Source organism: Cibotium barometz, chromosome 29 (assembly GCF_041138505.1).
Source record: "Cibotium barometz isolate CiBa-2024 chromosome 29, ASM4113850v1, whole genome shotgun sequence".
Classification (NCBI taxonomy): Eukaryota; Viridiplantae; Streptophyta; class Polypodiopsida; order Cyatheales; family Cibotiaceae; genus Cibotium; species Cibotium barometz.
Genome location: NC_141074.1, coordinates 6,866,237 through 7,154,594, shown reverse-complemented (window position 1 = coordinate 7,154,594; position 288,358 = coordinate 6,866,237). Strand labels below are relative to the sequence as shown.

Sequence of the window (288,358 nt, the reverse complement as noted above, 5' to 3'; positions counted from 1 at the left end):
GTACTTTGCTTTGACATGAATAGGGGTCTAGAAGAGCGACAAATTTTATATTACCATTGTCTCTTAGGTGCTTATGCTAGGGTATATGTACATGTTTGAGGATATGATTGATACCTCATTCTTGATGCTCTATCCATATTTTAGATGAACATATTACACAAGCTACATTCATGCAAGAATCACTATAGATTTAATCTAATGAGACAATATATTTAAGCTATTATAAACAGATTCTTGCATAATAAGTGTTATGTAACTACAAAACATTAAACCAAAAATAGATTTCTTGCTATCATAATCTCTTGCCCAATTTGAGTCACAAAATCTAGTCAAGGAATAGCCCGATTTGTAAGTGATGCCATACCCAATGGTACCTTTTATGTATTTCAACACCCGCATCCGTGCCTTCTAATGGTTCTTTTGGGGGTAATTTGGGAATCTCCTAAGGACATCAACTATAAAGCTAATATCAGGCCATGTATTGCATATAAAGATCAAATTCCCTACCAACTTCTTGCATTGCTTCATATCCACAAGCGGAGATGCATCTTGCACAGACAACTAAATGTGGGTTGCACAAAATACAGGTCAGCAAATCATAGTCATTAAGTGGACTGAGAGAGTCCTCTAGCAGTGGATCTATTGATAGAGGCCTGTGGCTTAGGGCATTCATATGTTGATGTAGAGGCTTGTAGCTCAGGGCAGAGCCTTGATGAAGAGTTTGGGATTCTTACTATCAGGACGTCTAGGGTAAGGAAGGCTAAGGTAGCCATAAGGACACCAAGGAAGGCTAAGGTAGCCATAAGGACACCAAGGACAGATCTAGGACCAATTAGGTCAACAAATCATAGTCATTAAGTGGACTGAGAGAGTCCTCTAGCAGTGGATCTATTGATAGAGGCCTGTGGCTTAGGGCATTCATATGTTGATGTAGAGGCTTGTAGCTCAGGGCAGAGCCTTGATGAAGAGTTTGGGATTCTTACTATCATGACGTCTAGGGTAAGGAAGGCTAAGGTAGCCATAAGGACACCAAGGACAGATCTAGGACCAATTAGGTCAGCAAATCATAGTCATTAAGTGGACTGAGAGAGTCCTCTAGCAGTGGATCTATTGATAGAGGCCTGTGGCTTAGGGCATTCATATGTTGATGTAGAGGCTTGTAGCTCAAGGCAAAGCCTTGATGAAGAGTTTGGGATTCTTACTATCAGGACGTCTAGGGTAAGGAAGGCTAAGGTAGCCATAAGGACACCAAGGAAGGCTAAGGTAGCCATAAGGACACCAAGGACAGATCTAGGACCAATTAGGTCAGGTAGGGTTAAAAATCTTATTCATGGTTATTTAGATCACCATTATGTGTACATGGCAAAGGTTGTGTTGGAGATTACACCCACATGTTTTAAGGATGCTATTGGGTATGTACATTTGCAGGAAGCCATGGATAATAAAATGGATACATTGGATATAAATAAGACATGAGAGTTAATGCCTTTGCTTAAGGGTAAAAATGCTATTGGATGTAAGTGTGTCTATAAAGTGAAGCATAACTTAGATGGAAGCATTAGTATAGTTACAATGTGAGATTAATGGCCAAAGGTTATGCTCAAACCTACGACATTAATTATGAGGAGACATTCAACCTTGTTACAAGATGGCAAATCCATGAGAGCTATTATTGTGCTACGACATTAATTATGAGGAGACATTCAACCTTGTTACAAGATGGCAAATCCATGAGAGCTATTATTGTGCTACGTCAAAAGGTTGGATTTTGCATCAGATAGATGTAAAGAATATGTTCTTGCATGGTGAGTTGCAAGAAGAAGTATATTTAGACCAGCCACCTAGATATGAGGATGTGAGTTTCCTAGATTATGTGTGCAGGCTATATAAAGCCTTGTATGGATTGAAGTAGGCATCGAGAGAATGGCATGATAAGATTGCATAGCATCTTATCACCATGGTAGACGTTGATTATTCACTCTATGTAAAAGACTGATAAGGGGATTGTGGTCATCACCATATATGTGGATGACTTGATTGTTGGGTTTGCCTTTCATATGGCAGATTCTCATTATCACTCTATGTGTAAAAGAATGATAAAGGATTATGGTCATTACCATCTATGTGGATGACTTAGTCATCGCCATCTATGTGGATGACTTGATTGTTGGGAGTGACAATGAAGAGGAAGTTAAGAATGAAAAGGTCTCCTTAAGAAGAAGTTTGACATGAAGTATTTAGGTGAGCTGAGATACATTCTTAGCATTAAGGTCGTCAGAACACCTGAGGGCATACGGCTATCAAGAGACAATATGCATTGGACATGCTATCCAAATATGGTATGGCTGGTTGTAATTCCATTTCTGTACGGTTGGATTAAAATGGCAAGCTGAGAGTGAAAATACATGTAAGATTTTGGAGAATGCCACTATGTACATAAAGATATGGGATAGTGGGCATCTTGATCTACTTGAAGATCATTAGGCCAGATATAAATTTTCGTTGAATTTATGCAGGTCCCTTGAAAGCCGTATTTGTATACTATGAGGTACACACTATGCTATGTGAGGTCCACAATGGATTATGGCCTCTTCTGTGATTTGATGAGGCTGGTATACAGTTGCAGAGCAGGTGTATGGATACATTGAAGTAGATTGGGCTAGCCTCTTCTATGAGGCTAGTATACAATTAGAGTAGGTGTATGGATACATAAATGTGACAAGAGATGCTGATCTCATGTACATCAGCACACAAAGGAGCAATTAGCTGGCATTTTCACCAAGGCCTTGGGAGGAGAGAAGCTTTGCATATTCCACACTATCTTAGAGTGTTGGAGATGGAGTTGAGCTTGAGGGGGAGTGTTGTTGAGATGTCAACCTCAACATGATCTGACACTCATGACATGCCTGGGTGGTGACTGTTTTAGTTTTACATCACTGGTGTGTTTGGGTAGCCAACATGATGGATCTTTGCCCGAGTGATTCTACAATTGGACTACACCTACCTAGTCCAACTGAGTTAAGCCATACTTATCTTGCCAGCTCACCTACTTAGAATGTTCACATTACATGGACTGCTTGTATATATAGTACTTTAGTACTATATATTATTTTTCACTTATCTTTTGTAGACCTCTTTTGAGAGCAAAAAGTAGAAGAAGATTTAAATCTTCCATGTCTATGTGTGTCTTCTCCATTGTTGTGAGAGTGTGTGTGTTATTGCAAGAGATCAAGTTCTGTCTCCTCTCCTAATCTTTTTAAAGGATAGATACAAGGAATATAGATGCATCATCTCATGATCAGGTAGGTTGAGGATATATGCAAGGAATGTAAATGTATGATCTTGTAGTACTACAGGTGCTGGTACACATGTATCACATAAAGGGAAGGAAAAGGTACAGAACCTTGAGATGAGGAGCTTGGAACTCCATTAGTAGTGGGTTTACTCTTAGTGCATGAGAACCAGGGCTATTTTGAGGACACCTGGTAGTGATGCATGTTATGTAGGTCTACTCAAGTTATATACCCCATTGATAGGTTAAGATATGATGGATATATATCCCATCTCTATGCTTATAAGGTTAAAGCAATACATGAGAGAGATCCCATTTGTTTTGAGTAGACACTCAGAAATTAGAATTGGAAAGATGCCATGTTGGATGAGGAGATAGCACTATTTGTGATACAAATGGGGCATGGGAATTAGTGCCTTTGCTTAAGTATAAGAAGGAAATTAGATGTAGTGGGTATACAAAGTCAAACATAACTGAGATGGATCCTATGAGAATAGGCATAAGACAAGACTGATTGTTACCAAGGGTTATGTGTAGACATATATCATTGACCTATGAGGAGATATTTAGCTCGTTGTGAGAATGGCAACCATGAGAGCTGTCATTGCTATAACTGAGTAGCAAAGGTTCCATCTTTACATCAGATGGATGTAATGAATATATTCTTGCATAGTAATTTGTAAGAAGAAGTTAACATGATGCATTCCACCAGGCTATGTGAGAGTGATGCACATCTAGAATTTTTGTGCAGGTTATGCAAAGCCTTGTATGGCTTAAAGTAAGAACCTAGAGCATGATCAAACAAGATCGAGGAGTATCTTGTTACCATTGGATTTCAGATATCCAATGCATATTTTTCACTTTATGTGATATATAGAGAGATTATGCTATTAGTCATATGCCTTGATTATTGCTATTGTTAGTGATAGTGATGTAGACATACATGATCTCAGGATTCTTTTGAAGTTGAAACTTGAGATGAAAGATTTAGGTAAGATGCGATATTTTTTGGGTATAGAGGTGGTACGATCACCTGATGGTATTTTACTAATATAGAGGCAGTATGGCTTGGACATGTTGTCCAAGTATGGTTATGACACAAGTTATAAGCCTTCTTCACTACCATTAGAGCATAACACTAAGCTTTTCATAGATACATGTGAGCTTTTGGAGGACTCCACTATGTACAAGCACATTGTAGGTGGCTTAATCTACTTGACCATTACTAGGTCAGATTTGAGCTATATCTTGTTGGACTTGTAAGTTATTTTTTATAATGTAAGCCTCTAGAAAGCCACACTTAGATGTGGCGAGATGGATTCTTAGGTACATAAAGTTCACTATTGATTATGGACTTTAGGCTATTTATGCTAATAAGGTAGCTTTGAGTGCTAGTTACTACTGATTATATTGCTTCTATTAGACCTTTATATAATAGGGTAGCTGTAAATGCAAGATAACTTTTATTGGCCCACTGTTCTACTTCAAGACTTTATGCTTTCCCTCTCTCTATCTGGTTTCACGTACATAAGTCTGCATAAATGAATTAACTCCTATTGATAGAGAGAAAGAGAAATAAAAAGAGATGGAGGGAGTATGTAGTTAGGTTTCACTCAAATCTTGTTAAGGCTATTTATGCTAATAAGGCAGCTTTGAATGGTAGTTAGCGTACATTATATAGATTTTGTCAAATATTTGTATGCTAATCTATAAATACAAGAGAGATTTGGTTGTGTCTATTCTTCATTTTGGTGTAACATTTTAATGCTCTGTTTTTTATTTATGTATAGGGGGCATTGGGTAGTGCCAAATATTAATTACCTAACTCAAAACAAGTTCTACATGTGCTGGGAAGAAGAATTTGATACGAAGTATGGACTAAGCTTAAAGGGTTTTGATCCAAGAACCCTCAAGGACTCAAAATGGGTTTTACATGTGGCGGGAAGAGGAATTCAATAAGGAGTACAAGAAGCTGACAATAGAGGGTTGTGATCCAAGAACCCCCAAGGACTCAAATTTGATAGAGCATGAGTGGCTGAGCATATTCAAGCATCCCATGGAGGATGGTGAATATCGCATCAAGTGCAGTGCTATTTTTGATGGGAAGAGGAATTCAATAAGGAGTACGAGAGCTGATCTTAGAGGGTTTTGATCCAGGAACCCTCAAGGACTCAGATTTGACAAAGCATGAGTGGCTGAGCATATTCAAGAATCCCATGGAGGATGGTGAGTATCGCCATCAAGTGCAGTGCTATTTTTGATGGGAAGAGGAATTCAATAAGGAGTACGAGAGCTGAGCTTAGAGGGTTTTGATCCAGGAACCCTCAAGGACTCAGATTTGACAAAGCATGAGTGGCTGAGCATATTCAAGAATCCCATGGAGGATGGTGAGTATCGCTATCAAGTGCAGTGCTATTTGCAAGATAACGTGTACGAAGACTTGATGTAGTTTCATTATAAAGTGTACTAGAGGGAGGCTACCAACAAAAGTATTTTAATTAGTTTTTCTTGGGGTTATGTAAAGGAGTTTGATGCAATTCCTTAAAAGTATAGGAAGAAAATGACTTTCAATTGGGCATACTTTGCAAAACAAGTTAATGTCAAGCTAAAGAAGAAAGGCTACTTTGAGAACCACTTTTTGAAATGGGATAAGAAGTATAGGAAGAAAATGACTTTCAATTGGGTATACTTTGCAAAACAAGTTAATGTCAAGCTAAAGAAGAAAGGCTACTTTGAGAACCACTTTTTGAAATGGCAAATAAGAAATCGGATGAAGGTCCCTCTATAAGGGTCAGGCATTAAGCCATTTAGAAACATGAGAGATGATGTGGGGTATGATTGCTATGCAACTACAACTTCCTTCTTAGAGAATGAGAAGGCTCCCACATTTAGGCACTCTAAACCTCACAAAAGGAGACATTTCATAATTTTTAGTAGCACACTTGAAGTAGAAAACCTTATGGAGCATGTAGAGAAGAATTTTCACAAAGCTAGAGCTAAGCTTGATGATGTCACAAAAGCTTTGGAAAAAGCAAAGATAGAGGAGTGGAGCAATGAGAGAAAATGAGTGAAGCCGCTAAAGTTTTGAGAGGATAGTTATCTTCAAGCAAGCATTGCAAACGCAAAAACAACATTGTTGCTGCTAGGCTCTGATCCCAATCCATTGAAGGGACAGAAAGATAGAGAAAGTTATGTTGCTAGTTTTCAAGTGGGTGGTTTCTTGACTCTTGGTGTGTTGTTAACAAAAATGTAGCATACCCAATATTGAAATGGCATTCTATATTTCTATTTTGCAGGTTCAAGTTGTGGTGCAATCCAACCATATGTAGGCGCTTCAAGGCCATTATGAGATTTTGTTGGATATGCTTCATGGAGTGAAGAGCGGAGAATAAGCTTTTGTTTTGCCTACACCTCCAAAGGCAGCAACATCTACATTGGCCAAGTCTCAGTCGACGTCATTTGCAGTGGATGTGGCTTCCCTCTTTACAACAAAGAAGCACTGATGCCGGGCAGATATAGCTACCACGCGATGTGCTTTGCATGTGTATGCTCGTTGGGGAACAAATGCAAGGCTCTTAGCTGTAAGAAAAAGATTCATGCAAGTGTTAAGTCCATGTTGAGGCAGTTAAAAAGCCAAGCGAGGCCAAAAAAGCAAGTAAAGAAAATCGAGTGAACATAAATATATAACACACACGTATGTAGGTTTGAATGCACACACACACACATAGATACTTCATTTGTGCTCATATGACACATGTAATGGCACAAATGGAATGATAGCCTACTTTTCTAGGGTTCTTTACTTCTGCAAACTCTTTCACAGTGGACCTATTGGATGTTGAGACTATGCCACGTCTCTGCGTTATCATAACGTTACAAGGGGGGAGGGTGGGCAGTTACATTTTTGTGGCACCAGTTGCATACAGGTTGCTGCAACTCTGCTACACCTCTGTACACGATTGTTTATCATGATCTCACAAAGGATGCTGGTGGCGGTAACGTTCTTATGGAACTTCTACTATAATGGAGATTACTCTACTCTACCTCAGTAGTGACCCATTTATTAGATTGGTGGTGGGTTCTTTTACTCACTTACCCTATTTGATTTCTTATTGAACATTGCGCAATGTCTCTCACCCTTGCCTTTGCAGGGAGTCCTTCTGGCCTAGGTACACAAGTGCTTAAGAACAACACTATTTTTTTCATACTTGAATAAGCTTAGTTTTTGCAAGAAATTAAACTAATCTATGGAACTGTAATCATGGGCATCATTATGTGTTTTAGCTCTGAGTATTGCTAGATCAATTCCTTGTTTTAACTATTCTGCATAGTAAAAATGAAAGAGTGTTATGCTTAGAACTATGAATACATGTGATATGAACATGGGTTCATTCTGGCCTTGATCATCACTCTGTTTAGGCTGCATTTGCTACTACAAATGGGTATGAATTGCCTAGCTAAGGGCACACAATAGATTTACAACTATCCTATGAATCTTTGCATATAGTCCGACACCTTACCCTCTTCAACTTGAGTCAGCTAGTCCTCTGAAATGTCTTCTTAGGTCAGATTTGACTCTAAGCAAACAAGATCTTCAACCCTATCTCCTTAGCTGGCCTTCTCTGATAACTTGTTGGCTTAAACTGACCCTAGATGACTCTTATCTGACCACTACCTGACTAAAATTTGATTCAGCTAACTACTGTTGACCTGTGTTATACTCTTGTCCTCCAAACCCTCAGATTTTCCTTGAGAAAACCAGTAATCTTCAATCCCTGAATCTCTAGCTCTAGAACCCTACTGAATATGTTAATTGTTCTCTACTAACTCTTATTTGACTCAAGTCTGAATAAACTAATTCAGCTAATTCATAACTCCTCACTTTTGTGTCCTTTGACACTTCACAGACCTTCAAACACCCTCACCTTTGTGTCCTTTAACACTCTCACAGACCTTCAAACACTTCAGATTCTCTAAAGATTGAACACTGCAGTCTCTTACCTCCCTTTAGCTGACCTTTAGATATCCTCTGAATATTTACTGATACAGTCCGACACCTTACCCTCCTCAACTTAAATCAGCTGATCCTCTAAAATGGCTTCTCAGGTCAGATATGACTCTGAATAACCCTGATCTTCAACCCTATCTCCTTAGATGACCTTCTCTGATAACATGCTAACCTAAATTGACCCCAAATGACTCTCAACTGTTCACTACCTAACTGAAATCTGATCCAGCTAATTGCTACTGACCTCTGTCAGTTTCCTATCCTTCCTCCACACCTTCAAATTTTCCTCTAGAATCAACAATCTTCAATCCCTAGATATCTAGCTCTAAAACCCTACTGAATATATCAGTTGTCCTATACTAACTCTTTATTTGACTCTAGTCTCAATAAACTGATTCAATTGATTCAAATCTCACCTCTGTGTCCCCTTGACACTCACATAACTTCAAACACTTTAGATCCTACAAAGATTGAACACTACAGTCTCTTACCTCACTTTAGTTGACCTTCAGATATCCTCTCAATCTCTCTGGATATACAGTCTGACACCTTACCCTCCTCAAATTAAATCAGTTGATCCTCTAAAATGGCTTCTCAGGTCGTCAGACATGACTCTGAACAACCCTAATCTTCAACCCTATCTCCTTAGATGACCTTCTCTGAGGTAACATGCTAACCTAAACTGTGACTCTCAGTTGACCACCACCTGGTGACTGAAATCTGATTGAGCTATGCTGAGACTGAAACCCTACTGAATATATCAGTTGTCCTATACTGACTCTTATTTGACTCTAGTCTCAATAAACTAATTCAGTTGATTCAAATCTCACCTCTGTGTCCCCTTGACACTCACATAACTTCAAACACTTCAGATCCTACAAAGATTGAACACTACAGTCTCTTACCTCACTTTAGTTGACCTTTAGATATCCTCTCAATCTTTGTTGATATACAGTCTGACACCTTACCCTCCTCAAATTAAATCAGTTTGTCCTCTAAAATGGCTTCTCAGGTCAGAACAACCATGATCTTCAACCCTATCTCCTTAGATGACCTTCTCTGATAACATGCTAACCTAAACTGTGACTCTCAGCTAACCACCACCTCTGCTGACTGAAATCTAATTGAGCTATGCTGAGACTGAAATCTGATTCAGCTAATTGCTACTGACCTCTTTCAATTTCCTATCTTTCAGACCCTCAGCTTTTCCTCCAAAACCAGTAATAATCTTCAATCCCCAAATTTCTAGATCTAGAACCCTACTGAAAGTGTTAGTTTCCTCTACTGACTATTATTTGACTCTAGTCTAATAAACAATTCAGCTTATTCAGATCTCCTCACCTCCATGTCCTTTGACACTCACAAACCTTCAAATACGTCGGATCCTACAAAGATTGAATACTACAGTCTCTTACCTCACTTTAGTTGACCTTCATCTATCCCCTGAATCTCTGTTTTGATACAGTCTGACACCTTACCCTCCTCAAATTGAATTGCTCGGCTGCTCCTCTAAAATGTCTTCTCAGGTCAGACATGACTGTGAATAACTTACCCTCCTCAAATTGAATCATGGCTTATACTCTAAAATATCTTCTTAGGTTAGAAATGACTTTGAACAACTCTAATCTTCAACCCTATCTCCTCAACTAACCTTCTCTGATAACCTTTTGACTAAACTAACCCTAGCTGACTCTCAACTAACCACCACGACCCCCCTACTTGACTGTAATCTGATTTAGCCAACTATTAACTGACCTCTATCAGATTCTTGTTCTCTAGACTCTCATATTTTCCTTCAAAAACAAACAATCTTAAATCCTTAAATCTATAACTCTAGGACCCTACTAAACCAACAATCTTAAATGCTCAAATCTCTAGCTCTAGGACCCTACTGAATATGTCAGTCATCCTCTACTTACTCTTATTTTACTCAATTATGACTAAACTGCTCCAGCTGGTTCAAATCTCCTTACCTCTGTGTCCTTTGACACTCACAAGCCTTCAAACACTTCAGATCCTACAAAGATTGAACACTACAGTCTCTTACCTCACTTTAGCTGCCCTTCAGCTTTGATGACTGTATGAGTCATATCTTGTTCAATTGATTGATCTGACTCACATATTTCCACTTATAATATAAGTTCTGTACACAGTAATTAAACATGGTGATTAGTTGTAGGATCTTGGTCTGATGATTAGTTGTAGGATCTTGGTCTGATGCTCCTTTGGGCTATTGGTTGAAGTATTGGTTATGCTATTGATTACTTGGGATACTGGGTGAAATACTGAATATGCTGCTAGATGTTGATTATATAATTTTTTAACAAAACTACAATACTATAGAGAAGATGGGGCTAATGGCCTTGGCTTAAAATTTGATAACAGGTCAAATAATATCTCTATGGACTTGCTTTTAGCTTTGTATACTGCTCTTAAAAAATTATGGTGACTGCTGGACTGAATGAGCAGTGTTTCTATATGATGGTTAGTCTTAAAATAACTAATGTTGAAAACATTCTGATGTTGCTCTATACCATGAACATAACCTCTCTGAAGTAATTCAGACTGGGCTATTTTGGCTTCTAATCTATAGCTAAACACTGAATAATTAATGTATAAGGCTGCACATTGGAAGGTTTTTCCTCTACATAAATACCACAAGATATGTGTGCATGGCACTATAATGAGGGGATTTGGCTTGTTGATTGGTGTAAAAGAGGAAAAGATTAGTGAAAGGATTAATCTTAGATTAATCCTTAATCACTTTTTTACATAACTCATTAAGGCTAATGAGCATTCAATGAGAAGATGCTCATGAGTTGTCAATTTGTCCATTTTAGGGGTCATTTATGAAGGGTGTAAGGTGTGCCATGAAAAGGTTGACTTTTTTTATTCCACTTACCTTTTTTGGGAAAATGCCCATATCCCTTTCATTCTAAATTCAAAAAATATTCCCTCCAAAAGGGAAATTCATATTTCCCACTAGACTCCCCCAAAAAAAATCGACGTCTGACAATTCACGTCTTAGACTTTCACCTCTTAAACTCTTACATCTGCTAATTCACGTCTTAGACTTTCACTTCTTAGACTCTCACGTCTGCTAATTCACGTCTTAGGCCTTCACGTCTTAGACTCTCACGTCTGCTAATTCACGTCTTAGACTCTCACGTCTGCTAATTCACGTCTTAGACTTTCATGTCTTAGACTCTCATGTCTGCTAATTCACGTCTTAAACTCTCATGTCTGCTAATTCACATCTTAGACTCTCACGTCTTAGACTTTCATGTCCTGGACTTTCACATCATTTTCACGCCTACTAACATACTATACACTCACAGATTAACATAGTAACACTAAATTACTAACAAAAAATAAAAATAAAAATTGTAATTCCTCATTTAGGAGCATTTACGCACTATGCCATGGCCACAATGGAGGGATGGCCAGGTCACACAAGGACTCATTTAGGAGCATTTAGGCACTATGACATGGCCAAAATGGTGGAGGGATGGCCAGGGGTCACACAAGGACTCAACCCAATGGCTGACATCTTCAAGCCATTGAGACCCATGCCACAAATTCACCTCCTAATGCCATTGGCCATGCCTATAACAAGCGTGTTATTGGGTTTTACACCCCCTATGACTTCGATCCCACCAGCCTTTGGCCCCTTTCCTAACATTCTCGCAAGTCCTATAAGTACCAACCCTTTCCTGGATGCCCACACCTTGGACATACTGACTAGTCTAGGAAGGGGGGTGACCCAAGGACTCAGTGAGTCTCTTCCAACAAGAGCACTTACATACGGTCTCAATGATTCATACAGAAATACGGCAATATAAATTTCTAAGATTTTGGGCAAATAACAGAACAACAGATCATGTTCAATTCATTCAAATGTTTGAATAGAGATGTAAAGCCTTTGGAAATCCCAACTACCCCACTAAGGTACATGCATTGAACTTATGCTTAGAGGGAAAAGCTAGTCAATGGATCGTCGCCATTAATGCCGACGATCAAGACTAACTTCAAAACCTTGAAATTAGCCTTTATACGCGGCTTTTCGAGACAAGGTGATCGTGGTGGAGTGAAACAATAGGACTCTATTCAATTAAGCGTCAACCAAATGAATCCATTAGAGATTTTATCTTTCAGATAAAACTCTTGGACTCACGTTGTGAGTCATGGGAAAAATTAAACGATGTTCAATTGAGGAGATGTTTCATGATGGGCTTGAAGAATAACAGCTTACACAACTTGATCATTGTAACCAATCCGGAAACATTCGATCAATGTTGTATAGAAGCAATACGTTTAGATGACAACATGCTAGAAGATGATCATGCTACGAGGTGTTCCTCATCTAAACCAAGTGAATCAATGGCAAAAGAAAGATTGATCTCGGAATTGACATTCCCAGAATTTTATGTAGCCTTGTTTAAAACCTTACGGCCACTATCTGTAAGAGAGGACGAAAACCTTTAAAACCAAACATCCTAATCCTATAAAAGTGAGGAGCGAGATGCCTTTAAGGCAGCTGTTTTTCTATATTGCATATATTCTAAAACCTTTGACCATGATTCTAAAAAGTGTCCAGCTTCATCCACAATGGACTCAAGACCTCCCGTGCACCAAATAGAAACAGTCCAAAGGGTAGACACTACTCAGGAAGCAGTTAATCGAACACTTTAGTGTTTCTATTGTCGTGGACCTTACAAGGTGGCAGACTACACAGTTTGGAATACTTCCATGCCCATAGTCACTGACACCTTGCGACCAATGTGTGAACGATGTGGCATTGATCACATGTTCCAAGATTGTCCAAGACGAGTTGCTTCAATGCAACTTGTCTCACAAAATACAACTCTTAACATCTTAAGTGTACAAAATGGGCAATTGTCCATGGTGCCATTAAATGTGCTTACACGCTTACAAGCTAAGGCTTGACAAACAATAAAAAAGAATGTAAAAGATAACACCTCAACATGGGTAGAAGAACATGCTTTAAAACAGAACCCAAAAGAAGGAGCAACAGCTTCTAAAACTAAGAAAAACAAAGGACAAAAAACTATCAAAACCAAGGTCGAGTCAAAAGAGAGGGAAAAGGAGTCTTTGCGGACATAAACCCAAATAGAGTCATAAACACAAAAGAGCCAAAAGCTATATGTGATACAGAAGCATCCACATCAGAAGACATAACACGAACCACAACACCCATATGTGCGACACATGACACAAAAACCCAAAAGAAAATTCGATCTCGTCGCATGGGTAAACATAATGAAAAACTGACAAACCAAAGAAAGTTAGAGAATAAGAAAGTTCTAGTACATCACTAAGTGAGGATGAAACAAGTTCTTCCTCTTCGCTCAGTGCACTACATAGACCAATCAAGAAACTAGAACCCACCCAACCACCCCAAATGGATAATAATGATCACATGACATATGTAGAACGCAAAAAATGAGCTCAAGAGTGCATTCTTAGCATGGTTGAATGTCTTACAAGGTCACCGGTTGTGATTGAGTCTCATAATGCCAAACCTACACCAGCAACCAAGATATAAAGCCTAGAGGAGTACCGCTTTCCCTTTCAAGAGGAAGACATACTCTCTACAGAAGAGTCATTTGAGATAGATTGTACGAACTATAGGCTTGAGAAAGCACGTAAGGAATTCGATAATTCCCTTACAAGATTAAAACAGTCTCTCAAAACCTCATTCGGAGAAATGCTCTTCTCTCATATAAAGCCAGCATCATATCAACACTTGCACCTCAACTTGAGTTACACAAGGCCATAACGAACTACATAAACTAGGAAGGTCAAGATTCGCAAGTTTCCAAACAGTCCTCATCATTAAGAATTGTTAGAGGGCCAAGTGTGCCATTGTACGTATTGGGTACTCTTGAAAAAGCTGAGACCCAAACAGAGGATGAAAATGAATGGGAATATGAAACAGACATAGGATCTGAAGCTGAAACAATAACCGAAACACCCATGGTTCCTTTGGAAGATTCTATCATGGTATGGTTGGATTTTCCTACGCTCAATGTAAACGCGGATTGATTAGCCCTCGAGCAAGTCATAGCATCATGACAATAGACACTTGGGTGTCATTGGGACAACCTAAACTCACCCTGACAAGCAATAGTATTGCAAAAGGAACCAATGAACAAAGCATTGTTCAGTTCCAGACTACTTTACATACACTACTCGAACAATTGATGGTGATATGGAATTTACATTTCATGTCACCCTAGATTCCCTTGAGTATGATGTCATCCTTGGCACACCTTGGAAGACCTTGGATAAGTGAATCATTGTATTTACTAGATGAATCCATGCAAACAATTACCTTGAACACTCCTGCATGCAATGTACAATTGCTATTACGGAAGGAAGAAGCCTTGCCCACCAACCACAGGAGTTGGAACTTCCAACATATCTTACTAAAAAGACCCCTAGGATTTTGGTTGGATTGGAAATTGCAAATAAAATCACCACAGCTCAAACGCAGCTTTATCCAACATAAGAACACAATCTCATGACTCTCGAGCTATGGGATTTGTTAGGTCAACCAACACTCACACACGGCACATCCTAAAAGGATTACCTTTACACAAGACTTGAACATGCCATGTTTGGGGTACTTTGAACATACAATGTATATTGAAACTAACCCCCCTCACACACGGCACATCCTAAAAGGATTACCTTTACACAAGACTTGAACATGCCATGTTTGGGGTACTTTGAACATACAATGTATATTGAAACTAACCCCCTCACTTGCAAGTTTTTTGTGGTTGAAAGCAGATTTGATCTTGGGGAATAAATGGACTGTTGCTGCACCACTATGCTAGCGATAGAGTCATCATGATGGGTCAACGAGACAAAAAGTTGACAATACCATACTGCGAGGAAGAGGATCCAACTTTAATGGATATCTAAGATGCTAAACTTAAAAGGATACAAGCCTCTTCCACAAAGGCCCTCTACACAAGGACCTACCATCTGCGTCAACAACCAATTTTGATAAAGCCTCTACTCCTTCAACCCTATCCTCACATACGAAGTTCGATGCCAAAGCCTTTCAATTAGCACCTATTCTTGAAAATTTTCCCAAAGCCCAACCATCTATCTCTAATAGGGAACTCAAAGGAAAGACCTCGGAACCTATGCATCTTCATCACCAAACTTCACCAAAGGAGACAACCACATGCTCAAAGGCCTCGTCATCGACAACCACTCCACGAAAGACTATAACCTTATAAGATTCCTCCCTCCAACTTTTGAGGTGTGTAGGTATAAGAACCTCCCCTTCTTATCTTATAATTATTCCCCTCTGAAATAAAAGAAAGATCTTGTTTTACCTTGTTTTGGCCTGGAGAGAGAAAATGTCTAGAGGGAGGTAATTCAAAATTGAGATATTTTTGGATATAAAAATCATCCTAGTGTCTAAAATGGTTTCCCTTGAAACAGAAATTCAATAAGAACTTTCCAATGTGCAATTGGAATTAATTGAAAATAGGTAAAAAGGACCTTGGCCTAAGAGTCCAGATTTTTAGAAATTTTTGGATTATGGTTCAATTAAGGTTCCTAAAAGGAGAGCTTACAAGCTCTATGTAAGTTATTTTTCTTACTTGTTTAATTTTAAATCTATGGTTTTCTTGATTTTTATGTTTTGCAGTAAATTGAATTAAATTCAAATGCTATGCCTTGATGAAAAGGCCACCCCCTTCTCTTCTTTACATTCCAGCCTTTCTTAGTCCTAGAAAGATTAACTAAAATATTAATTAAACTCTTCTTATTGTTTACTCTCTTGAATCTAATTTGGGTTAATTTAAGTCAATTAAAGAATAATAAAAATGAGAAATGGTCAACCATACAAAGGAGGTTATGGCAAAATTTTCAAGAATTTTGTGGAAAAGAAAGTTTGTTTTTATGTTATTTCAAAAGAGTAATTCCCACCATTTTTGCATCTAAAAGAAATATTCTAATTACCCCATGTACATATTCACCTATGAATATGCATGGATATCATGGATTTTTATGCATAGAAAGATGCATAAAGGAATTATTTTTATTTCAAAAGTGTTATTCTCATTAAATTTGATTTTTATGCATAGAAAGATGCATAAAGGAATTATTTTTATTTCAAAAGTGTTATTCCCATTAATATTGATTTTTATGCATAGAAAGATGCATAAAGGAATTATTTTTATTTCAAAAGTGTTATTCGCATTAGAATTGATTTTTATGCATAAATAGATGCATAAAGAATTTTTATATCAAAATTAGAATTCTCTTAAATTCTATGAATATATGTGATGAGATATGTGAATCAGATAGATGTGAATGAATGGATGGATGGATATGATGTGAATAGAGGTGATGAGATGTGAGGTGAATAGATGTGATGAGATGTGATGTGAATCAGATAGATGTGAATGAATGGATGGATGGATGTGATGTGAATAGAGGTGATGAGATGTGATGTGAATCAAATAGATGTGAATGAATGGATGGATGGATGGATGTGATGTGAATAGAGGTGATGAGATGTGATGTGAATAGAGGTGATGAGATATCAATAGAGGTGATGAGATGTGAGGTGAATAGATGTGATGAGATGTGATGTGAATCAGATATATGTGAATGAATGGATGGATGGATGTGATGTGAATAGAGGTGATGAGATGTGATGTGAATAGATGTGATGAGATGTGATGTGAATCAGATGGATGTGAATGAATGGATGGATGGATGTGATGTGATGTGAATAGAGGTTATGAGATGTGAGGTGAATAGATGTGATGAGATGTGATGTGAATCAGATAGATGTGAATGAATGGATGAGATGTGATGTCATGTGAATCAAGATGTAAATAAATGATATGGGATGTGAGTGGATGTATGTGAAAGAATGGATGTGAATGTGTATGTGAAGAATGGATGTAAATGAGTATGTGAAAGAATGGATGTGAATGTATGTAATGAAAATGGATGTGAATGTGTATGTGAAGAATGGATGCGAATGAGTATGTGAAAGAATGGATGTGGATGTATGTGAAAGAATGGATATAGATGTGTATGTGAAAGAATGTGATGTGATGTAAAGAGATGTGATGTGACATGAATATATGTGGATGTGAAGTGATAGATATGAATGTATGGATATATATGAATGTATGGATAGATGTGAGAAGTCGTACATGTAAACGATTGGATGGATGTGGATGAATAAGATGAGATGTGTATGAATGAGATATGATGTGGATAGAAGTGAAGTGATATAATGTGGATAGAATGTATGTGATGGGATGGTTATGAGAATGTATGTGGTAGATATGAACGAATGAATGTGATGGATATGAACGAATGAATGTGATGGATATGAATGAAGATGTGAATGAATATGATGTGATGAGATGTGGATATGGGTAGATGCGAGTGGATGAGATCTGATTCGGATAAATGAGAAAAGATGTGATAAGATGGAAAATGATGTGATGAGAATGGGAATACATATGAAATAAATGAGAATTGATGTGGAACAATATGGAAAGATGAGAGTTCATTATAGAAATTGTATTTATAGCATGTTTTTAAATGATTGTTTTATGTCAAGAATGCTGGGGAAGCATTTTGACCATCTTGTGAATGAGGTCGTTGGAGACCTAATCAGATAAAGTTGCAATAGCTGACGGAGAGTCAATGGAGGACGTCTCGCGTAGCAAGGTCGACCGAGATCTTGACCAGCCTCGGTTCGATTTAAATGGTGAGCTTCTGGTACGGTGGATGAGGGACCAAGGAAGAGGCCTATGAGTGAAGCGCTAGTAGGTGACTTGCGAAGGATCCTAAAGGGTGCTGAGACCATATGGTGCTCGGGCTCTGGGTCGCCGAAGATACCCACATGTGCATCGGGGAAGATATTGGAACAAGGAGTAAGAGTTGTTTTTTGAATTCGGGCATGGATCTGGTTGATTGACCTTGCTGGTCCTTAACGGATGAGTCTATGGCTCTTTTATATGGATCTGTTGGTTGATCTTGCTGATCTTCAACGGAGATTCCATTTTTATTTTTATAAGTAAAAATATTATGGTTACTATGAGCTAGGAACTATCAAAAAGTAAAAATATTATCAGTTACTATGAGCTAGGAACTATCAAAAAGGCCCCTGAGTGGACAGGTGGTGAGCGTTGCGGTTGCCAATGATGCCATAGGTACACCGATGAAGGAAAAATTAGAAATTAGGATTCAACCGGATATTTTGGAGGATTATGATCAGTGACACTATGGTTTCATTAAATGATTGTTTTAAAGATAGCTGATTCTATGAAAAAGGCAATTTCATATTGGGTGTAAGTGGTGTGACTAGTTTTAAGTTTGCATGAATATCCGGCTAGGGGGCTTGGGAACTCTTTTCCCCTGGTACCTAGGACAAAACCTAACCAAATTCTTAAATGGATCCCATCACTACAGTGGTTGGGCGGTTGGCTAACCCACAGGACTGGATGGCTGGACTGATGGATCTCTAAAATGAGACTCAATTCTGTTATGGTACGATAGATGAAGTAAATCCCGGATAAAAATTATTCTATGGAAAAGAATCAACGGCTGTGCCTCTCAATGAGGAAAAAAGTGTTGGTCTCTATGATCCAAGTGCAATCTTTTCCTTGATCTGACTATGAGACTTACGGGTTCGGTCAGATTAGTTTAGTTAGTTAAGGCTTTTGACTACATTAGAGTTGGAAGAACCGAGGGATTAGTCTCTTATCTAAATATACGTGGGTGAGGCCCCCGGCCCCGCGCAAGAAGTGCTACTTCCGCTGCTAGCACCCCAGAATTCGTTGCGCGGTGGGGATAGGGATCTTTCAAACCTCATCATCAACAATGCCAATGAGTCTCAGACCTGCAGCCTCAGCACCAACCAAAGTCAAGGAGGGCCCCAAACCTTCCACATCAACCCTAAAGAAAACTCCACCAAGACTATCACAATCACGATATATCAAAATGTGGGTGTGGAGAAGCAGCTACTTGTAGCTCAAGGCTACTATGAAGGTGCCAATCAAATTTGGGTGCCTCGACAGTCAAAACCTATTCCTCAATGAAGCACTCTAAAGCCAAGAAAGAAGAATACTCCACAACACCGTCCACAAAAGCCTATGCGAGTTCCTCAAAGAACTCCACCGATGCAACAAGTGTGGGTACCAAAAACACTCCAACAAGCACAAGGGTACTACCAAAGAAATACCAAAGCTTGGGTTCCCAAGCGCATCACAAAGTCCCCTAAGCTTGCACAAAAAAGAAAGCCTTAGCACCAAGCACATCGGCCACCACTTTACAATGTTCATCAAAGATGGGTACCTGTGCCTGTGCTTCAACAAGGATACTATGATGGTAATTCCATCATATGGTCTCCAAAATCGAACAATGTGAAGAAAACCTCACCACCGACTTCAACCCCAACAACTTCACCTAAAGTTTGATAAGAATGGAGGCCTAAGCGACAAACAAAACCACTCTCGTGCATTCAGCATACCAACACAAGAGCTTGTCTGTTCCAGCAAACAATCAGTAGTCTTCCCTACTGCCTCGACATCATTTCAGCAACAAAATCAAGATCAAATATGGGGACTTAAGAGCACATCAAGAACAAAATAACAATGCTCTTGTCACCCCTCTGGAAATGATAAATGATCCATCCTAAGCATGTGAAAACACAGTTGGTCAGTCTCTACAGATTCACGTCATGACTTTCACGTCTTGGATCTTCACATCATGACTTTCACGTCTGCAGATTCACGTCATGACTTTCACGTCTTGGATCTTCTCACGTCATGACTTTCACGTTTGCTCATTCACGTCATGATGGCTCACGTCCTGACCTTCAAGTCTGCTCTTTCACGCCTCAGTGTTTCACGTCTTAGCAGTTCACGTGGAGAAAAAATAAAAATAAATAAAAATCGAGGTCAAAATTTTATAAATTGAAGGAGTTCCATCTCAAGGCTTAAGAACCTGCACTTTCACGATTTAAGTCTCATCATGGATTAAGCCATATCACACGATAGCCACTATATATTTGTTAAGCTTATTGCTTACTATTCTTTTGGCTAAATTGATGTAGCAGCTGCTCCATGAGTACATATCCATACTCATGCACTGGAGAACATTTGCACCAAAGCCTCACCATCGACAACTTCCAGGTACATCTCTGGATGGGAGGCCATGGTGGGTGAAAGCCTGGTTAATGGTACAACCCATCGCCTGGAATTTTCATTCAAATTACAAACCTCTCCAAACGACGCCACAATCTTCACAAATCAATGATCTTCAATCCTTAGTAAAGATATCGATATTAGCGTCGCAAGTCGATGTAATTCTTTCAATCCTCACCAACAAGTGGCTACTTCAACATAGAGCAGTTCAATAAGAGTCTATATGACTCAAATTCTTGTACTTCATGAAAATCTACTTCTAAGAGCACTTAATTATGTATAAAAACATAAAAAGCACATGGGCAGAAGAAGACAGGATCATGTCTGACATCGTCACAAGCCAATTACTTCAAATGATGAATGTCACTTCAATGAATCAAATGAGGAATTGAGAATCGCCATCTCGTTCTGATGATTAAGTCTACGTTCCTCCGGATCCTTCTCTCCCATTATTAACATCTCTTAGTGTCCCCACTAACAAAAATCACATGTAACTTTGCCGATGATTGCCAAAAACAAAGTGAGCCAAAAAAAGGGGCTCACATAAATATAAAAATGCAATCATTCACAACAACAAAAGCCCCACCACTAACCTCTTCATTCATTAACTAGCTTTTCTTATTTCCTTCGGAGAAACAAAGACCATTAAACGTCATTCAACATCAAAGCCATCGACAAAGCTTGTTCATTCTCCCCGCCGCCACACAAAGGTCTTCAACGCGATCATGCGAACGCGATCATTCATCAGGAAGGGGGGAATGTTAATCCAATTCTAGGATTAACAAGAGCTACTGCCATTATCTTATATCAAGGAGTCATGGTAAATACACCAAAGGTTCATACATTCAAGATATAAAGCAATAGTGTCCAAAGCTACAACTTGGACGGGTGACCGTAATGGTGTGATGGAGTTTATAGCGATTCCCACTCTTCAAGAGCGTGTGGTAGCAAGTTAGGATGAAGTCCTAAGTGATGTACTTCATGGATATATTATGAGAGTAGTCATTGTAATAGCATTAGGCCTCTTATGAGCCTAAAGTGCTCAGCCGGCCATAGTTTAAGTGAATATAAGTGAATTGCTCTCATAATACAATATACTCTCCCATTATGCAATTGAGTCTTGCTCTTTCTAATCTCCTTGCTAATCCCTCTCCCTAATGCATGCTAGTGAGTGTGTGTGAGTGAGGTAAGGTGAGAGGAGGGAGGAGGACCCGTAGTGCAACGTGGTGGTGTGACAATGCTCGCGGGAGACGCGGTGGAATTACTTCTCAAGGAGTTGTAGAGCTTGGAGACCTCAAGGGTTACGAGCTCGGCCATTGAAAAGATCCTCACGAAAGTTGCAGTTCACCAGGTAATCTCTTTTTGGATGTGTTTCAAGGAGGGTTAGGGTGAGCCTTAACACCTCAACTAGATCAGACTTCCTTAGCTCTGAGTCCTCTAACACCTCTAGATCCTCTGAACACTCAAACCACACAAGAATTCAGACCTAAAGACATTCAGCTGATAACAATCAACTCGCAACAACTGATTCTGAATGATCAATTAGCCTACAAACTCGACCTTCTAAGAATGCTGACTTCTGTCAAATCTTCTGACTGTCAGACTTAACTCAAAACTACTTCCCTTGAATCCAAAAGGATTATAACCACCCTTCTACCTCACCAAATGATCCCCTAAATGTACAACTGACAGTAGATGACGCCCTTCTGACTCTATCTATACCCTTGTGACTTCTGTAAGTCTTCTGATTGTCAAACTTAACTCAAAACTACTTCTCTTGAATCTTAAAGGATTATAACCACCCTTCTACCTCACCAGTTGATCTCCTAGATGCACAACTGATAGTAGCTGACACCCTTTTGACTCTATGTGTCTTTGAATCCTCTCAACAAAAGATGACTGTTTCACCTATGAGTCAGCTCTGATCCCCAAAACATCAAACATACATTCATAGCTGTTTTATCTTAACAAAGTCAATCAAAATAACCCAAACCAAGCTCTATATCACAAATTCTCATCAATCACAACATAAATTCAAGCTTTGAACTCTCAACTCTGTTCACAAAACAAAGACAGACTTTGTTTCAACACCCCTGAGACATGGGTTCAAACATGACATAAGAAAACACACTAAAAAACTTGAGGATCCTTCACAGTTAGACCTTAGAAACTACTCTACCAAAGCATCAACTTCACCCACGAATTCACACTACAATGAATTAAGAGCCACAAACTATAGTTCTTCCTCCCAAACAGATGCAAATCATACAATTGAACAAAATTGGACTAACACCAACTACAATTGAACAAAATTGGACTAATAGCACTCAATTGACTAACATCAGCTACAATTGAACAAAATTGGACTAAGTCATGTCTCGAACCGAGTCGCCACATAGAAAACGTAGGGAAACCACCTCCTATTTGATTCTCTGGTCCACGTCGCATCCTCTACTCTGGCTTAACCAATTTCACCTTTGTTGCACTGAATTTCACTTTTGCAACCTTTGAAAATTGTCAGACCTTCTGTTTGCAGGTAGTCTCTTCATTGTAGTCCCTTCACACACTCTCTTCACTTTCTTGCTTCTCTCTTCTATGCTCTTTTCATTGTCCCCTGAAAATCTTCACAATTCCTCTTTCTTAGGCCCGTTTGCCGCCTCGCCACCTCCTAGAATGTTGTGTTGCATGGTTCTCTTGTTCTCCCATACACCTTCTATTTTCGTTTTTTGCGCCTTCGCTTATCCACTTTGGTTGCCACGCTGTCTTTGTTGCCACGTTGGATTCACTATGCACCTTCATCTATACATTGTATATTCCCATACATCATGTTTGATTTCAGTTCTAGACTCCTCTCACAACGTTGACGTGAAAACTAGGAATAGATTGTGAACTAGCTAATGCAATGGAACCAAAAATACATTTTCTCCTTGGTTTACTATACACAATGATTTTTAGTGTAAGAACACTAGGTGTTAATCTACATAGCTTGAAGTAGAACTTCCATAAGTTAGCAACATACTAACAAACACCACAAGGTATCAGGTGGTGCCCTAGTCAAGATGATAAGTATCCACATTGCTCACATGTGGTTGCTCGTGCTAGAGGTCAATTGAAGGCAAACTAAATGATTTTTCTAGTTTTCCATGTTTTGTTTTGTTTTTTTACCCTTTTTTTTTGGCTAAAGCACTAGCGCTTAAAAAATTTAAAGTCAATTGTAGTTTAGGTGGTCTTACATACATGGGTTAATTAGATCTTGGGCATATCAATGGTTTTTTTATAACAATTATACATTTTTAAGAGCTATTGAAACATGTGAATACAAAGTGAATTTGAAGAGATAATTTATTTCATATGAGGTGACACAAAGGTTATTATTATGGTGAATAACACTTTATATTGTGTGGGGAAAAGAAGTTATTTTTAGAATGGAATTGTTATTATGATGGACTATACTTTAGAGTTGTTGAATTCAACTCGAATTTGAAACAAAAGGAACTTTGTAGCAACTTAAAGCTTATGCATTTCATTCACAAGGTTGATGTGATGACCATCTTAGAAAAGATTTATGGTCTAAAGATATGATGTAAAAGGGAGCATTTGTTGTTAAGCATATATAAGGTCACTGTTTTTCTTGTGAGTGTTGGTGGTGGTTGATAAAGTTGATAAACGCATGACGGATAACACATTGGAAGTGAAGGTTCGTGGGCTTTTTAGGAAAGTTGTTGTGCCTTTTAACAATAGCATGCATGCAAATTGTGTTGCAATAACTAACAATCTCTATGCTTGTGCTCGGAGAAAGCTACAAGTAAAGAGAGGTAGTTGAAGGTTATCTTTTATCTTTGATCTTTCAATTTTGAGGTGATGTGTAAAGATGAGGTCCTTTTAGGGTGATGTGTAAAGATGAGGTCCTTTTTGGGTGCGTTGTTTTCCATTTGTTCAAAATTAATTAAGGTATAGAAGGGGTTACTAGGTAGGGTTCCAATAAACAAAGATTCGGCACAAGCTATGTGTTGTTTCCTATTTGATAGAATAGTTCTAGAGGGGCTACTAGTACGGTTCTGAGAAACAAAGTTTTGACTAACTCATTTGGCCTAAAACCATGCTCACCTCAGCACGGGATTTGTGGGAGATTATTATAGCAAAACGTAAAAGAATTTTCTCATTTCTTGTATTCTTTGATCATTATTTTGGGAGGTAAGCTTGCTTACACACACGAGCACAAAATGCAGGTGGACGAGGAGTTGGACATGCTAGGGCTTGATTGTGTGGACGTGCGATAAAGATAGGGTGATCACAAGGGTGCGCATGTGGGGACGTATGTGTCCTTAAGGCCCTCTGTTCGTAACACAATGTAAAAATCCTTGCTGAGTTGTTGTATTATTTGTTCATTATTTTGGGAGGTGGGGGCATGACACATACAATCCCAAGATGTAGATGGGTGAGGAGGTGGACATGCTCAACTGGAGAGAGTTGTGATTAAGATAGGTAGATAGCATTGGGCATGTGGTGTAAAGGATAAGGGTGTTCTTTTCTCTTCCTTTTTGAGAAGGAATGGACGTAGGACAAGTTTATGGGTGGTGTAAAGGTTTGCACACCTAGCATTTCTCATTCGCGGTGTAAAAGTGGAAGCAAATCAACCGTTGAAGCAAAGAGAGGTTGCCTTTGGCAGTTTTAGCTAGTATCACTCGCCACCACCAGACGACTCCACCTCTAAATCTAGCGGCGCCGCTAACTCGGAGGTCTTGTCGGCCCAGCGGTAGAGCCGTTAACTTTGGCGGCGCTGCCTCCCCGAGTCCCCGCCCCCCCTCCTCCTTCCTGTTGCTGTGGTCTTTGCGCAGAGATGGCTTTCTGCTCTTTGCCTGTCATGACAGTGTGAGCATATGTATCCATCGAGAGACAGGCTTACGCCCTTGCTTTCTTGACAGTCTAGGGCAAGAATTGATGCTTGATCGTATGAACGTTTTGCCTGTTGGAAGGGGCCGATCCTCGCTACAGTAATTGTCAGAACCTCACAAAGGAGAGCATTTCTGCACATCATGATGCCGGACAGCAAGTCGGAAGGAGAAGGTTCGGCGATGGACGAGCCCCCCGATCACACAGATGACCTCGAGTTTGTTGAAATCGACCAAACAGGTCGGTATGGCCGGGTAAGTTACCTGCCTCCATAGCTGGAAAAATTCATGTCTCCATTGTTTGTTGAAGATTCGATCGAAACTGGCTTCTTGACTTAGAAAAGCGCTGGCGCATGCTCAAACCAATAGCGCGCTCCTTTGCAGCAGTTTAGGTTTTCCGTTAAGTATGATTTATGTTGGTTTAGTGCGGTTATTGTATTAGGGTTTCCCTGCCGTTGTCTTAGGTTTTCCCTGGTTCAGTGCGTGTAAGGTTTAGTTCGGTCAGGGTTGCCCTGCCAATGATTACGGTGTGCTTAGGGTTTTCTTTACTGTCCGTTTAGTGTGGTTAGGGTAGGGTGATTCCTGGCGTTGTTTAGTATAATGTAATCTCTTTGGTGAGATAAGGGTCTTTTCGTCATTGATATTCACTGTTCATTTGGTGCATCCGTTTTAATATTAGGAGTTTGATATGCGTTCATCTTCGGACATGCCTTGTCGATAGTTTCTTTTTTTACAAATTCAGCTTTAATTTTATGAAATGCCAGTTTTTAAGTGAAGATTTAGAACGTTTAATGGGCAAGATGCACCCCTGTTTGCTTGTCTTTGCTACACTTTTCTCTCAAGCGGTGTGCTGATAATTCACCCAAGTTTTCAGCTTTTTAAACCTCGTTGATTATTTGTGTGGCTTACGTTACAGTACAGCGAGGTGCTGGGTAAGGGGGCCTCCAAGACAGTGTATCCACATTACCCGTTTTTCTGTGGCTAAAAACTGAGGTCTTCTTGTCTTTCAAATAGCTTTGTCCTCCTTAACTCACATGGCAGTTACAGGGCGTTTGATGAGGTAGAAGGAATTGAGGTGGCTTGGAATCAATTGAAAATTCAGGACCTTTTACAGAGTCCTGAGGAATTGGAGCGTTTGTATTGTGAGGTGCATCTTCTCAAGTCACTCAAGCATAAGAACATCATCAAACTCTACCATTCTTGGGTAGATACGAAGAACAAGAATGTCAACTTCATAACTGAGATTTTCACCTCTGGCACTTTACGACAGTAAGTATATTTTTTGACCTTAAACGTGGTTCATTTGACATTGAAAGCTGCATGTGCATGTGGGTGCACGTTATGTTCAGGATTCACCTTTCGATTTTAAATAAAACGATGGAACCTGTCAATTTCGGTTTCATGAATTCTCATTCTCTTTCCTTTTAGGTACAGAAAGAAGCACAAGCATGTAGATATTAAGGCTGTAAAGAACTGGGCAAGACAAATATTGAGAGGGTTGCTCTATCTTCACAGTCATGATCCCCCCATCATCCATCGTGACCTAAAGTGTGATAACATTTTTGTCAATGGGAACAATGGTGAGGTGAAAATTGGGGACCTTGGTTTAGCAACCATTCTGCGCCAGGCACATGCTGCCCATAGTGTGATTGGTAACTTTACCTGAACTCGGCTCACATTTCTGGTTAGAATCTTGCATCTTCTGGCCTGCTGCTCCTTTACTCCACTTGTTTATGCAGGGACACCTGAGTTTATGGCCCCTGAGTTGTATGAAGAGGAGTATAATGAGCTTGTGGATATTTACTCTTTTGGAATGTGCTTGTTAGAGATGGTAACCTTTGAGTATCCCTACAGTGAATGTGAAAATGCAGCTCAGATCTACAAAAAAGTATCTTCTGTAAGAATCTCTCTCTCTCTCTCTCTCTCTCTCAAAACATGATCTTCCTCTGCCCCTAGCATGAACGACAGTTGTTATCTTTACAATCTCATGTTATGTATTTAAAGCAGGGGAAAAAGCCTGCTGCATTGGAGAGGGTCAAGCATCCTGATGTACGGGAGTTCATCGAGAAATGCCTGGCAACTGCATCCAAAAGAATGCCAGCAAGAGAGCTTTTGACAGATCCTTTCTTGCAAAGTGATGGTGCTAGGGACCATTTGGAGCCTTTGCTTTTGATCCCGCAAACAAAGCTGGTGGGATATGACATGGATGAACTCATGGTCAAAGAAAGTGGATCAGGATCCTGTAACAGACCTTCCAAAACTAGGTTAACGTCCTTGTCTTTAAATAACGTAAATGTCAAATATGGGTATGAATCAGGACAAGCTAAGGGCTCAACTTCCTTTTTTGCCAATAGTGGTGACAAAGACATTGACATGGCCAATGCTCATAGCCACTCTGCTCCATATTCAAGGGATGATCAACCAAGGATAAGCAGAGATTTTAGAGTGAAGGGGAAGAAGAGGGATGAAAGCACCATATTTTTGAGACTGCGCATTGCAGATGCTCAAGGTAACCTTATTCTGACATACATTTTTGTGTTCCAAGTATTATTCCCTGTTCCAAGCACACACCATATGAATCAAAAGCATCTTGGGTGGCAAAATGCAATGTGAACATGGTTGTTTTAGATTGACTTATAGAGTGAATTTGCTGTGCAGGTCAAATTCGCAACATACATTTTTTGTTTGACATTGAAGGTGACACAGCTATGAGTGTGGCCAGCGAAATGGTGGCAGAGCTTGATCTCTCTGACCAGGACGTGACCAACATTGCTGAGATGATCGATGCAGAGATTCTGGCTCTAGTTCCAGGATGGAAGCCCGGAGTTTCCTTTGATGACGCTATTCCTGATACAGAGGATTGTGAGGATAAACTGGAGTCGACTCCAGATACAAGCCATGAAAAAGCCAAGGGTCAAGCTGATTGTGATGATGCAACTGGTGTGGATGGACCTTGTTCGGAGGAGTTGCAGGAGAATCATAGTTCAAGTGTGCAGCTTGCCACACACGGCTGTATTGAAGAAGTTACCTGTAACCATGGAGGTTCAGATTATTCTCCATCTAGTTCAGGTGCTCTGCCTCTGTCCAGTATTCCATCTGAACACCACAATGGTGAAGGGGATCACATGTATCGTGCTGGAGACCCTAGTTCTCCAGCTTCAGATTACATTGAGAGAGGTACTTGGTCGTCTGTTCTTGAGAGCATGGGCAGCCCATGTTTAGATTCATCAAAAAATGTTGCTAACAGTGCGCTAGGCGATTCAGTGAATGCAGCATTCAATGACCTTGTGGAGTCTCAAAGAAATGCTGGCTGCAGTAGGTACACACATCAGACATGGGAAGGCATAATGAACATGTCTGCAGGCTCTGAAGGTCTCGTTGGATTTGCACAAGGTGAAAGGGATGCATTACCAGAGGATTGCTATTTGCAACCATCTTGGTCAGAATGTGAACCAGCACTGGGCACACCCCCTGAGTGTGTTGCTGGAGCCGAGATACTGGATAGAGAGTTAAAGCTCCTGACACTAAGACAGGAACAGGAATTATTGGAGCTTCAGAAAAAGCACCAGCAAGCGGTTTTGGAAGTGAAAAGTCGATGGGAAAGGAGTGGCTCTACACCATCTACTCATTTGGCATCTCCTGATATACTGCACATCGATCCTGCTTTGGATTCAGTGAGGATCAAGCAGGTAGCTGATTGCTTTAATATTCAGGCTCCCTCACAGTCCTCAGCATCTTCTCTGGAGCTAGAAGCTAGTTTTCCCAATGCATTCAGACCGGGGTTTAGTAATCAAAAAACAGCAGAGTTGGCAATGAAAGAACCTGCAGCTGTGGTTGCAAAAATAGCAGGTGGAGAGTCCATTGAATGCTCTTGTTCAGGTGCTTCAGAGGTTCAAGACATGATGGCTTGTGACTCGGGGACTTTTGAGTTTCCACCTGCAAGTGATTTGAATCAGTTACAAGATGCCATGTTTGGGGTTGCAGTTGGAGATGTGGCAACCTGTGGTGAATGCCCCCACGGGTCAGACGAAATGAGTTTGACTCGTTTGGGCAGTGCATCTGCTGTGGAAGGCTCAGCTTCTACTGATAGTTTCACAACAGACGGGCAGCAGAAGATGGTCAACTCTGCAAGGTTTGAAAATGCAAGAGGGGACGCACCAAACACACACAAGCTAGAGAAAAATGAACAGATGAATAAAGGAAGACGGGAGTCATACATTGAGCTTTACAAGAGTTCAGGCTTTGAAAGGGAGAAATTTGGCTCATCCAGAAATGAAAGGCAGGGAAGTGAAGCAACTGCTCAAGAGTCTTTGAGAAAGGTACCTACCTTCAAAAGTGATGATCGGGCTCTAGATCTAAAGAAGGAACAACTTCAGAAGTCAATAGCTGAGTTGGAGGCAAAGACCTTGGAAGGCCTGGACTGTTCAAAAAATGGACTTTTGTCCAGTCATGCCCTAAAGAAACATTTGGGTAGTTCTTCTGTGCAATATTCATCTACTGCTTCTCAAACACGACCAAATGAATCAAACAAAGCTTGACTGATATTGTACATACTACATTGTGCACAGACATCTGCTGTCAAGAGAGTTCTTTCGTATGCATGAGACTGCAACTGCAGGTTGCTCATTTAGTCACAGAATCTGGACTCTTGCAGTTTTGCTGGTAAGTCTAATGGGTGACCTAAAACCCAAAGCAGCTTTGCATAGGATTTGACCAGATGTAGTGACACTTGATGGGGCTACGGACGAGTATGTCACACCAGCAAGTAATGCTGGCAGCATTCTGTATTGTTTTATGTTCTGTGGGTAGCAGTTCGTGTGAAATGTCAGCCACCACTTGTTTAGGCTCACTGGAAGCACCTGAAGGACTCCTTTTAAACTAATCTTTGAATACATTTTAAGTAATTTTTTAAATGCTAAGTGGCTCTAGCCGTGGACAATATAAAGATTAGAGCCACGTGGGTAGTTTTTCTGTTTGTTCAAATGTAAGTTTAGAGTTAAGAGGACAGCGTTTCTTCATGTTTAAGATTAAAGCGCTTTTCTATGTTGAGTTTTTTTGCATGAAATTTAGCGAGATAAGCATAAATGTCGGACAAAGTTGGCTCAGCAGTTTCGAGTGTGGCTTGATTGAAAGGGAAGAGACTAACAGGGGACTAACAGTTTCTTTGATTGAAAGGGAGGAGACTAACAGGGGACTAACAGTTTCTTTGATAAGCATAGATGTTGGACAAAGTTGGCTCAGCAGTTTCGAGTGTGGCTTGATTGAAAGGGAAGAGACTAACAGGGGACTAACAGTTTCTTTGATTGAAAGGGAGGAGACTAACAGTTTCTTTGGTGTTGTGACAGGTATAATTCTACTGCACAGTGGGCATTGTTGCTTGGAGGTGTGTGAATATGTTGGTGGTGCGGACTTGGTGAAGCAAGGTCATTGGCAAAAACTCAATTCAAGGCTACTTTTTGAAGACGAAGTGGTGTGGACTCAATCTTGTGTAGGCTAGTGTGCTTAGATTGTTAGTTTCATGTTCTTTAAGTTGGCTCCTATTGGCAGTTGATATCATCCTCAATCTCTGTTTTAGGGCCAAGAGGATGTGGCCTTGGTTTTTACCCTCTTTAAAGGCATTGGAGTTTTCTTTAATTTTTTTTCCCTCAAAAGTTATACAAGAATATGACGGTTCATCTTGTGAATCAAAGTTTAATAGAGTCTGGATCAGAAACCATTGGTTTTAGAGAGTGTATTTTGACACAAAATTCTGAAGCATTGCTATCTCTTGATCTTTTGTCAGAAGTAAATTTTTTCTTTTTGGCCTTTCATGATGTATCCTCTCACAAGGTCCTCATAACGTGAAATTCCCAGTCCTGCTGCCTCCCCAACTCCTCCTCCGCTTGCTACGACAATTACAGAGAGGAGTCATCCTCTCTAAAACGAGCTTTGCTCTACAACACCTTTCTCCCTCTACGCCTATGTCTGGAGGCAATAAATAACACATGCACACATGCGAAGAGAGAGGTTTTATTGCTCTGAGGGTTGGACAGAGAGAGATTTTGCTGCTCTGCTGGCTATATATATATATATATATATATATATATATATATATATATAGAGAGAGAGAGAGAGAGAGAGAGAGAGAGAGAGAGAGAGAGAGAGAGGTATTAATGTCGGTAGAATGCAACACGAGGGCATATACGACCAACGGTGGGACTTGAACTCGGGTGGACTTGAACGAGAAAGAAAGAAAGAAAAAGATATATTAACGTCTCCTAAAGGCCGAAATGGCCCATGAGACCAAAACAAGGTACAACTGATGATGATGTCTCATCATAACAAATCTGAAAGAAAGAATGAAAATAGTAACATCCTAAGAGAGCTAAGAGCTGAAAGCTGAACTGCTGAATCGTCGCAGGTAAACTCCTCTGGTGGCGGGCAATGATGGTTTGAATCTGCCGATGAGTCATGGACGCGATCCTCGTGGTCGTGGGCGTCTCGCTCTTCAGATGGCAATGGCTCTGTCCAGGGTGACTCCTCTGGAGGGTGGTCTACCAGGTAGGCCTGTAGATGGGGGAGTAGAGGCTCGTGGGGTTACAGTGCTGGCTCTAAAAAAATCTGTGAGGGCTCTCTGTCTAGGCGGCTCTGGTCCCACTCCCCTCCTGTCCCTCAATAGGCTCTCTCTGTGGCGTCTAAGCTCAAGTATGAAGAGCCCTAAGCACCTTTGGTCCTCAAAGTCCATGATCCGACGCAAAGGTCCAAAGCCTTCACGGAACAAGCAGTGGTACCTCCCTCGGATCTCATAGTAGACAATACAACGACATATATAGTGTTCCTCCGACTCCACCTCTTGGCATATGCGGTCCTCTAGTGGTATATCCTCATATCGACCTATCTCTATCCTCAGCCGGTGTGAAGAGGTGCGAATCTGTCCAAGAGCACTCCGAATACCATGTGAGAGGTGTGTGTCCATGTAAGCATGGCGTATAATAAATCCGTCCGAAGAGAGGTGTAGAAAATGACTATGGTAGTGTGCCATTTTCGTGCCCAACGGCTGCGGGGGCCTGACCCATGTCGTCTCTGTATCTGGTCTCACAATGTCCATCGTGATCACCCGATTCTGCTCTGAACGGCTGAGATCTAAGAACCGGCAGTCCAGGCTGTAAGCAAAAGGCGGGAGTGCATCAATACTCATGCCATGCAAGGCCAGCCATGTGCGCATCTGGGCATACCAACACTGGGTGTCTCCCTCATCTGCAAGCTGTTTGGAGGAAGTGAGTGCTAGGCGAGGGTATTTTTGCTGAGGGAGCTCCCATATTCTATGGAGAAAAGTAACTGCACGGAACAAAGCCTCAATAACCACTGGGGCAGCCCCCATCTCTGCCCTGATGATCTCATGTGGTACAAATGACTTGCTCCGAATCATGCGTGCAATCATCATCACTAATGGCCTCTCCATATGCTGCCATCCATCGTAATACTCTCTCTCTGGTCCATCCTGTCCTGCCAATGGCTCCCTCCTCTTATGAAAAAGACTAGGCCCCCATATCTCCGCTCCATAGAGAAGTGTCGATGTAACCAGAGTGTCAAATAGCCATAGTTTCGTGCGTGGCTCCTGAAACTGTATGTCTGCGCACTGTCTCTCAAGCGCCCCCAAAGCTACAAATCCTCGTGCTAGTCACTGCCTCCCTCATAGAAAACCGCGGCCCTCTGAAGGTCACCCCCAGGTACACACAGGATCTGACATACTCAACTGGCTCTCCTCTAAACGTAAACTGCGTTTGTGTTCTAGTCACCCATGCTTGTGTGGTATTAAATGTCATAACCTTGGTTTTACCAAGGTTTAGTGTGAGATCTTGTACTGTTCACTACATCCGACAAGCCCCCTGGGGCACGTACTCTGCCTATCACTGACTCATACAAAGTGTATACTCCCCACTGCATCTCCTCAGGGACACCAACATCCTGTAGTCTTCTCATAAGCTTGGCACGTGGTACCGTATCAAATGCTTTGCGGAAGTCCACAAAACAACAATATATCCTCCGTCCTCGTGCTCGTCCCTCCTCAATAAGAGCTCTGAGGGTGAGTATATGATCCAGTGTGGTGTATCCCCTCCTAAAACCAGCCTGTCCAGTTGCTCTCTGTCCCTACCTCTCTGCCCACCGGTTCATCTCATGCTCCAAGATGGATCCGTATATCTTACCAGATAATGGCCAATCATGATCGTATGATAGTTATGTTAGAAGTCATCTCCTGTCTATACATATACACCAGGGCCTCTGTTGTGGGTGTGCTCGCCCTTATTAGGTGTTTTCTCATTTTTCCCCTCTCTGTATTTTTCCCCATACTTTTTCCATTTTTTCCATGGCTTTGGGAGGCAGTCACGGGCTGGCAGGTGCATCTCCTCTGATCGATTGTACACGTCCTCATTTCTGACTTGGCCGACTCAAGGTTGTTGGCCGACTGGTCTATGAGGGCTGGTCGTCGAGATCTGTCCATTGTCGGCTGCCTCTAGAGTAGGTCGACTGCTGCCTGGGGTCCATATAAAATGGACTCCCACAGCCCATGCCATTGTAACTCTCATTCGGGATTCCTGTGTATATACAGAGTACATACTCAGCCACACTCTTGTCTGCGTTTTTCTCCTTCTGCTCCTAGTTCAGTGTGTTGCAGGCTGGCGCTTGTCTTCTACGTGGGCCCTTGTTCAACGTGGAGTCCTGCACGCGTTTGCCCTCAGTTTTGTGTCTCATATTCCACTGCGCATTCCGACATGGTATCAGAGCACAAGGCTGCTTGAAGATCCCGGAGACGTGGAGAGCTTGCGGGACTGTTGAAGCCCTTGAAGATCCGAGAGACTTGGAGATTCAGGATTGATACAGGATTGTTCGTGATTGGTGCTGATCGAAGACATCGGTGGACCCTACGGGACGTGGAGAAGTGAGGAGTAAGCAGTTCAAACCTCATCTTCATTGTGTTTCCCACCGACCCTCCCTTCAGAAGACCAAGTTCACCCCTCCCCCGGAGGAGCGGGTTTGTTCGTGTTTTTTAGTGTTGTTTGGGAACCCTTGTGGGCCGTTCGGGATGTGGCGAAGCAGGGAGCAGCAAGTGCAGCTTCATCTTCAGGTTTTGTTCCCACCCACCCTCCCCATTCACACGACTAAAGTTCACTCCCTGAAATGGCAGATCTGTTAGAGATGGCCGAGAGGCATGTGAAGATCCCGACACTCCCCACGTTCCCGGTGAACCGTCAGTTGGATGGGAACAACTACGGCATATGGAAGGTTATGATGGAATCTGTTCTAGAGTCTTACGACCTCGCTGATTTCATCGTTGTTGGGGTTCCACGACCGGAAGTAGAGGAAGGGGAGTTATGTCGATCCGAAAGGACCGGGAGACACAGACACAGATGTGGGATCGTGTCAATGCCAGGGTCCATTCGTTTATCTTCCTCAACTGCACACCGCAGGTAATCAATCATGTAAAGCATATGACGCTGGCCAGAGATATATGGCAGCATTTGGCTTCTCTTTACAACAGGGTATCGCCCATGAAGAGGATTTCCTTGGAAGTACAGATGCGGGTTATGAGCCCTACAAAGTCATTGACGACGCGGGAGCATATTAACAAGCTGCAGGCTCTTCAGCAAGAAGTTCTTCAGGCTGGGAAGGAGATATCGTCAAAGGACATGGCCATAATGTTGCTGTCGCATTTGCCCTCTCAGTACTCAGCATTTTACTCGTCTTAGATCACAAGTGGCAGGCTCAGCACCATCACGTGGGAGGAGCTTGTGCCTGTGGTCTTGGACCAGGAGGAACGATTCACGAACCCTCCTCAGGGTGGAGGTTAGGAGGCCTTAACTGGCCAACGGTCGAAAGGCTGTAACACAAGCAAAGGGAAGGCTTCATCAGAGAAGTCGTTTGAGAAGAAGTCCGTCGCTGACCACGAGAAACTAAAGGCAGAGAGGACCTGTAATGATTGTGGCGAGAAAGGCCACTATTGGAGGCAATGTCCCAAGTGGAAGACCGAGAAGGGTGAAGATTCCTCAGCAGCAATCATGAAGACTCCGGCTTTTGTGCACTTGGAGGTAATGAACACCGATGTTTCATTTTCTTCAGGCAGGGAGGAGGTTGGAGGATTATCCGCAACGGATACTCGGGAGTGGATTCTAGACAGTGGTGCTTCCAGGCACATGACTCCTTCCTGTTCAGATTTATAGGATCTTTGCAGGTATTCTGGTCACATTCTTACTGGGGATACATCCACTATCCTAGTTCACAGTGAGGGCAGGATCGAGATAGTTCCCGATGGCAGACGGGGGAAGCATTCCTCCCAGGTGTTGTATGTTTCGTCACTTGGTTTTCATCTGTTGTCAGTGCATTAGGTTTGCAAGATTGGCATACGGGTGGAGTTTGATGAGCGTTTTGTTGCTCTCCGGGACAAAGCAACAGGTCAGGTGGTTTGGGAAGGCGGAGTGGAGAATGGAGTTTACAAGCTTTCAGCACTCTCTCTCCCTGGTCCTTAGGTTTGTGATTAGTGGCAGTCTGGTAATGGCCACTTAAGTGTGGATACGTTGCAGATGCAGGCTTTCCAGGACCAGATGGTGGATAGCTTGCTAGTTGATGGCAGCAGTTGGCAGGAACTTTCCAGTACTGATGTTGGTAGTTCTTGTATTCGTCAGTCAGAGGAAATTGAATAGGTAACTTATGCTCTGATGTCTCGTAGTATTCGGGACAAAGAAACTCCTGTAGATGAGGATGTTCTTTCCACGGGGACTTCTCGGAAAGCCAGGCAGATGGCAGTTGATTACTTGCAGAAGGAGGTGCATGCTCCAGGCTTTGTGGTTCCGGATTCAAAGGGGGTGGTTGACAGGTTTCAGAAGGCCTTGCGAGGTCTTCAGCAGGTTTCCAAGACTTGGCTTTGCACCGTATCAGGTGTTGATCCTTGTGAGCAGTGTGATGCCTCTTTGACTTGGAAGCAGAATGGTTCATTAATTTGGTTGATGGACACCAGATTGGACGTGAGCTTCCTGATGAGGCAGTTGAGCTCATGGTTGTAGATGACTCTTTGGGAGGCAGGATTGCGTATCCTGTGGTTTTTGCGGCATGCGAAGGATCGTGGACTCTTTTACACAGGAGGGGGGTTGATGGATGGAGTCCGACTCCATGGTTGGAGTGACTCAGATTGGGGAGGAGATCCGGACATGAGGAGATCTACTTCAGGCCCAGGAGCAGTTTTTTTGGAGCAGTAAGAGGCAGTCATCTTTTGCCTTGTCATTGACAGAGGCAGAGTACCGGGCTGCTTGTGATGCTGCTTGTGAGGTGGTGCGGATGCAGAGGTTGCATTGCAGGATTGGGCTTCCACTGGAGGAACCCATGGTCATCCAGAGGCACTTTGTTCGTGAACAGATCGTTGTTGATGACATCTTGCTAGAGTTCTGTTCGACGGAGGACAGTATGGTAGACCTCTTCACGAAGTCACTATCTCAAGATTTGCTCAGGTGGCATTCCAGCTCCCTGTGGTTGGTTTCACAGCCAGGAGCTGAGAGGGGGTGTTAGAAGTCATCTCTTGTCTATACATATACACCAGGGCCTCTGTTGTGGGTGTGCCCGCCCTTATTAGGTGTTTTCTCATTTTTCCCCACTCTCCGTATTTTCCCCCATACTTTTCCCATTTTTTCCATGGCTTTGGGAGGCAGTCACGGCCTGGCAGGCGCATCTCCTCTGACCGACTGTACACGTCCTCATTTCTAACCTGGCCGACTCAAGGTTGCTGGCCGACTGGTCTATGAGGGCTGGTCTTTGTCCACTGTCGGCTGCCTCTGGAGTAGGCCAACTGCTGCCTGGGGTCCATATAAAATGGACCCCCACAGCCCATGCCATTGTATCACTCATTCGGGATTCCTGTGTATATACAGAGTACATACTCAGCCACACTCTTGTCTGCATTTTTCTCCTTCTGCCCCCAGTTCAGTGTGTTGCAGGCTGGCGCTTGTCTTCTACGTGGGCCCTTGTTCAACGTGGAGTCCTGCACGTGTTTGCTCTCAGTTGTGTGTCTCATATTCCGCTGCGCATTCCGACAAGTTACTGGGCATCATGGGATCCCTGCTCTTAAGCAACGGCACAATAGTGTTATCTGTCCAACTAGTTGGGAAACCTTCACACGTAGCTCTATTAAACATGTGTACAAGGATCGGTGCCAAAGTATCCCGTGCATAGAGAAAATTCAGCTGCTAGACCTTCATGATCATGCGCCCTCCCTATGTGTAGTCTATCAATCGCATCTAGCACCATCCGCAAAGTGAAGAAAACACAATGATCCGGTCGAGGTGATGGTGGGCGCGGAATGGGAGGCTGTCCAGGTACATCATATAGGGACATCGCATACTCGCGCCAAGTCTCAGGTGCCGTGATCGGGGTAGGTGGCTGCCTCTCCTGGGACATTTTCCAAGCCCTCGTACTGTCCTGACTCAAGAATAATTGGTACAACTTTGCGTCGAGCTTTGCCAGGAAATCCCGCTTCTTCTTTCGCGCACAGCATTGGAAGAGCGTCTTGGCCTGTCTGTGTGTACGTGCCCCAGGGCGACATCTCTCTGTAGCTGAGCTTGGGTCTCTCGGCATTTGTCATCGTACCAGCTATTCTGCAGAATAGTACTGCTCAAGGGCTCAGTGGCAGCTATGGTATATGGGAAAGCATATGCTGCCGAGGTATGTAGTACCTCTGTAAAGCCTAGATCCTCTGAAGGGCTATCTGGGTCAAGAGTGAAAAGGCCATCGTAGACTGCACTGCAATAAACTCCAGCAGTCTCTCGTGTAAAATGGTATCTAGGGTGGCGAGAGAGAGGTAATGGCGATAACTGTCTGTGGTTCCTGAATACCACTGTGAAGCATAAGTATGCATGATCTGCCGCCATCCCAATCGGCTTGTCAGAAATATAGGAACTCTGGATATCTGGCATCAAAGTAGGGGATCCCATCAAGTAGTCCACTGTACTAGCGCCCTTCTTGTTATTCCAGCATGTAAAAGCACCCAAACCGGGCCATCGTGACAAACCATTATAAATAAGCAACCCATGAGCACTCCCCAAAGCCAAGAGATGTGTCCCATACTCTATGATCTCACCCATATCCTGTGATGTCCTCTCGTATCGCTGGTGTTTCGCCTATCTATCTGGGATCCTCACTTTGACCTAAACCATATCATGTTGGCTGATACGGTGTGTGCTCTCTCTCTCTCTCTCTCTCTCTCTCTCTCTCTCTCTCTCTCGCGTGCGTGTTAAATTTCTATCTTCATATAATGAAAGAAATCTTGAATAATATTTTACCCTTCAAATAAAAAAACAGGGTCACCCTTCAAATTTGAAGCGTGGGTCACGGAGGAAGGTGTTGTAAAGCGAAGCTCGTTTTAGGGAGGTGAGAGAGAATGGCCTCCTGATAGTTATGGCAAGTAGAGGAGGTTGTGTGAGGCATTTTGATGACTGTTGGGTGTCGAAAGAGTTGTGTCCTCCAGAAGGGGCCAGATGTATGTAGAAAATGGGAAATCATTTGATTAGTGGTGGATTTTGGGTAAACTTTAATTTGGGTGAACATTGCAAAGTCTATCTCTTTCTTTCTAGTATACCCTTCTCTCTCTGCGTACGTGTGAAAAATAAAAAATGATTAAGTAGTTTTGATGGTTTGTTGAGTAACCTTTGATATTAAAGTACGTGTGAAACTAACCGCAAGAAACGAACCCCAATGAGCAGACGCTATGTAAGACCACCTTGTCACTGTAGAAGAAGGGCCCATCTCTCTTCTGATGCAGTAGTACGTGATGGAGTGATGCGGTTAGTTTCTTTCTCAATGATTGCAATGCTTGCGTTCGTGTGTGTGTGTGTGGGGGGGTGTAATTTACATTGATATAATTTTTTGCAGGGATGTTCCCATGCTTCTCTGTGTGGTAGGCGTGAATCCATTTGAATTGTTTCCTTCGTTCTTATATATATATATTTTGCAAGAGAAAATGAGTTCATATTAATAAGATTTAGTTACAAAAGTGGAAATATTGCCTGTAGTAATACAGGAAGAAGTCATAATAACTGAATCTTGGCACTATCCAGAAGCTCTGAGGTGTACAGACCTGTTAGAACCCGTAGTTATGTTAAAAAAAGAGTCAATTTTCCACTCTGGACGTTGCATGTGCGGGCATCGATGGAATACAATTTGATTTCTAGATGTCCGGAGTTGATAGAGAACCATATAGCGAATCCAAGGCTAGATACTCACTACGGCCGAATTGAGGAGCTTAGAGTTGCCTAGCAACACATGCTTCCATATAAATTGGTGTTGGGTACCTAGACTTTCCAGCCACCTTCTAGTGTCTCTCCATAGCATCTGGGCAGGCCCAAAAAACATGGAGTGTAGTTTCCTTATGTGTGTTGAAGAAGGGCCAGAGTGGTGATACTGGGGCCGAGTTGGCAAGCCTATCCCGTGTGGGGAGTTTCAAGTGCAGCAGATGCTAGAGAAAAATGTTGATCGGAAAGATGGGTTGGCTGCCCACATTGCAGCAGTGCGCCAAGCCCATGGTTTGGCAGTGCTGGGGATGTTCCACTTGTGGCCTAGCCGGTCATACCAATTAGCTTGATAGTTGTTGATGTCAGCCCCTTTCATTTTCGAGAGGGGTTTCCCTAGCTGAGGCCCAGTTGACAAGCCAATTCTCAAGCTTCAGACTTATAGCAGTTGGCCATTGTGGGGGGAGCGCTTCAGCAGCAGCGTGGAGTATCGAAAGGGATGACTTGGATAGACCAAACTGTCGGGCAATGACTTTACAATCAAGCCACTCGGCCAATCTGCTGTCCCATAAATCTTTCCATATTTGCAGACCCTTCTTGTGCAGTTTACGTGCTGGTTAACGTGTAGTACGGCTTACCACCCTCCATGTTGCATAATGACCAGCAGATACTTTTGCCCAAGGCTCCATCTCCAGTGAGGGGTCGTTGACCAGTCCACCTTAGGAATGATAATATTTCTTGCCACCCCGCCACTAGCCCATGCACTAACATGGAGTGTGTTTGACTGTGCATTAACTCGTGGTAGTGAGCCTGTGCCGCCACAACAAGCTTGGCCATTGCAGGTAGTCACGTGGCATGCTGAATGAAGTATCTGGTAATCAACCCCCAAGGTCGGGAAGTTTTGGTTCTCCATTTGAGAGTGAGGGCCTTGGCTCTCGTAGTTATTTGGTGATGTCCAATCCACCTTTCTGCTTAGGTGAACATACGTGCTCCCAACATGCCATCCCTTGCCCTTGGATTTGCTCCACAGAAAATCACTGAATAGTTTGTCCACCTTGGCCCAGTCTGATTTATTAAGGGCGTAGTATGAGGCAAGATAGATCACATACAACAGCAGGACATGTTTGAGTATGACCAGTCTTCCAGGGAAAGATAGTTGTGCCTTCTCCAGTGGCTCATCTTTCCTTGCAGTTGAGGGAAGAACCAATCAAATCTTTGTTTTTTACTGATGTCCATTCCAATGGGGTAGCCCAGTAGCCTAGGGGTGTTTCATGTGGGATCCAGTTAAATCCAAACTTGAGGTTCCAAGGTTGCTGCTCACCTTTGCCGAGCAGCAAGGCCTCAGCTTTAGAGGTGCTGTTAACCGAGCCGAAGAGCTGGTAGAACTCGTCCACTACCTATAAGAATGTATCAATGTTAGTCTCTTCATAAGCTAGGATTGAGTTGTTATCATCAGCGAAGAACTGGGTGGTCATCTCCTGATCTTCCTTTGGAAAGGGGAGTCCTTTAATAAGGCCTCTCTCTTGGAAGTATCAGACATCAGCCAACAACGGTTCAGTAACAGCAGCAAACAGGAGGGGAGCAAGCGGGCACCCTTGCCTACAATAGAGCATGGACCATCCCCACCAGGATTCGCCCAAAGCCCATTTGTCTAAGACGACAAGCATAAAATCCCATCGGACTCTGTCATATGCCTTTTCCAAGATGAGGTTAAGCAGCATATATTGTTGATTGAGAGCTAGCGCATAGTATATTCCACATTGAATGTTGAGTACTACTTTATGAATCTGTCGGCCATGTACAAACCCAAACTGATTTGGATCCACAACTCTGACCAAAATGAACTTGATTTGGAGTGCAAGGGCCTTAGAAAATATCTTGTAAGAAGTGTTGAGCACAGTGAGAGGGTGCCAGTCTCCGACCACCAACCTGTGGGGTCTTTTTGGGATAAGCTTGATATGCCCTCGTGTTAAAACCCTAAGATCTCTCTAGATAATTGTAATGCATAAACCAGGCATAAACTCATCCACCCAACCATCCCCGAGCCCAAGGGATGCACACATGAATTACAATGAAGTACCTCATACCTTAACCTTGATGTCCCATACCATCAAGAGATATGACATCATTCCAACAGCATATAGCTCTAGTGTGAAATGATAGGTGAGTAGATACAATCCCCTACAGAAGAGAACATCCCTTGAGTGTGCCCCATGCCCCTATTATATAGGAGGGCCCTCAAATGACTCTTGAATCTCTATTTTCCATGTGTGACTCTTGAATGCCTGACCCTAACCTCAACCCTTAAGGTTAGCCCTAACCCATGCTCCACTAGAGCTTGTTCCCATGCTCACAAGCCTAATGTGGGTTAGTCTCCTGGTATATGCACATAACATACTTCCCCTCTCTCATAACATTGTACTCTTGCAATGAAAAGAAAGAAATCTGCGTATTTTTAGTTCACACGCAACCGTGGCAATCCGACGTATAACTCAAAATGGACCACAATATCTAGGAGATGATTTCGGGCATTTTCTTGTTGAAGAAGTTTGAGAATCTTTTAGGAACTTTTAAATAAAACAATGCTCCTGGTTCAAAAGACCGAGGTGAACGTCCTCTATCAGCATAAAACCGTGCCCTATCTTGAGCACTCCTGATAGAATCCCGAGCTTCGGTCAATATTTCTTGCATATCATGCAAGAAATCTCTCGATGCATCAAGCTCAATGTCCTTAAGACCGACATCAATAGGTGCCGTGGGTTGATATCCATACATAAGCATGAACAGACTAAAACCAGTAGTCGTATGTTTAGAACTTTATAGGTAAATTTCATCATTGGAAGAAACTTTTCCTAATTTGATGATTTTCTAGAGACATGCACGAAGCATATCCTCTACAATCTGATTCACAAGCTCTGTTTGCCCATCAGACTGCGGGTGATCAAAGAAACTCATACTCAAAGTAGTTTCCTTGTTGTAAACCATTCGAAATAAAGTAGGAAGACATGGCATTATAACGGCAAGAAACTAGGGATTTATCGGCGGCCCGAGTACCCACATCTGCAGAGGGATTTATCGGCGTCCCGAGTTATCTATATCAACATAGGGAGTCATCAACGTCTCGATGAGTCACATATGTACATCCGTAAACCATTAGGTGGATTGTATAAATTACCTAAAGAAAAGAACTAGAGAAAGAAATGCCAACAAAGGAAGAATCCAAAATTCCTTAATCCGAACACAACAAGATAAACTCGTTGAAAGAGATTTCAACAAGTGAAAACGCCGACGAGATTACACTCATCAAAACATGTAGGCTATAGATAAAAGAAGTGTATCTAGAGAACGCCTACACTACAACTTCAAGTGAATTCAAAAAATGAGATTGTCTTTAAATGTTGGGTCAACATGCCAAGTGATGTAAGCAAGACAACAATCTCGAGCCCAAATTATTTGATAAAATAATATGTGCGAGGAATCGCTAGTGTCCCATACCACCATGATACCACCCATACATTCCTTACTAATTTGGAACTCCCTAGTATGCTGTCTAGGAAAATATGAATAAAATCCTGTATAAAAGGAATGAGATCGTCTTATCCTAGACTTTCACATACTAAAACATGTCTCTATATACCTGAGACCACATCAAGGAATAACTCTTTCCGAGTACATAGAAAATAATTTGAATTATTGACGTCTTTCTAATGATAACTACCCAATAAACACAATAAAACTGAGGTAGAAAAATAACTCACCTAGATACATAAGCAACTAGGTATCCAAGTTGGAATATGTACAAGAGTGCAAGGAACATATTTCAAAATTACGTGCAAAAACGAAGGCAAATGCTACCTTCAAAGCACATGGTATTATCCAAAAGATCAAAAGATTCTCATAAAACCATGGATAGAAGCATAGAAGCACCTTGAATCCATGAAAATCATAGTTGATCATAAAAATCAATGCATGCCAACTAATGGTCATTAATCATACCAAAAGAAGCATTAAAATTAGTGACCAACTCATGAATCCGGAGCATATGAACGTGGTGTTGTTTAAACAAAACTCCAACGTAAGAAAGTGAAACACATGTGTGAAGCACTCGTTAAAAACTGATAGACACAAGTGATCTAGGCAGAACGTGATGAGTCCATATAAAACTTGGAAACCATCCAATAAAATCAACCAAAACAATTAGATCAACTAATCCATGAACTCCAAATAATCCTCGAAAATAAGAATTCTCGAGAAAAAAAATTACCATGAATTTTTCTTAATTTTATAAGGTCTCAAAATATGCTAATTTTGAATTTCAACAAACCTATCTTATGGCATTCCAACCTATATTTTTCCAGAAAATGTTTAACAATTAGATTTGTCAAAATACCATTAATATTTTATAAATATTATTTTTTAAGATTTTTAAAAAATAATTTTCAGAATATTCCTAAAATCTCTTGAGAATCTCACAAAATTTTCAATTTCGTTTGATAATTCTCAAATCCAATGAAAATTTATAATTTAAATAATCTTTATCTAATTTTTTAATTAAATTTTAAGAATTTTTAAGAATTTTTAATTTATCCCAAATGCATTAGAATACGAACGGTCTAAAAATTTCAGAATCCCAATGGTCTTTTCGGAATATGAAAAACTAAGAGTTTCGCGAAAATGAAAAGATAAAAAAATCGAAATGTAAAAGGTCAAAAGTTTTTGAAATGTGAAAGGTCAAAAGATCCCTGGAATTTGGAAAGTTAATAGGTTTCTCGGGAAAGCGGAAAGCCAAAAGGTTCCAAGAGAAAAAAAATTTAAAAAATTCAGAGAAGATTTTTTAAAATCTCTTATTTTTTCTTTTTTTTCAAGCTTTTTTAAAAATCTTTTTTTAAAATAAAAAACTCTTAAAAAAATTTCAAAAGTTTTAATAAAAGCTTTTTTAAGCTTTAAAGCTTATAAATTTTTTTTAATGGGGGTGTCGCGTTTCTCTGCCCGATGCCCTACAGCAAACCCCCCTCCTCCTTGCGCGTTGCAATTCATGTGAGAGAGGGAGGAGGAGGGCTCCTCTCTCCTCTCTCCTCTCTTCTTTCTCCAATCTTCTCCTTCTTCATTCTTCTCCACCCTCTCCTTCTCTGTTAATAGAGAGGAGATTAAATAAAATTTTTGATTAATTGTTAATTATAATTACATAATTATGATTAAATACTAATCAAACTGTCCCTCATAAGAGGTGTTCAGGAGAAGAAAATTTTATTTTTGAGAGGAGAAAAGAATCCCACGCATACGGGAGAGAACTCAATGCATCAATTGGCTACCCCATACTACATTTTAGAAGAAATTTGGTAGAAAATTTATAGCATCTCCGTAGAAAACTTGTCAAAATGCATAAAAAAATATATTTTTAAATCATAAAAATGCTCTAAAATTTTTTAAATAATTAAGAAAAACTCTCGAAAAGTGTAAAAATTCAAGAAATTCATTCTACCCAAAATATCCACAATAAAATGTGCGGTATTTTGGTAAAAATTCTATAAATGTTTATTTTAAACCAAAAAAATAAAAAAAAGTATAGAACTCACAGAATTCCTCCGTAACGTTGATTCATCTATTGAAATAGAAAAAACACGTGTTTCAACCGCCATATCGATGATACATGTGCGTAATCACCAAAACGAATCAACAAAATAATATTTTTATTTAGTAAATATTAAAATTTACTTTAAAAAATACTAAAAATTAGAATAAGAAAGAAAAACCAACAACAATTAACTAGAGATTGCTGTGATACCACTGTTAAAATCCTAAGATCTCTCTAGATAATTGTAATGCATAAACCAGGCATAAACTCATCTACCCAACCATCCCTGAGCCCAAGGGATGCACACATGAATTACAATGAAGTATCTCATACCTTAACCTTGATGTCCCATACCATCAAGAGAGATGACATCATTTCAGCAGCATATAGCTGTAGTGTGAAATGGTAGGTGAGTGATACAATCCTCTACACAAGAGAACATCCCTTGAGTGTGTCCCATGCTTCTATCATATAGGAGGGTCTTTAAGTGACTCTTGACTCTCCATTTCCCTTGTATGATTCTTGGATGCCTGACCCTAACCTCAACCCTTAAGGTTAGCCCTAACTCATGCTCCACTAGAGCTTCTTCCCATGCTACCATGCTCACAAGCCTAATGTGGGTTAGCCTCCTAGTATATGCACATAACACCTAGGTTCACCTCGTGAGAGAGTTCTCCATGCCTGCATGCATCATTAATCATGGAACATAGATCTGAGTTGAGAAGAGGCTAGAAATGCTAGTAAAACTCTATGGGTAGGCCATCCGGACCTGGGGTCTTCTCTTTGCCCATCTTGCCCAGTAGCAAATCTGAGTTCTTCCTTCGTGAACGCCCTACTCAAGATTGAGAGCGAGGAGCATTCAACTGTTGTGGTCAACCTTGAAAGAGAAATTTCCAGTCTTTTCGGGTATCCAACCTCTATTGAGGGGGCCGATTCACTGATGGCGGACACGTGTGCAGTGAAGCTATCTCCCCCTCATACTTAGTTATTGAGCCATCGGCCATCATCAGTCTTCTAATCCTTTCTTGGTGGTGCTTTTCCCTGACTTATCGAAAAAAGAAGCTAGCAGGTGCATCTCCCTTGGCTAGCCACCGACGAGTGCGAGAACGGATCCTTATTGCTTCTTCTCCAGCAATCGATTGTGTCTGAAGGTAAGAGTCTAGGCTACTGATCAACATGGTATTGACCAGATCAAGGCCCTCTTCTTGCACTACTTGGATGAGGTTCTCTTGCAGCTTTTTAGTTATGGTGAGCCGGGCCCTTCCCAGTCTGACATTAAGTCTCCCATACTTCTTGCAGAAGTTCATTGCATATCTGATGCATCTCCATCTTTCCAGCGAGGCCCACCTTGGACTCTTGCTGCCTCCCATGCTGCTAGAATCCCTGCATCAAAATCTATCTTCCCCAAGAGGGAGATATTAAGTTTGTAGGGTAGTGGAGGACCTGACCTGCCTAGGGGCAGAGACCGGTAAGGTAAAGGAGACCAGCAGGGGGGAATGATCTGAGCAGCCATGATCTGGAAGGATAAACAGAGCACAGGATAAACTGAGCAGTGAGATTTTTTTACCTTCAGTACTAGTGCGTGGCCGTTCTCCTCTCGAAAATGCTCCGTGCATGTCTAGCCAGGCTTGGATGTTCTTCCTGCCTGACGGGGCATATTAGTGTAAGAAATTCCACCCCTCTTTGAGATTGAGGGAATGGTCGCCTCCAGTTTTCAAAGTCCCTGCATACACAGAAAATCAGCTTGCCATTTATCAAAGAGATCCAAAACTTCTCTTTTCTTCCTAGTCTCCAAAACTTCTCTTTTCTTCCTAGTCGAGCACATCCCCCCGGATGTTCCAAGTGATGATTTTCACCTTTGTGTGCATTGACATATTAAACATTTTGAGACATGTCCAGCTCAATGGGCTCAAAGGCATCCAGTGCATCATATTTGTTGCCCAAAATAAGGATTTTCCCCTTGGCACGGTCTTCCTTCTTGAGAGACCCTTTGCCTTGCCCCGTGCAAGGGGACAATAGTGTCTTTAGGATGCAATGGAGGGCGTATTGGGTTGCTCTTACCAGCCACCTCAAATCCCGGATCTTTGGATGGTTCTTTGTCTCTTTTTTGTGATGACTCTTCTCCTGACGTTTGAACCACAAGAGTGGGAGTAGCTTCAGAAGGGGTCGGGGATATATATGCACTCTTCTTGGAGTCCTCACTTGTAGTGGAGTTAGTTCCTCAAATTGGTTGGGGAAAATCTTTCGCAAAATGGCTACTTTGCTTGCATTTATAGTAGGAGTCTAGGAAGGTTCCAAAGCAGACAAAGACATTGAACTCAATCCCTTCCGGGGTTGATAGCGAGAGGAGGTCTGGGATGTCGTTCCTTCTGTCCCATAGGATACAATAGCGCCTTGGGCCCCGCCCTTCATTGTGTTCCAAAGGGGATGTATAGAGCACTTTGCCAAGCACACCGGCCACTGTGGGGACATCAAACCACAGGTAGTATGGCAGGTCCAAGACGTTGATCCACACTGGGCACTCGTTCTGGAGCACATGTTCTAGATTGAATGCTGGATACCATGGGATGATGTGCACTAGACTGCCATTGTAGAGTAGGGGACCACCAAACAAATAGTGTCTCTTTGTGACATTGACTCAACCAGTACTTGGAAGAAACCTTTACTAGCAACTATTATTTCAACTATTTCTTTTGTAAATTTCGATCATCAACTTTGTTCTCATTTCTTTTCCACATATTGATAAACCAATCAGAAATTGGATGTGAATCATAAATTTTTTGATCCATAGATATCTTCCATTGTGGATGGATACACTATTAAGATATAGGCCTTGGAGCCTTAGTGAACAAGGGTGTAGACGCTGTGTGGGTGTGAATGGTCCTAAGGGAGCCACCTAACCCTAGGCCACTAGGAAGCCTATTTAAAGGCACATGCCAAAGGCATTTGTAGGGAAGCATGAAGCTTAGTTGTATTGTAAGCAACTTAATAAACAAGATTTTTTCTTGTATACGTGTGAGCTTCTCTCCTTGTGTTTTGTGTGGTTGTGAGCTTTCATCTCCTTATCTTCTTCTCCTCCACTCGACCTTGTGCAAGCTCTCAACACCAATGTAAATCTTCTAACATGGTATCACAGCCTGGTGAGGGTCTCTTGGTCGCTATCTTTTGCTATTCTTCTCAACGTTAAGTGCGTAGCTACTGCTGTCACCTTAGCTGGAGAGGTTCGTAAATGAGTAGGTCTGAGCATGAGCATGGGCGCAGTCGCAACCCCAGAACTAGCCACATTAGCCACTAAGCTTAGGCATTAATGAAGCCATTAGGTGAGCCAGCTACCTGTTCTGAGAAAATCGGATCTGAGCACCGAACTGAAGCTTCTGCGCAACTGGCAGTGGCATGTTTTCTCGCTTGCATCTTCTGATCCTTTATTTGGGGACGGGTGAAGCTGAGCGGTGGTGAAGAGCCTTGGCCAAGGTGGTAGATGTGGATGTCATGCTGGTCAAACGTAAGTGTGTCCTTCGACACTGAGGAGGAGTTCTACTTCAGCATTGGTGGCCGGTCATATGAGCCGTCTATAAGCTGTCATTGGCTCTTGATCCTCAGCCACCCACCGTGGATATGGTGTTCACTGGTTTTTAATCATTATCTTAGTGCGAGTTGAGAAATTGAGGAAGGGGACATGCACTAAGTCTTCGTTTTGAACCTTTGGTTGATCTTATTCCTTATGGCTATCTTGTGTAAGAGGCATTGGCAATCTATAAGCCATATACAGTCCTTGCTTAAGCCAAGGGAATGTTATTCCGCTGCAAACTCATTGTTTTCATCTTCTAAGATGAGTCTTAAGGTTGGGCATAGCATCTCTAAGTGCTCTACCTTGTTGATTGTCATGTTTTTGATAAACATTTGTTAGCATTGTCTTTGTAAGAGACATAGGCAACATTATGAGCCATATCCTCACCTTCTTGAGCCAAGAATAATGTACCTTGTTGGTTTGAGCATTTACCTTAGCCACTTACTCACTTTCATTAAGCTTGTACTTTCAAACCCTAATGGGTATCATGTAACCAACATACACAAAAGCTCTTGTTGTAGTAGACACTGTCCTTGACCAATCTATAAGGCAAGTGGTAAGACCCTCCCTTTCCCTTTCCCATATAAATCTACCTCATAACCATTACTCTAAGGAAGGCCCTCATTGCCCATGGAGGAAGTATGGTATGCAGAGAAGCATCAAGCATGTTGAAGGAACATCTATGTGCAAACCACTTAAGCAAGGGTGGCAGCCTTGTTTTGATCATTGTGTGAGAATGGTCAAGGTGGAAAGCATGTGGAAGCAATGGCATGTATGTCCAAAGCATGTCAACTACAAGAGGTCAAGCAAGCACAAAGAGTGGGATGCACCATCATTAAGGTGTACATCTTCATCAACATCAAATAAAGACTTAGATGGCATCATTGTATTAGCCTCTAAGGCTCTAGGAACATAGTTGTAAGGCCTAGATAACCACACCACCATAAACATTCTTGTAAGCCTAATGTTATAAAGGCACATTTTTTTTCCATATGTCCAGTACCACCCATTCCAAGCACATTTTTTCATGACTGGTATTGAGGGGGGGTATTAAGATACAGGCCTTGGAGCCTTAGTGAACAAGGGTGTAGAAGGTGTGTGGGTGTGAATGATCCTAAGGGAGCCACCTAACCCTAGGCCACTAGCAAGCCTATTTAAAGGCACATGCCAAAGGCATTTGTAGGGAAGCATGAAGCTTAGTTGTATTGTAAGCAACTTAATAAACAAGATTTTTTCTTCTATACGTGTGAGCTTCTCTCCTTGTGTTTTGTGTGGTTGTGAGCTTTCATCTCCTTATCTCCTTCTCCTCCACTCGACCTTGTGCAAGCTCTCAACACCAATGTAAATCTTCTAACATACACCATTGCCCTCCATAAAGCATCAATTTTCGTTAGCTTCATTCCTCTTAACTTGGTATGGTGTTAGATCCAAATCCAATTAGAAGATGGATAATATTTTCCTGACTTGAAAAGGGATGATTTGAGTTGAACTTCCAAAACATCAATGCCTTGTCAAAAATATTTATAGTAATAAGGCACACTTTGTTCTTCAACTCATCTTGTTCACCATACTACATTAAAATTTCTATTCCTAAAGCAATATCTTGTGCACTAATATTATGTGAAATATTCTTGTAATGAGGCTTATCCAAATCTTTCATGCAATAACCAATCATCGCATGAAATGTGTGCATGTTTAAGCTCTACACATTACGATTCCACCAATAGGACCCTTCTTATCCCATTCAAGATACTTTATGATCAATTTATTAATTGCAATTGACTTTGCATGAATTATAATAACCATATGATAGTGTAGGTGAAAAAGCGTACCTCCTCTTTTCAATGAGAAATACTAGCAAGGCATTCTTTTGTGAGAAATTCATTGAGATTAATTGTTAATGCTTCATTCCCACCTACTGGTATTGTCACACTCAAATCAAGAACTTTGAAGTTGACATTTGATTGTTTTGTAATATCACCAACATTTGATTGTTCTGTAATATCACCAACATTTGATAACTTCTTAGGCCTACCCTAACTCTGCTTTGGTTCATTACTTTGAACATCAACATTAGGCTCTTTGGAATCAGAAATCTTCTTGTCTCCATTTCTATTACTCTCTTCTTTATTTTTGACATCCTGTAACATAATTAATAAGTAAGACCAATGTTTTAAAAAATAGCATAATAATATGTCCCCTATTCCTTGGTTTAACATAATACTAAAGAATAATAATGTATAATTCCAAATGCTTTTTAAGGCATTAGAAAAATGGATGGTCATCATGCAGACGATCTAATTCGGCTTGGGTCCCTTGCATGCAATAGTGATTCTACAAAAGCGCTTATCCCAATGACCGCTCTTTTTGACCAAGGAGTACATAACCCCTTGTCTCATCCCCTCTCGTGCTGACACCTTGTCCTTTGGCACAGTGGATGCCACTATCATCATGTGGAGCTTACAAGATGCAATCGCTCTGGCAGACCTTCGAACTACCAAATTTAACCCTTCTGATGACCCCTAGCCCTCAACCCAAAGAAAGTCTTCTCTTGTCGAGTCGCCCTCCCCATGGACCACGTGTGCCTTGAGTTCAAGCGCACAATGGACTGATGGGTGTATCTTTACTTCACGGTAATAACTCTGCTAAATGACCAAAACTCACCCCAAGCCCGCAAGAAAGAAGCTATAGACTGGGATCAACAAGAAAGGGTGAGAATGCAAACTACTAAGGAAATAGAAAAAAGACAAGGTAAGCAAAAAGAGGATGTCTCACGAGAAATCAGCGTGGAATTACTGGAAACAAGCATTTACAGCACCTCTATAGGGAATACCTGGAAGAAAACTAGAGGGAATACCTGAAGAAAACTAGAGGGAATGCCCGAAAGATAACCAAAAGGATGCTGACTGGTTACAAACTAATATAACGTCAATGCTGCTAGATAGACAAGTTTTGCTAAGATAAGTGCTAGACTTATGTCCAAGGTTCAAGGCCAAAATCTTGAGGGTAGGCATTGAAGGATTGAGCAAGGAATTGAAGAACTCAATAGAAGAAGAAACCCTGGAATGCAGTGATATGCAAGCAGCAAAAGAACCCCCAGAATCTAGAGATGATGAAGTGGCCAAATCACAATTCAGCTGAGCAATGTACTCATCAATGATGCAATGCTAGATGGAGGATCCGGTGTGAATATCATCATCATGGAAACTGCATTGGGATTGGGTCTCAAGTGGGAGCCCATTCCGTTCAACATAAGAATGGCAGACAATAGGGTAGTGGTACCTAAAGGAATAATAAAAAATATTCCAATGAAAATCAAACAAGTTGACTTCAAGGTAAACTTAGTTGTGATTACCACAGAAAATCACACTGGGTCTTGCTAAGGTGTTATTGGGAAGGCCCTGGCTAAGGCACGACATGGTAAAGCAGGATTGGGGCAAGAACAGAATCACCATTAGAAAAGGAAAACGGAAAGTGCATGTTGATCTCTCTCATGCAAGGGGAACAGTGAAGCCCGATTAGAGACCAATCCATGCTGAAACATTTAACATGTTAGAAGGCTTGGATGACAACATAGAAGGAGAGAGTGAAAAGAAGGAGGCACGAGATAGGCAAATGAAAAAACAAGAAGATCCTGAAAAGACAGAGGGCTCAAAATTAAGCAAAACCATGCAAGAAAAAGCCTCAGAATAAATCAAGTGGGCCCAAAATTTGGAGCAAGCAACAGAGGCATAGTATAGGGGTGGTGCAATGGCAGCATGTGAGGTAGATTGGTTACACAAGCTACTTGGTGATTTGGGGCTGCAAGTTAATAGACATGTTGTTATATATTATGACAACCTTAGCAATATACAGTTGGCGAGAAACCTGATTTTTCATGCGTGGAACAAAGACATAGAGGTCCACTATCATTTCATCAGAGAGAGGGTCTTAGTAGGAGACATTGATCTCATGCATGTTAGCACATAGGATCAGGTAGCTGACATTTTCATGAAAGCCCTAGGAGCAGAGAAGCTTCACAGATTCCGCACTATGCTTGGAGTCCTAGAGATGGAGTTGAGCTTGAGGGGGAGTGTTGAGATGTTAAGTAGAATCTCTATCATATTTTTATTTTACAAGCTTTTATTCTTTTAGAAAAAATTGAGAATTATCAGCAATAGCAGTAGCAGCGAAGCTATGGCAAAGTTTTCAGAAAATAATATATATCTTATTTTTATGCATAATGCTAAAAGAGGACTTCCTACCATATTCTAAGATTAGACATCCTATGTAAAAAGAATGATTTTCATCATATTCATGGAAAATATTTTTTTTAGTATTTATGCACAAATATATAATTAAGAGAAAAGAGGAATTTTTGGTAAACTTATTTTTATGCAAAAAGAGGAATTCCCATGATATTCGAGATCCAAACAATTAAATGTTAAAAGAAGTATTTTTGGCATAATTCAAATTATGAGTATTTATCAAAAGTGAAATTTTGAGTATTAAGCTATCAGTTAATTGCTCACTAATCTCATCTTAATCATCATCTAATCACTTGCTAACGATGTTGATTCTTGCATCTGATCCACCATAGAGCTCATCACTTTTCTTGCATTTTAACTTGGTATCAGAGCCTAGCTTAGGATCCATCCAATTTAAGAGCTTATTTATCTTGCTAATCACCTTATTAATTAAGATTAAGAGATAATCACTTTTTTAAAAGTCTTTTTCAATAAGCTTTCTGCACCCCCAGCTGGTGGAGGGGCTTGATCTCCCTCTAGCCTCAACCTTAGCTAAAAGCCTCTTAGCCCCACCTAGCCATGCTGTCCACGCACTGGCTCATCCGAAGACTAATCGTTCGCGAAACCGCCAAAACGGGAGCTGCCGATTTTTGCGAATTCACCGGTGCTTCATTTTTGGAGGAAAACTGAGATCTACACTCACACAGAAGGAATTGGTCTAATTCCTCTTAGCCCTAGGGGTTTTCAAGGGTGCTCTACATGCTGGTGATCTTAGATTTGTGAAATTCCTCAAGGAGAAGTGGCATCAAGCTCTGCATCAAATCTGAAGTGACTTTGGTAAAACATAGATTAAGCATTCAATGTTTGGTCAAATATTTTGTTTCTTGGCTTGATCCTTTACTAGACTAACTCCTATTGATGCATTTGAAAGGATTTGAGCTCATTTGATCTCTAAGGCACCACATTTGGCCTCCTCGCACACTATGTTTTTGCACATAAAACAGGAGATTATTTCACTAATTAGTGATTAATCAATATTAATCACTATATTTTGGTGAAATTGAGGGTTCAAATTTACCGTTGGGTATTTGATATAGATCCCTATCACTTCATATTGCAATTCGGAGATGGTTTGGTACTCCAACCATTCAGTACAGATCACCTACACACTTGGCTTTATGTATTTTTTGGTAAATTTATGCTGATAAATCTATTGTAATCATCATTTAACACCAGATTTGAGCTGTAAAAGGGTAGACACTGCCCTTGAATCTTGAATTGGATCAAGAGGTAAGATCCCCTTCACATTATCTCATGAGCACAGCACAAGAAATAGCTAAATTTAATGGGGAGCAGTATACATGGCAAACATAGACCATGTATTTGCTCATGAGGAAAAATCTGTGGGGGCTAGTTGAGGGAAGAGATGAATGCCCATAAGTGATTCGGGAGAATGAGTGGAAGAGCAGGAATGAGAAAGCATTAGGACTCACTGCACTGAGTTTAAATGATGAAATCATTCACCACATCATAGGGATACAACGGGCTAAAGATGCATGGGATGAAAATAAATTATTTGGCACTCAAGCAAAAAATTCAAATATAAATTTGCTAATGCAATTCTACAAACTTGACATGAAGGAAAGTGAACCTCTAACAACACACTTAAACAAATATAAAAGCATTAAGCAACAACTGGCAGAGCCATTGGTAAGGATGATGAGGCACTAGCAGTGCTTCTGAAGAGTGTGGACAAAGGAGAATATGAAAACATTGTGGCAACCTTAAAGAATGTACTAGAATTGAAGCTACATGAGATAGAAGGAGATCTACTAGAGCAAGAGACCAAGGTCAAAGAGAAGAAAGGGGTGGACCCAACAACTGGAGAGGAAAAACATTCTACACCCGAGGAGGATTCTCACGAGGACAAAGATGAGGAAGAGGCAGGGGAGGAGGAAGGACCTTCACTTGCCACAACTGTGGGAAGCCAGGACACATGGCAAGAGACTGCTAACAGTAAACCTAGTGAAGAAGGATCAACATCGGCAAAATTCATGGAAACTTCTAAGGAAGTGGAGTCAGATAATCTTTTCTGAGAGAGAAAGAGAGAGAAACCCCACAACCCAATGTAGCCTGCCCCACACATTAGGACCTCAATGGAAGGCTTCTTGGGCCCTTTTATTTGGCAGTTTAAGAGAGTCAAACCTTTTCTCTTAAGAAGAAACGTTTTCTAATTAGAAGCTTCAAAACGGCTACTTTATTCGAATTTGAATTTTGGGGGGAAAATGGAATTTAAAATCTAGCAGATAAAACCATATCATGTAACATATCTATGGAAAGCTCTTTGATGCGTAGATCACGGATCTGTAATCTCCGCTCAAATCGGAGCTTGTATGTAGAAGTTATGGAGGTCCGAAAATTGTAAAATTGCCCCCCCCCCTTTTTTGGGAAAAAAGTGCACCCTTTGACCACTCTTACACCTCTCTTAAAAACCCAACATTTCAGTCCACATGGCAACCCCCCATTTGGCTATTCCTTAATTACCTTGATTAGGATTGGGCAAATTAAAGGGCCCAAGAAGACCCCATTCACTTCCTAATGTTAGGAAAATTCTGGACTCAAAAGAGGGCTGTTTCAATAATAATATAATAATAGACACATAGATTGAGTGACATGAAATCTACTAACGATATTCACCGGTGGTGGGACCTCTATACAAACCCACCTAAAATGTGGAGAAACTCTTATCTTCATGAAATATTAAAAAAACCATCACCTTGTCTTGAAATGTTTTAAACCGTTTTTTTGTCAGCACCTAACACAATAAAAGAATGTTTTCCACATTCCTGTGTTAGACGTGGAGGAGCACTAAAAAATTCTTTCCACCACCCCTAGAACTAATGAAGCTTGAATGCTTGGAATAGATAGATACACATTCTCCTGGTTATTCCCTTAACTTGGTTCCACTTTTGAATCTCGAAACATCTTTGGCACCCAAAAGAACACACCGTCCCTCATTTCTTCTTCCCTCCTTGATCCACAAAAGTGGTTAGCTCAGTCATCCACTTTCTGCTACTTCTTCTTTCTCATACGTCTGGTACTCTCTCATGGCACCCGAAAGTGGACTGAAATGAGCAAGGAGCAGTATCTCATCTGTTGTGTTGTATAACATAAAAGACGAGAACGAAGAATGGATTCCCCAAGTATACAGGAAGTACTCTTGGGTCACTATGCAGCCAGGAAAACGTGGCCACTACCGAGTGAAGGGAAAGGCATCTGAAGACTTGGCCAAACATTGGAAAGGAAGGATCCTTGACTTTAAGATGGCACTAGGAGGGAAAATTGTCAAAGAAGTGTTGATCCAGCATGTATTCATGCAAAAAGAGATCAACGTGGGACCATTGGAAGGACTTCCAAGACACAGACCACATTGGAAGGACTTCCAAGACACAGACCACATTGTAAGTGCTTGTGTTTTGTATTTCAATGTTGCAAATAAGGTGATATACATTTTTTTGCCTTGCACAGATTTGTACCCATCCAATCTTCAGGAGTGGGAGCCTGCACAATGCTTGACGAGATTCTTGAATGTCGTACATGGTGAGGTGGGGGAACTTCTCAATATGAAGGTCGTACATGGTGAGGTGGGGGAACTTCTCAATATGAAGGTCGTGCACCAAGTGATCTCGCAAGAAGTAAAACATATTTCTATGACTCATTTTATACCTTGCCCACTCAATCGAGTCGACATGGAAAGTTGGAACGTATTCCTTTGCCTGCACTTGATAGTCCTGAGTAGCCATTGCTTGATACAGAAGTGATAGAGTCATACAGGACCAAAATGTTTAATGATATTAAATGTGCTATGAAGCCTAGCATTGGTGCAAGAAATTTCCACTTAAGTTTGTTTGTTCCAGTTGCATGCTTTGTTGATTTATTTTCTGATTGTAAACAATTGAGAAAAACTAGAACAACTTCTGTGTGCAAAGATATAGATGAAGCCTGGCTTGATCATTTGTTTGACAAAGGTTGGAGAGTGAAATCATCAAAGGGAGATGATTTGATCGAATGTCAATTGAACACCTCCGACATTGCATTTCGGTGAGTGGTATAACATTCAAATGTATTTTTGTGAAACAGTTACAAAGCTTATTTGATTATACTCGTCGGGAAATTATCCTAATGATATTTTGGAATCAGATACTATATTGCCATCTGTGCATGTCATTTACTTATAGAAGGTGGCGATGGATCAACACAACTGGGAAAGCATGGACCAAGATACAAGAGATGGCAGCCACTCTTGCTTGATAGATATAGTTATGATTCGACAAGGTCACCCATCATTGACATTGGGAAAGAGAATTGGACTCTTGAATATGTTAGGAAGGAATTAGAAGTAGCTATTCAGAATCCTCCAGATCAATTTTGCTTCAAGCTCGATGGTCGGAAGGTAAGTAGAAGAAGAGAGCATCAGATTATTTGTAAAGATGTTGCAGTCCCACATGAATTGGAGGCACTAGAAGATATATGATGTTGCAGCCCCACATGAATTGGAGGCACTAGAAGATATATGATGTGACCATGTATATGTATACGGTGACAATGTTTTTTCCATATGCAATAAACTTATCTATTCAGAACATTGCTGGACCTCTCGAAACCAGTTCAGCACATTGAGGTACGAAACTGACTCTACTAGAAATAGTGTTGACACCAACGAATCAATCTGGAACACCCGATGTACATCCTCGGGAAATTGCGAAATAACAAAACTTCACAAGGAAACATATCAAGAGTTAGGCATAAACTTTAAGAGCCAAGAATGAAAAATTGTGGGAGGACAGAGAAAAGAGTATACCTTAAAACACATATGAGCACTTTGTCGTTGACTTCAGTTCTAGGATCAAACAAAATGTTTATCTCCTCAACATGAATCGGGAAATAACATCTTTGCCCTCTAATATTATAGGGTACATAGAACTCGCAACAAAAATTGAAGCGCCTCCTGATTCATAGCGTGGAGAGCGCGAACATTTTCTCTTTTTGTTTGCAATGCAAGCATTGCCACATGATGTTCCCTTTGAGCGCTTGTCCCGAAAATTTGCCCGAGTCTGATGTTCATGTTCTGGAACTCCCTCTGTCACCTCTTCAATTCTCACTTTTTGAACAGGACGGACATCCAAAATTTGCACCATTCATGCATCAGTAAATGTAACTGGCCTAGTAACTTATCATATCTAAAACGAAGGGCTACTAGGCTGAAAAAATCTTTGTTTATCACTGTGACCCTATGTGCATGGGCAGCAAGAACGTAACTATCCAAAAAAAATTCAATCATCCAATCCTCTAAGGTCTCCTGCAAGCAAAACAGGGTTGATGCCTTCCACCTAAACAAAATTCCATTTTGCTCACAAATTCTCCTAGCAAGCCTCTGGAAAGGTAATCTTGGAATAGCACCAGTCGGGTGCTTCAGAAATCGTGTGATTTCTCACAGCGCTGACGAATGCTCTGCAAAACACCTTTGTCTAGGCTGCATTTTGGATAATCGGGAAGGACTGCTTGATTTCCTTAATCTTGAGGCATTCAGAGTGCCCATCTTCTTCCCACTAGATGAGGGACCTGCATTGTCCTTGGGTCTAACTGTATGCCTTACACGAGCCATCTGAAAACGCAAGCAAGTGCAGAAAACTTAGCTATTCAGTAGTACACGATTAACAATAAAGCGAGCGAGGGTGGCCAAGAAAGCAATATGCACTTCCTCGCGTTATGGTGAATCCATTCACCATAACGCGAGATGAAGGCCCACTGAAGCACAATAATCCTCCTCGCATTATGGTGAATTAATTGACACCAATAAGAGGTGGATTATCGTGAATCCTTTGACCTTTGATCTTGCGTTATAGTGAATTGATTCACCATAATGCGAGACTAAGGTCCAATCAAAGCAAAACAATCCTCCTCGCGTTATAGTGAATCGATTTACTACAATGGGAGGAGGATTATCGCGAATCTCTTACCATTCCATCTTGCATTTTGGTGATTTGATTCACCATAACACATGGAGCCGTATTGAGATTCTAATGGCCCGTCGTCAGCTTTAAGGTGAATCAAATCACCATGGTAGAGGACAAACAGTCGAAGAAAAAACAATGGCAGAGGGTAAACAATCAAAGAAAAAACAAAACAATCAAGGAATATACAAGAAACTCACAAAACAATCAAGTAATATACAAAAACTCACATTTCGTGCAAGGGAATGGATGGAGACTATCGTGTAGGAGGTGAATTAATTGACACCAATAAGAGGTGGATTATCGTGAATCCTTTGCCCTTTGATCTTGTGTTATAGTGATTTGATTCACCATAACGCGAGACTAAGGGCCAGTCAAAGCAAAACAATCCTCCTCGCGTTATAGTGAATCGATTTACTACAACGGGAGGAGGATTATCGCGAATCTCTTACCATTCCATCTTGCATTTTGGTGATTTGATTCACCATAACACATGGAGCCGTATTGAGATTCTAATGGCCCGTCGTCTGCTTTAAGGTGAATCAAATCACCATGGCAGAGGACAAACAGTCAAAGAAAAAACAATGGCAGAGGGCAAACAGTCGAAGAAAAAACAAAACAATCAAGGAATATACAAGAAACTCACAAAACAATCAAGTAATATACAAAAACTCACATTTCATGCATGGGAATGGATGGAGACTGTCGTGTAGGAGGTGGAATATTGGTTCAGTACTGTGGGGGTAGTTGCGGAAGTTGGAAGGAGGCAAACAGGAGGACAGACAAGGCGAAATCGATAAGAGGACAAAAAGGTGGCGTGATTAAACGAACGGCTTTGATTAGTCTTTAGAGCGAACACACACGTGGTATTCTTGGAATGGCGGGCGACTAGGCGGCGCTGACGTGTCGCATAGCATTAAAAACGGTTTTTAATTGCCTCTCTTGCTTTGATTAGTCTTTATAGCATGTACACGTGTTAGGTACATGGCGGGTTGCCACGTGGCATTCATGGAATGGCAGGTGAAAACGCGGTGCTGACGTGTCGCATAGCATTAAAAACGGTTTTTAATTGCCTCTCTAGGATACCCATCTCATTTATTGCCTCTCTTGGAGGTCGTATTCTCATTTATCTCCCCACCAACGGCCTTCATCTCTTGGAGGTCGTATTCTCATTTATCTCCCCACCAACGGCCTTCATCTCTTGGAGGTCGTATTTTTAATTGCCTCTCTTGGAGGTCGTATTCTCATTTATCTCCCCACCAATCTCCATCAACGACTATCTCCTCCATCAACGACTATCTCCTCCAACCCTCCTTCATCAATCATCCTCCTTCATCGTCCTGTATCAAACGACAAAGACAATCCTCCAACCTCCTTCATCTCCATCAAAGATAACGACAACCTTCTTCATCTCCATCTCCTGCAACGTTTGTATACAATTCGTTTTCCTGGTATTTTTATCTCTTTTGTGCTTCCTTCTTCTTTTGTTATTTCGTTCTTTTGGTTTCATTCTTGCAGAACTCCTTGCTTTGTCTTTTGATCGCGTTAAGGTGAATTGAAAACCTATGACTCCTCGCATTATGGTGAATTAACTGCGAGGAAGACTATTTTAATTCATTTGGCACCTCCTCTCTCAGTATGGGTACTTGAGAAGTATCTTTATTTGTAATTCACCATAACGTGAGAGGCGGCGTCAAAGGATGAAAAAGTCCTCATGTTGCAGTGAATTAATTCACCATAATGCGAGCGAAGGTTTTCACAAAAGAAAATGCCGCTTGATGGAATACTCTTATGCCTTCTTATGCTTCTTGCACACACATGAACGTGCAATTAACAGATGAAGAATGTACAGAGCCACATGCGACAAATGAAAGTGAAGACACGGTTTCTCGTCAGGCTAGTCCCACCGTTGAGAATGTTGCTGAAGAGGAGGACACTCCTCATGTGATTGAGGAGTTCAATGTTGAAGAAGAGAGAAAGCTCAGTTCGGCGGTTGATATTGAGTCAGTGAGAGAACAAAACACTGACGTAGGCCAGCTTGTGATTGAATCAGATGACTTCTCCCCCATTCCAATGCAATTACTCCCCTCCTACCAAGTAGGAGATTCAGAGTATATATTGCTGACAGACATACAACATGTATTTAACTTAAGGGAGGACCATTGCATAGCTTTCATAGCCCAAAATCTGGAGGTTGATGACAATTTTGTAGATGATGATGGGATAGATAAGTACTTACTAGTGGATAGCCATGTGAAAGACACCGAGTTCCTATCTGCTACAGCAACACTAAAGATGATCTATGCTGATGCCCTTAAATATGAAGGAAAAGATGCCAAAGAGGAAGAGCTACAAGAAGCAAGGGAAAGACTGAATATTACCAACATGGGAGAGTTTAGGGATGTGCCAAGTAAGACAGCGAAAACCGTTCCTAGTTCGAGCACTAATTTATGGCAAGACGCCTTGCTTGAAGCAGATGAGAACCAAGAGGTTATTTTCTTTTGTTGTGTTTTCGTACTTTTGTTGCGGATTTGGCTTTATCAACTTTGTCCTGAATTGTTTGGTGATGTTGTTTCTGGGCTAATGCTCCTTTATTTTTTTAGTTGGAAATATATGAAGACACATTCCTCAAACGTGCTTCAGGCAAGCGTATGGCGGGATTGGGCCACGATTCGACACTAGGAACATATATACATCGCTTAAAATTTCCTCAAATTGTGATATTTCACACTAGCTTCTCCAAGGACAATGCAAGTTTTCATCTGATGGTGATAAAGACTCTATCCAGGTATTTAGGTGGCTATCACTTAAGGCTGAATGCAAACAAGGCAATACTTCTGGAGCGGCAAGCAGCTGTTCGAATTTTTGGAGAGGGACCAGGAGTATATTCATTGAGATGTAAATATTATTTAACATATGCTGCTTATGGCTTGGCATGTGGAATCACAGATCCTAATCTGTTGAGTGATTGCAGGAAGAAGCATCTTCTTAGAACAGCAAGGCCAATGGTCCATGTTGTGCCATTGATAGAGGATGAAGAAGATGTTGTAGAAACTTCATAAAAAAGGGCTCGGCTCGGGGAAGTCTCTGCTCCAAGACAATAGATTTAGATTGTTCCAGTTGTTAAGAAGTTTCTTCATATTTCTCAATACTCTTCTTGCTTACCATTAAAAACTATGAAATATATATATATTGAAAACATTTATATGGGACATAGATGAAAGCTCTTATTCTTTTAAAATCTTTGAAAGTTACATCATTGTTTTATAATATGTATTTCAATGATCAATTTTCTTCCACACTCTGCCCTGTCTTTGTCGTTGTCTTAGCCATTCAGCATGATTCTGCCTTCCCTGTGAGAGGAGACATATATTGATCGTCTCCGTTCAGCCTGCATCTCTCTTATTGCACATGACACAGCTGATTTAGATTGTTTGATCTTCACATGAGCCCTCACCTGAATCCGCTTATACCACCACTGACATAGTTGCTTCATGGGATTACTTTTCTTCACTCCTCCTCCATGTTGAGTGGCCCTTTGTTGATAGGCACAACGTGCTTGCCAATGAGATCTTTCCATGCCTTGGGTAGACCAAATCCCAAGGCTTCCAAACTCTTCCGCAAAAAAGGGTCCATGTGCATGCAAAATGTGCTACAAATGCTCAACAGCAACAAGACATTTAGTATCGTACAATATATTTTGAACAACAATAAAAACTCAAAGCTGTAGGTATTCAAGTAATAACCATGTATTGTTTCAGGTTTGTCGCACCCCATGCCTTTTCATAGCTAGTGTAGAACTTTGTCACAACTGCCTCAAATTTCTCAACATCCCCATCTTCAAACCTTGCTTTTTGTAACAAAAGGTGCTAGGCGATCAAGTGCCCCATGCTTTGGCCTTTGCCACCCTTGCTTGTCCTGAAGAGCCTCGATCAGGTACAGCTACATGAAGCTTCCTCCACACCTCAAAATCTGTACAGCTGCATGAAGCTTCATCCACACCTCAAAATCTATACCCAGATGACCTCTCTAGGTATGATTAGATAAGAACTTTCTGGCTTTTGCACCTCCAAAACATGGTTTGCTAGGAACATTTCCTGTCTTCCCTGATCTTCTCAAGTCCTTCTCAATCTTCACTTGACCACAATGTAAACCTGCATCTGAAAGCACTTGCTCAGGCCAGTTAAATTGTCTACATCTAATGGATAGCAACATAATATACTTTTTTTTAAAATGGATAGCACGTCACCTCAAATGCAGCCAGCCACCAAATCTCATTTTCGGATTGTACACTAGAGTGCCTCTCATCAGCATTACTGATACTTGCATCCAAAGCTCTATTCATTAAAGTCAAGCTAACTCTTTCCAGCTTCTGTCCTTTGATCACCTCACTCTCATCAAGTTTTAAAACAAATTTCAGCCTTCCATTGCACTCATGTACACTGATGTCATAAAATTTCACCATAGCCATTTGTAATTTTTGAACATCCATAATGAAATTGTTGAACTCTGTAAGCTCTATGATTTTTTGTCCCCCGCTCTTTTTAGTCACTGTCAATGTACTAGACATGTGACAAGGCTCTCCAACAAGTTTGACCATTCCCAAGTTGAGAATATTTCAAGCTTTGTTCACGTGAAATGGTTTTGGAATGGAAATTACTGTTTTTTTTCCAAGATTAGAATTGAAACCTTCTTTAACTTTATTATTAAACAACATCTTGTAAGACTTTGTGCTTATGCCAGCCATGTCACATATACCTTGTGCATCTGCAGGAGTGAATGCTTCACTCACCTTCTGCAAGGATTGCTTTGCTATGCCTGATCAAAGTCTTGCAAACTTAGGATGATGTATTGCTGACTCCACGATGTCTTTTGTCAAAACTTTACCAAATATATCAGAACCTTGCTCTTTTGGACCCACAACATCTGTGACCATCCTGAAGAAACAACGATAGCTATTTCAGTAACTATACCACCCCCACACCCAATCCCCCATCTCCAAAAAAGGAACTAAAGATGAAAATGAAAAGTGAGTGCTCAAATAAATTATAGATCCCAATACCTCTACAAGCTTTTACACGACGCTTCCATTGGCCACCTCCAACATTGAGTTCTTCCAATGGTTTGAACTGTCTCTTGTGTAATCGAGCACCCAATGGCGTGTCTTTCAAATATTGTAATTTTTTGTTGAACTTTTCAAGTTGTTTTCTAAGGTGTGCATTCTCACTCTTCAAAGTGAAATTATTGATTTCTCGAACTGCCAAAATTTCATTCTTCTCTTTAATAGTGTCCTGCATCTTACGAATAGTCTGCTGCAAATGATTAATCTCTTTTTGTGACCCAGAACAAACTTTTGCTTTGTCCTCATATGAAGCTTGCAAAGCTGTTGTGATTGATGCCAAGTAAAAATTCACACCTTCAAGCATTTTTATTCTGGCATCTCTATCACTCAAATGTCTTTCAAAGATACTTTGACATTGGCCAAACAATCTTTTACAATATCCAAGCAATCCATTTTCACCCTCACACAAAAACTTGAAGAAACTTGTCAACCCAAAGAATGATGGAGATTGAGAGGAGGTTGGATCTGGTGGGTAAATACTACCATCCAACCATAGGTCCATATTTTTCTTTCCTTCATTTCAAAGCTTAGTAATGTGGGCTTCGCATGCTGGCCTAGACCAATTTCTCTTACAGCAGAGGGAGCATAATCGGCTTCTACTTGGAAGTGGATGTCCACCTTTTTCTTCTTTTGTTTCACAGGTTCCATTGCATTGTTCTGTGCTTTAACAACACCAAAAAGCATCATGAACTCGCACTTTAACCAAAAGAAACCAAAGATATTACACTTATCTCCCGTGAAGAAGATTGCTTCATTAAAACCAAAAGACAACATCACTAAATAATACCTCCTTATCCATCAAACAAACTTGTTGGTATCCTGGATGCACCAAAATGTACACAATACTTATAAGCACAACCCTCACTTGAAAAAGGTAAGAAATGGGATTGTTATTCATGCACAAGCAGGTATGGTGCATGAAGAACAAATTCTTTTCCATCCTTTTTCAAAACTTGCCGCCTTGAGAAGAAGAGAAAATCAAAAACTTCCCGCTCAAAACAATTCGGATTTGGAGTGGTTGTGGTTATCGACATTACCTCTTGGCCAACAAATTTGTATTTTTTATGGACCATCAAGCCTTACTGCACCACGGGGAGAATCACATGATGGTTACCATTGTTGTTGGAATTTGACTTTACAGCCTCACGGTAAGGAAGGGAACACAACATGTGCCACTGGTCAAGAATTCCAAATGGGGAACCATCAATTGGTGTTGATGATGATCTCCTTGATGCTTGTTTATTCAAGTTGGACATGGTACCCAAATGGAGTGAAGAAATTATGGTTTTTTTGCCAAGAAAGCCTTTGAACAAAGATAAAATGCGGTGGCTTATCTAGCTAGCTGTAGCACCTTATCAATTGATTGCGAGAGAACTATATAAGCTAGGAAAAGATAATGTGCTCAAAAGATGCGTTAGAGAGGATGAGTTCGTCACCATATTGGAAGAATCTCATTCAAGAATAGCAGGCGGACATTTTGCTAGAGAAATCAAAAAGTGCTTCAAAGTAGGGACTATGGTGGCCTACGTTATTCGAAGAAGTCATAGAATTTGTCAAAAGATGCGAAGAATGTCAACGTTTTGCTATTCCTCCACAGCAAAAGGACAAGATGTCGCTCACCCCTATTATTGTAAGACAATCGTTTGAGAAATGGGGGATAGATTTTGTGGGATGATTAGTGCAACGGCACATCCATCCTAAGCCCGATACGTGATCGTGGCCCCACGGACTATTTCACAAAATGGGCAGAAGTCAGAGCCTTAAGGAGAGCTGATGCACAAACAACTGTTAAATTTTTATATAAGCAAATCTTCTCGAGGTTTGACTGCCCGTTAGAATTGGTTAGTGATCATGGCTTACATTTTATCAATGAGGTGATTGATCATTTACTTTGCGGGATTCTTAGTGATCCATCGAAAATCATCACCTTATTATCTATAGGCCAATGGTCAAGCAAAGAGTACAAAGAAGATTTTGTGTACTATCTGGACAAAAACCTTGGAAGCAAGTCAAACAGACTGGAAACATAAGCTGACAGTAGCCCTATGGGCCTATCGAACATCATATAAGGTAGCGATAGGTTACACTCCCTTCCGTCTAACTTATGCTGTGGAAGTAGTTATGCCTATGGAATACCTAGTCCCAAGCTTAAGGATTGTCATACAAGAGAGTCTAATGGAGAATGCATTAGCTGAAAGGCTAATTGACTTAGAGAAGCTTGATGAGACCAGACTGATAGCATCACATGGACTCATGGTTGAAAAATTACGCAGGAAACATTGGTTCGACAAAAACCTTAAGCAAAAAGAACTTGAAACGGGAGACCCAGTCCTCATGTATGGTGTCAGAAGTGCTAGGAAAAAGAAACTTAAATACCAAGGCTTGGGACCATTCCGAGTATCGAAAATCACACCTTAGAGGTTTGTTTGAATTGAGACAATTGATGGCATCCAAATGGAGGGTTATGTCAATGGAAGTAAATTAAAAAAATACTTTGGACCACTGACCCAAGAGATGCTCTTGCCAAGAACACCTCTTGAAAATAACAGAAACAGCTTTCAAAAGAAAAGATACAAGCACAAGAAGAGGCTAAGACTAGAGAGGCCAAAGAAAAACAATTACTGTACAAAAGAGTGATACATGTCAACATGGCTTTTGTGACCCTTTTGGGACAAAGGGGAACTAAACATTGAGCCAGCACGACTCAAGGTGGGACTTACTATAGCTAAAGGCCATGTAGCAACAAGCATTACATTAATAGAAAGGGGGTCAAGTCATAACTTGATCTCATATGAAACCTGGGTAGCATTAGATTAACCATACCTTGAACCCAACTGATGCATAAGTTTTTAGCATTCACTTGATAACCACAAAAGACGAGGGATTTTTAAATGTTAACATTTCCATCAAAAATAATTCCTTGGTCACGCGAGAAGGCATTTGTCATGCCTGCAGGTTCCATGGAAGAAGAGATGATTCTAGGACGATCCTAGATCTGCCAAGTAAATGCAATATCCAATGGGAAGAATGAACAACATTGCTAAGCACAGGCAAGAAGGTCATGTCCATACCCTTATGGAACTACCACATCATATCTCATTCATCCACATCCATCCAATCATTCACATGTACGACGACTCACATCTATCCATACACTCATATCTATCACTTCACATCCACATATATTCATGTCACATCACATCTCTTTACATCACATCACATTCTTTCACATACACATCCACATCTATTCTTTACATGTACATTCACATCCATTCTTCACATACACATCCATATCCATTCTTCACATACGCATTCACATCCATTCTTCACACATCCATATACATCCCTTAGTTAATCTTTCTAGGATTAAGAAAGGCTGGAATGTAAAGAAGAGAAGGGGGTGGCCTTGTCCTCAAAGGCATAGCATTTGAATTTAATTCAATCAACTGTAAAACATAAAAATCAAGAAAACCATAGATTTAAAATTTGTAAATAAGTAAGAAAATTAGCTTACATGAAGCTTGTAAGCTCTCCTTTGGCTTGAGGGATTGAGGGTTCTACTCTTGTTTGAAGCAAGAGTGGCCACCAATTCACTTTGGAGAGAATTAAGCCAAAAACAATTGAATTATTAAGAAATTCAATGTACATGGCTTAGGACAGGAGTAGAGTAACAATGCATAAATACCATTAAGCTTTTACAAAGGGGGAGGCTTCTATTTATAGGAAAAAGTGAGCCTCTAACCAAGCAAACCAATTCTAGAATTTTCCAAATCAGTTTGGTCAATTTTTGACCATTTTTGGGTCAGTTTAGCTTACTTTTTGGATCTAGTTTTGAACAGAAGAGAGGAGAGATGAAAATATCTCATTTTATTGATTAAAAATTGGGGGTAATGATGAGAAAAAAGGTGCCTAGTTCATGAGGGGAGATCCCCACTCTCTCTCTCTGAGGTGTCAAAATTTAGGTTTTTTACTCTTTTCTTTAGTCCTTAGTCCACTCTTCATCTTATGTGAGCATTTACTCATTTTTGGGGGGTTTTTCTTTTATTCTTCAATTTATCTCCTCCCTACATTTGCATTAATCTTATTGGTCCATAAGAACCTTAATCCAAAATTTTCAGAAAATTCGAACCCTTAGGCTAAGATCTTTGTGCGGATTATAATTTATTTCTAATGCACCTTAGGAATTTCTTTTTAAACTTCTGTTTCGGGGGAATTTATTTTAATAAAAGGGATATTTTTTCATCCAAAGATATCTAAAAATTGAATTACCTCTCTCTAGAACATTTTCTCTCTCTAGGTCAAAATAGGTAGAAACAAGATCTTTTATTATTCTGAAAAGGGGATTGATTACAGGAGAAGAAACTGGACATCTTGAGGGGCTGGGGAGGAATCTTACAGGTTAGCCACCCATTCTGTGGTCCACATGCACCGCTACGTGGACACCCATGCTGCCTCTAACTAAATAGGGTACATGCATACCACTCCTTTTGCTGTTCACTGCTACCATCGTACCTTTCCCTAGGCCCATGCAGACCACTGATCCGCATCCTTTGATGGTACACCTTTCTTTCGACCGTACTTTGCCCAAAGGAACGGTGGCCAGGTTAGCTTGGTTTTTTTTTAAAAGAGTTTTTCTTTAATATTAATGTCAATAAATGAAAAAAGAAGATGTGTATCTTTTCCTTTGAAAAAAAATGTATGAAGCTACTATTTGAAGTGATGCTATATTCAATGATTGAAATTGTTATCTTTATAAGAGAAAGAGTACAAGTTTTTCCTAGTTTTAACGCTAACTCCGTTCCATGCTTGTGTAGCCGAGAGCGGCGTCGTTTAGCAAAGCCCGAGATTGGCCCAAGGTATCCCTCATACCATTGAAAAAATAAGGTTCGCCGATTGAGGCGAGAGATTGTGATGCTGTCTAGTTCTGAGGGCCTAGTTCTGAGGGCCTAGGCTAGTGCGGTGAATTAGCCCACCCTAGTGTGTAGACATTCCTCTGAGGGGTGGGAAGATCGAGCGACGGAGCCTGAGAGGGCGACAGGCCGATGCTTGAGTCCTCGCCCCAATGTCTGACGACGAGGTGTATGGTCCCGTAGGGTTTTGCCCAGCATGTAGAGGCTGGAAGGCTGAATTCTAGATCATCGGCAGTATAAAGGAAAATAATAAGAGAGCTGGTTTGGCTTGATGGAATTGATTCATGTATAAACTTTTTTTATAAATCTTGTCTTTGGTATTATTGTACTGTGGAAAAAGGCCGTTTTTAACAAACCTTGTGAAAAGGGCCTTAATTAAGGAACATGTTAATTTATGTCAAACAATGTGGTAGGATTAATTAGAAAACAAGTTGATGCATGAGTAGGGTGGAAAGTGGGAGGATGGAATGCCTTGATGGCACCATCCTACGGACGGGTGGGCCCGATTAGTCGAGTAGCTTTCCAATAGATTAAGTCAAAGCCCTATGCTAGATAAATAGGTTCTCGGGCAATTCTATTCTAGAAGACTAGGCCAGCGGCTGTGCCTTGCATGGATGAGGAAAAAAGCATTGTCTCTAGGAATCAAGACTAGCAGTTTCCCAAATTATGATCAATTACCCTATGGGTGATTCAATTTTAGAAGACCATGCTCCCCCTGCAGGATAGGACTAGGTCTTACCTATGAATCCTATCCTTGAATCTCTACATGGTCAAGGTGTCGATGAGTAGGAAATTTTCTCCAAGTTAAGACTTAGTGGACTATCTTAAGTGTTTCCCCTATTTTGGAAGGGGGGAACCTTACAATCCATTGGTAACTATGTGCTACTACTTCATAGTTGGCGGGCATCTCTAGAATGTCATCTGGGACAAACAGGTCTAATTTTTTGACACTACTGTCCAGAATATCTGAGTTTTGGAGAACGTGACACCAACTATAAAGGTTTAGCACGATAGGATGTAGAGGATAGAAAAAGATATCCTGGGGATTAGTCAATAATACTAAGTCACCCCTCAAAATTCCCATGATTACGGTAGGATCAACGTCTCTTTTTGTATTTTGTTTGATTAATGTTAGTTCTCCTAGGCCTATATCTTCAGATAGATTTATATCATATTGAAGTAGAGAGAGGGTTAGTGTAGAAAAAATCAAAGAAAGAGTTTGAGGAGAGGCCCGAGGAGTTACTGGCGACTGCCCCAACTCGGAGGTGTGCTCAAGGAGGAGATGAAGATCATCACTGGGTTCCAAACAGCTGACTTCTTTCTTGGATTGTGAGGAGCTGACGCTCTAATTCTTATATGTGGGAATCTATGTTGCTAAGGAGGTTTGAAATAGACATTTCTCTGACCATCCTTGCAGCATCCAATTCTTCAAATCTTTGTGTTGCATCTTCTTGGGCTCGCCGGGTGGTTGCTTCCCTTGCTTGAGCTTTGGTAATCTGTTGGAGTCATTGGGCTACTAACCTCTGAGTGTCTTGAAGTTGTTTTGTAAGCTGTGTCATTGTCTCTTAGTGTGCCAACTCATTTCTGTGTGCTTCTACCTACCTGGCTTGCACTTATTGTTTCATTAAGAGCTCTAATCTTCTCTGCATGAGCCTTGTTGGTCTATTCCCTTTCATGTTGTACATGGTTTGCCCTCTCCTCCTTTGCTTTGAGCTCTGCTATTAACTATGTGATTTGGTGTTGTAATGCTTCTTCCTTGGCCCTGGCATTGGCTTGGAAGTCCTGTACTTATTGTGCATGGAGTGTCATGAGTTCCTTTGTGTGGGTGACTTCTTTTTGGAGTTGTTCCTTTGCTTGTTTCGATTTGGCATTGAGATTAGCATTCTCCTTGATCCTTTGTACTATTGTTTGGCTTAATACCATGTTATTCTCCAATCATTATACCTTTTCTCTTGCTCCTCTGTAGCTTTCAAACTCTTCATAATGACCTCTTTGTGGGTTGTCTCAGCTGCTTCCAAGTTTGCCTTTAACCTTTGTACTTGTGCGGATGTATCTTTTACTTGCTTCCAGAGGGTAGTGTTATGGTCATGGAGCATATGCATTGTCAGGAGGTGGCATCGCCAAAAATTTTGTCCTGCTCCTCCCACATTGCATTGGTGCTTGATTCTATCTCTAGCCTAGTCTGTGGTTGGTTGAGCAGCTCGTCAAGGCCTTCCATAGTCTCCTGCAATAATTGTTGATAGTCGATGTTAGGGAGGCCAGCTGGGGTAGTTTTTCTTCATCTTCCAATCTTCTCCTCTTGCTTGGACTTGATGGCTCTAGATTTCTTTGTCTTTTACTTGCTTCCATGGGGGCCGTTGGTTCCTATACCGGGGCTATGGCTGCTTCCACATCTTGTCTTTCCTCAGCTTGTATTAATGTTGCTGGTTCTGGAGAGCTATCTCTGTTGGCGTGTCTGCCAGACTTGAGTCTTTGAGAGGAGATAAGTCTGTAAATATGAGTTGGGATGGGCTTGTTGGAGGAGTGATTTGTTGCTGGAGTTCCTGTGTGGTATGGCTGAGAATATTCTCTTTCAATGCCTCTTGGTAAGTGCGGATTTTTGTGGCCACTTCCTCCTCGAGTCTTTGTGACTCAGCAGCAACATCTGTAATAAGCACTCCTCTCATCTTCTTATCTGTTCTCTTCTTGGCAATATTTCTTCATCTGCTTTAATATATCCTTGGTCTCCATCAAGATGGCTTGCCCTTTGTGTACATCTTCAGCAGCTGTTAACGTGGGTTGGTCTGGTAGCAGTGCCAACTGCATATGTTTGTCAAGTTCCAGAAGGGTATAGACATGAACTTCTCGCCTGTGCTGCTTAGCAATGCTGTTCGTTCTTCCCATTGGATATTCCATTTACTGGCATAGATCCAAGATCATCCTAGAATCATCTCTTCTTCCATGGAACCTGCAAACATGACAAACACCTTCCCGACCAAGGAATTATTTTTAATGGAAATGTAACATTTAAAAATCCCTCGTCTTTTGTGGTTATCAAGTGAATGCTACGAACTTGTGCATCAGTGGGTTCAAGGTGTGGTTTATTTAATGCTACCCAAGTTTCATATGGGATCAAGTTATGACTTGAACCATATCTATTAATGCAATGCTTGTTGCATGGACTTTAGTTGTAGTAAGTCCCACCTTGAGTCGTACTGGCTCAATGTTTAGTTCCCCTTTGTCCAAAAGGGTCACAGAAGCCATGTTGACATGTATCAGTCTTTTATGTAGTAATTGTTTGGCTTTGGCCTCTCTAGCCTTAGCCTCTTCTTGTGCTTGCTATATCTTTTCTTTTGAAAGGTGAGTTCTCCCACAAAAACAATCAATTGATAAGGTGCAGCTAGCTTGATAAGCCGTCGTATTTTATCTTTGTTCAAAGGTATTTCTTGTGCAAAAAACTATAAGCTAGATACTTTGATATTTCTTCACTCCATTCGGGTACCATATCTAACTTGAATAAATAAGCATCAAGGAGATCATGATCAACACCAATTGCTGGTTCCCCATTTGTAATTCTTGACATGTGGTCGGCCAACACATGCTGTGTTCCCTTCCGTACCATGGACTGTAAAGTCAAATTCCAACAAAAATAGTAACCACCGTGTGATTCTCCTCGTGGTGCAAGGTTTATTTACTAGGTATAGTAAGGCTTGATGGTCCACAAAAAATACGAATTTGGTAATGTCTAAACCATGGCCTATCCTTCTCTCTCTGTGGTGGTGTAATTCACCTCTGCATTATTCAGCTGACGACTAGCGAAGCAGACTGGATAGTCCAATTTAAACTCACCACGCTGGGCTAGTACGCAACCAATAGCAAAATTTGATGCATCAATATGCACGTGAAATATGAGATCCCAATTTTAGGGTAGTAGAACTGGCGCACTTGCCAATGCTTGCTTCAGTCGATCATATGCTTCGTGACACTCCTCGGTCCACTGAAAGATAATGAGGAGCTTGTACAAGGGTCTGGCTATTTCTACATAAAAATTTATGAAGCGACGATACTACCCCATATGGCCCATAAATTTTTGCACACCCTTGTAGTTGGTAGGCAGTGGCAGCTCCAATATCAGCTTGACCTTGCTATCATTCGTGGATATATCATTCTTTGAGACAATGTGTTCCAATATCACACCATGCTTGACCCAAAACTGACACTTCAAGGGGTTCAGGGATATATGATATAATCGACATCACTTGAACACTTTCCTCAAGCAGGCCAGATGGTCTACCCATCGAGAGTGTGCACAATGATCGTCAATGAATACCTCCAACCACTTTTGTAGTAGTCCTTGAAGGCTGTGCACATCAACCGTTGTTGAAAGGGAGGAAGAACTCAAGGTTATGACCACACACTTATTGTATCTAGTAGGCTAATTCAACTGGGTATACAATGTCATAAATTATGTAGAATACAAGGTCTACCCTCTAAATGTTGGTCGAGTCCATTTGGGTCTTTATCTCTGTAGGGTCCAGGATTCCCTAGATTAGCTAGGGCCGTGTAGTCCTATATTGCTTGTAAGGGAGCTTCTCAAGAACCACATGCCATTGAGTATCTTGCACACACAGGCAGTGCCAGATATACCGTGACAAAATCGAGAGCAAGGTGTCCGGAACACGCCGGGCGAACGGCATCATCTTCACCGATGAGAGAGGGTGAAGCAGAAACCCAATTTCTCGGCTATTTACTCAATTTTTTTGACCGACAAGGCGCTCTCCCTTCCCAGCTACAAACAAGATACCCGTAACACTGCCACTGGTTCGGGGACGGACCTTTTCTGGGGCTGATCATCTCACTGTACCTCCTCACATCACATAAGTAGCCCCATCACCTTGCATTTATGTCTCTCTACAAAGAGTTATCACTTGAAATTATATCATTTCCACATTTTGGTAAAACATATCTATTGTTTTGTTTGTGCAATTCAAGATAGATGAGTCCCAAAGCAAGGAGGAATGCCTAGAAGTCTACTCCTCTAAAGAGGGTGGAGACCCTGAGTGTGACCCCATAGAGACAAAGAAGGAGATCTCTTCTTTGATCACTAGAGGATATTGTAGAGGGTGAGACTTTGTAGAATGAGGATGTGGGTCTCCAAGGTGATTTTACAGGTGGGGAGATACATCCAGGCCTACTGATGTAGAAATAAATGTGGATCATAAGGTGCCCTCCTCTACCACTTTGAAGGGTGGTCAGCTTGAGGTGTCCTCCTCTTCCACTTTGAAAAGGGTGGCTAGCTTGAAGATGAAGATAGTGACATAGAAATGGTTGGATGCGATGATGTGATTGGTCAATGTTGGCTTTTGTCACATGAGGTTTGCCCTAGAATCCCGGTATGTCGCATGATACCCCATGCTATTGTGAGAGGTTTGCCCTAGGATCCCATTATGTCATATGACACCCCATGCTATTGTAAGAGGTCTCTAGAGTGACTTATCTTCATTGAAAAGTACATTCCAGTATTGTTGAGAATGAAAGCTCATCGAGAACTAGTGGATAGTGATAGATTGTGGACACCAGTCTAGCAGTATATGTGTGGATAATAATGGCTGTGCCCAACTAGCCAAGTGTGTGGACATTAGCATTAGGTTTATTTCAATGTGAACTTATCATTAGGAAATGTTCTTGTGTTTTGTGGATTGCAATGAAGAAAAGTTATGGATATTCTCTACTTGGTGTGTGTTGATGAAATGAAAGAAACTATGGTTTAGGTGTGTCTTCTATGTTCTGAGCTTGGGTAGCCCTCATTAAGGTTTCTTAAGTGAGTAAGAAAGAGGAAAAATTCTGGTTTTTGAAGCTTTCCATTACAGCTATGGAGCACACTCAAATAAAGCAAATATGAAGCTTGGCTTAACCGGTGAGTAACCTAGACACTCTACTATGTATTGCAGGTATTTTCAAAGAGATTGAAGCCAAGTGCCTGTCCCAAGCAACAATTTTTTTTGGGGTTTTCAAGCTCTCCTCCATGGAATCTATGTGAAGGCTTGTGTGAATGTATGGCATTGTGGAGCCTTGTGGGGTTGATGTAATTGATGTATGTTCAATTAGACAAGAGAAGTATTGCATTGGCAAGCTATTGAGACAGTTTTAAACAAGTGAGATAGATTTGAAACATGCAACTTATACATTGCATTGAAGCTATGGAAGCTCATATGTATGGAACATGCATTTGTTGACTCTTTGCACCATTGAGGTGTATGGTGTGTAGCCAAGGCACTTACATACACTTTAATCAATTACCTATCTCAACCCAAGCTCCATGAAGGTATTGCAATAGGAGGCGGCAGATTGAATTTAGCACTAACTTTGTGATGAGGAGCTCCATTCTGAGAACAATACTTGCTAAGTGTAAGCTAGTGTTAATCATTATCAAAGGATAGTATTAAGCTTGTGTATGAGGTTGAACAAGAGCAGTGAGATGGGTATTCTTAGCAACAATGAAAAACAAACTAGCCAATTGATTATTGTAAGTTATCTCGCAAATAAGAGTTGAAGTCAATGATGTAGCATCTAAACCAACCTGAGTTATCTACACCACATCAATAGCTTAAACATAAGTTTAATATCATGCCTAAGCAAGCTAATGATTTGCTATGAACCTGAGATCAGTGGAATAAAGCAAAACAACCAGTAAGTTAGTACTCTATAGGTCAAGCAGAGTGCAAACCAATGAACTGTGTGAGTAACTTGAAGTTCTATTGAGTTAAAGCACTGGGTCACACATCAATATAGTGAAGTCTACACATTAGGTTGAAGCCTCATTGAGCTAGAGGTGACTACAAGGAACAAAGAGTGACCTATAGACCTACAAACTCATCAAAGGGAGGAGTTTTTTGGACTGATTATCTAGTACTACATGTAATGGTGATGTTGTACATGTGCATGTGGTATACAAGAATGTGCTATGTAGAATGTGTGGAGCTCATATTCTCATGATTGGAAGCTAGAGGGTGTTGTAAATCAGAAGACAACAAAAACAAAGAATGTTATTTGTGGATAGGTTTGAAACCAAGATGTATGTGATGCAAGCATATGGTATGCTTATGTGGTGTATGCATGTATCGTATGCGGCTAAGCTTATTCTAGAAAGTGGAGGATTGTTTTGAGTGTATTTCTACAAATTTGTGTGAGCGGTGCCAAGTGTTTTTCAGCTTATGCAAGCAATGGTTTGGAGTCTTGGATTCAGTCGCCATAAAAGTTATGCCATAAAAATTGTGGAATGTGTGGACAACATTGGTGATCAAGCACATGTATGTATGAGTGAGTTGATTGGTTGCTATACTCAGTGTACATTGTGCATAGCAAGATGAGTGATGATCCAAAAAAGATTGTTGGAAAAAAGCTTGATAAAAATAGCTGCCAGATTTGGAAGTATTGCATGATGAAATTTTTGAAAGGTAAAGGACTTTGAAATTTGATGGGGTAGGTGAGGAGACGGAGCCAAGGGTTCCACCAGTTAATGCAACACCTTCTCAACTTATAGCACATAGGAACTAGATAGAGAGGGAATTCAAAGTGTTGCATCATTTCTTGATTTGTGTGATAGATGGGATATTATGCCATATTCAGGATATATATAATCCCAAGGTTGCATGGGATACATTGGTGAAGTTGTATGATACAACTGCTCAACTAAAGAAGATGCAGTTAAAGAAAAAGATACATAGTGTGACTCAAAACAACATGAACATTAATGACTGTGTGTATGAGGTTAAAGGATGTGCAGATGCACTTGCATCTATTGGTTCCCCTATGGAAGATGATGATTTGGTTGCCATTACATTGAATGGTTTGGGCAAACACTACAAGGTATTTGAAACCTCTATTAGGGTTAAAGGTGGAGATCTCCCAAATTTTGATGAGTTGTTCTCTTTGCTTATTATAGAGGAGATAAAAGTTGGTTTAGGTACTTCATCTAGTTCTATTAGGCACCAAGCATTCTACACTCATAGAGGTGCTAGAGGCAGGGGAGATCTAGTTCGAGAGGACATGATTTGGTGCACATGGCATTAGAGGTTTTCACCCTCATGCCTCATGATAGAGGTCATTGGCAACCATAACAATAGAATGTGCATGGCATTGAGTGTCATGGTAAACTTGGACATATGACTAGAGATTACTATAAAAAGCAAAATGATATTCGTGGGTGGTAGAGTGCAACATGGTAACTATGCATCATTTAGTAATGAAGGAAATACATATCATTTTTTTGTTATGAAGCATGTGATGGGTACTATGATGTCATGTAAAGAGAATGATGAAACATGGTATATGGATTCAGGTGCATCAAACCACGACATGCCATGGAGAGTGGTTTAATAACATCATGCCCACATAAACTTAGGGTTATGTTGCTATAGGAGATGATACTCGACATCTTATTACACATTTTGGTAGTGTACCATTGAGGGTGCATATGATGGCAGAGTGAGAACTATGTCTGAAGTGTTGTATGTGCCATCTATTTTTACAAAGAGTTTGGCATCTATTGAACAAATACTGGAAAAAGAATTATAGGTGAGATTCAACGAGCATGGATGCTTTTTTGAGGACTTTGAGCATGGCTACAAATTGGCTACCAAAGGTTAAAAAAAGGGAGATTGTTCAAGCTAGATGTAAGCATACCAAAATTGAAGTAAGCCATGTTTTCTCATAGTCATGGGATAGTCCCAGACATTGATATTTGGCACAAAAGGATTGGTCTACCAAGATTCAAATATGATGGGAGTACACATGTTTGTGATGCATGTCAATTTCGAAAACAAGCAAGGTTGCCATTTCCCAGGGATGGTCAAATAAGTAGAAGACCACTTGAGGTTGTAAATAGTGACATGTGGGTTTCCACTCAAACCCAATCAATAAATGGGAGCAAGTATAACATTACATTTATTGATGATTTGAGTAGGATGAAGGGGTCTAAAAAGGGTGAAGGGATTGGTCAAAGAAATAAGAATGAGTTGGCTTTGGTTGCTTGCCATGTGGTTTATAGGTTTGTGTTGAATTCAATCTTTGGCAAGATTTAATGTAGCTGTCTATTGTATTGTGTTAAAATTATGCCTCTTTCTTGCTAGGTATCTCTCCCATTTAGTGTGGGGGAAGGTGTAGCAAGGCTACCTGATCATTGCAATTGATGGTTGGATCTTTGGTAATTTTGGATCTTGGTAATGAGGACTCATGCATGCATGCACTATTGCAATGGGAGCTCTCGCATTGCCTTAAAAAGATGCAGGGGGGAGAAGAGAGCTTGAGCTCTTGCAAGCACACACACACTCACACAAACCCTAGAAGAGAACACACAAGGCGAGAGGTTAAAAATTCTTCTTCTTCTTCACACAACAAAAGAGGTCTACAAAGAAGATAAAGTGACTAACACACATAATAGAGTATATACAAGTGGTCCATAATGTGAACACACTAAGAGGAGTGGGTAGATGTGGACTAGTCGGTGTAGTCCCTCTGTAGAATCTCTGGCAAAGATATGTAGGTGCGAGCTACCAAACCCGCCAATGATATAAATGTCGAACGGTCATGCAGGCACCTCGTGTGTGTCAGATCATGTTGAGCTTGACATCTCAACACTCCCCCTCAAGCTCAACTCCACTTCATGAACTCCGAGCATATCTCAAAATCTGTGGCGCTTCTTAACTGTAAGATTCCTCCCTTCGGCTTTTGAGGTGTGTAGGTGTAAGAACCTCCCCTTCTGATCTTATAATTATTCCCCTCTCTGAAATAAAAGAAAGATCCTATTTTACCCTGTTTTGGTCTAGAGAGAGAAAATATCTAGAGGGAGGTAATTTAAAATTGAGATATTTTTGGATATAAAAATCCTCCTAGTGTCTAAAATGGTTTCCCCTTAAATAGATATTCAAAAAAATTTTCAATGTGCAATTGGAATAAATTGAAATCGGGTAAAAAGGACCTTAGCCTAAGGGTCCAGATTTTCTGAAATTTTCGGGTAAAAAGGACCTTAGCCTAAGGGTCCAGATTTTCTGAAATTTTTTATTTAAGGTTCCTATGGACCAATTAGATTAATCCAAATGTAAGGAGGAGATAAATGGAAGAATAAAAGAAAATCCCCAAAAAAATGAGTAAATGGTCACATAAGATAAAGAGTTGACTAAGGACAAGGTTATTAGTTAAAAAAGAAGAGATATTTAGAAGAATGATGCATTTTTGACACCTCAGTGTGGGGAATTTCCCTCATGAAGGAGGCGCCTATTTCACATGTGTGGTTGAGTTTTAAACTCACAAATAATGAGATATTTTCATCTCTCCTCTCTCCTTCTTCAACTAGATCCAAAAAGTAAGCTAAACTGAACTAAAAATGGTCAAAAATTGACCAAACTGATCTGGAAAATTCTAGAATCAATTTACTTGGTTAGAGGCTCACTTTTTTCTATAAATGAAGCCTCCCCCTTTGTAAATGGTTGATAATGTTTTATGCACTAATACTGTACTCCTCCCCAGAGCCAAAAACAGTGAATTCATTGATAATTCATTGTTTTTGACCATTTCCTCTTCAAAAGAATTGGTGGCCACTCTTGTTGCAAACAAGAGTAGATCCCTCAAACCATCAAGACAAAGGAAAGCTCACAAAATTCCTTGTAAGTTAGAAATTCTACTTTTTCTTATTCTATTTTATGGTTTTTTGATTTTTGCTTTCTTTAAAATGAAAATGGATGTTATGTCTTGCTGGAAAGGCTTTCCCCCTTCTCTTCATTATTGAATTAAGCCTTTCTTTATCCTAGATGTGTAATCAAATTGATGGAATTAAACTTTTCATATTGTTTACTCTTAATAAAGTGGAAATTGATTAGAGTAGAATGATTTAAATCATCTTGTTCTAGTAAATTTTAGAGTGAAAAAATTGTAAAATAATCAGCCCATAAAAAGGATGTTATGGCAAAAAAAATTTCAATTTGGTGAAGTAAGTTTTATCTTTTTATTATTCAAAAAGAGTAATCCCCACCGCTTGTGTATTCTAAAAGTGTTATTTTTATTCTATGCATAGAAAAATGCATATTAGAAATATTTTTATTATAAAAGTGTTATTTTCATTAGAATTAATTTCTATGCATAGAAAGATGCATATTGGGAATATTTTGATTATAAAAGTGTTACTTTCGTCAAAATTGATTTTTATGCATAAATAGATGCATAAAAGATTTTTTTTATTATAAAAGTGTTACTTTCATTAAAATTAAATTTATGCATAAAAGAATTTTTTTAATCATAAAAGCGTTACTTTCATCAAATTCTGATTTTATGCAAGCAGGACATCCAGGTTTCATTAAAACCTACATGTCTGTAAAAAAAAGCTTCTTTTGGCCTGGTCTGAAAAAAGATGTGCTGAATCATGTATGTCAATGTCTGACGACATGCCAAAAAGTCAAAGCTGAAAGAGTAAAAATGCATGGGAAGTTACATCCATTGGACATCCCCCAGATGAAGTGGGAATGTATCAGTATGGACTTTATTACTGGATTACCTTCAGTGCAATCAGGTTACAACTCCATTTTCGTGTTAGTTGACAGACTAACCAAAGTTGCCCATCTGATTGCAGTAAAAGAAACCTACACTGCAGTGGATGTGGCCAGAGTGTTCCTCAATGAAATCTTCAGATTGCATGGCCTACCCAGGAGAATAGTAAGTGATCGAGATCCCAAGTTTACTTCAAGGTTCTGGACTGCATTTTTCGAAGCAACGAAAACTTTCTTGGATCTCAGCACAGCTTATCACCCTGAGACCGATGGTCAAACTAAAAGGGTAAACCAAGTAATCGAAGATATACTTCGGTCATGCTGTGGCAGGGAACCCAAGAAGTGGCTAAGCTATCTGCACCTAGTCGAGTTCGCCTACAATGCTTCTTATCACCGAAGTATCGGGATGAGCCCTTATAAAGCTCTGTATAGACAAGATTGCTTAACTCCATTAACTTGGTCCGACCCATTGAATAGGGTCGAGATATCTAGACAGATGCTTGATGACATGGAGCAGCAGATGCAGTCAATTCGTAAAGATATTAAAGCTGCCCAGGATCGTCAGAAGCAGTATGCAAATAAAAAGAGGACAGATAGAAAGTTTGAAGAAGCAGATATGGTCTTCATTAGAGTACGGCCCAAAAGAAGTTCTCTATCTCTTGGAAAGTACAAGAAGTTATCCCCCAGATATTGTGGGCCATATCTGATTACAAAGAAAGTAGTTAACTTAGCCTACGAGCTTCTTTTGCCTCCTCATCTCAAAGTTCATAATGTATTTCATGTAAGCCTTCTAAAGAAATATGTGCCAAGCCCAAATCATGTGCTTGATGATGAAATCCTAACCTCTTCAACCCAAGGGCAGATGGAACTCCCACCTAAAGAAATTCTTGATGTTCAAGAGAAGATTCTCAGGAGGAACAAAATTCTCAGAGAATTATTGGTAAAATGGAAGTTCTATTCTTTTGAAGATGCCACCTGGGAGAATGAAGCCGATCTGTTGCGAGATTACTCCCAATTTTTACGAGATGAGGGTATCTCGTGTTTTTCAAGTGGGAGAGAATGTAAGATTCCTCCCTAGCCTCTCAACATGTCCAGCATCTTCCCCTGTAATCAAATCCCTCTTCAGAAATATAAAAGATCTTGTTTCTACCAGTTTTGGCCTAGAGAGAGAAAATCTTCTAGAGAGTGGTAATTCAATTTTTAAAAAATTTTAGATGAAAAAATATCTCTTCTTATTAAAATAAGTTTCCCCGAAATAGAAGTTCAAAAAGATTTTCAAAAGGTGCATTAGAAATTAAGTATAATCTGTTCAAGAGGCATTATCCTAGGGGTCAAGATTTTTTTGAAATTTTAAATTAAGGTTCCTATGGACCAATAAGATTCACCCAAATGTAGGGAGGAGATAAATAGAAGAATAAAAGGAAAATCTCCCAAAAATGAGTAAATACTCACATAAGATGAAGAGTTGACTAAGGACAAGGTTAATAGTTAAAAAAGAGAGATATTTAGATGAAATGATGCATTTTTGACACCTCAATATGGGGGGATCACCCTTATGAAAGAGGCGCCTATTTCACATGTGTGGGAGAGTTTTAAACTCTCAAATAATGAGATATTTTTATCTCTCCTCTCTCCTGTTTCAACTAAATCCAAAAAGTGGACTAAACTGACCCAAAAATGGTCAAAAATAGACCAAACTGATCTGGAAAATTCTAGAATCAGTTGGCTTGGTTAGAAGCTCACTTTTTCCTATAAATAAAAGCCTTCCCCTTTTGTTGAAGCTTAATAGTATTTTTGCACTGTTACCCTACTTCTCCCAAGAGCCAAAAACTGTGAATTTACTCATAATTCATTATTTTTTGACCTTCCCGCTTCTAAAGATTGGTGGCCACTCTTGTTTCAAACAAGAGTAGAACCCTCAAACCATCAAGCCAAAGGAAAGCTCTCAAATTCCTTTGTAAGTTGGAAATTCTCTCTTTTTTTAATTCATTTTATAGTTTTTTATGATTTTTATCTTCTCTAAATTGAATATGATGTTATGCCTCATTGAAAAAAAGGCATTCCCCTCTCTTATTTAGTAAATCCAACCATTCTTTATCCTAGATGAATGATTAATGGATAAAATCAAGTTTTTCATAATGTTTCTCTTTGATAAGTAGAAAATGTTTACATTAAAATGATTTAAATACTCTTAGTGAACTTCTAATTAATTTTAGAGAGTTAAAATTTGAAAAATGGTAAGCCATACAAAGGAGGTTATGGCAAATTTTTTCTAAAATTGTGAAAAATAAGTTTTACTTTTTTTATTCAAAAAGAGTAATTCCCATCGTATATGTATTCTTAAAGTGTTATTTTTCATCCTAGGTATAGAAAAATGCATACTATAAATATTTTATTAAAAAAATATTACTTTCTTTAGAATTAAATTCTATGTATAGAAGGAAGCATATTGAAATTTTTATTTTGATTATAAAAGTGTTATTTTCATCATAAATGGACTTCTATGCATAAAAGATTTTTTATATATTAAAAGAGTGATTTTTATCATAAATGATTTGTATGCATAAAAGATATTTTTTTAATATTAAAAGTGTGATTTTCATCATAAATGATTTTTATGCATAAAAGATATTTTTTTAATATTAAAAGTGTGATTTTCATCATAAATGATTTTTATGCATAAATGGATGCATAAAAGAAATTCTTTTATATTAAGAAGAGTGATTTTCATCATAAATGATTTGTATGCATAAACATATGCATAAAAGATATTTTTTTATATTAAAAGTGTGATTTTCATCATAAATGATTTTTATGCATAAAAGAAATTCTTTCATATTAAAAGAGTGATTTTCATCATAAATGATCTTTATGATGATAAAAGTGTGACTTTCATCAGAATTAGATTTTATGCATAAATAGATGCATATAGAATTTTTATGTTTCAATAAGGGTTCTCTTAATCCTCTATTTAATTTTCATAAAAATTAGAAAAATGAATAAGTAGATAATCTGTGAGAAGAAATGCTACAGTTTCATATTCATTAAGATGGTAATGAGAAAATTCAATTAAACTATCGAAGTCAGAGATCGAGATAAATGATTATTTTATTCCTCATAGGAAATTCATGTTTTAGAAATCTAAATATTCGACGAACGAAATTTAGAAAAAGAGAAATTGAAATATTACCTTTCGAGAAAGATAGTTTAGGAAGAACCTTTCCAGTTCCAAACTCTGATTCAGACTATTGACCAAGACCTGATTCCTTTGTCAGTTTCAATCAATGACGATGTGCTAAGTTTAGGAAAAATGCACTCAAATCCCCCACCAAATCTGAAACTAAGTTAAGACTTTTGATTTTGATCTGAGGATCAAGTTAACAAAATTTGAGGAATTTTCTTGGAATTCAAACCTGGATCTAGAAGTATTGGGATACGGATTTAAGATTTATTCATGGTATTCAAACAAAATCAAAACTGTAAACTTGCATAGAGACCCTGTTTTCTTAAAGGACTGTCTTATGCCACAATGCTGGAGGGAGCATTTGGCATATATGTTTATCTAAGGGAAGTTTGGTTGCAACAGGTGGCGAGGAGTGTTCAAGGGACAGCTCACGCGGCAAAAACGTGGTCTTGACCAGCCTGGGTATGGTGAAAAATGGTGTGCTTCCGATACGATTGGCGAGGGCCGACGAAGCGGTCCTGAGTGAAGTACCAGGACACCTAAGGAGGATCCTGAAGGGTTTTGACCAGGCGATGCACGGGCTCGCAGTGCTTAGGACACCCATACGTATGTTGAGGAAGATATATATATGTATGTTGATGAAATGATTATTGTAATCTGTTACTGGATCTCGTTTTTGCTGACCAGCTGGCTCCAACGGAGAGTCCAGAGTGGTACTATTTTTGTGAAACAAGGGATTGAATGGAAATTTTTAATTATGAAATCTGTGATCATATCTGTTTTGTCAATGGATTATTTTTATATTAAAGTTTTAAAGAGGAGTGTGTGCATATCTGTTTTCTAAAGCTAAAGTTAAGAAAGGCATTTCAATTATGGGTGGGTGAGTACTTGTTTGGTTCTACCGATTCCAGTGGGGCAGGGTGGTGGCTAACCCATGGGGCCAGATAGGCTGGAATCAGTAGAGTTTTAATAATCAAATTGAAAAATTTTAGGATTACGCTAGGATTCGAGTAGCTAGTCCCTGATAAATTTCTCAATTGAGTAGATCAACGGCTGTGCGTGCCTGATCTTGATTAGGAAAAAAACGTTAAAATTGCTCAGATGATCAAATTATATCAGTGTGATAGATTCCTTCTATCTAGTTTATTCAGGTGAAGGATAGCTTAGATTTGATCTCGTTAGAAAAATTCGTTAAGAAAATTCAAAAAGGTGGAATCGTCCCCGCTTTTCGAGCATGGGAGATTTTCCCGATTTTGGTTTTCGGAGTGACCACCAGCCTAGTCTTGTGCCCAGACATTCATGGGCAAGGCCCCGAGTGAGAAACCCTACCCCACGCATGAGGGTACTACTTCCGCTGGTCAGCTACTCCGGAGTCCGCCGGTGCGCGGAGGGTGCAGAGGGATCTCACAAAAAATATGCATTGGATATCTGAAATCCAATGGTAACAAGATACTCCTCAATCTTGTTTGATCATGCTCTAGGTTCTTACTTTAAGCCATACAAGGCTTTGCATAACCTGCACAAAAATTCTAGATGTGCATCACTCTCATATAGGCTGGTGGAATGCATCATGTTAACTTCTTCTTACAAATTACTATGCAAGAATATATTCATTACATCCATCTGATGTAAAGATGGACCCTTTGCTGCTCAGTTATAGCAATGACAGCTCTCATGGTTGCCATTCTCACAACCGAGCTAAATATCTCCTCATAGGTCAATGCTATATGTCTACACATAACCCTTGGTAACAACCAGTCTTGTTTTATGCCTATTCTCATAGGATCCATCTGAGTTATGTTTGACTTTGTATACCCACTACATCTAATTTCCTTCTTATCCTTAGGCAAAGGCACTAATTCCCATGCCCCATTTGTATCACAAACAATGCTATTTCCTCATCCACCATTGCATCTTTCCAATTCTAATGGGATATATTTCTTGTATTGCTTTAACCATGTAAGCATAGTGATGGGATATATATCCATCATATCTTAGCCTATCAATAGGGTATATAACTTGAGTAGACCTACATAACATGCATCACTACCAGGTGTCCTCAAAATAGCTCTGGTTCTCATATGCACAAAGAGTAAACCCACCACTAATGGAATGCCAAGCTCCTCATTAAGGCTCTATACCTTTTCCTTCCCTTTCTGTTATACATGTGTACCAGCACACCTGTAGTACTACAAGATCATGCATTTACATTCCTTTCATCTATCCTCAACCTACCTGACCATGAGATGATGCATCTATATTCCTTATATCTATCCTTTTAAAAAGATTAGGGGAGGAGAGAGAGCTTGATCTCTTGCAAGAACACACACACTCTCTCACAACAATGGAGAAGACACACATAGAGATGATGCATCTATATTCCTTATATCTATCCTTTTAAAAAGATTAGGGGAGGAGAGAGAGCTTGATCTCTTGCAAGAACACACACACTCTCTCACAACAATGGAGAAGACACACATAGAGATGGAAGATTGAAATCTTCTTCTACTTTTTGCTCTCAAAAGAGGTCTACAAAAGATAAGAGAAAAACAATATAAGTACTAAATTACTATATGTACAAGCAATCCATAGAATGTGAACATGCTAAGTAGGTGAGCTGGCAAGATAAGTATGGCTTAATTTAGTTGAATTAGGTAGGTAGGTGTAGTCTAATTGTAGAATCACTTGGGCAAAGATCCATCATGTTAGCTACCTAATTCAGTTGAATTAGGTAGGTGTAGTCTAATTGTAGAATCACTTGGGCAAAGATCCATCATGTTAGCTACCCAAACGCACCAGTGATGTAAAACTGGAATAGTCACCACCCAGGCATGTCATGAGTGTTAGATCATGTTGAGCTTGACATCTCAACAACACTCCCCCTCAAGCTCAATTCCATCTCCAAGACTCTAAGATAGTCACAACAATTTTTACATATTGAATCAACATCATCAATTATGTTCACAACCACCAGTGCAAGCAGGGTGAGCAATTATGAATCTAACAATCGTCACCACCATGAGTTCTTCAAGCTTATTATACTTCATGGATATATAAGATGATTATGTGCACAGTTATAGCCGTGAGGGCATACGCTTTGACATAAATATAGGGCCTTCCAACAATGGCAACATGTACTATTACCACAGCCTCAGGTGTCTTCCATCCTACATGCATACTACTTTTGAGCACATGATAGATATACCAACTTCTAGAGGTCACTCTACTTTTGAGCACATGATAGATATACCAACTTCTAGAGGTCACTCTACTTTCTCCAAAGAACTCTTTATGTCCTCCACCATAAGAATATCTATGGTAGCATGCCCTAGGAGCAATAGATTTTGAGGATGGAATCTACATCAGGTAGGGAGAATGTTAACCCTATTTTGAGGTGTTATCAGCTACCACACCTCCAAGAGGTAACTCTACACATTCACCTAAAGGATGAGCAATAGATTAAAACTGTCGTAGGGCACTTACCAATGCTTTGAACTTGAGTCCCTTGAGGCCTCCAAGGTCGCTTATTAAGCTCCAACCTCCAAGCTCCACCTCCACGATGTCACCGTAGAGTCGCTCGCACCATAGCATAAGGCAATCACACTCTCTCTCACTCTCTCACACAAGCATGAATCACACAAGCCTAAAAGAGGCACAATGCTAGAAATGCTCTCTCTCCTTCTATCTCCCTCAAGACACAAGGGAAAGCTCTCTACAGCACAAAGGGGATTGTGTCTTTTCATTAATGAAAATGAGAAAATGCCTTATATACATTTGGCCCTTATTCACACTTGGGTGCCCAAAACTTACTTACTAGGCCTTGGGTGGCCAATATCTCATAATGTACAACTTTTATAGTGCCATTTTTTATGACACTTATTAATGTCCTCAATTGAGGATCATGTTTGTTAATCTAAAATGGGATTAACATTCCCCCCTTCCTGATGTAGGTTCTGTCCGCACAGAACCTGTTATCGAGGTCTTAAGACCTGGTCACCGAACTCATGTCGATAGAAGCTCCTCTTGGATTGGAGTTTCTTGAGTGTATATCAAAATGTTGATGTGATCTCCAGAATCTTGTATCCACCATGTCTTCAAAAGTGGTATGCATGTATCCTGGAAGACATCGAAGTCGATGGTAATAAAGCATGATTCCCCTATCTAATGCCTCTTGGATTGGAGTTTCTTGAGTGTATATTGAAATGTTGATGTGATCTCCAGAATCTTGTATCCACCATGTCTTCAAAAGTGGTATGCATGTATCCTGGAAGACATCGAAGCCGGTGGTAATAAAGCAGGATTCCCCTATCTGATGGCCCTTGTTTGGTTCATGTCCAGCTACAATAGCGGGGTCTAGAATTCTATGCTATGCCCTGATCCATGTAAGTATCTACTGTCTTTGTTCCTGAATGTGTGCAAATGTTGTTGGTATAAAGATGGGGAAGTTGTAGCACACATGCAAGTCACGCCTTTTGGCTTCCTGAAATTCTAGTGGTGTCCATCTTCTTTTAACTGGCATGTATAATGGATCGACCCACAATGTTGGTGGCACTCTCATATACACTTGGCTGTATTCTAGAATTTCCAGGTATATTCCTTTCTCTAGTCGGCCTGAATTATAAAATATTCCATGTGGGGGTGCTCTTTAGTGGTGACTATAGTGGCGTAGCCACCTCTTGTGTGCACAGGGTTTGCTTTCCTCCACCTGTGGAAATAGTAGCTGGTCATAAATGTAACTATCCTTATCTCGAGCAAATCAGCTAACTGAAGATTGGCCAACTTTGTGTGCTTTGCCACATTTGCCCATAATGTGCCCTATGTAGCCAATGGAAGTAGTTCTTCTAAGTCAGGTCATGGGGTGCAGAGAGGGTATGGTACATTATGCTATTTTGTTGGAGTGACTTATGAATATGCTTCTAGCATGATCCGGCCTCTAGGCTCAAATGGAATAATCTACATGAGTACCTTGAACATTAACTTTGGCTTCAAAAGAGGATTGCCTGCACGTATGAGCCCCTCGTACTCTACAGTTGTTGACAAAGAATCCAAGATGGTATCATCAGTAAATGGTTCAAGATTATCAGTAAATGGTTCAAGATTATCTTGCGGGATGGTGTGTCTTACCTCTTGTTGAGAGTGCCTTGTTGGAGATGGGTGAGGTGCCAGTACCTCCTTGGGGGGCGAGAGTGTTAGTGGGAAAATCTATCTCGAGAGGAGAAAAAGATGAGAAAATGCAATCAGCCTGAGAGGTGTTAGTAGGTTGCATGTTAGGAAATGGGTTAAGTAGCTTACTAGTGACATTAGAATAGACAAGGTAAGTTGCTTTTGAAAATGAAGAAGAAGATTCTTCTTGACCCTGACCTGTGCTAGGGAGTGGGTGGCTAGGCTTATGAGACTTAATAAACTCCCGTAAGTCTAGAATTTCATCTTCATTTATAGTGGGATACTATTTGGGTAGCATCAAAATTGTATTATACATTTGTTGGCATGGCTTCTAAATGTTTGTAGATATTAGTGTAGAGTTTTAGAATGCCAAAAGGATGATAGAGAGTGGACTCACATAGGTTTAGATGTTGGTGAGTGTTATATACCTCTAGCCAGTTGTGACTTATGACCCATTGGTAACTATGTGTTGCTACTTCGTAGTTGGCGGGCATCTCTGGAATGTCATCTGGGATAAATAGGTCTAATTTTTCGACACCGTTGTCCAAAATTTCTGAGCTTTGGAGAACACGACACCAACTCTACGAAGGTTTAGCATGATAGGATGTAGAGGATAGAAAAAGATGTCCTAGGGATTAGTCAATACTAAGTCACCCCTCAAAATTCCCATGATTACGATAGGATCAGCGTCTCTTTTCGTATTTTGTTTGATTAATGTTAGTTCTCCTAGGCCTATATCTTTAGATAGATTTATATCATATTGAAGTAGAGAGAGGGTTAGTGTAGACAAAAACAAAGAAATAGTTTGAGGAGGGGCCCGAGGAGTTACTGGCAGCTGCCCCAACTCGGAGGCGCGCTCAAGGAGAAGACGAAGATCATCATTGGGTTCCGACAGTTGACTTCTTTCTTGGATTGCAATCTGATGCTCTAATTCTTATATGCGAGAATCTGTGTTGCTAATAAGGAGGTTTGAAATAGACATTTCTCTGACCATCCTTGCAACATCCAATTCTTCAAATCTTTGTGTTGCATCTTCTTGGGCTCGCCAGGCATTTGCTTCCCTTGCCTGAGCTTTGGTAATCTGTTGGAGTCGTTGGGCCGCCAACCTCTGAGTGTCTTGAAGTTGTTTTATAAGCTGTGTCACTGTCTCTTGGTGTGCCAACTCATTTCTGTGGGTGTGTGCTTCTGCTTGGCTTACACTTATTGTTTCATTAAGAGCTCTGATCTTCTCTGCATGTGCGTTGTTGGTATGTTCCCTTTCATGTTATAGAAGGTTTGCCCTCTCCTCCTCTACTTTGAGCTATGCTGTTAGCTGCATGATTTGGTGTTGCAATGCTTCTTCTTTGGCCCTGGCATTGGCTTGGAAGCCCTGTACTTGTTGTGCATGGAGTGTCATGAGTTCTTTTGTGTGGGTGACTTCTTTTTGGAGTTGTTCCTTCGCTTGTTCCAATTTGGCATTGAGATCAGAATTCTCCTTGATCCTTTGTACTATTGTTTGGCTTAATACCATGTTATTATTCTCCAGTGCATTGTACCTTTTCTCCTGCTCCTCTGTAGCTTCCAAACTCTTCATAATAATGACCTCTTTGTGGGTTGTCTCAGCTGCTTCCAAGTTTGCCTTTAACCTTTGTACTTGTGCGGATGTATCTTTTACTTGCTTCTAGAGGGCAGTGTTATGGTCGTGGAGCATATGCGTTGTCAGGAGGTGGCATCGCCAAAATTTTTATTCCTACTCCCACATTGCATTGGTGCTTGATTCTATCTCTAGCCTAGTCTGTGGTTGGCTGAGAAGCTCGTGAAGGCCTTCCACGGTCTCCTGCAAGAATCGTTGATAGTAGTCGATGTTCTGTAGGCCAGCTGGGGTAGACTTTCTTCATCTTCCAATCTTCTCTTGCTTGGACTTGATGGCTTTGGAGTTCTTTGTCTTTTACTTGCTTCCATGGGGGCCTCTGGTTCCTATACTGGGGCTATGGCTGCTTCCACATCTTGTCTTTCCTCAACTTGTATTAACGTTGCTGGTTCTGGAGCTGTCTCTATTGGCGTGTTTGCCAGACTTGAGTCTTTGAGAGGAGATAAGTCTGTAAATATGAGTTGGGCACTGGGCTCGTTAGAGGAGTGATTTGTTGCCGGGGTTCCTGTGTGGTACGGTTGAGAATATTCTCTTTCAGTGCCTCTTGGTAAGTGCGAATTTCTGTGGGCCACTTCCTCCTCGAGTCTTTGTGACTCAGCAGCAACATCTGTAAAGCACTCCTCTCATCTTCTTATTTGTTCTCTTCTTGCGATATTTATTCATCTTCTTTATTATATCCTTGGTCTCCATCAAGATGGCTTGCCCTTTTTGTACATCTTCAGCTATTAACGTGGGCTGGTCTGATAGAAGTGCCAATTGCATATGTTCCTCTGATTCAGGCTCCTTGAGAGGTCTTTTTGCTACAAGAACCTCTGCGAGAAGGTATGGGTTAGATATTTTAGATTGGTGGGCCTTCAAGCAGTTCTCCATTTGCTTGTGTAGATAGTATGCCCAATCTTCTTCTTTCTCTTCATGTACTTTTGCAATTCTGTTGAGACCAACTCTGTTGTATCCATGATGCAAATAAAGCCGTGAATTGTTTGTAGGTTCTTCTTGGGTCCTTTATATCATTCATGGTGTCCATCTTGTTCGGTTGATCTGTTAGTTGATTCTTGGGCACCCACCTCTTAGAAGTAGGGTATTGCGGAGGTAAGCTTCACGAAACAATTACTGGTTCTGTCCTCTAAGGTGTTGCCATTGCACTTGTTGTTTATTCATAAATTATGATGTGCTTCCCTCTAATGTGGATAGAATGTATGTGGTAAATTTGAGTTTTATGCATAGAAAGATGCATAATGGAAATTTTTTTATTATAAAAGTGGTATGCTCACTAAATTTAATTTTTATGCATAGAAAGATGCATAATGAATTTTTTTATTATAAAAGTGTTATTCTCATTAAATTTGATTTTTATGCATAGAAAGATGCATAATGGAAATTTTTTAATTATAAAAGTGTTATTCTCATTAAATTTTATTTTTATGTATAGAAAGATGCATAAAAGAATTTTTTTATTACAAAAGTGTTATTCTTATTAAGATTGATTTTTATGCATAGAAAGATGCATAAAGGATATTTTTTAATTATAAAAGTGTTATTCTTATTAAAATTAAATTTTTATGCATAGAAAGATGCATAAAGGAATTTTTTTATTTATAAAAGCATTATTCTTATAAAAATGGTTTTTTTTGCATAAATAGATGCATAAAGAAATTCTTTTTATTTTAAAAGTGTTATTCTTATTAAATTTGATTTTATACATAAATAGATGCATAAAAGGATTTTCTTTTTATAAAAGTGTTATTCCCATTGAAGTTGATTTTTATGCATAAATAGATGCATAAAGAATTTTTTTTATCAAAATTAGAATTCTCTTAAATTCTATGTTTAAATCCTATGAGTATTTGATAAATGAATAAATAAATACTCTAAGAGAGAAATTTCTATCGTTTTATATTCACACGGATTGTAAAAAGAAAATTCAAGAAATCTATCGAGATCAAAATATTCAGATAAATGATTATTTTATTCCTCATTGGAATTTGTAACTAATTTAGAAATCAGTTAAGTGAATATTCAAAGAAAGAAATTCAGTAAAATAGTAACTGAATTATCAAACCTTTTCGAGAAAGATGGTTTAGGGAAAATCTTATCAAACTCGAACCTTGAATCAAACTATGACCAAGACCAAACTCTTTCGTCAGTTTCGAGGAAAGAAGGTGTGACCAATTAAAGAAAAATACTCTCAAAACTCTCGCCAAATCTGAAACTAAGTTTGAGACCCTTCGAATTGATATGTGGATCAAGGTTATAGAATTCGAGGAATTCTGGTAAGAAATTCGGAATGCCGATCAAGAAGTTTTAGGGATACTAATTCAAAAATACTCCTTGTATTCAAAAGAAAATCAAAGAGAAAACTTACATAGAAACCCTATTTTCTCAAAGGACTGTCTTACGCCAGAATGCTAGAGGGAGCATTTGGTATATGTTTTTCTAAGGGAAGTTTCGGTTGCAATAGCTGATGGCAGGGAGTGTTCAAAGGACGGCTCATGTGGCAAAGCCTGCCCAGGTCTTGATCAGCCTTGGTATGGTTGAAAAATGGTGTGCTTCCAGCACGATGGGCGAGGGCCAACGAAGTGGTCCTTGAGTGAAGTGCCATGACACCTAAGGAGGATCTTGGAGGGTTCTGACCAGGCGATGCATAGGCTCGCGGTGCCTAGGACACCCATGCGTATGTCGTGGAAGACATGTATGATGGACGAAATGATTATTGTAATCTGTTACTGGATCTCGTTGTTGCTGACCAGCTGGTCTCAACGGAGAGTCCAGAGTGACTGTTTTTTTTAGAAACAAGGGATTGGATGGAAATTTTGAGCTATGATATCTGTAACCAATAATTGTTTATCAATGGATTATTTTATATGTTAAAGTTTTAAAGAGGAATGTGTGCGTATCTGTATTCGAAAGCAAAAGTTAAGAAAGGCATTCAATTATGGGTGGGTGAGTAATTGTCTGGTTCTATTGATTCCAGTGGTTGGGTGGTGGCTATAACCCATGGGCCGAGGCTAGAATGAGTGGAGCTTTAATAATTAAATTGAAATAATAGGAATACGCTTAGAATTCGAGTAGTTAAATAAAACCCTGAAGAATTTCTCAAATGAGTAGATCAACGGGCGGCTATGCCTGATTTCGGTTAGGAAAAAAGCGTTGATTTCCTCAAATGATTAGATCAACGGCTGTGCCTAATTTTGGTTAGGAAAAAGCGTTAATTTCTTCAAATTAAGTTAGTGATAGTTTTCCTTCTAGTTGGTTTAATTAATAATCAGGTGAAGGATAGTTTAATCTCTTGAACCCGTTAGAAAATTCGTTAAGAAAATCAAAAAGGTGGAATCGTCCCCGTTTTCCGAGCAAGGGAAATCTTCCCGGTTTTGGTTTCAGAATGACCACCAGATTAGTCTCGTGTCTGGACATTCGAGGGCGAGACCCCGAGTGGGAAACCCTACCCCACGCAAGAGGAAGCTAGTCGCTCTACTATAACAACCGGAAATCTGGTGCGCGGAGGGGGAAAAGGGGTCTTACATGACCTTTGGTCCTTGTGCGGCCATTGTACGGGCACCCTGATGAGTGTGTACGATCTTTTTTGGGGCAAGGTCCCCAAATTTGGGACGCTGGGCTCGATTTGAGTGCCAGACCGCCCCGGGGGGTGAAAAAAAATTGGTGAAAACGTCCTCGATGTTCCCCTGGTTGTTGGGGTGCAGAACCGTTCATCGGATGCCCAATCGTGCATTTATTAAGGTTTAAAGGTCGTCATTTTTAACTAAAAAATAACCAAAATTTGCGTATAAGCTTGATCCAGTGTCTGTTTTTTGGATACTGTAAAATCTTATATTAGGGTAAAATCGCTCGCAGATTCCAAATTTGGGCTCGAAATTTGAAGATTCTAAGTAGAAATGGTTCATTTAATAAAATCATTGATTTTTATACCATAAAAACTCATAAATTTATCTATTACATGGATATTTTTTTTATTAATGAAGATGGGCATGTTTGTAAGGTTCCCCTCTTCCGAGAAACACTTAAGATAGTCTACTAAGTCTTAGCTTGGAGAAAATTTTCTACTCGTCGACACCTTGACCACGTAAAGATTCAAGGATACAATTTGTATAAGACCTAGTCCTATCTCGTAGGGGGAGCGTGGTCTTCTAAAAGTCAAATTACCCATAGGGTTGACTTTTCTCTCTTTCGAAGTTCTATGGCAAAGTAGCCTTCTCTTGTTTTGCAGGGCTACGGCATACTATTCTTTCTTTAAAAGAAAAGCTATGGAGTAGTAGTATCTCTTCCTCATAAAGGTCATAGAAATCTAGCTTTCTTTTTCAAGAGATAAGATAAGAATGAAGGGATATATGCATCTGAAGGTCTAGAATCACCTTGTGGCTACTACTAGCTGCATTCTTACAGTTTCTCTGTGGTTAGAGACCTTGATAGAACCAACGAATTGTTTTAGCCATAACTCTCTGATAAAAACTCAGAATATGGTCAGATAACTAGTCAAAATAACCTAAAGGTATCTGGTCTACAAGCCAGCGTGCGAGTAGAATAGGCAAAAACATCTGTATTAATATAGCCACAAACGCGCCATCTTTAGAAACGCATTGCTTTTCCACATTTTTAGTATGCATGGACTCTAAATATATAAAAGTACTCTAAATGCGACCTCCTATCACCTAAATTTGAATTTATATTTTTGGAGATACTTATCTCTTAATAGAACTATTCTTATCTTCTTATTTCTTTTAGGATTTTTGAAACTAAAATTTTTATTCTAACATTTTGCTAATGTTTCTAGCCTTATTGTCTCACTCTTCTCTAAGTGCACTCTCTTTTCTTCTAGAAATCTATATTAAAAGAGACACATACATGGCTTGGGAGGGACCTTACAATCTCCCCCATAAGCATTCTTGCCCATAGAGTTCTTTGAATGGTGACATTCCTGATGATAAGTTGTATTATAGGCAAATTCTACTAGAGGAAGTTATTGAATCCATCTTCTTGGTTCCCGTTCACAATATGCTCTGAGAATGTCTTCAATTACCTAATTGACTCTCTCAGTTTGGCCATCAGTCTCTAGATGATAAGGTGTGCTAAAGCAAATTGAGTGCCCAAGACTTGAAATAAGGATTGCCAAAACTTTGAAGTGAAGTCGGAATCCAAGTACTTACTATCCTCTTTGGGAGACCATGAAGTTTGAAGTCCTTGATGAATATTTGAGCAACATCAGAAGCTTTGAAGGTCTTATTTGCTAGTATAAGGTAAGCTACTTTGGTAAGTAAGTCCACTACTACCAGAATGGAGTCATATCCTCCTTGTATAGTGGAGAGACTCGTGACAAAATCCATACTAATGCACTCCCACTTCACTTGGGGAATATCCAAGGGTTGAAGTTTCACAGGCATCTTGACCCTTTCCGCTTTGATCCTTTGGCATAAGAGACATTGCTTCAAGTACCAAAGGACATCATTTTTCAAGCCTGCCCAATGAAAGCTCCTTCTTATGGCATTTCATGTTTTTTCATAGCTTGGGTGTCCTGCAAAGCGAGACTATCATGAGCTTCATGGAGGATTAGTTTCTTTAAAACAGGATCCTTAGGGACACATAGCATGTGATTGAAGTAGAGGCTTCCTTCATGACTAGAGTATCCCTTGATTAGATTCTTCTCTTTCTCCGAATTTCTCCCTTCTTCTACTAACTTCACCATCCTTTGATAATCTGGATCATGAGATGAGACTTCTTTCACCTTGACCAGTATGGTGTCATTTGGCATTGAAATTACACTTAAGAAAGATTTGCCGGCTAAGTGCATCTGCTACCACATTATCTTTCCGAGGGCAGAATTTGATGTCGAAGTCATATTCTTATAGAATTTCAATTCATCTCCTTTGTCGCGCATGTTGAGAGGTTAGGCTGGGTGAAGATCCACTTCAGACTTTTGTGGTCAGTTACAAGCTGGAATTTTTTCCCCAAGAGATAATGTCTCCATAATTTGAGGCAATGAACAACTGCTAAGAGATCCAAATCATGGATGGCATAATTTGCTTCATATTGCTTTAGCTTGCGGGAAGTATAAGCGACCGGTCTTCCTTCTTGGCCTAAGACACCACCAAGTGCTAGACTACTGGCATCAGTAACCACTTCGAATTCCTTGGTGAAATTAGGAAGTTTTAGGACTGGGACAGAAGTAATAATGGCCTTGAGCTGATCAAAACTGTTTTGATGGATTGGCAGCCACACTATTTTGCAATCCTTCTTAAGAAGATCTGTCAAGGGTGCAGCTACCAAGGCATAATCTTTGATAAAAATCCTATACCATCTTGTGATCCCAAAAAAACCCACAAACTTCACGAACTTATTTAGGGGGTGGCCACTCCATTATATCTTTGACCTTGGCGGGGTCTATTGAGATGCCATCTTTGGAGACGATGAACCCAAGATACCCAATTTGATGAGTAAAGAAAGTACATTTTCTCTTCTTGGCATAGAGTTTATGTCTGCACAGTAATTGTAGAACCCTACGCACATGCTCCTCATGCTTCCATTGATTTGGAGTAGATTAAGATGTCATCAAAAAAATCAAGCATAAATTCATCTAAGTAAGGACAGAATATATCTTGCATTAGGCGGTTGAAGGTTGCAGGAGCATTGGTTAACCCGAATGACATTACAGTAAACTCATAGTGGCCATAACGGGCATTGAAGGTTGTCTTGGGTATATCTGCTTCCTTGACTCTGATTTGATAGTAACCAGACCTCAAATCTATCTTTGAGAAAACTTTGGCCCCATGAAGCCTGTCAAGAATCTTGTCAATGCGAGGGATAGGATACTTATTCTTGACAGTGACTTGATTTAGCCCTTGATAATCTATGCACACGCGGAGAGTTCCGTCCTTCTTCTTTTGAAAAAGAACAGGTGCCCCCCAAGGAGAGCTACTGGGGTATACAAATCCTTGCTCAATGAGTTGGGAAAGTTGCTCTTTAAGTTCAATGGCTTCAGGGAGGGACATTTTATAGGGCATTTTTGAGACGAGTTGAGCTCCAAGGATCACCTCAATTTCATGATTGACTTCTCGAGGAGGCGGTAACCCTGTAAGCTTGTCAGGGAAGAATTCCTGGAGCTAAGAGGGTTCTGTCTCCTTACTAGGTTCAATGGCTTTATTGAGCTTGACTAAGAAAACTTGCTGAGCCTTAAGTGCTCCCTTGAGAAGATGTTTTGCCTTGAATACCCTAGTTTTAGGTTTACCTGTTTTCCCCTGAACGGATCCTACTTGGCCATGCTCATTTCCAAAAGTGATACTCCCCTGGTAGTGAATGCTAGCTTTGTTTGCAATTAACCAGTCCATCCCAAGGATTTCATCATAAACCTAATGGCAAGAGTCTAAAGTGGCCATGAGTTTGCTCATTACCAAGCTCAAAATCAAGGTTTCCTACAGAGTGGCAAGATACTACTTCTTTCCCATTGGCTAACTCTACAATCATTTTTCTAGCTGTTTTTTGACCCAAGTTTAATTTTTGCAAATACCTAGGAGAAAGAAATGAATGGGTACTACTACAATCAATCAAAAGCTGGAATGGCTTACCGTGATTGTAAGATTCCTCCCTCCGGCTTTTGAGGTGTGCAGGTGTAAGAACCTCCCCTTCTGATCTTATAATTATTCCCCTCTCTGAAATAAAAGAAAGATCCTGTTTTACCCTGTTTTAGCATAGAGAGAGAAAATGTATGGAGGGAGGTAATCCAAAATTGAGATATTTTTGGATATAAAAATCCTCCTAGTGTCTAAAATGGTTTCCCCTAAAACAAAAATTCAAAAAGAACTTTCCAATGTGCAATTAGAATTAATTAAAAATAGGTATAAAGGACCTTAGCCTAAAGGTCCAGATTTTCAAAAAATTTTGAATTATGCTCCAATATTTAAGGTTCCTATGGACCAATAAGATTAATCCAAATGTAGGGAGGAGATAAATTGAAGAATAAAAGAAAATCCTCCAAAAATGAGTAAATACTCACATAAGATGAAGAGTTGACTAAGGACAAGGTTTATTAGTTAAAAAAGAAGAGATATTTAGAGGAAATGATGCATTTTTGACACCTCAAGTGTGGGGATTTTCCCTCATGAAGGAGGTGCCTATTTCACATGTGTGGAGGAGTTCTAAAATCATAAATAATGAGATATTTTCATCTCTCCTCTCTCCTGTTTCAACTAGATCCAAAAAGTAAGCTAAACTGACCTAGGAAATGATGCATTTTTGACACCTCAGTGTGGGGATTTTTCCTCATGAAGGAGGTGACTATTTCACATGTGTGGAGGAGTTTTAAACTCATAAATAATGAGATATTTTCATCTCTCCTCCAAAAAGTAAGCTAAACTGACCTAAAAATGGTCAAAAATGACCAAATTGATCAAGAAAATTCTAAAATCAGTTTGCTTGGTTAGAGGCTCACTTTTTCCTATAAATAGAAGCCTCCCCCTTTGTAAAAGGTTAATAGTGTTTATGCATTGTTACTCTACTCCTTCCCAGAGGAGCCAATTACATTGATTTCATTTGATAATTCAATTATTTTTGACTAAATCCTCTCCAAAAGAATTGGTGGCCACTCTTGATCCAAACAAGAGCAGAACCCTCAATCCCTCAAGCCAAAGGAAAGCTCACAAAACTCCATGTAAGCTAAAAATTTTACTTTTTAATTTCTAAATTATGGTTTTCTGAATTCTTTGTTTGTTTTGTTGATTAGAGTGAATCTTGATGATTATGCCTTGATGAAAAGGCTTCCCCCTTCTCTTCCTTAAGAATTCAGCCTTTCTTTATCCTAAAATGAGGAACAAATAAATTGATTTAAACTTTTCTTATTATTTACTCACTTGAAAGTGAAAATTAAGAAGGTTAAAATGAGTAACAAATAAATTGATTTAAACTTTTCTTATTGTTTACTCACTTGAAAGTGAAAATTAAGTAGATTAAAGTGCTTTACTTCAACTTGGGATTAATTTTAAAGTGATATTAGAATGTAAAAATTGAGAAATGGTTAGCTGCCATACAAAGGAGGCTATGGCAAAATTTTCTTAAATTTAGCCATAATAAAGTTTATCTTTAGGTTATTCTAAAAGAGTAATCCCCACCATTTATGCATTCTAAAAGAAATTTATTTTATTATAAAAGTGTTATTTTCATTAAAATTGATTTTATGCATCGAAAGATGCATAAAGGATTTATTTTTATTTCAAAAGTGTTATTTTCATTAAAATCGATTTTATGCATAGAAAGATGCATAAAGGATTTATTGTTATTTCAAAAGTGTTATTTTCATTAAAATCGATTTTATGCATAGAAAGATGCATAAAGGATTTATTTTCATTTCAAAAGTGTTATTTTCATTAAAATCGATTTTATGCATAGAAAGATGCATAAAGGATTTATTTTCATTTCAAAAGTGTTATTTTCATTAAAATCGATTTTATGCATAGAAAGATGCATAAAGGATTTATTTTCATTTCAAAATTGTTATTTTCCTTAAAATTGAATTTATGCATACATAGATGCATAAAATGATTTTTATAAAAGTGTTATTCCCACTGAAGTTGATTTTTATGCATAAATAGATGCGTAAAGAATGTTTATATCAAAATTAGAATCCTCTTAAAATCTATGTTTAAATTCTATGAATGGATGTGATGTGAATAGAGGTGATGAGATGTGAGGTGAATAGATGTGATGTGAATCAGATAAATGGGAATGAATGGATGGATGGATGTGATGTGAATAGAGGTGAATAGATGTGATGAGATGTGATGTGAATCAAATAGATGGGAATAAATGGATGGATGGATGTGATGTGAATAGAGGTGATGAGATGTGAGGTGAATAGATGTGATGAGATGTGATGTGAATCAGATAGATGGGAATGAATGGATGGATGGATGTGATGTGAATAGAGGTGATGAGATGTGAGGTGAATAGATGTGATGTGAATCAGATAGATGGGAATGAATGGATGGATGGATGTGATATGAATAGAGGTGATGCGATATGAGGTGAATAGATGTGATGTTAATCAGATAGATGGGAATGAATGGATGGATGGATGTGATGTGAATAAAGGTGATGAGATGTGAATAAAGGTGATGAGATGTGAGGTGAAAAGATGTGATGAGATGTGATGTGAATCAGATAGATGTGAATGGATGGATGGATGTAATGTGATGTGAATAGAGGTGATGAGATGTGAGGAGAATAGATGTGATGAGATGTGATGTGAATCAGATAGATGGGAATAAATGGATGGATGGGTGGATGTGATGTGAATAGAGGTGATGAGATGTGAGGTGAATAGATGTGATGTGAATCAGATAAATGGGAATGAATGGATGAGATGTGATGTCATGTGAATCAGAATGTAAATGAATGATATGGGATGTGAGTGAATGTATGTGATGATAATGGATGTGAATGTGTATGTGAAGAATGGATGTGAATGCGTATGTGAAAGAATGGAAAAGGATATGTATGTGAAGAATGGATGTGAATGTGTATGTGAAGAATCGATGTGAATGAGTATGTGAAAGAATGGATGTGGATGTATGTGAAAGAATGGATAAGGATGTGTATGTGAAGAATGGATGTGAATCTGTATGTGAAAGAATGGATGTGAATGAGTATGTGAAAGAATGGATGTGGATGTATGTGAAAGAATGGATAAGGATGTGTATGTGAAGAATGGATGTGAATGTATATGTGAAGAATGGATGTGTATGTGAAGAATGGATGTGAATGAGTATGTGAAAGAATGGATGTGGATGTATGTGAAAGAATGGATATAGATGTGTATGTGAAGGAATGTAATGTGATATAAAGACATGAGATGTGACATGAATATATGTGGATGTGAAGTGATAGATGTGAATGTATGGATAGATGCGAGTAGTCGTACATGTGAGCGATTGGAAGGATGTGGATGAATGAGATGTGATGTGTATGAATGAGATATGATGTGGATAGAAGCGATGTGATATAATGGTGATGAGAATGAATGTGATGGATATGGTACGGTGGATGAGGGACCAAGGAAGCTGCCTATGAGTGAAGCGCTAGGTCACCTACGAAGGATCCTAGAGGGTGCTGACCATACGGTGCTCGGGCTCTGGGTCGCCGAGACGATACCCACGCGTGCGTTGGGGAAGCTATTGGAACAAGGAGTAAGAGTTGTTTTCTGAATTCGGGCATGGATCTGGTTGATTGACCTTGCTGGTCCTCAACGGATGAGTCCATGGCTCTTTTATATGGATCTGTTGGTTGATCTTGCTGATCTTCAACAATGGAGATTCCATTTTTATATGTGAGTATATTGCATGAATATCCGACTAGGGGGCCTAGGAACTCTTTTCCTTGGTACTACCCGAGACAAAACCTAACCAAATTCTTAATTGGATCCCATCACTACAGTGGTTGGGCGGTTGGCTAGCCCACGGGACTAGATGGGGTTAGGCTGGATTGATGGATCGCTAAAATGAGACTCAATTCTGTTAGGTACGATATATGAAGTAAATCACGGATAAAAATTATTCTATGGAAAAGAATCAACGGCTCTGTGCTTCTCAATGAGGAAAAAAGCATTGGTCTCTATGATCCAAGTGCAATCCTTTCCTTGATCTGACTATGGGACTTACGGGTTCGGTCAGATCGGTTTAGTTAGTTAAGGCTTTTGACTACGTTAGAGTAAATTTTATCCTAGAGAATGCTTTCCGAGCGAGGGAAGTTTATTCGGGTTTGGTTTTGGAAAAATCGAGGGATTAGTCTCTTGTCCGGATATCCGTGGGCGAGGGCCCGAGGAGTGAGGGACCTTGCCCCGCACAAGAAGTGCTACTTCCGCTGCTAGCACCCCTTAATTTGTTCAGGGATCTCACAGTGATGAGTGGCTAGGGTTTGGATTACACCAATTGTTTATTCGAACCTTGGTGTTCTACCACCGCATGGACGGTGGCGTACTCTTCTTTAGCCATTTCCAAGGTCAGTTCTTCACTTATAGGACAGGCAATTCTAACAACTGCTCCTCTGCAGCCTCTGCCACGTCCCCCACCGCCTCCTCTTGCACCTTGGTGAATAGTGTAAGATTCCTCCTTAGCGCCTGAATAATGAATAAGCCTTTACTTCAATCCCTTGTAATCATTCCATGTTTTTGAATACAAGAAAATATTATTTTTTCTTGTTTTTGCCTAGTGAGATAAAAATTTCTAGAGAGTGGTAATTCAATATTGAGATATTTTTGGATATATAAATTCTACAAGTATCAAAAATATGTTTTCTTGAAACAAAAAATCAAAATAATTTTTCCAAGGTGCAATTGGAATTAATTAAAAATGATTTAGAAGACCTTAGCCTAAAGGTCAAGATTTTCTAAAAATTTTGGATTATGGTCCAATTAAGGTTCCTATGGACCAATAAGATTAATCCAAGTGTTGGGATGAGATAAATCCAATGAATAAAAAAAATACCCAAAAAATGAGTAAATGCCCACATAAGATGAAGAGTTGATTGAGTACAAGATTTATTAGTTAAAAGTTAGAAAATATTACTAAAAAAATAAGATATTTTGGAGTAATCATTCATTTTTGACACCTTGGTAAGGAAAAGGGGAGCCTTCAAGGAGGTGCCTATTTCACATGTGTGGAGGAGTTTTAAACTAAAAAATAATAAGATATTTTTATCTCTCCTCTCTCCTCTCTCCTGGATCAAACCAAATAAAAAAGGGAGCCAAATTGGTCCAAATCTTGTCCAAATTCAACCAAACTGAAGCTGAAAAATTCTAGAACTTAGTTGGACTCAGTTAGTGGCCTCCCTCACCTATAAACAGACCCTCATTCCTTTGTATTCTCATATGTGAACTAAACTATGTCGGTATTACTCTAAAATAAGTATATTTTCTATTATCCTCTAATAATCCTCTACAAATTGAAGAGATTGGAGCTTCTCTCTCTCTTCAACCTTCCTTGGAGTCTTCATCAACATACTAAACCAATTGATTGGTTGGGGGCCTCTCCCCATAGACTAAAGAATCAAGCAAATTAAGAGGTAAAGTGTGGTTTATGGTCTTTTTTCTTAATCTCAAAATATTTCACACTTCTCAACCCCTCTCAAGCTTGAGAAGAATTCAATTGAATGGCTCTTTAATGCAATTGGAACTCTCTCTAATGAATTTTAGTGATAAATCTTATAAAGTTTCCATTTATGCTTAAATTAAAATGTTTTTTAAGCATATCTCTCTCTCCTCCAAAGAATGTTCATTCCTATGACCTATTCTATATTCAAATGATGCATCTCATGAAGCAGTTCTCAAATCGAAAAGTAATTTCTATGCTTGTCAAATTAGAGGCCAAAGAAGTGGCTTTTTAATGCTTTTATGCTATTAAATTATGGATACCCATTGAGATTTTGTATGTCAAGATGGGTCTTTTGGCTCAAAATATTTACAATATTTGTGATTCTAGGATTAATCATCCTAGATTAATTGAATAATTCTCATCATAACCATGAAAATTTTGATTTTTATGTTTATGCATAATTAGTTAATTAAAAAAGAGAAATTTTTAGTAATTTATTTTTATGATAGAAGAGAAATTCCCATGACAATAGAATTCCATGTATTCCAATGAGGAAAGAGAAAAATTTGGAATACTAAAATAATGGATATTTTATTTAAAAATTAAAGAAGAATTTTAGTTAAAAAAAATTTATGCATAGATAAATTTAAATAATGAAAGAGGAATTCCCACCATAATTAGAATTCAACCATTTAAATGAGAAAAATGGAATTTCTAGAGTAAAGAAATTAATGGAGATTTTTATTTAATTTTTAAGAGAAAATTTAGTTAAATTTATCTTTTTGCATAGATAAATTTAAATGATGAAAGAGGAATTCCAACCATAATTGGAATTCAACCATTTAAATGAGAAAAGTGGCATTTCTAGTGTAAAGAAATTAATGGAGATTTTTATTTAATATTTAAGAGAATATTTAGTTAAATTTATCTTTTTGCATAGATAAATTTAAATGATGAAATAGGAATTCCCACCATATTTGGAATTCAATCATTTGAATGAGAAAAGTGGAATTTCTAGCTTAATGGAATTAATGGATATTTTCATGTAATTTTTTAGAAGAATTTTAGATAGATTTAATTTATGGTAAAACAGGAATTCCTATGATAATTGGATTGCACTCTTTAAATGAGAAAAAGAGGGATTTTAAGTTTATTCAAAAAATAGATATTGGTATTTAGTTAAAAGAATATTTTTTATGATATTTAAGAAAAGATGGATTTGAAGTAAATCTTAGTGTCAAAAGATGAATTTCCACCATAATTCTACCTAATGAATTAAGGTCAAGAAATTATGTGGCATAAAGAATATCTTTGGATATTTTAATTAGAAAAATCACTAAATTTATATTTATTCAAAATTAGATGTTTATCTGAAGGGAATCCCTGTTAAACTAAACCGAATGAATTTGGTTAGACTACAAGAGGGACGGACAGTAACCCTACTTGTCCATCTCTCGATCTGAAATTTAGTGACCAATTCCAGTTTCTAAATACAAAGAATAGACTACCGGAACTAAAGTAGTTTTTCCTTTGACCGAACTCACCAAGAATTTAGTTGGACACTCAGTTAGACGATGGGTAGATTACCCTAATGAGAGATCAAGGATCCTCAAAAAATATCTTTTATGCATATGTTTATGCATACAAATCATTTATGATGAAAATCACTCTTTTAATATAAAAGAATTTCTTTTATGCATCCATTTATGCATAAAAATCATTTATGATAAAAATCACACTTTTAATATAAAAACGATATCTTTTATGCATATGTTTATGCATACAAATCATTTATGATGAAAATCATTCTTTTAATATAAAAGAATTTCTTTTATGCATCCATTTATGCATAAAAATCATTTATGATGAAAATCACACTTTTAATATAAAAAATATATCTTTTATGCATATGTTTATGCATACAAATCATTTATGATGAAAATCACACTTTTAATATAAAAAATATCTTTTATGCATATGTTTATGCATACAAATCATTTATGATAAAAATCACTCTTTTAATATAAAAGAATTTCTTTTATGCATCCATTTATGCATAAAAATCATTTATGATGAAAATCACACTTTTAATATTAAAAAATATCTTTTATTCATACAAATCATTTATGATGAAAACCACTTTTTTAATATAAAAGAATTTCTTTTATGCATCCATTTATGCAGAAAAATCATTTATGATAAAAATCACACTTTTAAATAAAAAAATATCTTTTATGCATATGTTTATGCATACAAATCATTTATGATGAAAATCACTCTTTTAATAAAAAAATATCGTTTATGCATATATTTAGGCATAAAAATCATTTATGAAAAAAATAACACTTTTATAATCAAAATAAAAATTTCAATATGCTTCCTTCTATACATAGAATTTAATTCTAAAGAAAATAATATTTTTTTAATAAAATATTTTTAGTATGCATTTTTCTATACCTAGGATGAAAAATAACACTTTAAGAATACATATAAGATGGGAATTACTCTTTTTGAATAAAAAAGTAAAACCTATTTCTCACAATTTTAGAAAAATTTTGCCATAACCTTTTTTGTATGGCTGACCATTTTTTAATTTTTAACCCTCTAAAATTAATTAGAAGTTCACCAAGAGTATTTAAATCATTCTAATGTAAACATTTTCTACTTTATCAAAGAGAAACATTATGAAAAACTTGATTTTATCCATTAATCAATCATCTAGGATAAAGAATGGTTGGATTTACTAAAGAAGAGAGGGGAATGCCTTTTTTCAATGAGGCATAACATCATATTCAATTTAGAGAAGACAAAAATCATAAAAATCATAAAATGAATAGAAAAAAGAGAGAATTTCCAACTTAGGAAAGAATTTGAGAGCTTTTCTTTGGCTTGATGGTTTGAGGGTTCTACTCTTGTTCGAAACAAGAGTGGCCACCAATCTTTAGAAGAGGGAAGGTCAAAAACTAATGAATTATGAGTAAATTCACAGTTTTTGGCTCTTGGGAGAAGTAGGGTAACAGTGCAAAAACACTATTAAGCTTCAACAAAGGGGAAGGCTTCTATTTATAGAAAAAAGTGAGCTTCTAACCAAGCCAACTGATTCTAGAATTTTTCAGATCAGTTTGGTCAATTTTTGACCATTTTTTGGTCAGTTTAGTCCACTTTTTGGATTTAGTTGAAACAGGAGAGAGGAGAGATAAAAATATCTCATTATTTGGGAGTTGAAAACTCTCCCACACATGTGAAATAGGTGCCTCCTTCATGAGGGGAATTCCCCCATACTGAGGTGTCAAAAATGCATCATTTCATCTAAATATCTCTTTTTTTTAAAACTATTAACCTTGTCCTTAGTCAACTCTTCATCTTATGTGAGTATTTACTCATTTTTGGGAGATTTTCATTTTATTCTTCTATTTATCTCCTCTTTACATTTGGATGAATCTTATTGGTCCATAGGAACCTTAATTTAAAATTTCAAAAAAATCTTGACCCCTAAGATAATGCCTCTTGAACAGATTATTCTTAATTTCTAATGCACCTTCTGAAAATCTTTTTGAACTTCTGTTTCGGGGGAACTTATTTTAATAAGAAGAGATATTTTTCCATCCAAAAATATTTAAAAATTGAATTACCACTCTCTAGAAGATTTTCTCTCTCTAGGCCAAAACTGGTAGAAACAAGATCTTTTATATTTCTGAAGAGGGATTTTATTACAGGGGAAGATGATTGACATCTTGAGAGGCTAGGGAGGAATCTTACATTCTCTCCCACTTGAAAAACGCGAGATGCCCTCATCTTGCAAACTGGGGGTAATCTCGCAAACAACAGATTGGCTTCATTCTCCTAGGTGGCATCTTCAAAAGGATAGAATTTCCATTTTACCAATAATTCTCTGAGAATTCTATTCCTGAGAATCTTTTCTCTAACATCAAGAATTTCTTCAGGTTGGAGTTCCATCTGTCCTTGGGTTGAAGAGGTTAGGATTTCATCATATCAAGTACATGATTTGGGCTTGGCACATATTTCTTTAGAAGGCTTACATGAAATACATTATGAACTTTGAGATGAGGAGGTAGAAGAAGCTCGTAGGCTAAGTCACCTACTTTCTTTGTAATCAGATATGGCCCACAATATCTGGGGGATAACTTCTTGTACTTCCCAAGAGATAGAGAACTTCTTTTGGGCCGTACTCTAACGAATACCATATCTGCTTCTTCAAACTTTCTATATGTCCTCTTCTTATTTGCATACTGCTTCTGTGGATCCTGGGGAGCTTTAATATCTTTACGAATTGACTGCATCTGCTGCTCCATGTCGTCAAGCACCTATCTGGACATCTCGACTCTAATCAATGGGTCGGACCAAGTTAATGGAGTTAAGCAATCTTGTCCATACAAAGCTTTAAAAGGGCTCATCCCGATACTTCGGTAATAAGAAGCATTGTAGGTGAACTCGACTAGGTGCAGATAGCTTAGCCACTTCTTGGGTTCCCTGCCAACCATAGCATGACCAAAGTATATCTTCAATTACTTGGTTTACCCTTTCAGTTTGACCATCGGTCTCAGGGTGATAAGCTGTGTTGAGATCCAAGAAAGTTCCCACTGCTTCGAAAAATGCAGTCCAGAACCTTAAAGTAAAATTGGGATCTCGATCACTTACTATTCTCCTGGGTAGGCCATGCAATCTGAAGATTTCTTTGAGGAACACTCTGGCCACATCCATTGTAGAGTAGGTTTCTTTTACTGGAATCAGATGGGCAATTTTGGTTAGTCTGCCAACTACCACGAAAAGGGAGTTGTAACCTGATTGCACTGAAGGTAATCTAGTAATAAAATCCATACTAATACATTCCCACTTCATATGGGGGATGTCCAATGGATGTAACTTCCCAAGCATTTTTACTCTTTCAGCTTTGACTTTCTGGCATGTCAGACATTGACGTACATGATTCAGTACATCCTTTTTCAGACCAGGCCAAAAGAAGCTTTTCTTTACAGACATGTAGGTTTTGATGAAACGTGGATGTCCTGCTATAAGGCTGTCATGGGCTTCATTCAGAATTTGATCCTTGGTTCCCTCATCATTGGGAATGCATAGCCTGCAATTATAATACATAATGCCATCATCCAAGCTATACCCTTGAACTCTGTTCAACTCCTGTGGAGTTTTGCTTTCCTGCATAAGTAGGGTAGCAATAGGGCCAAAGAATCTATCCTGCATGATTTTCTCTCTTTCTTCAATAATCAAAGGATTTGATACTACAGTAATTGCAAGCAAGGAGGCTTTTCTGCTAAGGGCATCTGCTACCACATTTTCTTTGCCTGGGCGGTACTTGATTTCAAAATCAAATTCCTGCAGGGTCTGCATCCACCTTCTTTGGCTCATGTTGAGATCCTTCTGAGTGAAGATCCACTTTAAGCTCTGATGATCTGTCATCAAAGTGAATCTTTGTCCCAGTAGGTAATGTCTCCACAACTTCAGGGCATATACTACTAAAAGTAGTTCCAGGTTGTGGACAGCATAATTCCTCTCATGTGTTATGAGTTTTCGGGATTCATAGGCCACTGCATGACCTTCTTGCATGAGTGCACCTCCCAGGGAAAAACCACTTGCATCAGTTACTACCTCAAAGGAGGGTAGAGAGAAATCTGGTAGCTTCAAAATGGGATTGGTTACCAAGGCGGTCTTCAGCTTATCAAAAGCACTCTGGCACCTGGCAGACCATTAAAACGAAATATTCTTCTTGAGAAGATTAGTCAAGGGGGAGGCTATGAGAGCATACTTTGGTATAAAAATTCTATACCAACCAGTTAATCCCAAGAATCCTCTGACTTCTTTCACTGTCTTTGGTTCAGGCCAATCTATGTCTGCTTGGACTTTTGCAGAATCTGGAGAAATTCCATCTTTGGATACCAGAAAGCCCAAGTATTAAACATGGTCGGCAGAGAAAGTGCATTTGCTCTTTTTTGCAAAGAGTTGGTGCTTCCTTAGAATCTCAAGAACGTTTCTGACATGCGCTTCATGGTCAGCTGCATTCTTTGAGTAAATCAGAATATCATCGAAGAAAACAAGAACAAAATCATCCAAGTATTCTCTGAGAATGTCTTACATTAAGCGATTGAATGTAGCTGGGGCATTTGTCAATCCAGAGAGCATGACAGTGAATTCATAATGCCCATACCGAGTATTAATGGCTGTCTTCGGGATATCTTGCTCATTAATCCTGATCTGGTAATACCCTAATTTGAGATCTATCTTTATGAAGATATGGGCTCCACTTAGCCTGTCCAGAAGCTCATCAATTATGGGAATAGGATACTTATTCTTAACTGTCAGCTAATTTAGACCTCTGTAGTCCACACAGAGCCTAAGCGTTCCATCTTTCTTTTTCTGAAAGAGAACTGGCACACCCCAAGGTGAAACACTGGGTTTTACAAACCCTTGTTCTAACAGTTGTCTAAGCTGTTCCTTGAGTTTGATGGCTTCAAGAACTGGCATTTTGTACGTGCATAGCTCCTGGGGTCAATTCTATCACATGATCTACTTCTCGAATTGGAGGCATCTCTGTTAATTCTACTGGGAATAAATCATCATAATCACTTAACCATTCAGGTTCTTTAGCTTTTAACTTTGAGTCTATCGGATTCATTTTGACAAGATAAATGCGCTGCTTCTTTCTAAGTCCTTTTAGTAACTTAGAAGCCTTTACTTAGAAGCCTTTACTAACTGCTGCAGACTTGGGGATCCTGAAATTCCGACCTTGAACCTTGTTTTCGTGAAGGTCATGGAAGGAAATGGTTCCATTATGACACTGAATGTCAGCTTGATTTTTGTGGAGCCAATCCATTCCAAGGATCTCGTCAAAAACTCCCAGAGGTAAGACTTTGAACTGACAGTAGGTTACATTACCATCTAGATTGAACTGGATAAGATCTATCTCATGGTGAGTGAAAAGAGTCCTCCCACTGGCCAATTCAACTTGCATAGGTTTCCCTGATTTCTGTTCTAAGACTAGCTTATGCAAGCATCCAGGGGAAATGAATGAATGAGAACTGCCTGAATCAATCAAAAGCTTAAAAGGCTTACCTTGATATTCTGCTGGAGTATGGATGACTGAGAACTGAGGTTAGGTCCTTGGTTTTCAATTGCAGCATAGATCTGCCCTCTTTCCTCTTGTACTACATCTGAAATTGTGACTACTATGGCTGCTCTGTAGTCTGAGGTGGAACTCTTTCTCTTTGGTTGCCCCAGTTCTGGGAAGGAGTTCTGAGGTTACTCCAGCTGGAGTTCTTCTGGGGTTTCCCTGGCTTGGGCGAGATGGAGACTGGTATGAAGGGGTTGGTCTCTAAATTCGGGGTCCTTGACTTCCCTGTCCCCTTGACATGGTAGGAGTCGGGCAATCTTTCAGTTGGGTGACCAAAACCTTGGCATCCAAAACATCGGTTTTCACTTCTGAGTTCATCCCTCTGATTTCTTGAAAGAGGTGGGACTCCTGAGAAAGTGTTCTGGGGGAAGGGTCTTCCTTCACTTTGAAATCTTCCTGCATCCTGATTCTGATTCGGGCCTTGCTGCCTCTTCGGGGGTGGAAAGTTTGAAGTACTTCCCTGGGCTTGGAATCTTTTAAAGTTAGAGGGTGTAGGCTTTGGCGGGACCTTTACTACAAAGGCTTTGGCAAAATCCTTTGCCATTCTTACTGCTTCAGCCATGGACACTGGCTTGGCATTTTTGACCAGTGTGTCCAAGGGTTCGTTCATTCCTGGAATGAACCTGGCCATGAGTTGTTCTTCATCTAGAGGTGGTGAATATTTGAGTAGAAGAGCAAGGGCCTGGTGATATTCCTCGATGGTTTTGCTCCCGTGCTTTAGCTCTAAGACTTCATTCATTTTGATTTCCAAAAATCTAGAGGGACAAAATCTCTTTCTTAAATAGGTTTTTAGGTCGTTCCAGGACTGAGTATTTCTATCCAAACGGTTGGTGTCACAGTGGTTCCTCCATGCTACCCTGGCTGTTTCCAATATTTTTCGCCGGGTGTCAGACGTTTTTCTGAGAGATGTTTTGGGCTTGTGTACATACGGAATGCGTGGCGTGTGAAGAGTTTTGCTTTGGAATGCCTTGCCAGGTGTACAGGGTGAATGGTTTAGTTTTGGGCTTGTGCAGGCCTGTCCGGAGTAAGGTCAGCTGTTCGGTAGCTCGTATGTGTACGCGTCCCAAGTACAGTGGGCATTGGAAGGCTGTATTTGAAGGTGTGTGGAGGAATGGGCAATTAAAGATAAAGGGGCCAGTGTTGCCTTGGACATGGTGTGGAAAGGAAAGGTGGCCATCATTGAAGCTCTAAGAAATAAAGGTGGCCATCATTGAAGCTCTAAGAAATAAAAATAATATAATAACAACGTGGCCACAAAAAAGCATGACCACGTGGAGGCTAGAGCTGCTGCAAGCGCAACGGTCAGCACGTGAAAGGAAGACGTGAGAAGCGTGGAGAGTGCGGGTGATGCGCAGCTGCAGAGAAAAAAGTGGTGGCTGCCTTGTTTGTTTTGGTTCTCGGGCACAGCCGCAAGCATATGCAGAGGAGGGCGACTGGTGAACGCGGCGTGGAGGCGCAAGGGGCCCACCAGAGTGGCTGACAGCGCAAGGAGAGAAGGCGTGGCTGCTGCTGGTGTAGTGACGGGCAGCTCTCTAGTGGTTCGACTGACAGGCGGAAAGAGAGACGGGCTGGCGATGGTTTGAGGTCACAGGTTGAAGCCGCCTCGTGGAAGAGAAGCCGCTCTGGGGTGATCCAGCATAGAGTGAGAGAGCCAACGCAGAGAGAAGTGGTCGGGTTCTTTCTGGTGTGGTTGGCACAGCAGACAGGCGAGAGGTTCACAGTGATTGAGGATGTGGTGTATCCTCGGCAGTGACAGGTCAGAGTGTTGATGTTTGTGGTGGAAAGGGCTTGGTCGTCAGACGCAAGGTTAAATTCCCTCGGTAGTAAATCCTGGCCAGAGTCCTAGTTTTTGGTCTAATTGCTGAGTTGTTGAAATGTGGATGGTGCTGTGTGTTTTGCTGGAATGATCAATTGTCTATCGTGGTTTTGAGCTATCTTTATGGTGTGGGTGGGTGGTGAATAGTTGTGGTTGGCACAGCATGCAAGCGAGAGGTTTGCGGTGATTGAGGATGTGGTGTATCCTCGGCAGTGGATTGTGTGTGTTTGTGGGAGGCTTGGTCGTCAGATGCAAGGTTGTAGTTCCTGAGGTGGTGTGGTCATGGTGGAATTCCCTTGGCAGTAAATCCAGGCCTGAGTGTTTGTAAGTTGTGTGAGTAAGGCTTCTATGTCGGGAAGCTTGTATGATGTGTTGATTGGGAATATATTGCTGGGTGTTTGCTTTGTCTATGGTGCCCCTGTTTTGTGCTGTCTTTCTGGTGTGGGTGGTGTGGTGAACTGAGAGAAGTGTTTCAGCCGGTGGTGGCTGGTGGTGCCCCCGTTCGTGTTGTTATTCAAAGTTTGGGAGGTGAAGGGCTATAGAGGCGTGGTTCTTTTTTCTTTTTTTCACTTCACATTCTTTCCAGTGCCTCCACAGAGGAGAGCTCTGGTGTTGTTCTTTGCCTAGAAGGGCGTATGTCTCACTGAGGAGAGCTCAGGGATTTTTACAGGTTTCATGATGTGGTCTTATCCTGAATTTCATGGCAGGAAGGGTGAGGATGTGTGTGATGTTTTGGAGCAGATGGAGTTGGCATGCATTAGCAAAATCATGTGACAAATGAAGAGCAGGTTTTGAGGTTAGTAAAGATTTTCTTGAAGGGAGATGCCCGAAGCTGGCTCAAGGATTTTGAAGTACAGGATGCTGGTGTTTTGACCTTAGACAGGTTGAAAGAAGGCCTTTTGGAGCGTTTTCAGCAAGCGAAGGATTCTAGTGTGCTTTGGCAGGAGTTGAGTATCTTGAAGCAGGTCCATGGGCAATCACTGGATGACTTTGTGAAGGTATTTACATGTTTGTGGAGTAAGTGGTGTATGACATTGAAGCAGGAAGTTCCTCCTATGTTTCTGAAGAAGAGCTTGTTTATTGATGGTCCATTTGAAGGTCAGGGTTGAGTTGAAGAATCCGAAGTCATTTGATGATGTAGTTAGGGTTGCTAGGGAAAAGGAAGGCAAGATTTTGAAGCAGATGGAGATGGGTATTTATCCGTATGAAGGTGTTGTGTCTGCAAGGAATATGCAGGTAAATTTGGTTGAGGTGGATAAGAGTTCTATGCAAAGTTTGATTAAACAAGAACCTCAAAGGCCTATACAGGTGCAAAGGGGGATGTTTTATGTGCCTTCTGATTTTTTTCCAAAGTCTTTAAAGCAGGTGAAGGTGGATGAGAAGATTGATGATGCGATTGAAGCTAAGGTGATGGAAGAAAAGCACGATGAGGAATCTAGGTCAAGGTTTGAGACTTTTGCAGATGAGGAGTTGCCAGTGGATTCTTCTTTGGATTTGGACGTCGTGGCTGTTCATGACAGTGATTTGGAAGGCTTTATTGAAGATCATTTGCATTTGTGATCTGGATGACATGCATGCACATGGAAGCAGAGAGGATGATGCCTTGGGATTGGCTGATGATAAGAAGGAAGAGGAGTTGGATACAGAATGCTTTGAGGATGATTCTTTGCCAGATTCTACAAGGGAGGAGGATGGGGTAGAGACTTGTGATGAAGTGAAGATGGCTTGCAATGCGGATGTGGAGAGCATGGAGGAAGACCCTATTATTATGGATTTTCTTGGACAGCTTTATGGTGGTCTGGTACCTGCAATGAATGATGTTTTTCCATTTGATGCATTACGTGCTGGGGAGTCTTTGGACAATGATACCAGGGGGGTTGGCAACACTCAAGAAGGTATGCATGTAGATTTGGCTGATGAAGAGCATTGTGATGTGAGTATTGTGCTTGAGGATGATATATGGGAAGTTGCTAGCCTTGATGAACAGGAGGAGCCAGAGATGGACATGGATGTAGATATGGTCGAGAGTGTAACTAAGGCTTCTTTGCGTGTTGCTAAAATGCTAAAGGCAAAGTCTATGGATGACAAGGATTCTGAACCAGTTGAGTTGTATGGTTGTGAAGAGATGCCTATTTTACAAGAGCTGGAAGTGCTTGTGGACACTGCTGATGGAAAGGACGTGGATTTTTGTGTGCATAAAGGTCAAAATGCTGGAACCTGGCCTTCACTGGTAATGATGAATGGGATGCTAGATGCTGCAATGCCACAGGTTTTGAAGACGAGGAGGTTTGTTGTGGGTGAAGTGGACATAAATGGTTTTTCATGGATATTGGGGAATGGGATGGTGAGTTGCAGATGTTTCCTTTTGATCCTGGTGGATAGCTATTGGACTTTATCTTTTGCTGCTGAGCATGAATGCTCTAGCAGATGGGGGGTTGGCAAAGTACGCGGTGATTGAGGATGTGGTGTATCCTCGGCAGCAGTGGATCATGTGTGTTTGTGGTTGAAGAGGCTTGGTCGTCAGACACAAGGTTGTAGTTCCTGAGGTGGTGTGGCCGTGGTGGAATTCCCTTGGCAGTAAATCCAGGCCTGAGTGTTTGTAAGTTGTGTGAGTAAGGCTTCTGTGTCGGGAGAAGCTTGTATGATGTGTTGATTGGGAATATATTGCTGGGTGTTTGCTTTGTCTATGGTGCCCTTGTTTTGTGCTGTCTTTCTGGTGTGGGTGGTGTGGTGAACTGAGAGAAGTGTTCCAGTTGGTGGGCTAGTGGTGCCCCCGTTCGTGTTGTTATTCAAAGTTTGGGAGGTGAAGGGCTATAGAGGCGTGGTTCTTTTTTCTTTTTTTCACTTCACACCGGGCAAGAACCATTTTGTTCTGCTCACTGTAGCCTGTGACGTCAAAATATTCTTCCATGGCTTCCACCCATTTCTCCACAGCCTCGCCCAGGTTCTCCCCTTCTCCTTTGATGAAGGGTCCTGGCTGAGTCCTATGAAGAGCCTTGCAAACATCAGAGTCAAGCTCGTCATCTTCAGAGAGAGGGTCTGGCGGCTGACAGCCACGGTTTTCTCGTCTCATAATTTTGCCAAAAATTTATATATTATTAAATTTTTATTTTGATACCATCCACGAGATCCTAAGACTTAAGAGGTTTGGAAAACAATTTATTAAACAAGACAATGATCTTACTGGAGATCTATGACATATATCCGATAACAGATTTTTCTTTATCAGATCGTCCGCCCGTAAACAATCACTTATACAACAGGTAATTTTTCTCCAAAAAATATTTCTATATTTATATAAAAGTTGCAATATGTACATAGAGTAGCTCGGCTCCAGAATCACTGCCTCAGTCGTAATCGTATAAAGAAGCGAAACTGTGAAGAAGACATACCATGGTACACACGATTCATTACACAAAGAGGTGCTAAAATTCTATTTCTCGAGATAAAGCGGCTAAGAAGTCTAAACAATCGGCATGAAGTTCTGAAGTTTGTGGGTGAATGATCAAAGAGTTGAACATGCTGAACAAGCCCTAGTCTTATCAGAATCATGGCCAAGGAAGTATTTTGCCTGAGCCTTTGACGCTGATTGGTACTGATATTAATACACCATCCTCCATTGAACCACATATACCGACGTCGCTCAAGAGGATCAGGAAAGTAAAGACTCTCAAAATGGTGAGCGAGTCTCACTCTGCTCATTCGGGTCGTAGCAGAGTTGATGAGGTGATCAAATGCAAAAGCTATCATATCCTGACTCTGAGAGTCCATGAATTCCAGATAGGTTCGGGGTGTCCATCTATAAATTTTCAATTCAATTTATAAGTTTTCAATTTTTGAAGTTCATTCACATAGTATTAACAAGTGAAAAACATTTCTTTCCCAGATTTCTATTAAAAATTTAGGCAATTTCTGCTGATGTTACTTAAATTTACAACAGCGCTCTGATACCAACTGTGAGATCCCTCTGCCCCCTCCGTGCACCGAACTCTCAGTAGTATAGCGGAAGCAGCTCCCTCATGCGTGAGGCAGGGTTTCTCACTCGAGGCCTCGCCCTCGAATGTCCGGGCACGAGACTAAGCTGGTGGTCATTCCGAAAACCGAAACTGGGAAAATTTTCCATGCCCGGAAAGCGGGGACGATTTCATCTTTTTGAATTTTCTTAACGAGTTTTTCTAACGAGATCAAATCTAAACTATCCTTCACCTGAATAAACCAGATAGAAGGAAACTATCACTGATATAATTTGATCATCTAAGTAATTTCAATGCTTTTTTCCTAATCAAGATCAGGCACAGCCGTTGATCCACTCAATTGAGAAATTTATCAGGGAATTAACTAGCTACTCGAATCCTAGCGTAATCCTAAGATTTTTCAGTTTGATTATTAAGACTCCACTGATTCTAGCCTAACCCCATCTGGCCCATGGGTTAGCCACCACCCTGCCACCACTAGAAAGAATTAGGTCTTGGTCAATAGTCTGAATGAGAGTTTGGGTCTAAACTATCTTTCTCGAAAGGTAATATTTTAATTTCTCTTTTTCTAAATTTCGTTCGTCGAATATTTGCTTTCAGATTTCTAAAACATGAATTTCCTATGAGGAATAAAATAATCATTTATCTCGATCTCCGACTTCGATAGTTTAATTGAATTTTCTCATTACCATCTTAGTGAATATGAAACGGTAGCATTTCTTCTCACAGATTATCTACTTATTCATTTTTCCAATTTTTACGAAAATTAAACAGAGGATTAAGAGAACCCTTCTTTAAATATAAAAATTCTATATGCATCTATTTATGCATAAAATCTAATTTTGATGAAAGTCACACTTTTATCATCATAAAAATCATTTATGATGAAAATCACTCTTTTAATATGAAAGAATTTCTTTTATGCATCCATTTATGCATAAAAATCATTCATGATGAAAACCACACTTTTAATATAAAAAAATATCTTTTATGCATACAAATTATTTATGATAAAAATAACACTTTTAATATTAAAAAATATCTTTTATACATATGTTTATGCATACAAATCATTTATGATGAAAAACACTCTTTTAATATAAAAGATTTTCTTTTATGCATAAAAATCATTTATGATGAAAATCATAAATGAAAATCATTTATGATTTTTATTTATGATGAAAATCACTTTTTTAATATTAAAAAAATATCTTTTATGCATATGTTTATGCATACAAATCATTTATGATGAAAATCACTCTTTTAATATAAAAGAATTTCTTTTATGCATCTATTTATGCATAAAAATTATTTATGATGAAAATCACACTTTTAATACAAAAAAATATCTTTTATGCATACAAATCATTTATGATGAAAATCACACTTTTAATATAAAAAAATATCTTTTATGCATATGTTTATGCATACAAATCATTTATGATGAAAACCACTCTTTTAATATAAAATAATTTCTTTCATGCATCCATTTATGCATAAAAATCATTATGATGAAAATCACACTTTTAATATTAAAAAAATCTTTTATGCATATGTTTATGCATACAAATCATTTATGATGAAAATCACTCTTTTAATATAAAAGAATTTCTTTTATGCATCCATTTATGCATAAAAATCATTTATGATGAAAATCACACTTTTAATATAAAAAATATCTTTTATGCATATGTTTATGCATACAAATCATTTATGATGAAAATCACTCTTTTACTATAAAAGAGTTTCTTTTATGCATCTATTTATGCACAAAAATCATTTATGATAAAAATCACACTTTTAATATTAAAAAAATATCTTTTATGCATATGTTTATGCATACAAATCATTTATGATGAAAATCACTCTTTTACTATAAAAGAATTTCTTTTATGCATCTATTTATGCATAAAAATCATTTATGATGAAAATCACACTTTTAATATAAAAATATATCTTTTATGCATATGTTTATGCATGCAAATCATTTATGATGAAAATTCCTCTTTTAATATAAAAGAATTTCTTTCATGCATCCATTTGGATGTTCGTAAAACTCTTCATAGTTCGCAGCCTAGACCCTTCAAGGGTGAAGGGAAAAACTTGGGCGAGGCTGTGGAGAAGTGGATCAAATCAATGGAATAATACTTCTATGTCACCGGTTACAATGAGAAGAGCAAAATGGCTCTTGCAAGGCTAAAGATAGTGGAGTCAGCTAGAGTGGCATGGAGAAACCACTGCAAGACAAACCGTCTCGATCAAAATACCCAAACCTGGACTGATCTCAAAATTTACCTAAGGACGAGAATCTGTCCTCTCGACTTTTTAGAAACAAAGATGAACGAATTCTTAGAGTTAACCCAGGGGAGTAGAACTATTGAAGCATATCACCAAGCATTCGCCCTCCTCCTCAAATACTCGCCTCCGCTGGATGAAGAACAACTGATGGCCAGGTTCATTCGGGGGACTGAACGAACCTTTGAATATCCTGGTGAAGAATGCCAAGCCAGTTTCCATGGCCGAAGCAGTTCGGATGGCGAAGGATTTCGCCAAGGCCTTTGATGTCAAAGTCCCGCCAAAGCCAGCACCATCACCTTTCAAAAGGTTTTTATTTCCAGAAGATGATTCCAACCTTCCTCCGCCTAAGAGACATTAGGGTCAAACCCAGGATATGGGAAGTTCCAGAATGGAAGAAATATCCTTTTGTCGAAACTCAATCCCCCTGGATTTCAACTTCAGTAGTTCCACCACCATTGAACAAGAGAGTGAAATGCTATAACTGTCAAGGGTTTGAACATCGTAGCATGGATTGCCCAACTCCTTTTGGATCAAGGTTTTCAGGGTAGGAAAATCAGGGATGAAGATTTCAGACTCCAGCCCCTTGCGTTCAGAGTAATCAGGGTTCTATCTGCCAAAATGAGAGAAATCCCAGAGGTAGACCCTCTATCCAACCTACAGTTTCAATCCAAAGTAATACAAGACCTCCACCTCAGAATAGGAGAAGTCAAAGAGAGTTGTTCCCAAATCAGCCGTCCACTTCCAAGGCAGTAACGCTGGAAGTGATTGAAGAAGAAGAAGAAGATGAAAGAGATTATACTCCACCTGCGAGATGAGAACATCTCTCGTTTTTTAAGTGGGGTAGAATGTAAGATTCCTCCCCAGCCTATCAGGATGTCCAGTATCTTCCCCTGTAGTCAAATCCCTCTTCAGAAATATAAAAGATCTTGTGTTCTACCTGTTTTGGCGTGGAGAGAGAAAATATTCTAGAGAGAGGTTATTCAGATTTTGAATATTTTTGGATGAAAAAATATCTCTTTGTATTTAAATAAGTTTCCTTGAAACAGAAGTTCAAAAAGATTTTCAGAAGGTGCATTAGAAATCAAGTATAATCTGTTCAAGAGGTCTTATCCTATGGGTCAAGATTTTTTTAAAATTTTAAATTAAGGTTCCTACAAACCAATAAGATTCATCCAAATGTAGGGAGGAGATAAATGGAAGAATAAAAGGAAAATCCCCCAAAAATGAGTAAATACTCACATAAGATGAAGAGTTGACTAAGGACAAGGCTAATAGTTAAAAAAGAGAGATATTTAGAAGCAATGATGCATTTTTGATACCTCAGTATGGGGGAATTCCCCTCATGAAGGAGGTGTGGGAGAGTTTTAAACTCCCAAATAATGAGATATTTTTATCTCTCCTCTCTCCTGTTTCAACTAGATCCAAAAAGTGGACTAAATCGACCCAAAAATGGTCAAAAATTGACCAAACTGATCTGGAAAATTCTTTGCACTGTTACCTTGTTTCTCCCAAGAGCCAAAAACTGTGAATTTACTCATAATTCAATAGTTTTTGACCTTTCCTCTTCTAAAGATTGGTGGCCACTCTTGTTTCAAACAAGAGTAGATCCCTCAAACCATCAAGCCAAAGGAAAGCTCTCAAATTCCTTTGTAAGTTGAAGATTCTTCTCTTTTCTATTTCATTTTATGGTTTTTATGATTTTTGTCTTCTCTTAAATAAATATTAAGATCCATAAACTGTAACACTATGAGGTGCTATGTAAAATTCATTATAAAAGAAAACTCCTCTCTCTGCCAAAGACCTACTGGATGTTTCTTTGTATAGCTGCTCCACCAATAGATGCATGAAAAACATGGAAGATTCCCACAATACTATCTATAGGCTACTAGTCAACCAAGTTTGAAGGATATATATCTATACATACGAATACAAGAGAAGCATAAGTATAGAAATGAAACACATTACATAAACATAATGTAAAAACATTTACTTATAGTTTTGTCTATGGAGTGGGATTCCATTAGGCAAACGTTGCAGATGCAGTTCTAAGTGCATGTAGGCATATTGTATAAGGACTTCCTTAATGCTCTTATGTGTGTCAAAAAGAGTTGTGGGGGGGTGATTACATAATTGATGAAAGGTGAGGCTAGTGTAGGATTGATGGGGTTTTGTAATTCTCAAATCATGTCCTATGAACCTTGCCAATTTCTTGACATTCTTAGGTTGTACAGCTTCTTGGATTGCAGAGACTTTCTTGCTATCAATATGCATTCCCTCTTCAGAAAGAACATATCCAAGTAGAATGCCTCTATTTACAAGTGTCGACGAACTCATTCTTTGTTTTTTCGCTTCCTAGTCTGCAACATAATCTAGTACCAATAGAGATTGTGGTAGGAATCCACCTTTGATTATCCATATCAAAACTGTTGTATACTATAATAACTCTAGTAGAGGACCAGGGATGCCTAGGACGTCTGGTTTCCATGGAAGCAAATAGAAAATAAAAGCAGATGTAAGAAGATGGAAGAAGATGAGATGGCAGAAGAGATAACCTCCAAAACATGTAAAAGTTTTAGAGGGAAATCCATTCATTAAATGACGTAGGAGCTTCAAAGAGAACATTTCAAATTTTTAGAGGAAAAATCACTTTTATTAAATGAGCTGAACGAGGAAAATTTTTAGATTGAAAACCATTCATTAAATGAGATGAGATTTATTAAACGAGCTGACAACACTCTAATTTTCATATATATTAAAGAAATGACATTTGACAAAATATGAGAAAAAATGCAATAAAGGAGCCTCATTGGAATAGGATGCACTCCCACTATAGGCTAACACTAGTTCAAGACCCTAAAGACTAAAATAATCCATCAAAACTTAAATAAAGAGAATAAACATGTACATCAAGAGAATAGAGATATCACCACAAAACTTAAATAGATTCATCAAGAGAATAAACATGTATATCATTGTGAATATTTTTAAACTTCCAAGTTCTATCTTGATTTAAAGTTCTTGATGATTAGAATATCCTTTAGCTCATCTCCCATGATGTGAGACGAGCTACCACTAAGGCTTTACATGCTTCTTGCACCAATCAATTCTCCTTTATCATTTCTCTTTCCACCTGTGTCCTTCACCTTAGAAGAGTTCTCTAATTGACTTGCAAGAGGAAGTTTACCAGTGTTGAACCTTGTTTGTGATGACCAAATCACATTATACTCTTGCCATTTGTCAATAACATCACCAACAAGGTTATATAAATCATGGCCATTCGATACTGGGAACTGACCATCAATTATTTTCAGTGACAATACGTATATCTTCTACATCATCAAGAAGCATTAAGTATGGTAGTAGCTCTCTCCCACCATGAGAACATTGTCATCTTTCTTATCTAAATCAAACTTGTTTGGAAAGATGGAGTCATTAGAGGGAGCAACACAAGCTTTATATGGAGAGTCATCAATAAGAATTGTCTTCCCTGGATCACATTGAAAGGCTTTTAACATTCTTGCAAGTGGTTTAAACATTGCCTCAACACCTGGTTACTATAGCATGCATTATGACTCTAAATAGCAAAGAAAGGAAGTATTCTCCCAGCTTTCTCTTGCAAAGCTCTCACCATCTGGAGAACATTTTCCTGTGTTGCAACATTGAATTTTTCTAAAATACACCCTGGATGAAGTATAAGGTATTTATTTAGAGCATACATAATGGATTGATGTAGAGAACATGGCTGGAAGCAATGCTTCAAGAGTAATCCATTTAAATCCAATACTATAGTCAGCATTGCTCTCTTAGATGTGTTTTGTATTGAACAAATCTCCTTCTCAAGTGGAATTGACTCCTCCACAACTTCAATGGCAATTTCATTCGTGCTAGTATCGGCGATGCTTGATGTTATAGTTATTTCATATGGATCATAAGAGGCTCCTGCGTAAAATAACTCTAATGATAGCATTTTCAAGCATGATATGGCCTAGACAATGGTGTACCCATTCGTATTTCTTTAATAACAATATATTCATATAAAGAATATATGAAAAACGTCTAATCATCAAAAGTTTCGTTACAGTGGCTCTCTTCCTATTGGTCGAAAGCCTTTCTCCAGAGGAAAAAGGCCCAAAGTTGAGTCCAAAATTTGCCTAATGGAAACTCGAAGCAAACAAGTCGGAAACATGACGGTGGATGAGCTCAGTAATGCCATATTAGAGAAATTGAAAGTCAAAGAGGGAAGAGAAACATCTGGGCATGGGCATAATCACCTTTACCCCCACAAGGAATTGGTGTGGTGCTCTATGTGTAGATTAAATCACACTTCCACTGAGTTTCCACAGTTAAGAGCAAGGCCATTACTCTATTGTTCTCACTGTATAAAATTAGGAAATCATGACACTTCAATGTCTAGATATCCAAGATTTCAAAATGTTTCACAACTACCAGCACTTAGAGCTACCAGCACTTAGAGCCCCATTGGCTTTACCGGTGCCACCTGTATAGATCACCGCTACTGTTGGATAACCCAACTCTTCCTACGTACCTAGGGGGATGTTCTGGGTACAAGACACTTCACCTTTGTCGCCACCAGTTCTACCACCACAACCACCATAGGCTAAGATCAACCAAGTATTGATCAAAGAGCCGTTTGAAGATGTTTATATGGTGCGGGAAGTAGAACTTAGCGGGGAGTACTACGAGAAAATGGTTGAGGTTACGCCGGAATATTACGTCCTACAGAATAACACGTCAATACCTTTGTTTCAAACCACGGTACAATGGAAGGGCAAGGACATGAACTCGAATTTGAGAAGAGGACCTCTATAATGCTTTGGCCTCGGAGGGCTACATCGAGTCGCCGAGTGCCCAAACAAGAATATGGTCCATACACATCAACCATAACAAGTGGCGGCTTCACCCAATGACATGCCAGTACTCACCTGTACTAAATGTGGAATTGATCATTTGATCAAGGATTGTCCTTACCGCGCGCACATGGCTCAACTTCTACTACCAAAATCAGGCCACCATCCGGACCATTAGTGTACAGCCTCAGAATATCACACCGCTCAATGTCCTAACAAGAGCTCAAGCTCAATTAGGAGACAAGGGAAGAAGTCAAGCAGATGTGACTATTTCCAGAACTGGATGTAGGAGAAGAGTGAAAAAGTGGGTAAGGGTGACACAAGGGTCGAGCTCTTCTTCATCGAGTTGGGGGTTAACATTTCTACCACGATGACCTCGATCCATGTTCCTATCAATAGGAAAATTCTTGTTAAATCTCTTTATTTATGATTCAATCCGATTTTTGATTCAACTGATTCTGGGGTTCTCTAAATAGGTCGGCTCCCCACAGAATCAAGGGATAAAGATACTCATATAGAATGCACTATCAGTTAACAATTCATTCAGAATATCTCATTCATATCTTTAACACAATAATGGTCCATCAGACTAATTTTTTCCATCTGAATAGTCCTCCATGGGGATTTCAATTTTTCAGATTTTTAATTTATTATCCCTTAACTTGATCCACTGGACAAAAGTTAACAGTAGCAATCTGCCAGCACAATCTACTAATCTCATAGTGATTGGCTGAAGTCATTAACGTCATTCTAGTTAAGAGCATCATCACAAGGACTCGTCCCATTCATCCTCATTGCGGTTTTGCTCAGCTTTTACATTTCAGCCAAATTTCAGGGATCATCATTTTTCAATCAAAATCCAAATCAACTCATCAGTTCTTAACCAGAATTTAAAAATCATATCAACCACATTCGAATTCATCATCTGGATAGCATTAATGCTTATATTTTCAAGTCTTAGATTTACTCGTATATACTGCCAGTAAAAAGAGTTGCAGTTATACCCTCGGTATATACGGATAGTCATGGTTCTTCGAACTATAAGGTAAATACCATCATGTCTAGGCCTCAAGTAAGTCAGGGGTTCCATACAATTGCGGTAATTCCATCTGAAGACCCAATTACTAATTTACGAATTTCAGTTTGAATATCAATTTGTATGAATTTTATCACACAATTACAAGCTTTTACTGCTTCTTCATAAATTTTTGACATTCTTGGCTTCTCGGTTGATCCTCATTAGCCAATTTGCTCTGATACTAACTGTAAGATCCCTGTCCCCACCGCGCAAAAAATTCAGGGGTGCTAGCAGCGAAAGTAGCACTTCTTGCGCAGGGCAGGGTCCCACACTCGGGGTCTCGCCCACGGATATCCGAACAAGAGACTAATCCATCGGTTTTTCCAAAACTGAACCCGAAAAAACTTCCTTTGCCTGGAGAGCACGGGCGAGTCCACCAGGATAACTTTTTCCTAACGTAGTCAAAAGCCTTAACTAACTGAGCTCATCTGACCAAACCCTTAAGTCCCATAGTTAGATCAGGGAAAAAGACTGTACTTGGATTATAGAGACCAACGCTTTTTTCCTCATTGAGAGGCATAGCCGTTGATTCTTTTCCATAGAACAATTTTTGTCTGGGATTTACTTCATCTATCGAACTAAATAGGAATTGAGTCTCGATTTACGGATCCATCAGTCCAACCTAACCCCATCCAGTCCCATGGGTTAGCCAACCGCGCGCCCAACCACTGTAGTGATGGGATCCAATTTAGAATTTGGTTAGGTTTTGTCCCAGGTACCAGGGAAAAGAGTTCCCAAGTCCCCTAGCCGGATATTCATGCAAATTTAACACCAGTCATGCCACTTACACACCCACTATGAAATTGCCTTTTTCTCAGATTCAACCATCATTAAAACAATCATTTAATGAAACCATAGTATCACTGATCACAATCCTCCAAAATATTTGGTTGTCTTAATTTGTCGACCATGCTACGCGAGACGTCCTCCATTGACTCTTCGTCAGCTGTTGCAACTTTATCAGTTAGGTCTCCACGACCTTAATCACAAGACGGTCAAAATGCTTCCTTAACATTCTTGACATAAAACAGTCATTTACAAACAGGTCATAAATATAGTTTCTATAATGAACTCTCGTCTTTCCACATTATCCCTTATCAGTCCACATTACTTATTCCACATTCCATTCATATGTGTACTCATTCTCATCCAATCACATCATTTTTCATCTCATCACATCAGATTCATTCACATCACATATCATTTATTCACATCCCAATTCACATGTCATCAAATCTCATCATTTCACATACACATTTGCATTCATTATTCCACATACACATCCACATTCGTACATCCACATCCATATATCCACTTCCACATCCGCATTCATACATACATATTCATATCCACATCCATACATCCACATCCACATTCATACATCCACATTCACATCCACATCCACATCCATTCATCCATTTTCACATCCACATCCACATCCACATCCATACATCCACATCCACATCCACATCCATACATCCATTTCCACATCCACATCCGCATCCATACATCCATTTTCACATCCACATTCATACATCCACATCCACATCATCCGTTCATCCATCTACATCAACTCACATCATTTACACATCAAACCACATCATCCATATATCTATCCACATTAATCTACATCATTCACACATCAAACCACATCATCCATTCATTCATCTACATCTATGCACATCATTCACACATCAAACCACATCATCCATATATCTATCCACATTAATCTACATCATTCACACATGAGACCACATCATCCATTCACATCCGATTCACATGCCGTCATTTATTCACATCCCTTATCATTCATTCATATCACGATTCACATGCCATCACATTCCTTCACATCCTATACCATTCATTCACATCCTAATTCATTCACATCCTAATTCACAAGACATCACATCCATTCATCCATTTTCATTTATCTGATTCATATCACTTCCATCCATCCATTTACATCTATCTGATTCCTATCACATCTCATCACATCTATTTATAGAATGTAAGAGAATTCTAATTTTTTTATATAAAGATTCTTTACGCATCTAATTAGGCATAAAGACAACTTTAGTAGGAATAACACTTTTATAAAAATCCTTTTATGCATCTATTTAGGCATAAATTCAATTTTAAGAAAAATAACACTTTCGAATTAAAAATAAACCTTTTATGCATTTTACTATGCATAAATTCCATTTTAATGAGAATAACACTTTCAAAATAAAAATAAATCTTTTATGCATCTTCCTATATATAAATTCAATTTAAATGAGAATGACACTTTTGAATTAAAAATCAATCTTTTATGCATCTTCCTATGCATAAAATCAAAATTGATGAAAATAACTCTTTTGAACTAAAAATAGATTTCTTTATGCATCATTCTATGTAAAAAACCAAAATTGATGAAAATAACTCTTTTGAAATAAAAAGAGATTTCTTTATGCATCTTTATATGCATAAAATCAAAATTGATGAAAATAACTCTTTTGAAATAAAAATAGATTTCTATATGCATCTTTCTATGCATAAAATTAAAATTTATGAAAATAAATCTTTTGATATAAAAAAAGATTTCTTTATGCATAAAATCAAAATTGATGAGAATAACACTTTTGGATTAAATTAAATTCTTTATACATCTTTCCATGCATAAATCCAATTAGTAAGAACTACACTTTTAGAATAAAAGAATTTCTCTTATGCATCTAATTTATGCATACAATTCATTTATGATGAAAATCACACTTTTAGTTAAAAAAATCTTTTATGCATATGTTTATGCATACAAATCATTTATGATGAAAATCACTCTTTTAATATAAAGGAATTTCTTTTATGCATCCATTTATGCATAAAAATCATTTATGATAAAAATCACACTTTTAATATAAGAAAAATATTTTATGCATATGTTTATGCATACAAATCATTTATGATGAAAATCACTCTTTTAATATAAAAGAATTTCTTTTATGCATCCATTTATGCATAAAAATCATTTATGATGAAAATCACACTTTCAATATAAAAAAATCTTTTATGCATATGTTTATGCATACAAATCATTTATGATGAAAATCACTCAAGATTTTAATATAAAAGAATTTCTTTTATGCATCCATTTATGCATAAAAATCATTTATGATAAAAATCATACTTTTAATATAAAAAAATCTTTTATGCATATGTTTATGCATACAAATCATTTATGATGAAAATCACTCTTTTAATATAAAAGAATTTCTTTTATGCATCCATTTATGCATAAAAATCATTTATGATAAAAATCACACTTTTAATATTAAAAAAAATCTTTTATGCATATGTTTATGCATACAAATTATTTATGATGAAAATCACACTTTTATAATCAAAGTAACAATTTCAATATGCTTCCTTCTATGCATAGAATTTAATTCTAAAGAAAGTAACACCTTTTTAATAAAATATTTTTAGTATGCATTTTTCTATACCTAGGATGAAACATAACACTTAAAGAATACATATATGATGGAAATTACTCTTTTTGAATAAAAAAACGTAAAACGTATTTTACACAATTTTAGAAAATTTTGCCATAACCTCCTTTGTATGGCTGACCATTTTTTAATTTTTAACTCTCTAAAATTAATTAGAATTTCACCAAGAGTATTTAAATCATTCTAATGTAAACATTTTCTACTTATTTAAGAGAAAATTTATGAAAAACTTGATTTTATCCATTAATCATTCATCTAGGATAAAGAATGGTTGGATTTACTAAAAAAGAAGAGAGGGGAATGTCTTTTTTCAATGAGGCATAACATCATATTCATTTAAGAGAAGACAAAAATCATAAAAACCATAAAATGAAATAGAAAAGAGAAGAATCTCTAACTTACAAAGGAATTTGAGAGCTTTCCTTTGGCTTGATGGTTTGAGGGATCTACTCTTGTTTGAAACAAGAGTGGCCACCAATCTTTAGAAGAGGGAAGGTCAAAAACTAATGAATTATGAGTAAATTCACAGTTTTTGGCTCTTGGGGGAAACAGGGTAACAATGCAAAAAACAATATTAAGCTTCAACAAAGGGGGAGGCTTCTATTTATAGAAAAAAGTGAGCCTCTAACCAAGCAAACTGATTCTAGAATTTTCCAGATCAGTTTGGTCAATTTTTCACCATTTTTTGGTCAGTTTAGTCCACTTTTTGGATCTAGTTGAAACAGGAGACAAGAGAGATAAAAATATCTCATTATTTGGGAGTTTAAAACTCTTCCACACATGTGAAATAGGTGCCTCCTTCATGAGGAAAATTTTCCCATACTGAGGTGTCAAAAATGCATCATTTCTTCTAAATCTCTCTTTTTTAACTATTAACCTTGTCCTTAGTCAACTCTTCATCTTATGTGAGTATTTACTCATTTTTGGGAGATTTTTCTTTTATTCTTCCATTTATCTCCTCCCTACATTTGGATGAATCTTATTGGTCCGTAGGAACCTTAATTTAAAATTTTAAAAAAATCTTGACCCCTAGGATAAGGCCTCTTGAACAGATTATACTTGATTTCTAATGCACCTTCTGAAAATCTTGACCCCTAGGATAAGGCCTCTTGAACAGATTATACTTGATTTCTAATGCACCTTCTGAAAATCTTTTTGAACTTCTATTTTAAGGAAACTTATTTAAATACAAAGAGATATTTTTTCATCCAAAATCTGAATAACCTCTCTCTAGAATATTCTCTCTCTAGGCCAAAATAGGTAGAAACAAGATCTTTTATATTTCTGAAGAGGGATTTGACTACAGGGGAAGATATTCGACATCCTGATAGGCTAGGAAGGAATCTTACACTTGGAGCTCCTGCATCCTGGCTTGGTCACAAATCCTTTGTGCATTGAGCCTTGTGTCACGTGAATGACTAGCCTCTGTCACTTCTGTGATCTTAACTTTCTTCGTATCAAAGGTGGGATTTCACTAAGTAGGACGCGCTCCAGCGTACAGTCATATATCTGAACCTGAGCAAACGAAGCAAGTTCATGTCTTTTGGCATCACAATAATTCTGTGTGTATGCGCGGCAAGGACATAGCTATTCTGAAAAAACTCGACAAGCCAGTCTTCCGTAGCCTCTTGCAAACATCCTAGGGAGCAGAGGCCTGCCAATGCATATTAATGCCAAAATTCTCGCATGTGGACCAGACTACACACTGGAATGGCAACTTCGGAACCACGCAATGCAAATGTTTCTCCACCTTCCTCCTCAGTTCAAGAAGGACGGATCTATGTTGGTAGTATCTGCATCTCCTCATTGAGCGCAGTGTAGACATTTTCTTTCCCACACTAGCTTCTCTACCTAATTGAGGATCGTCTGTAGATGAGAGCCTTGCCGTCTTCTTCGTATGCACCATTTGAAAATAGTCATAATGTTACATGATAAGTTTCTCGATAAATACATAGGACAATAATACAAAAACTACTAAAAAAGTTAACTTGTATAATGAATTAGCTTCAAATCACTACAACGTGATATGGGTACTTCAGACAAAATCTACATCAACTCCTCGCGTTGTATTGATTTCTCAAAGACACCCTTTCATTTGACAAAATATCACAAGAACAATAAACCTAACAACACCTATGACGATAAAATAGGTCCAAATCACTACAACGCAATAGAGGCACATCAGACCTAATCATCATACCCTCCTCACACTGTGGTGATTTCTTGCACAGAGCATTTCATTTCACAAAGTAGGTCATGGAAATAAGTAATAGATAACATACACGACACAAAACAATGTATAGGACAAGAAAATATGTCCAAAACACTATAACGCAATATGGCTACATAAAAAAAAATCATAATTCATTCTTCGTGTCGTGGTGACTTGTCACACATTGCCTTTCGTTTGACCCAATATCTAATGAATGTAGGTAAAACATGATATATATGATTGAATATAACAATTAAGACCAGGAGTGATTGCTTGATAACTCACCAAAAGAATTACGCACGAAAAATATTGAAGTGATGGACGCTTGGTTGATAAGTCACAGAGATGGCGTAGATGAGGCACGGCGGAGGAATACACGTAGCTGAAGGAGGAAGAATGAAACGGGGGTGAAAGACAAGAAAACTTGACATTTATCGAGGATGAGTACCACATTTACCGAGGACAAGTACGACACACGTGCGAAAGAGCATGTCCACACATGCGAAGGAGGACATGGGACTGTACTCATGATGATTTACGATCAATCAATTTTTTACACGTGTCATCATACGTGCACAGAGTACGTGGTGTGCCATCATGCATGTCTGCCATGTGTATAGACCGTTAGTTTCCGTTGGATAAAGGTGACCAACATTCATTATTCGTTGCTTCTTGCTCTCGGGCGTGCAATCAGTCATCTCGTGCAATTTTTCTCGCATTCATCACCTTCACCTTGCTTCTTGCTCTCCTACACAGTCAACTTCATTGGTTGCTTCTTACTCTCTCAGTGAATTTCGCGGTATGTTTTCAAATATTTTCGTGTTTCAATTTTGTCGAAGTTGTATAATTGTTTTATAAATATTCCATCAAAGATTGCTACTTTTATATTTTTAAGAATTTTTTTTTCTCCCCAATATTTCATCAAATCACTACAACACGAAGAGGGATCTCGGTGAGAACTAACGCACCCATATTGCATTGTAGTTATTTTTCCACAATGGTAATTTGCTTGCATAAATTTCTTGAAAAAGCACTACAACGCAAGAAGAGGTCTTGGTGTAAACTCTCTCAAGCATATCGCGTTATAGTGATTTGTCCTACTATCGTTCTTTTTCTGCTTTTTCAAAGATTTCATCGTTTAGATTTTAAAGAAATTGATTTCTTATAAATAATTGATCAAGTTACTACAATGCAAAGAGGGGAGTTGATGAGAACTCTCCCACCCATATCACGTTATAGTGATTTGTCCTACTGTGACACGAAGTTGGGATTTGGACTTCGGTCACTTCTTAGAATCAAAACACACTTATATGAAACCTCACAGCCTCCTCACCTCCCTTTCTCTCCCTAAGTTAAGATAAAGATATACACATCAAAGGTGAGATCATAATTCATGGAAGGAAAGATGAAAGGCTTCAGAGAAGTAAGAATTTCTGCCAGTCTTGCAGCTCCAAACAAGAGGGCGATTCTTTGTTGGAAGAAAATCTTCCGACTCAGGATTATGTGAACGAAAACATACGGGGAATATTGGTAAGGTTCATCCGTTCGAATTGGGCGATTTGGACGGAACATATTAAAGAAAATAAATATAGCAATCACTTACAAGAGGATAAGACACATGGGGTTTGCCTTTTGATAAGAGATTAGGAGGAATAAATCATGATTAAGAAGAAAGAATGACCAAAAAGCTATAAAAACAGAGATACACAGAGAATTGCAGTTTTAAATCCATATAGGCTGTGTAAGAGAGGATTAAATAGATGCGTAGAGCTTGAAGAGAGCTTCGCGTCTGTATAAAAACTTTCAAAAACGGACAACCGAGCGAAAAGTTATAAGCATTTTACTGCAAGACTATAAAACTGTCAAAATTCTATAAAAACAGAGATACACAAAGAATTGCAGTTTAAAATCCATATAGACTGTGCAAAAAAGGATTACATAGGTGCGTAGAGCTTGAAGAGAGCTTCGCGCCCATATAAAAACTTTCAAAAACGGACAACCGAGCGAAAAGTTATAAGCATTTTACTACAAGACTATAAAACTGCCAAAATTCGCCTAAAAGTTAGCAACTTTGGGAGAGAAATTCTGATCATCAATGAAGTAAGGGATTAAGAAATTAGTTACATGAGTGGAAAGAGCATATAAAGAGCTTCCTATCCATATGATCAATTTAAGAAATCAACACCCGAGTGATGAGTAATTACCGATTGAAATTTGGGTATTGGACCACAAAAACTGCACTTCCCTCTCTTTGCATGAAACCTCAATTTTCACATAGCCTCTTGCTTCTCATCTCCTTCATGATTCAAGCTAGAAGGTAAGGGTTAACATTGCTCACGTAAAGATTTACCTATGGTTCCCAAAGTCTTTCCACATGCTCATTACCGCTAAAACCATTGGTACCTCCAAAGGAGGGCGGCAATAAGGCAAGGGCTACCTTGAGAAGTCACAGGCCCGCCAAGATAATAACTCCTTATCCCACTTATCATGAATCATCAAAGAGGTCCAAAATTGGGTTAAGCATGAGGAGCTAATGCTAAATGAGACATTCACATGTAAAGAGAGTGTTTGAATAAGGCTTTGAAGATAAGAGAATGGCAATGACACAAAATGCTCAATTGAGGAGGCTCATTCCTTGATTTGAAAGGGAGAGGAGGGCTCCTTTTATAGGTGGAGAATCACCCTCTCTTCCATTGTTACAAATTACAACATAAAAAACTTCAACCCTTCAGTGACATAAGGGTAGATGTCACCATCAATTGTCCTCTTAGGCTAAGTCTTCAATTGATTATTAAATTGAAGCCTTTTTGACTTTGAGAGTGTGATGAGATAATAGCCAAGCCTAAGTGGCATGTAGGTGGAGATCCCACTTACACATGGCGGAATTCTTCTCTTCCATGTAGGCATTCTAGAAGAATCTTTTCCAATTATGCATCTACACACACTCCTCCACATGCCTTCCACACTCCCTAACTTGTAGCCTTATGGTGAATACCATATTAATAATACAATTAAAATCCATGTGAGCATGAAGGCCCACTTTTATTTTCCACATCACTAGCCTATCTACCATACCAAAGTATTTATCAAGCATACTTGTAGCATTTACAATGTGTGCACCCTAAATCAAATAAAACCATTATATTTGAAGATAGAATGTTGTTATCGGGGTAGCCGCCAAGCCACGCCGTTATTCCATTGTGGGCGCCGCAATCTTCTTGGACAAGCTTCCACCTTATTACCATTGCGAAACCATCAAAATATGCACAAAATTGACAAAGAAAGATATCAATTTTTTCACGTCACACTACTACTATCATTCTTGCAGTGATTTTTCTTACAATCGTCGTTGCCTTTGAAATATTACATCAAATCACTATAACGTGAAGAGAGGGCTCCTTAGGAATTCTCCCACACGTATCGTGTTGCAGTGATTTTGGTACATTTTTCCTTGCAATTTCATTTTCTCACTAATATTTCATCAAATTACTACAACGCGTCTAGAGATGTCGGTGAGATTTCTCCAACGCTTATCGCGTTATACTAATCTTGGCTAATCCTTTATTATCTTACACAGAACTTTTGTTATCTTACACAGATTAGTATAACGCTTATCGCGTTATACTAATCTTGGCTAATCCTTTATTATCTTACACAGAACTTTCATCGTCTATATTTCCTGGCTTGTAGATGGAACCTTTTGGGATTCAGGTTGAGTCCGATGCTGGCCTTCAAGAAACCCCAGATGAAAAGTTATTCGACTTCCTTTAAAAAGTTTGACAGCATCATCGCCATCCTGAAATCTCACGCATGTTTAATTTCAATTTCTCCATCGAAGACATGATCGTTTCCACTCGTTCATATCTTGAGGAGAAAGGGCAGCAATTTCAGCATAGCACTTTGAGTGGTACAGTCATGTTTGACGATGTCCAATACGTGCACATGAATGATATTGTGCCTTCAACAACCCTGAGACAAAAGTTAAACAGGAATGTTTTAAAGGTGCCAGGAGCAGATGATAAGAAGAAGACACACAGTAAGTGCCCCATTCACAATCACAAAGTATCATCTCGTTGCTTACCACTATGGATTTATCTACCTGCATGTGCTGCATGAGGATGAAGAAGTTGCAAATGAAAAAATTGAGGAGAAGCCAGAGGAACCTCTAAGAGCAGAAGATGAAGTTCAAGAGATTGTGGAGGAGATAAACTTGACTGCGGAGAGGGATTTAAGTGAGCAGTTGGATATTGATGCGCTCAGAAGAGAAGACACCTTAGTGGTTACAGGTGACGAGCAGCCCTCTATGATAGAGGAAGCAGGAGACATTCCAACCCCACTACTCCCCACATTTCCTATTGGTGATAAAGAATATTTGTTAATTCAGATATTCAAGCTGTCTTTGACATAAGGGAAGACTACTGTCTGGCTCATATAAAGTACATTGTCAACATTTTGGAAAAACCTAAGCAACATTTTGTATAAATGATAAAAGCTCAATAAGGGCACATCAACAAATGGTCTAAAGAGGTGCAAACTTTACAATACCTGAAAGTCAACAATTGCAAAATCCATATTGAACCAGCTATGCCCAATATCAAGGAGCCAAATTAGAGAACATGGACCAATTAGTTTGTTTATTGTAATTATTAGATTAGGAATAGAATAAGCCCAATTACAGACACTATCCAAAACCAGAAGATACCTTTGTTTAGCCGTTCAAACCTTTTTTTTAAACAGTACACCAACAATGTAAGTATCACCTAGCCATTTGTTGTAGTATGGTTGCATCATGTACCAACCATTGCTATACCTTGGACTTATCCTTATCAATTGCTAAATAATGTATCACTTCTCCCACCATTTTCTGGACTAGGGTTTCATGTACTTACCTTGGAATACCTACCATCCAACAGGACTAATGCCATCCAGAGCAAGGCAATGTCTTATGTTTTATAAAATTTGACAAATCGTACTTAGCTAAACCACATTCTATAGAAACAGAAGAATATACCAAGTAAATCCCAAAAAGCTACAGTTACCCTTAGGAAGGCATCATCTCTCAGGCACATTTCCTTCAATCAACAACGTTATTTGTAATGTACGTTCTCATTTTCAACTAGAACAGTTTAAGATGATGATGACAGATAAAAATGGTACGGGCATTCCTAGAGCACATTCTGCAGTACGCCAACAAGCAGAAAATAAACATCATTAGAGATGCAGACTACCTGTGAACTTAGGACAACATGTCTCCTAGACACATTTTCTTCAATCCTTATCGGTTCTCAACACATCAATCATGCTCATACAACATGTTCTAGGTGGTTCTACTGGAAAGAAAACGAATCATTCATTGGCTAATTAGCCTTGCTTTACAGCCATTAAACCTGCTAACCATGCCATGGTGCCCAAAGTAGAAATGGTTAAGTTGGCCCAAGTGATTTCTTATCAGAGCAATTGAGCTCTATTTGTGCAGTAGATGCTCAATAAATTGATGCCAAAGATCCTAAAACATTGTGCATGTATGAAAAAGGTGATCATCCTGCTGATGATTTTATTAATCATAGACATACATACATCAATAAATTGTCACGAGTGTGCTGATACAGGGCTTTGTAAAAATACATTAAGGATTCCCCTCAATTGAAAAGGTCAATATACCAATCAACTTAGAAAGAGAGGTGTTGAGACTACTCATCCTCTTAGATACAACAAGAAGGTAAAGAATTGACCAACTAAAATGATTTGATGTGAGAGACTATACTTATCTCCTGCACATAATAATTCACTCATAAAGCTTTTCAGCCTTGAACCCTTGTATTGAATCAATACTGTACAACAGAACCTTGTTACATCTAAGTAATGGTTTTCAAACCTGACAGTTTTCCCCAGTTAGCACCTCACTTTCTGTCATATATGGGACAAACTACAAAGATTATGATTGTGTACAAGTACTGTGACACAACTATTACTACCTTAAGGAGGCAACACATTTTCCAAAAAGCCAACCTCCGAGCCTAGAAGTCGTAACAAAACAAGAAGCAACTCGCGAATTCTGGTCTCTCTGCATAGAAAAACAAGCCATTTAATGAGAGATACAGGCATGACAATAAAAATACTACAGTTTAGTTAACATTAAGAATGTACACAAACACATGCAGCCTACCACCCTCACTAATGTTAAGGTGTTTGCATGCACATGCTTTTAATGCTTGCGGGTGCGTGGTTTTATTGTATGTATGTGTCCCAGGGTCGGGGACGCCCATGAAAGCCCAAGGACGGGAGTGTTGCATTAATCTAACGTTTTAACAAGCAACTTTTGTGAGTTTTGCAGGCTTGTTCACATGGTTTAATATCATGCATGTTCACATGTATTTATAAGTGGGACTAGAAAAAAAGGGGAGACAAACGGGGGCAACCTTTGTAAAAGGGCGGGCATTACTACAGCATGCGGAGGAAAGCAAGATATAAAAACATATAGGCTGTTGCTATAAAAAAAAACAAATTCAAGAAAAGCAACCTAACCCATATAAATATGTGGCTTGGATTATTTTGGAATCATCAAGAGCAAGGAGCTCTCCACATCATCACTGTATGGACTGCTTCATCCCCTTACGTCATCATCTGGACGACCATCTACACCAATGTAAGATACTGGCCGCATGCCGTCATTGATAGATTGAAAAGCCGCATGTGCCATCACCACAGCGTACGGCCACAAGACTTCTATATTGTATTAAAGCTATCACCTTACGGCCACAAATCTGCTTAAAGCTCCCCAAACTTCCCAGACGAGTATTGTGGCCACTCCCACCCTTACTTAATCGTGCAAGGATGTTCCCTTCGCCGCCTGCTTGAACACACGAGTGTTGATTCGGTGGTTTGCTTTTGCTGGAAGGTTCTCATGGAAATTTTGTTGCTGAGAAGTTCTCTAAAGATACAGAGTAGCTGGCGAGCGGCTGACTTGATGGGGTCCCTGACAACATGCATTTGGGTGAGTCAGAGGAAGCAAGCGACCCTTGTGTTGAGTCAGGGCTTTTGGATCCTACGGGCTACGAGACCGTCGGCATCGACGAACTTTGGAAAGCTCTGGGGGAAAATCTTGTACTCAGAAGGAATCACTCATCCTAGACTGTATTTGGTATTAATAAATCCTTGAAGGTATTTGTTTGTTAATGCCTATGTTATCAAGTGAATTCTGTGCTATGCATGCCTCCCTCTGTCCCTTCTCTCCTCCCCTTTGAGGATCAAGTAAACAAGAACCTTCAAGATGCACTCGCGTGCTGCTCGGGCCATGATCTCGTCAAAGGCCATTCTTTAATAGGAACCCGATGAATCTGGGAGGAGGATGGAAACCCATCCTTGCCCAGGCACTTTTTTCAGGGGTAGAGAGCCTATAGAGCTTTGGTGAGCTCTTCATCCGTGGGACTCCAGGACAGTACTGAGAGCTGAGAATATCATTACCCTAGTATACTGCCGCCCTTGTTGGTTCGATCCTTCATCATGGGGTGATTCAGGGTCAGCTGAGATCAAGGCTTGGTACAAGTCACTGGCAATGATAGAGGCACAGGCGCACATGCAGGAGACATGCCCGACTCAATCGTCCAATACAGACCCCATTGCACATCTGATGAGGTCCTGACCAGCCAGTCGGTCCCCTGCCAGAAGGATGCTCTCATGTGGTAGGAGAACATCCTCCTATTAGTCCCTATTGCCTCTAGCAAAATGCAGGAAGCCTCCATTTGACTGTACCCCTGAAGGCGGACACTGAAGGGAGGCCTGGCTACTTGAACGCAGGACTCCCTGTTCTCTAGACGACTGGAACCAGTCCTGGGCTGCCGCCTGAAGGAAGGTACTGATCTTGGTGAGTGCTCCATCAAGGTTCAAGGCTGCCAATCGGGAACAGAAGCAATAAGCCTGCTGGATCTCCACAACTCTCAGAATCGTGTTGCAGACTTGCAGTATTGTAGAAGGCTACCTGAAAGCCCAACCATCTGTTGGAGGTCTTACTGCCATGGATCCTCCATGAGAAGCACCACCCCTGTCGTCCCATACCACCAAGACCTTGATAGGTCTCAAGCATAGAATGTGTTGGATAAAATTGATGAGTACACGAGGATAAGGGATAATATATGAAGCATAACCTTAGAGCAAATATGTGCAACGGTCAAAGGTGTAACCACTAAGCAGTAAAGTATCAAAAGAATTCATCCAAGTAGGTTGAAGCCATTCGTGGAGAATTTGGTAGGTGAGAGATCATGGAGGAGAAAGAAAGAAAGATTTTATTAACATCTTCTAAAGGCCAAAAAAGGCCTATGAGACAAAACCTGTGTACATCATCATCATGTCTCAATAGTCATCAAATGGATACAAAAGAAAAAAAAAAGTACAAAGTACTCTATAATGTGGAGATAAATCACATACAGGGCTCTGGTTAACTACTGTGCGGTGGGTGGGAGGGAGGGGGGGTAAATACATCCAATAAAGCATCTAGCTCTAACCGGTGCTAATGACTGGGTGTAGATGTCATACATCGGGTTAGGGGCAAGATATCTCCCTCGCTCGGGCTGATGTCACTCCTCTACTAGTAGATGTAGAGATAGCGCATCTCCGAGTGACCTTGGTTTGGACCAAAGGAGCTGTGGAGGATGTCCCACCACTGAGTGGCTAGAAGGTAGTGATCCGTGTCTGAGATGTACTATCCCTCTGCTGTGGGAGCTGCTCTAATAACCGCTCTCTATGACGTCGTAACTCCACCAAGAATCTCCCCAAGCATTTCTGATCATGAAACTGCATAACTCTGCTGAGTGGACCAAATCCCTCCTTGAAGAGAGAGCGGTATATCCCCCGAATCTCATAGTATACTGGGCAATGGCAAACATAATGCTCCTTTGTCTCCACCTCTATGTGGCACGCCACACAATCTGCAGATACGTGTCTCCCTCGGGGCTCCTGTAGCTCTCCCTGCCTCTATCTCTAGAGTGTGTGAAGATACCCGAAGCTGCCCAATAGTAGTGCGCATGGCATGAGACATATATACATCCATGTACCCCGGTCTCTGCACAAACCCATCCTCTGTGAGCTGTAAGAAATGATCGTGGTAGTGCTGCCTCTTCACAAGAAGAGGCTATGGAGAATCAATCCATGTATAACGTGTGTATAGCTGTATCAAATCCTGACGTATCAATCGGTTCCTCTCCACACGGGAGAGTCTCATGGTCGGATGGTCCTCATCATATTGAAACGGAGAGAGCATGTCCATACTCATCCCATGTAGTGAAAACCACTGTAAAACCTTTGCATACCATGATTGTCGCCCTAGTGCTGCTACTCGCTCTGATGACTCTAGGGCCTGTCTCGGTAATCTATCTGGGGGCATGTGCCTAACCCGCTGAATAAATGTCATTGTCTGAAAGAGTGCCTCCACTAGCATGGGCGAAGACGCAAACTCTGCCAAAACTGTCTCATGTGGCGTCGAGGCTTTACTATGAATCATCCGTGAGAACATAAGTATCTGTGGGCGCTCTAAACCTCGCCATCCGCTCGCTGATAGTCCTGGAGCCCAGATGGGGGATGCATACATCAAGGCTGGTGTCACCATGGTATCAAAAGGCCATCCCTTTGTGCGGGGTTCCTGAAAATGTGCCTAGTGACATAAAGTTTGGCCAATGTGTGGCTTACCATCACAGTCCTGTAGTTACCCGGATCCATAGGTTCGCCAGCCTTATGGATGGGGGCAATAGTGTGTAAAGTCCATGCGGGTGGGAACCCCTCTACGATAGCCCTGTTAAAGAGATGTGCTATAAATGGTGCCACCGTGTCGACTGCATACGAAAAATGCTCACCTCTAAGGCCTGTGTGGTCCTCCACGCGTCTATGCTGGAGTCGGCGTATAGCACTCTCCACCATATCTGCTATAAAGAAAGTAGAGTGAGTGGGCCAAGGCTCTGAAGGATAGGGTACAGGTGGCTGATCCAGCACATCATATAGTGATTGAGCATACGTATGCCAGATCTCGGGGTCAGAGATAGGGGTGTGTGAACGGTGTTCCCATAGCCTCCACCAAGCCTCAGCTGAGTCGTTGCTCAAAAATAAGTGGTACATGTCCTAGTGTTTGGTTTCCTCGAACATGCGTTTCTTATGGCAAGTTAAAGATTTGTTAAGTCTCTGTGCCTTGCGGCCCGAGATTTCACCTCTCTACCTCCCGTTTGAGACGTGAACGAGTAGCCTGACACTCATCATCGTACCAACTATTTTGGGGCATCTTTCCAGTGTTACTCTTGGCAATACTCCTATAGGAATGTGGGAAGCTCAATAGGGCGGATGTATGTAATGATTCTGTAAGCTGTGTAGTAAGAGTGTCAAGAGGTAAGTGTGGGTCTAGATGAAGAAGGCCTCAGTAGATATAAGTACCATATAGATGATCACAATCATGTGTGAAATATATAGTAGGGCGGAGTGATGTACTAGTAGCAGGTAAAGTGGTAGAACTAGAAGGATGTGCTCATAAAGATAGTATCAGGTATGTATGGTCCACCCCAATAGGACAAGTAGGGATGGAAAAAGAGTTCACAAGACTCATGGTCTCTATGGGACCAAGAATGTAGTCAACAGTACTCCTCCCTCCTCCATATGGAAAGCAAGTGTAGGCTCCTGAGCCTGGCCACCTCTTGAGCCCGTTATAAATAATGAGCTGACGATGCGCACCAAACACCAATAGCTGTCTCCCAAGTTTTTTGATCTCCCCTCGATCCTCCAAAGATCTCTGTATCCCAAGGTCCTCATCCAGCCCCCTCAAATGTGGATCCTCCATGTCATACACCTCTACTCTGAGTCCTAGTATTAAAGTCTCCCACTAGCAAAATATCCCCACCCCCCCCTCCTATACTCCGTTATCCCCTCCGACAATGATGTGAATATCTCCCCCTCCTCTGCTATAGCATCCTCATGCTCCTCTGCATCCTCCATCTAATCTCTATGATGCTTCCCCTGAGCAAAAAGTGAGCCATCTAGTGAGCAATAGCATACAGCAATATATACCGCCCTCGTATCTGTGAGCTGCCCTCTGACCCACATGAACCTAGCCTCCTCATTTCGGCTCATCACTGTAACACGTGGCCAGAGCTCCTCCCTAGAAAGTACAGCCACTCCCCCCGATCCTTGAACACCTCCTGCCCATCTAGTCTGTCCTCTAAATGCAGACTCCCATGTATAGCCTGTCACCCTTGGCAAACTGTGTCTCTGTGAGAAAAATAATGTCCCGATCTCCCAGCACCTCCTCAAAACGCCCTGGATCTAACCACAATGACCCATTGCAGTTCCACATTGCCATCTGTACCTTTGTCTCATAGGCCGCGAGTCCCTATTCGATGATCTTGCCATCAATGATAACATGACCGTCGCAATAGAAGGCTTTTTTCCCCGCCATTCGTGCCGCCTTCACTTTGGGCATCTCTTGTTTGCAATGTGCCACTTGTGCCTTGGTAAGGTCATCATCCAAGTAAATTCTGTCCCCAGGTAAACCTCTAGCTACTACCCTTTTTTTCAAGAATGTAAGCCTGCCTGTGTCATCCTCAAGGTGTAATATGAGAGGACGTGGACTAGAAGTGTCTCTGCCTGCTCTCCAAGCTTTCTTGAAGGGTGTCTCACCTTCGTCGTATCCCAATTTCTTGCATAGCATTTTCCCATCCTCTTCCAGAGTAGAGCCTTCCCCTACGGGCATGCCTGTCACCCATACGTTCAATTGGCGTAACTCATGCATTCTCTCCTCCTCAAGGGTGGCATTCATCAAAGCCATTCGCCCTTTCGTTTGGACCACCACCCAATCCTTTTCAGCCTCTTGCTGAATTTCCTGTTTCACCTTAGCTGTCTCCACCTTCACCTCCTCCTTCACCACCTCAGCAAACCGCTTCTTGAGCTCGGCCTTGATTTCTTCGATGTCAAGGCTGATCTCTCCATCTTCTTGTTCTTTAATCCCTTGCACCTTCTCCTTAAGCTGAGAGATGTCCGTTTGCATGGTTGACCGTTGCTCTCCTAATGCTTTGATTTCACCTAAATACGTGTTTTCTTGCCATACTAGTATGTCCTTGATCACTTTCAACCCGTCCTTTGATAAATCCCCTAGCACACTCTTCTCCTTGTGTCCTGAAATGTGTTTGTCCATCTTGTCTATGATGTCGGTCAGCTTGCCATACACGCCCTACCATTTGGATGATCGGGTAGGTGTAGGTGACATTGTACTCCAAAAGAGGAGGCGGATGATGGCGCTGAAGCTCAGAGTGGTAGCTCTTTTGCATAGAGCGCAAAAGAGAGAAAGAAAGAAAGAAAGAAAGCGGTATTAACGTCTACTAGAGGCCGAACTCGACCTATGAGACAAAACAATGTACAACTGTCAATGTCTTTTGGATGTCCAGAAAAAAAAGGACAAAATGAACATGCAATAAAGTATGAAAGTACTGAGCTAGTGGGGGAGGGGGGGGGTGATGGATGGAGCACTACTGCTATAGGCTCAGTATGCAACCTATATGCGTAGGGTATACAAGAATGCAATGTAGATCTGTCTAGCTCCAACCAATACCATAATAGGGTTCTAAGATGTGATACATAGGCGATGCCGAGGCAAAAATACCTCAAAGCATGATCTCCGGGTGTGAGTGTAAGTAAGCTAGCCGCTCCTAGATATGGTGTTGATGTCGAGCCCGTATCCCTGTGATCTCCCTCTGATGTAGTCTGGGAGTCTGCTAGCCTAGTGCTCTCGATCTCCGTTTGGCTCGGAGGTCCGTAGCGTGCTCAAGTCTGACCCCCTCCTCTGTTAGGGTAGGCACTGGGATAGATCTCTGGAAGAAATCCGTGAGGTGGAGCTGTCACCCCCCTCTCCCTGTGGTATGAGTCCGTATCAGTGTCTCTCGGTGGCGCTGTCTCTAACAACAACTGGCCAAATCTGCACTGGTCTGCAAACTCCATGACCTAGCGGAGTGAGGGATGTCCACTGAAGATGGTGGTGTATCTCTCTCTAATGACACTATATGCTCTGCATCTGCATAAATAATGTTCCTCACACTCAACATCCTCCTGGCATAGTCTACATATCTTCTCTGCTCTTTGGGGATCCGTGCTGCCCTACCTGCCTCAATCTCAAGCTGGTGTGATGACACTCTGAGCTGGCCAATCGCCACTCGGGCACTATGAGGCATGTACACATCCATGTATCCAGGTCTCTGTATGAATCCATCCGCTGAGATACGCATAAACTGATCTTTGTAGTATAGCATCTTCGGCGGTAGAGGCTGACTGGGTGTAATCCAAGTCTCTTGAGTGTATCGCTGCCATAAATCCTGCCGAAGGACTCTGTTCCTCTCACTATGAGAGAGCTGGATGTGTGGTGCATGTATATCATACTGGAAAGGTGGCAGGTGATCTATGTCGAGACCATGCTGAGTGAGCAACTGTATCATCTCTGAATACCATGATCTCCTATCTCCACTCTCTGCGAGCTGCTTGGATGCCTCAAAAGCTCTATGTGAGAGTCGATCTGATGGCATATCTCTAATCCTCTGTATCAAGCAGATCGTCTGGAAGAGGGCCTCTACTAGCATAGGAGGTGCAGCAAACACCGTCCGGACAATGTCATGTGGGACGGAGGGTTTGCTGCGGATCATCCGTGAGAGCATGAGAATCTGAGGCCTCTCTATCTGAGACCATGTGGAGGTGGCGAGCCCAAGTGTAGCATACATCAAAGCAGGGGTGACTAGTGTGTCAAACAACCACCCCTTCGTGCTGGGCTCCTGCAAGTTGCTTGGTGACACTCTCGCTCTAGCATGGCCAGAGCTGCATATCCTCGTGTGAGTATCCCTGGCTGCCTGTGCCATAGCAAATCTTCCTGTCCTCTTGCTAGTGTGAAGATGGCATGTCGTCAAACCGGCCTTGAGGTGTGGAAAATCATGGCCTTGGTTTTCCCAAGGTTCACTGTAAGCCCCCTCTGTGTGCAGAAGTCATGGAGTGCATGGAGATGGTGCTGTAGTCCAATCCGCGACTCAGAGACCAGAATAATATCATCTGCATATAGGATAATGTGGACTGTGGTACCTGAGATGTCTACCCCGTCCCCACCACCGTGACCGATGAAGTCAGCCACCTCATCGATGTATAGCCCAAATAGTGTAGGAGAGAGTGGGCATCCTTGCTTCACACCTATGGTGCTAGCAATAACATCAGATAGCCCCCCGGGGCATCGTATGCGCCCGAGGACCTGCTTATATAAAGCATAGATGCCCCAAACCATCTCTGATGGGATCCCCAATGACTGTAGGCGCTGGAAGAGTCTCTCTCGTGGCACCATGTGAAATGCTTTGCGGAAATCCACAAAGCAGCAATATAATCTCCTCCCGCGCCCTAGCCTGGTCAATCAAACATCTCAAAGTGAATATATGGTCAATAGTGGAGAAAGCTCGTCGGAATCCAGCCGCCCTGGTGCTCGCAATCCCTCCTTCTTTGCATATGAGCTCAACTTTGCCTCGAGCACTGCGCCATAAAGTTTGGCCAATGTATGACCAATCACGATAGTCCTGTAGTTGCTGGGGTCTAGCATGTCTCCTGCTTTGTGGAGAGGCACGATGGTGTGCATAGTCCACTCAGCTGGTAGGCCCTCCACTAGTGCCCTATTAAAGCGGTGAGCAACAAGATCTATCAGTGTGTGCAATGTGCGTATGATGGGGGAAGCTGCAGGTGGCGGCCGTATGTAGTAGAGATGACAGCTGGGTGGTGAGTGTATCTAGAGGTGACAGGGGATCCATCTGGAATAGCCCGTCATATACATGATGCTCATATATGTCTGCCAAGTCATGGGTCAAGTAGAAAAATATATGCGATGCCTGTGTGGGTGCTGGTACGGAGCTCGTCAGTGACAGTAAGAGGTACGTGTGATCCACACCAATAGGACAGGGGGGGATGTAGTCCACTCTGCCCCCCCCCCCCCCCCCCCTCATCGTGGAAAGCATGTCAATGCTCCTGAATCCTACCACTGTCTCATCCCGTTATAAATAACGAGATGGTGTCGTGCTCCCAGCTCAAGTAAGTGATGACCATATCTGGTGTTATCCAGCCCCATGTCCTCTGACACCCTGCAAGCTCCTGTGTCCTCCACCTCTAGTGTGTGCATCACCTCGAGGTGCTCGAAATCATAAATGTCGCACTGTCGGCTCTGTGTCCGTGCATTGAAGTCCCCCATAAGGAGGCCTTCCCCCAGGTTGGAGTAGTGTATGATCTCATCTGTAAAGGCTGCATATGGTGACTCTCCCAAAATGGCCCTGTGTCCTCCTCCTCCCCTCTACTCTCCTCCTCTGCTGTCATGGCATATCTCGACCCTCCAGGAGAGAAGTAGCATAGAGCAATGTATAACACCCTGTCAGCTGAGAGCTGCAGTCTAATCCACCTGTATCTAGCCTCCTCGTCACGTGCTACCACCTGTAGGCGCTCCTATAGCTCTCGCTTGAAGAGTACCGCTATACCTCCAGATCCTCTCGATGTGCTCTGTCGTGTGGTCCCCCTATATGTAAACTCCCACTGATAGCCCTCTACTTTGGGTAGCCCCCTCTCTGGGCTCTGGTGCGTCTCTGTAAGTAGTATGATGTCCCGTCCCTCCATGACCTCCTCCATCCTCCCAGGATGTGTCCAAAGTGCTCCATTGCAGTTCCAAACTGCTATGTGTATCTGTGAATCTGGATCCTCCATAGCCGATGTCCCATAGGCCACCTGGCGCTAATCGGTTATGCTGCTGCCTCCTTGGGGGCCTAAGAGAAAATTATGTTGCTGCCTTGGGGGCATGAGGAAGGGAGAATGTAGCCTGGTTGAGAAGGTAGAATCAAGGAGAGAATTATGGAGAGGTAGCGGTAATCTTTGAGGTGGATTCCCGACCTCATTACTGATGTAATCAAACTATGTATCTACACCTATTTAAGAGGCAACATCTAATGGAAGAAATAGCTCGAGTTTTATATCATTATGCTGGTCTTCTGTTAATTACTTACTACTAATCATTCAATGTGGTGCATGGTTATGTTTAATCCACTATGCTGATCCTAATCTATGATCCGCCATGAACTTCAACATAGTATTAGAGCCTTGTTATTCATTTTGTCTTCAGCCTGCTGTCGACTACACTTGTGCATCACTACTGTAGTCTCCTTCCCCTTGCTGCAGTCTCCTGTGATCTGCTGCAGTAACCACCTACTGATGACTACATCGAGTCCTTCTACCTGCTACCGACCACAATCGCTACCGCTCTTTCCCGACGATCTCCTGCAACACACTCTATCCGCACTTGCTACTGCGCAACACGTCACGAAGCACACCGGCTTCCTCATCGGCTACATCAGCACTGTACTGCAACCACACAAAGGCCACGTGCCCCGTTCATCTCAACTAGAGCGCCCACAATTGTTGCTAACTGTCTTTGCATCCTGCAACAGACTCCATGCGCCACCTTGTCATGTCAACTCCATACGCTACTTTGTCTTCCGATTGGTGCTCTACTTCAGTCAGCATCTGAGATCAAGCATATCAGCGTTAGCATCAAGGGACAATACGAACGCGGAATCGGTCAAATAACCTGTTGCTGATGATCGACGACCTGCTTGCTAACAATTAGACAACCTGCTGGCTGCCGACGGTCGACAACCTCTTGCTGACAATCCAACGACCTACTGCTGACATCAGACGACTTGCGCTGACAACTGCCAACAACCTTCTATGAACACTGGCTTTCTTGGCTAGGTTTACTTTTTGGCTGAGTTTATTTTCTCTGCATCAGCTCTCAGCTACGTTTACTTTTTGGCGGGGTTTACTTTCTCTGCATCAGCTCTTGGAGCCAGCTATCTGCATCAACTGGCTGAATCAACTGTCAGAGTCAGACTCTCATACTCAACTCTCCGAGTTAGCTACCTAAAACAACTGACTGAGTCAGATTTCGGAGTCATTTGTCAGAGTCAGCTGACTGAGTCAAATTTTGGAGTCAGCTATCTAAGTCACAGCTGACTAAGACAGTTGTCAGAATCAGCTATCGGATTCAAATTTTGTTCCACATTTATCCTCATGCATATCTAATTCTGGGAGGGCTCATTACTTAAAATATTTGGGATTAATCTTTACATTAATCATTTATTTCTTATAAAGAGACTAGACACTATTTCTCTGAGGTAAGACCTTCCCTAATGGCCACCAAGATAGATCAATTTGAAGGAACAAGCTTTCACACATGGCAAACTAAGATCAAATTTATATTAATGAGAAAGGCGTCGTGGAGCATTGCCAATGGGAAGGAGAAAAAAGCCAACATTCACAGACAAAGGAGAGAGTAAGTGCCACTTCTATGATAAGCCTAGACACTTTGAAAAAGATTGCTACACCAAGAAAAGGATGTCTGTAAACCTGGTGGAGGATGAAAATGAAGAAGAACCTGCTGATGCTGTGGTCTCTTTTGAGACCACTTTTGTTGACATTGATTGGGCCCTCTTAAGTGCTCATATGGATCCTAACTCATAATATGTAAATTATATATGCCAATTGAATCCTCTCATTTTGTAAACCAATAGACCAAATTTGGAGTGAGATCGTGTTGGGGCTAGGGTGCCCAAATGAGCCTACTGCCACTACAACTCCGGTGAGTACAAGCTTGGGGGCATAGGAGTTGGTACAGGTGTGATCAAGCTATGTAGCTTCCCATGGTATTACTGCTAGCATTGAGAGTCATCAATTTGAGGGACAGATTGTTGGATAAAATTGATGAGTACATGAGGATAAGAGATAATATATGAAGCATAACCTTAGGGCAAATATATGCAAAGATCAAGGGTGTAGTCACCAAGCAGTAAAGTATCAGAAGAATTCATCCAAGTAGGTAGAAGCCATTTGGGGAGAATCTGGTAGGTGAGAGATCATGGAGGAGAGAATGTAGCCTGGTTGTCGAGCTAGAATCAAGGAAAGAACTATAGAAAGGTGGCCGTGATCGTTGAGGTGGATTTTCAACCTCATTACTGATGTAATCAAACTATGTATCTGCGCCTATTTAAGAGGCAACATCTAATGGAAGAAATAGCTCGAGTTTTATATCAGTCTGTTGGTCTTCTATTAATTACTTACTGCTAATCATTCAATGTTGTGCATGCTTATGTTTAATCCACTATGCTGATCCTAATCTACGATCCGCCATGAACTTCAACAGAATGGAATGGCCGATAACTGAAAGGCATAATATTTAGGAAACCTCCCCTCCAACAACAATATCCAACCCCTAGGTTAGCCAAGCCCTAGCCTAATTCCTCCTAACTCATACCGTAACTAGGAATGACAAATACCATATGCTCAAAACCTCAGCTTGCTGAGACTAGGATGTCAATGCAGCCACCCTCTAGTTGTCTAGGTTTTCCATGGCCTCAGCTTTCTCGGGCTAGGCCTTCTAGCTAACCCCCGATGAGTTATCTAGGTCATACATACAATGAGCACAAACATGTGCATCTTCTCTCCACCCCTTCAAAAGTTTTGATTTCGTAAATGTTCCTAGTCGTATTCCCTTTTTGTTAAACAAGTATCACCCCTCTAGGTGTGAGCCAAAACATATGAGCCAATAACAGTAGTTTGATGTCCTTGTATGCTGTGAACGTTCGATTCACAGCATACAAGGCATAAAGCATGTTTAACAGGGCCTTATGTGAAGGTTTCCCCACCAATTGGTCTTCTAATACCATTGTACCCATTCTGAAGGCGGGTGATTACATGGACCCCACTAATTGTAGGACTACTATGAATGGTCACACGTTGGCCAAGATTTATGGATCAATCTTGGAGCATAAGCTCAGCAGATGGGCCGAGGAGCAGAGACTCAGAGCACCAGGGCAGGCAGGTTTCTGGAGGGGACACTGCACATTGGATCACAACTTCACAATATGGGGGATCATTGAGGAGAAGAGAGTACATGATGCTTTGATCCTCACACTTTACGAGTCTGTCACTGGCCGAGTACGGGACCTAGGGGGTGACTCGGAGGTCATACACAGCACTGAAGGGGTGGCTATACATTGATGAGATATCTGACTACATAGACAGACAGGGAGGACCAAGAGCACAAATGGCAGGAGTTCTGATACATATCCTATGCAAACGACATTGTCCTTATCTTTGACTCACCAAAGGGGCTACAAAGGAATTTGGATGCATTGCAGGCCTTTTGCGAAGACCAAGGTTATGATCTTTAATACCTCCCCGTAGTGGATAGGTAGATCCACACCACAGTTTACATATAGTGCAGAGCCCATGGAGCATGTGACCTCTTATGTATATCTTGGGATCACTTTTGGTGGACCGCAGTTCTTTATGCAAAAGGCAGCCGAAACCAAATTGATGCGTGGCTATGAAACCAGGGGCTCAATCGAGAGGCAGTGCTCACAGATACAGTTTCATGAGCCGAGCACAAAGCTCTGGCTATTCACCTTCACTATTGTATGGAGCTCCCATCCAGGGTCCTAGTTTGCACCATAGGAGGAGACGGAGGGGGGAGCTAGCTGAGACAGATGCGGAAGAGGTATATGATGGGTGGAAGCCGATGGAGAGGCCCCTAGTGATGATGATCTCACACATGATTAGGAGTAAGCCTTCAGTGCCACATGAGATTGTGCAAGCGGAAAGATCATCTTCTTCGCTTGACAGAGAACGGTTTCATCATACTTTGTACTACATGGACACACATCTATCATTTGGGGTGCGATGTGCAATTGGACAGATCCGCACCTCATCCCATTAGTTGAGAGTGGAGACAGCCAGATATGGGCCGGGGGCAGCTGCACCATAGGACAGGATATGCCAACTTTATCATACAGAGGCTGAGACAGAGGCCACCATATATGCCGATGCCCGGTATACTATGAGATCAGGGAAAGGTTCCACTGCCTCTTCCCAAACGGATTTGGACCACTTTCTAGGATCATGGATTTCCCAAACCAGAGATGCTTGGGGCTCATCCTACTGGAGCTCCGCAGACTTCTTCCAGACTAGAGCTCCCACTACACTCGACCTCCAAGTTGATGCAGGAGCACGGCTGAGAGGAGTGACACTAGACAGAGCCATCCAGCTATACAGAGCCCGATGTCCCCGACCCCATGGCCCCCGCCCATGCTCGCATCACCACAGGAGGATCAGGCCCATCATTTCCTACCACCACAAGACTTTCTCCCGCCGGCTCAGCTTTACTACATTGGGTACCATGATGTAGAGCCCTATGCGGGATATTGTAGGGTGATATGAGAGCTTGATGCTCTTTGTAATGGGATCAGCTTTGGCATTTCAGCTCTTGTTCCTTTCTTTTATTTTTAGCACCCATCACGATGTATTCCATGGACATGATGTAATCTTTTGGTCTCATAGGTCATTTTGGCCTTTTGTAGACGTTCATATGATTTTCTTTCTTTCTCCCACTCACCGAGTGAATGGTGCTAGCCTACTGCGGACCACGGGGTGCTCCCTCGATGGAGACATCTAGATGTCTAGCTCTGTCCTGAGCAATCTGCCCCAGTGAATCTTATATGGGTTGAATGTCGGCTGCAGCTCTCATGAGGTCCAAGGAAGTCAATGATAGATTACCCCATCTCTCGCATTTATGCTTCAATAGTTTGCCTCAGTGGTACATCCGCTCTAGTATGTATAGTCCCACGTGTCTCTGATCTCTATAGTGCATCACCCGTGACAAACGCCTGACCCCTCTTGAAGGGACAAAGGTAGCGTCCGCATATCGTAACGTCTGCGTATCTCTTGGTACACTGAGCACATATGTAAGTGTGTACTGCTCCTCAAACTCCATCTCTTCAACTACATGACTTGCTTGCATACCCGCCTATCTTGTGGGGCATCCCCTCTCCTTGTTTCAATTGGAAAGCGGTGTCACGACACCCTCAGCTGACCAATGGCAATCCTCATGGCGTGGAACATGTTCCCATAGAGATAATTGGGCCCCCAATGAATCAATCCCTAATGACCCTCAACAAATGCTCTTTGTAGGATTGGAGCTTTGGGATACCTCGGAAAAATTCCCCGTTCACATCCTTTGTAAAATAAATCTGGGCTCACCAAATACTGTCCAAATCAGAAGGGCGTGATTCCCAAATCTGGACAGTGACAAGTTGACAGCTTTCTAAGAGGTTGTCACAAGTCCAGCATTCTTGATTGCGCTATATTTGACCATCCTACGAAGACGTGAAACAGTAGCATCGACACTTTGAAATTTTCAACTTTCAAAAACAATCATGAAGTTTATATTTGACATGTGCACTCTTAAAAAGTTTCCATTAAATACCTTGTAACTACCAGCTCACAGAGGGGTCCGTAGAGCAACACAAGGTGAGCTCGTTTTCCAGGAGTTGGTTGACTAACGATAGAGAGAGCAGAGAGTTTGGTCTGCATGGAATCTCCAGGGTGCAATGTAAGCCTTGCTAATTCTTTGAGCACCAAAATCAATTCATCAATTCTGATTGCCGGCAAAGAAGTATCACCTGTGGACAACAGCACATCCGCATATCAGACCACATACAGAATCTGATGTGCACAGAACAAGTAAAAACAGTTTCTAAGAAAAGGGATCTTAAGAATTCAGAGATATAAACCTTGATCATTCTCATCTCTACAGAATTGTCTGAGGATAAAGTCACAGCGAGCCACCAGAACTGGCATTGCTGTTCTGCTGACCATTATGGTGGACAAAGCATCACTAGATGTATCACACCTGCACATGCAGTAGTCGACATGAGGATATTTTACACGATCTTAAACTGCCAAAAAGTCCTCCCAATTCCCAACACCATCAAGCAGTACCTAGCTTGCTTACATTACAGAACATGCCATTAGTGGTTGACCACATTCATTGTGAAAGAACTTTGAGAACAACCGTACTAAGCAATTCCTTTTAAAGAATCCCACCTTTGAAAAAAAAAGCTAGCAGACTACCAGCATGACAGGTTGTCCACAAATATTGGACAACTTCACAAAACACTACTGAAGAATGTGGTCAGCTTTCCTAACTTAAGAAGAGACCCTTTGTATGTCATCATACAGAAAGCCAAGTGAGGCTCAATCGCAGGCTAAATGGGCAGTACCGGTTCCCACAATCACGCATCTGAGGGGTCTCACAAAGACAACAAAGAGTGAAACAAGGAGAATTGAGATCGTTACCTTAGGGATAGTAAGACGGTTTGGATCAGAAAAAGTAATTCAATAAGAAAGTGTGTGCATGCGTGCATGCATGTGCCTGGAGAACTAGATTATATGTGCTCTGAAGAAGTACACAGGTATAAGGTGACTAACAGGTCAACAAGTAACTGGGTGAAGAACATTTCGAGCACAAACAATTTTACCTGGATAGATTGAAGAGTGCCTGTAAACAAACAAATGAAAATCTGCTGCAGTGGGCAGGCAACAATTCTGCACTTCCAAGTGGCAATGCTGATGTGCGTGATGCGCAACGGTCTAACACATGGACAAGTCTTCCTATAACCTGCCAAAAGTAATCGTATGATATACTCAAAATCGTTACCTTTTTAAAAACTCTTAACATCGTTGAAATAGATAACTTTTTGAAAACTTTTGATGTTGTCAGTTAGCATCAAAAAAATGAAGCAAATCGTACCTCTGAAGGAGCACTCTGGCATGTCTTCAAGACCTTGTTGCAAAAAACATCCAGTACATTTTGCTCCAGTAATTCATCGGCCTTCAAAGAATCCTCACTCAGACTGTCCGGGTCCACAGTGACAGCACGCCCACATGATCCAACAAGAAATGCCTCATAAACATCGGCTAGCTCTTTCCAAAAACGTGGTCTGCCAGGCCCGCTTTGTAGCGCGTCACTGTCTGCCTTCAAAGGATGCTCAAATGATGAAATAGCAGCCAGATCCTGTAGAAGGATGCTGTTGTATGCACCAACAGCTGTTCTCCAGAGAGTACCATGAGGCAAATCTCTTCTTGTACACATACACCTGACACACACCAGAGCACTTGCTATCTTGAAAAACGCTAATTAAGCAACAAAAAATTTTGAGAGAAAAAGAAAGAAAGATATATATTTAATTAAATTTTTTATTTAGTTTATTTTTTCTAGGCAAAAGATCCTTCTATTAGTTACCGAGAAAAAACAGCCTCACTGGCTTGAAAGAACCATATATTAACTGTCTACTAAAGACCCAGTGGGCCTATGAGACCAAAGTGATATATACCTAGATGAATTCACGAACATGCCCAAATTCACTTTATAAGAAAGTGCGATTTATAACCTCATGGTAGTAATCCACAAGACAATAAACCATCAACTCCATCATGCATAGTATGGACTAGATACTACGACATCCCCACTAACAACATCAGCGCCCAATAGTGGGTGTAGAACTTGGTATCAATATATGCTCCCAAACACACACACCCCATGATAATGGGCATATCTCATCATGGAACGGAAAATAAAATAGAACAAATCAAAACTATCTCACTGGAGTAATATAAAACTGTCCATGGAAATCTCATCATGGAATACAAGGAGCATGAAACATGAGAGGAGCATCAGCCCCCCATAGATGGTATACCACTCTCAAAAATATCAAGGATGGGACAAATGAGTATGGCCAAGACGTCTCCATCAGCTATGTCACGTGGAAAGGTAGCTCGATGGCATGGCATGAGACATGTGAACACTCATGTAGCCCGGTTGCTGGATGAATCCATCCTCAATGAGCCTAAGGAAGTGATCTCTATAGATGTGCATCTTTAGTGAGAGCTCCGAAGGTGTGATCCATGTGCAATAGGTGTAAAGGCTGAGAAGGTGTGATCCATGTGCTGTGGGTGTAAAGGCTGAGAAGATCTAATTGGACAACCAGGTTGGTGTCCTCATGAGAGAGCCGGAGAAAAGGGGACAGTCCATGCGGAGCCCATATCCAGAGAACCAAGTGGAAACTCGGGCATACCATACTCCATGGTGGCCCTCGAGTAACTATCTCGAGGACTCCATGGCAAGCCCCCGATACCTATGGGGATCCATGTGACTGATGCAATGGAGGTATGACTGTCTGGAAGAGTGCATCCACTACCACCTCTCCTTGGAAGGATGAGGAGGGATGCTTACATTTCTTTTGGTGCTATCATTTGGTTGACACAATTGGGCCCACAACTCATGTATGACGAGAACAACAAGGATCTGGTCATTACGATCAGCCACGGAGTTGCTTGGCGGTGCCATCTTCAGGACCTGCCAAAGTCAAGATATGTCCCACCTACACAGAGGTTCGACAGTGCATGGGAAATTATTGCTAGCATTGCAGCCTGGAAAATTTTGCAAGGCTAGATGCACTAAGGCCATTGAGAGCACTTTGGTTTATGATACACAATGCCTTTGCATGATTTGGAGTGATATCATCCACACCCTCATGGCTACTTCGGGTAAAATCTAGGGATCTTCGAGGGCTGTGGAGAGAAAGAGCACCAAGTTTATGAGAGAGAAATCATGGCATCTTTGTCACTGCCACTCATATGGAACCTTGTTCCCAGCACAAGGCACCTGATTAATATAGGAGCTACCTTTAGAAATTTTTACTACACTTCAAATCACTTCCTTATGTTGAGGGCACTTATTGATAAGGCACATGACAAGCCTAAGAGAGTCTAGTTTTTGTTCTTTGGACTCGCTTCAACAGCAATCGTGAATCTGGGAGTAGTTTGTCCCATCCAGCTTATCCTCTTGGGATAGCACACCAAATACAGCTTATCCTCTTGGGATAGCACACCAAATACATCTGTAGCATTTTGAGCCATGGTATTCAAATCCACACTATAATGCCTACAGGCAAAACCAAGAAGCACTAACGTGCTTTGCCAGGTAGCAGAATGCCCCTGCGCAAAGTTTTTGCCTACAAAAGTGCAAACACAGCTTGCCTTGTACTCACTGAAAAGTCCAGAAACATCCGATGTATGAATTAACGTGTCAAATCTCTGCACGATGTGTTAAATCTCTGCATTGTTACCCCAATCCATCCTCCAAACATAAAAACCCCAAATTTTGCATCCAATTTTGGCCCCAATTTGTATCATATTGCATGAATTTCAAGAAAAGCCCCAAATTTTGTATACAATTTTGGCCGAATTTCAGAGAAGCCCCAACATTTGTATACAATTTTGGCCCAAATTTGTACCAAATTGCACGAATTTCAGAAAAGCCCCAAAATTTGAATATAATTTTGGCCCCAATTTGTACCGAATTGCATGAATTTCAGAAAAGCCCCAAAATTTGTATACAATTTCAGCTCCAATTTGTACCAAATTGCACAAATCCCCAAAATTTTTATGCTCTTGCATGTTGTACCTCCAAGCTAAAAGCCCCAAAAATTTCAGAGGTTCAAATAGGTTCAAAATGATGCAGACCTGTAGATTATTGGGAAAACCACAAAGTTGACCTTGCTGAAAACAGCAGGTACAGAGGAAGACCCTAAAGTTGACTTCTCAAGCAACAGCAGGCACACAGTTGCAGGGGCTAAACACAGAAGTACAGTCGACAGCAGTCTCCCTTGAATCTGTACTTCAATTCTCCCAGATCGCCACAGATGGAGCACCTAAACGGGCTGCGGTATCCACCCCAAGTGGAAAACCCACATTGGCACGCCCTCAATGGCCATTTTCTCCCATCAAGACAATGTACAGGTTTGAGATCCACTTTATTGTCTCCTTTGCAGTTTGCCGAGGCTATGGTGCCCGTTGTGAGTCAGTACTCTTGAATGAATAAGTATCACCCCCTCATGTCCTCAGCACCCAAGAGAGGGTGCAAGTTCATGCATAAAGATATGTCACCATAGAAACAAATCTTCATGGATACACCATCCAACAAGTTTCTATCACTTCTCCTGAGATGAAGGGAAGACTCATCCACCATGAAAGCCAGCACTAAAGAGAATGCACACATACTGCACACATACGCGCACGTGCAGGCGTGAATAGCTGGTTAGGCAATTTAACCGCATTGGATAGAAAAAAATCAATATAAACCAGCCACCACAACTTGGACAAAGACTATCTGGATATCTGCTAATGTAGTAGAGAGCTCAATGAGGTAACAGCTAAAAAGTTGTTTCATCCATTGACCTTGTACCTTTTCCTTTCCCTAACACCAAAGCAAAAGTGGATAAATCTCTCTTTTGCTTAGTTCTCAGGTACTTGCCCTTGCTGTCTGGATAAACTTGCAATAATCCAAATCGCTTTCACCAGAGTACCTAATAGATTATCTACTTGCTAGCTGCTTTTGAACACTCAAGTTAATGAAGAATTTTCTTTGAGACCTATCTGAAAGCTCCATACAACCAAAAAGATTGAATGATTGAAAGAAAGGGGCTTTAAGGAAGAAGAGGTGAGGTGGCACCTGACCTTGCCATAGATGGACAAAAACTGATCAGATTCTATTTCTCCATAACGTCAAATTGAGATGCTCTCTTGACCTTAATTCATCCCTAGGCAAGATATTTTAATTTGTTTCATCTTCCTAACCACGTAACTCACTCAATATAAATCCATCTGCACCAGTGTGATGCTAGGAACGGCAATTATTGTCGACTCTCACAGAAAGATCAGCTTAGTCTGAGTGTAATGACATGACCAGTTCTCAAAACACTGGTAAACTAACTCAACATGTACAGTGACCCACACATAATACATAAAAAATGGTGCTAGACTTATCAAATTTGTCAATGCCAGAACTTATTCTTCAATTTTCTATGCACTGATCAGCATAGAGTAGAAATTACATGTTACAACATTGACCGCACATGCAAACACTCTTACACAATAAAGCAAGCCCGTGAAAGTCTTGCAGTTTCATGCATAAACAACCCAACACGCAACACAAGTGTAGGTCGCAAGTTCAACCCCCAAACCTACGCCACCGTTTTCTGCCCATCACGTTTCCCATAACTCATGCATGACCAATCGACCGAAGGCAAGCCTTCAGAGGCAGAAGATGACTAAAATTCCCTGAAGACCTCTCCCTTGAGGTATATTAAACAACAAATGTTGAAACAAAGCATATACAGATTAGCAGCCGAGAAAGCAATCAAAAAAGTTAGCTTGAAATCACCTCACACGTTGTAACCAAGTTAGTGTGTGCAAGGCAATGAAGTATACAGACAATCAATCTATCCAGGTTGTCTTGGGAAGTCTCAGCAAATGAACTTGTGATTTCATGCGTACCTTCCCAAACCACCAATCACGTCTGGCAAAACTTCCAACCTTGCATGTAAAGGAGCCAATAAATAATGGGTCTGCAGTAGTGTTACAATGCTCTCTAAAAACATTGGGTCTATCGTGTACTCCATAAATGTTGGTCCAAATAAATTTTCTGACACTGGCAACTGATTTGGCATGCTTTCTGACAAAGTAACTGGATTTGAAGGCTTGTTCAAGTAATCCTGACTTTCTGAAAGTACATTAGCAGATTCATTCTTTGTTACACTTGACCCATCCTTTTCCAACCCCTCCTTCAAACGATGCCCGTTTGGAGTGGAAAAGGGCAGAGAAGATTCAAGCTCTTGCAGTTCCTTCATGGTGGGATTACTTGAAGCTTTCCCATGCAAGGATGTAGGAATATCACCCGCCATTAGATAGGCCACCATCTGCTGGAGGAAGACAGACCAAGTAGAAAACATATGGTCATCCAATGGCTTAAGTAGAGGGATAACTTCCAGGACAGTCCGCTGGACTGGAGGCATATTTTCCTGAAATCAGAAAAGAAAGCCTTAAACTCAGTAGAAGAGAGAAAACTTCTGAAAGAAAATAGGTTAGAATGTGTTCGGAAAGTGAGAACACCTGCACAGGAGAAGGCTTGTCGCTGGCATTCACAGGGGACCGAGCTAAGGCATCAACAAGTGACAACATTCGGAAGTATGTTTTTGGTTGAAACATTGCATACGCTTGTTTATAAAGCTCGGCTGCATACTTCAAAACGCGAAGTCATAAAACCAGACTACGGACAGTCATTCCACCAAAAAAACTAGTGGGCATATAACATAACACAATCCTACCAATATTACGTAAAAGCTCCTGCCGGGCTTTGTACACAACTCTGCTCTGTGCATCAGCGGCACCAATAATAGCTGCCTCATATGTAGCAAATGCTACCTCAAAGTAGTCAGATGGCATGCTGCCCTGCACTTGTGAACCCAAAACATCTTCTCAGTAACAAAACCAACTAAACACTAAAAGATCAAGGGCACTCCATCAAACATCCTTATCAACTAAGCAGAATATTAAACATGTGTTGGGCTAGAGTTATCTCTTTAATCCAAAGTACTAATTAACACACCTTAGAAAAACATTGGAGAGATGTTCTCGTTAGAGTTAGTTAATTGACCTTATTAACCCTTGGAGAGTGACAAGGTTGGAGACAGTATGGAGGATAATTGTAAAACTGTCTCAATGCAATAAGAACAACACACCCCAAACGATCTTGAAAACAGAAAACATGAAAACACTAACGAATCCCAAAACCACATGGGCATGCCTCATCATATATCATGACTTTTGACAGACGACAAGAAATTAAAAGATGTGCAATTGCTACTACTAAGTTGTTTGTGATACATGAGATCAAATTGATTGCACGATTGCAATCATAGAGAGTACCCAGTACTATTAAGAAAAGAAAATATTCATCAACCTTCAAACCCAACTCACATTCCAACCCAGTTGGACCCATTTGGAACCACTTTGAGATGGGTTGGCTAGTTAGCATGCAAATGTGTAAATGGCATTGAAATCAAGCGGTCCTACTGTAAACATCAAAAGAGGGTTGGGATCCTGAAAACAAGACATTTTAAAAACAATGCAATGGAGCTATCTAATGATCTCGAAGATCCAAATATTTTCATATTAATTTTCACCAGACTGCTACTAAAAGGATGGTAACAGGCCAATGAGGTGACAGCTCAAGCGGTAGAGGTGTTTGTCTAGGACCAGGAGTTCCTGGATTTCAATCCCCCCATGGTGCTTCCTCGGCAGCATCGCTTACAGGCGGATAAAAAAGCACCAACGAGGGGTGAAAAATGGTAACTACAGGAGGACCTTGCGACTAAGGCCAGTCGGGAAAATAAAAAGATGGTATAAGGAATTGCAAGAATGCAACACCAACAGCACATTCAAAAGCTAGAAAATCTTGGCCACACAAAAACCTTCACCTTTGATGCATGTGTGGTAAGCACAACATGAAGGGTGATGATTGCAGCAAATGCCACTTCTTTACTGCTGTTCAAGATGCTCTCCCTTATGAACTCAAACAAGCCATCCCATCCTGCAGGGAAGCAACACAATTTCAGTCATTTCTAAATGTCAAATTGTATATGTCAAAATCAATTGTTAGCCAACAAAAAACAATGCCAACCTTGTTTGAAATTCTGTAGGTTTTGAAGAAACACGAAGAGATGTTTCAGCAAACGGCGAATCCCATTGAGTACAAACACCAAAGTCTCATCCCACTGTTTCTGGGCTGTGTTCCGACTGCAGCAACAGCAAACAACGTGTCAACCCAACAAATATAGATCATCAACATCTTAAGTACTGTTACTGTTTGTTTGAAAAAGCTCCACAGTCTTACCTGTGATGTACAAGCATATGCACAGGCTTGCCTCCTTGTGTTCCCAATTCACGGCCCTGCCATTCATCTTTGGATGAAGTTGCAGCCTGATACCCAATCCAGTGCAGAAAAATAAGCACTTTCTTGCATTCCTCACAAAAAATCAAAGCATTTTGTTCAAGTGCTGACATGATAAATACTGTACAACATTGCAGAAGTTTTTGAGTCTTACCAAATGTCTCACAGTATCAATTAGCGGGAACACAAGATTCCAAAGACAATGTTCCAACATGGCAGGTGAAAGCTTATGCCCATGACGGCTTATGGACATGAAGAGAGTATCAATGGCAGTGTTTCGCACCTGTACAGACCACAAAAATACATGAGAAAATGAGAACTGCCAACTGTTGCCGTTACAAGATAGAGGAAAGGAGCTATATCACTACAGGGATGTTTTTATACAAGCTGTTGGTAGCTTTCCACTAGATTTAAGGACAATAATTTTGCCATGAAACAGAAAACGATCTTGATAATCATGAGTATGACAAAGATATGATAAACTGTTCACGGTAGCACCCACTGCTGTGGAAACTGTCTGCCCCCGAGCTACCAGTATTTTGCATCACCTGCAAGCATCCATTTTCCAATGGATTATTGTTCACTGCATATATATATATATTCTCTAATCACTATCTCGCCCCAATGCTGGGTCTACTCCCTCTGTTGCACGTCTCTGATTTCTTGTTTTCCACCTTTATTCCCTTCCTCTATCCATTTGTTCCCTACCTAGCAATATCATACACCAACTGCCTCCGCATCTTGATTTATGCCTTCACAAGCATGCACCTAGTCTAATGCTTGTGACTTCTATTACTCCTGGTCTTTTTGTCCCTTCGTCTAAGGTGTCCTCCCCCCACTCATAGATGTGAGGGAAGTGTGAGCCGAAGCAACAAATGGCACGGCACTCCAACAAGGTGCACTTCTTTCCCTCACATCCCAAATGCACATACCTGGCACATCCAATGAGACTCTGCAGTGTGATCCCATCTTGCATGAGAGTCTAGGCAAATGGCAGCAAGTGTCCAGACTGTGACACATATTTTACTGGAAATGTGTCTTAGGCATTAGTATTAGTTTGGTGACATTTCCCCTAGCAATAAGTGTCACATATAGACTATGGCTTGCAATTTATAGCATGACTGTTGGATTAGATGCCACATGGCTTGATATCTTCTAAACTAGGTGCAACTTACGGATGTACACATATAGTCCCTTTCTTTTATGTAAGTTGTGATTCCACCTTATCAAGAAATAGTCTTGAGTTTTGTGTGGTTGACCAATAGGCTGTACCTGGGGGACTCATAGTATCTCTATAGATCCAGCAAAATCGAGATACCACTGCCCTCCAAACCGGTCGTGAAGGCTCCTTTCATTATGTACATGCACATTATATTTCTCACACGTAACCTAATCCAACATTTGGTATCAGAGCAGGTTCCCCCACCTGTTGGGTAGGAGGGCAGCTAGCCTGCACACACACACACACACAAGCTCAAGCACAGAGAAAACGTGAGAGTGCTGGAAAAGATGTACTCGATAATGATAAAATGAAAGTACAATGAGAGTAATAAAAAGCCTAGGGCTGAGTGCCCAACACACAAGAGTGTGTTCACGCCTGGAAAAAACTTGTGTCCAGCCACAGGGAAAAAGTGTCCGTGAGTAAGCTCGGTTCACACCTGAACTAGCCAGGAGGGGCCAGGTGGACATGACCAACAACCCTCCTCAAGTGAATGGTGTGAATGGGTATCTGTGAATGGGTAGCAGGGTGATAAAGTTGTGAATGCTGCCCTGCACTATGCTCCATAGTAAGAGTGATCAAGAGAGATCACAATGGCAAAGATGAACTGCAGTGCCAATGGGAAAAGCAAGCACTATATGACGGTGAAGATGAGAAACCCCAATGTCATAGTGCTAAAGCTAGAGCGCAGTAGTACATAAACGCATCACCTGAAATGCATGTCAAAGATCATGTGCATCAACTGCATCAAATCAAGAGGCATCGCATAGGCTGCATTAGGAGAAGGTGTGCTATGGTATCCTCTAGTAAGGAAAGTAAATATAATACCCCCCTTAAGGTAAGCATCCAAATGCCAAACTGAACTGCATGTAATCCACATCAATGACAACAAGAGAGCAAAGCATAGCTCTATAACAGCACTAATGATAAGCATAAGAAGATGGAGCAGATATACGTATGTGTAAAGGCAACAGGATCCAGAAGTCATGCCTGTGAGACATGCAATGTAAGCTGCAAGAGGTAAACTCATCGATGGAGGCTCCGATAAGGAAAAAATCAGCAATGGTAGGGCCGATAAAAATAAAAATTCAGCAATGAGGGAAAGCTGAAAATCAGGAGAAAAAGTGGGGGCTCCGGGCAGGCATCAGCCAATGCTACGAGAGGATGGGTAAACTCTAAGCGATGCCATGATCAGTGGCATGTATGGCAAGTGTAAAGATGCATAATCCCACAATGAATAATATACATGTGACATGTCAAAACCATGAGGGCAAGCTAACACTGGCCAAGTGTGTAGAAGGCACTCCCAGTAAACATCACATGTGGGAAAGTGACAATGTCAACGCTGTAGAAACAATCCCGCCGCAAGGGAAAACAACATAAAAAGCATCTCCAGTAGACATCACATAAGAGAAAGCGTCTGGCATAGACAAGCATAAGGATCAACAAGCATAAGTGACCATGAGGCATCACCAACTGCATGTGGGCAAGTAAAATCCCCCCTAAAATACATCTACCAGACAATGCATACCAAGAAGTACTGACTATAGAGCATAGTCATCAAAAGCACCACCATCAGAAGACATCTCTGCAGGTGATGAAGATGTAATGGTCAAGGCTAATACATGTGTAGTCTAATTGGCCTGATCTGCACCTATGGAATATATGCCAGCTGCTGCTTTTTTTCACTCTTAATACGCTTCTTGCATTCCTCTATGGGGTGCCCAGTTTTCCTGCAATAATTACAGCGCTTTTTCTTTTCAGGCTTGTCCTCCGTCTTGGGAGGATCCGATGGGCTAGGTTTAGGCCCAGATCGATTCCCACGAGAGGGAGCAGTCATTGCTGACTCAATAGACATCATGTTGTTCCTTTGGAACGGGGTTGCTCTTCACTGAGCAAGAGAGTCACAAGGTTGTCAAAAGTGACCGCATTAGGTGCATTGCCAGCCAACAACCGCGGAGTGGTGCCACATGTCTGATAAGAGTCGGGCAAATTACGCAAGATTGTCTAAACAAGATAACCATCTGTCAAGACCTCATCAATGTTAATGAGCTGCTCTCGAAGGTCTTTCACATGCATAAAGTACTGATCGATAGAGTCACCTTCAAGCATGCGGTCAGTCTCTAGCTTGCCCCGAAGGTAAGCTACACGAGCCTCGTTTGCGACCTGAATACAACTCCGCCAAGGTACCCCAAGAACCCTTTGCGGTGGTGCAAGAACGAATGTGCGGAATGATGTGCATGCAGCAGAGCAATCAACACACGGGCCTAAGCATCCCTAGCGACCCCAAGTACATTGTTACTGGGTAGGAGGAGGACGAGAAGATTGACTTGCAAGAGGGTGAGCGGGAATCACTTCACCTTCCGCTGGAGCAGGTGCGAGAGGACGCTCCTCATTGCCATCCACATATAGCCATACATTCTTGTCAACCAATACATGATGCATCATATAAGCCCACATAGGGTAGTTATCCCCATTGAGCTTGTCCTCTTGAGGCAGCATGCCAAAGAGGTCATTATTACTGTTGGCCATGACAACACAGCCAAAGAGATCTGTCACAAGTTACCACAAGAGTAGGCAATGCCCCAGCAAAACTGTAAGAATGTGGGAGAGAAATAGCAGGATACTGTTAACGGTCATCTCCTATCTATATAGTACACCAGGGCCTCTGTTGTGGGTGTGCCCGCTCAGTTTTGGTGTTTCCCCATTTTTTCCTCACTTCCATGTATTTTTTCCCATTTTTCTGGGTGTGGGAGGGCTGTCGGCTGTCTCCTTTTGCTAGCCGACTGGTTGTTGATACCAGACCTAGTGTACAGCCCTGGCCGCCTTCAGATTTGCTGGTCGCTGCTGCTGGCCGACTGGGCTTGTACTGGTCGTGGGCTGCTGTCGGCTGTCTTGGACTGGCCGACCAGCAGCCTAGGGCCATATAAAATAGCCCCTTGCCCCCCCACATTCTCCATTGTGCATTCCGGGATTTATTGGTGTATATAGCAGAGTTACACTAGCTTCTCTCTCTCTCTCTTTCATCTTTGTATTGCTCTCTACAGCAGTTGTCTTCATTTCCACTGTGCATTTTGACATGGTATCAGAGCCCCAGCTGGCTTGAAGCTTGGAGACAGTGGGACGTCGAGGGTTTGTTGATTGAGGGCTGATTGGAGACTGTTTTGGGCTATATGGGACTTGGAGATCAGGTAGAAGACAGCCATCACCGTTGGACAAGCCACCTTGCATGCCTCTTCTTCTTCTTTTTTCCCACCCACCCTCCCTTCACAAGACCTTGTGAACCCTTGAGATGGCAGATTTGCTTGAGATGGCTGAGAAGCACGTGAAGATCCCGACACTCCCCACGTTCCCGGTGGACCACCAGTTGGACGGAAACAACTATGGCATATGGAAGGTAATGATGGAATCTGTTTTGGAGTCCTATGACTTGGCTAATTTCATTGTTGTTGGGGTTCCACGGCCGAAGTTGGAAGAAGGGGAGTTACCCTCTATTCGGAAGGAACGGGAGGCACAAGCACAGTTATGGGATCGTGTTAATGCCCAAGTCTGTTCTTCCATCTTCCTCAATTGCACACCACAGGTGATCAATCACATAAAGCATATGACGCTAGCCAGAGGGATTTGGCAGCATTAGGCTTCTCTCTACAACAAGGCATCACCCATGAAGAGAATCTCCTAGGAAGTTCAGATACGGTGATGAATCCTGCAAAGTCGTCGACGATGCGGGAGCACATCAACAAGCTGCAGGCTCTTCAGCAGGAAGTTCTCCAGGCAGGGAAAGAGATATTGACAAAGGATATGGCCATAACGTTGTTGTCACATTTGCCCTCTCAGTACTCAGCCTTTTACTCCTCTTTGATCACCAGTGGCAAGCTCAACACCATCACATGGGAGGAGCTTCTACCCATGGTCTTGGACCAAGAAGAGCGATTCACGAACCCTCCACAGGGCGGAGGTTCTGAGGCCTTGACTGGCCAACGGTCGAAAGGCCGTAACAACAACAAGGGCAAAGGAAAGTCTTCATCGGAGAAGTCTTCTAAGAAGCCGCCCAATTCAAACCGAGAGAAACTCAAGGCCGACAGGACTTGTAATGATTGTGGCGAGAAAGGCCACTATTGGAGGAAGTGTCCCAAGCGAACTGGGAAGAGTGCTGATTCTTCAGCTTCAGCTGCAAAGACTCCCGCCTTTGTGCACTTGGAGATGTTGGAAACCGATGCTTCATCTTCTTCAAGCGAGGAGGCAGTTGGCTTCACCGCCAACGATACTCGGGAATGGATTCTTGATAGTGGTGCTTCCAGGCACATGACTCCTTCCCGTGACTTCTTTCAGGATCTGAAACGGCAGTCAGGTCGCATTTTCATTGGCAACAATTCCACCATACCGATACACAGTGAGGGCCGGATGGAGATCATTCCCGATGGTGGCAGAGGGCGGAAGCATTCCTCTCATGTTCTTTACGTCCTCGCAGTTGGTTTTCATCTATTGTCAGTGCATGAGGTGTGCAAGACGGGCTTCCGGGTGGAGTTTGAGGAGCATTCTGTTGCTCTACGGGACCGCGAGAGTGGCCAGGTTGTTTGGAAAGGCGGCATGGAGAATGGTATATATAATTTCTCCACACTCTCTTCTTTGACAAGTTCTCAAATTGGTGATTTGTGGCACTTTCGGTTTGGCCACTTGAATGTGGCTGCGCTGCGGCGAGCTTTCCGGGACCAGATGGTGTTGGGCTTGCCAAATGTTGGCAGCAGGCAACGTGGTAAGCAGCATAGGGAATCTTTTCCGAAGCAGGCTTCCAGGCGGGCTTCGAAACCTTTGCAGTTGGTACACACTGACTTGTGTGGACCTATGCAGACCGCATCCTTGGGAGGTTCTTTGTATTTTATGCTGTTGCTTGATGATTGTTGCAAATTCACATGGGTTTATTTCCTTTCACAGAAAGACCAAGCTTTTGCTCGATTCAAGGAGTGGCATGTGTTGGTGGAAAAAGAGTATGGCTTGCACAGAAAGACTCTTACGGCCGACAGAGGAGGAGAATTTTCTTCCAATGCTTTCGTGCGGATTTGTGTGGAACATGGCATCAAGCGGGAGCTGGCCAATACAAGTTCGCCGTCAGAGAATGGAATAGTTGAGCATAAGAACAGGACTGTGGTGGAGATAGCGAGGACGATGCTAGAGCATTGTGATCTTCCTCGTCCACTTTGGGGAGAGGCTCTGGCTGCGGCTGTCCATATCCTCAACCGTTCTCCTACGACATCAGTACCGAACATGACTCCCTTTGAGGCGTATTTTGGCAGGAAACCTGATGTCTTCCATTTCCATGTGTTTGGGAGCGATGCATATGTTCACATTCCAAAGAAGCAAAGGAGGAAGCTCGACTTAAAGTCCCAAAAGCTTGTCTTTGTGGGATATAACTCTCTTTCCAAGGGATACAGGTTGTATGATCCAGAGAGGAACGAGGTTGTCGTCAACAGGGATGTGGTTTTTGATGAACATGGCTTCCACTGTTCATGAGCCGCCACTTCTTGGTGACCCAGATGATTCTCATCATGATTCCCAGTCGATTGTTCCAACTGGACAGCCTCAGTCAGTTGAGGAGGTTGAGCCCGCAGCTAGAGATGAGCCCCCGCAGCAGCAGGAGGGTCCGCGTTCTGTTCAAGTACCCAAGTGGTTGGTTGACACCCTTCGGGAGTCGATGTCACGGAGCTTCCCTCCGAATGGACCACAAGAGACGGACCTTAAAGATCACATAGAGTTCGTGATAAAAGTCATTCAACGGAGCTTTTACAGGTAAACTATGCTTTGATGTCTCGTATCATGCGAGACAACGAGCCCACTTCTGTCAAGGAAGCCCTTGCATAGGATACTTGGAGGACAGCCATGCAGGTGTGGAACTGGATGCCATTGAGAAGAATAACACTTGGGAGTTGGTTCCGAGACCGTCGAAACGGTCTATCATTAGTGTCAAGCGAGGTCCAAGGAGTTTGGGGCATCGGGCTCGCTATAATGTCGTGGCCCAGTCTAGTGGTTACCGTGCTCGTGCCTCTTTCTGGACACATGTAAAAGACGGCCACTAGGGAGTTCTTTGAGATGACAGGTGAGAGATGGGGTCCACAGGTTGAGGAGTAGAGATGGATACATAAGAGTCAGAACAAACCCCCCCCCTCCCCGCGGGGCGGATTTTGCCATTGTCAAGGATTTTTTACAGAGGACTTCTATAGGCTGATCCCCTCTCTCTCCAGGCTGAGGCAGCCAAAGAGAGAGTTGGGCAACATACTCAGGAGGTGGTATCACTAGGGTTGCAGATGTTCTTGTGGTCTCCCTTCAAGCATGATGAACTAAGTGAGGCTCTGTGGGCCTTGCCTTGCAGGTTACTGCCCCGGCGAGGATAGCCTCCCAATCTTCCTCTTCATTCGTCAATAGCATCTCATGAAGGATGGTTGTCCAGCTGCCTTCAACGAGATCATGGCCTCTAGCCACATGCCACAGAGGCTGTTAGAGGGTCTTATTCATTTGCTTCCCAAGGAGGGAGGTGATTGTTTGGAGATATGGCAGTGGCACCACATCACCGTCCTTGGCAGTGCCAACAAAATCCTCGCCAAATCCATCAGTCACAGCCTGCAGCCCCACCTCCCCAATTTGATTCATGGCACCCAGACCAGTTTCATCTAGGATAGGAGCATCCTTGATAACATCTTCACCTTTTGGGAGGCAACCGCCTCAGCTCGTCTTCGCCAAGAGGACATGGCAGATCTTCTCCTAGATTTCACGAAAGCCTATGACAAGTTGTTTCGGCTTTCCTGGAGGGCACTATGCTTCGAATGGGGTTACCTGCCTGCTGGATTACAGAAGGCTCAGCACTGTATTCCACTGCCCACCGCCAGGTCCTCATTCAGGGGGCTAGAGGGGAGACATTTCCGATCTCCAGATCAGTTTGTCAGGAATAACTTTCCTCTTCCTCTTCATAGCTGAGGTGATGAGCAGCTTCCTAACCGTGCAGGGCACTGGACTTCAGGGCTTTTGTCTCCCCATCAGGTCCCAGGAGGAGCTTCTTGACTCAGAGTTTGTAAATAACACAGCAGCTTGCCTTTCCAGAGAGGGAGGGAATCTTCAAAGTAAGCCATTGACGACTTTTGTCTTGACTCAGGCGCCCTGATCAACTGCCACAAGTTGGAGGTCCGTTTCCCTTGGAGTCTCAGTTCCTCTTTCGCAGTTGTTTGATCAGAGCTTGGGGCTACCTCAAGCCTGCCCTCTCCCAATTGACCCGGACTACATATGAGGGGAGACACCGCTTGCCCTTGAAATGGAACGGTTGCCTAGTGGCTACACCCTAAGTGCTCAATCTCGCATTGCTTGGGGGGCCCTCAGCAGGGATCCCACTCGGTCTTTGGGAGGGTTAGTTTTAGGAGGCTTCCCCAAGAAACACAAGACAGATGCCTTGCGGGGATCATGGACAGAGACCAGATTACCTTTGACATCGATTCAGCTATCCCCCCTGAGTGGCACACTCCCCTCAGGACCCTAACCCCACTTTGTGGCTCCGAGACTACACTTGCCATATATCCCCCTAGCAATCCGTGGCTCAGATGGGGGACCAGCACAGGATCCAGATGCATGAGAGATACCAGTGGCAGCAGCAGACCATTCTCACAAGGTATTTCACCCTATTTCCTAGAAGATTTTCGGAAGCGACTCTGGGACAACTTTCAGCCAACGAAGATCGCACTCTGCCTCTGGCACTTAGCTCATCGCAGCCTTGGTGCCGGCACTCGGTTGGCTATGGTATGGCACAGGATTCTTCATCTCTACACGACCGGTCCCGGAGATCCTCACCAAGTATCATGACATGGGGAGCTGTTGCCTAGGTGACAGTGACAAGTCCCGCCCCCCACTATGAGGAGGCACTAGGAGGGCAGGCTCTCCTATCGTGCTGCAGGATTGGCACAATTCCCACTCTCGACCTGTCATCTGAGGCATGGTCTCCAGGCACGTGTCAGAGGTGGGAGATCATCAGCAGCATTGCTGCATGGCATATATGGCGGGCCCATTGTTGCAGCAAGGCGAGCGAGGGCTTCCTCACCCCCCCCCCTTCTCGATGAGTCCATGTTGTAGCAAGATTGGGCCATGGTGGAAGGCAAGTACAGGAAGCATAAAATATATTAAGCAAGATTAAACCTTAGCTAAACGGCACGGGGATGCACGAGAGGGCTACATCTTTGTAAGTATATTTACATTATAATTTTTGTCCTTTAAATAGGAACAGAGCGCACAATGTGAATGAGTCGGGCGCAAACAAATTGGACGGCGGCAGCAGTGTGAACGTGACACAATGGAGGAGGAAAAACCACACAAAAAAAAGGTGCCCTTGCGCACAAAGTGGACTGAGCACCACCCACTAGTTGGTAGGAGCTCATTCAGCTCCTACACGAGTGCCACCCATTCAGCTCCTACACGAGTACCACCAAGTGCGGCTGAGCTAAGCGGTGGCACGGAAACAGGTGAGGATGGCGAACAAACTCAGTAGGCAGTGCCAGTGTGACAGGAAGCCATGGAAGTCGAGGAAGGGCACAAGAGCATAATGCTCTGATACCAAATGTTGTAGCAAGGTTGGTTGGGGATTATCTTGGAATACAAAGGATTACACTCCTAAAATCTAGGAGGGTTACTATTTTTGGACAACCCCGAATAGAAATTCCATTTGCGTCATTACGTCTATAAGCTAGGCAAATGGGGCATAGTCACAAGGGACGGGGGACTGTAACGGGGGGACGGGGACGGGACGGGGGACGGCCATATGTAGGGAACGGGGACGGGGGTAGGAACGGCACTTCAAAATTACTTTGTCAGTACCACCCACTCGCCTATACGGGCAAAGCTTGCATGTCCATGGCTGTGCACCACCTCCATGAGGGGATGGGGTGTGATTGACCTCATCCCACCATGTCGATCCCATCGTCCTTCTACGGGTAGTTGGAACTTGAAGAGCCACTGCCACGAGGAGGATGCCATGGATGATGGATGCCTCCTTGTCACTTGATAGCTTGAGAGAGAGAGAGAGAGAGAGAGAGAGAGAGTGAGGCTTGAGCCTTTATTTGAGAAAATCCCTTAACATGCGACAGATATCCCCAGAAAACAGTTTCAAATTATCTGCAAAAGAATCCTACAAGTAACCATAGCAAACAACAAACCTCTGGTCTCTCATCTGTTCCAAAGCCTTGAATAACATCATACACAGCTAAAAGCAACCGCTTGTAGTCAACATCACTCCTCCTTTCAAAGGATGCCGCGACACTGTCCAATGTCACATCAGTTTCTGCCGACCCTGCATCTACATCATTGATCGGATGCTGAAATTTTGACTGTAGAGCTCCAACACTAAATCTCCTCCCTGGAGAACAAATGCTTGAGTAAAAATCTACAACAGAAAATGCTTGTAAGCAGCTATGTGCTATACTTAAATCGCTTTCATACTGGCTTCTATGCTATCATTGCCCTCAAAGACGCCTTTTGCAAAGAAATCTGATGTAGTCCATAACAGCCCTATCGCAGTTAGGCTAATATTCACATCTGTCCTTTGTGCACCATATGCACCAGCAACTTCAATGCACCTGGTTTTTACAGAGATGTTATTACAAACCAAAGGTGGTATGAACAAAAAGTCAACATTCAAAAGGTTAAACTCTCACGTGTCAATGGCATGTGTGGGTATGGACATGAGTCCATCATTCATGATGACACACACACTCTGTCACAATCAAAACAGATAGTTAGATTTTGAGCCCCAAAAAAAAAAGGACAAAAACAAACAAAAGGTGCACTTTTCCTCCGTGAGAATCTGTGCCATATGACTCAAAAAGAGTAGACACAAATGCAAAGGCGAAATCTTTCTGACCTGAAACCCTAAGGGGACAAAATCCTTCTCGGAGGTATTAGCTACTGATCTGCCAATCACATGACACAATCCAACTAAATGAATGAGAGGAGCTTCCAAATGCTTCAAACCCATAACCACAATGGTACCTTGTTAACAATATAATCCTAAACCCCCAGTTTGATAAATATGACACAACCAGTAAAACATACCTCAGAAGCTCCAAGATGTCAGGCCAGCTATGGTACAGCTTTTCACCATGTCTCTAAATTTCAAAAGACAAAGGAGTCTTATCATTACAAAAAAGAGTTAAATAACTAACAAAATGGTGAATGAAAGTACTGACCTCAAGAACATGCAGCAAAATTTTTAGAGCACCAGAACGAACTTCTGTGCTTTGACCAAAACTGTAGAGTGTTCTTAATGGCAAAATAACTTTGCATTCGAAGGCATCCAACTTGAAGCCTGGTTTGTGCTCTCCTCTAGCAACTTCACTCCGCTCCCCCTGTTCAGCAGAAGTATCGCAAAGATTGCTTGGTTGACCTAGTGTATCATTAAGCTCTGTAGTAAGAGCAGAATCACTTCTTATGCGATCACATCCAAGAACAGCACAAATCGCTCGATCTAAAGCATCAAGTGATACACTGCGAACTTGAGAACTTTCATGCTCTGCCAGCTGCCAAAAATCGCACAATTATGGATCAAAACGCAACAAAACACGATTTTTCTATGCTATTAAAGCATCACAAGCATGGTTATTAGAGGTGAGAAATCTACCTCCAACAAATGAGCAATTATTTGATCCCATAGTAATTCAGCTCCTGAAAACCCAGAAACAAAAAGAGATTTAAAAGCCAAATAGAAACGTTCTCAAGATTGCAAAAGGTGGTCAACTAAGTGGGTGGTGGTAGAGTTCTCTACCTTATTGAAGCCCTACAGCTCCTTTTTCCCACCCGCTCATCTCATCACAGCATTAAGCACTAATAGTTCACCCTTATTACTCCCTTTCTGAACCTTGGTTTACTACAGAAACCCTTTTCCATGTTTTCACTAGAGGAACAAATGTAAATGGTCCTTAGTGACCTAAGGCCAACACTGCCGTTTGCGTACAAAACATAAGCCTTTACTAAGGCCTATGAAGCCTTTTGATTTAGGTTCCTCAAAATCCTTGGCCAGTGGCCTGCAGCACCCAAGGAAATACAAACATTGTTCTCTCTCCTTTGCTGATCACAGCTTGTAAAAAATCTGCCCCAAAAGAATGAATCTCACTCAGTTTTCTCACACAATTGAAACACGACAAAACCCATAGCTCATGATTGCACAACTCCACAAGAAATCTCTCACAAAACTTCATTTGCCCTTAGATTAACTCTCCAATGGGGGGATTTCTTAACTGCATTATCCAAGAACGGATGCCAACAATCATCATCTCCTTGCAGCTGTCACATTTGATTAACCAACAATCATTTAATACCTTTGTTCACATTTCACTTCGTCTAGGAGGCCTTAAACTATTGCGTGCTTGGAATTCGCCACATACGGGATGTTATTGATGAGTATGGTATGGTTTTTTTCGTTTCCTCGGGCAATCCGACATTGTCACTTGGGATTGCATCATAGGTCAATTTCGAGGGTCATTATGGAAATGATGCAACAATTCCTGCCAGTGCCTACGCTTCAAGAACAAGACATACTTAGAGACTGGCTTTTTGACATGCGGTTTTCTAGATATACACCTCTTCCTTTTCATCAGCTCTCAGTTTCTAGGGCATACAAGTTCCTTTTGCTCCCCCCTTGAATTCATAAGCATGCGAATCATCTTTGGAAAATGTCTAAAGCCTTGCCTGCGGAGAGCAACATTCAGAAGGATATGGATGAGCAATTTGCCTTTGAAGCAAGGACTGTTTCTATGGAGATGTATTATGGGTGTTTTTCCGATGGAAAATCTTTTGGTAGACACATTGCTTCAGCCTCTTGTAGGTGATGCCCTCACCCATATGAGACTGTGCCTCATCTACTGTAGTATTGTTCCCACTCTCGAGGAGTCCTAAATAGATTGTCAGGGACCTACGGGCACAATTTCCAGGCAAACTTCTTGGGAGACAGTTTTGGCTTTTTGGTCAACTCTCTCCTACATTGCCAGCTTATGCAATCTTCTTAGATTGGACGAGATTCTGGGCTTTCTAGGCTATCTATCACGTCTCGACTATCACGTCTGGAATCAGTTGCTTTTTTCTGTTGTTCATGTCAACCCTTTTCCCTTCTTCCGTAGATCTCTTTACCTGTCTCTCAAAGATTCTTATGATCTTGGAGAGCTTGCTTTTCCGCAGTTTGAGGTGTTTTCCAACTGTTTCTAGTCTGAGTTCTCGTTGTCCCGCTCTGTGACAACTATGATTGTACATTTCTTTTATCAATGAAGCAATGGTAAAAAGTGTGTTTGTGTGTGTGTGTGTGTGTGTGTGTGTGTGTGTGTGTGTGTGAGAGAGATTTTCTACCATAGGTTGATATGGAAGAAAATCTCTCTCTCACACACACACACAGACCCGTACATAGAGAGAGAGAGAGAGAGAGACGCCAGCGACCTCTACGCGACTGTGCACGTGCATCCTGTCGTCTCCTGTTCCTGCTGCCGTTGCACTTCCGCCTTCTCCTTCTGTCGTTTCTGTCCTGGATGTAATCAGCGTACTGAGTGTCCCTTGTTTTTTCTGTCATTGCTGTCTGCCTGCTCAACTGCTCGTTTGATCCTGCTGTTGCGTGTTTCCTTCCGTTCCTCCTTCGCTTCCCCTCTTTCTTCAGTTTGCAAGCTGCAGCGTCTGCTGCGTCTGTGTGTGTGTCAGCCTGTTCCTTTTCACAGCCTTTCCCTTTCCGTGGTTCTATCAATGGCTTCAGCTTTAGATGTTTGTACATATGCCCGAAAAGAAAGATCTGCACATGCTAAGCGCCGCCTATCAGAGCCGGCTTTACAAGATGATGCATTTACGTTGGAAGCTTAGTATGTGTTTGATACCCTTAAGGATGGCTTTCAACAGTCACGACAGGAATGGGGCAAACCGATTCCAGAGGTCACCTACAAATTGAAGTTGCCGTCCCTGGTAAACCCTCTCAGAAAGTTGTCTCAAACTGCGGTTATAATATTCTTTCCAGGAAGAATCCTTGCGGCTAGCGATGTCGCGCAGTGGATTAAGTCCATCCTTGGAGGATGCTTTGTAGAGGGAGTGTATTTTGCTTCCAAAGGCTTTTATGAGGTGCATTTATCAGATGCTTCATGCAAGCAGAGGCTTCTTGAGTTCTCTCCCCTGTTTTATGGGAGGCAAATGGTACATGCTATGCCCTGGAAACAAGGACTATCAAAGTCTTATAAGGCATCACTGCCCTGTATGGGTTGAGGTTGCAAACTTCCCCGACTATATGCGTGAAGAGTTGCCTGGCCTGGCTGCTTCCTTGGGACAGGTCATTTGTCCACCACGCCCCATGGGAAACCGTAACAGGTTCTGCATTCTCTGGGACACTGACATACCTACCCCTCCTTCTATTGCGGTAGAAGTTGAGAGAGTGCAATTGGGCAAAAAGTATTTTGAATTGAAGTGGGGTGTGTTTGCAGGTGCTTGTTTTGCCTGTCACAAGTTTGGGCATCTAGCCTCTGAATGCCCAATGGTCCTGCATCAGCCCCCCCCCAAATGCTTTGCCACCCCAGACACGGGAAAAGAATGATAATTTGCAAGTCAACACAGCAAATACAAATGGAGCAAAGAATGCAAAATCAGTCAATCAAGTGCCCGTACTTGCAGGAAAAGGAAAAGATAAAGGGAAAGAGAAGATGAAGGAAACTGTGGGGATTGATCAGGACGGTTTTAAACAACCCAAGAAGGTGGTTGTATTGAAGCAACGCCCCCTTCAATCTCGTCAATGGGATGCTTCTTCTCCCTCACCAGGACAAACTTCTACTTCAGCCTCTGCTCCTATCCTTCAAAATTGGGTGGGCGTACTGAAGAAGGGCATCCCCATATGTGATTCAGAAGAAGAGGAAAATGCTATGTCTTTCATGGGTAATGAAGGCATGCAGCCTATGCAGGCAGAGGCCTAGCCTCTCTGATGTCTGGTTCTTATCCTCACACTCTGCTGTACATACCTTTTCATGCTTCAAACACTTAAGTGCTTTACATATAATGTACAGAGCCTCTGCAATGTCTCAAAGTGGAGGCTATTATGGATATATGTACATAAAATGCAGCCAGATATTGTTTGTTTGCAAGAGCATAATCAACACTCCATGGCTGGACAACATGGTTTTTTTCACGGCTATGATATATATTATGCTGGTACTGCTACCTATTCAGGTGTATGCATACTGGTTAGACATGAGTTGCAGCCTCAGCTGGCCTTCAATGACAATACTGGCAGATGGATAGTAATACAATGCAATGTTAATGGTGATATTTTTGAGTTTGCATCAGTCTATGCCTCCCAGACCTCTGCCATGAGGGCTTCTTTGTGGGATTCTTTATGCAGATATCCATGGAGATCCAATGCATTCATCTGTGGGGATTTTAATAATTCCCCTCTGCCTAGAGATAATACCACTTCACGATCTCATATGCTATCATTGGAAAGGCACAAATGGGATGACATGCTTCTTTCTGTGCAGGCTGAAGATTTATGGGTACTTCTCCAAGGGTCAAATGGGATGACATGCTTCTTTCTGTGCAGGCTGAAGATTTATGGGTACTTCTCCAAGGGTCAGTCCCTGGATATACTTTTCATCATAATGCACTTACTACATATTGGGCAAGGCTTGACAGATGGTATTTGTTTTATCCACAACAATTTGCATATTTTAGCCCTCATCTCCTTATAGATTTCTCATTGGGCTTGTCAGATCATGCTCCATTGTGGATGAATTTGCAGCTTGGCATTCCTTTGGATGATTTGCCATTTCTCTCCAGTAGATTATTGCATGTTAATCGGGCTTATTTCCAACATCACAACTTTCAGCAAATGATCAGACTTGCCATTCATCCTTTGCCAGTTCATGCCCAGGAGGACATGAATTATGCTTGGGACAGCTTCGTCTCTCGTATTCAGAATGTCATTAGGGAGTATGGCAAATGCATATGACAAAATGGAGGAATGAGGTTAAATGGGCAAAAAGGACAGCACAACATTTGACTGAATTTTCTCAGTCGAGGCCGCTCTAAAAGGATTCCCTTTCACATGCACAATTTAAACTTACTGTTAATGATCAGAGAAAATTGCACAAATGGCAGATTAGGGCAAGAATGAAGCCCCTCATGGATAAGGGCTGCTCTTCAAAATCCTTTTTCCAGGGCTTGCATGCTACTCGAAATAAAAATTCATGTCTAAGGGGTTAGGAAACTGGATGGCTCTTGGACTCACTCTTTCCCTGATCTCCAAGACGAATGCCACAATTATTTCCAGAAATTGTTTTCTGCTCCTGGTTCCCCATCAAATCAAGTGACTGATGCCAGGACTGAATTTCTTCAATATGTTTCTGGAATAGTTGAAATGGATGATGCTCTTACCTTGGAGAGGCCTTTTACTGACACAGAACTTGATAATGCGTTGTTCCACCTCAGCAAATACAAGTCCCCTGGATGGGATGGCCTTACAGTGGAATTTTGTCAAGCTTGTCCCCAAAAAACATCTGTGTGATCATATATCTGATTGGAGGCCTATTACTTTGATGCCTGTACTTTACAAACTTATTGCCAAAATGATTGTACATAGGCTTCACAGGATACTGCATGCAGGACTTCATCCTCATCAGTATGGTTTTGTGCCGCGAAGACAAATCCATGACAATATATCAAATGCCTTGACTGTAATTGAATATGCTAAGTATTCGCATCAAGATGTGCTTATATTGCAGGTGGATATTGCTAAGGCATTTGACAATGTTCAATGGGATTTCATCTCTCAGATCATGACAAAGTTGGGCTTTGGTCCCAAGATGGCAAATGCTGTTTACTGGCTTTATTCTGGCTCTACTGCTCAGTGCATTCTTGGGCGCCATCTGTCTCGGTCATGGATATTGGGTCGATCAGTTAGACAGGGCTGCCCTCTCAGTGCTCTCTTCTATGCCATTGCGACCTATCCTCTTTTGATGTATCTTGATCATCTTACAAACACAGGACAGATGACTGGTCTCAAAATCCCAGGGGCTACATCTTTTTTTGGCACAAGCATATGCTGATGATTCCTTCTTCATGCCACAGAATTCTTCTCAGGAACTTCGCATGCTTATGGCCACTCTTTCTTTATATGGGTTGGCAGCGGGATTGCATGTCAATTTTGACAAATCTAAATTACTCCCCCTGAAACAATGTGACTGGCATTCTATTCTTTGGCCGGGTCAGGTGGTGCATTCCAGAGATATTGTCAGGCATTTGGGATATCCCATAGGATGGCATATCACCAGAAAGCAGCAGTTAAAATGGATTTTCCAGAGACTTCAACATAAACTGGAATACTGGAGGATTTCTACTTGGCCTCTTCATGTCAGGCTCAGAATAGTACAATCCATTGTGATGTCCTATGTCCAGTTCTGTTTGCCCTTGCTACATTGATCCTCCAAGGATATTTCAGCTTTTATGTCTCAAGCTATGGAGATATTATGGAAGACAAAAATTGCTGTAAAAGCATTGAGACTGATGAAGATGGAAATGGTGTGCTCCCCAAGGATGCATGGTGGACTTAATGTCCTCAATATAAAATATCATGTACTTGCAAGGAAGGCTACAATGTTGCATACTTTCTTCCGTCAACAGCAGCCATGGACTTGTATGTTAGCATCCATGTGTGTCAACATGAGGACTTGTGCTTATGGTCATTGGATTACGGATCATTGGGAGGTTGTGATTGGGAGATTTGTAGGGAGGATACCTGGTTGTCCTTTCTCTACTGCCCTCATACTTGACTGGAAACAAGTTCTCTCTAAGGTCAAATGGGCTCCTGATAATTGCTTGGAGACAAACTCGATGAGGAAAGAAAGTATTCATTGGAGTGCCATCTTTGACACTCCACTTGCTTTACAGGAACCTGTTCGGGCATACAATCTTATGAAATTGGGAATTAGGTACATACATGATGTGGTAGATGATCGGGGATATGTCTTATCCTTTCCCCGGGCCACTGCTACCTATGCATTGGGAATGCATCATAGGTTGATATGGAAGAAAATTGCTGATTTATTGCATCCCTTTTTACCTATTCCACCCGTGGCTGACACAGACAGGCTTATGGATTGGCAATTGCAGCCATCTACTACATGCATTCATCCTATTCCCCTTCCTGCCTTAACCTCCATCAAAGCCTACAGGCTTCTGCAGCCTGCCCCATGGATTCATCAACATGCTAATTCTCTGTGGCATATAAGGAAGCCCCTCTCATGGTGGCGGAAGAATCTCCGGATGTTGTGGAAGTGTAAAATGCCATTGAAACAAAGACTTTTTCTTTGGAGATGTTTGACAGGCACATTGTCAGTGGGGGTCATACTTGCTAAACGTCACATTGCACCTTCTACATGTCTAAGATGTCAGGCTCCCTCAGAGACTGTTCTTCATCTGCTTTGGCACTGCCCTTGTTCCAGAATCCTCCTCAGGAGAATTTCAAATTTTCTTCAGCTCCGCTTCCCTAGTCACAGATTTGGGAAACATTTCTGGCTTGTTGGCAGATGTATGCGGTCCTTATCCCAATACTCACTATTTCTCTCTTGGGTGACATATTGGGCTCTTTGGACAATTTGGAGTGAGCATAATTTGGCATACTTGGGTCGGCAGAATCACCAGTCATATGAATCCTTCAGAGCCTCATTGCGGCAATCCTTATATGATGCCTGCCATGAGGGTGATATGGATGCTTCTTGTTTAGAGCTTTTCTCTTTATGTTTCTGACATTTGGGATACTCTCCGCTTTGGAGACTTCCCAGTAAATTTATGAGCATATAAATATACTGCACTGGATATTACCAAAAAAAGTGTGTGTACGGGTCTGTGTATAGTGAACAGTTGAATCTCTTCAGTGCGTGGTTCAGTATGGACTCTTCTCCGGACCAGTTGGTTTCAAACAAGAATGCGAATATCAAGGTTTACCATCATGCTCAAAAGAATGATAAGCACAGGAACAAGGTTTTCTGTACTGAGCTTGGCAAATCTCTACAGAGTTATCTCCTAAGGAACGTTTTGTTCATGATACGTTGATCGATGACTTTGTGGCCAGTAAAAAGGATTGGCAATTGCCAGATCCTAATTTCCAGTTTGATATCCCTTTCCATTCAATGGTCTAACCACTAAGGAAATTCTCAGAAAATGTTGTAGTGGTTTTTTTATCGGGCAAAATGCCTCTTGCAAATGAGGTGGCACAATGGATAAAATCAAAATTGCAGGGAAATGTAGTTAATGGTGTGTACTAGGCTGCCAGAGGATTTTATAAGATTCTTTTTAGAGAACCTAAACAGAGTAGCTTTGCTGAAGAAATCAAGTCTCATGTTTGGCACTCAGTTGGTTCATGTATTGCCATGGTCGACAAATAAAGACTATGAAAGTGTCATTAAGCATAAATGTCCGGTGTGGGTCACAGTGAAAAATTTCCCAAAGCATTTCCATGAACATTTGCATATGTTGGTTGCTTCATTGGGTAAGGTGATTTGTCCTCCTCGACCGGCTGAAGATAGAAATCGTTTATGATTCTCTAGGATACAACTAGGCATGTTGTTCCCTTAGTCTCTATTGAAATAAAATGCATTGATAATAGACACCTTGGGATTGGCCATCGGAACTCTAAGCTTATTTGGGGCACGTTTGCTAGTGCATGCTTTAAATGCAGCCAGTTTAGGCATATCTCCAATAAATGTCCTACTGTCATTCATAAACCACCAGCTATGGCCCGCCTCCTTTGGCATCAATTTCGCCTTCTAATTCTATTGTAAATGACATTCGTGTGTCGCCGCGTGCTACTTTGGCTACGCAGCAAGAAAACTAAAAGGCTCATTGCTCGTAGTTAATCAGCAAGCCTCCAACAATAAGGTTGTGCCATCTGGCAAGTCTAAAGGGAAAAGTGCAATGGATCAGGATAGTTTTGTTGCCCCCAAAAAGACTTTCAAGGTGCCTTTGTACAAAACTCGTAATTGGACCCAGACTCAAGAGAATGTAGCTCATAATGTGGATTCTTTAGTGGCTAATGTTCTCAATGCAAAAGCGAATCCCGTTGCCAATGCGGTCTCACATAATTGGGTTCAAGTTTGTAATGGAGGTACTCAACTCTTTGATAAGCATGATGTTATTTGGAATGTATTGCAAGATCCGGGGGGGATCTGCATATATGGATGAGTTAAATCCCCTCATTTCTTTGTCATGTACATAAGATGCTTCCAATAAAGTGTGTTACCTATAATGTACAAGGTTTTTGTAATCCTCATAAATGGAGATGTTTATGGGATTATTTGAAGACGACGAGACTAGATATAGTTTGTTTGCAAGATCACAACAATCAGCATGAGTATAGTGACCAGTTTGGCCATTTCGCTGGATATGACATTTTCTATGCCAGAAGCAAACAATTCTTGGGTGTTGCTTTTCTTTTGCAACATGAACTGGAACCAGCATTGGAATATAATGATTCATTGGGCTGATGTATGATTGTGCAATGAATTTTGCAAGGTGAAATGTTTTTGTTTGCAGGAGAGTACGCATCTCAATCTTCCCCATGAGCAGCAAAGGATTTGGAATTTCTTCAATTTCTATCCCTGGTTGACAAATGCTTTTGTTTATGGATATTTTAACAACTCTCCACAAAGGGAGAATAATACATCTGGCTCTTCTTATATGTTACATGTTGAGTGTCAGGCTTGGGACAATTTCATTCTGCAAATAGAACCTTTGATCTTTGGCTTTCTACTATCTATGGCTAGAATTTAGGATTCACTTATCGACATAATTCTCTACCTTAATACTGGGCTAGATTGGACGGATGATATTTGTTACATACTCGACAATATGACTTCTTTTCATGTAAGCTTTGGATTGATTATGCCTCAGCACTCTCTGATCATCACCACTATGGTTGGCTTTATATTTTCATATGCCCTCATGGGAACCTCCTCGATAGCATCATTGATTGTTACACATAAATAACAGCTATCTCTCACATGATGCCTTCAGAGCTTTAGTACATGCCATTTCTCCACTTCGTGCTCAACTATTAGATAATGTTAGCACTGCTTGGCTTTGTTTTGTGCAACGAAAGCAGATAGTTATTGCTGACTATGGCAAGTGCTATGTTGATGACGCCAAGCAAAGAGTTGAAATGGCTAAGTGACGTTCAATTGATCATTTTTCTAGGCATATGCTCACTTATGGTAGTGCTATGTGTGAACAGGGCTTAACCAAGGGCCCTTTTTGGATGTAGTTTTTCCCTTTGGATATCAAGTGTGAAAGGACACTCTATCCATATAACTTTTGTACTTCTATATTATGACCACACTTTTGGCTCCCTCTCTCTCTCTCATTTCTGTGTGAGCTTTATTTCCTGCATCTAACCCTAATATGCAAGATTCTCTGTGTGAGTGTGTGAGTCCAACACCAACAATTGGTATCAGAGCTAGCGCAGTTGGCTGTGTCCGTTCGCTGAAACAGCAAGCAGCCTGTCGCTCCAGACCGTCCAGCAATCAAGTCCGTCGGCAGCCAGTCCTTCCAACAGCAGCTAGGCACCAGACCGTCCGGCAAGCAAGCAGTCCGGCGGTCCTTCCGTCCGCCCATCACAGCCAACTCCACCGCCCCAGCCAGCGGGCCTAGTGCAGGGAAAACTGCCACGCCCGCTCCAGACCACCTGCTCGGCTGAGCCCGTCGACAATCGCCACCCACGCACCCCCTCCACCGGCGTCACTGTTGGGCAAAGGTCCGCCACCGCCCGTCTGCGCCGCCTCCCTGCTCGGCGGCACTACTGGGAAGAGCTCCGCCAACGCGCCCAATGGCTACGCCACCCTGCCCGTGCTCTCCGCCAAGCAGCTCGTCCCACGCTATAGTTCCGTCTCCGCGCCGTCTCGTCTCCAGCACGAGGCTCTCTCCAGCGTGCAGCTCCGCCTCCGTCTCACGCGTTCAGCTCCCTACAGCTTATAGCTCCGTCAGGCGGCCAGCTCCATCAGCACATCGGTCGGACTGGCGGACGGTTTCGTACAGCGTAACCCTGCTCACCATGTGCGTCTTCAGCCAAGGTCAACGTGTGCACCTATCTACAGGTTGACTACTACAGGTATTCAGAAAAAAAATATTTTAAAAAAAAATTTGTTGCACAAATCAATTTGCAGACATTTCGATACAGGGTTCAATGAATTTGGGGGATTGGCAAAATTTCCCTTACCATGGAGAATTGCAAGAGGCAAAATTGCATTGAAATTATTTGCTACAGAATTGCCCATGCTGTTTTGGTTGGATTTTAGGGGTTTTTCAAATTAAGCTCAAAATCAGCAAATTAAGCCTCCCCTGGTTGCAGAAATTTGGGGCTTTTGTGAAACTTGGGCAATTCACTGCGCATTGAAGCAATTGCAGTGCATAAAAATTGGGGCTTTTCAGATTGGAGCATGTAATTGGGGATTACAGCGGTGATTTGTCGCATATGTATACACATTGTGTGTAATTGGACAATTTGGTGCAGGTTTATACTTGCTTCAGGTTGCAGGCAAAAATTTGCAGAGGACATTTGGTTGCCTGGTAGTGCACATTGGTGCGTGGTTTGCTTGCAGGTGTATTTTGTCGACATGGCTCAAAATGCTATAGATGTATTTGGTGTGGTCACCCAAGAGGACAAGTTGGATGGATCAAACTACTCTCTCTGGAGTTTCATGATCCGTAATCGCTGGTATCCAAAGGGCTTTGGGGCATCGTGTGTGGTGATGACACACGCCCACTTACCATACAGCCAGCAACGCCTCAAAGGGGAGGTGCTCAAAGAGCTCCTGAGGTAGAACCTGCTCTCACACAAGCAGAAGAGATGGGACTCTAGGGATGCACAGGCCATGTCCTTGATAGCCCTTTCAGTGAAAAGGACTATTATTCCACACATTCGGTCTTGCAAGACATCGAAGCTTGCATGGGACACATTGGAAGCAATGTATCAGGTACGCAACGAGGCAAGAGTTGCCTACTTGAAGAGGCAATTGGATCTTCTTTCTATGGATGAGGGTGACTCCATGGCAGATCATCTCACCAAAGTGAAAGATTTGCAGGAACAATTGCTCAACATTGATGAGGTTATCCCATACAGACAGTTGGTCACCAACACTCTTCATTCTTTACCATCTTCCTACTTGGGCTTTCACACCTCTCTCAACCTCTCTATGAGAGGAGGTGGTGATCCCCTCGCCTTTGAAGAGCTGCAGGAAGAGCAAACAAGAGCAAACCTATCTAGCAACCGTGGTGGAGACAAGGCATTTACACCCAAGGATAAGGGTAAAGCAAAGAGCTTTAAGCATGGGGGACAACAGTCTAGTAAGGCTGGTCATGGACAGCCCTCTTCTGGTGGTGAAAAGTCTGACAAAGGGGATGCAAACAAGCCTAAAAAGAAGGGCAAATATCACTACTGCCACAAGCCTGGCCACTACATCAATGAATGTAGAAAGCGGATTGCAAAAGAGAAAAAGAAAGATGCACGCAATGCAGTAGCAGACTCTTCTGTGATGACAAAGCACAGCAATCAGCTAATGTAATTCAGAAAGAGTACACTTTTGTGGTCACATGCACTAGTGACACACCAAGTGCTTCAGATAATGATGTCTTGCATTGCATCTGACAAACAGGATGTATCATGGTATTTTGATAGTGGTGCTTCGAGCCACATCACTTCATGCAAAGATGTATTTCAGCACTCGGTTTATGCTTCAAATGGCCGCGTTGTATCATGTGCAGATCATACCACATATCCAGTAAAGGAAATTGGCAATGCCATACTTATTGCAGCCAATGGTGCCAATATATGTATGAAAAATGTGTTATATGTTCCAGGGATAAAGAAAAATATGCTCTCCGTCTCAGCATTAAACGACCAAGGTTTAAAGGTTGAATTTGAAGATGGGAAGTGTTTGGTAAAAGACCCATCGAAGGGTTATGAAATAGTCACTTCTGGAACACGATACAAAGGCTTGTATAAGCTGGACAGCTATGACAAGCGCACTTATGATGCAAATACAGTGGCTGCCCACACTCGTGCTATGCATGATGCAGAGCTATGGCATGCTCGTTTTGGGCATGTAAATTTTCATAGTTTGATGCTTTTGCAGAAGCATCATATGGTTGATAATATGCCGCCTCTTGAGTCTCCACCAAGACATGTATGTGAGGGGTGTATTTTGGGAAAGATGAAACGAAAACCATTCCCCAAAGATGGAGCTGTTAGAGCTGAAAGTAAATTACAGCTCATACATAGTAATGTATGTGGTCCAATGCGGACACCATCCATAGGGGGGCATCTTTACTTCGTCACATCCATAGGGAGGCTTGTATAAGCTGGACAGCTATGACAAGCGTACTTATGATGCAAATACAGTGGCTGCTCACACTCTTGCTATGCATGATCCAGAGCTATGGCATGCTCGTTTTGGACATGTAAATTTTCGGAGTTTGATGCTTTTGCAGAAGCATCATATGGTTGATAATATGCCGCCTCTTGAGTCTCCAACAAGACATGTATGTGAGGGGTGTCTTTTTTGAAAGATGCATCGAAAACCATTCCCCAAGGATGGAGCTGTTAGAGCTGAAAGTAAATTACAACTCATACACAGTGATGTATGTGGTCCAATAAGAACACCTCCATAGGGGGGCATCTTTATTTCCTCACATTCATTGATGACTACTCCAGGTTTGCTTGAGTTTACCCCTTGAAAGCGAAAGCAGAGGTGTTTACATGCTTTCGACACTTTGTAGCAATTGCTGAAAATATGTGTAGATGTAGAGTCCAAACACTCCGCTCAGATAGAGGTGGAGAATACATGTCAAATGCATTCAAGGATTATATGCTTCAAAAGGGCATCAAACACCAATGTACTCTGCCTTATACACCACAACAGAATGGTGTAGCTGAGAGGAAAAATACCTCTCTCACGGAGATGGCAAGATGCATGGTAAAAGCACAAAAGTTGCCTCACAATTTTGGAATGGAAGCTATAATGTGTGCAACTTACGTGTTGAACAAGTGTCCAACAAAAGCTTTGAAAACCATAACACCATTTGAGGCTTGGTATAGCCGAAAGCCAAAAGTGGATTATACGCGTACATTTGGGTGTTTGGCATATGCACATGTGCTAGAACAACTCCGAAAAAAGCTAGATGATAAAGCAATGAAATGTATTTTTGTGGGCTACAACAATGAGAGCAAAGGATACCATCTTTATAATCCAACAACACGTAGGATTTTTGTCAGTAGAGATGTGGTATTTGCTGAAAATTCAGTACAGCCCATGTACGGCTTGTATAAAACTCATGATACAGGCATACAGGACATGTTTGAGGGGCTATTACCCATTGCAATTAGGGGGGATTCAGATCAGCCAACCCCAACACAAGAAAATCCTCATGTCGAACATGTGGAACAGCCAACCATTCAGCCCCCTTCTATGGAAGAAGTAGAAGATCTTGTCAGGGAAGAGCAAACAGCCATAGACACAGCCAAGTCGGTGCCAAGATGATTGCTGAAAACTTTGCAAGAAAGCAAACTTGCAGCTCCACTCACAGGTAGAACAAGGGCTAGTTCCAGCCATGCATTGAATATGCATCATGGGGAGTCTGCATTAGCCATGGGTGGTCTCTTTGATTCAGAAGAGCCTTCGTCTTATGAAGAAGCACATGAGAATGAGCACTGGGTGCAAGCTATGCAAGATGAAATCTCTTCTATCATGAAGAACTTTATGCATACAGATGATGGCATTGTTATGCAGCAAACTAAGTACATAGAAAGTTTGCTAAAAAGGTTTCACATGGATGAATGTAAGCCCACTTCTACTCCAGTAGAACCAGGTGTACGGCTTACTATGCATGATATTGGAGAGCCTTTTGAGGCCGGCATTTACAGCCAAGCAATGGAATGCCTCATTTACTTGTGTAACACAAGGCCTGACATATCTTTTGGGGTGTCTTTATTGAGCAAATTCATGCACAGCCCAAGCACAAAGCATTGGCAAGCAGTCAAACGCATTTTTCGTTATTTTCAGGGTACCCTGGATCTTGGTTTGTTCTATCCCAGGCGGGAGAGCTTGCACCTTTATGCATACAATGATTCAGATTGGGCTGGTGATTATGATACCAGGCAATCCACCAGTGGAAATTGTTTTTTTCTTGGCAGTTCATGCATATCTTGGTTGAGCAAAAGCCAACCCACTGTTGCCACCAAGGTTGTTAGAGGCGTCAGAGGCGTTTGGTACGAGATGGATATGGTACGCGCCTCGAAAGACTCGTATTTTTTAGAGACGTTAGGGGCGTGTTAGAGGCGTCTGTTTTATATATATAATCTTGGTTGAGCAAAAAGCAACCCACCGTTGCCACCAAAAATGTTAGAGGCATCAGAGGCGTTTGGTACGAGGCGGGTATGGTACGTGCCTCGAAACACTCGTATTTTTTAGAGACGTTAGGGGCGTGTTAGAGGCGTCTGTTTTACATATATATATATATATATATATATATATATATATATATATATATATATATATATATATATATATATATATATAGTGATAGATAGATATAATATATATAGTGAAAGTTGAGAGAGAGGGAGAGAGAGAGAGAGAGAGAGAGAGTGACTAGAGTATGTATGTATGAGCCTTGAGCGAGGGAGAGAGAGGATATGTATGAGAGAGAGAGAGAGAGAGTGTGTGTGAAAGAAAGAAAGCTGTATTAAACGCCTGCAAAAGGCCAAAATGACCTATGATACCAAAATAGTCCATCATCATCATTTGGATACATCATCAAGATTCAAGGGTACAAAGCAAAATGAAATGAAGTGAAATGAACCGGTAGAGTATAGAAATGAAGTGAAATGAACCGGTAGAGTATAGAGATGAAATGAAATCAAATGATATATTAACGTCTCTAAGAGGCCATAGTGGCCTATGAGACCAAAACTGAGAATACATCTGAAGTTGGTGTCTCATCAAAGAGAACAACTAAATGAGACTAAAAAGTACAATAAACTGATTGTGACTCTGAGATGATACTGAGTAAAAAATATTGGAAAATATTGAAAAATGTATATCAGGTATATCCATGTATGCTGATCAGTTGAAGTGTTGCCCTCTCCTTAGATCAAGTATCTCCACTGTGGGGCTGTCTAGAAGCGAAGTAGGCGCCTCCGATGCCGAGCAATAATGGCTCTGATCTGGCGATGGTGAGGATGCCGTCGTCGGGATCCTGGTGGACGTGGTCGACGAGCACGACATAAGATAACTGCTCTATCAGTGGTGACTCCCTGGGAGCGTGGTCGGTGCCCTAATGGCCCAATGGAGGAGGTATCAGGAGGTGTGTGGGCTGGGTTGCTGGTGCTAGTGCCGAAGAAATCTGTCAAGGTCCTCTGTCTAGGTACATCATGGCTCGGCCTCCTGTCTGCCAAGAGGGTCTCTCTGTGTCTCCTGAGCTCAAGTAGAAACAATCCCAGGCATCTCTGATCCTCAAACTCCATGACCCTGCGTAACGGCCCAAAACCCTCTTGGAAGAGGCAATGATATCTCCCTCAGATCTCATAATAGACTGTACATCGGCAAATGTAGTGTTCCTTTGTCTCTACCTCCTCGTAGCATAGCTGACAAATGCCGTCATCCAAGATCTGATGCACATATCGCCCTGTCTCAATCCGCAGTTGGTGTGATGAGGGCCGGATCTGTCCAATGGCACAACGTATCCCATGTGATAGGTGTACATCCATGTACGTCGGGCGGGTGATAAAACCATCCAATGAGAGACGTAGAAAATGGCTCTTGTAATGAGCCATTTTCGTGCCCAAGGGCTCAAGGGGACTAGTCCATGTCCTCTCTGTGTCCACTCTGATGATATCCAACCTGATCACGCGGTTTTGCTCTGAGCGGGTGAGATCCAAAAATGGACAATCCAGACTGTACTGAAAGGGTGGTAGTGCCTCTTGTAGGTCAAACCATGATCTCATCTGAGCGCACCAACAATGAGTATCTCCATCCTCTGCCAACTGTATGGATGAGGTCCAATCGGGAGTACCTCTGCTGAGGGAGCTCCCGTAGCCGCTGTAAAAAGGTAACTGCCTGGAATAGGGCCTGGGTTACTATTGGTGGGGCACCCAGCTCAGCCCGAACAATCTCATGTGGTACTGATGATTTGCTCCTAATCATGCGGCAATCATCATAATCAGTGGTCTCTCCATTTGCCTCCATCCCTCATCTGTCCCTCTCTGAGATCTGTGATGTATACTCGGCCCCCAAATTGGAGCTGTGTACAAGAGGGTTGGTGTGACAAGCATATCAAATAGCCACAATTTGGTGTGTGGCTCCCGAAACTGTATGTGTGCACACTGCCTCTCAAGTGCCCCCAAGGCTGCATGCCCTCGAGCTAATCTAGCTGCTGCTACCTCCTTCAGGGAGAAACGCGGTCCTGTGAAAGTAACTCCCAAGTAGACATATGACCTGACGTACTCTACCGGCTCCCCTCAGAAAGTGAACTGAGGCTCTGATCTCGTCACCCATGCCTGTGTGGTGTTAAACACCATAACCTTGGTTTTCCCAAGGTTCACTGTCAGATCTCTATCTGCACAGAAAGCCTATAATGCATCCAGGTGTCTCTGTAATCCCTCCGGAGAGTCTGAGATTAGAACAATATCATCAGCATATAACAAGATGGGTATCAACACCCCTGCCAGGCATGCCCCTGGGCCTCCCAATCTCTCTACATAATCAGAGACCGCATCAATGTACAGTCCAAAGAGGGTGGGCGATAGCGGGCATCCCTGCTTCACCCCTATCGTGCTGATCACCCTATCAGATAGTCCGCCTAGAGCTCGGACTCTGCCTGTCACAGACTCATACAAAGCATATATCCCCCACTGCATATCCTCGGATACCTCAATGTCATGCAATCTGTGCATAAGCCTGGCACGTGGTACGGTATCGAAGGCTTTGCGGAAGTCCACAAAGCAGCAGTATATCCTTCTCTTCTGTGCCCTGCCCTCTTCAATAAGTGCCCGAAGTGTCAGTATGTGATCCAAGGTAGTAAATCCTCTCCTAAAGCCAGCCTGTCCATGTGCTCGATGAACGTGCCTCTCTGCCAATCGGCTCAGCTCCGACTCCAATATAGAGCCATATAATTTGGCGAAGTAATGACCAATCATGATCGTCCTGTAGTTACCTGGTACCATGGGGTCCCCACTCTTAAAGAGTGGTACAATGATATGCTCTTAAACACATGTACGATGAGCGGAGCCAAAGTGTCTCGTGCATATGAGAAGTTCTCTCCAACTAGCCCATCATGATCCTGTGCCTTTCCATTCTGTAACCTGTCTACCGCATCTAGCACCATCCGCATAGTAAAAAAGGTGCTGCTAGCCGGTCTAGCTCCCAATGGAGGGGGGGTGGGGGGCTGTCCTGGTGCATCATATAGCTCTCTAGCATAAGTATGCCATGCCTCAAGTGCAGTAAACAGAGTACTAGGCTGTCTCTCGTGAAACATCTTCCATGCCCTCTTGTTGTCCTTCCCCAGGAAGAGTTGGTAGATCTCCTCCTCTAGCTTAGCCAAATAGGCTCGTTTCTTCCTCCGCACAAGGCGCCGAAAGATCATCCTGGCCTGTCTATGCGTGTGAGACCCAATGGCAATCTCATGCTGTAGCTGTGCTCGTGTCTCACGACACTCATCATCATACCAACTGTTCTGTGGGGCAGTGCTACGGGGGTGGGTGGAAGGGATCATAGTGCAGGATAACACATATGAGGCGGATGCATGTAGTACACCTGCCAATCCTCTCGTGAGCTCGTCCAGAGGGCTATGCGGGTCTAAAGCGAACAAGCCATCAAATACTGCATCTCGATAAACCCCAACTGTCTCACGTGTAAACTGATATCTCGGGTACCTAGGTAGACGAGTGGCTGGCCCATCTCTCGTGGATCTACCTACTAGTGTGAAACTCAGGTATGCATGATCGGCTGCTATGCCAATGGGCCTACTGGAAATCGTGAAACCCCGCACATCAGGTATCAATGAAGGAGATCCCATCAAGTAGTCCACTGTGCTCGCTCCCCCTTTAGAATTCCAGTGTGTGAGAGCATCTGATCCTTGCCATCTCGATAAGCCATTGTATATGACCAACCCATGTGCACTCCCGAGTGTGAGAAAATGCCTGCCATAATCTGTAATCTCCCCCTTATCCTGTGCTGATCTATGCAACCCTACATCCTCTGCTGTGATCTCCCGGTACATAGCCTCTTGAGTATCATACAACTCTGTCTGCTCTGTGCCTGTACGTGCATTAAAGTCTCCCAATAGTGATATGTCTCCCATGCTGGCAAACCTCATGATATCATCATATAGTGGTATATAGGGCGACTCTCCTAATGGTGCAAACCTGGAGTGGGCTGGGGGAAAGTAGCATACCGCCACATATAGCTCGCGGAGCCCCTCTCTGCATATTCGGACCCACATGTACCTCGCATCTGCATCTCTATATACCACATGTATTTTGTCACGAAGCTCCTCCTTGTAAAGTATTGCCACTCCTCCAGATCCTCTGGTACCTCCCACTGTGCGTGGCTGAGGGCGGAAAACTGATTCCCATCTATAACCCCGGACGTCAGGAAGCCTCTTGTTTGTGCACTGATGGGTCTCCGTATACATAGCAATATCACTGTGTCTGAAAGTATCCTCAGAGTATCCTGCATCTCTTCTAAGGGCTTCGTTGCAATTCCACACCATGAATCGCAAGGTCTCATAGGACGCGCACTGTCAAGCAGGCCTCCTCTCCATAATGATGACTCGGCCATCTCTGTATACCGCCCATTTCCCCTCTTTCCTTGCCTCAAGCACACGCGGCATGTGTTCCTTCCGGTGTGCTATCTGTGCCAGTGTAAGGTACTCATCCAACTAAATCTTTTCCCCCTTAAGGGCCATCCTTTTGGAGAGGAAGGCCTTCTTCTTCTCCAAGTCACCAAACCTGATGATCAATATCTTCGCCCTGGTTTCATCTCTGCCTACTTGCCATTATCCGGTAATGGGTACATCAGTAATTTTTGTTGCAAGAGCTTTTGCATCCCAACTACACGTACATGTAAGGCACGTGCCCGTCTCTTGGTTTCCTCTTGTACATGTAAGGCACGTGCCCGTCTCTTGGTTTCCTCTTCCAATGTAGCATTCATCACCTCTATTTTATTGACTGGTGTATCCTTCTGTTTTTTTACTACTTCAATCCATGGATTGACTGCCTCAATTTGTTTCTTTGTGGCACTTGCAATTTCAGCCCATGAATGCATTTCCTTCTCACCTACAGCCACTTTTGCCTTACATGATTCCAAAGTGTTTTGCATTTCCGTGATGTCTTTTTCATGGTCAGCCATACATGTCTTCAAAGTGCCTTCATACGATGCAACTGTTGTGCCAATCTCTCGGAGCATGTCATCCTTCCATTTCTGCATCTCTTTTTTCATTTCAGTGTGCATCAAGGCTTGGGCTAATTCCATCTCAACCCATACTTGGGCTTGCATTTCTCCCTTCAATTGGACATATATTTCTTCCTTCAGCGTTTCGTATGGGATGGTGAGACAACCTTTCACACCCCAGTGTTGTTGTATTCCGCCAGTGTTGTGCTTCCAATCTTGTGCTTCCCTGCAGCCCCAAAGCCCGATAAAGTTGAGGAAGACTCTCTGCAATGTTTGGAAACCATCCTGGAATTGGTAAAATCATCTCTACAATGTTTGGAAGCCATCCTGGAATAGAGAGAGCTCCAAAAGTGGATATAGAAAACATCATCATCCTAGTGTGTTTGAAGTTTGAACTTTGAACTTTGGGTCTTGAGAAAGGCTTAAGGGAGGGAGGGAGAAAGAAAGAAAGAAAGAAAGATTTTATTAACGTCTTCCAAAAGACCGAACTCGGCCTATGAGACAAATCGGAGTACCTGTATGGGGTATCCTCTGTCATCCCAACAAAATGAAAAAGTACTGAACAAAAAAAAAATAAAGCTGAATCTGGGTGTGCAGGGGATGGAGCTCTACTACTAGGAGAATGCAAAGCTATATGCATGGAGTATACAATCATGATATGCAACCTAGCTAGCTCCATCCTGTACCATACTGGGGGAGAGAGAGTGTGTGTGAGAGGGGCTACCTTGTGCCCTTAAAGCCCCCGTCTAAAGACTCAAACCGACCAACCAAAAAAAAAAATTGTGGCCGCCTCGATCAGGCAGTCGTACGCCTCGAACTCCTCTAACCGTTAGAGGTGCGCCTCGTAACAACTATGGTTGCCACATCTACTTGCGAGGCTGAGTACAAGGCAGTCTTCACAGCTACAGTAGATTGTGTATGGTTGAGGAGATTATTGGCTGATCTTCGTGAGTGTCAGTAGACACCCACCACCATTCTCACTTATAGCAAGAGTGCTATGGCCGTGGCACAAAATCCCGTATTTCATGCACATACCAAGCACATTGAGATTCATTATCACTATGTTAGAGAGAGGTTACATGCAAGGGAGATCAGTTTAACTTACTGCCCTACACAGGATAATGTTGCAGATCTATTCACAAAGGCTTTACCTCGAGAAAAGTTTGAAGCTTTCCGCAAAGCTTTGGGCTTACTCTCATACACAGAGTCATCTGCTAACATGTCCAGGTTCACACTTTCACTACATGGGGGATTTGTAGCCATATACTCACTTATGGTACTGGAATGTGTGAACAGGGCTTACCGGTTTTTCCCTTTGCATATCAAGTGTGAAAGCACACTCTATCCATATAACTTTTGTACTTCTATATTATATGGATGTGACACGCGTGCAAGGGTTGACTTGCATTTTATGGCTACCACACTTTTGGCTCTCTCTCTCTCTCTCTCGAGGAATGGCTCCGAGTCTCCAAGAGAAGCTCGAGGCCCTCGAGACAGCAATGAAGGCACTAATCAAGGAGAACAAGAAGACATCCGATTCCAACCTCAATGAGGTGGAGAACAAACTACACCGGCACACATGGCCCTCGAAGCACGGGTCATGGACCTTGAACAAGAGAACAAGGCACTCAAGGAGGGGGTGAGTGCATTGAAAGTGGAACTGGTAGCCGTCAAGAACACCGAGAAGGAAGAAGGGGAGATCAATGACAACACTCTCATGGCCATCAAAAAAGAGATCTCCAAGGAGATCACAAAGGACATGGAGGGAAAACTTAAAGCCAAGCAGTCAGGATGGGTTGAGGTGGTGAAGAAGAACATCCGTAAAGAAGTGAGGGAGGAGACTCAAAGGGAAGAACACCAAATCATTCACACCACCATTGAGGAGGAGAGGATGAGGAATGCCCGCCGCCTCAACTAGCCGAGACACCCGACTCCACTCCCGAGAAAGATGGACAGCTTCTATACATGAAGCTCGGCTACAAGGAAGAGAACCCTCTCCCCTTCACCAAAGCATGGAGAGCCAGGAAAGACTCAGCACGCAAGCGAGCCCTCATCCTACAGTTTGCAGGAGAGACGAAGAGGGTCACCTTCATGAGGAAGAGGGTGATTCTACGAGGATTACAAGGAGATCCCATCTATATGGATGACGACCTTACAAGGATGCAGATAGAACACAGGAAAACATGCATGCCGACAGTCCTACAGGCCCGGAAAGAGGGCAAGAGAGCATTCTATCGCGATGGCCGTGTCATCATCGATGGCAAGGCCACCGATTAGCGCCAGGCGGCCTATGGGACATCGGCTATGGAGGATCCAGATTCACAGATACACATAGCAGTTTGGAACTACAATGGAGCACTTTGGACACATCCTGGGAGGATGGAGGAGGTCATGGAGGGACGGGACATCATACTACTTACATAGACGCACCAGAGCCCAGAGAGGGGGCTACCCAAAGTAGAGGGCTATCAGTGGGAGTTTACATACAGGGGGACCACACGACAAAGCACATCGAGAGGATCTGGAGGTATAGCGGTACTCTTCAAGCGAGAGCTACAGAGGAGCCTATAGGTGGTAGCACGTGACCAGGAAGCTAGATACATGTGGATTAGACTGCAGCTCTCAGCAAACAGGGTGTTATACATTGCTCTATGCTACTTCTCGCCTAGAGGATCGAGATATGCCATGACAGCAGAGGAGGAGAGTAGAGGCGAGGAAGAGGACACAGAGCCATTGGGAGAGTCACCATATGCAGCCCTTTCAGATGAGATCATACACTACTCCAACCTGGGGGAAGTCCTCCTTATGGGGGGACTTCAATGCACGGACACAGAGCCGATAGTGCAACATTTATGATTTCGAGCACCCCAAGGTGATGGACACACTAGAGGTGGAGGACACAGGAGCTTGCAGGGTGTCAGAGCACATGGGGCCGGATAGCACCAGATATGATCATCACTTACTTGAGCTGGGAGTGCGACACCATCTCGTTATTTATAACAGGATGGGACAGTGGCAGGATTCAGGAGGGGGTAGCACAGTGGACTACATCATGGGGTCCATGGAGACCACACAGGCAGTGACATCTTTCACCATCCCCCCCTGACCTATTGGTGCGGATCACACGTACCTCTTACTGTCACTGGCGAGCTCCACACTAGCACCCACACAGCCCACAGAGGCATCGCATACAACTTTCTACCTCACCCATGACTTGGCAGACATATATGAGCATCATGTATATGACGGGCTATTCCAGATGGATCACCTGTCACATCTAGACACACTCACCACCCAACTGTTATCTCTACTACATACGGCCGCCACCCGTATCTTCCCCCATCATACACACTTTGCACACACAGATAGATCTCGGAGCATGCCCCATAATCTGTGGTATGATGATGAGTGTAGAGAGCTATATAGACACCTCCGTGCCCAGAGAGCACCGAGGACTATTACACACAAGGACAGTCGAGCTGACAAATGAGGATCCTCACACACCGTAAGAGGCGTGCATATGACGAGGCACAGTACTCGGATATATACCACCTACTCATGAGCAGAGATGCAGCCACTGCATGGCGCAGGATGAGAGAGCCTCGCCCTCATACCCCGATTGAGGATCCACACTTATGGCACACATATGCAAAGAGCCTCTACCATATCCCTCAGCAGCCGCCCATACCACAGCCACAGGAATCCCACCCTTCCACCTCTACCTTCTTTATTGCCTCGATGGTAGAGAGAGTTATCCGCCGATTACTGCATGGGAGATCGGCTGACCACACAGGTATACAGAATGAGCATCTTATTTATGCAACTGACACACTGGGACCCTTTGTTGCTCACCTCTTTAATAGGGCACTAGTGGAGGGCCTACTGGCTGAGTGGACTATGCACACCATCGTGCCTCTCCACAAAGCGGGAGACATGCTAGACCCCAACAACTACAGGACTATCATGATTGGTCATACATTGGCCAAACTTTATGGCGCAGTGCTCGAGGCAGAGTTGAGCTCATATGCAGAGAAGGAGGGACTGCGAGCGCCAAGGCAGACTGGATTCCGATGAGCTTTCTCCACTATTGACCATATATTCACTCTGAGATGTCTGATTGACCAGACTAGGCGCGGGAGAAGAGATTATATTGCTGTTTTCTCGATTTCCGCAAAGCATTTCACACGGTGCCACGAGAGAGACTCTTCCAGCGCCTACAGTCATTAGGGATCCCATCAGAGATGGTTTGGGGAATCTATGCTTTATATGAGCAGGTCTTCGGGCGACTACGATGCCCCAAGGGGGCTATCTAATGTTATTGCTAGCACCATAGGTGTGCAAGGATGCCCACTCTCTCCTACACTATTTGGGCTATACATCGATGAGCTGGCTGACTTCATTGGTCACGGTAGTGGGGACGGGGAAGACATCTCAGGTACCACAATCCACAGTATGCTATATGCAGATGATATTATTCTGGTTTCTGAGTCGCAGATGGGACTTCAGCACCATCTCCATGCACTCCATGACTTCTGCACACAAAGGGGGCTTATAGTGAACCTTGGGAAAACCAAGGCGATGATTTTCACACCTCAGGGCCGGTTCAACGACAGGCCATCTTCACACTAGCAGGAGGACAAGTAGAGCTGGTAGACTCATATGTGTACTTGGGGATTACATTTACGACTCCGCCAGGAAGATTTACTATGGCACAGGCAGCCAGGGATAGACTCACACGAGGGTATGCAGCTCTGGCCATGCTAGAGAGACAGTGTCACCAGGCACACTTCCAGGAGCCCCGCACGAAGGGGTGGTTGTTTGACACACTAGTCACCCTTGCTTTGATGTATGTTGCAGCAGTATGGGCACCTGGGCTCGCCACCTCCACATGGTCTCAGATAGAGAGGCCTCAGGTTCTCATGCTCTCACAGATGATCCGCAACAAACCTTCCGTCCCACATGACATTGTCCGGACGGAGTTTGCTGCACCTCCTATGCTAGTAGAGGCCCCTTCCACACGATCTGCTTCATACGGAGGATCAGAGATATGCCATCAGATCGACTCACATAGAGCTTCTGAGGCGTCCAGGTAGCTCGCGATAGGAGATCATGGTATTCACAAATGATATAGTGGCTCACTCAGCATGGTCTTGACATAGATCACCTGCCACCTTTCCAGTATGATATAGCCACCTTTCTAGTATGATATACATGCACCACACATCTAGCTCTCTCAGTGTGAGAGGAACAGAGTCCTTCGGCAAGATTTATGGCAGCGATACACTCAAGAGACTTGGATTACACCCAGTCAACCTCTACCGCCGAAGATGCTATACTACAGAGATCAGTTTATGCGTATCGCAGCGGATGGATTCATGCAGAGACCTGGAAACATGGATGTATACATGCCTCACAGTGCCCGAGTGGTGACTGGCCAGCTTAGAGTGTCATCACACCAGCTTGAGATTGAGGCAAGTAGGGCAGCACGGATCCCAGAGCAGAGAGGATATGCAGACCATGCCAGGAGGAGGTTGAGAGTGAGGAACATTATGTATGCAGATGCAGAGCATATAGTGTCATTAGAGAGAGATACACTACCATCTTCAGTGGATATCCCTCACTCCGCCAGATCATGGAGTCCGCAAATCAGGGTAGATTTGGCCAGTTCTTGCTAGAGACACAGCGCCACAAAGAGACACTGCTACGGACTCATACCACAGGGAGAGGTGGGCGACAGCTCCAGCTCACCGATTTCTTCCAGAAATCTATCCCAATGCCTACCCTGACACAAGAGGGGGTTACACTTCAGCGCACTGCGGACCTCCGAGCCAGAAGCCAGACGGAGACCGAGAGCACCAGGCTACCAGACTCCCTAACTACATCAGAGGGAGATCAGAGAGATACGGGCTCGACATCAGCACCATATCCAGGAGCGGCTAGCTCACTTACACTCACACCCGGAGATCATGCTCCGAGGTATATTTACCTCGCCATCGCCTATGTATCACATATTACACCCCCATTATGGTACTGGTTGGAGCTAGACAGATCTGCATTGCATTCTTGTATACCCTACGCATATAGGTTGCATACTGAGCCTCTAGCAGTAGTGCTCCATCCATCACACCCCCCCACTAGCTCAGTACTTTCATAGTTTATTTCATGTTCATTTTGTCCTTTTTTTTTTTCTCTGGACATCCATAAGACATTGACAGTTGTACATTGATTTTGTCTCATAGGTCGAGTTCAGCCTCTAGTAGACGTTACTACAGCTTTCTTTCTTTCTTTCTTTCTCTCTCATTTCTGTGTGAGCTTTCCTTCCTACACCTAGCCCTAATATGCAGGATTCTGTGTGTGAGTGTGTAAGTCCAACACCAACAGTTATGGCCAGTGTAATTTTATTTTATGTTGTTGATTTGGCGTAAAATTGATATTGATACGTTTATGTCTGATGCCTTGGAATTGTTGTGGAAAACCAAGCATCATATGAGAGCGCTACGTCCTCTGAGATGATCTTTGATCTGCACTCCTAAAATGCATGGTGGATTAAATATACCTGATCTACATTAACATCTCTCGGCAAGAAAGGCCACCATGATTCCCACTTATTTTCAACTTCGGAAGCCATGGGCCATAATACTTGCAGGCATGTGTGCTTCCATCAAGACTAGAGCTTATGGCAATTGGCACATTTCTCATTGAGAAGCACTGCTTAGTAAATTTGAAGGAAAAATTTCGGGATGCCCTTTCGCATCTTCCCTTCTTCATGATTGAAAATTAGCTTTGTCTTCTATTCACTAGCATGGTAGAGATGCGCTGACTAGAACCTCTTTTCAATTGGAAAGCCTCCATTGGTCTTCGGTGTTTCCTCAACCACTTGAGGTAGAGGAACCACGAAAGGCCTCCTTTCTGACCTCAATTGGGGTTTTCACTATGGCAGATGTCATAACAGAAGACGGATTTGTGTTGACATTCCCACAAGCCTGTTTGAAACATAACTTGGGTCTACATCACGGGCGAGTGTGGAAAACTATTACTACATTGTTGCGGCCTTTTGAACCCATCCCACCCTTGGATGATCAACACAGACTTCATGACTGGCAACTTGTTGGTCAAACCAGTTGGATGCGGTTTTGGCAAGTAATGTATACAAATTATTGCTTCCTTCCCCGTGGATTCAGCATCATGCCAATACTTTATGGGAATTGCGTAAGAATACTAAATGGTGGAAACAAAGCCTTCAAATAATTTGGGGTTGTAAGCTACCTCTCAAACGTCTATTCTTATGGAGATGCCTTGTTGGAATACTTCCAGTTTGTACTTTTCTAACAAAACGACATATCTCCAGTGATAGATGTTGTAGGTGTGGACGACATGCACAGTCCGTTCCCCGTGTGTGGCATTGGAGCAAAGAGAGAGAGAGAGAGAGAGAGAGAGAGAGAGAGAGAGAAAGAAAGACAATGCATAAATTAAGAGAGATTTGCGTAACTCAAACGATGTGACTTGTGTTGTTTTCCTTCAGTCAAGTACAATGCTTTTACAGGCTTAGAGCCTCTCTTGTATGACATCACTGCTTAGGTCAGTACATGTATACTATCTAGATATTTAGGTGCACATCTCTAAGAGTGGGTTCACACACACACACATACATATGAAGCCTTTTTAGAGGTTGTGCACACAGCCATGTTTGAGTACATGCCACCATAGCTTGTGCACCAGGCAACTAAAGTCTAACCCTAGGCCTTAATTTCTAACTGTTGGTATCAGAGCCTAGCTAAGGTTTCAAAACTGCCTGGCGTCACCTTCAACTGCTGTTATTTCTACCACCTGTGCTATTTCTATCGGCCAGATGCCTGTGCATGCTCCTCACTCCAGTCTCATCCCCTATGCCAACCTGTTGCAGGCTGATATGCCCACCTGTTCTCGCCACCAATAGCCATAGTTGTCGCCTACAGCAGCCGCACGCTGTTTCTATAGATGACTGATGAACTGCTGTCTTCACAAGAGTTATAAGCTTTTTTAAATGCTTAAAATCCTTAATCCTAAGGCTTACTAAAAGCCCTAAAGGCTTTCTAAAGCCTCAGCCAGCAGTGTATCCGCCTCTATCAGAACAAACGTCAACACATGTCAGAAAAACAGAAGCTTATTCGGGGGGGGGGGGGGAGGGGGGGGGGGGGGGGGGGGGGAAAAGAGGCAGACTCCACTACAAAAATCAACATCGCCAGGAAGTAACAAATCAGAAAGCTACCATTACACAAGACCTGTCACCTTACTCCTTCACAAAAACAATGAATTCTATTGGGCAAAGGAGTGTGAGTCTAGCTTTAAAGCTTTAAAAGAAGTATTAACTACTGCACCAATTTTGAAGAATCCCAACTGGCATAAAAACTCTATCTGAATGTAGGTTGCACACCCCATGCACTTGGCAGGAATCCTTTTACAGAAAGGGGAGGACAATAGAATATCTCCCATTTCCTTTACCTCTAGGTTGATGCTAACCACAGTTGATACTAACCACAGAAACTAAGTATAAGGAAAAAGAAAAGCAAGGTCTCTCATTAGTCTTTGGCCTAAAGCATTTTAGGCACTATTTATTGGGAAGGACACTCATTGTACTGGTAGAAAATGGTGCTTTAAAGAGGAGAATTCTAGGGGGGTTTCCTTGTGGAAGGTTTGTCAAATGGAGCCAATTCTTTGTAGAATTCGATATGTCAAAGTGGTAAAAAGTAGGAGCACCTACCTTTAAAAATGCATTATTAGACTTTGAGGATGAGTTTTGCAGTGTCTTTTTTTTTTCCAACTAGCCTTTGGCCCAAGATCCTCCCGTAGTTACTATTTTTCACTGCCCATAGGCGCTTTTTATCCGTTCGTCGACAATGCCACCGAGGAGCACCTTGAGGGGTTTTGAACCCGAGGCATCCTGGTCCTAGGCAAACACCTTCACCACTTGGGCTATCATCTCATTGGTGTGTTTTGCAATGTCTTGCCTATGCTTGCCTTTGATTTGGATGAGGATGCACACACGGAAGTGAGGAATTACCTTAGCATTTGTTCTTATCCCTTAAATGCCACAGCTACAAAGAAAAGAAAAAATATGTTTGGATGTGAGGCGTTTCTCTCTTATAGATAGTGTGCTATATAGGGTAGAAAAGGACGGGATCATCAAAAGAGCCATCACTAGGAAGCAGGGCAGGGCTATCACACAGAAGTGCCATGAAGATATCTGCAGAGAAAATTTGCTGCTGATTACACAACCAAGAAGATTCTGAATGCAAGGTATTACTGGCCAACTATGCATAAGGATGTGCTAGAGCATTGCAAGTCTTGTGAGGCCTGTTAATTCTTTGGTAAGAAGGATCTCAAGGGAATCTTCTGCACCCTACTTTCCCCCTCATGGCTTTTCATAGATGGGGAATAGACTTTGTAGGTCCAAAGCTACATCTTGGTGGGCACAGACTACTTCACGAAGTGGGGCGAAGCCTTGGCTACTTCAAAGTGCAATATTGTCACAGTAGCAGAGTTTATCATTAGCAACACACGCGCCATATTTGGATGCCCCTTAGAAATAGTGTCCAATCAAGGTACACATGTCACGGGAGAGGTGGTGACGGAACTTTTGAAAATACTCTTGGTGAAACACATGAGAAGCAGTCCTTACTATCCCCAGGCTAACGGACAGACCAAGAAGACCCTGTGACAATTTGGGAAAATTGTCCATTGATAGCAAAAAATTTGGGATAAACTCTTAGTACCGGTAGTTGTGCGCGAGAGCTGGAGCTACAGGTCCCCCCCTCCCTTTGCGAACCTGCGCCATCTCCCCTCTTTCCCATTTGTGCTGCACCACCTCTCGTCTCTTTGGCCTTCCGCCTGCCTGCGCCCTCACCCCCCCTCCCCCTTTTCTGCCCGCTACCCCCCCTCCGCGTTTTCCTTCTTTTCCGCCCCCCTGCCCCTTGTCCTCTTGGCTTTCTGCCAGCCCCTCCCTTCCCCTTCTCCTGCGCTATCTCCCCCCCTCCTTCCAAAAGAAAAGCATTTTTTGTTTTTTCTCTGTTTTTTTAACCTTTCTGCCTCCTGCCCTTCTCCCCCCCTGCCGCCCCCTTTATTTTTATGTTCTCTACCAGTTGTTCCACTGCCTTCTTTTCATCTCACCCCCTCCTTCAAGTCCTGTTGCAGCCCTTCCGCTTCACCGTCTCCCGCCCTTTGATTGCCCTCCCATTCAGCGCTTCTCCTCCGCAGGTTTTTGCTTATGGGTAGTTTTCATTTCAGCAAATTTTGGCAGCTTCTGGTCTTCAAACCCCAAGAAGACTCCATGGTAGTCGCTCTATCATCCCCGACCGAGGCCAACGTCCCTTGCCTTTCCTTTTCAAAAGCGGACCTCCAGCTCCTCGCCTCGACAGTCACATCCTTAGAGGCCTCCACTTTGGTGTGCAAGATTGTTGGTAGCCGCCTGGCGTGTGGGCAGCTCAGGGATCTCTTACAGGCTAGCCTCCTCGACACACTTGGACATATTATTGATATTCATCCTTTGGGGTGTGGCTACTACCAAGTTGAGTTTGACTCACTAGCAACATCAGATAGAGTCATGCAGCTGAGTCCCAACGCACTGTGTACGGCCCACGCCTTCTTTGCAAGGTGGCAACACGGATTCGACCCAGCATCCAACCCAATGGCCGGCGTTTCAAGCTTTCCAGTGACACTCTGCTTCCCAAGCCTTAGGAAGGAATACCTTCCTCTTCTCCCGGTGATAGGTGGTGCTATCGAGAGAGTGATGGAATCCCCCCCCCCAAAAAACCGCTACTTCGGTTCTTGCTCAAGTGGCCGGGATTCCATTCAATTGCATCTGCATAGCCTCTCCGGAGACAGTGCCCCCGTCATATCTCTTCCTTGCCTCCGAGGCCAATGCTTCATATGCAGGCGGATGGGCCATCGTGCTAGAGCTTGTCCTCATCGACAGTCCAGGAGACCGCCCCCAATACCCCCCCCCACACCCGCCCACAATCCTAGCTCAGATCCTCTTCAGGAAGCTGGGAGGGAAGCACCAAGATCCAGCCACGCCCGACACTGATGCTAGAGAGTGGGAGACCGCTAGCCCACGACAGAGCCGCCAGTCGACCGACCTCTGGAGCTGAGCGGCGCCGCCGAGCATGCCAAGCTGGCAGAGCATAGGAAGATACGGTTTCGTCAAAGAACCATTTAAGCATTTATCACATTAACCACCCGACGGTGACAGGTCACAGTACTGCACGTCATATCTCTTCCTTGCATCTGAGGAGCCCCCATTTTGCAAAGAGTAGAGTATTCTAGCCTCCTAGGCCAATGCTTCATATGCAGGCAGATGGGGCATCTTGCTAGAGCTTGTCCTCGTCGACAGTCTAGGAGACCGCCCCCAATAGCCCCCCCGCCCCCCACCCCCCCCCCCCCCAAAACGGTCCTAGCTCAAATCCTTTTCACGAGGCTGGAGGGAAGCTAGCCCTCAGTCAGCAGAGCACCAGGATCCATCTACGGCCCGACACTAATGCTGGAGAGTGGCAGACCGTTAGCCCGCGACAGAGCCGCCAGCCGACCAACCTCCGGAGCTGAGCGTCGCCGCCGAGCATGCCAGGCTAGCAGAGCACAAGAGGATACGGTTTCGTCAAAGAACCGTTTTGAGCATTTATCGCATCAACCACCCGACAGTGATTGATGCCCTCCCCCCCCACCCCCCCCACCCCCCAAGTCACCTTGAGGAACACACCCTAGCCCCATCCGGTTTGGAGGTCGTTTACTCCGTCAAGACTCCTCGCTAGGTTCCAGTGAGGCCTATGGGCCCTACAGCACCTTCGACGGGTCCTTTCATGCACCCTTTCTCTCTGGAGGATTCCTCCCTTCCACTCCCCTCTCCCTCCCATTAGCTTCCCCGTCCCCCTCCACCTCTTTCCCCTCCCCATCCTCCTCATCCCCAACCCTCGTCTCCGACTCTCCCTACGCCAACTCCCCCTACCCAGTCTCTTTCAGAGCCTGCTCTTCCCCCTCCTCATCCCCAACCCTCGTCTCCGACTCTCCCCACAACAACTCCCCCTACCCCGTCTCTTTCGGAGCCCGCTCTCCCCCCTCCTCCGCCTCTCCTAAGACTCCCGCCGCCCTCCAGCCATACCAGACCCAGAGCGGGGGCAACCGGCGAGTTTAGTCCCCCACTTGATTCATTGCTTCTTGAAGCCAGTAGAGATGACCATCACCGCCTCCCCGGTGCCGGCTCACCCCCAGGATCATGGGGCAATGGATTACACATAGTCACAAGGGACAGGGGACGGTAACCGGGATGGGGACAAGACGGGGGACGGCCATAAATAGGGAACGGGGACAAGGGAGGGAACGGCACTCAAAAAATACTTTTTTTTTAGTTTTTGTACTCTAGCTTATTCTGCTTTGGAAGTACATCAAAATGAGCACAAATTTACACTAAAATGGTAAGCTTTTGAGTCATATTAACAAAATACGCCAATCAAAGAGTGAAGGCGTTCATGGTTGATTGTATTAATAATTAAGTAGATACAAAATGAGTCATGACTCAAGAGTCAGGACTAAGCCTTAAGGAGGCAGAAAACATGGACGGATTAATGAGTCAATGACAAAAAGTGCTAAAGCCTAGAGGCTAGAGGCTAGAGGCTAGAGCTAAGTAGTAAGGCCCATCAATCATGATCCATGAATAATCATCCACGTGAAGTGCTCGCCTCATGGTCATGGGTAGCTTGTGCCAAAGGAGCATCAAGCTCATCCTCACTCTCATCCTCACTGGCATGCTGCTCCTGCACCTATCCATCTTGTTGCTTGAGGGAGAGACTAGAGAGAGTAGATACACTCAATGCTCATAGAGTGTAGCTTGAGGCTTGAGGCTTGAAAGTTGAGAGAGAGAGTTGCTTGAACTTTGAAAACTTGAAGGGGTGTGTGTGTGCTTGTAGCCTTGTAGCCTTGTTCTTATATAGATATTAGATAGGCAAGAGAGAGAGGCAAGGGAAAGAGAGAGAGAGAGAGAGAGAGAGAGGCAAGGGCCAAGCCTCAAGGCCCAAGGCCCAAGGCCCAAGGCCCAAGGCCCCAAGGCTCAAGCCTAAAGACCAAGCCTCAAGGCAAGCGAGAGGCGGCAAGGCCCAAGGCCCAAGCCTCAAGGGCCAAGGCCCAAGGGGCCAAGCCTCAAGGCCCAAGCCTCCAAGGCTCAAGGCCTCCTCAAACGGCCAAGGCAAACGGCTAGAAACGGCCCCGCAGACGGCTAGAAACGGGCGAAAAAAACCAGTCCGACTGCGCGCGCAACGGCTCCCTGCCGTCCCCCACAGCCGTTCCCTTCCCCATCCCTTGTGAGGGACGCCTCCAAGGGGACATCCGATCGTCCCCTGACTTCCCCGTTGTTGAACCGTCCCGACTCGGCGTCCCTCCGTTCCAACAGTCCGTCCCTTCCGTCCCCTGTGACTATGGGATTACAATTTCTTCCGATGTGTCCCTATTGAAAGAACTGATATTTTCAAGGAGACGGTGGCTCTCGTTCGGATTTGTGTGGTGTTTCCTCACTCCATGCCATCCACACCAGAGAGTGATGCGATAATCTTCTCCTTCCCCTCGTTCGGATTTGTGTGGTGTTTCCTCACTCCATGCCATCCACACCAGAGAGTGATGCGATAATCTTCTCCTTCCCCTTGAGTGCAGCCCCGGGGACAGATTGGGACTCGAGTCGGTGTCTACCGCCATCCAAGGGCAGGCAGTTCAGCTTTCTCATCATCTTCATGATCCACGCATCACTGACGTGCTTACCCATCTTTGGCCCTTGGCTCGAATAGAGCTGAGAGGCTCAGGCCACAGAGATCAAGACGGGGTGGTGGTGTCCTCCACCTTGGAGGTTTTGCCCTTTGTGTTCCTATCTCAGTACAGTACCCCTTCCCCTCTCCTACAAATACCTGCATTGTGACACGTGGAGCTCAGATTATTCTTATTCTCGAGCCCGCACACAGTGGCATCACATGGAGGACAAGATCCGCACCCACCTAGCGCCCCTGCGTCCTAGTGTGACTACTCCCCATTGAAACCCATGCCCAAGACTCTTCGAGTGGAGGGCAATTCCGATAGTTCCGCTTCCCAAAGAGATTGGATATGCGGATTGCCTCATGGAACATCCAGGTTTTGGGGGGGGGGGGGGCCTCAATGTTTTCAAAGGCGTGGCGTCCTCAAAGGAGAGATCCATAGAGCAGCAGTTGAGGAACCCATTGATATTCTCTTCCTCCAAGAGCACCATCTTTCCGAGGGGTGCACCCATCACTGCGGGAGATTTTACTAGGAAAGTCACACTTTTTGGTCCCCCTCTTTAGCCCCTCTGCAACACAGGGGGGAGTGTGGATTTCAGTCAACCAGCAGCTCTTGCCAGTAGTAATCAGCTCAGGCATCATTAACACTCGTCGGGCTCGATGGGTTACCATCAGGATTGGTGAGGATTGTGTGGGCTTTCTAAAAGAATATGCTTCAAATGCCGGTGCACGCAAAGCCACCTTCTAGAGTACAGTTCGTTGATCTCTTCCTCGGGCCGACTTTTGGTGCATGGGTGGGGACTTCAACATGATAGAGTCAACCGAGGATAGACTTGGAGGAGGCACAGCTACAATTTTTGGGTACTTTGCTTGGGAGGAGTTGATTCTAACACTTAGGGGACAGGACCCTTGGCACTTGTCAAAGTTTGAACGCAGCCCTGGGAGTCTGTGCTTCTCGAGGTCTGGCAAGAAAAGCACCGGTCCTAATCTTTCTCAACTTGATAGAATCTATGTGGATAAGTAGGCTTGTCGTCATGGGGGCATGATTGGTATCTTGGCAAGCACTACATTCTCCAATCATGCTCCAGTTAATTTGTCCTTGGAGGATCCCTGGAGGTAGGACAGACACTTGAGCACTAGGATCACAGACAGCATCATACAGGACTCCGAGATATGCGGCATGATAGAGCAGATATGGGAAGACCTGGATTTTCTCTCAGGTTCTGCCGCAGGCACCTTGGATGCAGACCTTGGCGAGATTAGTAATTTACTGCAGGAGGCAGCACATACCAGATTGGCTAGATTCCGTGAGCAAGAGAGGAGCATTCGCCGGGGACTTGCTTCTCTCCAATGACTTCACTAGAGTTCCCCACATAGCCCGTGGATTGAGGGTTCGTTGGCTGTCACCCGTACAAAGCTCATATCCATAGAGGAGAGGACATATACCATGCCAAAGCTTCCTTTTGGACCCAAGCAGGAGATAGAGTCGATAGGGATTTCTTTGAGATTACAAGCCCCCATAGGCAGATAGATGGTATTTGCAGGTTGCAAGGCCAGGATGGATCTATCGTTTCAGATCTCCCCTATGTGAGAGCTCCCTTCCCTTCTCACGAGTGCGCGAGAAAGGGTATAGCGCCACACAAGTGAGGTGGTTTCCCCCGCTCTCAAGACTTTCCTATTGACTCCCTTCACAGCTGAGGAACTGGCGAAGGCCTTGACGGCTCTTCCTAGGGACAAATGCCCGGGAGCTAATGGGCTTCGTCACTGGGATCTCATGGAAGGCAGCCTTCGTGCAGCTTTCAACGAGATTATGACCACACGCGCCATGCCAGAGAGGCTTTCAGAGGGTCTAATTCACTTGATTCCTAAGGAGCGTGGTGACAGATTGGAGATTCGGCAGTGGAGACCCATCACCCTCCTTGGGACCGCCTACAAGATTTTGGCCAAGGCCATCAGCCGGATACTTTAGCCCTTCCTCCCCGATTTGATTCATGATACTTAGACAGGTTTTGTTCAAGATCAGAGCATTCTAGATAACATCTTCATTTTTTGGGAGGCGACAGCTTCGGCCAGGATGCGGCAGTAGGATCTCATTGTGCTCCTTCTAGATTTCGAGAAAGCCTATGATAGAGTTGACTAAGGCTTTCAGGAGGGCACAATGTCCCGGATGGGTTTTCCGAAGGAGTGGATCCGCGGTGTTTCCGGACTTTATTCAGCCTCACATTCAGGTTCTCCTTAAAGGAGCCAAATGTAATAGATTTCCCCTTTCTCGCTCAGCCCGGCAAGGAGCCCTCAAGCACCCTACCTCTTTCTACTCGTCGTTGTGGCCATGAGCAGTTTTCTCTCATCTCATGAGACTGGGCTCCATGGATTGCGTCTCCCCACCCGTTCTCAGGAGGAGCTGCTAGACTCAGAGTTTGCAGACGATTCAGAAATTTGCAGAGACGATTGAGATCTTCTGACGCGCATCAAGAGAGCCGTTCAAGTCGCACAAGTCGCTTGAAACTAGGAAACGGAAACAGCTAGGAAACGGCATGTCTTTAACATGACGTAAATAGAAATGATGAAAAAAAGTTGAGAGAAATAGAGGAGAAACTTGGATAGATCATAATCTAATAGAGATAAGGAAAATTGGGGAAAATTCTCTCAACACTTTAGAGTTGTTTAAGAATGCATCTTTACTAAGCTATACACATTAGCATAAAATTCCTCACTGGGGCAAGTGTGGACCCCACAGTTGCATTATCGGGCCACACCAAGGGCTGAAGGACATTCCTATGGCAGCCTGTCCTCCAGTTGTACAGCACAAATGAAGGCCCAAACGTGTCTGGTGGGCCTGGAAACTGAACCCAGACCTCATATCTAGACATGGCCCGCTTGATTACGCTCCGCATTGTATTTATGTTTGTATCTAAATCATATATTTGCATGAAACAGAGAGAAATGGAAACCAAAATGCAAACTAGAAAAATGGATGCAGCTAGGCAAGGAAAATTTTCAGAGGAGATTAGGAAATGGGACTCAGAAATGGAAATGGTGATTCAGGAGAAACGACGTTTCTGTTTAGTAACAGAAAATGGCCGTTTCCTGTTACAATGATATAAATGACTTAGTACTATCTTTCATGTGCTATGGTTGTAGGTGTTTCTCTGTTTGAAACCAAAAAATAGAATAGGAAAATTTTGAAGCTAAGATACATAAAGGTTACCTAAGTAGTGCACAGCTGACACTACATAATGCACAGCCACATCACAGGTTTCGATCATGAAAAGCATTTACAATATCTACATCTGCACTTGACCAAAAGCACCTTTTCAAGTACCCATGCCAAGACCTTCAAAATAGGACCTTACTATGCAGATTGTTGACTAGAGTAGCAACCATTCGCTCCACCGCAAACACTTTCGGCATGGACTGTTGTATGGGTCCACTGACTGAGCTTGTCATGTTTGGAGTGTTCCCTGAGACAGCCTGACCAAGGCCACTTGTGACGCCCATTAAGGACTCATTCGAAACTTGTCGTAAAGCAGTCAAAAGGGAGCAGACTGCCGAAGTGCTCATGTATGCAGAACTCTCAAATAACTATTTGCAGCAACAAGATAAAAAACACATAAATTAGATAACAGGCAAAAATTATCAAATATTGGAGGATTAAATTGCACTATGTTTCTGTTTGAGCACTTTGAATGTACACATTCTGCTTATTTTCCATCCAAATACCTGAGAATCAAGAGTCGATAGAATATTGAAATCACTGGACTGGGTACCCAATTCACGGGAGAATCGAGGGACAACAGCAGAAACTTCCTGTTAAATATAAGAAAATGAGTGTTATGTGAACCATATTGATATTGATATGATTTTTTCATTGCTAAAATATTGCTACTCTTAGTTAATATGCCGTCATTATATAATTACTCTTTGGTTGTCTTCTAGCTTTGTATAAAAGGAATTTTTAATTTCCACCCATGTTGTGGAAGAGAGGACCTATTTCGTCTATAGATGACCACCCATAATTAAGGGGGAAAGTTTTTTGTAGAAATCACTAGGTATAGTTTTATGCTTTATAGAGCAATTCTTGCCACCTTGAAGAAGCTTATAATAGCTTAAAAGCTTTCTTTCTAATCTCAATTGATTTGCTCTCAGCTGGACTCTGTATATATAATCAATATATTGCAATTAAGCTTTTGAGAGCTCTATATTGAAGAGCGAGTTTTTCTTCTTACTGATTCTGGTGTTTATGGTGAGAAGCTTGCTTTTGCTTCTTTGATCTTTGTTGATCAAGGTATGTCAAGGTGTGCAGAGCATCACAAGTATGGCCTTTGTGGGGTCTTCGTGCTTGTGTGTACTGCACAGGAGCAAGCATAGTTCATAACATACGTTTAGCAAACGCATACGCATTCGGGTATGTAAGAATGTTTCGAGTATGTTTCAGGCCCGGGCCGAGTAATATACGTGACCAATATAATACCTCATAGAAAGGACGAGATTTAGACAAATAGATACAAATATACATTGTAAACTCAAGCTCTCCAAGTTCCATTATAAAAACTTACAAAGTTACAACTTACAAGTTACATAAATGCTCATTGCGTGGACTGATTTTCGATTAAAAAAACGTAAAACTTTAGAAAAACATTTATAAAAAAAAGCACGTATGAAACACAAGTTTCAAACGTGTATGTTGCAAACGTTTGCTTCATGAAGCAAACGCGAACATTATGAACTACGGGAGTAAGACAGAAAAAAAGAGAGAAGGTGTTGCTGTGTTGTGTGGAGAAGCCAAGCACTGCAGACATGGGCTACATACCGTTCGGCATTGACGCGGTTCTAAGAGGCACCTAGCTTAGTGGTAAGCTTGGGCTTTGGTATTGGGAGGTCTCGAGTTCAAATCTCCTCGAAGTGCACCCTTGTGCTTTTGAATGTGGTTGTACATATACTTAGTGTGATTGCTTGTCTCGGACGGCGGTGATCTCTTGAGCAGCTGTAGCGTCCACAGTGTTTAGTGATGGTTTTTATGTTGCTCTATGGCAGGTATTCTCACAAAGCTTTGTGGCCAAGCCGGGCCGTAAGGATACATGTCCACGACCGTTTTGATTCTTTTTTTGCCTGAATATATAAATAATAATTTCCTTTAAGGTCCCAAATCATAAGTAGGGGGTCAGTTTCCAAGAAAGCAAGAAACACACTGCATCATTTTTATTTTTTTTTCAAGTGACACCACACAAGGTCTTTGAGAAAGCCTCAACACACATCATCATCGCCCATGCAATTGCCATACGTGAACTGGGGTACTATTCTTCTTTTCTACAATTCCCTCACACACACCAATAAATCTGCTCTTCTTCCTCTCTTGCCATGGATAAACTCTCCATGACTGAGCCTCAATTCCCAAATCAATCCGTCACAATATGCTCCACATGCAGCATTACCTAGGAGTGCAAGTCATTGCAGTTTTGTAAAAACTATGGCAGGATAGCATGGAGCCACTAGCATTTTTGTTGCCATTCACATCTTTAAGCAGGAAGAGTCTGTTATGTATAGGCATTTCTATCTTTAACCCAGAGGAGAAGGACAAGGGAAAGAGCAGGGGCGAGAAGAGGGTGCGACGCCCGGGCGGGGGGGGGGGGGGGAGAGAGAGAGAGAGAGAGAGAGAGAGAGAAATGATATGATATGATATGATATATTAACGTCCTCAAAAGGCCAAAATGACCTATGAGAGAGAGAGAGAGAGAGAGAGAGAGAGAGAGAGAGAGAGAGAGAATGTTATAAGAACAGTGTTGAAACTGCACCTGAGTAGTGGCATGTGGTGAATGGATCACACGATCCAATAAAGCCAATGTTTCCAACACCTGGTCAATAATTCAGGACTGAAATGTAATGAATTCTAAGGGGCAACCACAAAAAAATCTAAGAGAATTACTCAAATATTCATCAGTTATTTTGAAAAGAAGCAGAAGAAGAAAGAAAAAAAGAACTCTTTTGCAGTACACAGACTCATCACAAGATGTAGAAGCACACCAATGTCCAAGATGACCCCAAAACACTGTCCAGCCTGTGTGCAATGTTAAATATCGTTCTGAGTGCCTACAGGAGCACAGACTTCGCGTTAACACACTTACAAAAGTGGTTTTACAAGCATATAAATCCTGAATATGTCTGATACTACAATATTCTCTATTCAGCTAAATTTAGAAAGAAAAACTGCTTTGTTCACGAGTGTAGCAAGTCTAATGATCATCTACAGCATGCTAAAATAGTGTTTGCTTTCCTCAACCTGCACATTTTTAGGTGTCAGAACTACGACATCCCTTGGTTCAGGTATTAAATCAGTCCGCTTTGCAGAGGGAGATACCAATCCTCCGGTGCTGCTGACATATAACAGGACATTAGACAAAACTCAAAAGCTTTTCAAGATTCAGCCTCGCCCAAAAACTCAATTACAACCTGGTTTTCTCCAACTCATTTTGAGATACAAGAGAAAACTTGCAAAGTGATGCCAAAAAAGCATTCAAAGGTTCCACAGCACGAAGAACACCACAAGCCTGCACCAAATCAGCCAACAAGTCAAATCTGAATCTGTAAAACCCATGGAGGACACCTGCCCCCCTGTAAGACGAGGTTCACATGCTGATGTGAATTTTCCCTTAGAGATGGGATATTACACCTCGAGGCAGCTATAAAAGCATAAAGCAAACCAACATTGAGACGCCCAAAGCACAAATTTCTTCCTATATCAAAAAGCTTGCTTCTGACCATCCATAATAAAAATCTTGCACCTGAGTAAAAGCTTGATATCCTTTCAAAATTTCTAGCACTATGGCTTCCCCTTGAGACCTGAGATACAAACTTCTCCAGTAAGTACCAGGGTATGTAGACCATACCAAACCCCTTGACACGTGACTGAAAAAATACAAGTTGATCTTACCTAGAAAGGATCAACGAGAGAGCATCAAGGAGGGTCTGCCACACTGAGTTGACCATAGAGACACAAAGAAAAGCCAAATCACCACCCTTGGGCAGAACTTTTGTCTGCACTGCCTCACATCGTGGTGAATCAAGCTACAATTCAGAGGAAAGTATGGATCATCCTCTGATTAAGACAAAAAACATCCAAGCTGTTTCATGGGATGCTGAAGTACATGACTTTACCTCTCCTGCATCTATTGCTTCATCTGTCAATGTCGCTACAGTGAAAACAACCCCTAGAAGACCTTCGACTGCCAAAGTGATGGCATGTGCTTCACTTGCAACTATCACCGCAACGCCGCTCACATCATACTCCATACTCCATTCAACCCCTATAATTTGGATAAGTTTTAGAGACATAAGTCAAGTATGCATGACCATGAACTCTCAAAAACTTGAATCGACCAAAACCAAATAGTAAACGTTTATTAAATCCAAAAGAACTCTGGTCAAGCACCTAGAACTGCAACTATAGGGACATCCTTCAAAGTAAAACCCAAAAAAGGTCAAAGAAATCAACCACAACGATGGGGAAATAAATACCTTTTGCCTTGCTATTGAACATTCCTGCCACTGCAGCTAGACTTTCTTCACTTGCATCTGGAACCTGTCACAGACAACAGAAAAAAAAAAAAAATCAAACAAGCAACACACCTAGAAAGAGAAGACTTTTCACTTTAATCGATTCATTCATCCACCATAAACACATCCCAAAATAGAAATCAACCATAACACACATTTAAAATAAGTGTGTAAGCCAGTAACTCCTTCAATGGCATAACAAAACATGAGTGCCTTCGTCTTGTAAGAAGAACTTTTCTCAAGGAGTGCAAGAACTTTCACACGTCTGATATCATAGATGTAGTGAGACTTGGACAAGGAGAAGTTTCATGGCATACAAAGCTGTTCACATGAGATGAGGAGACTTGTTTACTGCAAGGCACTACGTGAAGAAGATCAAGGAAATAAAAGTCAAGAGAAGAAAGGATTTCTGAGACGAATTTGATAACCACTGTGATGAACTCAAATGAATCCATAGCATGATGTTTCTTGCATCAATACCTCTGATCACATGCTGTGGGCGTACTAGGCTAGGGGCTAAACTAGGCAAAGATCAAAGAACATTGTATGTCCAAGATCGCCAACACAAGCAAATTGTGAGTGGGAAAGCACATTTTGGGTTTGCGCAGACAGAATGAGGGGCATACCACTAAGGGAGTAGATCCAAAATCCCTCAAGGGATGGGATAAGAAACCATTCCCAATCTCTTAACACCTCCCAACAGCTCAATCTTGCAAGTAATGCTCTTTCAACCCATACACAAACCCAATCATACTATCACACCATGATGATATTAAGCTAATGTACAAGCTAAAACTTATCTTTCAGGAGAGAAAACTATACACCAATACACTTGATTATTTAGGGTAAAAGAACTATACAAGGACTCTCTTCCACTCTAACATCTAGGGAAGACAACTAAAAACATAGCTAAAGATGAGGACTCCTACAACAAGAGCTTCACTAAGAAAGTGTGAATGGCCCTCCTTATATAGCAAGTGGAGGCATCATGAGTCCACGGGTACATGCCATGGCATCATATGCACGCATGGGAGACAAGGTGAAGTGGATGAAGCTAATCAATACATGTGGCGGATAGAAGTGGGTAGAGTGTGAATGGGACAACTCCCAAGTCAATAGCCACTCCCCACCTCTTATTACAAGAACACACTCCACAATATTAAAATGAGATTAGACAAAGATGTTACTAAGCTTAATCTAATAACATGCACCAATATAAGCAACCTCTTAGCTAGAGGTTGGTCACATGCTCCTATATTTACATCGATTTTTTTGGCTTATGACACCACCATCATCCAAACAACATTGACCAGATAAACAAAAGCTAAAGGGCATAATCAGCTTGCAACTAAATTTGGTCCAGTAGCGGAAATTTATCCAAAAGGGCAAGCTACATTTGTAAAAAAATTGCACATGTCGAATCAATTTTGCCCTCAACAATTGAGTTAGTTAACTGGTTGTTTAAATAAATGCATGCATTCATGGATCAACAAAGGCATCGTGTATGAATTTTAACAAACTCATCACAAGCTGCAAAAACAATGTTGTGCATAGAGAAAGCTTTGCATCAAGACCATAATCACTGTCAAATCACATAACTGTATGTGCCTTGTGTCGTGTACTCTATACTATGACTAGAGTTGTGTCTGCCCACCACTTCTCCCTATCCTCTCAGGGTATCTTTATCTTTCTTCATATTGATTTGAGCTGTTTCAGCTTGAGTCAAGCTTCCCAAGCATAGGCTCTACAATGTCGTTGACAGAAAGAGACAAATTTAGTCAAGAAAACCCAGACCAGTCTGAGAATTGGGGATTTCCAATATAGAGAACGCATGCACTTTGTCTAAATTTGCAATTTTGTCTCCAGTTCTTTCACTAGCGTCTGGCCGCGACAGCCACTCATATAGAGAAGTTAGAACTGAAACAAGAGGAGCTCTAACTTCAACTTTGCACAACAAGCATTTCGGAAACGATGATCCAGGGTAGGTTCAGGTCAGCAGCGGTGCAACGGAATGCTTTAATGAGCATTCCACCTAACAGCACAGACACTCGATTTCCAGGAGGATGCATTGATACTCTCAAAGCTCCACTCAGGCAGTATAGATACAACCTCCAGGCTCCTGCTCTGCTGATCCATATTTTAGTAGGTAGATATGGGAGGTGCTTACTATGATTGAGGAAAGCACAAAACCTTCTTATTTCTTACAGAATGAAGAGATGATCAGCATCGTCAGATCCCATGTGGAGGTAAGAAGGGCATAGTTAAGTGCCTCATCGGCTCCCCCTCCTTGATCAAATAATTACCTGCTTTCAGATCCTTCCTCTCATGCCAGGATGTCTTTCAACATTACTAGTTCACAACAAACTCCCCCCTCCCCCCCCGCCCCCCAAAAAAAAGCCACATATCATCACTTACCATTCCTCCCAACCTTGAGATGACTGTAAAGCTCAACTGATTGCGCTCTCTACTGGCAAATCTGCAATGGATGCTCCTTAACTTGCACCTTATAGCAAGAAATGTTGACAAAATGGACATAAAAATACCTGAACATTTGTCACAACATTCGCCAGTACTCTCACCATCCCAGCCACCACATTTGTATTCTCTGGACGCCTGAAAAGATTTTTACAGTACATGATTGTTGTGAATGTTCTAGAATGTATGCCTGAACTCAAGTACATACCAGAGTATCTTACTACTCCAGCAAGCTACATGAAAATAACAAAATGATACTGGATTTGTCTTATCAGATCTGAGAAATAAGTTAGCTTCTAAAAGCACTTACTCCCACACATCAGGCAGACAAGTTCTAGATTAACTTTGCTTTTTTTTAATCTCAAAATCACAAAAGTTCCAATTTTGCATACTGTGAACCAATGTAATTTTTTTTGCCCATACATATCAAAGGTTTGAAAAAGGAGACGCAAAATCCTTGCTTCCACGCAAAACCCCTGAAAATCCACATGCAGTTAATGCATACCTTGTTAGAACGCAACATGGTCGGCATTCAAGATTTGACTCATGTCAGTCCATTAAGAAGATCACTATGACCGTTGTTCTTACATTTCAAACACAAACCAGCCTGTAAAGCCTACATACAAACCAGCCTGTAAAGATTACCACACAACATACCCGCAATACTTCAAGAACCATTATACGATGCCAGAGTGGCAGCTCCAGGTTTATGCTTTTCAGAAGCATGTTCAGAAAGACCTGACACAGATAGAAAGATGAGAGTTGATCGAAAATACTGAGAGATTTTTTAAAAAAATCAAATCACAAGCGTAGCCACAAGAAACGTTTCGAGGTTTTTGAAGGTTCTTTTTCGAAAGGTTTTGTCCATCACTAAAAAGCCGCAGGTTTCGAAAAATGATATACATTTACATATACATATCTATACATAGGGAGGGAGTAGGAAAGAAAGAAAGAAAGCTGTATTAACGTCTACTAGAGGCCGAACTCGACCTATGAGACAAATCAATGTACAAATGTCAATGTCTTCTGGATGTCCAGAAAAAAAAGGACAAAATGAACATGAAATAAAGTATGAAAGTACTGAGCTAGTGGGGGAGGTGTGATGGATGGAGCACTACTGCTAGAGGCTCAGTATGCAGCCTATATGCATAGGGTATACAAGAATGCAATGCAGATCTGTCTAGCTCCAACCAGTACCATAATGGGGGTGTAATATGTAATACATAGACGATGACGAGGCAAAAATACCTCGCAGCATGCTCTCCAGGTGCGAGTGTAAGTCAGCTAGCCGCTCCTGGATATGGTGCTGATGTCGAGCCCGTATCTCTGTGATCTCCCTCTGATGTAGTTTGGGAGTCTGGTAGCCTGGTGCTCTCGGTCTCCATCTGGCTCGGACGTCCGCAGCGTGCTAAAGTGTAACCCCCTCCTGTGTAAGGGTAGGCACAGGGATAGATCTCTCGAAGAAATCCGTGAGCTGGAGCTGTCGCCCACCTCTCCCTGTGGTATGAGTCCGTAGCAGTGTCTCTCTGTGGCGCTGTGTCTCTAACAATGGCTGGCTAAATCTACGCTGGTCTGCGGACTCCATGATCTAGCGGAGTAAGGGATGTCCACTGAAAATGGTGGTGTATCTCTATCTAATGACACTATATGCTCTGCATCTGCATAGATAATGTTCCTCACTCTCAACCTCCTCCTGGCATAGTCTGCATATCCTCTCTGCTTTGGGGATCCGTGCTACCCTACCTGCCTCAATCTCAAGCTGGTGTGATGACACTCTAAGCTCGCCAATCGCCACTCGGGCACTGTGAGGCATGTACACATCCATGTATCCAGGTCGCTGTATGAATCCATCTGCCGAGATACACACAAACTGATCTCTGTAGTATAGCATCTTCGGCGGTAGAGGCTGACTGGGTGTAATCCAAGTCTCTTGAGTGTATCGCTGCCATAAATCCTGCCGAAGGACTCTGTTCCTCTCACTGTAAGAGAGCTGATGTGTGGTGCATGTATATCATACTAGAAAGGTGGCAAGTGATCTATGTCGAGACCATGCTGAGTGAGCCACTGTATCATCTGTGAATACCATGATCTCCTATCTCCACTCTCTCCGAGCTACCTAGACGCCTCAAAAGCTCTATGTGAGAGTCGATCTGATGGCATATCTCTGATCCTCTGTATGAAGAGGGCCTCTACTAGCATAGGAGGTGCAGCAAACTCCGTCCGGACAATGTCATGTGGGACGGAGGGTTTGCTGTGGATCATCCATGAGAGCATGAGAATCTGAGGCCTCTCTATCTGAGACCATGTGGAGGTGGCGAGCCTAGGTGCCCATACTGTAGCAGCATACATCAAAGCAGGGGTGACTAGTGTGTCAAACAACCACCCCTTCGTGCGGGGCTCCTCGAAGTGTGCCTGGTGACACTGTCTCTCTAGCATGGCCAGAGGTGCATACCCTCGTGTGAGTCTATCCCTGGCTGCCTGTGCCATAGTAAATCTTCCTGGCGGAGTCGTAAATGTAATCATGTACACATATGAGTCTACCACCTCTACCTGTCCTCCTGCTAGTGTGAAGATGGCCTGTCGTCAAACCGGCCCTGAGGCGTGGAAAATCATGGCCTTGGTTTTCCCAAGGTTTACTGTAAGCCCCCTCTGTGTGCAGAAGTCATCGAGTGCATGGAGATGGTGCTGTAGTCCCATCCGCGACTCAGAGAATAATATCATCTGCATATAGCATAATGTGAACTGTGGTACCTGAGATGTCTACCCCGTCCCGACCACCGTGACCGATGAAGTCAGCCACCTCATCGATGTATAGCCCAAATAGTGTAGGAGACAGTGGGCATCCTTGCTTCACACCTATGGTGCTAGCAATAACATCAGATAGCCCCCCGGGGCATCGTATGCGCCCGAGGACCTGCTCATATAAAGCATAGATGTCCCAAACCATCTATGATGGGATCCCCAATGATTGTAGGCGCTGAAAGAGTCTCTCTCGTGGCACCGTGTCAAATGCTTTGCGGAAATCCACAAAGCAGCGATATAATCTCTTCTCCCGTGCCCTAGCCTGGTCAATCAAACATCTCCGAGTGAATATACGGTCAATAGTGGAGAAAGCTCGTCGGAATCCAACCTGCCCTGGTGCTCGCAGTCCCTCCTTCTCTGCATATGAGCTCGACTCTACCTCGAGCACTGCGCCATAAAGTTTGGCCATTGTATGACCAATCATGATAGTCCTGTAGTTGCTGGGGTCTAGCATGTCTCCCGCTTTGTGGAGAGGCACGATGGTGTGCATAGTCCACTCAGCCAATAGGCCCTCCACTAGTGCCCTATTAAAGAGGTGAGCAACAAAGGGTCCTTGTGTGTCAGCTGCATAAATAAGATGCTCACTCTGTATACCTGTGTGGTCAGCTGATCTCCCATGTTGTAACCAACGGATAGCTCTCTCTACCATCGAGGCGGTTGTTGTAGGTGGTGCAACACTTTGCGGACCGGGTCATGGAAGATGGAATGGGGGCTTGGTAGGTGTTTTGTGGTAATTTGCAAAAGCTTGCACGTCAATATGGAATTGCCAATGCTTCAGCGCAGTGTGCTTATTTGCAAGAGGTGCAAGCTCTCTTGAATGCCTTGCAATCCCTGGCTTTGTTTGGCCAGAGAAGTGTGATCTCTTGGTTGGGTCACGAGGTGCAAGCTATTCAAGACAGTGGCAGTATGTGAAATTCAACCTCTTGGCAAGGCTTGATGCTTTGCTGGATGATAATTGCCAAAGCCATAAGTTTTATGCGCACTTGCATCAGAGATATGCAAGACAAAATATTGTGCGTTTACAAGATTGGCAAGGGGTTATTATTGCTAACCCGGCTGGGATGGTCGACACTTGTATGGACTACTACATGGACATTTTGGGACCCCCACAGGTGGATTCGGCTGAGGTTCTGGCAGCCCGGGACTTGTTTCAGCAAGTTAGGAATCAGGTCTCTCCCGATTTGCCAGTTGATTTGGATGCACCGATTAATAAAGGGGAGGTGGAAGCTGTGTTGCTTCATTTGCCTCGGGGAAAAAGTCCAGGTTGGGATGGCCTCATGAATGAACTTTTTGAAAGAATCTGCACAAGGAGAAGCAAATAAACATGAGAGAGAAAGATTGCAAGCAAGAACAAGAGCTTTATTAGCTTGAGGTTACAGAGTACAAGAGCCAACAAATAGGGCACTGTAAGATGATTGAATGAATAACAGAGAGCAACTCTTATATACGTGTGCATGAACCAGGTCGGTTGTAGAAACAAGCTGACAGGACCTCCACGACAGCATAAGAAGAAGCAATATTTTAACACCCCCTCTGCATCTTAAAGTGTGCAAAAAAGTCCGAAGAAAACTGATGACGAAGGTGCGACCATGGACACCTCAGCATGGCCAGTACTGAGTACACCTCACAAAATGCACATGTCAGCTGCTTGTCTTCAGAAAATATAATGCCACTGTAAAGAGCAAAAGAAAATCTGCTTGGCTCCAAACTCAAAGTAGAACTATGAACACATCACATCTAATAACCTCGAACAAATGAACATGGAACACATCCTATCCATAGTCTCTGCTGACCAATAGTTCTGGAACTCATCCGAACCATGAAGGAAACTTGGTTGATCCTGGAACTCATCCGGACCATCAAGTGAACTTGCTTGTCTTTATACTTGGAACTCCGACACACGGGTCCCATGCTCCAAATTTAATATAAGAGACCTCATCCACATACATCCCAAATAAGGTGGGAGAAAGGGGGCAGTCCTGTTTCACCCCAATAGTGGAGTGAACCATCTCAGATTACCCTGAGTAGTACGTACCTGCCCCACAACTGTCCTGTATAAAGCCATGATTCCCCAAATCAGCTCTGTGGGCACTCCCATCTCCTGTAGTCTGCGCATCAGTCTGGATCTCGGTACTGTGTCAAAAGCTTTGCGAAAATCCACAAAGCAACAATAAATCCTCCTGCCATATGATCTACCCTCCTCAATAATAGCTCTGAGTGTCAAGATATGGTCAAGAGTGGAGAAACCTCTCCTAACCCCGCCTGCCCTGATGCACGTATGCCCTCTCTCTCTGCCCATCTACTCAACTCCTGCTCAAGAATAGATGCATATAATCTAGCCAATGTGTGACCAATCATGATGGTACAATGATTCCCAGGAAGCATGGGATCCCCTGACTTGAAGATAGGCACAATCGTGGACATATTCCAAGTCTCAGGAAAACCCTCACACATGGCTCGGTTGTTAAACATCATAGCAATAAGCTCTGCAAGCATATCTCTGGCATGAATAAAGTGCTCTGCTACCAAACCATCATGATCATATGCTCTCCCAGTCCTCATCCTGTCAATAGCTTTCCTTACCATTTCAGCAATAAAGAAAGCACATGTCTCTGGGCATGGCTCCGATGGGTCTGGCAAGGGTGACTGTCCTGGTGCTGTGTACAGGGATGCTACATACTCACCCCAAATCTCTGTGGAGGTAATGGCTGGTGATGGTGAATGCTCATGGAATAGTCTCAATGCATCGCCTGAGTCCTGACTCATAAATAACTGATACAAATCCCTCTCTAACTGAGCAAGATAAGCCCTCTTCTTCCGTCGCGCTAGGCGCCGGAAGGTAATCTGTGACTGTCTGTGAGTGGTAACACCCATGAGCACCTCTCTCTGTAATTTGATCCTCATCTCTCTGCACTCCTCATCATACTAGCTGTTCTGGGGCATGTTCCCAGATCGTCTCCATGTAGGCTGACTATGGGGATATGCCTCTGATGCTACAGTATGAAGCGTATCTATCAATATCTGAGTGAGCTCATCTTATGGCCGTCCCGGCTCCTCGGCACATAAGCCTCTGTATATCTCATCCGTGTACACGGTGTCAGTCTCCCTCGTAAAGGTATAACGAGTGTGTGTGGAGACCTGTCCCAATGGAGCTATGCTGAACTGAAATGTGAGAGTGAAGGACAAGATAGCATGATCCCCTGCTACTCCAACCGGCCTAGTGCCTACCATAAAATCCTAAAAAGAGGGAATGAGACTGGGCTGAGCCATAACATAGTCCACTGTACTAGCACCATGCCGATGTGGAAAGCAAGTGAAACCGCCCGCTGCCGGGAATCTCTGTAGGCCATTCAGGATGGCCAATCCATGTGCAATCCCCATGTCTATCAAATACCGCCCATACTCAGTGTGTTCCTCATCACGTGAGAGTCTCGATAGGCCCATATCCCTAACATCAAGCTCCCTCAACATCTCCTCTGAGGTATCATAAAATACTGTCTGGTTATGGGCGGTCCTAGCATTGAAGTCCCCCAGGAGAATGATGTCACCATCCCTGGAGAACTCCCAAATGTCATCATCCAAAATAGAAAAGGGAGACTGCCCGCTAAGTGATGCATACACTGATACCTAGCCTCCTCATCTCTGCAGACTATATGTATCAGTGGCTGCAGCTCCTCTCTAAACAATACTGCCACTCCTCCTGAGCCCCGTCCTCTATGCTCTGAAGAACGATTCTCCTGTCTACAAGCTGTCTCCCATCGGTATCCACTAACATGTGGCATGGACTATCCAGGAGCCTAATGCATCTCAGAGTAGAAGATGATGTCCCTCCCAGTGAAACTATCCTCAAAAGCCCCTACATCAAGGCATAGAGATCCATTACAATTCCAAGTAGCAACTTTGAGTGTAGTCCCATAGGTCTCGCGCCGTCATGAAGAGCGCCTCTCCATAATCACCACTCTACCATCTCTATAGAAGGCCACTTTCCCTTTCTCTCCGGCTACCCTTATCTCGGGCGTAACTTCTTTCATGTGGGCAAGCTGCGAGAGAGTGAGGTCATCTCCAAGAAATATTCCCGTCTTCTTGAGTGTAGGACGTCTCTTCAAGAAGTCCTTCTTCGCTTCCGTGGAGGGGAAACGAATGATAAGTGCTCTCTTCTTAGAAGATTCGCCACTATCTTCTCTCTTCTTTCCCACTCTCCATGCCTTTGTGTGCGTGGCTTCAATGCCCATCATAGAGAAGAGCTCCTTGGTTTCCCCTTCTGCATCATCACGGTCTTTTAGACCAGACACTCGTACATGTAAGGCCCGGGTCTTCCTCCTTTGCTCCTCTTCAAGGGTCATGTTGATGATGGTGGGAGTGGGGATGGGTGGCGATTCTTTACCTTTCCCTTTCTTGGCAACCTCAATCCATTTCTCCACCTCGTCCATCTTCTTTTGTGTCTCTAAGATCACCTCCACCCATGAAGATGTCTTCTCTTTATGATCACCTCCACCCATGAAGATGTCTCCTCTTTATGTTGCTCCTCATCCTCTCGAATGATCCTCATTTGTTCCTTGATGGTATTCAGCTCTTCAATCAAGGAGAGCTGAAATTTTCCATCCTCAAGCTTGCCTTTTCAGCCTCTTGACTTTTAGCATGCAATTTGGCCTCCACTAGTTCCTCCTTTAGGGCTGAAATCTCAGCCTCTTGCCTGGATGTTCTCTCTTCGAGCTCTTCGATTTTGTCAAATCCCTTCTCGAGTTTGGAGAGGCAGTTTATGATTGCGGTAACGGAAGAGTCGACCATCTTCTTGTTTTCTTTGATAATTGTGCTGAGCTTGTCCTCCACCTTCACGAGCACTCCGGTCTTGGCCGTGACTTTTTGCAGTACTTCCCACAGCCAATGGACTGGAATTTAATCCATGACACCTGCGTGCAGCGCGAAACAGCAGCAGGAGCGGGGTCAAGCCATGTAGAGAAAAGATTCAGCAGTAGGGCAATGACGGGGCTGCGTGTGCAGGCGGGGGCAGGAGAATGCACAGGTGGTGTCAGGTGTGCAAGTGGGGGCAGGAGGTGCAGTAAAAAAAAGGAGGAGGGACGGGGGGGGGGAGGGGGGGCTGAGAGGACAGGCGGGAGAGAGAGAGAGAGGAGAGGAGGCGAGGGGCTAGCGGGCAGGAGGAGGGGGGATGCAGGGGCTAGCGGGCAGAGAGGGCAGGAGGCACAACAAAGAGGGGGGGGGGGACGGGCAGAGGGGTATGCGCAGCAGAGAGAGCGAGGGGCTGGAGGAGGGAAGGCGCAAAGAGAGAGGGAGGCGCACACAGAGAGAGAGAGAGAGAGAGAGAGAGAGAGAGAGAGAGAGAGAGAGAGAGAGAGAGAGAGAGAGAAAGAAAGAAAGATTTTATTAACGTCTTCCAAAAGACCGAACTCGGCCTATGAGACAAATCGGAGTACCTGTATGGGGTATCCTCGGTCATCCCAACAAAATGAAAAAGTACTGAATAAAAAAAGCTGAATCTGGGTGTGCAGGGGATGGAGCTCTACTACTAGGAGAATGCAAAGCTATATGCATGGAGTATACAATCATGATATGCAACCTAGCTAGCTCCATCCTGTACCATACTGGGGGTATAAAATGGTATACATCAGTGAAGGGGGTGTCCACAGCTCCCTGAAGAACATGCCTGGGTGTGCTCTGAAGCGAGCCAGTCGCTCCGCACCCTCTCTGTGAAACTGAGCTCTGATCTCTGTCATCTCTCTCTGGTATAGGTGTGGTGTCCGAAAGCCAGGTGTCCTCTGTCTCCTGCGGGCTCTAAGTGTCTTTGCTCTCTGGCGAGTAATTCCCTGCCGTGTAGGGGCTGGGAGGGGTGTGGATCTCTGAAAAAATGTAGTAATCTGTGTCTGTCGCCCCCCCTTTGGAGCTGTCTGAGCCTGTAATAATGTCTCTCTGTGGCGCTGTATGTCTAGAATGTCGAGAGAGAGAGAGAGAGAGAGAGAGAGAGAGAGAGAGGACAGGGGGGCTGGCGGGAGAGAGGGCTGGCATAGAGGGGGCTGCTGGCGGGGGCGGGGGCGGGCGCAGAGGGGGGCGAGGGGCTGGCGGGAGGGGGCGCAGAGGGGGGCGAGGGGGTGGCGGGAGGGGGATGGCGCAGAGGCGCACAGAGAGAGAGAGAGAGAGAGAGAGAGAGAGAGAGAGAGAGAGAGACAGATATATTAACGTCTACGAGAGGCCAAAGTCGGCCTATGAGACAAAAAATAATACAACTGTGTTCTTCCTGTCATCGGAAGAAAAGGAAAAGAAAGAAAAGAAAAAGTGTGCATGTGTCTGGATACAACTGTGAATCATCATGGATCGGTGGAGAGAGAGAGAGAGAGAGAGAGAGAGAGAAACACTATGCTGAAAAGAAAGAGTGATAAACAAGACTGAATGATATTGATTGATTGATTTCTTCAATGAAGTACACCTTTATAGGTACGAATATTGTCCCAAATGACATCACTGCTAATGTCAAACACAATAATATCTAGATATTATTTTAACCCCTCTAAGAGGAGGTCCACACACAAACACACACTTTCACATTACCACTCCTAGGAGATGGGTTCACACACAGGTAAGACCTTGATTAACACAGCTCTCGATCTTTCAGGATTTACCTCATCTTTGAAGAGAATGACTAAGGGACTGACTTTGGCTTGTAGATAAGCCAAACGCAAGACCTTTGAAAGACCAAGAGTCGGACTAAACTATACACGGCTGTAGAAGCACCAATGATGACCGATCTCAAGCCTATGCACTCTCCAAAGGAATGTAGGAAGGCTACAAATCTGAGGCTGAGAGAAGGGGCTGATTGGGACTGTTCTAGGCTGTGAATGTATGCTGAAAATGAATGTATGAATGCGTGTTACCTTCACCGGAAGGGCTGTAGCAAAACGATGCTATAAGTGAATGCTGAAAACTGTGAGAATGCTGAAAACGCAAGGTACTATAGTGGCTGAGTGCTGAAGGTGCTGCGTTTTGATGAAGATGAAGATCCTTCGTACCTTGCAGATACCGCAAGATCCACAATCCTGCATCCCAATGAGTCTTCAAGGATGTCTGCATGAATGAGCTCAACATCCCCACTGGAAAGCTCAAGTCCAATCTGGTGTTCACCAACCAATTCAATGAACCAACAAGCTTCTGATACAAAGAGGCATCAACCTACACACAAGGATCAGTAACTGTTAACTTTGGTAGGCCAAGTCCTAGGAACCTGCTGAAGACCATACAAGGCCTTCCGTAACCTGTAAACCATCTCCTTTGATCCCAGTACCTCAAAGCCTGGAGGCTACTTAACATACACCTCCTCCTATAAGTCACCATCTGCTACTTGCATGGCTTTCCTCCAAGTCCTTTGGAAAAGAGCTTCCTCAACTGCAGTAGGCTCTTTGTTCCGAATGATACAAGACATCAAAGTATAGTTCACCTATAATGGCTCCTCTGACTGACGAATGCAAAAACTGGAATGTTCCTACTTGCTGCCAACATTTGGCAAGGCATCCACCATCTGTTACCGGAAAGCCTGTCGTAGCGTGTCCACATTCAAGTGGTCATGACGAAACTCCCACAAATCACCTAACTGAAAACCTGTAAGAGAGTGTTGAGAGTTTGTAGATCCCATTCTCCACCTCGCCTTCCCATACAACCTAGCATGTTCTTTTGTCCCGAAGAGTAACAAAATGCTCATCAAACTCAACCCGTACGCCAGTCTTGAAACCTCATGCACTAACAACAGATGAAAACCAAGGGATGGGACAAAAAGAACCTCGGAGGAATGCTTCCCCCCTCTACCATCGAGAACGATCTCTAACCTACCCTCACTATGAATAGGGATAGTGGACTTGTCACCAATAAGGATGTGACATGCGTGCCTTCGAAGATCCTATAGTAACTCTCCGGAAGGAGTCATGTGCTTGGAAGCACCACTGTCTAGAATTCAATCTCGGGTATCCCTAGCGGTGAGTCCAACCGCCTCTCTGCTCGAAGAAGATGAAACTCCGGTGTCCATAATCTCCAAGTGCACAAAAGTTGCATTCTTCATGGTTACTACCGAGGAATCTGCACCTTACTCAGGGCTCCATTGAGAACATTTCCTCCAATAGTGGCCTTTCTCACCACAATGGTTACAGGTCCGCTCTGCCTTCAAGGTGTCACGATCCGTGTCGGGCTCCTACTCAGAAGACTTCGCCTATGAAGACTTCCCTTTGCTCTTGTTGCGGCCTTTCGACCGCTGGCCAATCAAGGCCTCAGAACCTCCGCCTTGTGGAGGATTCGTAAAACGCTCTTCCTAGTCCAAGACCATACGCACAAGCTCCTCCCATGTGATGGCGTTGAGCCTCCCACCGGTGATCAAAGAGGAATAGAAAGCTGAGTACTAAGGGGTCAGATGCGATAGCAAAGTGATGGCCATGTCTCCTAAAGATATCTCCTTCCCAGCCTCAAGAACATCCTGCTGAAGAGCCTCGAGTTTGTTGATATGCTCCCACATCGTTGAAGACTTTGCAAGATCCATCACTCACATCTGCACTTCCAAGGAAATCCGCTTCATGGATAATACCCTGTTATACAAAGAAGCCAAGTGCTGCGAAATCCCTTTGGCCAGCGTCATGTGTTTGATATGATTAATCACCTCAAGTGTGCAATTAAGGAAGATAAAAGAACGCACACACGAGCATTAACACGATCCCATAAGTGTGTCTAAGCCTCTCGTTCTTTCCGAGTAGAGGGCAAAAGCTCCCCATTCTCAGCCATCTCAAGCAAATCTAGCATCTCAAGGGTTCACAAGGTGTTGTGAAGGGAGGGTGGGTGGGAAAAAAATAAAGAAGAGGTTGCAAACACTATGCAAGGTGGCTGTCCAACAGTTATGGCAGCCTTCTACCCGATCTCCAAGTCCCAAACAGCCCAAAAAATCTCCAATCAGCACCAAAAAACAGCAAACCCTCAAGCTCCCACTATCTCCAAGCTTCAAGCCACCTGGGACTCTGATACCATGTCGGAATGCACAGCGGAAAATGAGACAACTGCTGTGAGAAACAAGACGCAGAAGTGTAGAGAGAGAGAAGCTGTATAAACTCTGCTATATACACGAAGATCCGATAAAATGATGAGTGTGGGATGAGCCGATGAAATCCCTCTGAAACTGAGCATTTTGGGCTATTAAGGCAAACTGTTTAAGCTTTCTGGGAAATATGGGTACATAGGCTGGGAGTGAACCCGTCCACGTCTATATGATATGGCACAAGGGCACATTTCATCTTGGTTGCCAACTGCGGAGAGATGGCGTCTTCTGAACTGCCCATGTCGAAGAGAATAGCAAATTGTTGACACTTTGCTGTGCCGTAAGCTCTGATAAAACCTTTCTAAAACTCCTCAACTCCGCCCTCATGCTTATCATCGAATACCACTGCAGGTACCGTATTCAAAGCGGGCAAAAGCTGAACAGCATTGGTGGTTGAGGGCGGGGGTCGAGGGGGTGGTACAGCTATGGTGGTAGCTGTAGGCATATGCTCACTTATGGTAGTGCTATGTGTGAACAGGGCTTAACCAAGGGCACTTTTTCCCATGTGGTTTTTCACCTTGGACATCAAGTGTGAAAGGACACTAACATATAATATTTTGTACTTCTATATTATATGGATGTGGCACACATGCAAGGGTTGACTTGCATTTTGTGGATACCACACTTTTGGCTCTCTCTCTCTCTCTCTCATTTCTGTGTGTGAGCTATTCTACCATGCACCTAACCCTAATGTGCAGGTTTGTGTGTGTGAGTGTGTGAGTCCAACACCCAACAATTGGTATCAGAGCTGGGAGCTAGCCCTGAAAATCTGCAGCTGGAAGAAAACCTGCGAAATTCCATCGACAGACTGCGAATTTCCGTTGCCTGCGTTTTTCTGTCGCCGGACTATTTGCTTCCGTCCGTCGGGTTCCGTCGCTACCACCAAAAACGGGCGGCACTAGTGGGGAGCCCACCGCCGCCGCCCAGCTCGCGGGTGGCACCGCCCTCTGCAGCCGGCGGCGACATCGTTGCCCTGAGCACCTCCGCCTAGAGTCATCTCGACGGTCAGCACGGCTCCGTTCCGGCCTTCGTCGCCGTCGCCCAGCTTCAACCACGCCCTCGCCGTTCCGTCCCGTTCCGCCTGACATCGCCCGTTGCTGTTCCCTCGGCAGCCGTTCTGTTCGGGTCGCCGTCGACTCACGTCTACCGTCCGTTCGGGCAGCCGTCGACGTTGCTGCCCGGCCGCCGTCCGTCCTGCGCCGACAACTCCAGGCCCCCGCTAACCTGCTCCGTCTACACCTGCGCGCTCGCCCAGCGCCCGTCTGCTGTTCGCCCGCCTCTGACTGGGACCCGACACCTGCAGGCTGGGCCTGACACCTGCACCTGGGCCCGCCTGTGTGACTGGCCTGACAGCCTGCTGGCTCCCTCCAACGCCCGTCTACACTCTCCAGCGCTGTGCTCGCCCTACACTAGTGACACACCAAGTGCTTCAAACACTGATATGTCTTGCATTGCATCTGACAAACAGAATGCATCATGGTATTTTGATAGTGGTGCTTCGAGCCACATCACTTCATGCAAAGATGTACTTTGGCACTTGGTTTATACTTCAAAAGGCCGCACTGTAAGTATATATACTCAATTACAAAGCAAGTTAGATTCACTTTGTGCAACTCCCAACTTTCTAAACATCATTTTAGATCCTAGGAATTGTGTGTGTAATCCATGAAGGGGGTGATATAAACCCAATCAATAATCAAACAAAGCTCATTTGGTTACATCAATAATAAAATTGGACACATGGGCAACAAAAACTAGATTTCTTGTAACACGTGGAAGCTCTGGGTAGTCTTCTTTCAGCCCTAAACACTCTTGAAAACCTTCTGATGCAAAAACGCACCATCTGATGCAAAAACGCAGGTAGAGAGAGAGTAGAGAGAGAGAGAGAGAGAAGTGCTGGAAATTCAGTATATACTATGGTACAAAAAGGTACATATCTTTGCAGCCCTTGGCTGCCTTCTTGAAAAGGTGATAACACACCCAAAACTGCCCTAGACTAGGACTCCTAATGACTCATACCCCTAGTGGGTTGAATGACTCAAACAAAGAGCAAGTGTGCCTTTATATAGGCCTTGGAGCATGTGGGAAACTGGCCGACTGCTGGTCGGCCAGTTCATAATTCATTAAATTCCATTTAATGCAGCCGACTAGGTCTCTTGGATGCGCCTGCTGCCAGCACCCTCTGTCCTGCAGAGCCGACAGCCCTTTGGTAATGCTGATGTCAGCCTCCATGCAGCCGACAGCCCTTCTGATCCATGCTTTGCTCCAAGTCCTGCTCCATGTCCATCTTCTACTGGTTCATAGTCTTTATCTGCTTGCCCCTTCTAGATTTAGTCTTGAGAAAGTCCATGGCATTGCTGATGCACATGACATCCCCCTCTGCTAAACTTGATGACGGGAATCCAACCTGCTCTTGGATGACTGTCATCATCCCAATCCTGTCCCGAAGTCCCTCTGTCATCATCCATCCCTGGCAAACCTTTTTCTCTGAAAATCCGATCTGTTCTCCAAACCACTCTGTCTCTGATGAAGATCTATGCATCTGGTCTTCCTCTAGTCCACAATCCGTTCCTGCCCTGACTTTGAACACCGTCTTGGTCTTCGTTCCTGGAACTGAGTCTGGCACTCTCACATCACCCTTGGAGGATCAACCTCCCTTGGGACCGTTCCCTTAGAACCTATCTGGCTCACGGAACTGCCATCCCCATCTGGCACTGTGGAACACCACCAACAAACCTCCTGGGAGTTCTTCCCGATCTGTGTTCTGGCCTTGGGCTTCGAATCCGTGTACTTTCCTGTACCTTGGACCTGTACACCATCATCTGGGACTGAATCAGCGTTTAGCTTTGCTGAGCCTGATGCTCTGATACCAATGTAACACGCGGAAGCTCTGGGTAGTCTTCTTTAGCCCTAAACACTCTTGAAAACCTTCTGATGCAAAAACGCACCATCTGATGCAAAAACGCAGGTAGAGAGAGAGTAGAGAGAGAGAGAGAGAAGTGCTGGAAATTCAGTATATACTATGGTACAAAAAGGTACATATCTTTGCAGCCCTTGGCTGCCTTCTTGAAAAGGTGATAACACACCCAAAACTGCCCTAGACTAGGACTCCTAATGACTCATACCCCTAGTGGGTTGAATGACTCAAACAAAGAGCAAGTGTGCCTTTATATAGGCCTTGGAGCATGTGGGAAACTGGCCGACTGCTGGTCGGCCAGTTCATAATTCATTAAATTCCATTTAATGCAGCCGACTAGGTCTCTTGGATGCGCCTGCTGCCATCACCCTCTGTCCTGCAGCCGACAGCCCTTTGGTAATGCTGATGTCAGCCTCCATGCAGCCGACAGCCCTTCTGATCCATGCTTTGCTCCAAGTCCTGCTCCATGTCCATCTTCTACTGGTTCATAGTCTTTATCTGCTTGCCCCTTCTGGATTTAGTCTTGAGAAAGTCCATGGCATTGCTAATGCACATGACATTTCTGAATTACAAGGGCCAAGCAAAAGTCAAGGTTATGATCAAATAGACACACCAATGGGTCAATTTCATCAAGGGGCAAGAAAAAGTCAGGGCTACCATCGAATAGACATGCAAATGGGTTGATTTCATCAACAAGCAATCAATTGAGAAGATAAGAACTATCTAATGAAATAATTAACAAAAAATAATAAGCTAATAATAGTGACATGTTTTATGCAAAAGTGGTAAGGAGGAGGCAATGGAAGCATCTCACGATAATCATACAACTCCAAGGAGATTCAAGTATATGGAATGCAATAATTTAATGGTCAATCACTCACGATGGGTGTATGTTGTAAAGAACTCCCATAAAAAAGTGTGTTGTAAAGAACTCCCACGAAAGGTGTCAAGAAAGGCAACACATGTCAAATGCTACAAGATAATAGTCAAAGATTGGTTCTCACCATTCTAATGATGGGAAGACATTTTGAGTTGGATCTTCAATATATCGGATAATATATACCACATATCCAGTAAAGGGAATTGGCAATGTCATACTTATTGCAGCCAATGGTGCCAATATATGTATGAAAAATGTATTGTATGTTCCAGGGATAAAGAAAAATCTGCTCTCCGTCTCAGCCATAAACGACCAAGGTTTAAAGGTTGAATTTGAAGATGGGAAGTGTTTGGTAAAAGACCCATCAAAGGGTTATGAATAGTCACTTCTGGAACACGATACAAAGGCTTGTATAAGCTGGACAGCTATGACAAGCGCACTTATGATGCAAATACAGTGGCTGCCCACACTCCTGCTATGCTTGATGCAGAGCTATGGCATGCTCGTTTTGGGCATGTAAATTTTCGGAGTTTGATGCTTTTGCAAAAGCATCATATGGTTGATAATATGCCGCCTCTTGAGTCTCCACCAAAGATGGAGTTGTTAGAGCTGAAAGTAAATTACAGCTCATACATAGTGATGTATGTGGTCCAATGCGGACACCATCCATAGGGGGGCATCTTTACTTCGTCACATTCATTGATGACTACTCCAGGTTTGCTTGGGCTTACCCTTCGAAAGCGAAAGCAGATGTGTTTACATGCTTTCGACACTTTGTAGCAATGGCTGAAAATATGTGTGGATGTAAAGTCCAAACACTCCGCTCAGATAGAGGTGGAGAATACATGTCAAATGCATTCAAGGATTATATGCTTCAAAAGGGCATCAAACACCAATGTACTGTTGCCTTATACACCGCAACAGAATGGTGTAGCTGAAAGGAAAAATAGATCTCTCATGGAGATGGCAAGATGCATGGTGAAAGCACAAAAGTTGCCTCACAAATTTTGGATGGAAGCTATAATGTGTGCAACTCATGTGTTGAACAGGTGTCCAACAAAAGCTTTGAAAACCATAACACCATTTGAGGCTTGGTATAGCCGAAAGCCAACAGTGAATTATATGCGTACATTTGGGTGTTTGGCATATGCACATGTGCCAGAACAACTCCGAACAAAGCTGGATGACAAAGCAATTAAATGCATTTTTGTGGGCTACAGCAATGAAAGCAAAGAATACCATCTTTATAATCCAACTACACGAAGGATTTTTGTCAGTAGAGATGCAGTATTTGCTGAAAATTCAGAACAGTCCATGTACAGCTTGTATAAAAGCAATGATACAGGCATACAGGACATGTTTGATGGACTTTTGCGTTTGGTCGCTTTGTCCTTGCGTTTGGTGGTTGGTCAGGCAGTTTGTCCGCTCAGTCTTGTGGACACTGTTCATCTTGTATTCAGTTCTCCAGAAGAAGAAATAAAGCAAATACTCCTGCTTGCAAGGGGGGGAGGGGCCTGCAGTGGGTAATTTGGGACCCCATCTGGTGTCGATTACATCTTTCAAATTATGCTGTTTTAAAGGATTGCTAAAGACTCACTACACTCAGTTTAAAGAAGGCTTCGTTGTTTCACACGGTCCTAGCTCGGCGCATGCTACATTGGTATCAGAGCTTGGAACGTGATTCAACCAGGCAACCTAGGGTGAGAGCATCGTGTGGATTGTAAAGCTGAGATTGGGAAAAACCACTTGCCCATCCACTATGGCATCAAGCTCCGAAGACATCACTAAAGAAGAAGAACCATTTGAAGAAACGCTTCCGTAAAAAGAAGAAGAAGACAATCAGAAGCTAAAGGAGCAGATAAGGCAACTCCAAAATCAACTTGAAAGAGTCCAAATGGGGAAAAAATGGCAAAATTACAAGCAACGTTGGCCCAACAGGAGACACCCAAAGAACAAAGTTCCTCAATGGAACAATGGTGGCGATGGATGACTGAAAAAGAAGAGCGAAACCATGAAGAAGAGCGAGACTGTGAAGCAAGACTGGCCGAACAGTTGGTAGAGAAAGCTAAACGCAAGGCCAAAGAGGAGCGATTGCGGATAGAGCTCGAAGAAGACTTGAAGAACCAGTTCCAACATACACTCCAGACTCTAGTAACTTCTTTCCACCCTTCTTAGTTCTCCACAACCCCAGCCATAGCCTCGACAATAGTTATTTGTGCCTCACTAAACTTCACCAAGTACGATAGTAAGTGCGACCATTCAGTTCTGACCCAGTTTATTCGCCAGTTGGTTGCCCACTTTTCACTTTCCAAGATCACATATACCCAAGATAAAGTCCATCTGGCGGCTCCACACCTCACAGGTGATGCAGTCACTTGGTGGCAACATTGGTCCCGTTTGCACACAGATTCTTACACTGGCTAACCAGACTATGATTGGGACACCTTTGTCTGATCTAAAGACCAGGTTTCTACCCCTGCAGTACATGACAAGTCTTGAAGATGAGTTCTACAAAGTCACCTAGAACGGTTCCCCTATGCTCACCTACTTCAACAAAGTGATCACATCAACTCAACAGTCGGGGAAGTCCGAGGAGGAGAAGCTAAAGCAGTTCATTCGGGGATTGGATCCAAACATTGGGTTTCCCGTTCGAAATTTTAAATCCCAGACTTATGACGAGGCTTTGACTGTTGCGCAGAACCATGAGATGATGCTCAATGGAGGCAAGTCCAAAACCGCTCCAGTCACCCCCAAACATCAGTAGCAGAGCAGACACAGACCACCCAGCAGATCCAAGCGTCTAACCAGCAAGCAGGTAAGATGGCTCCCAACAGCGAAGACCAAAAGAAGAAGGGCCAGACTAGCATTGGGAAGGAGTGACAAGATGGACCTAAGAAGACCCTTACCGGAGGATTCTTACAGTCTGATGAGAAGGAGCGGTACTTCAAAGAGAACCTTTGTTTTTTCTGCCACCACATGGGACGTGCCAAGAAGGATTGTACCAAACGGCAAGCGGGAAAAGACAAACAACCAACCTCTACAGTGGCTATTGTTGGGTGTTGGACTCACACACTCACACACACAAACCTGCACATTAGGGTTAGGTGCATGGTAGAATAGCTCACACACAGAAATGAGAGAGAGAGCCAAAAGTGTGGTATCCACAAAATGCAAGTCAACCCTTGCATGTGTGCCACATCCATATAATATAGAAGTACAAAATATTATATGTTAGAGTGTCCTTTCACACTTGATGTCCAAGGGGAAAAACCACATGGGAAAAAGGGCCCTTGGTTAAGCCCTGTTCACACATAGCACTACCATAAGTGAGCATATGCCTACAAATCTCCCCTGTAGTGGAAGTGTGAACCTGTACAAGGTAGCAGATCACTCTCTGTATGAGAGTAAGCCCAAAGCTTTTCGGAAAGCTTCAAACTTTTCTCGAGGTAAAGCCTTTGTGAATAGATCTGCAACATTATCCTGTGTAGGGCAGTAAGATAAACTGATCTCCCCTACATGTAGCCTCTCTCTGACATAGTGATAATGAATCTCTATGTGCTTGGTACGTGCATGAAATACTGGATTTCGTGCCACGGCCATAGCACTCTAGCTATCAGTGAGAATGGTGGTGGGTGTCTGCTGACACTCACGAAGATCAGCCAATAGTCTCCTCAACCATACACAATCTACTGTAGCTATAAAGACTGCCCTGTACTCAGCCTCACAAGTAGATGTAGCAACAGTGGGTTGCTTTTTACTCAACCAAGATATGCATGAACTGCCAAGAAAAAAACAATTCCCACTGGTGGATTGCCTGGTATCATAATCACCAGCCCAATCTGAATCACTGTATGCATAAAGCTGCAAGCTACCCCCCTGGGATAGAACAAACCAAGATCCAGGATACCCTTAAGATAACGAAAAATGCGTTTGACTGCTTGCCAATGCTTTGTGCCTGGGCTGTGCATGAATTTGCTCAACAAAGACACCCCAAAAGATATGTCTGGCCTCGTGTTACACAAGTAAATGAGGCATCCCACTGCCTGGCTGTAAATGCCGGCCTCAAAAGGCTCTCCAATATCATGCAAGTGGGTGAATCAACTAATGAGCAAGTCATGCCTTATATAGGCCCTTGAATCCCTGATGGACTCTATTATTGCAGTAGTACTAACCAAACTACTTTAGTTTGAAGATTCTAGCTTCCATTGTTACACAGCTAAAAGAGTTGATGCTACAAAATAGTATGATAGCAACACAAACCCGTTACTTTTCAAACCAAAAAAACCATCGTACATTGCAAAAGAAAACAAAACGTAATATTTGTAAATAAAAGCAAACCCTTGTGACATTACTGCTACCAAAGTTGCACAACTTCACTTATCAAAGGCATTCTTACCTCGCATTCAGTAACAAGAATGGAACTATAAAGCCTGATAACATTTGCAACGCATCGAAGCACCAATCGACGAAACGAGGGCTCTCCAACCTCACCTTCGAGCTGCATATAAAACACACAAAAAAAATGAAAAAAAAAGTACATATTTTACAGGAAGAGGTGTTTCAAGTCATGATACCGAGATAGAATGGCATACCTCACCAGTTGTGCGAAGTGATGTCATTAATAGAGAGGATACTTGATGGCGGAGCACCTTAAATCGCACTTCCATGTTAGCTTCCAACACAACACTTAGATATCCAATAAAAACTTGCACAAAATAGGTCGTGATTCTAATTACCAATTGATACGGCCCTAGCTTCCGAAAGATTGAGGCATAGTTTGATAGCACATACCTGAAACAAAAAAATGATTAACTTCATCAAACTGGACTTTCCCACAAAGTTTCCAAGGAAAGGCCAAAAAAAAAAATAGCATCCTTTTTCCCACAAGAGTTAAGCAATATCGAAAAATTCACTTCACCCCTGACCAATTGCATTCTTTACACTGCATTTTTTATACAAGAACCCTCTTAGCATACTGCGTGCACTTTCTGTTGCTAAGAGTACATTTTGTGATGGCAGATGTGCATGTCAAGTGCATGTGCATTTAATGTTTGTCATATTTAGGGAGTTTTAACAAGCTCCAAACCCATATGTAAGTTGAGATGTTACTATATCTATGCTTTCAAGACCGTGAGGGATTTACAACCACTTATAGTGAGCCTAAACCATAGTCTTTTGCCTCCAAGAAGCTCATAACTTCAGCATACACCTAGTAAGATACTCAAACTTGCACACAAACTGTTCTTACTCTATCATGTCGAGAACAAATGTCCTTTGAAGAAAAGGAACTCGCAACCAAATTGCCTGCAGATTACGACAAAGCAAGTATCAAAGTGATATGTTGATTGTCTACATTCCCATCGTTCGCTATGGGCACCAACAGCTTCCTCTTTTTTTCAAACTGGGTGAACTTGAACTTACAGCAACCACGTCACCTTTCACAAAATGCACACCAAGGTGGAGATAACATATATATATACTTAGATGAATCCAGTAACATGCCCAAATTCACCTTTTAGGAACGTGCATGTTATGTACTCATGGTAGTCAACCCACAAGACTACACAACTATCAACTCCATTATGTATAGTATGGACTAGGTACTACGACATCCCACTAACATCATCAGTGCCCAATAGTGGGTGTAGAACCCTCTATCAAGATATGCTCTCACACACGCACTCCACACACACACACACACACATAAGAGCATATATTCACACAAAGCTCTTCGTACTGAGTTTCTGTCAAACCTCCGGAGATGCAAGGCAGACTCAACCATAATGAAGCCTAGCACTAAGGGAAGTAACAAATAGAAAGAATTAGTACAGCAAATAAGTAGTTGATAGGGCAAATGCACCGCTAAAGATAGAAAGAATAAGCACAATATCAACTGGCTGCAACTCGGACGAAAACTTCACAATGTGAAATCTGCATGTCCGCTAATGCGGCTGAATTATATACCTAGATGAATCCAAGAACATGCCCAATTCACCTTTTAGGAACGTGCATGTTATATATTCATGGTAGTCAACCCACAAGACTATACAACTATCAACTCCATTATGCATAGTATGGACTAGATCCTACGACATCCCCACTAACATCATCAGTGCCCAATAGTGAGTGTAGAACCCTGTATAAAGATATGCTCTCACACACGCACTCCATGCTTACTAACCGGACCACCAGTGGCAACAGCTGTAAGATCTTCAAACAAACGGAGCCCAAGCCTGGCTGCCTGTGTCATTTGCTCCTTGGTTGCTAGAGAAGCCTGGTGGGTTTCTGTGTCTTTTACCGTTTCAACTGTTCTGCAGTCATTAAAAAACTAACTCTCACGTGGTGTGAAAGAGTACTCCCACATCTGCAATCATAATTGAAAAGAAAACAAAATTTTACTGTATACTTTGCTGCAATAATGCTCCGGCTAACATCCCCTGAAACAGAATTGGATCGAGAAGTACGTCTGCTTGGCCCAGCACTGCTGACAGGCAATGCCTCAGCTGAGATTACTCGGTCAAATATCAGGGCCACAGCTTGCCGTAGAGTTGCAGCTGCAGTGCTGCATAACACGGAAAGCTTGGCTTTAGCTCATGATCACAGCCTACTTTTTGAGGTTGAGGTTTTGGAAAGAATTGTAATAGAACAACTTTTGCAGATTAACGGAGAAACTTGTTCATGCCTGTGCACACTGTCAAGATTCTTGCTGTTCTCGAGTAACCGAAAACAAATTCCAAGAGCTATGGCCATGTTGTCCTGTCAAACAAAGAAAATAGGAAGACAATAAATACTTCCCCATGCAGGGCATTCATGACCTACTTTACATCTTTAAAATATGCCATTATTGTTTGTGCAAAAACAGCAAACCCATTCCTTTTAAGAAAACAATTTCCATAATTACTTCCATCAATATGCACCCTACAATCCAGCCTTTTGCGCATAGGAAAGCAATTCAGCTAAGTGCACACAAAGATTGTTCTAGGTAACCTTTCCCTGCTAATCAGCACTTCTGACATTGTTTTACAGTACCAATGAACTTGCATGTCAACAAGCTTTGCACAATATCATTCGGCTCATGCACATAACAATCAAAACTTAAATAACAACACACTTGGCCTTCTGCCAGACCAAGCTCTCCAGGTGATATGTCTTTTACGGCTGTGGTGGGGCACCCATTCATCACACAGGCTGCTGCAGCAACTGCTTCAACACAGATTGTTTGGCATATTTCTCTCCCCACACAGCACCTGACTGCTTGAACTAAGTGCATGGTTGTCCTCTAGCACACAGTATTGCGATGGCGTATAAAGGCTAGAAAACTGCTGTGATATGCCATCTTGTTGCACATTTCAGCAAACAGATTATACCCTAACTCCTGAATTCTGTCAAATCTAAGCAATTTGAGCTTGCATCCATATTCCAAGGTATCTGAATTCTATAAATTTATTTTAACACCATCAAGCATTAGCATTTTTTGGTGCCAAAATCATTGCTCTTCAAGACATAACATTCTGATTGAAACTCGTGTGTAAATACCTCGTCTTCAGGATGAAGCTGAGATTGAAAGATTGTCAAAATGGTCTGCAAAGTCTTCAATTGTACAGTCTCATCGTTAATGTCTGCATGCTGTAAAAATAGGATTTACAAACCATTATCAGAAAAATAGAAAGGTCAAGATCGATTCCTGCAAACAAATTAAAGTTTCTGGAAAATCTACAACTATCAGGTAAAGAGAAGCTGAGGTTTGTATAAGATCAACCGTAAAGAGACGCTATATTGAGATTTGGGAAACTAGATTACACCCCTCTTGTGCCCGACAAGTCCGGCGGAAAACGGTTTGTGAGTATGGCTAAAGAAATTAGGATCGAAATGAGTCAATGTCGGTAGATGGTGCCAAAACACTTCCTCATGTCGAATTCCAAAACCCAAGAGGTTCCAGCCCACTCTGTGCTGTGAAGGGAGTTTGAAATCTCCCTAATCTTGCCACATCTCAGGGACTACCCTTAGAGGTTTGTATAAGATCAACCTTTCCTTTTTTTAATTCATCCAAAAAAACATCTGCTGCAGCAGACAACCCTCACAGATGTAAAAACATAACCACCCTCCAAGAGGTCAAGATATAACGTAAAAAGCATGGGAAGCTCCCTCCTTGGCTGGCTGCTCTCGGAGGGAGGCTACATCGGGAAAGAGATGGGGCATCCTCGAGAAAGAGGGGGGAATGCCTCTCTAGAGGCCAAAAACAAAAAACGCCACAACGGTGGGGAGATGTGGTGGCAGAGAGCACTGACTAGGCAGTGCTCTGAAAGGTCCAGAGGTGGATCGACATGCATAGGGAAAAAGATCGAGGGCTCTACTCAAGTCCCCCTGGGCTCGTCAGGTTTTCAGAGCTGGTTTAGATGGGGAGTAGTGGCAATTTTCCTTGACATGGAGACGACCCAGCTAAGGGCGGATGCACGTCTCCAAGTAGGGCCGGACTCCAAGCTCGCAAGATGGTCACCCTTGTAGTGAAGGTATCGGAAGGTATTCTATCCTACTGCAAATGTCACCATTTGATTGTGACACCCTGTGTCTGTTGAGACTCGACGACCATGTGGTCAAGTAAAAGATCTGAGAACAGGAGATTTCCAAATTACATGTGCATATGCATAGCTCATGTTTGCATGGGCTGGTTAGATGATTTGCTAAAATTATGCCTTGTTTTCATGTGCTTCCTGCACTGCCATGGGCCAATCTTGCACAGTTGGGGACACCCGGAACTATCGTGTGCAAGACCGTGTGCGCACCCCTATCACGAGCTGTTGCCATTTTGCAGGACCTCCAAGATGAGCCAGAAAGCATGCCAAACACTTGGTTTTGGGACTTAGAGAAGAATTTTATGAGGTTATCTTAATGTGTTCACACACTTATTATGGTGTGTGAACTCATGGAAGACTGTAGGACACAGGTCATTCTAAGCAATTGGGCACCTTCCCTCTCACTTTGGCCCACGCCCCCTTCCTAGTGGGCACACGTGCAATGCCCAAAGACTCGAGAGCAATTAAGGCAAGAGTAGACTGTTTCATGGGCTCTCCAACCACGTGCTCAAAGCCCCTTGCATGTGGCCACCTAACTTCTACCCACAACCCTCTTCCCCTTGCCTAGACTTAGGTGCCTGAGGAATACACCTCTGGAACAAGAGTGCGACCCTCCTGAGAACTGTATGATCTCATCATCTGCACCCCCTTCTGCTGTACAGCCTGTACAGCCATCCACCACGTCATCTAGTTGTATGGACAGTGTATGGCAGCTTCTGCTCAGCATCCAAACCTGATATCTGACCTGTACCTGCCCTGAATAGTGTTGTACTCGTGAAATCCAAGGCTTGTGTCAAGTATGCAGACTGCTGACATCATTATTTGTACGAAAATCTTGACGTCATTATTTGTACCTGGTAGTGACTGTTGGAAGTGTGTAGACATCTATGTCATGGGCAATGCTGTGTAAACACTCTAGGACTAGGGGCACTTCTTCCTTGTACCTGAATCAAAAGAATGCTTTGACTTTCCGATGGTAACAAAGAGCATAAAAAAACTAGCCAATGGCAAAGCACATAGCAATACTTGATTGCCTTCACAATAAATGGAAAACGACTACACACAGATCCAAGTATGAGTACTACTGCAGAAATGTAAACCCAGGATATTGGGAGACATACAAAATGAGCCAACCGGAAGCACAAGTTCACATCCGCATGCCCATGCCCCATATGGCAAGAAGAGCCATAACTTTGATGCGTACAAGATCACACATGCTTAAGATAGAAAACGGGAGGATGGCTGAAAATTGATGCTGAAAAAAGGATATGCAAAGCATGCACTATGCAAGCCCTTGAGGATGAAGCTCACGTGACACTAAAATGCCCCGCATATGCGCACATTCGAGCTAATTTTCAGCAGCTCAATCGAGTTCTCGTTAGTGCTCCCGAGCGGCGAGTTCAGCCTGACGCCGGTCTTGTTCGATCCTGTGTTGGGCTTCCTCATAGTCCCGTCTATCTGCTTTTTCTTGTTGCTTTCTTGCTTCAACTTCAGCTTTTTCTTCTCCCCGTCGAACCTCGTCTTCTCTTCTTTGTTGTTCCATCTGAAAGAAGGGGAGATGTAGTCGGGGGGTTGCTGGAGGAGGAGGAGGTCGTGTTGCTGTTGCCTCCAAGAGTTGGAGACGCTCCATAAGAAACTGGTTCTGAGCTCTGAGTAGAGCTATGGTATCTGCGATAGTCAGAAGAGTAAGGTCTCCTTCGGGGGAGACGTCTTCCGGCTGATGTGTACTCTCCTCTATAGACATGATGCTGAAGTCAGTGATCATGCCAAAACGCAATCTGACCATCCAAGGATGCCCTCACGCTAAGATGCGGTGTGTGGACAAGCTGAATCTGATACCAATGTAACATGCAGCGGAAGTATTCGTAATTAAGGATCCTGTCACACAAGACTCACACTGCCTTCTGTATCCTGAGTTTCGTGAGTTTAGCAAGCCACTTTTATGACTTCAAACTTTAAGAGATTTAGAGAGGGAGAGATAGAAACTGTAGAGAGTACGGGGTCCCGAATTACCCACTAAAGGGCCTCCTATCCCATTACCAGAATAGTATTTGCTTTATTACTTTGAAGAGAATGACTTTGGACTGACGATAAGCCAAACGCAAGATCTCGGAGGACCAAGGCTCGGGCTGAACTGTACACGGCTGTAGAAGCACCAAAAATGACCGATGTAACATGCAAAAGCTTCCGGGGAGATTGGTAACTTCAATGCTCAGAAATCAGCACACTTTTCACGACAAGACTAACGCACAAAACTGAATATAGATGTGCAGAAAATAGAGAGAGAGAGAGAGAGAGAGAGAGAGAGAGAAGGAGAAGAGGACACAATATATTGGGTCCCGAATACCCGTTGTAGCGCCCACACCACAGATGGTGTATTTGCTTTTATTAGAATGATGCAAAATCTGAAATAAAAGACTGAACCTGAACCTTCTTGGCTGACGAGAATCCTCTGCCCTTGGCCTTCAATCCTTCACCCTTGCGTTAGCTTCTCCTTGGCTGTCCTGGCCCCTTGATTGGCTTCAGCACTTGGTGAAATATGAGGGATGAATGAACTGATTTTATGCCTTGGGTATTTATACCCCCAAAAGATGCTGGTCGGCTGGTTACTTTTTCCCTCCACGACTTGGTTAAATAGCATTAAATGCTGAAAAGTCCCTTGTGTTCACATTGGACTCCTAGACTGCCCTGGCCGCTTGCAGTCCAGGCTGCCCTATGGGCTAGCCAACTGGTTGGGCTGGCCCAAAAGCAAGTCGCCTGCCTGGCCAAGCTCTCTTGGGCTGGCCGACAGCCTGCCCAGCCCCTCCTTGGGCTGGTGGCCAAGTCCTGGGGCCTGCCTGGCCCCCTTGGGGTGGCCCATAGCCTTCCCCGTGCCCAGACCTCATGCATACCTACATCTACACAGCCATCTGACATCTGGTCGCAGACCAAACATACAGAACAGCTGACATCATTCCAGAGGGAGACTCACAACGCGGACTGGCACTGTTTCATGTTCATGTGCAGGACAATGCACACCTGACCTTGGACGCATGTGCAGGACAATGCACACTTGACCTCGGACAACTGGAGTGAAACCCTGGCTGACTCGTCCCGGATTGGGCTCACATGGGACCAGTTTTCCACCCCAGTCCTGCACCTCCTTGTACGGATATGTCTACGTGGCATCCAAGTGTGGAATGCACGTGACATCCCCTTCTGCTTAACTTGACGAAAGCTGCATGGCTTCCAAATAATCCGTCAATAACGCCAAATCGTCGTCGAAAAACTCTTTGTCAAGCCATATCGCTTCCTGGGTTCCTCAGTCTTGAAACTTTGCGAGAAACTGTCTTGGGCTTCGGCCTGAGCCATGCTTGAAGCGGTGCAAAAGGATATGTTCTGGAACCATAACTTCAGCTTCATCAATGATATCTGGTTCCGCTTCCTCTTTACTTCTGAAGGGATCGGACCTGCATATGGTTTTAACCAATTGACATGGAACACATCATGCATAGTCCAACTCGGAGGTAGCTTCAACTTCATTGAAACCTCGTTAATCTTTCTCTGGATGGGAAAAGGTCCGAAGCTCCTGAATGACAACTTTGGGCATTGCTTGCCCACCTGTTTCAACCTTTGCTTCATAATCCGAAGATACACTCAATCACCTTCTGAAAACTTCATATCCCTTCAGTCTTTGTTGGCCTGTCGAGTGTAGGCCTCCTGCGCTTTAGCCAACCTGTCTCTTACTGACTCCAAAATCTCCTGGTAAGACTCCGTTCGCTCCAGGTACTGAAGATGAGGTTCTGGTCAATAACGACTGGAATGGTCTTCCAAACACTGCCTCATATGGAGTCCTGCCAATATTTGAAGAAAAAGAATCATTCAAAACAACTTGAACTAAAGGCAAATAAGATTCCCTTTTACCTTGCTGATCGTGGACATAACACTTAAGCACATCAAAGACCAACTGGTTGTATATTTCTGTCTGGACGTCCGTTTGTGGGTGAAATGCACTGGAAAAATTCAATTTAGTACCAAAGTTATCAAACAATGCCCTCCAAAAATAACTAGTAAACTTGGCATCTCGATCTAACACTATGGTCCTAGGGATCCCACCAATCGGGTACCAATGCCGAATAAACAAATAGGCAACATCTTCAGCGGTCACATTAGCCCTGCATGGAATAAGCATAACAAATTTGCTAAATATATCATCTATAGTTAAGCACTGAGTATTACGCTTACCCGGACTGGGAGGCAAATTCGTGACAAAATCCATCGAAATATCTTGGAAAGGTCCCTCGGGAATTGGCAAGGGTTGTAACAACCCTATCTTCTTCCCACAAGGAACTTTCACCTTTTTACAAATATCACAGTGTTCTACACATGAAAACACATCTCGCCTCATCCTTGGCCAATAGTATTGCCCTTCCAACTTCTCTAAAGTCGAATTCATGTCCCTATGACCACCAATAATGGCGTCATGGGCATCATGCAGAAGAGCTGCCCTGAATGACTTCATGACACATAGTCGGCCTTTGTAGAAAAGCCAACCATCACGTATCAAAAAGTGGCATGGTCCTGTGGCATCCAATGCCTGTTCCCACTGTGTACCGAATTCCTCGGAATCCACGTACGTGTGCTTCATGTCGTCTGGTCCCGTACCAACAAGGTCGAGTCTAGTGGTCTGAATCAAAGTTACCTGTCCCTTCTGGCTCAAAGCATCAACCACTGGATTGGCCTATCCTGGAAGGTACTCAATCATACCACCAAATTGTTGGAATATCTGGCTCCAGCAGTGTTGTCGGTCACTGCACAGCGCTGGACTTTAGGCAGCGTGAGCAAAGCACAAGGTGTTGGCCATCATCGCCACGAACGAGTTGCAGCAAGGCGTTGGGCGTTAGACGCCTGGCCACAAGGCATAAAATCACAACGGCGGTGATGAAACAGTCGGCTGGCGGAGCTTTGCTCGGGCTGCTGGTGAAAAGCGGATGCCTTTAGGTGGACATCGTGGGGAAGCGGTAGCTTGGAGTTTACAGGCTCTTTGGGCAAGGCGACGGCCTCTTGGTGTCTTCAGTGGCGGTAACAGTAAGCTGTGGCTGGGCGTAGGTTCTCACGGTGAAGACAGAGGCAGACGACGTTGTCAGAGGCACGTGTGTGGCCCAGTGCAGCTTCTCAGTAGCAGGTAGTTGTGAGCAGGTGTACCAGGTCACCGTAAGCTGCAACGTGACGCTGGACTTTGGGCAGTTGGAGCCCTTGCGTACCTGAGCCAAGCAGTTTTCAGACAGCAGCTCTACATCTCTAACAAATCGCTCAGGGAGTTCTCGCGTTTTGAAGGAGCTCCTGCTTCGTTGCCCTCTGACGACTTCTTCCCTGCTGACTTCTTACCCCAACACCCCCCTTTTCCTGCAGCAATAATTTTCTGCAACAAAAATCAGCTGATTGCAGGTATTTGCTTCAATTTTTTTTTGGGATTTGCAATTGAGCAGGTACAATCATCAATTGAGCAGGTACAGGTCCAAATCGCTCAATTTTTGAGCAAAAATGGCAACATTGGGTGACATTGGTCACATTCAGGATCAATTTGCAAGAAATTGGATGTCAAAATTTGGGGCTTTTGATGTAATTGTGCCATTGGGCATTCATACATGCTGTATGATGTGAGAAATCTCACATTCCGGCAAAATTGCAAGAAATTGGAGTGCAAATCAAAGGGCTTTTGTGCCAATTGGGTTGATTTGCATGCACTCACTGGCATTTGATGCTTTGGGCAATGTGTTGATGCCTGTCAAGCACTCAATGTGCCTGTAAATCAAGGGGCTTTTATGTATTGGATGTATATGTGGCCAGGGGGAAGCACTGTGAAGACTCTGGATGCCTTCATGTGCGTTAATGTACCATGTATGATCAGAAATTGATCTTGAATCAAGGGGCTTTTCAAGATTTTATGCTTGTTGAGCTTGGCAAAGCAACAGGGAAGACTTTTATGCCTTGAATCCTCAGAAATCCACTTGCAATCAAGGGGCTTTTGCCCAATTTCTGTTCGGGACTGTTGTATGCAGTGGTGGGGACTGTAAAAGTCTGATTTTCACTCGTTTGGACAGCCAGGAGAGCATTTATTGCTGTTGTACTTGCTGGTACAGATTTGGTACAACTTTGTACTAGTTTTGGCATGGCTGTACATTGATTTGAGTGAGGAAAAGGCTCATTTTCAGCTGCTGTACTTGCCGGTACAGATTTGGTACATCATTGGTGAGCACTTGGTACTATTGTACAGTACTTTTGAAGGGGAACAGAGCACATCTAAGGTGCTGTCCTAAATCTGCAGCAACCAGATTTTGGTGATTTAATCACATACAGTGGAAGTAGAGTTGCATTTGTGCTTCCGCAGTGGGAGATAAACTTTGGGAGAACAATTGTGAGCACTTTGTGTGCTTTGGTGCAGTGTTTTGCACATCTTGCAGGGAGTCAGGCATTGACAAAGGTTGCATATTGCTATGGCAACCACAGGTGAGAGCTCTTCATTGCTTCACATCAAGAAGCTTGAAGGCTCACATAATTATGACATTTGGCAAACCCAGTGCTATAATGTGTTGCTCCAGAAGAAGCAGCACAAGCCCATCAAAGAAAGGGGTGTAATGCTCGCTTCTCTTACTGCTGAAGAATGGGAAGATATGGATGAGCTGGCAAGATCCACTATCATGTTGTCTGTGTCAGACTCTTTACTTTTCAGCATACGTGAAGAGAAGACAGCTTGGGGAATGTGGCAAAGATTGCAGGACTTGTATGCCCTGCAAAGTACCTCAAGCAAAGTGTATTGGTTGAAGAAACTCATAGGTCTTCAAATGAAGGAAGGGGCGTCTATGACAGCCCATCTAAATAAGTTTAATGGTGTTGTCAGCCAGGTCATCAATCAAAAGTTGGCAATGGACGATGAGTTCAAAGCCACCTTTCTCTTATGCACTTTGCCAGAGAGTTGGGACACATTCAGGACAGCCACTAGCAATTCAAATGCTATGCTGTCATATGCAGATGTGGAGGGTGCTCTCCTTCAAGAGGAGATGACCAGGAAAAACAACTCTGTTGGAAAGTCCAATGCAACGAATGCACGTGGGAGATCCCAGCAAAGAGGTAAAAGCCAAGAACGGGGAAGGAGCAAGTCCCGCTCCAAAAAGGACTTGGAATGCCATTATTGTGGCAAGAAGGGACATATCAAAAAGCAATGCTACAAATGGAAGAATGATCACAAAGAAAAGGGCAAAGGAAAAGACAAAGACAAAGATGAAGCCAAAGATGCAAAGTCAAAGGGCAAAAGTGGAGTCAAGATTGAAGAAGTCAATGTGTCACATGCAGGTGATAGTGAGGATGAAGTCCTATTCACGTCTTCACTTGATGCCCATTCACTTCTTGCAGGAGATGGTCATGGTATGCACTCATGGATCATTGATTCAGGTGCCTCCTTTCATGTCACAGGTTGTAGAGACTTGTTTGTCAAGTATACTGCTGGCAATGAAGGAGTAGTTTATTTGGGTGACAACCATGCATGCAAGATTCTTGGCAGAGGTGATGTGAGGCTTGTGTTTTCAGATGGCTCACAGCTTATGCTCCATGATGTCAGGCATGTGCCTGAGATCAAGAAGAACCTACTTTCTACTGGACAGCTTGATGATGCTGATTATGTTACCACATTTGGTCGTGGAAAGTGGAAGATTAGTAAGGGCTCACTGGTTGTTGCCAGAGGCTCTAAGGTGGACACTCTTTACTTCATGCATGCTGGTGTTTGTCACCATGTTAATGTAAATGCAACCGAGCTGCCGGAAATCTCTATGTGGCATAGCCGGTTGGGACACATGAGTGTCAAAGGAATGGAGCAATTGTCTGGTTTTGGTTACTTGCCTTCTCTAAAGTTCTCAAGTTTTCAGTTTTGTGAGCATTGTATATATAGCAGGCAACTCCAGTGCCCCCACAAGAAAGCTCTTGGACAAAAAGATGCTCAGTTAGAGCTTGTGCATACAGATGTATGTGAGATGCCTCAGCTTTCTTTGGGAGGGGCAAAATATTTTGTGTCTTTTATTGATGATGCCACACGCAAGGTGTGGGTTTATCCTCTTCGTTTGAAGAGTGATACATTCTCAGTGTTTGAGAAGTTTGTTGCTCTTGTTGAGAATCAAACTGGCAAAACATTGAAGGCTTTGCGTTCCGACAATGGTGGAGAGTATATGTCCAAACAGTTTCAGGACTTTTGTGATGCTAAAGGCATCAAGAGGGAGCTCTCTACTCCTTATGATCCTCCACAAAACGAGACAGCAGAGAGGATGAACAGGACCATTCAGGAGAAGGTCTGTTCTATGTTGTCACATGCTGCGTTACCTCATGGTTTTTGGGCTAAAGCTGTTATGACAGCCGTTCATCTTATAAACAAGTCACCTAACACGAGGCTTGGTGGGAAAGTGCCAGAGGAAGTATGGACAGGGAAGCCTCCGTCCTACAAGCACTTGAGAGTGTTTGGTTGCGTTGCGTACGTGCACATACGCAGGGAAATACGCACCAAACTTGATCCTAAGTCTCACAAATGCATATTCCTAAGAAATGGTGACAGAGGTGAAATGGGGTATAGACTTTGGGATCCAGTGAATAGAAAGATTATACGCAACAATGATATCATTTTTTATGAAACATGCATGTATAAGGAGCCTGCAAGGCAACAGGAGCCTGGCAGAGTCATCTTTGATGATGATGGACATCATGGACAACAACCAAGGACTGTAAATCAGCCATTACAGCAGCAAAACCAGCCCTTAAATGGTGCTGAAAATGGTCCAAATGGACAGCCAGAGATGGCAGAAGATATCCCTATGGATATCCCACAGTTAGAGGAGATACCGGGCATGATATTTCAACCTTATGGCATGGAACAGGAGCCACCAATAGGTGATATGCAGGCTGGACAGCAACCTGCAAATGATGGTCATTGGGTACGGAGGTCGACAAGACCCTCCAGAGCCCCTGAGACAGGTTTGTTCCAGGGGTTGACTACTTGATGCTCACTGACTGTGGGGAGCCCTCATGTTATAAGGAGGCTTTACAGAGGGCAGACAAGGCTCTTTGGGAGCGTGCTATGAAGTCAGAGATGGATTCTCTGCACAAAAATGGAACATGGAAGTTGGTGCATTTGCCTACAGGCAAGAAGGTTTTGCCATGCAAGTGGGTTTACAGGCTCAAAGTTGCACCTGATGCAAAGCCAAGATACAAAGCCAGGTTAGTGGCTAAGGGCTTCAAGCAGGAGTATGGTGTGGACTTTGATGAGATCTTCTCTCCAATGGTCAAAATGACCACACTTAAGAGCTGTATTAGCTTTGGTTGCTCATGATGATCTGGATTTGATTCAGATGGATGTGAAGACTGCTTTTCTTCACAGTGATCTCCATGAGGAGATATATATGCAACAGCCAGAGGGTTATGCAGTAAATGGAAAGGAGAAGCTTGTATGCAAGCTGAAAAAGAGTCTTTATGGGCTCAAACAGGCACCAAGGGAATGGTATCATAAATTTGATACATTCATGAAATCCCAGGATTTCAGGAGGAGTGACATAGATCACTGCTTATACACCAAGAAAGCTTTGGATGGCAGTCTATTGATCCTCATCTTGTATGTTGATGATATGTTGATTGCCGGGAAATCTCGTAAAGAGATGGATGCCTTGAAGAAGAGGCTGCATCAAACCTTTGATATGAAGGATTTGGGTGATGCAAATCACATTTTGGGTATGCGGATACTTCGGGACAGAAATCAGCATGTGTTGTATTTGTCTCAGAAGGAATACATTGGCAAAGTTTTGCAGAGGTTCAATATGGATGGGGGGAAGAAGACTAGTACTCCTTTGCCTCCATATGTGAAACTCAGCGCTATGGACAGCCCACAGTCGGATAGTGACAAGGCTGATATGGCCAAGATTCCGTATGTCTCATGTATGCCATGGTTGCTACCAGGCCGGACATTGCATTTGCAGTGGGAGTGGTTTCTAGATACATGGCCAAACCTGGCAAGAAGCATTGGGAAGCAGTGAAAGGTGTCATGAGATACCTGAAGGGCACACAGGATATGTGCATTTGCTTTGGCAAACAGGATGCATTAGTGCATGGTTACACGGATTCGGATTATGCCGGTCATCCAGATAACCGGAAGTCTACTACCGGTTATGTGTTTACATTCACAGGAGATGCTGTGTCATGGATATCCAGGATGCAGAAGTGCACTACCTTATCTACTACAGAGGCCGAGTATATTGCAGCCACAGAGGCTTGCAAGGAGGCATTATGGCTATCTCGGTTAGTGGTTGATTTGGGTTATACAGGGGATATTGTATCACTTCATCAGAGAGGTGATAGAGAACAAGCAAATTCAGCTTGTTAAGATTCATACGGATGACAACCCGGCTGATCTGTTGACAAAGAGTTTGCCTCCAGAGCGGTTTGCTCATTGCAGACACTTGATGGGCATTGGATGAGGCCAGTTTCAGCCTTGATATGGCCTTGTATATTATTCATGTACATGCTGATTTTTCTTTTCCTTCATTTAAGGGCACTTTGCCTTTAAGTGGGAGGTTGTTGGGGTAAAGGCATTATGTCCACCCTTATAGTGTGTACTAGCCCATGTGTTTTATAGTACATAGTACACTTAGTACTTTTAATGTACTAAGTGCACTATGTGTACTAGAGCAAATATACATGTGTGATAGGGGAGTCACACACTCACACATTCGATGAGTTGACTTATCCCCACATATGTCTCTCTCTCTCTCTCTCTCTCTCCCTTCTTCTCTGTGTATGTCTCCCACATGAAACCCTAACTCTCTCCCTTCAGGAAGGAGAGGGAGGAGGAGACGAAAAACGCGGAGCTGGAGAACCGATGCGCTCTTCCACAGCCAATATCTGGGCCTTCTACTCTTCCAACTTGGTACTCTGGTCTGCGATTGCTCGCATCATCTGTTGGAACATCTCTTTTACACTCATGCTTGATGCCCTAGCTGGGCTGCCTGGTGCACTTTGGTCCCAAGGTCTCTCGTCGTCGTAGCTCGCCATAGCAAGCAAATGCACCTCCTTTCCGGAGCGCAATCTGACCGTCCACTATGTGTGTGGGAGACTTCCAGAGGCTGAAAACCAACTGTGCTTCGAGGGACAGGAGTCACTCCGAAAGGGGTGGTCCACCGGAGTGTGAAAACCAACCACACGAGCAAGAAAAAAATTTATGGTTTCTTGCTGAATCTTTACACTTGAAGTAGGCTCTAATACCACTGTAACATGCAGAAGCTTCGGGGGATATCGGTAACTTCAATGCTCAGAAAATCAGCACACTTTTCACGACAAGACTAACGCACAAAACTGAATTTAGATGTGCAAAAAATAGAGAGAGAGAGAGAGAGAGAGAGAGAGAGGGAGGGAGGGAGGGAGGGAGGGAGAAAAGGACACAGTATTGGGTCTCGAATACCCTCTGTAGGGCCCCCACCACGGATGGTGTATTTGCTTTTATTAGACTGAACCTAAACCTTCTCGCCTGAGGAGAATCCTCTGCCCTTGACCTTCAATCCTTCACCCTTGCGTTAGCTTCTCCTTGGCTATCTTGGCCCCTTGATTGGCTTCAGCACTTGGTGAAATATGAGAGATGTGTCAGAATGCACAGCGGAAGACTAACGCACGTAGGAGACACATCACCATCGAGCTCCACGAACACCCCCAACGGGCACTGCAGCATCCCTCCAACGGGCTCCAATCTCCCGGTGAGCTGCCTCCCAAAACACCGGCCGGAGGAGATGATTATGACAAGGTGCCACTCTAGCCTATATATGGCTCTTCAACTTCCCATGCTTCCACTTATGGGATAATCCAAGGCACCTTCTAGCCATAGATCACACGCTCAAAATCGCCAACCTTCCAACACCCTCCCTCGATTCGAGCTCCACAAGCCACCGAGGCGCAAGGGGGTCGCCCAGGACCACACACGCCTGAGCCGGCCTGAGCCGCCCAGGACTACACACGCCAGACCATGTCAGAATGCGCAGCGGAAGACTAACGCACGTAGGAGACACATCATCATTGAGCTCCACGAACACCCCCAACGGGCACTGCAGCATCCCTCCACCGGGATCCCATCTCCTGGTGAGCTGCCTCCCAAAACACCGGTCGGAGAAGATGATTATGACAAGGTGCCACTCTAGCCTATATATGGCTCTTCAACTTCCCATGCTTCCACTTATGGGATAATCCAAGGCACCTTCTAGCCATAGATCATACGCTCGAAATCGCCAACCTTCCAACAAGATGAATGAACTGATTTTATGCCTTGGGTATTTATACCCCCAAAAGATGTTGGTCGGCTGGTTACTTTTTCCCTCCACGACTTGTTTAAATAGCATTAAATGCTGAAAAGTCCCACCTGTTCACACTGGACTCCTAGACTGTCCTTGCTGCCTCTGTGGGCTGCTGTCCAAGCCAGCGCACGCTGCTGGGCAGCCCCTGGGCGCTGGCCGCCTGCAGTCCAGGCTCCCCTATGGGCTAGCCAACTGGTTGGGCTGGCCCAAAAGCAGGTCAACTGCCTGGCCAAGCCCTCTTGGGCTGGTCGACAGCCTGCCCAGCCCCTCCTTGGGCTGGTGGGCAAGTCCTGGGGCCTACCTGGCCCCGTTGGGGTGGCCCATAGCCTTCCCCGTGCCCAGACTTGATGCATACCTACATCTACACAGTCGTCTGACATCTGGTCGCAGACCAAACATACAGAACAACTGACATCATTCCAGAGGGAGACTCACAACGCGGACTGGCACTGTTTCATGTGCAGGACAAAGCACACCTGACCTTGGACACATGTGCAGGACAATGCACACCTAACCTTGGACGACTAGAGTGGAACCCTGGCTGACTCGTCTCGGACTGGGCTCACTTTGGACCAGTTTTACACCCTAGGTCCTGCACCTTCTTGTACACATATGTCTACGTGGCATCCAAGTGCGGGATGCACGTGACAATCGATCTCGAGCCTATGCACTCTTCCCAATGGAATGTAGGAAGGCTACAAATCTGAGGCTGAGATATGGACTGTTTGGGACTGTTCGGGACTGCTCTAGGCTATGTATGAATGCTGAAAATGAATGAATGCATATGGGTTACCTTCACCGAAGTGCTGTGGCAAAACGATGATGATACACATAAACAGTATAAAAAACAGAAGCTATGAGAAATTTTGTGACATTCCCCCCCACTTCTAAGCAGTTGACCGCAGCTGAAAAGCTTCCAAGTAGGGCCTCAGAAGCTCTGTGTAATCCGCAAAATAGTCCTCGTCCATCCATTTTGCATCCATAGCCGAATAGTTTTTAAACTTCAAAAGGTACCTGCGCACTAGCTTGCCACCTACATGCTTGCGCTCTTTATGAAAAACTATCTGCTCAAGTTGCAATACCTCCTCAAGTTCATCCACTTTTGGTGGATCTTCCAAAACTAGTTCCATAAGCGGTGGTCCCACATAGAGCCTCAACAAGCTAACATGAAACGCATTATGCATTTTCCAGTGATCGGGCAATACCAATCTATAAGCCACTTCGTTTTTCTCCTCCAAGATCTGGAATGGCCCATAATACCTATTTGAAAGCTTAGAAAACTTGCCTTCCTTGCATGGCCGCTTCGGAAGACGTGCTTTCTCAAACTTAAGTAATACCCAATCACCTTCCTTGAAAATAAGTTCTCGCATGTGTTTGTCAGCTGCCTTTTTCTGCTTAACTTGAGATCTTTCTATGGCTATCCGAACCTATGCAAACGCAATATCCAAATCCTGGACATACTCATGTGCTGCAAAGATTTCATCTTTTGTTCGTAAGATAGGTGGAAGCCCTTACCATAGACTATCTCAAAGGGAGCCTTATTAGTTGAAGAATGCCCTGTGCTATTGTATGCAAACTCAACCAATGACAAATACTTTTCCCAATCATCTGACTTCTGCTCACATGCAAAATCAAGTACAACTAAATTTGCAATTTCACTCTGACCATCCGTGAGATAAGCTAATGAAAAACTCAGCTTTGTGTCCATATTATCAAACAATGCGTGCCAAAATAAACTGGTTGTCCAAGGATCTCTATCCCCCACAATAGACTTGGGCATGCCATGATGTTTAAAAATCTGAGCCAAGAACAACTTTGCCATGTGCTCTAGCATGATTGTTTTCCTCACAAGAATAAAGTGTGGCTGTTTGCTCAAGCGATCTATAATAGTCCATATAGCATCATTACCATGTGCCGATCTCGGCAAATCCATAATGAAATCCATAGCAATGCTTTCCCATGGTTCCTGCGGAATGGGTAAGGACTGAAGCAAACCAGGTGTCTTGTGCCTGTCAAACTTGACTTTCTGACACACTAGGCACCCTTGTGCATAAGCTTCAATATCCTTGCGTAAAGCTGGCCAAAAAAAGTATCTTTCCAAAGCATGTGTAGTAGCCAGAATACCACGATGACCTACATATGGAGGAGCATGACACTCTTCCATAACCTTTTGGCACAATTCATAAACTACACAAATACGGTTTTGCATCAACAGAAACCCATCTCGAATCGAATAAGATGGGACAGTTGTACCATCATTCAAATCAGCCCAAATAAGCTGAAAATCTGTATCCAAAGCATACATATCCCACATCGCTGACAAGTCCTGATGATAAGTTGTAATTATTGCATGCATTTGAGGCCTGCGAGGCAAAGCATCCGCTACCAAATTCTTCTTGCCCGGAGTATGCAGAATCTGAAAATGGAACATGGACAAGAAATTTGCCCACCTTAGATGCTTTTCTGAGAGTTTAGGCTGTGTAAGAAAGTGCCGTAAACTCTGATGATATGTTTGAACCATAAATTCAGCCCCCAAAAGATAATGCTTCCATGTCACATGCACTCTGCACTCAGTGCATGGTGACAAGATGGCTCATCGTCAGCAGTGCAACAATTGTACATTATTAGAACCCAGTAGGATGATAATTGTCGTACACCCTGACCCCATTGTACATCCTCAGTCCAGGATAAGTCAGGCACGAGCTACGTAGGTCATTCCTTAGCCTTAGCGGGTCAGTCAGTCAGTCAAGTCAGTCAAGTCCCTTAATCCACTTGGAGAGAATCATTCATGCATGTAGAGTCAGTAGAAGCCTTAGGGTTTGCATCAGAAAGCACTCTGCATCCTGCATAATATGCATTCATGCCTGTGCATCATTTAGAACATCCCAGAAGCCTTAGGGAATTTACTAGGATTTATCTGGTATTTTTTCCATATTTTATAGTATTTATTTAGCATTTATTGTCATTTATAAATATAAACTTTATTAAATGACCAACCAACTTGACCAACCTCTAGTTAGTATAAATAGGCTTGCATAGGGCTTAGTTTCTCATTCAGTCTTCAGTGTGCTAAGAGCTTTCCTCCTCAGCCCTAGGTGTTTCCCTTGCCTTAGCACTAGACTAGTCTCATCCAGCCCTTGGAGTGCTTGAGGTTGCTTCAGCCAGCCTTGTTCATCCAACACCTGCAGTTCAGCAGTCCCTACAGCCCTAGGCGCCTGCATTCAGCATCAGTTCAGTCCCTGATTCAACATATAGCCTGCGTTTTCTGCATGTGAACCAGCCGTACAGCCAATCTGCGTTTCTGTCCAGCAGCAGCACACCTGCGTTTCAGTCCAGCATCATCCCTACAGGTTTGCGTTTCAGTCTACAGCAGTTCTCAGCCCTGAATCATCAGTTTACATCAGTATCCAGCCTTCTGTGCATCATCCATACATGCAGCAGTCATCTGGTGAAGGTAACACAGCATTCATAAGCATTTACACCATTCTAACATAGCGTAGAACAGTCCACCATCTTCTTTTCTCAGCCTCAGGTGTGCAGCCCTTCCTCATGCCCTTGGGAAGAGTGCATAGGCTCGAGATCAGGTCATCGAGGTGTTTCTACAGCCGTGTACAGTTCAGCCAATCTCCGATCCTCCAAGATCTTGCGTTTGGCTTATCTACAGCCCACAGTCATTCTCTCTAAAGAAATAAAGCAAATACTATCTCGTTATCGGGATAGGGGGCCCTTCAATGGGTAATTCGGGACCCAATCTGGTGTACAGTTCTCATATCTCTCTCTCATATCTCTTTAAAGTTTGAAGTATTAAAGTGGATTGCTAAACTCACGAAACTCAGGATACAGAAGACGGTGTGAGCATTTGTGTGACAGGATCTTCCAATGCAAAGACTTTCGCTGCATATCACATTGGTATCAGATTCAGATTGTCCACACACACCGTATCCTAGCGTGGGGGCATCCTTGGATGGTTAGATTGCGTTCCGGCACAACCACCGACTTCAGCATCATGTCTACAGGAGAGAGTACTCATCAGCCGAAAGACGTCTCCCCCAAAGGAGACCATGTTCTTCCGCCTACAGTAGACACCATGGCTCTTCTTAGAGCTCAGAACCAGCTGCTCATGGAGCGTCTCCAACTCTTGGAGGCAGCAGCAGCACGTCCTTCTACACCTCCAGCAGCACCCGACTACATCTCCCTCTTCTTTCAGATGGAACAACAAAGGAGAGAGGACGAGGCCCGAAGGAAAAGAGAAAAAGCAGAAAGACGGGACTATGAGGAAGCCCAACGCAGGATCGACGAAGACCGGCGTCAGGCTGAACTCGCCGCTTGGGAACACCAATGTGAGCTTGATCGAGAACGTATGTTACTCGAACACCAACGGGAAAAGGAGGCCATACACTTGAGGTATCAGCAGCTCTCCTCAGTCTCCCCAATCATAGGTGTCACCAGCCAGCAGTCCGCAGCAGCATCAACCACCATCATTCGCAGTCAACCAAACTTCAATAAGTATGATGGTAAGTGTGATCATTCATCAGTTAATCAATTTATTCATCAGTTAATGCTCATTTTCCATTAGCTAGGATCACAGACCCACAAGACAAAGTCCACTTAGCGGCTCCCCATCTCACTGGTGAGGCAGTCACTTGGTGGCAGCATTGGTCTAGTATTCATATAGACCAGGCCACAGGTGTCACAGCCTTTGACTGGGACATCTTTGTCCATGACCTGAAGAGCAGATTTCTCCCGCCCCAATACATGACCGGTCTGAAATACGAGGTCTATGGACTCATACAGAACGGATCCCCAGTGCTTCAGTTTTTCGGTAAGGTTATTACTTTAGCACAGCAGTTAGGGTTATCTCATCTCAGTCCAGTACCAAACCCCAACGGGGGAAGGGTAATTCGTCTTCTAAAGACACTAAGACAGACAACAGTCCTAGCTCTAGTTCAGGGGATAAGGAATCCAAGCCTAAGAAGACCCCTGAGGAAAAGGCTCAAGCAGGCACACTGGAGGCTATCTTCCTCCAGGGGAGCAAAGACAGTATCAGTCAGAAAACAGATGTTTTTTCTGTCATACCATTGGGCATGGTAAGAAGGATTGTCCAAAAAGACAAGCGGAGCAAGCCTCCAAAGAGCCTTCTGCCACAGTTGCCACAGTATCCCCCACTCCTCCAGACTTGCCTGCTACCACCAATGCGGTTCAAATCTTACCTTCTATGCATTCCATGCCATCCGTGGTACTTGATGCTAAGCAAGCGGGTGAGGCAACAACCACACAGAAAAGTCTGATCCAAGCTTATGGCTCTGCCAAGGGCCGACAGTTCATAATCCTTTTTGACATGGGCAGTTCTGAGGACGGCATCTCTCCCCAGTTGGCTACCAACATGAGCTGTACCTTAGTGCCCTATCATTTGGAGGTAGACGGGTTTACACCTGGTCTCCGCACCCACATCTCTCAGAAGGCACAACAGTTTTCTTTTCAAGTTCAAAAGGCCTCATTCCAGCGAGAATTCATTGTCTCTCCTCTTTTGGGATGTGACATGATCTTAGGATTCCAGTGGTTTCGTCAGTATGAACCTATTCCCAATTGGGGGCAAGACACCTTTATTATCTCTAAAGGTTTTCCTGAGCCTGTCATGATTCGGGGGGATAGGAGCATTCTTGGCGTTCCTATGATTTCTCATCTCCACGCCCGACGAGCTATATGCAAGGGAGCAGAAGGAGCATTAATTTATGCTCAAGCAGCTTCTATCTCATCAATAACCGCTGTCTCAGCATCTTCAGTCCCTCAGTTAGCAGATCTCCTTTCTCATTTAGACATTTTTAAGGATGATCTCCTACCCAGTATCCCACAGTTAGAAGAACCTCCTAGCAAGTTTCCCTCGTCTTTCCAAGACTTTCAAGGGCAAAGCTAGAACAGCAGTCAGTTCTCAAACATCTGAAACATGTTCCTTATGGACACATTTTCACAATCACCATAGACCACCAAGCACTTAAGTGGCTCGCGACGATGCCAAGTGTCCAGTGGAGTGCTCAGCAAACTAGACAGGGTCAGCTCTTCCGAGGTTTTCTCCCCTCTTGCTCGGGACATGTATTCCTTTAGATGAAGATATTGAGAGCAGGTTCTCACCTATGTTTCCTCTCCATCTCTCTCTCTCACTCTCTCTCCTGTGTTTCCACTTTCCCTTCTTCCGCTGCACATTCTGTCATGGTATCAGAGCGCCGGCGATTTTCAATGTTGGATGCTCCCTCCTCTGCCTCCTCTGTTTCTGCGTTTTTCTGCAAATGGACAGATCTGCGTTTTTTCTTCTCAGGTTTGCTACTGGTCGCCTGCCTCTTCCACGCGCTTCTCCATTGCAGCCCGAGGTCATCCTTTACAGGTTTGACCCCTGAGATCCCTTCTTCACCTATCAACTGCTCTGTTTTCAGGGCAGCAGCACCTAGTTTGCTGTGTTTTCTTCTACAGGTGTTGTCTACAGCAGTTTTGCAGCAAGTCTTCAGTATTCAGTAGCATCTACCCCCCCTGTAGTGCTGGCCGCCTATTCTGTACAAGACAGCAGCAGCCTACATGCTGCGTTTTTTCTCCTACAAGTTTTCTGATGCCGATTTGCTGATTTGAGGCTTGGGTGTACCTATTTCTTCTACGTTTCCAGATTCAGCCCTTTCTACTACCCCGAATACCTCTGCGTTTTCAGATTTGTAGCCATGGTTGCTGCGTTTTTCTAACCTGATCCTGCTGGTAGCTCTACCTTCACCTGGGCTCCTCCCGTTGGACCCGAAGGTACCTTCTCTTCAGCGTTTTTCCTCATAGGAGGTGTGGACACTCGTTGGCCTGAATTTTCAGGTTTGTAGCCTTTTGTTTGGCTGCGTTTTCGTCTCCAGTGGACACAGATCACTAGCAGAGGGGGTTTCTTGTTTGGATTGTGGCTTTGGAGGCAGTTTGGTACTTGAGGAGGATACTGAATTTCTGATTTCAGTCAGCATTTTACTGATTTTGGAGCATCTATACCCGTGTTTTGTTCTTGGCCTTCACAGTTTCCCGGTTTCTTCATGTTCCTTGCCTTCTGTTGGCGGTGGAGTGCTGTTTTTTTGCTGGACAGCAGTGTTTTGGCTACGTTTTGCTTCCCACAGGAGTTTTCTACACTCAAAGTGGGCCTATCTCCAGCTACTTCACTTGAGGATCAGTTTCGGGAGCTATTTTGTATCTATGGAGACTTTCTTCTATGACAAGAGTTTACAGATTTTGGAGGAGAGTAGTGATCTTTTCAGAGATCTTGATGTCATGTGCATGCACATGTACATGCTAATCTCAGGACTAATCCTAGAGTGCAGCCAGATAAAGAAGGATTAAGAACCAGAATTTTGGAGCATTGAAGTGCAGGTTATGGCAAGGGATGGACTGGAGTGGACATAAGGACCTGTCGGCTGAGTGGAAAACAAGAAGAGGCTGAGTCGGCTGCAGCAGAGCAGGTCAGGTACTTCATTAAAGTTTTGGTGTCCAGCGGAGCAGTCGGCCAGTTCTCTAGTCTCCCCAATGGCCTATAAAAGGCACTTGATCTCATCGTTTTGTTCATTCAACTCCTTTTGGGTTGGGTCATAGACTAGGACTGTAGAATTAGGTATTCTACCTTTTCAAGAAGGCAGCCCAAGGCTATAAGGATCTATGTACCTTTTTGTACCATATGATATACTGAATTTCTGGATCTCTCTCTCCTCTCCTCTCCTCTCCCTTCTGTTTGCGTATTTGCATTAGCATGTTCTAGATGGGGTTTAGGGCTGAAAGAACCATCCCAGAGCTTCCGCATATGACATTGGTATCAGAGCCTACTTCAAGTGTAAAGATTCAGCAAGAAACCAGAATTTTTTTTTTGCTTGTGTGGTTGGTTTTCAGACTCCGATGGACCACCCCTTTCGGAGTGCCTCCTGTCCCTCGAAGGACGGTTGGTTTTCAACCTACGGAAGTCTCCCGTACACACAGTGGATGGTCAGATTGCGCTCCAGAAAGGAGGTGCATTTTCCTACTATGGCGAGCTTCAACGACGAGAGAAACCAAGAACCTTGGGACCTAAGTGCACGAGGCAGCCCAGCTAGGGCATCAGGCATGAGTGTTAAAGAGATGTTCCAACAGATGATGCGAGCAATCGAAGACCAGAGTACCAAGTTGGAAGAGCAGAAGGCGCAGATACTGGCTCTGGAAGAGCGCACCCGTTCTCCGGCTCCGCGTTTTCCGTCTCCTCCTCTCTCTCCTTCCGTTTCCCAGATTCCAGATCCTCTATACACAAGGACCCACTCGAAGGGTCACGACCGCAGCGGAGTTCGATGCTTGAGTTGTAGATGCGTGCACTGGAGATCCGACAACGTGAAGACGAAGCCATGCGATGCGTGGAACATGAGCGATACCTTGCGGCTTTGGACGCAAGACTCACACCAGCGGCTTCCTCAAATCATTTTCCTGAGAAAATGAATTTCAGTAAGTATAATGGTAAGCTTGACCCCACTGTTAAAATATTGCATCTTCCTTTTTATCCAGTCGTGGAGCTGTCGGCCTGTTTCCACAGCCGACTGCTTCATGCACAAGTATATAAGAGTTGCTCCCTTTATTCATTCTATAACATCATTCATTGCCCTATTTGCTCGCTCTTGTACTCTATAACCTCAAGCCAATAAAGCTCAGTTCTTGCTTGCAATCTTTCTCTCTATCATGTTTATTTGCTTCCGCTTGTGCACATTCTTTCATGGTATCATTCGCCTAGGCTCTAGCTGCTGCACAATCTGTTCCTCTTTGTTTTCTGCTTCCCTAGATTCTCCAGGCTGTAGATCCTTCAAACAGTGGCTGCGTTTCTTCTTTCTTAGCTGCGTTTTTTGCTCTACAAGCTCTCCAACTGCTGTCGGCCAGCCCCCGGGCTGCGTTTTCTTCTACAGAGGCGAGTGGAGGAGTTCTAGCTGCAGATTCAGTGAGTGCATCAGACAAGTGGCACATTAGCTCTTCTCCCTCCAAGATCCCCTCCCTCTTTTGGTAGGAGGTTCCCGGTGGTGTGTTTTTTTTTTGAGTTTCTTTTGCTGCTGTCCAGCCTTCATCTTCGGAGGGGGCTATTAGTCCCTAGTTCGATCCTGTGGAAAGGTGCTTGAGAGAGCATGTGGATTACTTAGCTACAGAGGTTATTTGAGACATAGCGTCTTTGAGGCAGACATGGGTCCCCCCTACACGAACAAGGAGGACAAGCTTAGTGGTTCAAACTATGATCACTGGAAGCTACAGATGAAGGTCTGGTTCACACACAAGGGTCGCTGGGAGATTGTTCAGGGCCACGAACGAAAGCCCGAACGCCCTGCCAGCTCTAGGAAGTGGACTCAGGACCAGAGGATGCTTTTCTCGTCGCAGAACTTCAGCTTGGGAGAATCAAGACTCAAAAGCTCACTCTGCACTTGTACGAGCCATCTCACCAGAGGTCTCCCCCGCCGTGCAAACATTGGATTGTGCTGCTTCTGTTTGGAGAAAGCTGACAGATCTATATGCATGGGACTCTACAATGCGGTCTGTCAACCTATTGGGTCAGCTCTTTTCTCTGGAGTTTACAGCAGGGACTTCCATGCAGTCATTTGTGATGAAGGTTAAGGTAGTTCATGACCAATTAGTGGCAATGGGTACTGCCCTCACCTCTTCTCAGTTAGCTGCTCTCCTCCTCATCAGGCTTCCTGCAGATTATGACATGGTTTCCCGAGCTTTGCAGGTTCAGATCACAACACGTTCCCTCGAGTTTGATTATCTGTGTACTCTCCTCTTGGAAGAGAAATCCATCCTAGTTTCACAGGGGAAATTGAAAGTTTCATCATCTATTGGACCTGATCAAGCACTCTCAACGGTGCAGAAGAAAGTTCGGAGTCGGTGTTACAAGTGTGGGAAGAAAGGCCACCTATCAAAGGATTGTCAGTCCAAGGACAAAGGCAAAGCCAGGGACAAGGGCAAGCCTTCAAAGAAGGGCAAAGACAAGTCACATGACACTGACTCGTCTAGTGACAACCCCAGCTCTCCCAAGGCTTTACAGTCTAGAGAGAACATGACTAGTGTCCTGCTCTGATCCTAATGGCATCCCCCGGCGTGCTGTCTTCCAGAAAATGGCTTGTGGGCCGGTGAGGGATCTTTCAAAAGCTCTCTTATATTAAATCTGGAGCATGGGACCCGTGTGTCAGAGTTCCAAGTATAAAGATAGGCAACTTCACTTGATGGTCCGGATAAGTTCCAGGATCAACCAAGTTTCCTTCATGGTTCGGATGAGTTCCAGAACTATTGGTTAGCAGAGATTATGGACAGGATGTGTTCCATGTTCATTTGTTCGAGGTTATTGGATGTGATGTGTTCACAGTTCTACTTTGAGTTTGGACCCAAGTAGATTTTCTTTTGCTCTTTATAGTGGCATTATGTTTTCAGAAGACAACAAGCTGACGTGCATTTTCCGAGGTGTACTCAGTACTGGCCATGCTGAGGTGTCCATGAAGCACCTTCGTCATCAGTTTTCTTCTGACTTTTTTGCACACTTCAAGATGCAGAGGGGGTGTTAAAATATTGCATCTTCCTTTTTATGCTATCGTGGAGCTGTCGGCCTGTTTCCTACAGCCAACTGCTTCATGCACAAGTATATAAGAGTTGCTCCCTTTATTCATTCTATAGCATCATTCATTGCCCTATTTGCTGGCTCTTGTACTCTATAACCTCAAGCTAATAAAGTTCAGTTCTTGCTTGCAATCTTTCTCTCTCTCATGTTTATTTGCTTCCGCTTGTGCACATTCTTTCACCCACAACTCTTTATTCATGGTTGCATCAATTTGAAGCTTACTTTGCCGTAGTTAGAAAGAATGATACTAACAGGGTGATCTTAGCCAGTTGGTACTTGGAAGATGAGACCATTCCTTGGTGGACCCAGTGGGCTCATGCCCACACCAGATTAGGTATGGTAGCTTATGTTTAAGACGAGTTTGTCCGTGACCCTAAGCAGCGGTTTCTACCGCCCCATTACCTTGAGCGACTCAAAGACGAGTTTAGGGGAGCGCGTCAAAACGCGCAACCAGTCCTTCAGTTTGCCAACAAAATTTTGAACTTATGTTTGCAAATAGGCTTATCTGATACGGACAAGAAACAGCAATTCCTATATGGCTTGGACACGCAAATCCAGTGGGAGGTGCGTATGTTTAGGCCAGCCACCTTCGAAGACGCACTCTCGCTTGCGCAGAATGCTGAAATGAAGCACAATGGTGGCAAGCCTGTTGGGTGTTGGACTCACACACTCACACACACAAACCTGCACATTAGGGTTAGGTGCAGGGTAGAGAAGCTCACACACAGAAATGAGAGAGAGAGAGAGAGAGCCAATAGTGTGGTATCCACAAAATGCAAGTCAACCCTTGCATGTGTGCCACATCCATATAATATAGAACTACAAAATATTATATGTGTCCTTTCACACTTGATGTCCAAGGGGAAAAACCACATGGGAAAAAGTGCCCTTGGTTAAGCCCTGTTCACACATAGCACTACCATAAGTGAGCATATGCCTACAAATCCCCCCTGTAGTGGAAGTGTGAACCTGTACAAGGTAGCAGATCACTCTCTGTATGAGAGTAAGCCCAAAGCTTTGCGGAAAGCTTCAAACTTTTCTCGAGGTAAAGCCTTTGTGAATAGATCTGCAACATTATCCTGTGTAGGGCAATAAGATAAACTGATCTCCCCTGCATGTAGCCTCTCTCTGACATAGTGATAATGAATCTCTATGTGCTTGGTACGTGCATGAAATACTGGATTTCGTGCCACGGCCATAGCACTCTGGCTATCAGTGAGAATGGTGGTGGGTGTCTGCTGACACTCACGAAGATCAGCCAATAGTCTCCTCAACCATACACAATCTACTGTAGCTGTAAAGACTGCCCTGTACTCAGCCTCACAAGTAGATGTAGCAACAGTGGGTTGCTTTTTACTCAACCAAGATATGCATGAGCTGCCAAGAAAAAAACAATTCCCACTGGTGGATTGCCTGGTATCGTAATCACCAGCCCAATCTGAATCACTGTATGCATAAAGCTGCAAGCTGCCCCCCCTGGGATAGAACAAACCAAGATCCAGGGTACCCTTAAGATAACGAAAAATGCGTTTGACTGCTTGCCAATGCTTTGTGCCTGGGCTGTGCATGAATTTGCTCAACAAAGACACCCCAAAAGATATGTCTGGCCTTGTGTGACACAAGTAAATGAGGCATCCCACTGCCTGGCTATAAAGGCCAGCCTCAAAAGGCTCTCCAATATCATGCATAGTAAGCCGTACACCTGGTTCTACCGGAGTAGAAATGGGCTTACATTCATCCATGTGAAACCTTTTTAGCAAACTTTTTATGTACTTAGTTTGCTGCATAACAATGCCATCATCTGTATGCATAAACTGTATGCCGAGATAGTAGTGTAAAGGCCCCAAATCTGACATATCAAATTCAGCTTTCAAATCAGCTTTGAAATCTGAAATTTGTGCTTTGCTTGTACCTGTAATGAGCATGTCATCTACATACAAGATGACTATGAGAATATCGGCATCGGTTTTCTTCACATACAATGTGCTTTCAGCTGAACTATTCTCAAAACCTTGGCTGGTTAGATGAGCATGTATCTTATCATACCAAGCTCTTGGAGCTTGTTTTAACCCATACAATGCTTTGTGCAACCTGCATACTTTATGTTCCTCACCAGGAACTACAAAACCAATGGGCTGATTTACATATACTTCCTCCTGTAAATCCCCATTTAAGAATGCAGTTTTTATATCCAATTGATGCACTTTCCATCCTTTATGAGCAGCCAATGCAATCACAGATCTTATTGTGGTCATTCTCGAAGTAGGAGCAAAAGTTTCTTCATAATCTATTCCCTTTTTCTGGGAGTAGCCTTTAGCCACAAGTCTTGCTTTGTACCTGTCAATAGTACCATCAGACTTTCTTTTGACTTTATACACCCACTTTGTGCCAATTACATGCTTGCCTTTAGGCAATTCCACAAGATCCCATGTATTATTCTTCATGATAGAAGAAATTTCAGCTTGCATAGCTTGCAACCAATGCTCATTCTCATGTGCTTCTTCATAAGAAGAAGGCTCTTCTGAATCAAAGAGACCACCCATTGCGAATGCAGACTCCTCACGATGTACATTCAAGGCATGGCTGGAACTAGCCCTTGTTCTACCTGTGAGTGGAGCTGCAAGTTTGCTTTCTTGCAAAGTTTTCAGCAACCATCTTGGCACTGACTTGGCTGTGTCTATGGCTGTTTGCTCTTCCCTGACAAGATCTTCCACTTCTTCCACAGAAGGGGGCTGAATGGCTGGCTGGTCCACATGTTCTACATGTGGATTTTCTTGTGTAGGGGCTGGCTGATCTGAATCCCCCCTAATTGCAATGGGTAAAAGTCCATCAAACATGTCCTGTATGCCTGTATCATTGCTTTTATACAAGCTGACCATGGGCTGTTCTGAATTTTCAGCAAATACGACATCTCTACTCACAAAAATCTTTCGTGTAGTTGGATTATAAAGACGGTATCCTTTGCTTTCATTGCTGTAGCCCACAAAAATGCATTTAATTGCTTTGTCATCAAGCTTTGTTCGGAGTTGTTCTGGCACATGTGCATATGCCAAACACCCAAATGTACGCATATAATCCACTGTTGGCTTTCGGCTATACCAAGCCTCAAATGGTGTTATGGTTTTCAAAGCTTTTGTTGGACACCTGTTCAACACATGAGTTGCACACATTATAGCTTCCATCCAAAATTTGTGAGGCAACTTTTGTGCTTTCACCATGCATCTTGCCATCTCCATGAGAGATCTATTTTTCCTCTCAGCTACACCATTCTGCTGCGGTGTATAAGGCACAGTACATTGGTGTTTGATGCCCTTTTGAAGCATATAATCTTTGAATGCATTTGACATGTATTCTCCACCTCTATCTGAGCGAAGTGTTTGGACTTTACATGCACACATATTTTCAGCCATTGCTACAAAGTGTCGAAAGCATGTAAACACATCTTCTTTTGCTTTCAAAGGGTAAGCCCAAGCAAACCTGGAGTAGTCATCAATGAATGTGACGAAGTAAAGATGCCCCCCTATGGATGGTGTCCGCATTGGACCACATACATCACTATGTATGAGCTGTAATTTATTTTCAGCTCTAACAGCTCCATCTTTGGGGAATGGTTTTCGTTGCATCTTTCCCAAAATACACCCCTCACATACATGTCTTGGCGGAGACTCAAGAGGCGGCATATTATCAACCATATGATGCTTCTGCAAAAGCATCAAACTCCGAAAATTTACATGCCCAAAACGAGCATGCCATAGCTCTGCATCATGCATAGCAGGAGTGTGGGCAGCCACTGTATTTGCATCATAAGAGCGCTTGTCATAGCTGTCCAGCTTATACAAGCCTTTGTATCGTGTTCCAGAAGTGACTATTTCATAACCCTTTGATGGGTCTTTTACCAAACACTTCCCATCTTCAAATTCAACCTTTAAACCTTGGTCGTTTATGGCTGAGACGGAGAGCAGATTCTTCTTTATTCCTGGAACATATAATACATTTCTCATACATATATTGGCACCATTGGCTGCAATAAGTATGACATTACCAATTCCCTTTACTGGATATGTGGTATGATCTGCACATGATACAGTGCGGCCATTTGAAGCATAAACCAAGTGCTGAAATACATCTTTGCATGAAGTGATGTGGCTCGAAGCACCACTATCAAAATACCATGATGCATTCTGTCTGTCAGATGCAATGCAAGACATATCAATGTCCGAAGCACTTGGTGTGTCACTAGTGCATGTGACCAAAAAAGTGTACTCTTCCTGGATTACATTAGCTGATTGCTTTGCTTTGTCATCCGAAGAGTCTGCTACTGCATTGCCTGCTTCTTTCTTTTTCTCTTTTGCAATCCTTTTCCTACATTCACTGATGTAGTGTCCAGGCTTATGGCAGTAGTGACATTTGCCCTTCTTTTTGGGCTTGTTTGCATCCCCTTTGTCAGACTTTTCACCACTAGAAGAGGGCTGTCCATGACCAGCCTTGCTAGACTGTTGTCCCCCATGCTTAAAGTTCTTTGCTTTACCCTTATCCTTGGCTGTAAATGCCTTTTCTCCACCACGGTTGCTCGATATGTTTGCTCTTGTTTGTTCTTCCTGCAAGAGTAAACCCACGAGCTCTTCAAAAGTGACGGGATCACCACCTCCTCTCATCGAGAGGTTGAGAGAGGTGTGAAAGCCCAAGTAGGAAGGCGGTAAAGAATGAAGAGTGTTGGTGACCATCTGTCTGTCTGGGATAACCTCATCAATGTTGAGCAATTGTTCCTGCAAATCTTTCACTTTGGTGAGATGATCTGCCATGGAGTCACCCTCATCCATAGAAAGAAGATCCAATTGCCTCTTCAAGTAGGCAACTCTTGCCTCGTTGCGTACCTGATACATTGCTTCCAATGTGTCCCATGCAAGCTTCGATGTCTTGCATGAACGAATGTGCGGAATAATAGTCCTTTTCACTGAAAGGGCTATCAATGACATGGCCTGTGCATCTCTAGAGTCCCATCTCTTCTGCTCTTGTGTGGGAGTAGGATCTGCATCAGGAGCTCTTTGAGCACCTCCCCTTTGAGGCGTGGCTGGCTGAATGGTATGTGGGCGTGTGTCATCACCACACACGATGCCCCAAAGCCCTTTGGCTACCAGCAAATTACGGATCATAAAACTCCAGAGGGAGTAGTTAGATCCATCCAGCTTGTCCTCCTGGGTGAGCACACCAAATACATCTGTAGCATTCTGTGCCATGTCAACAAAGTATAACTGCAAGCAAACCAAGCACCAATGTGCACTGCCAGGCAACCAAATGTCCTGTGCAAATGTATGCCTGCAAACCAAAGCAAGTGTAAACCTGCACCAAATTGTCCAATTACACTCAATGTGTATACATACGCGACAAATCGTAGCTGTAATGCCCAATTACGTGCTCCAATCAGAAAATCCCCAATTTTTATGCACTCCAATCGCTTCAATGTGCATCTAATTTGCCAATTTCCTCAAAAGCCCCAAATTTCTGCAAATGTATGAGCTTCAATTTACCAATTTTGACCTAATTTTGAAAACCCCCAAATTTCTGCAAATTAGAGAGGATCAATTTGCTGATTTTGACCTCAATTTTGAAAACCCCCAAATTTCATCTGCAATTTTCTTTTCAATCTGATTGCACAGTATTTATTGTCTGCAAAATCGGCATATGACCTGCACTGCAATGGCTGCTGATTTTGTATTTGTGTTTGATAAAAAATTTTGACAGAGAAATACCTTCAGGCTTGCAGAGTGTAGGCTGGGAGCACACGGAGGCAGCTGGACGGCGGATGGCTTTGGGCAGCCAACGGGGAGCTGAGCTGAAGCTTACGGAGCTGATGGGCGTTGGTGTCGGGCGAGCCAGAAGCGGAGGACTGCTGAGCGCTGGAGTCGGGTGCTGGAGAGCTGGAGTCGCTTGCAAGCAGTCGAATGCAAATGTTGGAGCTGGTTTGCAGGTGTTGTGCAGGTGTCGTGCAGGCAGAACGGTGGAAGCAGCACGGCGTTGATGGTGACGGGGCCCAGCCGTTAAGGCTGCTGCGAACAGCGCTTAGGCGCTTAGGCGTCGGGCGATCAGCACGCGAACAGCATACGGGCAGGCGAAGGCGGGCGGTCAGAGCAAGGCGAGCACTGGTGCGTGGAGCGAAGAGGCGACGACGTGGGCGGCGGTTCAAGACGGAGCACAGTCGGCCTGAACGGAGACGGGCAGGAGCGACGGAGTCGTCTGCCGGCGGCTGCTTCGACAGAGCGCAGGGCGACGACTGTGACGGAGACGGGACGTCGACGGAACGGAGGGGCGACGGGCCTGTGCTGACCGTCGACTGACGGGACTACGGCGGCTGTAGCGCTGACGGAGCTGGGCGGCGCTGGTGTGGGTCGCCGGCGGGTGGAGCGCTGACGGGGAGACGGAGCAGCTGTCGGACGTCGCTGTGGACAGCACAGCCGGCGGGCTGGGAAGGGCAGCGCCGCCCGTGAGCTGGGCGGTGGTGGTGGGCTCCCCACTAGTGCCGCCCGTCTCTGGCGGCCGGACGGTGGAGCAATTGGACGGAATCGACGGACGGACGTCCGTCGACGGAAAAACACAATGTCGACGGAAATTCGCAGTCGACGGAATTTTGCAGTTTTTTCCAGCAGATTCTGCACAGCCACCACTCCAAGGCCAGCTCCCAGCTCTCATACCAAATGTTGGGTGTTGGACTCACACACTCACACACACAAACCTGCACATTAGGGTTAGGTGCAGGGTAGAGAAGCTCACACACAGAAATGAGAGAGAGAGAGAGAGAGAGAGCCAAAAGTGTGGTATCCACAAAATGCAAGTCAACCCTTGCATGTGTGCCACATCCATATAATATAGAACTACAAAATATTATATGTGTCCTTTCACACTTGATGTCCAAGGGGAAGAACCACATGGGAAAAAGTGCCCTTGGTTAAGCCCTGTTCACACATAGCACTACCATAAGTGAGCATATGCCTACAAAGCCCAAGACTTCTCAGCCGGCTACTCCCAATGTCACGTGCATCCCGCACTTGGATGCCACGTAGACATTCTGTACAGAAGGTGCAGGACCTGGGATGGTGAACTGGTCCCATGTGAGCCCAGTCCGGGACGAGTCAGCCAGGGATCCATCTCAGTCGTCCGAGGTCAGGTGTGCATTGTCCTGCACATGAGTCCAAGGTCAGGTGTGCAATGTCCTGCACAAGAAGCAGTGCCAGTCCGCGCTGTGAGTCTCCCTCTGGAATGATGTCAGATGTGCTGAGTATCTGGTTTGCAACTGGATGCCAGGCCTCTGTAGGCATGTAGGTTGCATGTAGAGATGGGGCCAGCCCATAGGGCTACCCCAGTGTAGGTGTTTGCATTGGCATAATTAGTATGGGCATGGGGGAGGCATAGAACCACCCCCAAGGGGCCAGGAGGGCCCAAGACTATGCCCACCAGCCAAGGCAAGGGCTGGAGGGGCAGTCGGCCAGCTCCAGACCCTCTGGACAGGCAGCCGACAGAGGGTATAAGCCCTGGACAGAAGGCGGCCAGGTGTGGGGGGCAGTCCCACACCTCTGCGTTGAATGCCCAGCAGCCAGGAGGCTGTCCAGGGGTCATGCGCAGGCTGGACAGGCTCCAAACAGGTGTGAAAAACACTTTATTAAAGTGTGAACACATTTAATTACAAGACTCAGTCGTGGGTCTTCAGTAAACCAGCCGACTGCATGTTTTGGGAAGTATAAAAGCCCAGCCCATAGTTTCATTAGAAGGATATCTCACAATTCACCAAGAGCTCCAAGCAACCAAGGGCCAGGACAGCCAAGAACAGTGCTAAAGCTAAGGGGTGAAGGACTGAAGGTCAAGGGCAGGTTTTCCAGCCAAGAAAAGGTCAAGTACTTTGTATTTGTTCAGTTTTACATCATTCTAATAAAGCAAATACACCATCCGTGGTGGGGGCCCTACAGAGGGTAATTGGGACCCAATACTGTGTCCTTCTCCATCTCCCCCTTCTCTCTCTATTTTCTGCACATCGTCTTTCAGTTTTGTGCGTTAATTCCGTCGCGAAAAGAGTGCTGTTTTCTGAGTTTTGAAGTACCGATCCTTCTCCGAAGCTTCCGCATATTACACCCAAGGTTACCACCTCGGGGGGAAAAGGCCAGAACTAGACAGGGTCTTCCCCAGGACAGAGCACGGGAGCCTCTGGCTCCACGAACTCAACCAATGCGCCCAAGCTTACTCCATAGCAAAAAGCGGAGGCAGGCAAGACTAGTGGGGTGGTAAATTGAGTGCTGAGGAGATTGCTCAGTACAAGAAGGAGGGCAGGTGTTTCTTTTGTCATACAAAAGGACACTTCTTGGGAGTGTCCTACGAAGACTACCGCTCCAAAGACTGCCACCTCAGCCTCCACGGCTTCCGTGGTGAGCCCAGCTCCCACACAGACCCCAATGGTTGTCCCTAGTTCTTCGAATCCCAATGCTTCAGTTGAAGCAATCATTAGCCAGGAGCTCGAAGATAAACAGAAGGGCGCCCATGACCAGGAGTATGAACGCACCGAATTGCTCAAGACCTTTGGCTATATAGGTGGCCAGAGAGTCGTCATCTTGTTTGACAACGGCAGCACGAAGGACGTGGTCACGTAACAGGCCGCTTGACGTGCCCGTTTCGTCCTGACTTCGGTGGACAAGCAAGTTGAGGATTTAGCACAGGCATGACAACGAGTGTCAAGTATGAAGCTCTAGGTGCTAAATTAGATATTCAAGACAGAGCGTTACTGCGTGATTTTATGGTTGCCCCTCTTGTAGGAGGAGTGGTTTCACAAGTTCCTTCTTGATGTCAAGTGGGACAAGCACACTTTCCAGATTAGTCGGAATGTGTAAAACGCCCCAGTGACCATTAAGTGTGAGCCAGGAATTCCGAACTTTCCGCTCATAAGCCACTTGCAGGCTAAACGAGCAATCAGGAAAGGCGCACATTGTGCGATGATATACATCCAAACTGCCCAGACAGTGGCCAGTGCTTCCGAAAAGTATTTGGCTCTCCATGAAAAGTTCCAGAAGATTTTTCTTCGGGACAATCTCTCTTCCCAACTCCCTTCGTCTAGACCGGAGGACCACAAGATCGATCTCCTCCCAGGCTAAGAACCTCTGAGCAAATTTCCATATCGCTTTTCCAAGGCAATGGAATCAGAGTTGGACCGCCAACTCCAAGAATTGTTGCAATCTAGCTTCATCCGCCCCAGCGTGTCGCCATTTGCAGCACCGATCCTATTTGTCAAGAAGAAAGATGGGTTTTCTCGTTTGTGTGTTGATTATCATGCACTCAATAAGCTGACTATCAAGATTAGATTCCCAATGCCTCGAATAGATTATATTCTCCAGAGGCTGAATGGGGCTAAGGTGTTCTTGAAACTCGATTTGAAGAGTGGGTACCACCACGTGAGGATTGTTGAGGGGAACATCCCCAAGACGGCCTTCCGTACGGAACGGGCCTACTATGAATTTGTGGTCATGCCTTTTGGCTTGACGAACGCCCTAGCCACATTCAACCGCATGATGATGCGTGTGTTTCGCGAATTGATTGGAAAGTGTGTGTTCATATTTCTGGACGACATACTAGTATTTTCAGCTACGGTTGAGCAGCATGACATCGATGTGGAGAAAGTCCTGAAGTTACTGGAAAGCAACGAGCTCTACGTCAATGAGAAGAAGTCGGAATTTTATTTGTTAGAGATTCATTACCTTGGATATATAATTAGTGCAGAAGGCATTCGACTTGATCCGGCCAAGGTGGCTGAGATTGTCAATTGGGAAGTACCACAGACTGCTTATGACATCAGATCCTTTGTGGGTATATGCCAGGCATACTCCACCCACAGACAAGTTTTCTAACCTATCGGTGGATCTCACCGATCTGCTAAAGGGTGTCAAGACAAGAAGGCAACGGATTCGAATGACTCCACGAGCGTTGGAGACATTCAAGAACCTCAAGGTGGCTTTGTCAAAGGCGCCTTGTCTAGCACTTGCCTCGTGGGACATGTCTCGTTAGTTACTGCCCGCAGAAAAGAATTACTCGGTCTACGATTGGGAACTCCTCGCAATTATACAGGCCTTGAAACATTGAAAACATTTTCTTTATGGCCGTGACTTTGAGGTTAGCACTGACTCTCAGGCAGCATTACGCTGGATTCAGACAATGCCAAGTGCACAGTGGAGTGACCGACAGCACTGTTGGAGCAAGATATTCCAGCAATTTGGTGGTATGATTGAGTACCTTCCAAGAAAGGCCAATCCAATGGCTGATGCTTTGGGCAAGAATGGATTGGGGATTGGATGGAACAAATGCATAGATCTTATTCAGAGTTAGAGTGGTTTTAGAGACCGGGCCAAGTATTCAGTGAAAAGGTTGCCAGAGTAGGGAGGATGACAGAGGGACTCCGAGAATAGAATGGGATGATGATAGTCATCCAAGGAGCAGATTGGAATCCTGTCATCAAGTTTAGCAGAGGGAGGTGTCATGTGGATGCCCATGTACATGCTAATCTCAGGACTAATCCTAGAGTGCAGCTAGATAAGGAAGGATTAAGAACCAGAATTTTGGAGCATTGAAGTGCAGGTTATGGCAAGGGATGGACTGGAGTGGACATAAGGACCTGTCGGCTGAGTGGAAAACAAGAAGAGGCTGAGTCGGCTACCTACAGCAGAGCAGGTTGGGTACTTCATTAAAGTTTTGGTGTCCAAGCTACTGGCCAACCAACAGTCGGCTAGTTCTGTAGTCTCTCCAATGGCCTATAAAAGGCACTTGATCTCATCGTTTTGTTCATTCAACTCCTTTTGGGTTGGGTCATAGACTAGGACTGTAGAGTTGGTATTCTACCTTTTCAAGAAGGCAGCCCAAGGCTGTAAGGATTTATGTACCTTTTTGTACCATATGATATACTGAATTTCTAGCTCTCTCTCTCTCTCTCTCTCTCTCTCTCTCTCTCTCTCTCTCCCTTCAGTTTGCATTTTTACATCAGCATGTTCTAGATGGTGTTTAGGGCTGAAAGAAGCATCCCAGAGCTTTCGCATGTGACACCTAAGCAGAGTTTATTTTGTCCGAGCCTGTGTTCTTTGCAGTGTTTACTAAACAAGGGGGGTGTTTTGCCTATGAGGTGTGATCCTTTCACATGGATCACTTATTTGTTGCTGATTCTTGGGATCTGATTCTGCTTATGGAACAGTCTTCTGCTCTCAGTGATGCTTTTGAGGACTTTGTTACCACTACAGTTTATATTCCTGCTTCCCTTCCTCATCATGAGGAGTCTACCTCTGCCTCTCTTTGTGATGCTTCTGAGGATGCCCCTCCCCTTGCCAGTTCTACAGGTTTGTTGTTTTGGAGGATGGTTTTTTGGACCCAATGGGATGCTTTGGATCTGTGGTTGCTGACCGTGCCTAGGGCACAGTGGTACTTCCAAAGTTTTTTGGTTTTGGATCATAATCAAGTTGGGCTTGTACCAATCCAACGACATCATTTTTCAGAGGGGGATGTGGAGTCCTTTCATCTAGCGATGCCCACCTCAGTGGAGTGTGCTTATGTACAGCATTGAGCAACTCATGATATGGAGTTTGGGCAAATGGACCCCATCGTTTCTACAAAGTCTTTACATCTTGCGATGCCTGTCATGTGCATGAAAGATGCCATGGACATTCTCAAGTGCTGGTCCAAAAGAGGCAGCAAGATAAAAAGTATGAACCAGATAGAGCTAGGACTTGGAGCACAAGGAGCAGTGTTGGACTGGAGAATGGACTTGGTGTCATCTGCACATATGCCCATGGACAAGTTCCTCAGCTAGTCCAGCAGGGGCAACCAGAAAAAGACCAGAGTTTAGGAGCATGTTACAGTTTTGGGCCAAGGTTGGACTTGGAGAAAGACGTGGATACTCTGTCGGCTGCATGACTTGGTGCTATCGGCTGCATGTTGTCAGCTATACCAGAGGGGCAAGGCGGCTGTAGGCGCTCCAGATTCAGGCATTTACGACCAATCGGCTAGCCGACTGCTGGTCGGCCAGCACTCCAAGAAAATCCAATAGCCTATAAATAGGCGTGTATGCCCATTGATGAACTCATTCATTCCTTTATGGGGTGGATCATTAGGGTCCAAGTAGGGACTAGACTTTTGGGTGTTTATCACCTTTTCTTCAAGGCAACCTAGGACTGTAGCAAAGTACCCTTTTTGTACTATATGAAATATACTGAAATTCCAGCACATCTCTCTCTCTCTACTCTCTCTCTATACCTGCGTTTTGCATCAAATGGTTTTCAGGAGTGTTTAGGGCTGAAAGAAGACCCCCAGATCTTCCGCGTGTTACATTGGTATCAGAGCATCAGGCTCAGCAAAGCTAAACATTGATTCAGTCCCATATAATGGTGTACAGGTCCAAGGTACAGGAAAGTACATGGATACGAAGCCCAAGGCAAGGAACACAGATCGGGAAGAGCTCCCAAGAGGTTTGTTGGTGGTGTTCCACAAAGCCAAAGGGGATGGCAGTCCTCTGAGCCAGATAGGTTCAAGGGCAACGGTCCCAAGGGAGGTTTATCCTCCAAGGGTGATGTGAGAGTGCCAGACTCATTTCTCAGGAATGAAGACCAAGACGGTGTTCAGAGTCAGGGCAGGAATGGATTGTGGACTTGATGGAACCAGATGCATAGATCTTAGTCTGTGACAGAGTGGTTTGGAGAACAGGCCAGGCTTTCAGAGAAAAGGGTTGCCAAGGATGGATGGATGACAGAGGGACTTCGGGAAAAAGAATGGGATGATGACAGTCATCCAAGAGCAGGTTGGAATCCCGTCATCAAGTTTAGCAGAGGGGGATGTCATGTGCACATATGCCCATGGACAAGTTCCTCAGCTAGTCCAGCAGGGGCAACCAGAAAGAGACCAGAGTTTAGGAGCATGTTACAGTTTTGGGCCAAGGTTGGACTTGGAGAAGGACGTGGATACTCTGTCGGCTGCATGACTTGGTGCTGTCGGCTGCATGTTGTCGGCTATACCAAAGGGGCAAGGCAGCTGTAGGCGCTCCAGATTCAGGCATTTATGACCAATCGGCTGGCCGACTGTGCTGGTCGGCCAGCACTCCAAGAAAATCCAATAGCCTATTTAGTCGGCCAGCACTCCAAGAAAATCCAATAGCCTATAAATAGGCGTGTATGCCCATTGATGAACTCATTCATTCCTTTATGGGGTGGATCATTAGGGTCCAAGTAGGGACTAGACTTTTGGGTGTTTATCACCTTTTCTTCAAGGCAGCCTAGGGCTGTAGCAAAGTACCCTTTTGTACTATATGAAATATACTGAAATTCCAGCACATCTCTCTCTCTCTACTCTCTCTCTATATCTACGTTTTGCATCAGATGGTTTTCAGGAGTGTTTAGGGCTGAAAGAAGACCCCCAGAGCTTCCGCGTGTTACACTTGGATCCCTATCGACTGTACCAGAAATAGATCAGAAGGGGCTGTCGGCTGAGACCAGAAGGGGCTGTCGGCTGAACCAAGACAAACATGACTGCAGGCGCATGATGATTAATGATTTTATATCCAGTCGGCCAGTTCTCCATTACGGTTAAGAGACTATAAAGAAAGGTTTACTTTGATTGTACACTGAGATATGCTACCATATGCTTCCTTAGTGGAGATTTGTTTTAAGTTAAAAACAAGTTTGTGACTAGTACCTCCTTAAGAGTTGCAAGGATCTCTGGTAAAGCGAGTGGAGGTATGGCACCATGAGCTATCCACTTCTGCAAACATGTCAAGCCTGTGATGCTAAGCCTCACATTCTTACACTCACAGGCCATAATGAAAATGCGCACAATGTCATCGTTTCGTGAAAGCAAGGTCAGGTCCGGAAGCGATCTCAACTACACAGAAACAGCACAGCACAACACATCAGCAATGCATCGAGCTATGGCAAAATGCTATCCGTTCTCATCTAACAGATAGCCCTATAAGCAAGCAAGTCAATAGAATCTACTCAAGCAGGCATTTTTCCAAGCTTGATCTTGGTAATGCAAAATGTTATACCTTCTTGTTATATCCATAACACCATGGTCAGGAAAAAGCAAAATTTTGTAAAAGCAAGAGCTTGAAAAAGCAAAAAGCAAGGAGATCACAACATGATCGTGTACCTTCAGGATGGCGTGTTCGGCAGCTTCCTTAACTGCAGGATATTTGCGCCTGGCTTCCAAGGAGAGAGCGCGCAGGTCGGCCTCCAGAACGGCCATCAAAGCCATGGCGAGCTTTTACAAAGCAGCCTGCAGCGCAGAGAGATCCATAAGCGAACGACTTAGCAGCTTGTAGCCTGGCTATGCCTAGATTTCTCTGCATTTCTTTATGAACCCTCTGTGCAGCAACAGATCGCGAGAGCTGTTATTCGCGTAATCCTGCATTTTCAGTAGATCGGGGCTAGGAGCACAAACGTGACAGCAGGTAGCACTAAAGAAGTCTTGAACCGTGAATAGTAGCTAGTTAAGACTTGATATATGCAAAAGGGCCATATTGTCAGATTCCTTCGAGTTCCTCTTGAGGTTGGACTTACTAATTAAACAGTTGGTAATGTGGGCTATTAATAGATTTGTGGAGAAATTGAAAAAGTGGAAAGGGTTGAAATAGGATTGATATCTGTAATTCAGTTCTGAATGCTTATATCATGTTTTCTATGTCATATGTTAAAGTTTGGGAAATGTCATTGGAAGGAAATCATTGGCCTTATTAGAGACTTTCTGTGGAGAAATGGCAATGGTAAGAAAAGAGTCCCTGCTTGGCTCGCTTGGGATAAAGTGTCAGTGCCTAGAAAGGAAGGGGGCATTGGTATCATTCACTTGCCTACTCATTGTGCTACCAAAAGGACTCTGATGCTCCCTAGGGCGTTGTCTCTCAAAATGCTACTTGGGCCTTAATGATAAGGGAATTGGTGGAAATGGCTGATGTTTTAGCTAAGGGAAGATGGGGGAACTTAAACTGGAAAGATAAATTGTTTTCATATGCTCCTCTTAAAATCACCTGCTAAGATTTTTGTAAACTACTATGTAATTGCTGGAAAGATAATTTGGGCTTTATGACTTGGGATGGTGGTCAGAGGGTAATTGGCAATTCCATGCTATCACTGAGTCTATGGTGGACACATAGGTTTAATCCCCCCCTATCATCACTTGATACAGATGTGGCAAAGATTCTCAACAACAAAGGCATTAGGTATCTAGCTGACTGCTGGGACAAAGATCTAGCTGGGTGGAAAGAGGTGAACCTCTTATCTTTGGAGTTTCAATTAACCACGAAAGAGAGAGAGACTTGATGACTCAAGTGCTGGAGGTGTTGCACAGTGAATTATGTTCTACAACAATTGATACTTCGATCTAGATCAAGGATTGGACTTGGATCAATGGTGTCAAACTGAAGGAGGGCAAAACTAGGGACATTTATGCATTAATGAGGAAGGGGGATCCCAATGTACTGTATTGCAACAAAATATGGAATGTAAAATGGAGTTCTTCTAGTTGGAAAACTTGATTTGGAATTGCCAGATCCCTAGGAAATTTCAAGTTTTTTTTGTGGAAGGTTAGCATGTGGGCTTTACCAATTGGATATAAACTGCAAAAAAGAAGCATGTGGCTTTACCAATTGGATATAAACTGCAAAAAAGAAACATGGCTAGTGGCATTTGCCCTAGGTGCAGGTCTTCAATAGAAAGTGGCAAACATTTGTTCTAGGAATGTCCAGTTCTAAGGAGCACCTAGTGCAAAATGACTAAGTGGGAGAGGGATCTGAACATGCAAACCTTTTGGGAGGACTGGTTACTTGGGAAATGGGCAGTCAGTGAGATGAGCTCAGTGGGCTGGTGTTTAACATTATCAGAACTTGCATCTTATGGGAAATCTGGACTAGCAGGAATGAAATTGTGTTCTTGAAGGCTACATGCACAGGGTTGTAGGATACAGAGCTGACGTACAAATGTGTATGTATGTGCTATGTAATGTAAATAAAATTAGATCTTTGGAATTGGATTTGTTGATTCAAAATCTACAGAGGAATATGCTTTGAATGTTTCCTTGATTTTGGCTAAGCTTCATGCATACTAAGGTGCTTTCCCTAATGATAGATTGGCTCTGCAGGTGAGATGTTGGATTAAGAAGAAAAGGCCCCCTAGGTTTGGACCTAAAACTTAGAGATGGTACCGCAAGGAAAAACAAATTGATCATACATTTATTGCCTTTATCGAGAACTCGATTGGCACTAAACCCAGAATTAAGGTTTGGTCAAAGCATAAGGTTTGCACTACTGAGGCCATGATGGAGGCTTGCTTATTGCTAGGATATCAGATTTCGTGGGAAAACAATGTTGTTTTTTGTGTAAGGATGAAAGATGGGAATATTTATGTAAAATCTTGAATGAGGTTAAAAAAGAGTAGATAGTAGAGTTTCTGGGTTTGGTGTATGTCAGATTTGGAACAGTTAATATAAATAAATATTATTGGTCCCAAAAAAAAGACTTGATATATGCAGAGAGTGTCTTTGCTTATGTATGACATTGTCTTTCCATTACAACAATTTTTGTCATTAACAGTCAAAATAAATGGCTCCTTTTGCTACTGAAAATTGTAGCTTCCCAGCCTGAGATCAAAACTACATGAAATATGCACCATTGTGTAGGAAATTTTCTCTAGAAAAATCGTATAGATTCACTTTAAATTAAGGGAGGCTGCAATGGTACATGACATGTAGAAGACGAGACAGTGAGGTAGATGGCCTATGTGAGAGAGAGAAAGTTATGATGGCCTATGCGAGAGAGAGAAAGAGAAGTAGTTTATGATGACCTATGTGAGCTAGAGAGAGAGAGAGAGAGAGAGAGAGAGAGAGATGGAGATGCGATGTATATGGGCAAACTACTAGATTGAGAGAGAGAGAGAGAGAGAGAGAGAGAGAGAGAGAGAGAGAGAGAGAGAGAGAGAGAGAAGGCCTTCACTTTCTTAACAGAGAAAATATATTGACGTCAGGAGAGAGTGAGAGTGGGGAGGCTAGGTAGATATAGGCCACATGTTAACTATTATTGTAAATGCACCATTGAAAAAATCTATAGAAAAATCGTATACATTCACTTTAAATTAAGAGAGGTTGTAAGGGTACATGATTTGTAGACGACAAGAGAGTGAGGTAGTTACGATGGCCTATGTGAGAGAGAAAAAGAGAGAGATAGTAACTGTATCACCGCGTGAGTGGTCCGAATCCCTCTCTGGAGAGAGAGAGAGAGAGAGAAAGAGAGAGAGAGAGAGAGAGAGAGAGCGAGAGAGAGAGAGAGAGAGAGAGAGAGAGAGAGAGAGAGAGAGAGAGAAAGAAGGCCTTGATTCTCTTAATAGAGAAAATATATTAACTATGTCAAGGGAGAGAGAGTGGGGAGGTTGGTAGATATAGGCTACACGTAAACTATTTTTGTAAATGCTTCTTTAAGAAGATTTAGCATAGTCTTCTACCAAGAAAAATTTTTAATGGATTGAATGATTAAAATCATCATTACCCCCATGATGTAAAAGAGTGTATGGCATCGTCTTCTCCTCATACTACTTTTCTCTATCTAGATAGAATCTAGAAACTTATTTTGTAAATGAGTCTTTAAGAAGTTTTAGCTATTTTTTCCCTATCACCTATTTTTAGCAAAACGTTGGCTATTGGTGTTTATATAAAGATTTAGGATATTCTTCCACCCAAGAAAATTTATTAATTGATTAAATGATTAAAATCATCCATTAACCCCATAATGTAGAGAGTGTATGGCATCGTGGTGTTTATACAAAGATTTAGCATAGTCTTCCACCAAGAAATTTATTAATGGATTAAACGATTAAAATCATCACTACCCCCATAATGTAGAGAGTGTATGGCATTGTCTTCTCCTTATACTACTTTTCTCTATAGAATCTAGAAACTTAAGAATACTCCCTTCCTATTGATTTAGGATTAAAGCCCCTCCTTTTCTATGATATTATTTTGGCATTATCAACTTCTGAACTCATTCAATGTTGATTGCACTATAGGGTACTACAAGGGTATAGGGTAACTTTCACAAGGCTCATTATGCCACTATTCACTTCTTTGGTTCAGTGACTAGAGAGGAGCCTCCATTTTATATAAATGACTCCCTTTTTTAAATAACAATGTGAGATCAATGTCAAATGCAATAGAAATCTTCCTTAAAAAACAAGTGCAAGTAGTCACACAATCATAAACATAGTATAGGTCCACCCAAACTGTCCTCACATGGAATGGGAGTGAAGCATCCTCTTAATCTATCAAGTGTCTCATGCAAGAAAAACACATGACAAAGTGCACATGGATGATGGTGTCGGTAGCTCACCTCTCGCAAGACAAACACATGACAAAGTACGCATAGAAGTACACATAGATGATGGTGTCAGTACACCTCCCAACCATAGGTCTCTGTAAAAAGCACTCTCAAGCTATGAAGCTAGACACACGTCATGCGAATGGCATGACCTCATATGATCATAGCCCAACAATTTGTGTACCTAGAGCTCAAGGTCCATGCCTTAATCTATAAGTCAAACATGCATGGCATATAAAAGAGAACAACCCCTATTAGTGTTAGTATCTCACCAAGAATAATAACAAGGAGATGCCTAGAAGTTCTTATATCACTAGCAATTTTGCACATCATTTATTTATAGGCTATAGGCAACCTCAAAGCTACTAGTTCTAAAATTATGATTGACTAAATTGGCAATATATTTGTGTAGACTTGTAATAGTAGTTAGAATGCATGCAAAACAACAATATAGTGAAAGAGTGCATTGCGAGGAAGAACAAGTGTCTTAAGGATGAAAGGCTTCTTAATAAGACTCTCGAGCACTACTTTATAGCATGAATTTCCCTATTTAAAATTAGGCATAGGGTAAGGCCACTTTATATGTTCCATCACCATCTTACAAAAAGGATCCTAATGGTGCCACATCCTCATATCACTCAAGTCGGTGGTGAAGTAGAGGTTATTTATGCCAGGTCTCTATTTATTGTGGAAGTGGTATTGGACCCCTCAACATTATGAGGTCATTGGTAGAAGCAATCTGCACCCTGTGATTGACGGAATGAGAGCGAGGACCATCATGGAATGATTAGCATGGGGAGATGGTGGTCAGTGTCTTCAAGGTATAACATGAGAGTATATCCCGATCTCACAACATGATACTGAGAGATAAGGCTTCTTTGTGGCCAAAATGTCGGCGAAGGTGAGGTTGTGTTTGTGATGAATTGGAGTTGAAGTAGAGAGGATACATGCCATAAAAGCTCAATGTATAGTGAAATATGTAGGTGATGTGCATGGGGTGATGGTAAAAGTTGTGCCCTATGTGTGTGCACTTCTCTAACTCAACATCTTTCTTCAACTCTTTTTACTACATTCTTTGATATAATTACATGATACCCCTTTTCGTGGGGAGTGAAAATGATTACATCATGTGAGGCATGGTAGGCAAACATGTGCATGGTTGTGGTGTGAGGATGATTACATTGTGTGAGGCATGGTAGGCAAACCTATGGGCATGGTTATGCTCACAGGTGCAATGGAGCTAGGTAGCCTCCTCTATGGCTCGAGGGATTCAGTGTTGTTAAGCACTTAAGATAAAGGAATTATGGGGATCAAATGGGTGGTGTGGTTGAAGACAAGGCCATGGAAGGCTCCAACTATTTTACATCATGTGAGGCATGGTAGGCAAACATGTGCATGGTTGTGGTGTGAGGATGATTACATTGTGTGAGGCATGGTAGGCAAACCTATGGGCATGGTTATGCTCACAGGTGCAATGGAGCTAGGTAGCCTCCTCTATGGCTCGAGGGATTCAGTGTTGTTAAGCACTTAAGATAAAGGAATTATGGGGATCAAATGGGTGGTGTGGTTGAAGGCGAGGCCATGGAAGGTTCCAACTATTTTGAGAAAGGTCCAAGCAATGGATTATACCACGGGCCAGGCTTGTGCTCATGCCATGGTCCCGCATCCAGATATGTACCTATATGGGTAGCAGTGATGCGATGTAATGCATGTGCATGAACTGCATATGTGTCTTTAACATGCAAAGCCCGTGTATATATTGTAAGTGGCGTGTAAATGTTGATGGAAAGAAGGGAAGCATTACAGACCTTTCGCAACCTGGGGGTGAAATTTGGGACTGCTGGACAATGGCAATCCTGGGCATGTGATATTGATTTGAACTTTTGGGCATCTCTACCTCGCTTGATTAGCACAGATGTAGGCAAGAATTGTCCCTTGCAAATAAGGAGATGTAGAGCATGGTTAATTGAATCACCATTGTGTGTGAAGATCTCCATTTGGGTGCATGGACTTTGACAGCTCCATAGAACACAATTGGGATGCCCATTTGGGTGCATGGACCTAACGGCTCCATAGACCACAATCGGGATGCCCATTTGATTGGGAAAATGGAGGATTCTCTAGCGGGCATCTTCACAAAGTCTAAGTGTGTCATGCGCAGATGGAAGGCTAGTAGCCTTTGTGAGTATGCAGATGTTGGAATTGTGATTCGTGGATGGAAAGAGACCTAGATTGAGCAAGAACGAGACTCAATGAAAAAGATGAGACAAGACAATTGGATCAAAGGCAAGCATGCAAAATGTTGGCATGGGGCATAGATGTTGCGTGCAAGAATGGGATTTAATGTTGTCAAAGTGCCTTGATAAGGTGCGTGTGAAAGTATGGATGTGTACACTCTCACCAATCTAAATGTTAGGGCTCCTCATTTGTGACCTTGTTAGGTGCACAATTGTTGAAGTACAGTGAGAAGTGAGGAACAAGACTCAATTAGCCACGTGCCATAAGAGGTAAGTAGGAGATAATAAGAGAGAACAAGCATGAGCCACATCATACATATAAATAAACGTCTTATATTAGAACATCACCATCAAGACCCAACGAAACTATAATTCCATTACTAACACACCTCAAGTAGGAAAACAATGTGCTGCAAGAGTGAGGGTAGCTCTAACATCTAGGGAAACTCTATGGATCAATATGCTAATATGCTACTATATGGCATAACATATATAGGAGATTTCTCTCCCTCCTCTAAAGAATTACATTAAGAGATAGAAGAAGCATTCAACTTTGGATTGCCTAAGCACGGATGTCACTATCACATGTCCTTGGCTAGTTTTAACATGTGTCTTCTTGATTTCTTAATTCAAAGGTTTGTTGACTTGGAAGATAGGCTTAACACCACTTCCCATGTGCCTTATCTCCCTCAATTTTAGAGGGCTTTGTTAAGTCTATGTTCAAACTAGCCTTCGCAAAACTGTGAAAGGGAACATAAGGGGTAGGCTCTACATTTACATGGTGCTCAACAAGTCATTGCTACAATTATTGGAACTTTCTCTCCGTTATGCTTAATTTTTGACAGTGGTCCTTCATTTCTTAAAGGGCTTGCATTACAACTTCTACTGATGTGACAAGAGGAGCATGAATATGCACTGGCAACTCATCATCTTAATCATCCATTGGGAATTCTTAAGCAATAACTAAGAATGCCAAATCGTCTCTAACATTAAATGGAGGTATAGAAACTCCTCTCCAAAAATAAATACTTCACTCAATGTGCTAATTTGCACATTTGGTAGGGACTCACCAACGAGATCACTCGGACTACCTTCGACAGGGTTCTTGGGGGGGCGGGGGGGACTTTAGAAGGCTGACCTATTGGCATCAACGCCAACTCTCTCTCTCTCTCTCTCTCTCTCTCTCTCTCTCTCTCTCTCTCTCTCTCTCTCTCTTTCCACCTCCTCAACCACCATTAAATCTATTGGTTGTGGGCTAGGATCTGGTATACCCTGCTAGATATCCCCAATTTTGATAAGTGGAGTTATTTCTACATTGGGTAGCTATCCAACTAATAAATTGCTTGCTAATGTTGAAGTAGCCCAAGTCTTTGATCTGCTTTATTTTGAGAACTTTCTAACATGTTTTGTTGTAAGATTTTTCATTAGGTGTGCAATTCTGTGTCGAAAATCAGGCTCTAGGTTTATGTGGGTGAGGAGGTTGCAAAGGGACACAATTTTCATATGTCTCTTCGAATTGCATAGCAAAAGGTTTGATGTGCTCATTCATATAGCTCATATGTGGGTCTAGGTCGCATGTGTGCCATGTGATAGTGTCGAAGAAATTAACTTCCTAATTGGAGATGCAATAAAGGTATTTTCTTCCTTTCCACTCAGTTTGCGCTAGAAAATGAGTGATTTTGTCAAAGGGAGAGCTATCCATGTGGCTAAGAGAAGTCAAAAGGTAGATAGAAAGGGAGGAGTGGTTAGAGAATTCATAAAGTGTCAACAAGAACAAGTGAAAATGAACCAGGGCACTCTTCCTTTTATAGACCTTTTAAGGCCTAGGCATGTTCATACTAGGTGCCTGATGTAGTAGATGTAAACACAATTGTAATTAAAAATCATAAAATAATATAATTTGATACAAATATAATTAATATCTCAAAGTTATTTGATGTTAAAAAATACGTAAAAAAGGAAAGATATTAATGTAAGCCATTTTTTCATCTTGTACATGATGTCAAAGAAAAAACATTTTATATAGTCAAGGGTTTCTTGTTTACAAAACAACATCAAGGACATTAAAATCATTTGAAACCATGAAAATATTCTCCAAACATTTGCTCACGTGTTTATCAAGAAAAGAATATGTGAATAAATAAGACTATAATTATAGTGCTAAAGAAAATCAACCTCATTAAAATAATTAAAAGAATCACCAACCTTTCTACGTGCTACTAAAAAAATTACATTCTCTAACTCAAGCATACCCACCAAAAACAAATTTTCTCAAACATTGAATAAACTCCAATAAGTATTCATTGAAGCTAGCTTACGGTCTCATCTGGCATGTTCACTTGGATATCTATGGGTGTCCTAAGGTTTGCCTCTTCGAACTCGTATCCAAGTGTTGTCTTTCTTCATCCAATGTTGGTAGTAGAAATGCATGTACAATGTAGAGCACATTATTAAATATCGAAACGTGATACTTGATGCAACCACCCTATAAGAGTACACATCACCCTTGTGTATATAATCAACTTTCTCCTAGCCTTCTTCAAAGATAAATTTCGATAAGTGCTTGTTGACCTCTTTACAAATGAGCATGGAGGGGTTTTGATGTGGGTTGAGAAGTTGAAAAATATGAGCAAAAACATGAATTAGCACAATCCAAGATAGACTAACAGACCTCAAAGCTTTTGAGAATTTAAGGGAGTTGTGGATATCGGACACATCATCTTGGATTTCAAAAGTTCTATAGACCACTTATCAGGGATAGGCCATTCTAAAGAACCCAAAGAAGGACCAAGAGCTAATTCTAGACTATTATATTCATTGACAATAGTAGGAATACCATAATCAAACTTGTAAAAAAAAGATTTTGTCACTTCAAAGAGTGGACATAAACTCACCCACAATCACGTGAAAAGTCTCAAATAACCCTATCGTCGCGGGTTGGTTTTCCACCAAGTTTGATGGAAAAATATATATTTACCAAAACTAAAGATAAAATTATCAAATAATATTAAATTTAACAACACGAATATTAGCATCAAAAAACATTGAAGACATACAGTTACAAGGAAACATTGAAGACATACAGTTACAAGGAAACATTGAAGACATAAAATTACAAGGGAACATAGGATTCCTAATTTCGAGACTAAGTTCTAAGTCATAAGCAGTGAAGACATGTTGCATAGTAGCCACCAAACCGTTATCCCTCGATTCTTTAAACCCAAGTAGATTTCCTTTCCACTCTACTACACCATGATGGAAAACTTAATGTGGACCTATAGCCCAAGGCTACATGTATACCGAAGAGTCTTTCTTAAATGTTGATGCTTGCCAATGACCATTCTCATCTTTGACATTGTGAAGAAGAACTGAAGTAATAGAGTCTCTACGGCATCTTTGTGAACCTATGGAAGCCATTGGATATCAAAAGAGGGAAAACACATCATGTTGGATCTACAAATAGATTGGATATAAATAAACTAAACAAGATTCTAAGAAATTGAATCTTCTATGCATGACGCACAATACTAAAGGTTGGAGAATAATAAAGAAAATTGTTGAGAGAATATAAAAATGGAAAAAATTAGAGGATTTCTATGGGAAAAGAGGCTTGGAAATACTCTTCTGATCTTATATTGATGCAAGAGGGACTTTGGAGAGGAAGGGGGACGTTTTTTAATTGGGGTATTTTTTTTGAATTTTGGGGGGTCACCTTTTGCGCGTGGTGGAATGCGGGTCCCTCTACTCTCCTTTGGGGGGAAGGGTGAAGGGTCCTAAATAGGAGGGAGGGAGGGGTGTTTCCCAAATAAGGGAGGGTGTGGAGGGTCCCAAATAGGGGGGGGGGATAAAGTGTTAGAGCTAGGGGAGGTAAGTGGAAGAGTTGGGAGACAAGATTATGGAGTGGGGGACCAGCCCAAAAGTTCCTTCAATGAAGTTTGAGTAGACTTTTCAAAATGTGCAAACCACCTCTCTCTTATTGGTCCACCTCAAATTGTTTTTCATTAGAGAAGGGATTAATAATCAATCAAAGAGGCCCTTTCATAGTTCATTCCACCCCTAATATGGAGTGTATCTGCATGTGAATTGTCTCTTAATTCCTTGCTTTCTCAAGAAATCACTGAACTCATTGGAGAAATATTCTCCCCTAGCATCCCATCCTAGTCATTTTATCTACATATCTTTTTACTTCTCAACCAAGGATTTAAATCTCTAAAAGTGAGGAAACATCTTACTTTTTTCCTTCATGAAAGAAAACCCACACTTTCTTAGTGTGATCCATCAATGAATGTGGAGTGTACATGCATATGTGAATTGCCTCTTGATTCCTTGATTTCTCAAGAAATCATTTAACTCATTGGATAAATATTCTCCCCTACCATCTCATCCTAGGCATTTGATTTACATACCTTTTTCCTTCTCAACCAAGGCTTTAAATCTCTAAAAGTGAGCAAACACCTCACTCTTCTTCTTCACGAAGTAAACCCGCACTTTGCTAGTGTGATACATCAATGAATTTAACATAGTACCTTCAACCTTTATAATTGTTGGTCTTGGGCGGTCCCCATATATCAGAATGTATAGCATCCAATGGCCATTAACATGCTTTTTCATAACGAGAAAGCATGCTTCACATACTTTGTGCATACCATCAATCTTAAACTTCAAAAACCATACACAACAATATTTTAGGCTTGCATTGACTTTAGTCTATCTATCCATATAACAAATGCACTTGTGCCATATGTCAATATCTATAATGACACGTGTCCCACATGGATGCCTTCACCTCAGGTATATTAACATCCAAAGTAAATATCTTGTCATTTCTGTTATCCTTT

The 288,358-nt window shown here is 42.6% G+C and overlaps 2 protein-coding genes across 14 annotated transcripts; one reads left to right on the top strand and one right to left on the bottom strand.

Moving 5' to 3' along the window:
• Nucleotides 1–25,040: 25,040 nt before the first annotated feature.
• Nucleotides 25,041–31,138, top strand: LOC147621789 (uncharacterized). Of its 11 annotated transcripts, none has more exons than XM_086822813.1 (10): nucleotides 25,041–25,668; nucleotides 26,330–26,367; nucleotides 26,455–26,682; nucleotides 26,848–27,065; nucleotides 27,153–27,310; nucleotides 27,421–27,677; nucleotides 27,768–27,922; nucleotides 28,072–29,883; nucleotides 29,982–30,075; nucleotides 30,759–31,138. In XM_086822813.1, the coding sequence occupies exons 1-10, from the start codon at nucleotides 25,558–25,560 to the stop codon at nucleotides 30,802–30,804; spliced, it is 3,117 nt and encodes a 1,038-aa protein (XP_086678939.1). In that variant the 5' UTR covers nucleotides 25,041–25,557; the 3' UTR covers nucleotides 30,805–31,138. The 11 variants fall into 11 exon arrangements, with proteins under 11 accessions (XP_086678939.1, XP_086678938.1, XP_086678937.1 ...); XM_086822812.1 differs by having other exon boundaries at nucleotides 26,842–27,065; XM_086822811.1 differs by lacking the exon at nucleotides 29,982–30,075.
• A 104,921-nt stretch (nucleotides 31,139–136,059) lies between these two features.
• LOC147621788 (ARM repeat superfamily protein) lies at nucleotides 136,060–277,403 on the bottom strand. Of its 3 annotated transcripts, none has more exons than XM_086822800.1 (42): nucleotides 277,077–277,403; nucleotides 276,624–276,809; nucleotides 238,930–239,019; nucleotides 238,076–238,149; nucleotides 237,800–237,955; nucleotides 237,575–237,704; nucleotides 236,642–236,697; nucleotides 236,130–236,184; nucleotides 235,986–236,042; nucleotides 235,790–235,891; nucleotides 216,376–216,456; nucleotides 216,142–216,194; nucleotides 215,787–215,856; nucleotides 213,205–213,268; nucleotides 212,845–212,993; nucleotides 212,621–212,754; nucleotides 212,472–212,529; nucleotides 212,140–212,237; nucleotides 211,970–212,063; nucleotides 211,714–211,779; nucleotides 211,485–211,544; nucleotides 209,413–209,499; nucleotides 209,046–209,274; nucleotides 172,105–172,148; nucleotides 171,674–172,003; nucleotides 171,540–171,592; nucleotides 171,349–171,397; nucleotides 171,143–171,201; nucleotides 170,928–171,064; nucleotides 170,645–170,844; nucleotides 160,395–160,523; nucleotides 160,184–160,269; nucleotides 159,971–160,086; nucleotides 159,768–159,880; nucleotides 158,616–158,739; nucleotides 158,401–158,522; nucleotides 157,786–158,309; nucleotides 153,200–153,545; nucleotides 152,928–153,067; nucleotides 152,181–152,299; nucleotides 151,874–152,069; nucleotides 136,060–136,600 (listed from the first exon to the last, which is right to left on the bottom strand). In XM_086822800.1, the coding sequence occupies exons 1-42, from the start codon at nucleotides 277,179–277,181 to the stop codon at nucleotides 136,513–136,515; spliced, it is 5,229 nt and encodes a 1,742-aa protein (XP_086678926.1). In that variant the 5' UTR covers nucleotides 277,182–277,403; the 3' UTR covers nucleotides 136,060–136,512. The 3 variants fall into 3 exon arrangements, with proteins under 3 accessions (XP_086678926.1, XP_086678927.1, XP_086678928.1); XM_086822801.1 differs by having other exon boundaries at nucleotides 211,970–212,060; XM_086822802.1 differs by lacking the exons at nucleotides 238,076–238,149; nucleotides 238,930–239,019; nucleotides 276,624–276,809; nucleotides 277,077–277,403 and having other exon boundaries at nucleotides 237,575–237,721; nucleotides 237,800–237,934.
• Between the last annotated feature and the right edge of the window lie 10,955 nt (nucleotides 277,404–288,358).

Excerpts from the sequence above, each read along its gene's own strand:
- LOC147621788 (XM_086822800.1), bottom strand. The coding sequence starts at position 277,181 with ATGGCTTTGATGGCCGTTCTGGAGGCCGACCTGCGCGCTCTCTCCTTG. Across the intron at positions 237,705-237,799 it reads CGGAGCATTATTGCAGCAAA|AACAGTTGAAACGGTAAAAG; the intron begins GTATACAGTAAA and ends TAATGACTGCAG. Across the intron at positions 158,740-159,767 it reads TTACCACACATGCATCAAAG|GGCAGCATGCCATCTGACTA; the intron begins GTGAAGGTTTTT and ends TCACAAGTGCAG.
- LOC147621789 (XM_086822803.1), top strand. The coding sequence starts at position 25,558 with ATGATGCCGGACAGCAAGTCGGAAGGAGAAGGTTCGGCGATGGACGAG. Across the intron at positions 27,066-27,152 it reads TGCTGCCCATAGTGTGATTG|GGACACCTGAGTTTATGGCC; the intron begins GTAACTTTACCT and ends TTGTTTATGCAG. Across the intron at positions 27,311-27,420 it reads TCTACAAAAAAGTATCTTCT|GGGAAAAAGCCTGCTGCATT; the intron begins GTAAGAATCTCT and ends TATTTAAAGCAG.